This window comes from Leucopleurus acutus (genome assembly GCF_964270905.1).
Source record: "Leucopleurus acutus genome assembly, chromosome: 12".
NCBI lineage: Eukaryota > Metazoa > Chordata > Mammalia > Artiodactyla > Delphinidae > Leucopleurus > Leucopleurus acutus.
The window spans coordinates 53,869,090-54,157,447 of record NC_139154.1 but is presented as its reverse complement, the minus strand read 5'-3'; the positions used below and the strand labels follow the sequence as shown (position 1 = coordinate 54,157,447).

The 288,358-nt window shown below is 38.9% G+C and overlaps 3 protein-coding genes across 6 annotated transcripts; 2 read left to right on the top strand and 1 right to left on the bottom strand.

Moving 5' to 3' along the window:
- Positions 1-20,337: 20,337 nt before the first annotated feature.
- On the top strand, positions 20,338-21,288 carry LOC309969638 (developmental pluripotency-associated protein 2-like; the record flags this gene model as incomplete). Its single annotated transcript, XM_082851472.1, has 1 exon — positions 20,338-21,288. One exon carries the CDS (start codon positions 20,338-20,340, stop codon positions 21,286-21,288), a length of 951 nt encoding a protein of 316 aa, XP_082707598.1.
- Positions 21,289-125,938: 104,650 nt separating this feature from the next.
- Positions 125,939-141,118, top strand: FAM98A (family with sequence similarity 98 member A). Of its 3 annotated transcripts, none has more exons than XM_082852300.1 (8): positions 125,939-126,066; positions 128,992-129,140; positions 131,303-131,437; positions 134,942-135,126; positions 136,157-136,237; positions 136,785-136,901; positions 138,980-139,147; positions 139,243-141,118. In XM_082852300.1, exons 1-8 carry the CDS (start codon positions 126,014-126,016, stop codon positions 139,906-139,908), a joined length of 1,554 nt encoding a protein of 517 aa, XP_082708426.1. In that variant the 5' UTR covers positions 125,939-126,013; the 3' UTR covers positions 139,909-141,118. The 3 variants fall into 3 exon arrangements, with proteins under 3 accessions (XP_082708426.1, XP_082708425.1, XP_082708427.1); XM_082852299.1 differs by lacking the exon at positions 125,939-126,066 and adding an exon at positions 129,299-129,406 and having other exon boundaries at positions 129,091-129,140; XM_082852301.1 differs by lacking the exons at positions 125,939-126,066; positions 128,992-129,140; positions 131,303-131,437 and adding an exon at positions 133,239-134,795.
- A 26,446-nt stretch (positions 141,119-167,564) lies between these two features.
- Positions 167,565-269,474, bottom strand: RASGRP3 (RAS guanyl releasing protein 3). 2 transcript variants are annotated; one of them, XM_082852066.1, is made up of 18 exons: positions 269,343-269,474; positions 209,459-209,587; positions 206,469-206,660; positions 205,359-205,456; positions 203,472-203,539; positions 202,792-202,923; positions 201,212-201,359; positions 199,581-199,754; positions 199,080-199,196; positions 196,822-197,097; positions 189,794-189,871; positions 186,307-186,420; positions 180,315-180,430; positions 177,582-177,729; positions 172,575-172,611; positions 170,186-170,311; positions 169,476-169,840; positions 167,565-167,914 (listed from the first exon to the last, which is right to left on the bottom strand). In XM_082852066.1, exons 3-18 carry the CDS (start codon positions 206,536-206,538, stop codon positions 167,906-167,908), a joined length of 2,076 nt encoding a protein of 691 aa, XP_082708192.1. In that variant the 5' UTR covers positions 206,539-206,660; positions 209,459-209,587; positions 269,343-269,474; the 3' UTR covers positions 167,565-167,905. The 2 variants fall into 2 exon arrangements, with proteins under 2 accessions (XP_082708192.1, XP_082708191.1); XM_082852065.1 differs by lacking the exons at positions 205,359-205,456; positions 206,469-206,660; positions 209,459-209,587; positions 269,343-269,474 and having other exon boundaries at positions 203,472-203,516.
- Between the last annotated feature and the right edge of the window lie 18,884 nt (positions 269,475-288,358).

The window sequence follows — 288,358 nt, the reverse complement described above, 5'->3', positions numbered from 1 at the left end:
ACTGCAGAAATACAAAGGATCATGAGAGATTACTACAAGCAACTACATACCGAAAAATGGACAACCTGGAAGAAATAGACAAATTCTTAGAAAAGCACAACTTTCAGAGACTGAACCAGGAAGAAATAGAAAATACAAACAGATCAATCAAAAGAACTGAAATTGAAACTGTGATTAAAAATATTCCAACAAACAAAAGCCCAGGACCAGATGGCTCCACAGGCGAATTCGATCAAACATTTAGAGAAGAGCTAACACCTATCCTTCTCAAACTCTTCCAAAATATAGCAGAGGGAGGAACACTCCCAAACTCATTCTATGAGGCCACCATCACCCTGATACTAAAACCAGACAAAGATATCCCAAAAAAGGAAAACTACAGGCCAGTATCACTGATGAACGTAGATGTAAAAATCCTCAACAAAATTCTAGCAAACAGAATGCAACAGCACATTAAAAGTATCACACACTATAATCAAGTGGGGTTTATCCCAGAAATGCAAGGATTCTTCAATACATGTAAATCAATCAATGTGATTAACCATATTAATAAATTAAAGTAGAAAAACCATATGATCATCCCATATGATCATTTCAATAAATGCAGAAAAAGCTTTTGACAAAATTCAACATCCATTTATGATAAAAACCCTCGAGATGGGCTTCCCTGGTGGCGCAGTGGTTGAGAGTCTGCCTGCCAATGCAGGGGACACGGGTTCGTGACCCGGTCCAGGAGGATCCCACATGCCGCAGAGTGGCTGGGCCCGTGAGCCATGGCCGCTGAGCCTGCGCGTCCGGAGCCTGTGCTCCGCAAAGGGAGATGCCATAACAGTGAGAGGCCCACATACCGCAAAAAAAAAAAAAAGAAAAAAAACCCTCCAGAAAGTAGGCACAGAGGAAACTTACCTCCACCTAATAAAGGCCATATATGACAAACCCACAGCCAACATCGTCCTCAATGGTGAAAAACTGAAACCATTTCCACTAAGATCAGGAACAAGACAAGGTTGCCCACTCTCACCACTATTATTCAACATAGCTTTGGAAGTTTTAGCCACAGCAATGAGAGAAGGAAAAGAAATAAAAGGAGTCCAAATCTGAAAAAAAAAGTAAAACTGTCACTGTTTGCAGATGACTTGATACTATACATAGAGAACCCTGAAGATGCTACCAGAAAACTACTAGAGCTAATCAATGAATTTGGTAAAGTAGCAGGATACAAAATTAATGCACAGAAATCTCTTGCATTCCTGTACAGTAATAATGAAAAATCTAAAAGAGAAATTAAGGAAACACTCCCATTTACCACTGCAACAAAAAGAAAAAAATATCTAGGAATAAACCTACGAAAGGAGGCAAAAGACCTATATGCAGAAAACTATACAACACTAATGAAAGAAATTAAAGATGATACAAACAGATGAAGAGATATACAGTGTCCTTGGATTGGAAGAATCAACATTGTGAAAATGACTATACTACCCAAAGCAATCTACAGATTCAATGCAATCCCTATCAAACTACCACTGGCATTTTTCACAGAACTAGAAAAAAAATTTCCCAATTTGTATGGAACACAAAAGACCTCATAGAGCCAAAGCAATCTTGAGAAACAAAAATGGAGCTGAAGAGATGAGGCTCCCTGAGTTCAGACTATACTACAAAGCTACAGTAATTAAGACAGTATGGTACTGGCACACAGACAGAAATATAGATCAATGGAACAGGATAGAAAGCCCAGAGATAAACCCACTCATATATGGTCCCCTTATCTTTTTTTTTTTTTTTTTTTTTTTTGTGGTATGCGGGCCTCTCACTGTTGTGGCCTCTCCCATTGCGGAGCACAGGCTCCGGACGCACAGGCTCAGCAGCCATGGCTCACAGGCCCAGCCACTCCACAGCATGTAGGATCCTCCCGGACCGGGGCACGAACCCGCGTCCCCTGCATTGGCAGGCGGACTCTCAACCACTGCGCCACCAGGGAAGCCCGGTCCCCTTATCTTTGATACAGGAAGCAAGAATATACAATGGAGAAAAGACAGCCTCTTCAATAAGTGGTGCTGGGAAAACTAGACAGCTACATGTAAAAGAATCAAATTACAACATTCCCTAACACCATACACAGAAACTCAAAATGGTTTAAAGACCTAAATGTAATACTGGACACTATAAAACTCTTAGAGGAAACCATAGGAAGAACACTCCTTTACATAAATCACAGCAAGATCCTTTTTGACCCACCTCCTAGAGCAATGGAAATGAAAACAAAAATAAACAAATGGGACCTAATGAAACTTAAAAGCTTTTGCACAGCAAAAGAAACTATAAACAAGATGAAAAGACAACCCTCAGAATGGGAGAAAATATTTGCAAACAAACCAACGGACAAAGGATTAATCTTCAAAATATATAAACAGCTCATGAAGCTCAATATTAAAAAAACAAACAACCCAATTTAAAAATGGGCAGAAAACCTAAATAGACATTTCTCCAAAGAAAACATACAGATGGCCAAGAGGCACATGAAAAGCTGTTAAATTATTAGAGAAATGCAAATCAAAACTAAAATGAGGTACCACCTCACACCAGTCAGAATGGCCATCACCAAAAAATCTACAAACAATAAATGCTGGAGAGGGTGTGGGGAAAAGGGAACCCTCTTGCACTGTTGGTGGGAATGTAAATTGATACAGCCACTATGGAGAGCAGTATGGAGGTTCCTTAAAAAACTAAAAATAGAACTACCATACGACCCAGCAATCCCACTACTGGGCATATACCCTGAGAAAACCATAATTCAAAAAGAGTCATGTACCACAATGTTCACTGCAGTTCTATTTACAATAGCCAGGACATGGAAGCAACCTAAGGGTCCATGGACAGATGAATGGATAAAGAAGAGGTGACACATATATACAATGGAATATTACACAGCCATAAAAAGAAACGAAATTGAGTTTTATGTAGTGAGGTGGATGGACCTAGAATCTGTCATACAGAGTGAAGTCAGTCAGAAAGAGAAAAACAAATACCTTATGCTAACACATATATATGGAATCTAAAATAAACAAAAAAAGGTTCTGAAGAACCTAGGGGTAGGACAGAAAAAAGACGCAGACCTACTAGAGAATGGACTTGAGGACACGGGGAGGGGGAAGGGTAAGCTGGGATGAATTGAGAGAGTGGCATGGACTTATGTATACTACCAAATGTAAAATAGATAGCTAGTGGGAAGCAGCCGCACAGCACAGGGAGATCAGCTCAGTGCTTTGTGACCACCTAGAGGGGTGGGATAGGGAGGGTGGAAGGGAGGCAGACACAAGAAGGAAGAGATATGGGGATATTTGTATATGTATAGCTGATTCACTTTTTGATACAGCAGAAACTAACACACCATTGTAAAGCAATTATACTCCAATAAAGATGTTAAAAAAAATTATACTCCAATAAAGATGTTAAAAAAAGAAAAGAAAGGGAATTTGCTCAGTCTTATAAAAGGGCATCTACAAAAACCAACAACACAACAAACAACATAGGGAATTCAGTGCCCATTCTGTGTGGTCAGCACTGGTACACACAGGTCAGCCAGTGCCCAGTGTGTCTCAGCCTATGTCCACCGACCACACTGTCCTGCTCTGTTCATTACAAGAGTGAGGCAAAGGGCTTCCCTGGTGGCGCAGTGGTTGAGAGTCCGCGTGCTGATGCAGGGGACACGGGTTCATGCCCCGGTCCTTGAGGATCCCACATGCCGCGGAGCGGCTGGGCCCGTGAGCCATGGCCACTGAGCCTGCGCGTCCGGAGCCTGTGCTCCGCAACAGGAGAGGCCACAACAGTGAGAGGCCCGCGTACCGCAAAAAAAAAAAAAAAAAAAGAGTGAGGCAAAAAAAAAAAAAGAAAGGAAGGAAGGAAGGAAAAAAGGAAGAAAGAAAGAAGGGAAGGAAGGAAGGAAGAAAGAAGGGAAGGAAGGAAGGAAGGATGGAAGGAAGGAAGGAAGGAAGGAAGGAAGGAAGGAAGGAAGGAGGGAAGGAAGGAAGGAAGAAAGAAAGAGAAAGGAAGGAAGGAAGGAAGGAAGCAAAAAAGAAAGAATCAGTTTTTGTTTTGCCCTGAGATCAGGAGCAAGGCAAAGATGTCCCCTCTATTCATTCCTATCCAACATCATACTGGCAGTTCTAGCCAATGTGATAAAACAATAAAATAAATACAAGACATAAAAAACTAGAAAGGAAGAAATAAAACTGTTCCTATTATGGGATGACATAAAAGTCTTTGTAGAAAATCCCAAGAATTCTACAAAAAAAGTCCCAACACTTGTAAGATACAAAGTCGGAACACAAAACTCAATCCTCTTTCTATATGTTAGCAATGAACAACTGAAACTCTAAATTTTAAAAACATTTAAATTATAAATACTATTTTCAACAGCTCTCCTCAAAAATGAAATACTTAGGTATAAATATAACAAGATATGAATTGGATCTATATGCTGAAAACTGCAAAACACTTATGAAATAAATCAAACTTTATCTAAATAAGTGAAGAAACATATTTGTTTCATGAATTGGAAGACTCAAAATAGTTATGATGTCAATTGTCCGCAAAATGACCTGCTGATTTAATGCCATCCATGTAGCAAATTTTGTAGATATAGACAAGCTGATCCTAAAATTTGTATGGAAATGTAAAGGAACTATTATAATAAACTGCTGGTTAACTGGTGTAAAATGGTGCAGCCATTTTGAAAAGAGTTTGGCAGTTATATTAAAAAGTTGAACATAAACTTACTATACAACCTGACAATTCCATGCCTAGGTATGTACCAAAGAGAAATAACTTATGTCCATGTAAAGACTTGTATGCAAATGTTCTTAGAAGCATTATAGCCCGAAACCGAAAACAATTCAAAAGTTCATCAAGTTGTGAATTGATAAACAAAATATGGTATCCATATAATGCAATGCTATTTGGCAATAAAACTCAACAAACATGTTAAAGTATAAAATGGAACCTTAATGGCATTTTTCTAAGTGAAAGAAACTAGATGCAAAAGAACAAACACTGTATGATTCTATTTACATGAAATATGCACGGGACTTCCCTGGTAGCTCAGTGGTTAAGAATCCGCCTGCCAGTGCAGGGGACACGGGTATGAACCCTGGTCCGGGAAGTTCTCACATGCCACGGTGCAATTAAGCCAGTGTGCCACAACTACTGAGTCTGTGCTCTAGAGCTCACAAGCCACAACTACTGAGCCCATGTGCCACAACCACTGAAGCCCGAGTGCCTAGAGCCCATGCTCCACAACAAGAGAAGCCACTGCAATGAGAAGCCCAAGCACAGCAACAAAGAGTAGCCCCCCGCTTGCTGCAACTAGAGAAAGCCCGCACGCAGAAACGAACACCCAACACAGCCAAAAACAAATAAACAAATAAATAAATTTATTAAAAAAAGAAAGAAATACGCAGGAAGGGCAAATTTCTAGATACAGAAAGATAAGTGGTTTCCTGGAGCTATACATAAGAGGTGGATTGAAAGCAAATGGACATGAGGGAATTTTTTGAAGTAACAGAAGTGTTCTAAAACAGGATTATGGGGATGGTTGTACAAGTCTATAAATTACTGAAAATCATTGAATTATAAATTTACAATGGATTAATTTATGGAATGTAAATTATGCCTCAATAAAGCTTTGAAAAACAAAAACAGCAAGTAGCAGGCTATAGGGAATTATATATGAACCAAGATCGGCAATACACTGATAACTGTTGAAGTTAGGTATTGAGTGATGAGGATCATTATACTATTCTTTCCTCTTTTGTTTATGTTTTAAATTAGGAATACTGATATATATAAATATCAGTATACTTCATGCTCATAAGTGGCCCTTTAAGCAATTAAAGTTGTTATATAGACTTCCAAGAAGGCTCAGAGTGGGACTGTTTTCCTAAACATTTTGATGCCTGCAAGATAATTTACACAATATGATATTAATGATAGCTGAACTTCCTATGGAAGTTCACATTGTATAATTCTATTTATACAAAATGTCTGGAAAAGGCAAATTTACAGATTTTTAGATTCTACTAATGAATGAATCTTGGCAGGTTCTTTTCTACTAAAAGCTTGCCAGACAAAGACATTAAGTTACTTGAGATTCTCTCAACTAGGCTGTAGTTGTGGCAAAAAACGTCCACATTTTAACAAGCTCTTCTGCTAACTACACCCAACACTTCCAAAAATGTCCTGTTTTTTTCTGAGAGTTGACATTTTTTAGAGTTTTTGCATTTAAGATGATCCCTACTTTTCTGGAAAGAAACTAAAATGGTGTAAAGTCTATGGAATTTGGATTCAGAACTGGGTTAGGTCAAGTTCCAAAGATGACCAGCTGTTTCACCTTCAGCAAATTATTCGTTCTTCACCTATAACACATATAACAAATCTGACCTTGCAGGGTTATTGTGATTACTGAAGTATATAAACTATATAAAGCACCTAATAACCTGGCACATAGTAGGTATTGAATAAATGATACTTTATTTACCATCTAGTCATTTTCTAAATGAGTTTATCTCATAATAAAATGTAGTTACTATAGTTACAATCTTAGTACCATATATAAGATACCAGAGATTTTCAAATCTAACTTTACCAATAAGGATGCTAAGTTTTGAGGACTTCAGAAATCCCAAATTTAGAAACCAAATCTGGGCTAGAACGCAAGTCTTGACTCTTAAAGTCAGTTTAGCAAAATGATTAAATGACCGCTTTTAATCAGATACTTTGGGTTTGGTTTCTAGCTTTGCCAATGAACACTTAGCCTCTTTACACCTAGTTTCCTCTTTTGTAAAATATTAACATTAATAATAATGGCAGCTTTCTCAAAGGTTTGTTGTGATGATTAAATGAAATAAAGCACACCAGGACTTAGAATATAGGGGCCCAATAAATGTTAACTATATGCACTATATTTTCAGAATTCTAAGATATATTTTTATATGTTCTATCTAAAGTCAGTGTCTTAAAATTGAAATTTATGTTAATTTTAGTAGCGTTTGCTTTTTCCCCATAAAGTTACTATGAATTCTATTTTTTAATACTTATGCTTACTTAGACTCAAGGAAATGTCAAGTTACCAGCTTAACTGGGTTCTGTTTCCTTTACACTTTAATATATCCAAGAAGTTATTAAGATCATAAGGTGAGCTGAAGGCTGGGACCATGTCTTGCTCATGTTTGTAATCCCAATACCTAGCACTGGAGAGTGGTTCAATAAGTATATACTGAATGAATGAATAAATAAAAAAAGAAGAGAGAGAGGGAGAAAAAAAAGGAGTTCTGAATAGGTGAAGAAAGATAATACAATGGGAAGAACAAGAGATCAGATACCAAGATCTGAGTTCAAGTCTTAGAATTGCCATACATTGTTAGATGATATTGGATAACATCTAAACCACCTTTTTAAAAAAATTTTAGGCAGGAATAATGATACCTACATAACAGGGTTACATTGAGGATTAAATGACATGATTACTGTGATAGACACATATACCCAATCATCGACTTTACATCTCCATTTGGATGTCTAGTCTTGAACTTACTATCTCCAAAGCTGAACTCTTGATTCAAGTCCCCAGCTCAGCAAATACCACCTCTATCCATTCTTTTTTCAAACCAAAAACATTGGCATGTTACCTGACTCCTCTCTTTTCCTTATTAACTATATCCCATCCATTTGCAAGTGTTCTCAGCTCTGCTTTAAAACTATATCCCAAATCCTGGCGTTGTTTACCACCTCTGCTACTACCAACATAACCCCAACCACTGTCACATCTTGGCTAGATTTCCGGTGTCCTCCTGCCAGATCTCCTTGCTTCTACTCTTGCATCTTTTTACTTGAACTCCACAGAGCAGCAGAAGTAATTCTTTTAAAAGGATCTGATTAAAATATAAACCAGATCCAGTAATTCCTCTGATCTAAATTTTAATTAGCTTTACAACTTAATTAGAATAAAACCGAAAGTACTTAAAGAGGCTTGTCATTCCTACACCCCCACCACCATGCCCACCTTACTTCCCTGACCTCATCCCTATCACCTCCTGCAGGCTGAGCTCCAGACACACGCACAGGCCTCCCTGTTGCTCCTCTGTCTGCCACCCTCTTGCCCTGTGATTCCCATGTCTGGAGTGGATAAAGTTTGGTTGGGACCTGAAGCTTATATAATTATGTCAGGGAATGCTCTCTTAGAAAAAGAAATAAAACCACAAATACAAAATTAGGTTAATAGTTATTTAGAACGAGAACAGAAATTACAGGAAATCGTTGGAGTTCCAGAGATTACTTTGGAGTAATCATTCAATCTCTTTGGAGGTATCTTCAGCATTTTAACAGAAATGCTTACATACACAAGCTTCCTGATGGCAACCCAGTTTCCCCTCCCTGTAAGAACAATCTACAGTTCCCAGCACTTCCCATCACTCCCAGAGATTCTGGCAAGTGAAAGTTCCTGAAGCTTAAGCTTCATTTGCTTCACAATAAGTCCGCCTCTTCTCTGTGCTCACTCTCTCACTCCTTCAAGTCTCTGAAAAGCCACCATCCCATTTCACTCACCATTCTCCTACCCTGCTTCCCATTTTTTCATGGTACTACATAGTTTGACAGCACCTGAGATGTATATATTTGTTGTTGTTTTTGCTTACTGTCTGTCTCCCTGACTACACCTTACTGGAATATGAGCCCTAGTACTAGGGTAGGGTTTGCTTTATCCCCTGTATCATTGGTGTCTAGAACAGTCAGCGACATATAGTACATTCTCAAAAAAAAAACATTGAGTTAACAAATAAATGAAAATTAGGTTGAAATATTATATTATGGCTTGAACTAATTATTTGCCTGAAGTGCTTTTCCTTTTGTGGGGTGAATATCTATAATAAATGCCTAGAAACAAAAATGATATATTTACAAATATGTCAATTTCCAAGAATCTGGAATAAATTAATTTAATTTTGATGTTGTAAGCAAAATAATTGTAAATTTAATAAAACTCTTCAAAGCAGATAATCCTAGCAGTCATCTGATATCTTTTTCATACTGTACAAATATTATGATGCTTGAAACTGCCAACATTATGATGACTGAAACTGCACTGATTAATTTACGTTTTATTTTCTTAACTAATCTACTAAATTTACTAAATTAGCTAATGTAGTTTACAGAATGACTAATAAATACAATCCAGAAATATGGAGAACTTGAAAGTGATTGGCATGGGAGGAAAAATAAAAATATAATTTCTTTGCAAAATCCATATCCTGTTTTCTTCTAAGGGACTTTAATGAAGACAGACCACACTCTAGAAATGGTGCTATTTCAGGTTTGGAAAGGCAGTTTGGGACTACCACTGTAGCCTTTCAACTCCTCCTTCCTCCCTTATTCTACTAAGGAAAATTGGGATAGTGAGAAAAGACAGTTTAAGAATATCCATATCCTGTCAGTTCTCAGAAAGAAAAGAATTCATAATTCATTTCAAAACCCTAGAATAATCACAGTCATCTTGAGCAACTGATAATCCAGGAATCAACAAACTCTTACTAATGATGTCTCCTTATTGCAATATAATAAAGCAAACTGCTGTTATAATTATTTATCTTTATCATTTATCCCACTTCCCTGTGGATAACCCATGCATAGCTGCATAAACTTATCAGATGTGGAGAAAGAGTTGCTATTAGGGAAGACTGCAGATTGAACACTCATTGAATGCCTTCAAGACATAGGTTAAATGTAACTATCTCAGTATGTCCATCTTGGGATTCATCAGGTTTCTGGGCTTTAATCTTCTTGATGTCCACTGTGCCTTGATCCATCTGCTATTTCTCAGGAAGTCACTTTTCTGACTCCCAACATTTTCTCATTGAGGCCAGTCTTCCATATTCCCTAAGGTTCAGGACCTCCCATAACCCATATACCTCAGCAACACCTTCAAGAACTTCATTACTTGTAAAAACTTTCCCTTGTTATCATCAGCTTAACCCTATTAACTAGAAGAGAGGGTGAGAGGCTAATTAAAGACCAGAAATTAAGTTAAGAAATCTGGAAAGAAAGTAGCTCAATGCCTTTGTTCTTTTTTCCTACTTTCCCAGAATGTATCAGTTGTTGCTGAACAGGGTCAAATAGAAAGGAATAGCATTAGCACTAACAGGTCACTCGCTCAAGGTTGGATTCTTTTAATGAATAAATTTTAATAGCTCTGTATTAGTATATCACTAAAATATTTTAGCAACACCCAGATAGGTCTTCTTTCCTAGTGTGAAATGCAAGAGGCTATTATTCCACTTCAACTATACATAGGCTTTCCACTGGATCTTGAAAGTGTAATTCATATGTTAAATATCAATTCTAAAAACTCAATTACAAGCCAAAACTTAGGTAAGAGGGACTTTCAGAAAATAATGATATAGGTCTTAGCCTAAATCCCTCTTTGGGGCTTAGCAGGGTGCTTCTTTGCACTACCCTTAGCAGGGAGGATTCAAACCTATCCTCCTGCATTCTGGATTTAGTCCTTTCTGCCTTGACTGCTCCAATATGTTATTTGCTTGTGCTAGACACATGGAAAAGGCATGGACACTGTCCACATGTGAATCAAAGGATGCGTTTTATCTACCAAACTTGATAGTATCCCTAAAAATTAGGGGTCTCCATCCTCAAAATGTCAAAACTAGATGACTGAATAAACAAAACTTCCAGGCATGTGATCAAAATTCTCACATTTGGCATCATGTATACTTAGCTTAAATCAGTGAACAACTGTTGTGGGTTGAATAGTGTCCCCCCAAAATTCATGTCTACCCAGAACCCCAGAATGTGATCTTATTTGGAAATAAGGTCTTTGCAGATATAACTGGTTAAGATAAAGGCAAACTGGATTAGGTTGGGCCCTAAATCCAATGACAGGTGTCTTTACAAAAAGAGGAAAAAACACACAGAGATTCAGAGGAGAACGCCATGTGAAAACAGAGGCAGAGATAGGAATGTCTGTATCTATAAGCCAAGGAAGGCCAAAGATTGCTGGTATTCACCAGCAGCTAGGAAAGAGGCAAGGAAATATTTTTCTCTGGAAGCCTGTGGAGGGAGCATGACCCTGCCAACACCTTGATTTCAGACTTTTGGCCTACAGAACTGTGAGATAATAAATTCCTGTTGTTTTAAGCCATCCAGTTTGTGGTAATTTGTTATGGCAGCCCTAGGAAACTAAAACAGCAACCAACACAGAAGATTCCAAGAACTCAGGCTGACTTTGGGAGGATTCTTCCTTGAGAATGGAGTGTGAAAAACAAACTATAGCCTAAATACACATCAGAAGCAGATAGTTGTCTTCTCCTCAGAATGGGAAAATAATACAGATTCTGTCAACTGAAAAAAAAATGCACAACCTAAAAGTTGAGAGTTGTTTTATTTGGCAGACATTTTTAGGACTTCAAGCTGGGGAGACAGCCTCTCAGAAAACCCCGAGAAAACTGTTCCTTCTGAGGAGGCAAGGGGGGAGCCAGGATATACAGGAGTTTTCACAACAACACCAGGTAGTCAGAACAAAAGATTACTGTTAATAAAAGAAAACTAGATTACAGTGTCTCAAGTTAAGGAATTTAGTGCTTTTCTATGTATGGGAAGATGTGAGAGTTTGGGCTCACTGAAATCATTTCCTTGATATGCACCTCAGCTATCTGGGGCCAGTATCCTGTGTTTTCTCATCCTGAGTTTCCTCAGGCTGCACCATCGGGGTGGCTGCAGGCTGATGACTGCTAGATGGCAGGCATTCTTTGCTTCCTTCCTGAGCTCCCTTAGGGCTCACCTTCGAGGGAACTGTAATGTGGAGGCTAGAACCTTTGTTTACTGATATGGCAGGCAATATTTTATTTCTCGGTTTCTTTCTATTGGGAGAGGCTTCTAGATACCTCTCAGAGCCATATTTGCCTTCACTTAATTCTTTCTCATTTCTCTTACCTTAAATTTTTTGATGAAGACTGTGCTACTAATTACTATTTTTCAAATGGAGACATAATTTTTGATTCAGGGTCTTCAAGGTCTTGTTTTCAGCTCTAAGCAACACTCTGTGAGGCTATAATTTGGTGCTCAGATCAGGCAGACTGGGTGGTTGTTGTTACAGGTTGTAATTTCCTGGGAAATGCTGCAGAATATTCCAGAATGTCAAGAGTTAACCAGAGTGAAATAAATCACAAACAAAACCATCCCTCCCAAAATAAGGTGGAAAAACTTGAGGGAAATATAATTAAGTCAAATTTGCAACTTTGTTTACATATAAATTAGATGTGAAATTGAGTGCTGCTGGCCAAAGGTTAAGGAATTCGTACCCAATTTGTAATTTGTAGTTGGCATCCAACAGGAAAAAAACAAAGACAAAAATTCAGCCTTCCAGATCCTCCCTGCCTACCTGCCCAGGGAAGTTTTCTCACTGACTAATGGCCCTCTTCCAATGCTCTGCACATCCTGCTTCAGTACCCTAAGCACAGTCACAAGTTTCAAAAGTCATTTTAGCCACAGAAGATGGACCCAACTTGTTCTGGTGTTGGTTTCTCACAGAGTTAGAAAGGGGGAGAATTATGTGGTTTTTACTCATGCCGAGCTTTTTTAATGCCGGAGTAATGAATGAAGCTTTCAAAGGAAAAAAAAGTAACAAAGGAAGAATAATCAGTAGTAAAAGCCAACTAATGGCTAACAACTATAAATGTTTGCTGTACACAATACATAGCTGCAGGAGGGGAAAGAAGAGAGATTGAAATGCTGATCAAAAGAGTCCTGTTCAATTAAAAGAATGGGAAGTGAGACTTTAAAATGAGATGTCAAAGAGAGAGTCCATTCAAGTTCGTTCTCTGCACTGACCTCTCACATGCCCATCTTCAGAGTCCTTTCTGAAAATCAGCTGCAGATTATTTCTGAATTTATCTTGGAGGAGGAGGGAAAATACGGGCTGGTTTTCTTGATGCACATGGACAGTGATTCGGGTTTGGATACAACTTGGATTCTAACTCTTTCCTTCCTTTCTCCAGGTCTGCATCCTTTCCCTTTGAGCTGTTATCGGCAGCTCTATGAACAGAGCTGGGAAGATGCCATGTACTCCTGTACCTCTGATTTGTAAGAAAAGCTGAGTCACAGTGAAACAGCAGTTCCTGCAGGACCTATACGAATCTAAGAGAGATTGACTGGCAAGGCAAGTGCTGAGACTGTTAAAAGATAAACTAAGGCATATTAAAAACGTTAAGAGTCTGTGAGCAAAGACTGACCCAAATCAGGCAGCACCAAACAGGAAGTGGTCAGGAGCACTCCACCAAGAGGAGCCTGGGGAAAGACCTTCATACAGAAAAGGCAGCAGGAAAGCATTGATTGGCTACAGCTTAAAGCCCAGTTGCTGTTTGTGACTGGTTGTCCTTGGGTTTTGATTTCATAACCTCGAGATATTTACAGGCTTAGATTTTAGTTTTCTTACCTAGACCTCCATGGCATTAAAGGTACATCAGTCTAACGGCCTGTTTGCTTAATTAATTTAACAAGACTTAATTACAGATAAAGGGAAGTGAAAAAAGTTAAGTGGATAAAGGATGGAATTTGGAAGGAAATGACCTGGGTTAAAGTCCTGGCCTTGCCCCTCAGCCCTCACTCAGTGGCCTTGGACATTCCCTTTAGCATGTGGCTAACTGTTCCAACACCCCGTTCCTACTTTGCATATGTGCTGCCAATGCACTTTGCTCAGATGTTCCAAGGAGAGCCAGAATCATTGACTCCTTCCTGGATTATCATAGCAGGCCCCACTGGCACCAAGCTCTCCCCAAAGCTTTTTTTTTTTTCTTTTTCCACCCACATGTCAATGTGAGATTCTTTCAAAAAAAAAATTACTCATGTATACACCCCCCACTAGGAAAATTCTGATGGATCCTTGTTACCCAAAGGGGAAAGTTATTCATCTATTCACTGAATATTTTTTGAGTGTGTACCATATGCCAGACACTGCTAAGCAGCATCCTCATTGCTTAAAAGTACCTGCACAGGGTAAGGATCAGTGTGCAGAATGATCTGGAGTTGGGTAGAATCTGGTGCCTAAGAAACCACTGGGTATGTGCTTGAGAATGTTCTCCTTGTTCTCACCTTCCTGGAAAACACCCATGCAATAATTAAGAATAATGCATATGTCCTATGACATCTTTTAGAACTCATGAAATTATGTGTTTATAAGTCTACCTTCCCCAACAATACGTGAGCTCTTCAAGGTAAGTACTTTGCATTTCTCATCTTTATATCCTCAGTGCCCAGCATATACTAAGCATGACTTTATCACCTGAATATGTGAACTGCTAAAAGAATATAATATAATCCAAAACTCAAAAAATAATTCACTAATTAGTCATTGTTTTGAGTTACTCCTTTCTGTTATGTGAGAAGAATTACATCCACTCTTTTGAAATAATAATATTTTAGATGTGCCCAGTTAAAATAACAAAAAGGAGGATAGAAATTGAGCTCAGGATGGACTCAAGAATGGAATCAAGAGAAAAGCCGTGAATTTGGAAAAAGCAAACAATCTCAATGGAAGGAACTTATTAAAAACTTTCATAAGGGATTGTATAAAGAGAAACATCTTTCCTAAAGATGTAGTAGTTCATTCATTCAGATACTCATTCAAACATTAAATGATGCTGGGAGACATCTAAACAAGGAAAGACATCTAAAACTAGAGAGTTCAAGAAAGGTAGGATGTAAGAAAGAAAAGGAAGAAGAGGGAAGGGAAGGGAAATACCCAATGGCCATAGTGTTATGCAGAGATCTGAAATAGAAAAAGTGAGAGTGATCAGTGATTGATAACTATTTTAAATGGATTGTCAAGGAGGGTTTCTCTAAAGTCTAAATGATAATAGGGAGCCAACCAGGTATGATCATGGAATAAAAGCATTCCAGGCAGAGAGAATATCTAGTACAACATTGTAATTCCTATAAAATGAAAACAAAAAACATAATTGAAAAACAAAACACACATACAGAAATGCATAGGTTTCTTCAATTTCTGATTACTACGAATTCAGACTTTAATTGGAAGTCCAGAATAATACTCTCATCACTGAGTGACATGAAAACTTAAACTGGAAAAAAAAATCTGAAACAAGAGTTTTAAAACAAACAAACAAAAAGTATAAAGAATCTTTTAGGTTACTTGGCTAAGTAACTTAATCTGGCCAAAACATGTTATCTTGAAAAGGATACCATAACTTAAATTTTTTAATGTCCAATTTCCCACCATTTTGTCAGTCTCATTTTTTCTGGAAAATCTGTAACTTCCTCTTGGACTGACTACCAACAGGATACAGAAATTCTGGTTCATTACTAAACTGAAACAATCAGAAATTCTAGTCAAGTATGCAGAATGCTGGGCTTTCTTCATGGATGAGGACATCTGGTGAATTTATAGTATCTCATCAATCATCACAACCTCTATTAGGTTACAAAAATCATGGTATTTAAAGTTTTCAATTCCATAAACAGGCAATCAGAGGCACTGAATAGACAAGTAAAATGGTTAACTTAAAATCACTGATAAAAGCATTGACAAATTCTTCAAGAAAACCTAGGCACTGGGTCACAACTCTATATATCACTCTACATGCCTACAGACTCTAAATACAAATGAGATTGAATTAAGAAAACCCCAATGTACTCCTCCTTTCAATATTAATAAGACTTTATTTTAACTGGATAATGAGGATTATAAAGAATGAGGTCTGTGTTGTGCTTTTCACATTCAAAGAATTTTGGTAAGAAAATCAGTTTAAACAAAATTCCACAAGGTCTCTGTATCTCAGTTACATCTGTCCTTTGCAACTTCCTTCTACAAAAGTCATTTTCCTGTAGCTATAAAAAAACAGGATTGGGTCAACTTCAAGGGAACTTAGGTAAATGCAGGGGAGTAAATTCAGCAACAAGGCTGAATAAGACGTCCCTCAGTGTTTCCTTGCTCAACAATTTGGCATCCATTCTTGAACAAAAGTGCCTTTGTAGGAGCTGTGGAACCCAGCACTGAACTCCAAGGAAACTGGGAGGAGTCTCACCCACCCATATATGGGATAATACGCATACAGAGAGCTGGACCCCAGCCACAGACCCTGCAGTGGCCTGTGAACTGGCTCCTGATCCTCTAGGTTGTGGTCTGGGAGCCCCAGGAAGACACTGTCTTAGATAATCATCCACGAATGAAAGAATCTTCGTGGAAGTCCAGATTTCCAGTGGAAAAGTTTCAGCTTACTGTTGGAACAAAAAAATACAAGTTTGGACACACTGGAGGGGGTAAGAGGAACAGTACCCATGTTACACCTCCCCCAACGTGGTACCACTCAGTGCCAAGTGACACCTTCTCAGACCACGATTTCTCCCCCAGTGGAAAGTAAGGGCATGTGAGTGAGCACCCAGATTCCCCAGCTGTCTGGGACACTTCCAGAAAAGCCCATGACTAGTTCCAGTCCAAGATGGCAACACAGGAGGCTCCTGAACTCCCTTCTTCCTACAGACACACTGAATGTACAGCTACACATGGAGCAATTCCCTCTGAAAGAAATCCAAAAGCTAGCTGAGCAACTCCTACACATGGAGCAAACAAGAAAATACACACATCAAAACAGGTAGCAAAGACTGAGACAAACTTGTCATCAACCCCAACCCCCAGCACAACACCATAAAATTGGGAGGGAACTCCCAACTCCCAGCTTCTCCCTGAGGAGCAAAAGGTTTGGACTCAACATCTAGCATCCCAACTTTTAAGATTCTCACCTAAGGGATGGGATCCCAAAACACCTAGCTCTGAAATCCAATGCAATTTTTTATCCACAAGACCCACAAGTTTACAGAAAACAAAGAAACAGTTCTTAACTGGCTCCAAGGATTCAGTGTGCCTATACCCTCAGGCTCAGTGCAGAGGGAGCAGATAAAACATATCCACCTCCCAGTGTTGCCCTGAAAAGGGACTATTTGTATATATTAAAAACAGCTGCCTGAGGGTCAGGCTTCTAATTTAGCACACATCTAGGTGTTGACTGCCACTCTCCCTGGAGACTGGGAAAGCACATGAACACCTCCCTTGCCTTTCCCTATACCCTGCTGCAAGTCATCTGTATCTCACTAGAAGGAGCTTGTAAATGCATCTGATGTTCCAGTTTTTGTGGCTGCTGCCCAAGAGGCAGGCCCCTAATTCCTGCCTCTGATAGTCAAAAGTGTTTGCATTCAGAAGTCCCACAGGACTGTATCAAACAAAGAGGCACTTCTTAATGAGCACAGGACATTCCCCCATGACTGGCTATATATCCAGGCAAGTGTAAAAACACCCACCTCCCAGTGTTTCCCTAGAAGGGGTCTAACTACATATTTTCCCAGCTGCTATCTGAGGGTCTGGCTTCCAATCAACCTGAGACTAGGTGCTGACTGCAATCCTCCCCTTTTGGACACTATCAGGTCATGGCACACTCTCCGCTACTGCAAGGCTCCAAGAACAAAGAAGATAGCTTGGACAATCACAAAGGTTTGAGAGACAGTAAAAACTCAGGCTCAGCTGATTGATGAGGTTCATATTCTACATAAAACCACTCTGTCAAGACTGGGAGAGGGGGCTAATGCACAAAAAACAACACAGAGACTCAAAGAAGATGAAGAAATAAAAATATATATTCCAAACAAAAGAACAAGACAAAACTCCAGAAATAGATCTTATGAAATGAAGATAAGTGATTTACCTGATAGTTCAAAATAATGGTAATAAACAGGCTCACCAAGGTCAGGAGAACAATGCATGAAACAAGTGAGAATTAAAACAAAGAGAAAGAAAATACAAGCATACCTCAGGATATTGAGGGTTTGGTTCCAGACCACTGCAATAAAGTGAATATTGCAATAAGCAAGTCACATGAATTTTTTGGTTTCCCAGTGCATATAAAAGGAAGGTTTACATTATAATGTAGTCTATTAGGTGCAATAGCACTATCTAAAAAACGTACCTTAATTTAAAAATACTTTATTGCTAAAAAAGTCTAACCATTATCTAATAACACTCATGGTCGCTTAAGGCTGGAGTGGTTATGGCAACTTCTTAAAATAAGACAACAATGCCATTTGCTGCATCAATGGACTCTTGCTTTCACGAACAATTTCTCTGTAGCATGCAATGCTGTTTGATAGCATTTTACCCACAGTAGAACTTCTTTCAAAACTGGAGGTGATTCTCTCAAACCTTACTGCTGTTTGAACAACTTAGTTTATGTAATATTCTAAATCCTTTGTTGTCCTTTCAAAAATCTTCACAGCACCTTCACCAGGAGTAGATGCCATCTTAAGAAACCACTTTCTTTGCTCATTTAGGAGAAGAAACTCCTCATCTGTTCAAGTTTTAACATGAGATTGCAATAACTGTCACATCTTCAGGCTCCGCTTCCAATTCTAGTTTTCTTGCTATTTCTACCACATCTGCAGTTACTTCCTCCACTGAAGTCTTTGTAAAACACGGAATGCTGCCCACCATCCAGATCAAGAAGGATCAAATCATTAGCCACTGCAGTCACAGTTTTGTTTCACAGTGACCTCTGATCCTATTTAACCAAGTGTTTTTAAAACTTATTGATATCTTTGACAAACTTCCTCAAATCAAATTCTAAATGAAGTTCTTTTGACCTCTAGCTAAACTTGGGATGCTTTAGAGGGCACCTGATACATCTCATTGAGAGATATTAAACTAATTAGGCTTATTTGGTATGCTAAATTACATGGAGACATTGTCAAAGGAGTGGCAATAAACCTTTTTAGGTTATATTGTATGAGTAAATGCCATGAATATAAATGTTCTAGAAAATACATGAAATTTCTAAAATTTGAATATGTCCTGGTATAATGTTATTAGTCATAAGTCTAGTTATATTAATATCGTACATCACAAAAATAACCAATTTGACAACTGCTTTGTAATCAGGTCTTTAATTGTGCATTTTTTTTGTCTTTTATCATTTATATACAGTTACTGTTTTACTCTGATGTTTTTACAAAAATGCCTCATCTTCAAGAAGATTCATAGAAAGAAGAAAAATACAGGTTTCTGATAACTTTCAGATCATACCACTGAACTGGGTAAGAAAATTAAAGCATTCTAATGGAAAACCTGATGGCTTCATAAAACTGTTAAAAGAAGATAAAAATCAACAAGAATTAGTTACATACAGCTGACTGATAATTTTTATGACTTTGTCTGAAATATTACTGGCTTTAATCTTTGTTTTCTGGATATAAGGAAACCTTTCCCCTTAAGCTAAATATGACTTACAGACCTTCATAGGCTGAACTGAAACCTTTATCTTTTCTCTCTACTTTATCCCTCCAGAATTTTGAAACACTTATTTAGTGAGTATTCTTATTTTAATGGCAATAATTATTTGCATAAGTTCAATTGAATCTGTTCTCCTTATAACAGGACATAATTGGAGAAATTGGTTATATTACCATGGCTTTGGCTGGAGAATACACAAAAATTAGATGTGACCAGGCAGATTTAAAGAACTAAGGCAGACTTTATGGAGCCATAAAGCCCCTTGGACAAACAACCTAGTACTTTGCTTACAGGGTTCCCAGCAGCCTTAACAGATGAATAAGGAAAGCCACTTCCTGGCAGGTGCGGGAATTGTAAGATATTTGGGGTACCTCTAGAAGAGAGGAACCCATCCAAATCTGTAGATTTTGCAAGTGGAATCTGATGGAAAGTCTTTGGCATGGATTTTCTGGCCTTAAACGGCCTTTTAAAGTTCAATCAGAGATTCCTCATGAAACATTCCAACAAAGCTAATATTAAAAGAACCTATATGATCAATTACACATATAAATAACCAGGCCAAGTTTATTGACACCAGACTTATTTTGTAAATAAACTAGTCTTAATTTGGCTGTGTTTGATAGAAATTAGGGTAATTTTAGGGAGAAAAAAATTACATTTCAGTGGGTATTGAATTTTAATGTTGTTAACTGTCTTTGAGGTTTTGAATTTACTGCCTAAGACTCACTTCCTAGATGGCTCCTTGTTACTACGTTGCATTACTGTATGGTTTAATTGAATTACTAAAAGGACATTCTAAATTTGTTTCTGAAGCTTATCCTAGTAACCTATTTTTGGATGAAGATAAAATGCTCCACGAACTGCAACCAACAGATTATGTCTACTGGAAGGCATCATTTAAAAGACTCTCTCCAGGTTAAGAGGATTAGATTGCAGATATCCTTAACATTGCTGGCTCTGCCTTTCTCTGAGAGTTCCTTGGAATGGCACACCCAAATTGTGAGAAGAATTTCTTTGAAGAGGTCTTAGGTGAAGAAAATATGGTTCTTACATTGATTCCAGTCAATGAGGAAATTGTTGAAGACCATCTAATGGAACCAAGTGTTTCTTCAACTTCAGAAGTCAAAGTGGAGTCACTGAGTTCAGATGACCAAGTTCATCCTCCTCAAACAGATGAACAGTTCAAAGCTTGCCCAAAATCTAGTTGTAGTAAACCTATTTATCCCTTGCCAACCATATTGCCTCCAATTAACAACGTGAGTCGGGATACTTTGCGGAAATGGTGCCAACAACTTAATTTGAGTACCGATGGTCAGAAAATAGAGGTTTATCTGAGACTCCAGAAACATGCTTATCCTGAAAAAGATCAGTATATTCCTGAATCATCACGGGAGGCCAGATTGCAGTCATGTCCAGGAAAACACAAGACGGTGACCAAGACAGCAAGTGTTCAGAAAAGGAAGATGAGTGAGAATGAGGAAAGGACTAACATGGTTGAAGTGATAACTTCAGCTCAGGCAGCCATGTTGGCAGCATGGTCAAGAGTTGCTGCAAGAGCTGTTCAACCTAAGCCTGTAAATTCACGTCCCCTGCCTACCTCTGTTGAGTCCTTTCTGCCGCAAGCTTCCGGTGTCCGGTGGTGTGTGGTCCATGGCAGACCACTCTTGGCAGACACAGAAGGATGGGTTCGCCTGCAGTTCCATGCAGGTCAGACCTGGGTGCCTAACACTCCCAGGAGGATGATCTCTCTCTTCATATTACCTGCCTGCACTTTCCCATCCCCAGACCTAGAAGATAATATGTTATGTCCCGAATGTGCTAAGAGGAATAAGAAAATTATGAAAAGATTAATTGCAATGGGGAAGAGGAAGAAACCTGGTTTGGACATACCAACATCATTGCTTTTAGATGGGCCATGTCTTAATACAAAATAAATGGTTAGCGGAAGGGAAGGGGTGGGGTGTGGATGAAATGTGTGAAGGGGGGTAATTGTATGGTAATGATGGTAACTAGACTTATATCAGTTTTGTAGTGTACACAAATATCGAATTACTATGTTGTACACCTGTAACATAACGTTATATACCAATTTTACCTCAATATAAAAAAATGTTTGTTAGAATACACCAGTGAAGCCATCTAGTCCTGGACTTTTGTTTGTTGGGAAGTCTTTGATTATGATTCAAACTCCTTACTAGTAATCATGAAAAAAAACAAGAGAGATAAATGATGTACACTACTTAATAATGAAGATATCACTGAAGAAATCAAAGAGGAAATCAAAAAATACCTAGAAACAAATGACAGTGGAGACACAACGACCCAAAACCTGTGGGATGCAGCAAAAGCAGTTCTAAGGGGGAAGTTTATAGCAATACAAGCCCACCTTAAGAAGCAGGAAACATCTCGAATAAACAACCTAACCTTGCACCTCAAGCAATTAGAGAAAGAAGAACAAAAAAACCCCAAAGCTAGCAGAAGGAAAGAAATCATAAAAATCAGATCAGAAATAAATGAAAAAGAAATGAAGGAAACAATAGCAAAGATCAATAAAACTAAAAGCTGGTTCTTTGAGAAGATAAACAAAATAGATAAACCACTAGCCAGACTCATCAAGAAAAAAAGGGAGAAGACTCAAATCAATAGAATTAGAAATGAAAAAGGAGAGGTAACAACTGACACTGCAGAGATAAAAGAGATCATGAGAGATTACTACAAGCAACTCTATGCCAATAAAATGGACAATCTGGAAGAAATGGACAAATTCTTAGAAATGCACAACCTGCCAAGACTGAATCAGGAAGAAATAGAAAATATGAACAGACCAATCACAAGCACTGAAATTGAAACTGTGATTAAAAACCTTCCAACAAAGAAAAGCCCAGGACCAGATGGCTTCACAGGCGAATTCTATCAAACATTTAGAGAAGAGCTAACACCTATCCTTCTCAAACTCTTCCAAAATATAGCAGAGGGAGGACCACTCCCAAACTCCTTCTACGAGGCCACCATCACCTTGATACCAAAACCAGACAAGGATGTCACAAAGAAAGAAAACTACAGGCCAATATCACTGATGAACATAGATGCAAAAATCCTCAACAAAATACTAGCAAACAGAATCCAACAGCACATTAAAAGGATCATACACCATGATCAAGTGGGGTTTATTCCAGGAATGCAAGGATTCTTCAATATACGCAAATCTATCAATGTGATACACCATATTAACAAATTGAAGGAGAAAAACCATATGATCATCTCAATAGATGCAGAGAAAGCTTTTGACAAAATTCAACACCCATTTATGATAAAAACCCTGCAGAAAGTAGGCATAGAGGGAACTTTCCTCAACATAATAAAGGCCATATATGACAAGCCCACAGCAAACATCATCCTCAATGGTGAAAAACTGAAAGCATTTCCACTAAGATCAGGAACAAGACAAGGTTGCCCACTCTCACCACTATTATTCAACATTGTTTTGGAAGTTTTAGCCACAGCAATCAGAGAAGAAAAGGAAATAAAAGGAATCCAAATCGGAAAAGAAGAAGTAAAGCTGTCACTGTTTGCAGATGACATGATCCTATACATAGAGAACCCTAAAGATGCTACCAGAAAACTACTAGAGATAATCAATGAATTTGGTAAAGTGGCAGGATACAAAATTAATGCACAGAAATCTCTGGCATTCCTATATACTAATGATGAAAAATCTGAAAGTGAAATCAAGAAAACACTCCCATTTACCATTGCAACAAAAAGAATAAAATATCTAGGAATAAACCTACCTAAGGAGACAAAAGACCTGTATGCAGAAAATTATAAGACACTGATGAAAGAAATTAAAGATGATACAAATAGATGGAGAGATATACCATGTTCTTGGATTGGAAGAATCAACATTGTGAAAATGACTCTACTACCCAAAGCAATCTATAGATTCAATGCAATCCCTATCAAACTACCACTGGCATTTTTCACAGAACTAGAACAAAAAATTTCACAATTTGTATGGAAACACAAAAGACCCCGAATAGCCAAAGCAATCTTGAGAACGAAAGAAGGAACTGGAGGAATCAGGCTCCCTGACTTCAGACTATACTACAAAGCTACAGTTATCAAGACGGTATGGTACTGGCACAAAAACAGAAAGATAGATCAATGGAACAGGATAGAAAGCCCAGAGATAAACCCATGCACATATGGACACCTTATCTTTGATAAAGGTGGCAGTAATGTACAATGGAGAAAGGACAGCCTCTTCAATAAGTGGTGCTGGGAAAACTGGACAGGTACATGTAAAAGTATGAGATTAGATCACTCCCTAACACCATACACAAAAATAAGCTCAAAATGGATTAAAGACCTAAATGTAAGGCCAGAAACTATCAAACTCTTAGAGGAAAACATAGGCAGAACACTCTATGACATAAATCACAGCAAGATCCTTTCTGACCCACCTCCTAGAGTAATGGAAATAAAAACAAAAATAAACAAATGGGACCTAATGAAACTTCAAAGCTTTTGCACAGCAAAGGAAACCATAAACAGGACCAAAAGACAACCCTCAGAATGGGAGAAAATATTTGCAAATGAAGCAACCGACAAAGGATTAATCTCCAAAATTTACAAGCAGCTCATGCAGCTCAATAACAAGAAAACAAACAACCCAATCCAAAAATGGGCAGAAGACCTAAATAGACATTTCTCCAAAGAAGATATACAGACTGCCAACAAACACATGAAAGAATGCTCAACGTCATTAATCATTAGAGAAATGCAAATCAAAACTACAATGAGATATCATCTCACACCAGTCAGAATGGCCATCATCAAAAAATCTAGAAACAATAAATGCTGGAGAGGGTGTGGAGAAAAGGGAACACTCTTGCACTGCTGGTGGGACTGTGAATTGGTTCAGCCACTATGGAGAACAGTATGGAGGTTCCTTAAAAAACTACAAATAGAACTACCATATGACCCAGCAATCCCACTACTGGGCATATACCCTGAAAAAACCAAAATTCAAAAAGAGTCATGTACCAAAATGTTCATTGCAGCTCTATTTACAATAGCCCGGAGATGGAAACAACCTAAGTGCCCGTCATCGGATGAATGGATAAAGAAGATGTGGCACATATATACAATGGAATATTACTCAGCCATAAAAAGAAATGAAATTGAGCTATTTGTAATGAGGTGGATAGACCTAGAGTCTGTCATACAGAGTGAAGTAAGTCAGAAAGAAAAAGACAAATACCGTATGCTAACACATATATATGGAATTTAAGAAAAAAAATGTCATGAAGAACCTAGGGGTAAAGCAGGAATAAAGACGCAGACCTCCTAGAGAACGGACTTGAGGTTATGGGGAGGGGGAAGGGTGAGCTGTGACAGGGCGAGAGAGAGTCATGGGCATATACACACTAACAAACGTAGTAAGGTAGATAGCTAGTGGGAAGCAGCCGCATGGCACAGGGATATTGGCTCGGTGCTTTGTGACAGCCTGGAGGGGTGGGATAGGGAGGGTGGGAGGGAGGGAGACGCAACAGGGAAGACATATGGGAACATATGTTTATGTATGACTGATTCACTTTGTTATAAAGCAGAAACTAACACACCATTGTAAAGCAATTATACCCAATAAAGATGTTAAAAAAAAAAAAAAAGAGAGATAAATGATGGAGAGCCCACAGTTAAAGTGACTTGCATCCCAATGATTGCTATGCTCTGTCCTCGCCATCCTCAGTGTTGCCTGATGCCTTAAGTACAGATGGGAATGTCTGGATTCTGTACTGAGGTTTACCAAAAAATGACTGTTACTGCTGCTTCAAGTACTAGCTATATAGAATGTAATTTGGTTTTATTTTAGTTAATAGATTTTTTTTTAGCAGTTTTAAGCTTTCAGAAAAATTGAGCAGAAAGTACAGAATTCTCAAATACCACCCCTCCTCCCCACCCCATTTCCTCTACTATCAACATCCTGCCCCCGAGAGGCACAGTTGTTGAACCTACATTGACCCATCATTGTCACCCAAAGCCCATAGTTTATATTAGGGTTCATTCTTTGTGTTGTACACTCTATGGGTTTTGACCAATGTATAATGACATACTCATCATTTTAGTGTCATACAAAATAGTTTCACTGTGCTATAAAAATGTTCTGTGCTCCATCTATTTAACACTTTCTCCCCCCAGCTCCAGACCACTGATCTTCCTGTCGGCATAGCTTTGCCTCTTTACAGAATGTCATACATTTGGAATCATACAGTAGCCTTTTCAGATTGACTTCTTTCACAACAGGAAATGTATTTAAAATTCTTTCATGTTTTTTCATGGCTGGATTGCCCACTTTTTAATCCTGAATACTCCATTGTTTGGGTGTACCATAATTTATCCATTCACATATTGAAGGCCACCTTGGTTGCTTCCAAGTTTTGGCAATTATGAATAAAGCTTCTATAAACAAAAAAAATAAATAAATAAAAATAAAGGACTCTCTCCATCCTAGATGGAAGGACCCCTATCAGGTATACTTAACTAGCTCATGGGCAGAGAAACTAAAAGGAATTAATTCTTAGATTTATATTTCCCACTTAAAAAAGGGCCACTGCACCAGAATGATCTATAGAGAGAACTGTTGACCTCAAACTCACCTTAAAACAATAGTCAAACAGAGTAGAAATGACACACAAAACAGGACAAGAAGAAGACAGCATCAGAAGTAGACAGGTATCTCAAGATGCCAGACCTGACCTGAATGACTATTTATAGTGTTTTCTTTATTTCTTGGACTTTTGCATATGAATCAATGTTTTTCTGTTATGCGCACAACCCTTTGCAAATTTTAGAAATCAATCCAATTGTTGAGTCTGTGGTCAATTACCTATGTCCAGTATTCCTGGTATACATTTGTGGATTTCTCCTCTCCAAGGCTCTGATGGGATGGCCCTTAGAAAATTTATTTCAGAAGAAGTAGTTCTGTTTGGGCCACTACTGATGTTACTACATGGGATCCCCTCACTTGGCCAATCAATCATACTCACTCTGACACTGACCATAAATATGAATTTTCTTTTTAAGTTACTCAAGCTCGGGCTTCCCTGGTGGCGCAGTGGTTGAGAGTCCACCTGCCAATGCAGGGGACACGGGTTCATGCCCCGGTCCAGGAAGATCCCACATGCCGCGGAGCGGCTGGGCCCGTGAGCCATGGCCGCTGAGCCTGCGCGTCTGGAGCCTGTGCTCGGCAACAGGAGAGGCCACAACAGTGAGAGGCCCGTGTACCGCAAAAAAATTTAAAAATAAGTAAAAAATAAAAATAAATAAAGTTACTCCAGCTCAATCAGTGCAATGAGCTAAATTTCAGTCAAAGAATATAATTTCTCAATTATTAAGAGAGACTCTCCCTTGGTTTTAGGATAGATTTAGATGGCTAACACCAGGCTATGGTCATTTAATTTTAAATCCCCTCCCCCTCCATGGTGGGAACAATTAAATCATACTAAAGGTAATCAGCCTAAAAACACTAGAAAATTAGGCTGGGTCCCTTATGAAATATGCCAACATATCATTTCTTTTAAAGGTAACGAATGCTATGGAACAGCCTGGGTCAGGCAAACGGAAATATACTGGGTTGTATCTAATGGAATTCAAAGGCTTTACAGCACCAATTTGCGACCCTGGCTTCCACCACGATGGATAGGAAGATGTACCCTAGAATTCCCCTGGGCTCAAGACCACTCGCATGCCAATTTAGAAATGACTGGCAAATTTACCATTAACACAAGCCTGATGGATCAAAAGTTCTGTATTTCATTGCTATGATCATTTAGCAGCTATTTTTCTGCCTTCAGTAGGACTGGAAGATGTATTTGCCCACATCAAAGCCTTAACAAAATTCACCCAACTGGCCTTAAATGGCAGTAATCAGGCCAATTCAGACCTGAATTCTGAGGTCTCTACGATGAGAAAAGCAGTATTACAAAATCACATGGCCCGTGAGCCATGGCCACTGGCCATGGGAGAGGCCACAACAGTGAGAAGCCAGCGTACCACAAAAAAAAGAAAGAAAGAAAGAAAAATTATCAATCCTTCTCACTCTCTTACAAAAAACTGAAGAGGGGGGAAGACTTACAAACTCATTTTACAAGGCCAGCATTACCCTGATACTAAAACCAAACAAGGAAACCACAAAGAAAGAAAATTACAGGCCAGTATCCCTGATGAACACAGACACAAAAATCCTCAGAAAAATGTTGGCAAACCAAATTCAACGGTATATTAAAAGGATCATACTTCATGATCAAGTGGGATTTATTCCAGGGATGCAGGATGGTTCAACATCTGCAAATCAATCAATGTGATACACCACATTAACAAAATGAAGGACAAAAATTATATATTCATCTCAGTAGATGCAGAAAAAGCATTTGACAAAATTCAACATACTTTCATGGTAAAAAAAAGTCTCAAACTGCATATAAAAGGAACGTACTTCAACACAATAAAGCCATATATGGACTTCCCTGGCGGTCCAGTGGTTAAGCCTCTGTGCTCCCAATTCAGGGGACACAGGTTTGATCCCTGCTTGGGGAAGGTCCTGCATGCTGCGTGGTGCAGCCAAAAATTAAAAAATAAAAAACAATTTAAAAAAATAAAGCCATATATGACAAACCCATAGCTAATATCTTACTCAGTGGTGAAAAGCTAGAAGCTTTTCCTCTAAGATCAAGAACAAGACAAGGATGCCAACTCCCACCACTCTTAATCAACACAGTACATGGAAAGTCTTAGCCAAAGCAATTAGACAAGAAAAAGAAATAAGAGGCACCCAAATCCAATAGGAAGAAGTAAAATTTTCTCTCTTTATAGATGACATTATATATAGAAAACCCTAAAGATTCCACCAAAAACACTGTTAGATCTAATAAACAAATTCAGAAAAGTTGAAAAATACAAAATCAATATACAACAATCAGTTGTGTTTATATATACTAATTAACTATCAGAAAAAGAAATTAAGAAATTTACAAATCATCAGACAATAAAATACTTAGGAATAAATTTAAACAAGGAGATGAAAGATCTGTACATTGAAAACTATAAGATGAAATTGAAGAAGACACAAATAAAGGAAAAAATATTTCCTATTCATAGATCATATTATTAAAATGTTCATACTACCCAGAGCCATCTGCAGATTCATTGCAATCCTATCAAAACTTCAAGGGCATTTTTCACAGAAATAGAAGAAACAATCCTAAAATGCGTATGGAATCACAAAAAGCCCCAAATAGCCAAAGAAATCTTGAGAAAGAACAAAACTGGAGGCATCACACTTCTTTATTTCGAACTACATTACAAAGCTATAGTAATTAAAACATTATGGTACTGGCATAAAAATAGACATATAAATCAATGGTACAGAATAGGAAACCCAGAAATAATCCACACATGTATTTTCAATTAATTTATGACAAAGAAGCCAAGACTATCCAATGGAAAAATGATAGTCTCTTCAATAAATGATGCAGCAAAAACTGGAAAAAAAATTCCACTTGCAAAAAAATTAGAACTAGATCCATATATTATACCATTCATAAAAATCAATTCAAAATGGTTAAAGACTTAAATGTAAGACTTGAAACCAGAAAACAATCACTGAGGGTAAGCTGCTTAATGTCAGTCTTGGCCATGATTTTTTGGTTTTGACACCAAAAGCAAAGGCGATGAAAGCAAAAATAACAATAATCATAAAACAACAATAATAATTATAAGTGGAACTATATCAAACTAAAAAGTTTTGCACAGGCAAAGGAAACCCATCAAAAAAATGAAAAGGCAACCTATGGAATAAGAGAAAATTTTTGCAAATCATGTACCTGATAATAAGTTAATATCCAAAATATATAAAGAACACAATTCAATACCCCCAAAAAATGTAATTAAAAAACAGACAGAGGAGCTGAACAGACATCTTGCCAACAGGTACGTTTAAAGGTGTTCAACATCACTGAATCATCAGGAAGATGCAAATCAAAACCACAATGAGATACTACCTCACACCTATTAGAATAACTATCATCAAAAAGACAAGAAATAAAAAAATGTTGACAAGGTTGTGAATAAAAGGGAATTCTGGGGACTTCCCTGGTGGCGCCGTGGTTAAGAATCCGCCTACCAATGTGGGGGACACGTGTTGGAGCCCTGGTCTGGGAAGATCCCACATGCCGCGGAGCAACTAAGCCCGTGTGACACAACTACTGAAACTGCACTCTAGAGCCCAGGAGCCACAACTACTGAGCCCACATGCCACAACTACTGAAGCCCACAACCTAGAGCTCATGCTCCACAACAAGAGAAGCCACCTCAATGAGAAGCTCGCACACCGCAGTGAAGAGCAGCTCCCACTCACCACAATTAGAGAAAGCCCGCACGCAGCAACAAAAACTCAACACAGCCAAAAATAAATAAAATAAAATAAAATAAATAAATTTTTTAAAAAGCTGTGAATTCAGAACACAGTGATTTAAAAAAAGGGGAATTCTTCTGCACTGTTAGCAGGAATGTAAAATTAGTGCAGCTACTGTGGAAAACTGTATGGAGGTTCCTTAAAAAATTAAAAATAGAACTACCAAAGGATCCAGCAATTCCACTTCCGGGTATATATCCAAAGGAAATGAAAACAGGATCTCAAAAATAATATTGGCCCTCCTACATACATTACATCATTATTCACAAGATATGGAAACAACCTTAGTGTCTATCTATGGATGAATGTATAAAGAAGATGTGATATATGTATATAGGAACATTATTTAGCCATGAGAAAAAAGGAAATCCTGCTATTTGCAAGGACATGAGTGGAACTTGAGAACCTTATGCTAAGTGAAGCAAGTCAGACAGAGAAAGACAAACACTCTATGATATCACTTACTTGTGGAATATAAAAAAGCTGAACTCACAGAAACAGAGTAGAAGGCTGGTTGCCAGGGATGAGGGGATGGGTGAAATGGGGAGATACTGTTCAAAGGCACAAACTTCCATTTGTATGATGAATAAGTTCTGAGGAATCTAATGTACAGCATGGTGATTACAATTAACAATACTGTATTATATACTTGAAAGTTGCTAAGAGAATAAATCTTAAATGTTCTCACTACAAAAAAGAAATGGTAATTATGTGAGAAGACTTAATCAGAGGTGAGGTGACTTAATCAGACAGAGCTACTGGCCTGCAACTTGTGTAGCTCCTGCTTGGAGGCTCCTTTCTCCTGTCGCCATTCCTTGCCCTCTCAGAGCCAATAACCGCAACCCCACATGCATCTCACCCCCTCCTTCCTAACTCACCTCAAAGCCCATGTGCTTCACCTTCCCAGAACCCCATAATCAGAAATCCCTTTCCTGGGTATCCCTTACGTCTATGCCTTCGGCTGACTTCAGGCTGAGACCTCTGGATGTGACACTTTGGATGAAATACAACCTGATTTTCCCACCGTAAATATTCTACCTCTTCCTCCTCCTCCATTTAAGTGCCTCAGTCAGCCTCCTAAAGGCAAAAGATTCCAAAGGATGGAGATGGTCTCTGCCATTCATTCATCCAGGAAACATTTATATTTCATTTATATTATAATATTTCAATTATATTATAATTCTATGCCAGATTCTTTGATGGTCACTGGGATAGAGATCATGGAAAAATGACCCCCAGACAAATGACCCCAAGCCATTGTAGTAAGGGCTGTGCTAGCTGACAATATAGAAGGCTGAGAAGCCCCAAAGAAGAGGGATCATAAACTCTGAGAGAGTGGTTGAGGGGTGCGTTACTTCCCAGAGAAGGAAATAGAAGAGAGGTGCCTTAATCTCTCTCTTGATATCACAGAGTTGAACCACCTCCCCCTTCCTTTGGACATCCCCCCCACCAGGGTCCCTACCAAAGGATAGACTGCCTGAGGACAAGGCCAGCCTGTCTGTTCATACCTGTGGGAAGCTGGTGAAGGCAGACACAAAACTGTGCGTCTAGGTCCTTAGAATGAGCTAAGTGCAAAGGACACCATGATGAGGTGGTGTGGAAAGACAAGATGGAGGGCAGAGGGCAGGAGAACCCAGCTAGGGATGACAAAAACTGCAGAGGAGAGAGAGCCGAGGCTGGAACTGGGGGCCCTAATCCACAACAGGCAGAGAGAGCCCCACAGAGCCTGGGCAGAGATTGCTCCAGGAGCCTCCACCACCCTCAGGTCCCAAAGCATGGCCTTGGAATCAAGGATCTGACTCTTCCACTTTGCTTCCAACACTGCTCTGGCCTTATCATTCCTGTTCCCAATGACATGAAAGTAAACGCAAAAATAAATATTAGGTGGACAATTTCAGACACTGAAATCATAAATCAATTCTTAACAAATATTATTATGTGAATATGGCTGTATCAAACCATGTGAGGAAACAATGTATCATCCATTTGGGGAAAATGGTAGCTTTAATCAACTGGAAAAAAATTAATAAAAAAAGTAATGCAAAAAAATAAAATGAAAATTTTTAAAAAACAGAATAAGTAAATATGGAGTGGTAGGTCATCCTTCCAAGTAAGCTCTGCACCCAGATCATGAGAAATGGTAGACTTGGGGATACAATCCAGGAAACTGGGAGTGAGGATGCAAAAAAGGTAACAACTTGAAAACTAGCTAAACTCAAGGCATTAAGAGGCTTCGGTCAAAAAGCTGAAAGAACAGTTGCATGTCACAGAAACACAGGTCCCAAAAGTCAAAATTTAAAAATGAGTCAAAAACCTGCTGAATAGTCATGCTTTGAGGACCTCATGAATTCTGGAATGGCAGAAATCAGAACAGCAGACTATTAGCAACAAGGAGACTTAGAAATGTGACATCTATCTCAAACAGTTTTTTAAACATGTCCCAGGGGAACAGTTTTTTCATTATTTATGCTTTGTTTTAAAATAACAACTTGATAATTTTTGCTAAAAGATGATAGAATGAATGCATATTTATTTAGTTCCTTTCTCAGAAACTCACTGAAATGAATGATAACAACAACCAAAAATAGAGCCAGAAAAATGTCACCCATGATGAAACTAGGAAATGGTGAAAACATCATAACAGAGACCATAATGAATGTCTGTGCAAGAAAACTCAAACTAAGTCAAAGAAGTATGTATAGAAACCAACCAAGTATGCTTGATCCACACCTATTAAGAAAAATGCAGATTACCCTTAAAAAAGTAAGAGAGTTCTAACATGTTCTACCCAAAATCCTGTGCTTGTAAAAATGGGGACAGGAGTTGTGAGCAATCATTAGGAGAAACTGCATACATTATTTCAACAAATATTTATTGAGCAATATCTATATGCCAGAGAAGTGGGGCTGTTTTATACTTTTTTTTCTGAGCAAGCTATGTATGCAAGAAAAAATCTGGAAGCCAAAGCAACCCTGAGGGAAAAAAAAAATGGAGCTAGAAGAATCAGGCTACCTGGCTTCAAACTATACTACAAAGCTACAATCATCAAAGCTGTATGGTATTGGCACAAAAACAGAAATATAGATCAATGGAAGAGGATAAAAAGCCCAGAAATAAACCCACAAACCTATGGTCAATCAGTCTATGACAAAGGAGGCAAGAATATACAGTGGAGAAAAGACAGACTCTTCAATAAGTGGTGCTGGCAAAACTGGACAGCTACATGTAAAGAATGAAATTAGAACATTCTCTAACACCATACACAAAAATAAACTCAAAATGGATTAAAGACCTAAATGTGAGACCAGATGCTATAAAACTCTTAGAGGAAAACATAGGCAGAACACTCTTTGACATAAATCACAGCAATATCTTTTTTGATCCACCTCCTAGAGTAATGAAAATAAAAGCAAAAATAAACAAATGGGACTGAATTAAACTTAAAAGTTTTTGCACAGCAAAGGAAACCATAAACAAAATGAAAAGACAACCCTCAGAATGGGAGAAAATATTTGCAAATGAATATTTGCAAAAAAAATTTGCAAATATTTGCAAATGGACAAGGGATTAATCTCCAAAATATACACACATCTCATACAGCTCAGTACCAAAAAACAAAAACAAAAAAACGACCCAATCAAAAAATGGGCAGAAGATCTAAATAGACATTTCTCCAAAGAAAGACATACAGATGGCCAAAAAACACATAAAAAGATGCTTAACATCATTAATTATTAGAGAAATGCAAATCAAAACTACAATGAGGTATCACCTCACACCGGTCAGAATAGCCATCATCCAAAAGTCTACAAAAAATAAATGCTGGAGATGATGTGGAGAAAAGGGAACTCTCCTACACTGTTGGTGGGAATGTTAATTGGTACAACCACTATGGAGAACTGTATGGAAGTTCCTTAAAAAACTAAAAATAGAACTCCATATGATCCTGCAACCCCACTCCTGGGCATATATCCAGAGAAAACCATAATTCAAAAAGATACATGCACCCCAATTTTCATTGCAGCACTATTTACAATAGCCGAGACACAGAAGCAACCTAAATGTCCATCGACAGAGGAGTGGATAAAGAAGATGTGGTACACATATACAATGGAATATTACTTAGCCATAAAAAAAAGAATGAAATAATGCCATTTGCAGCAACATGATGGACCTAGACATTATCATACTAAATGAAGTAAGTCAGATACACAAAGACAAATATCATATGACATGACTTATATGTGGAATCTAAAAAGATGATACAAATGAACTTATTTACGAAACAGAAACAGACTCACAGACATCAAAAACAAACTTATGGTTACCAAAGGGGGAAGGTGGGGGGGGTAAATTAGGAGTTTCGGATTAACATATACACACTACTATATATAAAATATCAATAGATAATCAACAAGGACATACTGTATAGCACAGGGAACTCTACTCAATATTCTGTAATAACCTATATGGGAAATGAATCTGAAAAAGAATGGATATAGGTATATGTATAACTGAATCACTTTGCCGTACACCTGAAACAAACACAACATTGTAAATCAACTATACCCCAATATAAACTAAAAATTAAATTTAAAAATAATATTAAAAAAGAAGGAAAAAATCTGCAGATGAGGAGGAACAATAAACAGAAGCCAAAAGTTCTGCTTGGCTTAATTAAATGTCACTCTACACCAACAAACAAAAGGTCTTAACAATGAGTCCCACGGATTCCTATTCACCCAGCCTCCTACGGAGTGAACCACTGACCCTGAAGTGTAAAATGAACAGAAACCAAGGGGAGCTGGGCCCCAGGACAGAGGATTCATCATATACAATGGCAAAGAATGTGAAAACAACACACCAGAATTAAGACTCCTTATTTGTCCCTCTGTCCCTCAAGCAGATGAAGAATTAAACAGAGTTGAACTCTCCACCTCAGAGTCCAGTGGCATAATTTTTAAGTTCCCAAATAAAGTAGGAGAAGAATGATTTAGAGTAAATAACAGGTCAAAGAAAGCTGCTCCATTCAGAGGGAATGAATAATGTGAAGTTTCAAACAATTGCACCTGTGCAGAGTTTACACCAAAACAAGAACAGGAGGGAAAAAAAGAGGAAGAGAAAGAAGAAAAAGCTCCAACAAGCAAAAGGAAGATGAAGAACAGACATTGGGAGAACAGTTATTCCAAGTAACACTTCTTTATAGAACAGAAAACTTTTCTAGGTAAGATTTTCTCAAGGTCTTGGAAAATCAAAGAGGACATGGACTTTACAAAAATGAACATCAAGGAAGAGACTCATGAGATCAACGAAGAGGTAGACAATAAAATAAAATAAAGAGGAAAAATAAGATTAATTTTAAAAAGCATCACATAATGAAAACCACTTTAGTGGCAGTAGGAAGTAAGATCAGTATTAGTAAAAACAGTCAGTGATGTGGAGGACTGGCTTGAGGAAGAAGATAGAATGCAAAGGGAAAACACGTAAAAGTGAATAGAGATAAAATGATAGGTATGAAATAAAGATAACAGACATCTAGCATCTGAACTGTAGTCCTAAAGAAAAATGCAGAGTAGGCTGAATGGAAAAATATTGAGTGTAACAGAAAACCATTTTCTAAAATAAAAGAAGATAGGAAGCTGCAGACTGAAAGGATTTACACATATAAGTAAAAATTATGAGTAACATTATTAGAAACAAAGTGAAGCTATTGCACTTTTAAAAAAGTCTATAAGTAATCAGGCAGAAATAGAGAATCTGCAAAATAAAAAAAATCAGGATAAATTTATACTTTTCAGCAACATTAAATGCCAGAAGGCAATAGAGTAATATGTACAGATTGAGAAAAAAAATATGTCATTATCCTTGTTTATTGTATCCTTCAGCTTTTCTGGTCTATACTATAATCAAACTTTATAAATTATTCACGAGTCCTTAAAAACACAAAAGTAATCCCTCAGGGGACCCAGGGAATATTTTTTTAATGAGAATATAGTTATGTACTAAAGGAAACCTCAATACAACTTTTAATAAAACAAATTTTCTGACCAGAATGCAATAAAATTAGAAATCCGTAAAAGAGGTAGAAATTAAAAACCCAGATACCTAAAGCTTTTTAGGATAAATTCTTCCATACATTTTTTGGTCAATGAATGAATCAAAAGTGCAGTGAGTGACAGAGCAATCAGACACTTACCAAAACCTAAGGGGATAGTCTCACCTCCTTTGTCATAGGTTAGTTGACAATAGGTGTGGGGTTTATCTCTGGGCTTTCTATCATGCTGCACTGACCAATATTTCTGTTTTGTGCCAGTACCATACTGTCTTGATTAACGTAGCTTTGTAATATAGTCTGATGTCAGGGAGCCTGATTCCTCCAGCTCTGTTTTTCTTTCTCAAGATTGCTTTGGCTATTTGGGGTTTTTTGAGTCTGCATACAAACTTTAAGATTTTTTGTTCTAGTTCTGTGAAAAATGTCATTGTAATTTCACAGGGATTGTACTGAATCTGTAGATTGTTCTGGGTAGTACAGTCATTTTCACAGTATTGATTCTTCCAATCCAAGAACATGGGATATCTCTCTGTTTGTGTCATCTTTGACTTCTTTCATCAGTGTCTCATAGTTTTCTGAGTACAGGTCTTTTACCTCCTTAGGTAGGTTTATTCCTAGGTATTTTATTCTTTTTGTTGCATTGGTGAATGGGACTGTTTCCTTAATTTCTCTTTCTGATCTTTTGTTGTTAGTGTACAGGAATGCAAGAGATTTCTGTGCATTAATTTTGTATCCTGCAACTTGCAAAGCAGGCAAGAATATACAATGGAGAAAAGGCAGTCTCTTCAATAAGTGGTGCTGGGAAAACTGGACAGCTACATGCAAAAGAATGAAATCAGAACAATCCCTAATACCATAAACAAAAATAAACTCAAAATGGATTAAAGACCTAAATGTAAGACCAGACACTATAAAGCTTTTAGAGGAAAACATAGGCAGAACACTCTATGATATAAATCATAGCAAGACCTTTTTTGACCCACCTCCTAGAGTAATGAAAATAAAAGCAAAAATAAACAAATGGGACCTAATGAAGCTTAAAAGCTTTTGCACAGCAAAGGAAACCATAAACAAGACAAAAAGACAACCCGTAGAGTGCGAGAAAATATTTGCAAACGAATCAACAGACAAAGGATTAATCTCCAAAATATACAAGCAGCTCATGCAGCTCAATATCGAAAAAACAAACAACCCAATCCAAAAATGGGCAGAACTAAATTGACATTTCTGCAAAGAACATATACAGATTGCCAACAGGCACATGAAAGAATGCTCAACATCACTAATCATTAGAGAAGTGCAAATCAAAACCACAATGAGGTATCACCTCACACCAGTCAGAATGGTCATCATCAAAATATCTACAAACAGTAAATGCTGGAGATGATGTGGAGAAAAGGGAACCCTCCTGCACTGTTGGTGGGAATGTAAATTGATACAGCCACTATGGAGAACAGTATGGAGAGTCCTTAAAAAACTAAAAATAGAACTACCATATGACCCAGCAATCCCACTACTGGGCATTACCCAGAGAAAACCATAATTCAAAAAGACACATACACCCAAATGTTCACTGCAGCACTACTTACAATAGCCAGGACTTGGAAGCAACCTAAATGCCTATCGATAGATGAATGGATAAAGTAGATGTGGTAAATATATACAATGGAATATTACTCAGCCATAAAAAGGAACGAAATTGGGTCATTTGTAGAGACATGGATGGACCTAGAATTGAACATACTTTCTCAAGTCACATATCTTCAGGTGACTACCCACTGGACATTGTGCCTTCAGTGGAGAACCACTGTTCAAGAGAGTCTCAATAGTAGGACCTGGGGTTAGATGGAAGCAGTTGTCTTGATTATAGCACTTGGATGTTACCTGAGCCTCCCACTGCACTCACCTAAGAAATCAGCATATCCTCTGGAAAGACAGAAGTTGTAGTCATAACTTAAATAGGCATCTCATTAAATCTTCTAACTCCTTAAAGGCCAACTAACCTGTTGCAACTAACCCTAAGTGATCAGAGAGGTAACATTCTCCTGTGGTATCAGGAACAGTTAATTGGTTTTAAGCAATGAAAACAGACTCTGGATATCTTAGCCATAGAAGGAAAGTTGATCCACCTAAAGCCAGAAAGGACAGAAAGCAGAGTAGCTCCAGGACCACTGTCAAAATCTCATAGATAGTCTCTTTGAGGCAATACCACTGGAATAACAACTTCCTTCCAACAATGTGTCCCTCTATGCAAGATGCAAATCTCCTGGAGACTGAGTCAGCTCATCCTAGCTTCCATCATGGAGACACCTGTAGGCCATGTGTGTGCAAAGCACTGTGATAAACATTCCCACTAGACCACATGGAAGGGGGGGGGGTAGGTCCACAAAGAAATAAATGGTAGGATGAAGAGTATAAGAAACTGGATAAACATAAAGAGCAGTCTACTACAATTCCTTTGGTCTGAGCAAGCTGCCAGGATGGTGCAACAGTATTAGGACCAAGACACTTTGTAGCTGGACTCTTGGGGGGGAATCAACACCAACAGAAGGGATTATTAAGCAACATGGTGGCTGCAGGAGACCACCAGTTTGGACAGGCAGGGTCCCAGGGCAGGGCAGTAACATCTCATCACACTGCAGGTATCTTGACAGCAACAGCATGACACAGACTAGTCTCGTAGCAGAAAGGAACAAAAGGGTCAATTTGGCAGAACAAGGAAGATCTCCCCTGAGAACTCTAAGACGTACATAAAAAGTGGAAAGACTTGAAAGTCTGAAGTCCACCTGTCAGTTATGGAAGAGCCAATGAGTTCATGAAATTCAGGAACTAATATTGAGGCACATTTGACCAGGAAATTTCAACTGACTCTTAGTTCTTTTCTGTTCTCCAAGAACAGAAAGGAAAAGGAACTGGATTCCAATGCCATGCTTATTCATGCATGGCTCTGAAAAGGCGGCACAGCTGCTAGTAACAAGTAGGGAGCAGTTCCTCCTCCCTGACAGATGCAGATACAAAAGAACAACTGACTCCATGAATAGGACTTGCCACATACAGGGCTCTCCCTACTTAAGTGTGAAGGAAGAAAAATCAGGCAATTCTCAAATTCAAAACCCTTCCTCGGGACTTCCCCGGTGGTACAGTGGCTAAGACTCCACATTCCCAATGCAGGGGGACTGGGTTTGATCTCTGGTCGGGGAACTAGATCCCACATGCCGCAACTAAGAGTTCGCATGCCACAACTAAAGATCCTGCATGCTTCAACTAAAAAAAAAAAAAGGAAGAAAAAAGATCCCGCACACCGCAACTAAGACCTGGCACAGCCAAATAAGTAAATAAATATATATTTTAAAAGATCCTTCCTCACCCACAATTCCTACGGATATAATTTTGCAAAGACATACTGTGTCCATAAGTCAATTCAAAAGGAAGTAGGGATGGACCCTGCTTCGAATTACACAGTAAGCTCACATCCTTGCCTCACTCTAGCCATGCCTGTACACACACACACACACACACACACACACACACACACACACACACACACACACACACACACTTCCATACCTGTTAAGAGTTAGTCAAAATGAACATCTAGAGCAGGATTAAGGGAGAAAAAATTTTTAATTTCAAAACCTGAAAATAGGGAATGAAGGAAAAGCAAGAGGTCACATATACACACACACATGCACTCACGGTTTGCCTAAATCATGCGTATGTTGATCACCAGATTAGATGATGATGAAATAAGCAACAACTTCAGGTCTTTTTAATATATCAGTTAACTTAGCCACCTTCTTGCTACCTGGTACCCTCTTGAATCTTTTCTGCGGCTGGCCCCCGTGAGACAGCCCCTAAAGGGCAAGCCCAGCTCATTGCAAACTCTGGGTCAGGACTGCAGGAACAGAATTTCCCTCTACAACTTTATTCAAATCCTGTCTTACTTTTAGAAGGTATAGTAAATAAAATTCTCACATTGCAGATGAGAAATCATTCCAAAGGAGCTACTAGCAAATGAATGGTCCATTGCTTCTCCCCTCCACCACAGAATATTTGGGTAGGCCATTTAGGGAATCTGCTTAACTTGGTTATTTATATAACCCATCATATACCAAAGTCTTGACAAACGTAAGAGTATTTAAAATCTTCTGAGCACTGTTTAATACTAACTCCATGTTACTAAAAGGATCACATTAATTTCTAAAAATATTCTTCTATTTGATCCTGGCATTACTTAATTAGGAACCTTTTGCATGGATGAAGACCTTAAACTCCACTTCAACTCTATATTTGGGTTTCACTATTTACACAAACTTAACTTGTATGTTTTTAGCAGCCAAATATTTGCCATAAGATTATCTCTGCAGATCAGAATCTAATTTCTCCTGACTTTAAGAAGACCATGGGGCTTCCCTGGTGGCACAGTGGTTGAGAGTCTGCCTGCCAATGCAGGGGACGCAGGTTTGTGCCCCGGTCCGGGCGGATCCCACATGCCGCGGAGCGGCTGGGCCCGTGAGCCATGGCCGCTGAGCCTGCGCGTCCAGAGCCTGTGCACCACAACAGGAGAGGCCACAACAGTGAGAGGCCCGCATACCGCAAAAAAAAAAAAAAAGACCATGTCTTCTTCCATGAATACTTTATAGAGGTTCAGTTCTCGAGCCTTATGGTTATCAACCTTCAGAACCCTTGAGAGACCAAGGAAAGACAAGTTCAAAGATGAAAATTAGAATGTAAATCACATGAAAGCCTAAGAGTTTCCTCAGTGAGAGGAAAAAAAAAAAAAAAGGCAAATCATCATGTTCATAAATTCTGGAAAAAAACAATGAAAAATATTCTATACATGTTTTATATTGTTTTGCATCTTATTGCTATAACTTTAAGTGATAAGCAACTTTAGGATAATATCTTCAATAAAAGTACCTTTAGCCCATGAGAGCACTAATAATTTATATATTAAAAAAGCAACATTTCATAAGAAACATGCAGTTCCATTAGAACTGAACATTCTTTGAGTCCTTTATGCTTTCCAGCAGGATTTTGAAATGTCTTTATGATTGTGGGGCTGTTATTGCTTGTCGTTTCACCAAATACGGCTTCACTGTCTCATAATTACTACTCAGAGATTTGATGGATCCACATGGAATTTGCTGTATTCTAACACAGAAATAAGAATCTCATTTTAAGTCGCCAATAAATACAAATACAAAATTTTGCATTGTACAGTACAAAAATACCTTTTCACAAAAGAGACAAGGGTTGCTAGGCAACCACGCAGCACAAGCTTTAGCATTCAAGGTAACAAAGAGACTACTGTGTTGCTACCACCTAAAGGTTCTTGCTTAAAGCAATGAAAGAAAACTGACAGTAAGAAGTTGAAACAGAGCTCAGAAACACCGCCATTCTCCCAAAACTGTATTTGACCATGTTTTATTGAGTTTAATATGCTGATTTACAAAATAAGTAAAATAAGTACAATAAACCTTATTTGGATTGTATTTCAGCTTTTAAAATTCAGCTGCCATTTGCTGCACGACTCTGGGTGTTATTTTCTGTGCACTCTAAAGTTTATACTACGCACAAGCTTTTCTTTACACAGGGTCAGTGGGAGAGAAAATACCTCTAAGAGAAATTTGCCTGTGGTGGCTTCAACTTGGTCTCCTGTCTTCAGTGTACCCTTGGCTCCCAGACATCCAGTATCTGAGGTTGGTTTTACAGAATTAAACTGTTTCAACAATCCAATACCTTGGTGAGAATTAGTTCATGTGTCTGGTGTCTTGTGATATTTCTGCCCCTTAAAAGAGGCCAGCTGTGAGAGAAGCCTGAAAAAGGAATCTCAAAGGGTTGAACTTCAGAAAGAGCAGTCCCTGGGTGAGGAGAACAGAGCTTGGCAGACCACCACCCATTACTCCATCAAAAGCTCAGTACTGGGGGTATAAGGATTACAATCCTTTAGATCTATAGTATAGAGCAGTGTATAATTACGTACATAGTCTAGAGGCAAGCTGCCTGATTTAAGTCCTGGCTGTACCACTTACTAGCCTTGTGACCTCTGACAAGACGTTTAATCCCCTAACCATTAGTTTCCTCATCTGCAAAAGGGGTGGGGGGCGGGGGGGAACTTACCTATTATATGATATTCAAGTGTTAATTGAAATAATGTATGTAAAGCCCTTTGCATAGTCACTGACGTGTAATAGGTACACAATAAATGTTTATATTATTGATATTATTATGAAGGTCAATAACAAATAATGCTCAATCTCATTTCTTTAACTAAATACTTCCAGGGTACTTATTAACTAAATACCTAATGTGATAATATTTTGTTCCAGAACACAATGTAATGTAGGAATAAATGACATGGGGCAGGAACACAGAAGTGGCACAAGATCAATGTGATAAAAGACCATTAAATGTAGACCTGTACCTTTCATCATCCTGCACAACTTGCGGCCCTATTATTAAGAAATGGTGAAAAAGATAAATGAACCCTAAGACAGGATGGCCTGTATATCCTGGTTCTGAGTTCCTTGCATTTATGTAGATCAAGCTACAGGGAATTATGTATACTTAGGTCATCACGGAATTTCAGATTTGGGCCTATATATCTAAAGGAAAATTTCATCTATAGAAAATCAGGAACCACATTGGAGCTGAGGTGTCTCTAAGGGCTCAGCCACAGGAGTTCAAACATCCTAACTCCAGCTAGTGACACCATTCTGTGCTCTCTGGCCTTGCTTCAAGCTCTTCCTTGTGTGCTCACAGCTTCTGTTTTTTGTTCTTTTGGTCGCACCACATGGAAGGTGGGATCTTAGTTCCCGACCAGGGATCGAACCCACACCCCCTGCATTGGAAGCGTGGACTCTTAACCACTGAACTGTCAGGGAAGTCCCTCACAGCTTCTGTTTTATGACATTAACTTCCCTACACCTCTTGATGGCCTTGCTGGCCCCTTCTTCAGCATGACTTTCACTCTCTTCCATGAACAATGATAACGCACACATTACCTACTTAAAATCCCAAAACAGAGATTCTGGTTGCCAGCAAAAAAGTGAAAAGCACTGTAGTGGACAAATACTGGGAGGTGTCACCCAGATCCCCTTCCAAAATAAAGGGATTTTTCCCCTAGCCACAGCTAGTGCTGCTGGCAGACAGCCCCCAGCCGTCAGCCCCCCACAAAGATACACAGATTGCCTCAGCTAAAGAGAGTTGCCTCATCCAAGGTACTGTCCCCTTCCTGAGCAGCTGGCACTTAGAGAGGATAAAGGCCTAGTCCTCTTGTCCTGATTCAGGACATCTCTGAAGAGTCACTCCAGGTCCAGAACTCCCTATAGTATCTGCTGAGCCCTGCACTGAGACTGCATCACCATTCAACTGCTCCCTATGCCCACTCCTGCTTCCTTCCTTCTCTTCCTTCCCTTCCCCTTCCTCTCCTCCCTTCCTTTTCCCTCCTCTTTCCCAGATGTACATCTCCAGATCGCTCCTGGAGGACCTCCCTCTACTTTGATCACCTCTGAGTCTGCTTCATGTGAAACCAATCAGTGAAGTGAGCATAATTCATAAATTGCACACATCGTATCTTCAAGCCAAATCATCTAGGTTGTCAACAGCCAGCTGAAGTACTGCCTGCCCTAGATTAAGTGCCCACTCCTGATCCAATAAGCTATGACTCAATAACCCCAAGATAAGGTTATATGTAGGAAACACCATTTTCAGAGTAGCAGGAGCTCTGAGGTAAGGGTGTGGCTCTTAGAGGGCGACAGGGTTGACTTTCTCTTACCATTTCCAGGGTAGATCCATGGATTTGTCCCTTTCTTTCTACAATCCACAGAATTCAGTCTGAGTCCTTTTCTTTTCACAGCTATCACCACACCCTCTGCTTCTTGGAGATCCTTCCCTATGCAACAATTTCTACGCTTTTTTTTTGGCTGTACCGCACAGCATATGGGATCCTAGTTCCCAGACCAGGGATTGAACCCTCGCTCCCTGCAGTGGAAGTGGAGTCTTAACCACTGGACCACCAGGGAAGTCCCACAAGAACTTCTAGAATAAAAACATCTCCACTTTACTGCTATCTAAAAATGTTCACTTTTGAGTTTGAGGGGTTTACTGCTAATCATGACAGGAAAACTGAAAGGAGATATGTAAAACAGCAAATATAATTAATATGTTAAGAAGAGTTGTTAAAGAGATTTTCAGAAATTCAAGCTTGTCTTCTTGCACTAATTAAAGACATTTCATGATACTCCTTATAAAATTTTTAAAAATCCCTTCCTCCTCACATTAGTAATGACTGTATCTTCGTTAAGAACAAAGACTTCATCATTTTGTTTAAAATGATGTGTGCTCATTATGAAAATTAAAGTGGTACAGAAAAGTCTAACAGAAAGAAAAAATTGCCTAAAATCCCACCACCTATAAATAGCCATAATTAACACTATGTGAATATTATTCTAGTTGTCTGTCTATTCTTATATGCAGAAAGATTGATTGACTTTTATTAAAATGAGATCATAATATGCATGCTATTTTAACTTTAAAAAATATTTTAAATTTTATTTAACAAAAAAATAAATAAATGAAGTAAAATTGAAGTATTCCTGAATATTAAATATTTCTCCACTATAAGAAGTATTTCAAAAAAAACTCTCTCAGGTCAAAAAGTGATTATGAAAAGCTTTAAGGTGAAATAATTTCAATATGTGTTTCAACTTTAGATGCTTCCAATGAACTGACTTCCTACTATAAAAATGTGAGGGTGGTAAGCAGATCATAACACCTTCTGTTTCCCTCCTCACTCTTTGGCTCAGATTATATCATTATTTTTAATTATCAAGTGTGGCAAAAACTGCTTCTTCTTCCCCAATCTCCATTTTCCCTTTTTTCAATTGTAATATAAGTTTGAGCTGAGTATAAAACATCCCTGCTAAAGACTACATTTCCCTGTCCCCTTTGCAGGTAGGTGTGGCCAACCGATCAAATTCTGGGTAACAAAATGTTGGAGAAGTGATGTACGCAATTTCTGGGCCAAGCCTTGACAGAGAAGGAAACTGGCCTTGCCTAGATCCCTTTTCCACCCTTCCACAGGCTGGAACGCAGACCTGACGGTGGCTGCTGAAGCATCCATGTGGGAATATGAGATGAAAGCCACAAGCTGATGATGGCAGAATAACAAAGCAGAAGCCTGGGACCCCAATACCCTCAGCCACCAAACCAGCCCTGAATTGTCTACCCAGAATTTTGTGAGAATGAAATAACATTTCTATTTTATTTAAGCCAAATCACTTTTAGGTTTCTCATTATAGTATCCTAACTACATTCTAGCTAATATGTCAACTAATCCATCAACAGACCATACAATTATTGTCTATCCTGAAACCATAATTTCTAGAGTTAATGTGTCTTAGTTCCATATTCAAAGGTAGTCAACGTTCACTGCCATATCCTCTTACCATGGTGGCTCCATCCTAAATTCTGGGAGATTTCTTTCTTTCTTTGTCTTTATTTGGTTGGTTGGTTGGCTTGGTGGTATATTATTTTTCTGTTGCTACTGCAACAAATTACCGAACAAAGCTTAAAACAACACAAATTTGTTATCTTACAGTTCTGTACATCAGAGGTGCAAAATGGATTTCACTAGGCTAAAATCAAGGTGTCTGCAGGCCTGCATTCCTTTTGAAGGCTCTAGGAGAGAATTCATCTCCTTGCCTTTTCCACCTTCTAGAAGCTATCTTCATTCCTTGGCTCATGGCCCGTTCCTCCAACCTCAAAGTCAATAGAATAGTATCTTCAAGTATCTCTCTGATTCTGACACTCCTATCTCCCTCTTTCATGTGAGAGGAAACTTCTGATTACATTGGGACCACCAGGATAATCCAAGGCAGTCTCCTCCTCTCAAGATCCTTAACTTACTTGCATCTACAAAGTCCCTTTTGCCATATAAGGTAATATATTCACAGGTTCTGAGGGTAAGGACGTGGGCATCTTGGTGGGGAGGGGGATATTATTCTGCCTACCACAGGTGGTTTGGTTTTGTTCTATTTCTTTAATCTCATCCAGTTGTTTCTAGAAAGGGTTCATGAGTGTTTTATTGTCTGAAGTATTTGATACACTAGTGAGAATGTATGTTTCCTTTCCCTTGAAAACAACCTGTCTGAATATTGTAATATTAGACTATTTTTTCAATATGGTACTCATTGTTATACTAAAAAACCTTGAAGACAGCATGTAATTTTTCTCTTTGTATGTGATATTCTTTTTCTACTTTGATTTGATACCTTAAGAATTCTCTTTATCCCTAACCAGGTTACGTCTAGAGGTCAATTGCTTTTTATTATTTTTTCCTAGAACACAGTATCTTTCTCCAATTTATTCATTCAGTTCTTTCTTTATTTCATGGAACTTTTCTTCTATTATATCAGTCTCTGAATACATTTTCAGTTCCATTTGTTTAATTATGCATTTCAGGGTCATCCATCATCCTTGCACTGGACTGAATGTCTTTGCCTATGCTGTGTCTATTAGTTTACATTTAAATCCTTAAATATCTTATTATTTTTCATCTACATTCATTATGGTTATCTCAAGCCTTTTGTCTACATCAGCATTTTTATTTTCACCTATGCTAGTCTGTTTCCTGATGTTTCTAATCACTTTATTGGCTCTGTGATGTGTTGGTTTGGTCCTCAATTTGTCTTATGTGCTCCACAGCATCCTCATTATGGTATCTATCATCCCTTCCCTGAGATAGTACATGACGGTCATTTCTGTTAAGTTGCTAAATAACACAGAGCACTGTGGGGAATTTTCTTTTGTTCTGGGTCATGGTATCTCCCAGACTGAATTTATTGTTTGTTCCTTTTTATTTTTGTTCATGCTTGCTTTTACTGTTGCTGAAATCTGTTTTCATAGTTGCATTGTCATTTCTTCTCATGCTATTCATATTTAATCTGAGCTGCTTTGTCCCAAAAATTTTTCTCTGATATAATGTGGGTTACTTTTTTGTCCCCTCAGCTGTAACTTCAAAGCTGGGTATCTCATGCTTAATCATAGACTGAGTCACAGCACACAGGTAGTGGGGTGAGTAAAAGACAAGAAAGAGCTCAGCTGATGCTATGAACAGTCTCTTGAAGAATACATGAGCTCCACTCTCTTTTCTGAAAGTGATCACTCCATCTATTTGGAGAAAGAGATTGAAGGACATGAGACAGCACATCGCAGAGGATCAAGGGTAGACCTGGGTTTTGTGGAACATAAAATTTATACAATTTGAGGGACTGTCTTTAAGGAAAAGAATACAAAGTTATGGTACAAAATTAATTATGAACATGAATTTTTATTTAGACTGAAAACAGAAACCAAAACTTTGTAGGTATTAAAAGGATAGAAAATACCACAAAATCATAATATTTAGAATTGTAACAGCTAATAATTAACTGCCTACACACTTCTATTTTTTCCCTACATTTTTGGCCACAGTCTTTCTTTCACCTCTTAATATGATGACAATTTTTTAAAATCATTTTCTGTGGAGACACTAGAAAAATAATTTAGTCTCTGCTAGCATATTTATCAAAATTTTCTTTTATTATTGATAGCTTTATCATTGAGAATTTCTTTTATCTTCAAAACTCATTCTTGGTAATATATAAACTTGGGGGAATATTATCAAATTTGGGATTCTCTATCAAAGTTCTTTCATATATAAGCTACCATATTTGAAGCATTTTACATCTTCTGGCTTTTGGTTCCAAATTTTTCAAATCTTGTTTCTCCTGCAGCAGCCCCATATTTCCAGTACCAGTTAAACCATAGGACACTCTCATATCATGTGGCCTCTGGCTTTGTAATTGCTTAAAATGACTCCAGTTGGGCTTACACAGCAAAAGGTAGAAGTATTCCTGAAGGCAATTTCTACACTGGTCCAGCTAACAATAACATAAATATTTATAGATATTGCAAACTGCTTAAATATATCCCACTAAATCTAATCTCATTATATCCTCAGTTCAATTTTCCCTTAACTAATTCACACATACACAAGAAAAAATCACTGGCCACTCCACTGCTACGCAACACAAGGAGAAGCCAGAGCGGGAAAAGCAGCTCTCTTAACTGATTGCAGTTAAAATATGTTCCTTTTGAAAATTTTACAGAAACACAAGATAATGTGAAATGATTGTGCTAGGGCACATCCTCTGGCATTGGAAAGGACCTATAACAATGGGAGTATCTGAAGCTTAAACTTTATTACCTTCACTGTAAATCTACCTCTAAGTGAATGGACATTCTTAGGTCTTAGAGTGTCTCTCCAATTGATATGAAATCCTGGACCCTTCCCTTCCTCACATTTCTTCCATTTACTCTTCTCTCCTCATTCCAATACTTCCAGTCAGAGGAGGGAAAAGATAAATCTACTCTTCATCTTCTTTCCAGATTTGAAGGTAATAGACACTGTTGCTATGATGATGTGTTCCTGCAAAACTTTATTTTCTGTAAAATTATGCACTAAAAATTAGAGAGTTTATGGGAAAAAATTACATTTGGAAGAGTTCACGCTAAACCTGTGCAACTTTGTAAGCAGAGCAATAACACAACCAATATCAATCCAATACAAATACTAACCACAGTTAAATATCCACTGGCATTTGTTACAAGATAATTCTCCATGGATTCCTTACTTTCTTACATAGTCCAGGCTTTCTGAGCAAAGGGCACTGACAAGCTCTGTTCAGGGATGACTGGTTAGCAAATCCAGCATAGAGAACACCTCCTTCTCCAGAGATATTCCAGAATAGTGAAGTCCCCCTTCTCTTCCCTGAGAACATTTAAATATGTTCCAGGGATATGAGTAATAGCTCTCCAGTGGAGAGAATGGACAGGTCATCAGCAACTCTGATAAAAGCTCAGTCTCCTAATTCAAGATTTGTTTCCTGTAATGAAAACCCACTGTATGTGCAGGCAGTATCTGGCCTTCATTTGCATCTCCCTGTGGGGAACTGGGGGATGGGGAAGTGATACAAGATGTTGCTCTGGCTATTTCTGCTGTGAGTAATAAACCATCTGCACCTCTGACCCAAGGGTCTTGTGTTCTTCTATACACACCCATATATATATACACATATACTATACACACACACATATAAGGTATATATATCCTGTGGCAGGTTAACATATTAGATTGCAAGTAGAGTAAAAGCTTAGACCCTTCACAGTCTGGTTTAACAGCATTTCACCCAATATCATAGTTATTCCTTAAATCTTAGGAATTTCTCTTTCAGATTTAGATCATTAAGAGACCAATTTCATCAAAATTAAAAATCTGATCCAGTGTATAGCCTTTACAACAATCAATTTTAACACAGAAGGTGATGTCCTTACAGTTTCTTCATCTGCACTCACAGATTTAACAAAGGGCTTTGTGTTTTAGAAAATGTAGTAGTTCTTGAAGACTAAACTAACTACGATTTGCACTCAGGGAAGAAATATTTATAAGATTTAAGACTTTTTTCTTAGGGTCTTTTATGTATTACCTAAATACCTATAAGTTTTCTCTCTCTTTTTTTTTTTTTTTGGCTGCACCATGCAGCATGCAGGATCTTAGTTCCCCGACCAGGGATCCAACCGTGCCACCCACAGTAAAAGCGCAGAGTCCTAACCACTGTTCCGCCAGGGAATTCCCTAAGTTTCTCTTTAATTGTGAGAAAGTCTTCCCCTGATGACTTCAAAATATTAATATGTTGGGGGGGGAAATCACACATGAACCAAAAAATTTCCGTCATTCTATATTAACAAAATTACATTTAAAAAATATGTCAGGGCTTCCTTGGTGGCACAGTGGTTGAGAGTCCGCCTGCCGATGCAGGGGACACGGGTTCATGCCCCGGTCCGGGAAGATCCCACATGCTGCGGAGCGGCTGGGCCCGTGAGCCATGGCCGCTGAGCCTGCGCATCTGGAGCCTGTGCTCCGCAACGGCAGAGGACACAGCAGTGAGAGGCCCACGTACCGCAAAAAAAAAAAAGTGCAAACTCTCAGTCATATTTCAGTTCCCCAAACCAGGGTCAAGCATTATTTCTCTCTTCCACTGGTATCAACACTGGGCTGAATACTTTGGGGACAAATTGGGAGGGGCAACAAAAACAGAGATAATTAATGCATATTCCCTTCCTCAGCAAGCTCATATTTTAGTGCAGGAAGATGAAACACATGCAAGATAGCACACTCTGCCTGGCATTGTTCTTTACTGTCCTAAAAGAAAACAAAATTGTTCCCCATCTCAGTGAACAGCACCAAGATTTTCCCTATTGAACAAGCCATGAAACTCAAAAATCCTTCCTGATTCTTCCTCCTCCCTTCTCAGCCACATCTGATAAGGTCCAACAAGAAGGCCTGTCAATTTTACCTCCTAAATATCTCTCAAACATTCTTTCCATCACCATTGCCCTCAACTGAGTTCAACCTACCATCATGTCCCATTTGTATGAATTATAACTGCCTCCTGAATAGTCTCCGTGCTTCTATTTTGGACCCACCCAATATATTCTGCATGCAGCAATTGGAGTGACTTGGTAAAAATACAAATCTAATCGTAAGTTCTCCAACTCAAACCACTCCAGAAACTTTTCATTACCCTTACGGCAAAGCCCGAATTCCTTAAATTGGACTACAAGGCCTTGTTTGATGTAGCTCTTAGACTACAAGGACTTGTTTTATTGTAGCTCGCCCCTGCCTAACTCTCTTGACCCACCATCTACCACTTTCCCACTCTCTCTTTGCTGTCTGCTATTCTGGCCTTCCTTCAAGTCCTTGAACATTCCTTAGTCTTCACACCGTCTGACATTTCCACTTGTTCTTCCCTTTACCAAGAATGCTCTGCCCCTACCTCATCCTTCACTCACAGCTCAATTATCACTTAGTCATGGAAACCTTCACTGACTTCCCAGAGACAATTAGTTCCTCTCATAAGACTTCATACTCTTCTTTCATAATATCCATCACAACTTATAACTATATATTTATTGTGCGATTATTTATGTAACATCTAACTCCTACTTCTATCCTGTTCCCACTGCACTATAAGATCCATGAGGGCAAAGACAATGTCTTCTTTGCTTTCCTTTCTATCCTCATAGCCTAGCATTTGCCTGGTACATTGTAGGAGTTCAATAAATATATACAGATTCAACAAAAGTATGATTAAATGAATAAATATTAAGATAAAGATCACATGAATGAGGTAACACTGGAAATGAGTGGTGAGGGAAAAGTAAGATTGTGATCATCAGAAAAGGGTAGGCAGGGACTTTCAGGTTCTAAGAACAGTAAGAAGCAATGACACAGAGTTAGACAGTCATAAAGCAGGAAAGGGACCATAAGGAATCCAAACTTACTGGGTTAAGTGTAGGGTGCAATGGAATACTTGCCCAGAAAGATATGGTTCTGTTGCAGAAAGCCTGGAAGGGAGGATAAAAATCGGTACCTAATGACATAGTGAGACACTGCCGTTTTACGAGCAGGAGGTGACATGTAAAAGTGAAATTTAGGCTGCTCACTGATTAAGAAGGTAAGACAATAAAAAGCCTACGCTAACATTACCACAGAAAACAAAGTTATTTTTAAAACCTACTGCTATCATACATTTAAAACATAATAGAGATACTGACTGTGACCTTGAATAGAGTATAGATAAAAGAGAGATTTCTGAGGTAGTAATAACAGGAATGAGATTTCTGGGTAAAATGGTAGATTGAAGCAAGCTTATTTATAATACAGAATCCCCCAAAGGCTCAGGAATTGGCAGCACCAGGTACTTCTAGAAATGGAGTTGAAAGTAAAAGGACTGGTTGGCAGTCTATTTGAAAAACAGATCACCAAAAGCCCTTCTTCCCTTCAAAAGGAGGTTTATTCTCTGAAAGGGGTAAAATAGAGGATCTTCACAATGGAGGACTTCTGACACAAATAAGAATAGGAGTATGATACTGAACATGAAGGTATAAAATTAATCTTTACATATCCAACGCTAAGATATCAAATTCTCTTTCCCATTTTGGCTTCCAGAATTGTAACAACAAACAAATATCCTCCAAACAGGAGATGAAAAGATTCTTTTCTGGTGAATCTGACCAGCCCAAATGAAGCTACAGATATTGACATGAGAAGTCCTTCAATGAAAATATCCAGCCAGAACATCCTGTGGTGCATCCCATAGATGACAATCACCAACCATGCACTGAGATTTTCTAATCAGGTCTAATTTCCTATTCTTACATATGAGGATTATAAGATACATGAGAAAAGTACCTATCATGAATGACAGAAAACAAAAATTAATTAATTAGCTAATTAATTAAGAAAAACAACTTGGAAGAAATGAACTCTTCAAGGATCAAGGGGAAGAAAACTAATGTTAATAAACTTAGAGAAATAAAAAGAGATATATCCGTGAAATAAAAACAGAATGCTATTAAAACAAAAAAGAGAAAAGGAGAGTCAAAGCAAAACTCATTAAAAATGTGATAGTAGAGATGAAAAACTCAGCAGATAGTATAGAAAATGGAAGATGGGGAAATCTCCCAGAGAGGAGAGCAAAAAGACAAGCAGACAAGAACCATGAGTGGGAAAACAGGAACATTAGAGATAGTCCAGGAGATCCACCAGCCAAATAGTAGAGTTTTCAACAAGAAAAAACAGAAGGGAAGAAATTGTTAAAGAAATAATTCAAGAAAACAGCCAAGACTAAAGGTCATCATTTTTGAGATTTTAAAGGCCAATCCAAGAGGCCAGCACAACAAATAAAGATAGACATCATTGTGAAATTTCATAACACTGAGAGAAAAAAGAAAATCTTACAAGCTTCCAAGGAGTGGGAGGGAGAAAAACACATACAACGTCTCAGGAATCAGAATGGCTTTTAATTTCTTAACATTAACCTTGAAAACCCTACAATTAAGTATTTTGGGGAAAAAATTTGTTTTAGAATTCCCCCAGCCAAACATTACAATCAAGTATGAGAGTAGAATAAAAACATTTTCTTCTCAAAGTCTTCAAATAAGTCTCAAAAAATTTCACCTCCAAGCACCCTTTCTCTGGAAGATAATGAATGACTCCATCAAAATTAGGGAGTCAACCAAGAAGGATGAAAACATGGGATACAGCAAAAAGGGGGCTCTTTCCATGAAGGATAAGGATCACTAGAGAACATGAAATCTCAGAAAGTCATCTGTGCACCAGCTGTAGAGGCAACCAGTCCAGACAGTAGCATGTCAAAACAACCAAAAGATTCTAGGAGAGCATTTCTTCAAGAAAATGAAATTGATAAATTAACTGATACACCTAAAGAAAGAATTGAGAAGAGACTGAGAAAAATATAGAAGAGCTTTGGGTTGAATTAATGATGAGTATGTACAAAGAAAATAAAGAAAACATACACACAAAAAACATAATTATTAACTGTGGGAAAATAAAAAGTTGGGAAGGAAAGTGCGTACTGTATGCTTCAACTCAAACAGTCATAATAACGTAAGACTGAATAATGCTTTTAACCTAAGTTATAATATAATGAGGGAGGAGATGAGAGAAGAGATGGTGAAAGTAGTGAAAGAACTAAATCCTTATCATGGGAAGTCAACATATCACTCCTAAATCTGAAAAATTAAGAGCTAGAAATATGAACTTGCTATGTAGAAGTATAATGATATATACCCACCAGATGAAACAGCCAAAAGAGTTTAAATAGACAGAGGAAATGAAGAGCAGGTTTTCTTGCTGTTTTCACAAGTCTAAAATCATCTGCCTCTTAGGGAATTCCCTGGTGGTCCAGTGGTTAGGACTCCGCACTTCCACAGCAAGGGGCCCAGGATTCAATCCCTGGTCAGAAACTAAGATCCCGCAAGCCTCATGGCACAGCCAAAAAAAAATCATTTAACTCTTGAACTGTGTATTACTGAGAAAAGGGCCTGCTGCCCAACATGCATATAAGCCAATACTATGGCATTGGCTTTTGAGGAAAGAAAAACTTTATTGCAAGGTGGAGAGACAAAGAGACAGGAGGTATGGCTCAAATCTGTTCCCTCAATTTGAGGTTCCATCAAACTTGTATGAGTTCAGAAAGGAGGGTTGGTATGTGGAAATGCTGGCAGGGCAGGTTTCTATTGGAGGTCTTTGGAACTTGACCATTTATGCTAAGGTATGCTAAAGGGGATGTCAGCCCCAGATCTTCCTGGACAACAGAACCTTCAATTCTGTAAGGGTTTCAGGGTTCAGGTTCTGATCATGTCCTGGTCCTTTGTTTCCTTGTTGGGGGAGAGTGGGGGGTAGAAATTTTGGTTCTGGATGTTGTTTGAAGTCAAAATTTTCTCCTCTGCCCATGCTTCAGCTGCCTGACTTGCAGTTTTGTTCTGTTGTCTCTGAAAAGCAACTCAGTATCTTGTTAGAAACAGAATAGGGCCAGTTTAGGGCCGGTTCTGCTGCTACATGTGCATGTATAACTTTAATAAAAATAAAGACTGAATAAAAGACTATTTTAACTTAAAAAACCAACAGGCTGAGGATGAGGGAGGGATATGTACGAGAAAGAGAGAGAGATTGATCTGTATTTATTTAGACTCAGATTTTCAGATTTAAGTGACTGGGAAGAGGCAGAGGTCAAAAGGAAAGCTTGGTTTCAAAGAGAACAGCAATTATGATAAAAACGTGTAGAGCGTCTATGGCAAAAAAGAACCACCTAGTGACACAAAATCATAAAAAGTCACTCTCTTTGTGCTTACAGAACTTTAAGGCTGCAAGATCATCTTGCTTCTGTTTCTTGAATTCTTTCAGGAATCTCTTTTGCAAAAGCTATCCGTGGTTTCTTTGAACACTTAGAGGACTGAGCATTCACCACATTCTGAGGCATTCCATTTCTACCTTGAGCTTCTCTAATCATTGACTGGGAATTCCTTTAATAAAGCCAAATCTGCATCCACATTGGCCCCACTTCTACTCTGTGGTTCTTTACTCTCTTTTCTGCTGCTTGAAGATACTGCAGATCTGCCCTAAATATCCTCAGCACCTTTTTTTTTCTTTTTTTTTTTTTTTGCGGTATGCAGGCCTCTTGTTGTTGTGGCCTCTCCCATTGCGGAGCACAGGCTCCGGACGCACAGGCTCAGCGGCCATGGCTCACGGGCCCAGCCACTCCGCGGCATGTGGGATCCTCCCGGACTGGGGCACGAACCCATGTACCCCTGCATCGGCAGGAGGACTCTTAACCACTGCGCCACCAGGGAAGCCCCTCAGCACCTTTGATAACTACCCAAACACTTTCCTGTCTCTTCTCTGAACTCTTAATTGAATCAGAAGACCGAACATTTTAGTAAAGAATCTAAATATTTAAATATAGCTAAGTGAATTTATGTTATTGATGTCCATTTATTCCTGGCTAGTAACAAGGACTTGAATAAATGACTTCCAAAGATTCCTTCCATTCTTCTCGAACAAACACAGTAAGTGCTTCCCAGACAGGATCACCATATAAGGTACAGTGATATGGATGAAGCAGGCAGAAGAAATCAAAAGAAAGTGAAAATAAGTCTCTTTCCTCTATGCTTTGCCCTGCACAGGCCCTTCTAAAGTCAGCAGTTGTCATGAGGCTAGATGTTAAATCTGTTCCTAAGAGCTGAAGTTCAAATTAAAGCCAAGTACAGCAGTGTTGTTTCCAGAATAATTTGAATCTTCAAGCTGTACTAAGTGTCTTTTTGCCTCTACACTTGAAAATTACTACATTTTTCAGTTTGCTTCTATTTGAAAGAAAATGGGTTAGGTGATTATAGAGGAGTAACGGCTTGTCAATTCTGCAGAAATTCCACACGTGATTTTTATGCTAAAATTCCAAGTCTCTTTGATAGATAATTTATGTTCCTCTAAGACAGTTTTATTTTAGAATAATAAAAGCCCTCAAACATCCCAGAGATAAAAAAAAAAAAATGATACCCAATGTGAGATCTAAGAGCTAAGCTCTTGCCAGAGGCCTATCCATCTTAACATGATCAAGAGATATTCTCCAGTACTTCTCTGTGGGTGACTGAAAACCGTAGAAGAGTGATAAGACACAAACCCTCTTCCTGGACTTGAGTCCCACCAGTGTCAAAAGCAAAAGATAAGAATTCCTCAGGATCCCTCATTTGGAAAATTCCACCTCTCCTGATATCCATTCTCTTAAATTTAATTTTTATTTATTCATTTCGCAAAGATTGATTGAGCATCTACTGTTCTGGGTGCAGGGGACGCAGATCCCTGGAGTTCACAATTTAGGAATGGGGAGACAGATAGGGAGATTTGTATTCATCTTGTTCTGCTATAAAGAAAAAGAAAACAGGATGACGTCCTGGACAGTGAATGTTGGGGCTTGGAGCAGATTATAGAGAGTGAACAGAAGAGCCTTTTTGGTGGAGGTATTAGAAGTAAAAACCAAGTGACAAGAAAATCCAGCCACACAAAAGGGCTGGGGAGAGAATACTGCAGGCAGAGGAAGAGCAAGTGCAAAGGCCTAAGAGAGCTGTTCTCTGAGCATGATTACTCTACAAGAATGTTCTCAGGAGAATATTTACATCTTTAGTGATAGTGGATGCCTTGCTTCATCTGAGCACTCATTCCCCCCCAGCTGCCAGACTGTTGCAACTGATGGTTCTTAGCTGAGTCCCACTCCAGGAACTGCCCACCCCACAAGAGTCTCCCCCGTCCCTGGGGACAGTCTATATCCAATGACTGGCCTCAATGATATAAAGATCTAGCTCCCTTGCCTTTAAGGGCCAACCAGCTCCTGAGCACCCCATGAACTGGCTCTGCGTGACTGCGTCACTGCTCAACTCCTCCCTCTGCCCAGTGCTGCATCCTTTACTCCCCTACAGGTATTGATGCTAACAGTACTTCCCAGTGTACCTTCTATATGCAGATCTCCATCTCTGCTGCTGTTTCCCTGGGGAATCCAGCTAAAGATCTAAGTTGATCACTTAAGGCACTTAAAAATATTTAAACATTACAGCCAAATTTAGGAATTATTTAAGAATGCCAGTGCTTCCTGAATCTGTTTGCGCAGCATGAGGTGCTAACTGGTTTCCATGCTTCTGATATTGCTGCTCTGAAATCTGTCCCCACACTGCTGACTGATGTTTCCCAACCACAAATTTGATCATGGTGATCTCCTGCTGAAGCCCTTCAGTGGCCTTCAAATGTCTGAGCTCCATGATCCACAAGTCTCTTCATGATCTGCCACGAGCCTCTTCTGCTATCTTGTAAAACCTTTCTACCCACCTTCTCTTACCCTGGACCCACAGCATTTTGGCTATGCTGTTTCACATCCTCTTGCCTGTCTTTGAACCTGCAATTTCCTCTGCCTAGAAAATCATTTCTTATGCTTTAAAGGCACTTTCTTTGAAAGCCTTCCTCAGCTCCTATACCCAGATTTCCTAAAATGCACTTAATAGCTCTATTCTATGTTGCGTACTTTTTTATTATTGCATCTATCGCTGTAACATCTGCCTATTTTTGCTGTCCAACTGCACTACCATTTGCTATAGAAGTACATCTAGAAACTATGTCCTGTTCAGTGCTGATCCCTCCCTGAGCATCCAACACAGTTCCAAGCATTTTGCAGACACTCACAAAGGCTATCTCTTTCTAACTTAGTTTTAGAAAAATGGCATAGTCACAAAACATATCTGTAACATAGATAAATGCCTTGTTAGGAACTATTTTGCAGTAATAGAATCCATCTTAGTCAAAAGGTTACCTTTCACTGAGCCCTGAGACAGAAGGGGCAGGACTAAAGCACTGCAGACACTTACCTATGATGCTATTTGTATTACAAATGTAACTACCAGGCCCCAATCCCTGCAAGTCTCAGGCATTTAAAATCTTAAGGACACCACAAACCATGATATTTCCATACGCACTCACTTCAGTTATAGTCTCCTCAAGTGCTTCTTTTTTTTGTTTTGTATGTTCACAAGTGTAAACACTGCCAAAACAGTCTATGAACTGAAGAACACTAGAGTTTTCTTGGTTTGGCAATTGATAAAGAGAAGGCTATTCTTCCAGAAACTTTGCTAGGGGCACTGCATTTAAACATTGACCATTGCTAATGGTAATGATGAGCCCAACAGAAATATAATCTTCCCCTACTGATAATTCCAATGTGCAGAAGAGGCAATGGTGTAGCAGGAAAAACAGGGGTCTTCAAGATAGGACACTTGTGCTTGAATTCAAGCCCTGCCTCTTAGCAGCATATGATCTTGAGCAAGATATATAATTTCTTGTAGCTTGACTTTCCTCATCTATAAAATGGAGATTACCCCTAACTCACACCATCCTTGTGAGAATTAAATAAATAGGTCATAAGTGAGAAGGTGCCTAGTGTAGGCTCTGACCCCATTAAGGCCACAAGAACTACTCACTGAAAGCAACAACAAAGGTTTTCACCAAAACCATTTCCTATGTCCTAAAACCCAAGCAGAGAAGATGAGAAGAAACAGATTCTTATGGATTAATAATATCACCCTACCCGAGTTTAAGATATGCTGATTTTGAATTTCTCATTCAATCTTACTTCTGTACAATCAGAAAATCAGTTTATTTAAGAAACTATACCAAACTGTCATCCATATACACTGGGCTTTAGTACCTTTTATTTCTTTTTCCTAAATAAGCAGTCTGAAGAACGACAGCTAGATAGTAAAAATAAAACAAATCTAACCCCCAGGAAGGTTAGTAGCTTTATAGACTTTTATATCCCAGAAAATTATAAGCAGATTAAAACCCTTCTGCATTTCTTAAAAACACATTTTTATCTGACCACCTGCATGATGAATTGTACAATAATGGAATTTAAAAGGGTTAGGGTAGACCAGAGGGCAGAGAGCAGAAGCAATAAGAACTACAACTCTGCAGCCTGTGGAATGAAAAACACATTCAAAGAAAGATAAACAAAATGAAAAGGCAGAGGACTATGTACCAGATGAAGGAACAAGGTAAAACCCCAGAAAAACAACTAAATGAAGTGGAGATAGGCAACCTTCCAGAAAAAAGAATTCAGAATAGTGATAATGAAGATGATCGAGGGCCTCGGAAAAAAAATGGAGGCAAAGATCAAGAAGATGCAAGAAATGTTTAACAAAGACTTAGAAGAATTAAACAACAAACACCTAGAAGAATTAAAGAACAAACAAATACAGACGAACAATAACTGAAATGAAAAATACTCTAGGGGCTTCCCTGGTGGTGTAGTGGTTGAGAGTCCGCCTGCCGATGCAGGGGACACGGGTTCGTGCCCCGGTCCGGGAGGATTCCACGTGCCGCGGAGCGGCTGGGCCCGTGAGCCATGGCCGCTGAGCCTGCGCGTCTGGAGCCTGTGCTCCGCAATGGGAGAGGCCACAACAGTGAGAGGCCCGCGTACCGCAAAAAAAAAAAAAAAAAAAAAAAATACTCTAGAAGGAATCAATAGCAGAATAACTGAGGCAGAGAAGAACAGATAAGTGACCTGGAAGACAGACGGTGGAATTCACTGCTGCGGAACAAAATAAAGAAAAAAGAATGAAAAGAAATGAAGACAGCCTAAGAGACATCTGGGACAACATTAATAACACCAACATTCACATTATAGGGGGCCCAGAAGGAGAAGAAAGAGAGGAAGGACCCAAGAAAATATTTGAAGAGATTATAGTTGAAAACTTCCCTAACATGGGAAAGGAAATACCCACCCAAGTCCAGGAAGCACAGAGTCCCAGTCAGGATAAACCCAAGGAGAAACACACTGAGACACATAGTAATCAAGTTGACAAAAATTAAAGACAAAGAAAAAGTTATTAAAAGCAACAAGGGAAAAACAACAAATAATATACAAGGGAAGCCCCATAAGCTTAACAGCTGATTTCTCAGCAGAAACTCTACAAGCCAGAAGCAAGTGGCATGATATATTTAAAGTGATGAAAGGGAAGAACCTACAACCAAGATTACTCTACCCAGCAAGGATCTCATTCAGATTCAACGGAGAAATCAAAAGCTTTACATGCAAGCAAAAACTAAGAGAATTCAGCACCACCAAACCAGCTCTACAACAAATGCTAAAGGAACTTCTCTAAGTGGGTAACACAAGAGAAGAAAGGACCTATAAAAACAAACCCAAAACAATTAAGAAAATGGTAATAGGAACATACATATCGATAATTACCTTAAATGTGAATGGATTAAATGCTCCAACCAAAAGACACAGGCTCGCTGAATGGATACAAAAGCAAGACCCATATATATGCTGTCGACAAGAGACCACTTCAGACTTAGGGACACATACAGACTGAAAGTGAGGGGATGGAAAAAGATATTCCATGGCAATGGAAATCAAAAGAAAGATGGAGTAGCAATTCTCATATCAGACAAAATAGACTTTAAAATAAAGACTATTACAAGAGACAAGGAATGACACTACATAATGATCAAGGGATCAATCCAAGAAGAAGATATAACAATTATAAATACATAGACAGCCAACACAGGAGCACCCCAATACATAAGGCAAATGCTAACAGCTATAAAAGAGGAAATCAGCAGTAACACAATAATAGTGGGGGACTTTAACACCTCACTTACACCAATGGACAGATCATCCAGACAGAAAATTAATAAGAAAAAACAAGCTTTAAATGACACAATAGACCAGATAGATTTAATTGATATTTATAGGACATTCCATCCAAAAACAGCAGATTACACTTTCTTCTCAAGTGCACATGGAACATTCTCCAGGAGAGATCACATCTTGAGTCACAAATCAAGCCTCAGTAAATTTAAGAAAATTGAAATCATATCAAGCATCATTTCTGACCACAACGCTACGAAATTAGAAATCAATTACAAGGAAAAACATGTAAAAAACATATACATAGGGAGGCTAAACAATACGTTATTAAATAACCAACAGATCACTGAAGAAATCAAAGAGGAAATAAAAAAATACCTAGAGACAAATGAGAATGAAAACACAACGATCCAAAACCTATGGGATGCAGCAAAAGCACTTCTTAGAGGGAAGTTTATAGCTATATAAGCCTACCTCAAGCAACAAGAAAAATCTCAAATAAAAAATCTAACCTTACAACTAAAGTAACTAGAGAAAGAAGAACAAACAAAACGAAAAGTTAGTAGGAGGAAAGATATCATAAAGATCAGAGCACAAATAAATGAAATAGAAACAAAGAAAGCAATAGCAAAGATCAATAAAACTAAAAGCTGGTTCTTTGAGAAGATAAAACTGATAAACCTTTAGCCAGACTCATCAGGAAAAAAAGGGAGAGGACTTAAATCAATAAAATTTGAAATGAAAAAGGAGAAGCTACAATGGACACCACAGAAATACAAAGCACAATTAAAGACTACTACAAGTAACTGTATGCCAAAAAAATGGACAACCTGGAAGAAATGGAGAGATTCTTAGAAAGGTGAAACTTTCCAAGACTGAACCAGGAAGAAACAGAAAATATGAACAGACCGATCACAAGTAAAAAAATTGAAACTGTGATAAAAAAAATCTTCCAACAAACAAAAGTCCAGGGCCAGATGGCTTCACAGGTGAAGTCTAGCAAACATTTAGGGAAGAGCTAACACCCATCCTTCTCAAATACTTCCAAAAACTTGCAGAGGAAGGAACATTCCCAAACCCATTAAACGAGGCCACGATCAACCTGATACCAAAACCAGACAAAGATACTACAAAAAAAGAAAATTATAGACCAATATCACTGATGAATACAGATGCAAAAATCCTCAACAAAATACTAGCAAACAGAATCCAACAACACATTAAAAGGATCATACCCCATGATCAAGTGGAATTTATACCAGGGATGCAAGGAGTCTTCACTATACGCAAATCAATCAGTGTGATACACCACATTAACAAATTGAAGAATAAAAACCATATGATCATCTCAATAGATGCAGAAAAAGCTTTTGACAAAATTCAACACCCATTATGATAAAAACTCTCCAGAAAGTGGGCATAGAGGGAACCTACCTCATTATAATAAAGACCATATACAACAAACCCACAGCAAACATCATTCTCAATGGTGAAAAACTGTAAGCATTTCCTCTAAGATCAGAAGCAAGACAAGAATGTCCACTCTTGCCACTATTATTCAACATAGTTTTGGAAGTCCAAGCCACAGCAATCAGAGAAGAAAAAGAAATTAAAGGAAGGCAAATCAAAAAAGAAGAAGTAAAGCTGTCACTGTTTGCAGATGACACGATACTCTACATAAATAATCCTAAAGATGCCACCAGAAAACTACTAGAGCTCATCACTGAATTTGGTAAAGTTGCAGGATGCAAACTTAATGCACATAAATCTATTGCATTCCCATACACCAACAAGGAAAGATCAGAAAGAGAAATTAAGGAAACAATCCCACTCACCACTGCAACAAAAAGAATAAAATACCTAGGAATAAATCTACCTAAGGAGGTAAAAGACCTGTACTCAGAAAACTATGACATGGATGAAAGAAATCAATGATGACACAAACAGATGGAGATATACCATGTTCTTGGGTTGGAAGAATCAATATTGTGAAAATGACTATACTACCTGAAGCAATCTAAAGATTCAATGCAATCCCTATCAAATTACCAATGGCATTTTTTTAAAGAACTAGAAAAAAATCTAAAATTTTGTATGGACACACAAAAGACCCCAAATAGCCAAAGCAATCTTGAGGGAAAAAACCAGAGTTGTAGGAATCAGACTCCCTGACTTCAGACTATACCACAAAGCTACAGTAATCAAGACAGTATGGTACTGGCACACAGAGAGAAATATATATCAGTGGAACAGGATAGAAAGCCCAGAGATAAACCCACACACATATGGTCCCCTTATCTTTGATAAAGGAGGCAAGAATATACAATGGAGAAAAGACAGCCTCTTCGGTAAGTGGTGCTAGAAAAACTGGACAGCTACATGTAAAAGAATCAGATTAGAACATTCCCTAACAGCGTACACAAAAATAAACTCAAAATGGATTAAAGACCTAAATGTAAGACCAGACACTATAAAACTCTTAGAGGAAAACATAGGAAGAATACTCTTTGTCATAAATCACAGCAAGGTCCTTTTTCACCCACCTCCTAGAGTAATGGAAATAAAAACAAAAATAAACAAATGGGACCTAATGAAACTTCAAAGCTTTTGCACAGCAAAGGAAACCATAAACAAGACGAAAAGGCAACCCTCAGAACGGGAGAAAATATTTGCAAACAAACCAACAGACAAAGGATTAATCTCCAAAATATATAAATAGCTCATGCAGCTCAATAATAAAAAAACAAACAACCCAATTAAAAAATGGGCAGAAAACCTAAATAGACATTTCTCCAAAGAAAACGTACAGATGGCCAAGAGGCACATGAAAAGCTGCTAAATTATTAGAGATATGCAAATCAAAACTATAATGAGGTACCACCTCACACCGGTTAGAATGGGCATCATCAGAAAATCTACAAACAACAAATGCTAGAGAGGGTGTGGAGAAAAGGGAACCCTCTTGCACTGTTGGTGGGAATGTAACTTGATACAGCCACTATGGAGAACAGTATGGAGGTTCCTTAAAAAACCAGAAATAGAATTATCATGTGACCCAGCAATCCCACTACTGGGCATATACCCAGAGAAAACCATAATTCAAAAACACACATGCACCCCAATGTTCACTGCAGCAGTATTTACAGTAGTCAGTTCATGGAAGCAACCTAAATGCCCATCAACAGCCAAATGGATAAAGAAGATGTGGTACATATATACAAAGGAATATTAGCCATAAAAAGGAACGAAATTGGGTCATTTGTAGAGATGTGGATGGCCCCAGACTTACTTCACACAGTGAGGTATGTCAGAAAGAGAAAAACAAATATCGTATATTAATGCATATATGTGGAATCTAGAAAAATGGTACAGATGAACCGGTTTGCAAGGCAGAAATAGGGACACAGATGTAGAGAACAAACTTATGGACACCAAGGGGGGAAAGCGGGGTCGGGGGTGATGGTGGTGGGATGAATTGGGAGATTGGGATTGAAATATTTACACTAATATGGATAAAATAGATAACTAATAAGAACCTGCTGTATAAAAAATAAATAAAATTCAAAATATAAATAAATAAAAAATAAAAGGGTTAGGATAGTAAATCTCTCCAGTCAACATATTATAAAAACCAATACCACCAAAAATCTCACCTCTCCAGTACAGTATTAAAAGACAACAACTTAGATCTGATGGGTGTAAAAGGTTACAGTTATTTTTTAAAAGTCATGTTACTCATTGGATGAAAGGTATAATGCTTGAACTGGGAAAAAAATAATTGACCACCGTTGTGCCTTTTGATATGCAAAATGATAAATCCTGTCAAGTGGACTAGAGGCTAGAGCTGATTTTTATTTTTTTAAAAAAACTATTAATCAGCCCTTGGTGTAGCCCTGCTTGATGCAAATTATACTACTTGTCAAGACTTTTGTTTAATCACAAATAAAAGGCTTAGTGGATAAAAGTTTGGCCTTTCACTACAGGTTTTCTGCCAAACTGTGTCCTGAAATGAATGAATTGGTATTGACTGGGGCCTCCTGACTCTGTAATTTAATGCTGACAGTAATTAGCTAAGAAGAAAGTGTTATAATGAAAGCCCAGGGCACGGTGTTTATGTGATTTTACACAGCTGCAATAGATGGCACCTCCTTTTTCAGTCTTTTTCATTTACTACCTCTGAAAACGGAGAAGGTACAAGTCATAAAGGATACTATACTGGCTGCTTGACTCTCTGATAAATCTCTGGACAGTGAAGACCTCGGGTTTAAATTAGCTGTCAGGCTTCAGCTGTCTCCCTCACTAGCTCACTCTGAAGTCTGCAACAGTGCAAGGACATTATAAATGGATTCATATGTCTTGATTAATGCCTTCTTTTGTAAACAGACTTTCTACATAGAGCCGTGCCATAGCAGATGCCCTCTTCTAAAGGTTAATCTTTACATCAATAGCATATTCAAGACATTCTGCTTTTTCACAGTTCTTCTTTCTTTTTGAATTTCAAATTCTCTTAGGATAAATGAGAAACAGGAGCCCCAATAGCAAAATCAGAATCTACTGTTAGAAACTCCCTGTGTAAATAAAGGATCATTCCTGCATATCTGATTATTTCATAGAACAAAGGAAATCCTCCACACTGAAGCCTTTCCTTGTTGGCCCTTAAAAAATTGCTTTAACAGGGAAGGCTCACACCTAAGTGACCCCTCTGTGTCTGTAGCTTTGGATAACTTGGCTGATAGATTGGCGATTTTGAAAAAGTAGTCTGATGTTAGATGCTGGCGAGTATCCAACTGTATAACCAAACACTAGAGGTCTTTCCTTTTCCAACTGCTGCCAATCTTTGTGTTGTCTGGATGTCACTTGCTACTACAGGATAAAACTGGTGAGATAGGGATGCAAGAAAATTGTGTGCTAGTACATTTTACTTAATCCAAAGCTTTAGTTCAGGAAGGACTTTGGCATTTGCCACTGTTCACCTCCAATTATTGCATAGACTTTTTTTTTTTTTTTTTTTTTGGCCACACCACTCAGCTTGTGGGATCTTAGTTTCCCTACCAGGGATTGAACCCGGGCCCTCAGCAGTGAAAGTGCAGAGTCCTAACCACTGGACCACCAGGGAATTCCCATATTTCATATTCTTACTCTATGTCATCTTTCTTCTTTGGAAATAGAATCCTGCTCTAATAAAGAGTCTTCTCATGTAATCTGAGTGAAATCATTGGTCAGTTGATAGAAAGGTTCACAGAGATCCATCTACTACTCTCCTGTCTTTATGACTGAGGCCTCAGAAAGGAACCCTCATCCCCAATAGAAGAACCATAAGAACTGAAACTGGAAGGAGAGAAATGCACTAGAATCCTTCCTTGGGAAAACTGGGGCCAAGTTGTTAAGCAAGGTCCAAGAATGTGGAACAAGGGAACACATTTTAGGTCCTGAGGAACAAAAAGCCCAGAACTGGTCCCAGTCCTTTAACCAGGCTCCAACTATAGTACAGCTGTAGACCATGCCTCAGCAAATAAAGTCATGACACCACTAAACAGGATGTGTGAGCCAAGAATCAACCAGAAGCAGAACAAGTAAAGCGTTTAGCAGAAAACAGGTAATACTTCTTTTGGCGCAAAATTAGGATATGACATTTGAAAGAATTAAGGGTTCTTTTTCTTTTTTTTTTGTGGTACGTGGGACTCTCACTGTTGTGGCCTCTCCCATTGCGGAGCACAGGCTCCGGATGCGGCCATGGCTCACGGGCCCAGCCACGCCGTGGCATGTGGGATCTTCCCAGACTGGGGCACGAACCCGTGTCCCCTGCATCGGCAGGCGGACTCTCAACCATTGCGCCACCAGGGAAGCCCCAAGGGTTCTTTTTAATGCATCCACTGCCCCAGAGCCTTTTGTGCCTGTAAAGTTGAAGTACTCAGCACCATATAAACAAGGATCATCAAAGAAAGAGCAATATATGCCAGAGTACCCTTTCTGTAAAATCACAGATCCAAAGTTATAGTGATGGGATAAGCCTAGTAGCTTACATGTTGGACAGGAAAGTACTGGCACAAAATAGGAATAAGGATGTGTCTTTAAAAAGAAAAGCACATATTTTGTAAATGTTGTAGTAGGCTGAACAATGGCCCCCAAAGATATCTAGGTCCTAATCCCTGGAGCCTGTGAATGTTTCTTTCTATGGCAGAAGAAACTTTACAGATGTGATTAAGATTCTTGTGATGGAGAGATTATCCTGACTTTTCTAGGTGGGACCTAAACATAATCACAACTGTCCTTATAGGAGTGGGGCAGAGAGACATTTGACGACGGAAAAGAAGGAAATGTGATGATGGAAACAAGAGAGCAGAGTTATTCGAGGAAGGAATCAAGTAAAGGAATGCAGGCAGCCTTCAAAAGCTAAAAAAGGCAAGGAAACTCAGTCCCCCATAGCCTACTAAAGAAACCAACCCTGCTGACACTTTGACTTTTCACTGATTTCAGACTTTATGCCTCTAAAACAGTAAGAGAACAAACTTGTATTGTTTGAAGCCACTAAGGTTTGTGGCAACTTGTTACAGCAGAAAGGAAACACTAAGACAAATATATTCTGGGTTTAACTCAGGTAGCCAGACAGAGACATAAGAAATATAATATAAGGCAGAAATGCAGTAGTAAATTCTCTAGTATTTAAAAAAACAAAGAGTCAACTGCAAACCTAAAGCATCATTCACCCAAAGTTCATTTTGACCAGTGCTTTGGCTTCTGAAGTCATGTCACAATGGCTATCGATCAGTAACATTCCAGCACTCTTTTGTACATATTCTCTTGGTACTGCAGGGGCTAGAAGCTTGGGAACTACATTTCTCAGAATCTCTTGCTAGTAGGATTCCATCTGAGATTCCATCAAAAACAAGCACTTGCATAAGATTTGGAAGGCAGTAAGGAGACAGAATCTACTCTTCCTCACACAGCATTTCAGACTTCTGCAGCCGTGGCATCAACAACAGCTTGCTTCTTGGACTTTATGGTCTACCATCAGGCTTCAGCTGGAATGTAGGCAGCAGCTGCCTACAATTTTCTCATTTCTCGAAGACCCCCCACTTCCTCTTTCTCTTCTTCTGGCCTTTCCTACAATTTTTTTTTTTTTCTTTTTTTAATTGCAGTATGCGGGCCTCTCACTGTTGTGGCCTCTCCCATTTGCGGAGCACAGGCTCCGGACGCGCAGGCTCAGAGTCCATGGCTCACAGGCCCATCCGCTCCGCGGCATGTGGGATCCTCCTGGACCGGGGCACGAACCCCTGTCCCCTGCATTGGCAGGCGGACTCTCAACCACTGCGCCACCAGGGAAGCCCCTCCTACAATTTTTTAATCCAATTTTTATTGGATTATAGTTGATTTACAACGTTGTGTTAGTTTCAGGTGTACAGCAAAGTGATTCAGTTATACCGGCCTTTCCTACAATTTTGTAAGTACTTAATTCCCTGAAAAAAATTATTTTCTCCTTGAAAATCTTGAAGACATCTAGGGTAACTTCTATTTTTCTCACTAAACCCTGATTGATATAAATGAGAATTTAGAAAAGGAAACTGTCCTGTTTTTTTAAATCTAGTTATGTTTCTCAGTTAAAGTAACTATAAAATACGTTGACATATTGTTTAAACTTCTAAAATATTTGCTAGTGCACAAGAATTCAGAATAAAAAGGGAGAAGTTTCTTTCATGAGTCTTGAGATTGACTACATGTGTGTAAAGAATGGTAAAGGCCGTATGCTAACATATATATATATGGAATCTAAAAACAAAAAAAAAAGAATGGTTATGAAGAACCTAGGGGCAGGAGAGGAATAAAGACGCAGACCTAAGAATGGACTTGAGGACACGGGGAGGGGGAAGGGTAAGCTGGGACGAAGAGAGAGAGTGGCATGGACTTATACACACTACCAAATGTAAAATAGACAGCTAGTGGGAAGCAGCTGCATAGCACAGGGAGATCAGCTCGGTGCTTTGTGACCACCTAGAGGGGTGGGATAGGGAGGGTGGGAAGGAGATGCAAGAGGGAGGAGATATGGGGATATATGTATATGTATAGCTGATTCACTTTGTTATAAAGCAGAAACTAACACACCATTGTAAAGCAATTATACTCCAATAAAGATGTTAAAAGAAAAAAGAACGGTAAAGAATAATATGGAAAGTATAGGGTTAGTGTATGTGAGTAGCAACAGGTTGAATATTCACCTTATAAATATTGTATTACACAGGCCCATGTGCACAAGTTTGTGATACTGGGTAGAAGGGAAAGCTGAGTCCTGGGTGAGGGAACAAGAAACCTTGAAGTGGCATCTTGCTTTTTTTCCTCTTCTCTTTAGTATTCTTTGATCACCTCTGAATAATTTGGGGTTTTTGATAGCTTGTTTCTATGCTATCTAATACTATAAGAATTAATCTCTTGTCTATATCCCTCATAGGTCTGTATCAAAGTTAGCTATCATCCTCCTAGTATAATAGTTAGATCATATTACATACATAATGTATGTAATATGATCACCCTTTTAAAGTACATAATTCAGAAGTTGGTAGCATATTCAGAGTTGTGCAACCATCACCACTGTCTAATTTCAGAACATTTTCATCACCATAAAAAAATATTTTGCACCCATTAGCAGACTCTCCTCATCCCACCCTATCCCACCCCTTGGCAACTACCTATCTACTTTTGGTCTCAACGGATTTGCCTATTCTGAACATTTCATGTAAACAGAATCATATAATGTGTACCCATTTGTGATTGGCTGCTTTCACTTAGCATAATGTTTTCAAGGTTCTTCCATGATGTAGCATGTATCAACACTTTATTCTTTATTATTGTGAAATAATATTCCATTGTACAGATATATCACATTTTGTTTATCCACTCATCAATTTATGGATATTTGAGTTGTTTCCACTTTTTCAGCTATTATGAATAACGCTGCTGTGAACATTAGTGTACTGGTTTTTATGTAGACATATGTCTTCAATTCTCTTAGGTATATACCTAGGAGTAGATTGCTGCATCATAAGTTAACTCTAAGTTTAACATTTTGAGGAATTGCCAAACAGTTTTCCAGAATAGCTGTAACATTTTACAATCCCACTAACAATGTATGAGGGTTTCGATTTCTTCACATCTTTGCCAACACTTATTATTTTCCTTTTTAAATTATTATTATTATAGGCATCCTAGTGAGTGAGAAGTGGTATCTCACTGTAGTTTCGATTTGCATTTCCCTAATGATTAATGACTTTGAGCACCTTCTCATGTTCTTATTGGATATTTGTATATATTCTTTGGAAAAATATCTTTTCAAATCCTTTACTAATTTTTTGGGGGGTTATTTGCCATGTCATTTTAAGTTATAGGAGATAATTTTATATTATGGATACTAGTCCCTGTATCAAAATAGGATTTGCAAATATTTCCCCCCATTCTATGGGTTATCTTTTTAATTTCTTGATGGTGCCCTTTGAAGCACAAAAGCTTTTAATGTTGGTGAAGTTCAATTTGTCTATCTTTTTCTTTTGTCACCTGTACTTTTGGTGTCATATTTAAGAAACCATTACTTAATCCAAGGACACAAATATTTACTCATATGATTACTTCTAAGAATTTTATAGTTTTAGCTCTTACATTTAGGCCTTTGATCCATTTGGAGTTAAATTTAGTATATGGTGTGATGTAGTTTTACTTCCTCCTTTCCGATCTGGATATCATTTGTTTATTCATTCGCTCATTCATTCATTCATTTTTAGGATACAAAGTGCGCTTTAAATATTTCTTTGGGGCTGTGGACACCACACTTTAACTCAATTAAGAAAAACATTTTTACAGTCCAGAGATCTTTTATTTTTTTTAGACCTGTCATGCCATGAATTCATTGGGTTTCAGCCGCTCAGGCCCTTTCTATTGGTTCTTACAAAGTGTGCTTCTCTAGGGAATTCTCTGTCAGTCCAGTGGTTAGGACTCGGTGCTTTCACTGCCGTCAAACTAAGACTCCACAAGCCACGCAGCGTGTGCTTCTCTAGGTGGAGCAGGCTGGTGCTTCAGTTGAACCCAAGTACATTTCTCTTTGGTTTCCTTCTTTTTCTGATCATTCTCCTTCACATGTTCCAGGAAGCCATTCAGCTCTTAGAGCGCTTAACATGCTCAATATGTACATTAATTCTCTTGGCAAGAATCTTGCCCTTAACTTGTCTGTTTACAACAATGCCAACAGCATGCTGGGGACACATGTTATAGATTCTTCCAGTTTTGCCATGATAACATTTGTGGGGCATTCCTTTTTAAACAGTGCCCATTCCCTTGATGTCTAACAATGTCACCTTTCTTATAGATTAACATGCATGTGGCCAAAGGAACAACTCCATATTTTCTAAAAGACCTAGAGAACATATAGCAGGTGCCTCTCCTCTTTCCTTCTGTGTTGGTCATGTTGGCAAATTACTGGAAGATGGCAGTTCTGGCCAAAAGGCTAGATGTCTTTTATTTCTTTTTCTTGCCTAATTACCTTGCCTAGAACTTCCAATCCAATGTCAAATTGAAATGACAAGAGCAGGAACTTCCCTGGTGGTCCAGTGGGTAAGACTTCATGCTCCCAATGCAGGGGGCCCGGGTTCGATCCCCGGTTGGGGAAATAGATCCTGCATGCATGCTGCAACTAAGAGTCCCCATTCCGCAACTAAGAAGTCCACATGCCTGCAACTAAAGATCCCGCATGCTGCAACTAAGACCTGGCACAGCCAAAATAAATAATAAATAAATAAATAAATATTTTTTAAATATATTAAAAAAAGGAAATGACAAGAGAAGACAATCTTGTCTTGCTTATGACCTTAAGGGGAACGTGTTCAGCATTTTGCCATTACATATGATGTTAGCTGTGGGTTCTTCATGGTTATCCTTTATCTGTTTAAGGAAATACCCCTTTAATCCTATTTTTTTGGATTTTTTACTGGATTTTTGTCAAAATGTTTTTCTCCCTCTAGAGAGTTGATTATTGGGTTTTGTTCTTTATTCTATTAATGTATTATAATTCATTGATTTCAGATATTAAACCAACTTTGCATTCCTGAGATAATCCCTCTTGGTCATGTTGTATGATTTTTTTTTATATTACTGGATTCAATTTGCTAGTATTTTGCTGAGCATTTATGTATCTATGTCCACATGGGATATCAGTCTTTGTTTTCTTTTTTCTGTGTCTCCATCCAGTTTTAGCACCAGGATGATACCAGCGTCACAAAATGAGTTGGAAAGTATACTGGTTTCCTATAGCTGCTGTTAAAAATTATCACAACACAGGTGGCTTAAAACAACAAAAACTTACTCTCCTAAACTTCTGGAGGTCAAAAGTCCAAAAGCAGTTTTGCTGAGTTAAAATTAAGATGTTGGCAGGGCTATGCTCACTCTGGGAACTCTAAAGGAAAATCCATTCCCCACCTCTTTCAGCTTCAAGTAGTTACCAGTATTCTTTGACTTGTGGCTGGCACCATTCTAATCTCTGCCTCTATCATCACATAGACTTCTCCTCTTCTGTTTAAAATCTCCCTCCCTCTTCCTCTCTTTTATGAAGACATTTATGACTGCATTGGGCTGACATAATCTAGAATAATCTCTACCTTGGTGTCAGGATTCCTAACTTAATCATATCTGTAAAGACTTTACCTGAAAGGTAACATTTATAGGTTCCAGGGATTAGGACATGAATATCTTGTGGCGGGGGCGGGGGAGGTGCTATTTTTTAGCCTATCACAGAAAGTGTTCGCTCTTCTTCTATATTTTAATTTGTAAGGGAGTGGTACTCATTCCTTTTAAACATTTGGCAGAATTCACCAGTGAAGCCACATGAGCCTGAACTTTTCTTTGTGGAAAGTTTTTAAATTAAATGTCTAATCACTTTACTTGTTATAAGTATTTTCCAATTTTCTTTCTCTTGAGTCAGTTCAGTAATTTGTGTCTTTTTAAGAATTTGTCCATTTCGTCTATGCTATCTAGTTTTTGTTGGGATATAGTCATTTACATATTCCCTTATAATCATTTCATTTCCTTAAGGTCAGTAGTGACTTCTCTTTCATATCTGGCTTTAGTAATTTGAGTCTGGTGTTTTTTTTCTTGGTCAGTCTAGCTAAAGGTTGTCAATTTTCTTGATCTTTATAAAAAAATTCCGTTTCATTGATTTCTCTATTAGATTTCTATTCTCTACTTCTTTTATTTCTAAATCTCTAATCTTTATCATTTCCCTTACCAGTGCCCTTTATTTCTTCATGTGGATTCAAATTAGTTTCCAGGGTCCTTTTGTTTAACCTAAAGCAGAGGTCCCCAACCCCTGGGCCGCAGAGCAGGAGGTAAGCAGCGGGCAAGCGAGTGAAGCTTCATCTGTATTTACAGCCACTCCCCATCACTCGCATTATTGCCTGAGCTCCACCTCCTGTCAGATCAGCGGCGACATTAGATTCTCATAGGAGTGAGAACCTTACTGTGAACTGCACATGTGAGGGCTCTAGGTTGCACACTCCTTATGAGAATCTAATGCCTGATGATCTGAGGTGGAGCTGAGGCGGTGATGCTAGCGCTGGGGAGTGGCTGCAAATACAGATTATCATTAGTAGCTTATCATTGACTGCAAAGAGACCATAATAAATCAATAGCTTGCAGAGCCATATCAAAACCCTATCAGTGAGTGGCAAGTGAAAACAAGCTCAGGGCTCCCACTGATTCTGCAGGATGGTGAGTTATATAATTATTTCATTATATATTACAATGTAATAATAATAGAAATAAAGAGCACAATGAATGTAATGTGCTTGAATCATCCCGAAACCATCCACCCACCTCCAGTCCATGGAAAAATTGTCTTCCATGAAACCAGTCCCTGCTGCCAAAAAGGCTGGGGACTGCTGACCTAAAGGATCCCCTTAGTATTTTTGGTATGACAGGCTTGCTAGCAACAAGTTCTCTCAGTATTTATTTCACCACTTTGAATATGTCATACCACTGCCTCTTGGCCTCCCTGGTTTCTTCTAAGAAATAAGCTGTTATTCATATTGAACACCTCTTGTGTGTGATGAGCTGCTTCTCTCACTACTTTCAGTAGTCTCTCTTTGTGTTTGTCTTGCAACAGTTTGATTAGGATGTGTCTAGATGTGGATCTCCTTGAATTTGCTCCATTTGGACCGTGTTAAACTTTTTGGATGTGGAGATTAATAATTTTTATCAATTTGGTAAGTTTTTGGACATTATTTCCTTAAACATTCTTTCAGCCCCTTTTTTCTTCTCCTTTCCTTCTGGTACTCCCATTATGCATTTGTTGATATATTGATACTTCATGGTCTCCCCATATCTCTGAAGCTCTATTCTTTTTTTTTTTCTTTCTGTTTGTCAGACTATAAAATCTCAGTTGACCTATTTCCAAATTTTCTGATTCTTTCTTCTGCCAGGTCAAATCTGCTGTTGAGCTCAAGTGATTTTTTTTTTTTAAATTTCAATTATTGTACTTTTCAACTCCAGATATTCTATTCCGTTTTTATAATTTCTACCTCTTCATTGATATTCTCTATGTGACAAGACATTACTCCCATACTTTTCTTTAATTCTGTAGACAAAGTTTCCTTTAGTGCTTTGAACATATTTATAACAACTGATTTAAAGTCTGTCTAGTAATTTATGGTGTTCTAATAATATCTGAGCTTCCTCAGAGTCAGTTACTACTGATTTGTTATCCCCCTGTTCATGGGCCATACTTTCCTTTTCTTTGCATGCCTTGAAATAACATATTATGGCAAAAACTAAATATTTTAAATAATATGGCAACTCTGAAAATCAGATCTTCTCCCCAAGGTTTTTTGCTGTTGCTGTTTGTTTAACAGGTTTCCTGGACTAATTCTATAAAATCTGTATTGTTTGTCAGGTGTGGACACTGATGTATCTGCTCAGTTAGCTTTGGATCAGCTAACAATTGGATAGAGATTTTCTTAAATGACTAGAACCAATAAGTCTCCTAGCATTTCCTAAGGGGTTCTGTGTGGGTTATGCCTTCAATGCCAGGCAGGTAGTTTACTACCTTAGTCTTCACTTCCTGCTTGAGCAGAACTTCAGGTCAACCAGAAGTGAGACATAAGAGCCTTCTCAGGTTATTCCTAGACATGCACACAGCTTTGCATGTGTGTGGCCTTCTAGATTCCTAGGAATATGTCAGATCCTTTTAAAGACCCCTATGAACATCTCATTACCCAGCTTTTCCTTTTAAGTTTTTGACCAGGTTCCTGTGTGGCCCAAATATTATCACCACATCAGGCAGCTGCAATTCTAAATAATTGTCATTGATTATATTCAGCAAATGCTTCAGAGGAAAAGGCTGTTAGCATTGAACCAGTTAGGTCATATAAAGACAAGCCCTGCCAAGGAGGTTTCCAGGGAACTGACAGACAAGCCATATGATGACAATTATCTGGGAATGGGGTTTTTTAAGAATCTTCAAACCTGTTCTGTCCCTCCCAGTAACTACTAGGCTGCTGTTGATTCTCTTGGCTACCATGATTTCAAGGCCAGTTAGAGGGGGATAGGATATGGCAAAATCAAAACAACACAAAGCTCGCTGTTCTTACCAACATTTAAACATTTTTCTTGAATAAATGGTCCTCAAATTATTGCAAGCCTTTGATTAAGGCTTTGATAATTTTTGTCAATGTTCTCATTGTTTTTTATAGAGGAGTGGATTTTCAAGGGTTCTTACTCCACTAATGTGGAAGTGATCTCCTAGATCATATTATATTAAAAGACCATCTCTTTCCTTCCTGACCCTAAATTACATCACTAGGCCCCCTCCTATTCTCTTTGGCTTAGGAGGTAGTACCAAGCCCTTTCATCCCGTTGTGATCCTTGATATTCTGGTTTTTGATTTTACCATATTAGGTGGGGAAAAAGCAATTCAAACACACTTGGTTTTGATCTCTCTTATTTCTCAGCAGTGAAAAAGTAAATACAGATAGGAAGAGGAAAAGGAAAAACTAAATTCAAATAGCTTTTCCTCTGCTATAGCTTTGGGACTTGTTTTTAATGAAAACTTGCCCAAAAGAGTTTCATTTACATCACGGACTTTCTCTTATCAGCTCCAAAGTGTAATTGGGTCAAACTTTGTATCTATAATTATACATAATATACCTAACATAAATAGTAAGCACAGGCAGGGTTAAACTGGAACATACCTAAGGACCTGATGAAACAGGGTTGGGCGGGGGGCGAGTTAGAATAGAATAGAATCCAATGACATGAAAATTGGGTACTTTACATTTTGCATCAGTTCAAAAATAAACTACAACAGTAAGCCTAACAGTTTGATGTTGCCTACCTATATCTTATCACATCCATGTCAGCATTGTTTAATTTACTGCATACTTGTATAACCTTATTTTTGTGAGGCTGTACTGCACATAGTATTCTCTTAAACCTGCAAAATATAAAGCACTGTGTTTCTGTGTATGTCAGCACCACCAAAAGCTAGAAAAGAGAGCCTGTCGTGACTTTATATTATTCACTAAGACTAATTCGGCACAGGATATAGACAAACAAAGGCAGGCTGAGTTCATTTCACATCACCTTTCAAGACGGAACAAAGAAACTGGTTTTTGTTATTCAGCTGAGGAAAGATGGTATGATCATCACTAGGGAATATGAATGAAGCAAAATGATGCTATCTTGGCATTATCAATTTTTACCTAGATGAATGCATGAATATAGCTTCCAAAAGAAAACAGATAACCAGTTCTATAGTTAACCCTAAATACATATTAAAATTAAAGATATTTTGGCTATACAATGTAAAACATTTCTAATGATTGCTAATTATAGTGATTCATGCAACTTTAAAATGTCCATAGAAAACACCATAAACCACCCTTTTGATTTGTGCTTCTGTCTACTAAATGCATGGCTTATTTGTCTTATTAGATATTTTGCTTATTCACAATTCTATTTGCAGCTAATTCTTTCTTTTTTCAAATTTCAAATCATGAATTTGTACTGAACACTATGAAGTGCGCAATACTGTGTTAGATACCACCCAGAGGAAATTATAAGGTAAGCTTTCTTTCATCAAGGAAACTAACTTCAATGTGGAGATAAGATGGTAGCAATGGGGGAAGGAAGATAATTTATTCTATGTATTAACACTTAACACAAAAATCTTAAAATGCTGACCCAGGACATTTGTAACCAAAAAAAAAAAAAAAATCAAACCACTATTGGCATTTTCCTGTCCCTAATCTCTAAGAGTGACCTTCTGTCTGACTCTCAATTATATCCATTAGAAGTTAACCATTCCTGGGCTTCCCTGGTGGCGCAGTGGTTGAGAGTCCGCCTGCCAATGCAGGGGACACGGGTTCGTGCCCTGGTCCAGGAAGATCCCGCATGCCACGGAGCAGCTAGGCCCGTGAGCCATGGCTGCTGAGCCTGTGCGTCCAGAGCCTGTGCTCCGCAACAGGAGAGGCCACAACAGTGAGAGGCCCACGTACCACAAAAAAAAAAAAAAGAAGTTAACCATTCCTGAGGATACAGTTCAGGTAATGTTTATTAAAATACACAGCACCTAGTTTCTGAACATAACTCTCACTCAAGCACTCAGTTAATACTTGAAAAGCCACTAAAAAAGAGACCCCAGGCCCAAGGAGGGCACTGCTGTAAGCAACGGTCCAAAGATGAAAAAGGATCCTTTATAAAATGTTGCTTGAAGGACAGAATCTCACTTATAATATGGACTTTTTTCTTGACATCTAAGAAAGCTGAGGAAGAAAATATTTATACACAGAGAGGTAAGATTTTTAGGACAGGCCATTATTTGAAAGAAGTGCATTCATATGTGAAATACAAAGCATTCTATTGGCTTATGACATAGTAGATGAAACTATAACAACATAAGAAACCTGGAAAAAAAATTAAGATGGAAAAGAAATGAAAAGCACCAACAAAGATTTACAGTTGAAAGGGCTTGATATAGAAGTATTTAGGATGATATAAAGGCAGAAAGAGTAAAAGGCACTGTAAAACATTCCATTTCATCCCAGTTGCAGCCTCCTTTCTTCTTTTGCTTTGCTCAGGAGTAAATCGAAGCCAAACTTTCCCATCTAATTACATGCCTGGTTAAAGGCCCATTCTGTGGAGTCACCCATTCAAATTTTACTATTCATACAAACCACCTGGGCATTTTGTGAAAATGCAGATTCTGATTCAATAGCACTGGGTTGGGGCCCCCACGTGCTGCTGATCTGCAGGCCCCCGCTTCAAGTAGGGAGATATAGGAGACTCCCTCAGTAGAGGAAACCTTAATTATCAGCCTAGTTAACGTTGAGAATTTCCCTATTTCCCAATATCAAAGGAGGAGCAGCATTACAACATTGTGATTTTGATCTCAATCAAAAGATGATAAAATATAATTTAAAAAGATAAATCATGTGACATTACAGACTCATTGATTTATTAATTTCACAAATAATTATTGAGCACCTACTTACTTTGTGCCATGCACAGTTCTACACTCTAAGGATAAATCTAAACCAAATCAAAGTCTTGTCCTCAGAATGACACATATTTTAGTGGGGGGAACACATTAAAAGCAAATAAATACACAACACAAAGCTAGATGGTGAAAAATAAAAGCAAGGTAAAGAAATGGTGATAGAAGGGTAGGTGGTTTTATTTTGCTAAGAAAGACCTCTTTAGTTTTTCACCCTGTGAGTCTAATCCAACTTTCCTTTCTTTGGGGGAAGTACCAGTCAAACTATACCACTCCTTCCCAATTCACTTCTACTAACCTTACAACAAGAGTAAAAAAAAAAATCATCCAAACTCTCCAGCTGTGTAGAACTAACCAAGTCATGGGTATTTAGCCACACAAGGTAGAGCTTGCCAAGTTTTACTAAGTATCAATATATATCCCTATCCCAAAGCCAGGCTGGAGCACCAAAAAGAAAGATCAAAGGAATGATTCCGCCTTTCAAGTTTCACCAGCCATTGTCCCAACATACTCCTGACTCAATACGACACTCTTAATTTCTCCAGCTGGCTCAAGAGACTTGGAGGCTTTATATAGATTAAAAATAGAGACAGGAAAACAAAGTCTACAATCCAATACACTTTATAAGCCTTCATTTCTATTGCTTTGTCTCATCTGTTTACAGTATACTGTTTATGTATCCATTTATTTATATTTGTACAAGACATCCCACAATACACTTTAATTCATTCTTTCCTGATATGAGAACTCAATATATAGAAACATAACTCAATAACTTTCCCTGCCCACCCAACCCCGCAGAGATGCCCTGGGAAAAATACCATATTCTGAGAGCTGCACGGTTTATATCTCTATTTGTCAGAGCTAACTGTAAACTGCAAAAATGTCCATACTCTTTCCTTGCTATCTCTTAACATGGATGAGAATCCACAATATGGTATGTATCTTCAACCAAAGAACAAATAATCCCAAGGGCAGGAAGCCTTTGGTTTTGTTTGTACCTGTCTAATTTGACTTATGCAGAATTATGCCCCCTCCCACCACAACATTTTAATAAGTGTTTACACATTACCATTCCCCAAAGACTCAGCTGATAAAACTTGGAACTAATTATGTACTTCAAGACAATCTTACTCGTGAATACACTCTGAGATAGAAACTGCAAATCCTGATGCTTAAATGAGTTCAGAGCTCCTCCTTGTGGATTCTATCTGTGAATGCTCCTCCTTCCTAAATACTGATCAATTTATCAGAGGAAAAATAATCTAAATGGTACCTTTGTAAAGAGAGCCTCCAATATGGGAACACATGTGTGCAAAATTGAAATGTCTGTCTAAAGTATAAATTATACTGATAAATGAATGTTCCTTGATAACATTTAATTTTGGATTATATCCTGTTGTTGGTTCACTGTCTTGATGTATCAATGTTCAATGAATAACCTTTTCGCATATGCTAATTTAGTGGATACTATGGGGTTCAGAGACAATGAATGGCACATAGCCTTTCACGAGGAGTGATACAGTGTTATGCTATCCTTCCAATTCTTAGAGGATTTACTAGCTTGATCTTAAACACTATACTACATAACAGCCACGTCTCAGGGATTGCATGAAAGGCCGCCTCCATGGGCGTGTGACCAGTACAGTAGCACAGAGGCACACATCCAGAAGGGCCCCCTGTTTGGAGTTCAAGGCACTGCAGTCTTTGTCCTAAAGTTCTTAATAATTTTATCTTTGAATTTGTATTGCGTAAGTGAAGTCCAATGGGACAATGCAGCACAAGCCTGGGGATCTAGAGGCCTGGCTCAGGGGCAGTCCTGCTGCCCCCTGCCTCCCTGGGATGGATTCTCAGCTGCCCATCTCCTGACTCCATGGTGTTCTGGGTCCCACTCAACCTCCCAGTGGGCCAGGGTGTGGGCATGGGGGGCTTCAGGGTGATGCGTACAAGAGGGCATACACCCTTTTCTCAGGGAAGGGCATGGTGGTGGCCATCCCCTTTCCAGGCTGGCAGCACCACAGCAAGCTTAGCAGGAGACAAGAAGGGCAACCTTCTCATTCACCCCTTATCCAGGCACCTAGCACATCCCAGTGTGACACATACAATCACTTAGGAATCACCTGTCCACTGCTGGTTAAGGTAGCAATCCCATGGGAAAGGGAGGTTGATCTCCCATGGAGGTCTAGTGCTGACAAGAAGGAGAGCCTGGCAGCCAGTAGTGCGGTCCCAGGCACCTGTGAGGATCTGCACTCAACCAACAAGTATCCCCATTCTCAAGGGACTGTGACATTAAGTAGCAAGAAAAAGACACGATGACAGGTCAAGAGAGACTGCAGAAGGGGAAAGTTTTATATTTTAGTACCTCCAATGGCACTTTTTACTTGGGTTTTTTTCTCTTTTTTTTGGCCGGGGGGGGACCACGCCTCACGGCTTGCAGGGTCCATAGTTCCCAGACCAGGGATCAAACCCCCGCCCTTGCCAGTGAAAGCGTGGAGTCCTAACCACTGGACCACCAGGGAATTCCCTTTTCTTGCTTTTAAACAAGGGCTCCTTCACATTTTCATCTTGCACTGGGTCCTGCTGATTATGTGCCCATAGTAAATTTTGCTTGTGTCCCCACAAAATTCATATGTTGAAGCCCTAACATCCTCTGTGATGGTATTTGGAGACGAGGCCTTTGGGGTGATTAGGTTTAAATTAGGTCCCACCCTCACGATGAGATTAATGTCCTTATAAGAATAGGAAGACTGAGAGAAAGGCCATGTGAACACACAACAAGGCAGTGATTTTCTGTAAGACGGGGAGCAGCTCTCCCTGGGAACCAAATTTGCCGGCACCCTGATCTTGAACTTCCCAACTTCCAGAACTGAGAAATAAATACCTTTTGTTTAAGCTGCCTGGTCTATAACATTTTGTTAGAGCAGTCTGAGCTAAGACACCAGCCCTGAAAATACACTTTAACCAAAATGTTTTCAAAATTTTTCCAAAATTCCACATCTTTTCACTGTTGAATTATTTGTCTAACTGGATGTAGAGAAGCTATTAAAGATTAAGAGTGTATGAAAAGAATGATTCCTTGTTAGCCAACCCAGTGGATGTGTTCTGTAGCTCAACTTCACAAGATTTAACTTTAGCTTCAGAAACCACCTTTGTAGTTTTTGATAAAATATTTCATGGGGTAGGGCCAGTTGCACATGAAGAGGCCACCACTCAAACACTTATAGGTGACTTAATCCTTTCTTGAAAAGGTTGCAATTATAAATCCTCATTTGTATGTAACAGAAGTGTTAGCACTGAGGATAAATACCCTAACTGGTTGAGGCTTTTAAGCCTGCATTTTCTTCTAAATAATTGAGAAAGATTTTACAAAAGGTACAGATTAAAATCTGGAATATGAGGTCATGTTTCTAGAGTACTATGGAAATAAGATATTGGAGAAAGCTTAAACAAATGGCTTACAGATAAAAGACTTCTGAGGAGTACAGAAAGAACAGGAAAGTGTATCGTGGGATATGAAGAAAATAATATTGACAAATGTTGACTGCAACTAACACATTAATAAAGAAGAGGAAAACAGAGAACCACTGAAGGATTTAAGAGATTAAAATAATCATAACTGTCACATAATCTCAGTGACAAGATGTCTGGCAATCCATTTAGTATTGAATGAAAAGAGATTAACGAAGTGAAAATGATGCAGGGTATGACTCTAAGCTAATGTGATAAGATTGAATTCTAGAAGCCACAAAGGAAAATCAGTTCCATTGGTCTATAGTCACATTTTATATATCATGTGAGGTAAGAAATGACCAGGGACTGGAGAATTAACATGGCAATATAGATTAAGAAGTGGAAAACCCCTATCTGATCAAGATCTAAGGACTGAGTGCACAGAGTGGCATAAATAAAAAGTTAACACTGATTCTGAGGTGCAATGTCAGAGGAACAGTGGTGCCACTGAGGCACTGAGGAGACAAGCTTCTAAGAGAGATGAAGGAAAAGCTTGAGGGAGCAGAAACAGTTCTTCCCAGTGAGTGAACCTTTAGCTGAGCAGGAGAGAGTTCAGGGCCCTAGCAGCAGACCTGTTGATTTTCCACATGCAGATGAATGGGAGGCCTCCTAAAACAAAATAACAGGCATGAGCCTGCATTCATGTATTCATGCATTCATGCCTGGACTCCTCCAGCAAAAAATCCTTCCAGATGAAGGGCACTGACCCGACACCCAGAAGCTCTAACTTTCCCACTGGTAAATGGTGCAGAATGAGGAGCACTTAGCACCATCAGTCATTCTTTAAACACAGAGACTATCATTCACATCTAACAAATAAAATGTAAAAGCCTTTACAGACTAAGGAAAAGTGCTGTAGTGTTTTCTACCAAGTAGACAAATAATAAATCTCTCACTTCTTCCCTCAATTCCTCTGAGTTCTTAAAATTCTCTTTAAATATATTGTTTAATCTAAACTGACATTTTTTAGCAAGAAATGGGGAGAATTGGGAGAATACACTGGACATATTAGTCACATAAACCTTTGCCAAGGTTCACAGTTAAATGGGAATTAAAAGTGGGCAATGTGTAAGGAGACACATTTAAGGTATTAGTCACAACTGGTAGTTACTATGTCTGTAAGAAGTGTGTCTACAGATATAATATTTACTGATGAGTCTACCAAATTCAAATAATTTGAAATTACTGTTATTCATTATAGTTTGATTTTCTTCTCAATTTTATAGTTTTAGGATATTGTATTATATTTTTTACCATACAAACTTTTAATTCTTTTCCTGGAAGAAATTTTCTTCCTGTTTCTTAAATGTTCCTTAATTTATTGAGGTTACCAGGACCTGTGTGTTAACTGAGAACTTAATCATCAGTCTAGTCTCTCAACCTCTGAATTGTTTCAGGGGAAGTGAGTACTAAGAAACCAGGTTCCTCACTATTTATTTCAATTCTCAATTCCATTTGCCACAGAAAGTAGAGAATCTACTGCTCTGCATTTTAAAAGTTTTACTTTCTGACAAATTTTGAAATCCTGAGTATTCTCTTATTTGAAATAGTCACCTTCTAAATTCCTATAGCTAAATGGAAGGGTAATCATTGATTCTGATACTATTCAAGGTCACCCACCCTTTAGGTTATTCAGTACCCTTAAATGGTACAGTCCAAAGGATGCTATTTTTTTTTAAGGAAGAGAAACGATGTGCAGCTTTTCCAGAATGTCCTATCTCAAAGCACAATTTAGAGCAAGGTTTCTGAACATTTTTGTATTACAGACCCCTTTGGTGGTCTGGTGTAAAACTTATGAACTGCTTGTCAGAATAATATTTCTAAATGCATAAAGTAAAATATATAGGATTATAAAGGACAATAATTATACTAAAATATGGTAATTAAAATATTTCTAAACTATTATAGAGTAACTCATTTATTAACATCTTAAGATCTAACAGTCTAATAATCACCATAACTTTAAAGTAGTGATGAATAAGAAAAATATTTCAAGATGCTACAACTGTAATGTGATATGAAGATAACTGTTATTTCTGTTGATGTCGAAAGCACGGGCTCTGATAATACTTCCATAATTTGTTGTCTACATTTGTAATTAGAGAAAATGCTGAATTTTAGTTAACCGTAGTTTTTCCACTCAAAGTTCCTAGACCCCTATTTTCTATCCATGAACATTCAAGGGTCCATGGACCAGGTTAAGAACCCCTAAATTAGAGGGACTTAAAGAAAAAATGTAATATTATCTTACTTACTGTATTATAACTCACTATAAGTACATTTCCCAGTATTTAAATAACTGTAGTGACTTTACTGATGATATATTTAATTGCTGATTTTAATACAAATATAGAATTATCTTTTCCATTCAAGCCTTTGAACTCTCCATATGTAATTCATACTTTGGTGATCTGGAGATTCATTGTTATAACGATACTATAAAGTGAACTCTATATGAAGCAGGTTCATCTTGGATTACTTCCAAGGATACTTAGGTATCAAAATGGCTTGCTTTCAAATGGCCCAACTCCAAGGTAGATTCCAGAGCATGAACTCCATGGAAATAGTACAAGGAGGCTTCCATGTAGCTGCTCCATTAAATCAAATCTGCTTCTAATTGCATAGTGTGTAACGTTTAGACTTTCCCAGATTAGTGGTTGATTTCCTGGCAAAACTTTGTAAACACCAAATAATCAATAAATTGCCATCTATAAATCAGGAAATTTTAAATGCATACCAAATGCAATTTCCTTCTCATAAGCACCAAAATGTGTTTCTGAAAGGAGCTCATTTTCAAATACAAAATATAGCATGTTGTGATGCACAATTTTCCATGCATACAAACTGCTAGAAGACTACTAATTGATTACCTTACTTATTTATTTTGCAAGGAGCTTACCATAAATCCTAATAGTGAAAATTTACTTCCTCACTTTAGACCAAGCTACACTATTAATCAAGTTGGCATAGTTTGAGTTGAAAAACAAAATATTTCAGTGAGCAGTTGTTTAATGGAGAAGAAAATTTCAGTGTATTGTTCCAAGTATGATCATTTATGTAACAGTACCATCTAGTGGATTCTCTTCCACAACACAGGAAACTAACAAACTCTGTGCTCTGATTCAGGGAAAGTTTAAGTTTCTTTCTAAAAAGATATTGTTGTATGTATATTTAGTAGACTTCTTACAACCTCAACAAAAGAATCTAAGCAGACATTAATAATAAAAGTTCTATTTATTAGACCTGGGATAGCTAGGACAGCTTACACTTATTGTAAGTTATAATTATTTGTTATGACAAAGGTTATAATTAACTTTAGACACTTTAGCAAACAACCCACATCTCTTTCTTTAACTCAAATATTTACCACAGAATGCGGAATAAAAATGACCATAGTATAGGTACTACACTGAATCCATTCTAATGTGTCATTCATTCTAAAGCAAATCATTTACAAGCTTTAATACTACATTAATAGAAACTGATTTCTTGTGAGACACTTCACAGCTAATTGTGATGTGTCTCTCTGTCAACACTGCAGTTAGGAACCACTTGTGTTGTTGCAGGAAAGAAAGTGGGGCCGGAGAGGACGGTCACATCCCAGGTCCCAGACGAGTTCCTGGGATGCCACCAAGTGTCAGTTCTTAGCTTTGAGCAGGAAAGAATTCAGAGCGAGCCATAGTAAAGTGATAGGTTTATTCAGGGAGATACACACTCCATAGACAGAGTGCGGGCCATCTCGGAAGGCGAGAGGCTATGGGAGAAACACTACAAAGAGAGAGTGTGGGCCATCTCCGAAGGCAAGAGAGGTGCCAGGGTACGGGGGTGTCGGTTTTTTATAGGGGTGGGTAATTTCACAGGCTAATGAGTAGGAGGCTTATTCCAACTATTTTGGGGAAGGAGGCAGAGATTTCCAGGAATGGACCACCACTCACTTTTTGGCCTTTTATGGAATGGCCTCAGAACTGTCTTAGTGCCTGGGAGTGTGTCATTTAGCCTGCTGATGTATTACAGTGAGTGTATACTGAGGCTCAAGGTCTAGTGGAAGTCAGTCGTCTGCCATCTTGGAGCTAGTTGGTTCTAACTAGTTTTTGTCATGTCCTCAATGGCTGTCATTCTTTTAAAGGTTGTGCCCTGCCCCCTTCCTGTCTCAGTGTGGCATACATTGGTACTCAATTTTATTTTAATTAATTAATTTATTTTTGACTGCATTGGGTCTTTGTTGCTGCGTGCGGGCTTTCTCTAGTTGTGGCGAGCAAGGGCTACTCTTCGTTGCAGTGCACGGGCTTCTCACTGCAGTGGCATCTCTTGTTGCAGAGCACAGGATCTAGGCGCGTGGACTTCAGTAGTTGTGGTCCGCAGGCTCTAGAGTGCAGGCTCAGGAGTTGTGGTGCGTAGGCTCAGTTGCTCTGCGGCATGTGGGATCTTCCTGGACCAGGGCTCAAACCCATGTCCCCTGCATTGGCAAGGGGATTCTTAATCACTGCACCACCAGGGAAGTTCCAGGTACTCATATTTTAATTTTATTTGATGAAAATTATAATTTTACTTAATGTGAATCTTCGAGTGTGTGAGAGAGGGAAAGAGGGATGGAAGGAGTAAACAAATGACTGTCATCTAGTCAAATGGTTCAACATCTCCAGGCACTGGGAAGTTGCTAACTTCTGAGGCAGGGCCCATTATAATATTAGAAACTTTTTTTGTATTTTATTTACAATATTGTTAGCCTCAGGTGTACAACAAAATGATTCAGGTTCATTTTTTTCAGATTATATTCCATTATAGGTTATTATAAGATACTGAATACAACTCCCTGTGCTATAAAGTAAATCCTTGTTGCTTATCTATTTTATGTACAGTAGTTTGTATCTGTTAATCCCATATACCTAATTTGTCCCTCCCTCCCTCTCCCTCACCTTTGGTAACCATAAATTTGTTTCCTATGTCTGTGAGTCTGTCTGTGAGAAACTTACTTCTTGAATTGAACCAAATTTAATTTTCCCTTGAAGCTTCTTACCACCCAATGGTGCATGTTCTACTTTCTGCAGCCACATAGAATTGCTTCTTTCCTGCTTACATGTGACAGTCCTAAAAATATCTGAAGAGTTACCACATTTTTTCTCTTCAAACTAAACATTTCCAGTTCTTTCAATTGTATCTCTCACAATGTGATTTTTCAATCTTCACACTACCCTGCTATCCTCTTCTACTTTTCTTGCATTTGTTTCCTTTCTTTGATGCCTCTCCCACACCTAGCATTCCCACTGAGCATGTTGGGTACTATAGCCTTGACTATGTCAACCTAAATAAAGAGGTAAACTGAGGCAAAGTCTAATTACCAGAAATTGAGTTTATTCAGGGATAGCAGAGGAAATGCAATTCGGGAAACGCATGCTATAGCAAGCTACAGTCAAGTCCATTAAGGATTGGGGGTGGGCTGTATTTATGAGCATGGAGTGTAAAGAGGGAAAAGTCCGGAGTCCAAAGAGTAAATTCATTGGTTTGTGGATGGGAAGAGATTTTTAGCAGATGTTGATTGATCAGAAGATAAGTCTTGGGTCTTCTGGAAATCAGGTATTTATGGGAAATCAGTCTCTCAGTTCTTAAATTCCATTCTTCTGTGGGTACATGCATGAGATTACGCATCTCACATCCTCCAATTCCATTTTAGATTGGGATCCTTTCACAACTACTCAGTGAAAGTGGCCTTGTTTTGCTACAGGCCAGGTCATTATGTCTAATGTTATCTTTTGCTCTTTGGTCCTCTATATTGCTGTTATCACCTTAAAATAGTGATTTTCAATCTGTGTTTCTGGTAACCCTAGGGCTAGCAGAAGTGCCTCAGGGCAGCTCAGGAGGAGCCAATAGCCGAGTGAAAACTTCCCACATCCTTGCCTCAACTAGAGCAAGTACACTTTACATTCAGCTTCTGCAAAAAATTTCATTTGAAAAGATTATTTGGTGGAAAAAATGATTTTTAAAGCTTGAATGGCATCACCCTAGAACAGAGGTGAAATAGTACAAGGATGTCCCCCAAGACAGCAGGAATTCAGGGAGCCAAAGATTTATTCAGGCAAGAACATCTTGTCCCGTGAGCTCAGCTTCTTCTAAGCAGTGTACCAACTTGAGATCAATATAACTACATTCAGAGGGTGTTTCCTCTGTTCTTTTTTTTCCCCCCCAGTTTTATTGATATATGGAAAGGGTACTTCCTCAAATTCAGAATATGTGATGCTATATTTTCATTCCTGAAGGGCAAGATGGTCAATAGCCAGTTTTATCTAGTCAAGGATAGGGTCACTATTTGGACATATAACTTGGAACTACGTCCACGCAAAGGTTTAAGAAACTGGTTCTCAATCGTAACTACGCCTTAGAATCTCTGAGGGACCTTTAAGTAATACCAGTATCCAGGCACTATTCTGAGAGATTCTGATTAAACTGGTCCTAGATATGACCTGGGTATCAGTATTTTAAAGTCTCCCCAGGTGCAGGCAGGGTTAAGAACCTCTCACTGAAGATAAGACAAATTGAACATAATTTTAGGAGGAAACCGTAAGTGTGGAGAATCAGTGGAACTAATGGTTGAAGTGACTGAGGGATTTAATGGGGCTACAGAGAGATTATTTTGTGGTGAGGGTCAGGCAAAGGGGGGAGTTATCAGAAAGTAACCATTTCATTGAGCATTTCTCTCAAGCTTCAGAGTGAACCATTTGCATATCGGGAGGGTAAGCGCATGGAACTCTGAACATGCACCTTGGCAAGATTTCTAAACCATCACTTGTGAGCAAAGACACCAGGTGGGCCACAATCAGAAGAGCTATCAACCAGCTGGTGTCTGTTAAGTATAGTAGAACTAAGCCATGGTTTGAGTCCAGAGAAATGAAAAAAGAGGGAGAACAGACTAGATCATTCAAACTACTGTCCTCCCAGAGTTCCTGAAATACTCTGCTCTGTTTAATGCTTTTTCAGTCCCTGATGCTTGATGCTCTTCCTCTCTCCACACTCTAGCATTCTGTCCCTTCTGTCTTCTACCCAGATGACTCCTGTACCACAAATTCACTTCCTCCCTCGATCATCGTATTTATTCCTTTGTATATTACTGCTACCATTATGTTACTGACTTCAAAAATCAGTATTTTCTACTCAAGTATCCCCTAAGCCCAAATCTATATATTTACCTGCCCACTAAATGTCCACCTCGATGTCCCACAAGCACAAGGAGCCCAACAACTCCAAATATCATCTCTTCTACCTCCCTAAACTGTGTTTCTCCCACACTCATATCTTACTGAAACAACACCATCCTCAGTTATCTAAGTTGTAAAATAGAAGGAGACCTTCATGGCTGTTACCCCTTCCCCACCAACCCCCATATCAGCCAGTGAAATAATCCAGAAAAAGCTCTTGATTTACTCCTTAAATGGCATTTATTCTCTTGAGTAACATGGGCAGAAGGTCATTTCATACCCTTTTGGTTGGAATTCTTTTAGCTGGGATGGCATCTTAGAACCTCGGTTTTAAGAGCTATTAATGAAACACACATTATATAACTATGGAATTGAATACATAAATGAAATAAAAATACATATGTCTTAAGTTTTATATCTTTATTAGAACTGCAGAACAATCAGATGCTTTTCTTAAGACAGAACATGATTCTTTCCATTTCTCCTGAGTCTGATATAAAGATCAGCATTCTTTATAATCAGTACCACTGGCAATCTAATAAGGAAGCAGGGGAGAGGTATATTTAGTGTTTACTTATTAAAATATAATAAATAAATAATAAATAATAAAATATAATAAGAACAAGGACTATACATAGACCAGTCTCTGCATATAGAGGACTATGGATCACCAGCCAAACAAAATTAGAATAGTATTACAAACCTTCCTCGCATCTGTCAAGGACCATGAAAGAAAATCCATCCATAACTGAAAGCAAAACTTTGTCAGTCTCTTTTCTTTTCCTCTTCTTGCCAATTCTTTCATCTCCCCACCCCAACAAACTCTCTCTCCACCCAACTAGCTAGGTATGCCCAGCACACACACACTTTCATTCTCCTACTCTCATCCAGCTCTTCTTAACCTCTTCCTTTTTTTCCTTTTCCTCTAATCTTTCTGGTCTTATCCTTCTTTACCAGTTTTCCCAATTCTAGATAATTTTAAAAGCCTGGAATCAGGCTGACAAACACAGAAATCTCCTCTCTAAAGGGAGGGAAGAATCTGTGTGAGGAAAGACAAAATCACCTTTAGCTAGTAAAAGAGTGGGAGAAGACTGAGAACATTCGTTATTAATAAATCTTGTTCCCACACATTCATTTATAGCATGTAGCTGAACTGTAACATCCATACCATCAGCCCAATGACTTCTAAGTCTGGAAAGAGGCAAAGGAACTCAGGTTCAGAGTTCTATGTCTCCACCATAAAAAAAACTGCCTCGACAGAGAAAGAGAAATATCCTATGATATCACTTATTTGCGGAATCTAAAAAGAAATAATACAAATGAACGTATTTACAAAACAGAAACAGACTCTCAAACTTAGAGGACAAACTTATGGTTACCAGGGGGGAAGGGTGGGAGGGAAGGGATAGTTAGGGAGTTTGGGATTGACATGTACATACTGCTATATTTAAAATGGAGGGGCTTCCCTGGTGGCGCAGTGGTTGAGAGTCCACCTGCCGATACAGGGGACACGGGTTCGTGCCCCAGTCCGGGAGGATCCCACATGCCGCGGAGCGGCTGGGCCCATGAGCCATGGCCACTGAGCTTGCGCGTCCGGAGCCTGTGCTCCGCAACGGGAGAGGCCACAACGGTGAGAGGCCCGCGTACAGCAAAAAAAAAAAAAAAAAAAAAAAAAATGGATAACCAACAAGGACCTACTGTATAGCACAGGGAACTCTGCTCAATATTATATAACAACCTAAATGAGAAAATAATTTGAAAAAGAATAGATTCATGTATATGTATAACTGAATCACTTGCTGTACACTGGAAACTAACACAACATTAACAGCTATACTCCAATATAAAATAAAAAGTTAAAAAAAAATAAACTGCCTCTATCATGTCTCCCACATGTGTAGAGCTGTGGATGCTCTAAACAAGTCCCTCCAGCATGTCTACCAACCACCAAAATGGAGGACAATTTCCAGAACTGGGACGTGAGGAGCTTGGTAGACCTACTCCCCAGCAAAACAAACCTAAGTGGTGAAAAGTATAAAAATACAACCATATGAAAATCTCTTGAAATTGCCCTAAGGACATATAGCAAATGAAGAAACATTTATTCAAAAATCTACTAAATCTTGATAAGAACAGTGAGAGTCTGTGGCGCTCGAGCCATGACCCACTCCCTCCTTCATCCCCAAACAGCATGAGGACAGTTCTACTCTGGGTAGGTGTGCCAGGCCCACAGGGGTCCCTGTGCCCCCAGTTCTCTGTCAGAGGCCATGGTATCTCTGCAGAAGGGGGATGCTGCCAGCATTGCTCGCTCCCTGTAGCCGAGGCTCAATTCTAGGTGAGTGCACCTGAGAGCTGAGGGTGCCCTTCCTCCAACAAGCAAGGTGAAGGGTCCACCCCAAGCACAGTAGGCCAGGAATACTGAGGTTCCAACACTCCTCACCCACTCATAGGGCTGCAGTTCCATGTCAGGAGAAACAAACCAAAAAGCCAAGGTTACTGACTCACCCAGAGCACAGCTCATAAAGTGGGGGCTTCACTGTGAATGAACTGGACAACTATCTTTACTCCCAGCTTTGGAGCAGTGACTCAGAGCTTTTGCCCAGAGGTAGAGACCACAGAGAGATTAAAAGCCAAATGTCAGTGTCTAAAAGTCTTTTCTCCAGGGCTCCTAATTTCCTCAGAGAAGAATCCTTCCATTTTCTTTCTGGAGTATATCCCCCTGGTTCCAGTATTCTGGGGTCATGGAGGGAGGAGATGGATGAGGGTCCCATGTTTCAGAATGCAGGCTTCACGTGGTCTCCATGCTGTCTCAAAGAATGTCTCCAGAAACTAAACTCTTCCGTGTGTGTGTAGGGGGTGTTTGGAGCAATCTCGGCAGTTTGTTTACTATATGTATTTCCAGCAATGCCACCCATCTTCAGCTTTTCCCCACGTCCCCACCTTTATAGTGCATAAGTTCTCTAAATTCTGAGATTTCAACTTTCTGTGTGTGGGAATTCTCCATATTCTTTGACAGGGGTGATCCTCCCTGAGGGCACCTGGGCTGCAGGTTCTTTGCTAGGTTAAGTCAGTTATCACACATTTATTCACTTTCCTGATGACTTCTGTACCATTTTCTGGCAGATGGAATAAACTTGCTACCCAAAGGCCATTAGCATCTTGCTTCTCTACTGTATGTATCCTCTATCAAAGAGGCTGGACAGTTAAAAATACTTACCTTCTCATATCCCCATAAGCTAGGGCTAGCTGACCCTGTTCTCACCTACAAATTAGAAGCAAAAGACACTAAATGGGCTGCAGGAGAGCTTTCTAAGAGAGACAGACTTAGTCCTCATGCCACTCTATTTTCTTCCTGGAGTTGCAGGACTCATCCAAAACTTTGTGGACAGATGCCTCATGCTAGTGTATAACAGGACTTAAGAAATCATGGTGAAAACAAAAATTTTAGATACAAGATAGATACAAGTCATGGAACAACACCAGAATCTTCATTCACGGAAATTTGCAGGTTGCCTAGAGCAACCCAATGAAACATGCAAGCATTTGCTTGGGGGATTTTTACTGTATTGCCCCTTGCCTCTTTGTCTTCATCCTCCTCTCTCCTGGTGCTATTTTAGTGAATAATTTCCATTAAAGGAAGAAATACATATGCACAATCTCCCAGTTAGTCTCTTCTCTTTCTCCAAATTTTCCTTTAGAAGCAGGAAAGGTGTACCGCTGTGACCCCTGAGACTGGCTCCCTGGGGGCAGTCCCTCTTCCTGCATCAGAACTCACTGTTCCAAAAATAGATCAACCTCTACCTAGCACACTGAGAAACAGATGTTTGTTAATTATTTCTTGGAGAACACTGAAAGGTTGTTTTACACTGAACACCTATGGTTAAAAAAAAAAAAACATTAAAATAAAAATCACCTTCAATGACCTCTGTTTTAATCCCATCAGTCACCAACCACATCATTTTTCCCCTCTACACTCTTTCCCCCATCCTCCAGCCTCCCTGGCAGCCCAGCTTTCCGATTTTTTTTCTTTTTTTTTTTTTTTTGGCTGCATTGGGTCTTCGTGGCCGCGTGCAGGCTTTCTCTAGTTGCGACGGGCAGGGTCTACTCTTCATTGTGGTACGCGAGCTTCTCATTGTGGTGGCTTCTCTTGCTGCAGAACGTGGGCCCTAGGTGTGTGGGCTTCAGTAGTTGCTGCACATGGGCTCAGTAGCTGTGGCTCGCGGGCTCTAGAGCGCAGGCTCAGTAGTTGTGGTGCACAGGCTTAGCTGCTCTGCGGCATGTGGGATCTTCCCAGACCAGGGCTCGAACCTGTGTCCCCTGCATTGGCAGGCAGATTCTTAACCACTGTGCCACCAGGGAAGTCCCAGCTTTCCTATTTTATGCAGAGTAATTTATTTCCTGTCTGTTTCTCATCTTCACATGCATCAGCTAATCTCCTAAAACAAAAATCCATTTTTAGGATAATCCTTCTTAGAAAGGAGCTTGTGAGAGGACTGTAAATAAGAATTTTGTCCTGCCATACCAGGGCCATAGATTTTGATATTGTTGTTGAATTTATTTTACTCATCTTCCCTATGTGTATGGCAACATTCCTCCTCTCTCCTGCATTCCTCAACTCTTCAAACCTTGTTTTCTTCTCCGTAGTTCCTGCTTCTTTTTCTTTTATTATTTCTATCTTTTTCACACTTTCATAACTTACTTCTCCCCTTCTCTTGGCAGTGGAATGTGGGTGAGAGCATCATGGAGGGCTGGTAAGGGAAAAGGGGGTGACGGTGAAGGGAGGGGTGCTGGATAAGGGGCACTAGGGTGATGGGCAAAGGCGCTGTCTTGGACAGGCTCCCAAGGGGCAGAATGGAAGATCGGGTTTGGGGTATACATGGTTTGTCAAAGGAATGCACTCAGGGAAAGTAAGCAGGGCTAAGAGTGAAGCTGGAAAGAAAAGAGCAAGCAAGTATGTGGTCTCAGGCAAAGACTGACTTTCACTTGATGCATGGGGAGAGAGCTCTGGAGTAGAAATCACACCCAAGAACCTTTTGTGTGAAGGATCAATCATTGGCTGTGTGCTTTGGGGGTGGGTGGGCTATGTAGGGCTAAGTCCCTGGGCAATACTCTGCCAGGGCAATTCTCCAGAGAAAAGGGGCAGCAGTGAGTTCTAAGCAGCCAAACTTCATAGAGCAAGAGGATGGGTGGGTGCAGTAAAGGGAGTCTAGGTGTGGCACTGCACAGTCTACTACAAGAACTGACATCTATTTATTAAGGAAGAGCTGCCTCTCTTTCAGTGATTATATGATTATGTGTCAGGCACTGTGCTCAAAAATATTCTTGCAAAAAAAAAGTTCTTATAGTTTCTCATTTAATCCTTACAACAGTATGGAGAGATAGATAACCGTTTCCTCCTTTTGCATATGAAGAAATTAAGCTAAGAAACATTAAATAATATATGAAGTTACAGCTAGTAAGTGACAGAATCTGGATTAGAATCTAAGTTGATTTACTCTAATGACCAAGCTGTGAACCATTGTTTGGTCCTAATAATAACTGTATAAGTATTATATCCCCAACTTACAATTAAGTTTGATTCAGGTCCATTCGTGTACCTGTACTTAGGTACCTGGCACACAGTAAGCACTGATGACTGGCACAGAAACAGGTAATCAAAACAGCATGATAGAATACTCAATATCATTAGCCATCAGGGAAATAAATGCAACTCAAAACCATATGAGATACCACTTCACACTCACTAACATAGCTAAAATTTAAAAAAAAAAAACAAAAACAGACAATAACAAGTGTTGGTAGGATGTGGAGAAATTAGAATCCTCCTACACTGCCAGAGAAATTCTAAAATCCCCCACTTTGGAAAACAGATGGGCAGTTCCTCAAAATGTTAAACATAAAATTACATATGACCCAGCAATTCTACAATTGCTATAATTCTACAATCTCCTATAATAAATATAGATATAATATATCCAAGAGAAATGAAAACACATGTCCACACAAAAATTTGTTCACAAATGTGCTTTAACAGCATTTTTCATAATAGCAAAGGGAGTTCCCTGGTAGCCTAGTGGTTAGGATTCTGGGCTTTCACTGCCGTGGCCGGGTTCAATCCCTGGTCAAGGAACTGAGATCCTGCAAGCCGAACAGTGTGGCAAAAAAAAAAAAAAAAAAAAAAAAAAGCCAAAAAGTGGAAACAACTCAAATGTCCATCAATTGATGAATGGATAAACAAAATGTGGTAACTAACAAACTAATACATGCTACAAAGTGGATGACAGAAAACTGCACAAGGTCCTAAAAGAAGCATAGATGAGGGGTGTAATGGGTATCAGTAAGGATGATTTCAGCTGCAAATGAGAGAAAACCCAATTTAAGCTGGATTCAACAACAAAGGGATTTATTATCTTACACATCAAGGAGTCTGGAAGGACAGTTCCAGGTGGTTAAGTCAGCCACTCAGTGGCATCCTTAGCATTCCAATTGTTTTCATCTTTCTGTTCCTCCATTCTATTGGCCTTTGCCCTCTGGCCTGACCCCTTATGATCACAAAGTGTTTGCCACAGCTCCACATGTCACTTCCTCACCAGCAACATCCACAGACTAGAAGGGAGAATATCACTTTTGGATCCTTTTTGAAGAGTGAGATATACTTTCCCAGAAGCTCCCAGCAGACCTTTCCCTCACATGTTGGTAATTAGAATTGCATCACTTGATCATTCCCAAAACAGTCACTTGTAAGGGGAAAAGAATTAGTACTATTGGCATAATGCAGTCAAAATTCAACCCCTGGATCCAGGAAGAGGCCCAGCCACCCCTGATGCTAAAAAATCAGAGTGTCATTTGGTGGAAAGAAGGGAGGATGTGTGGAAGCAATCAACATCTGCCACAGTGGGAAACAAGGAAGAGATCCAGATAAGGCAATCCCTGAGCTAAATTTTAACATGCTAGCAGAGATGTGGTAGATTGGATGGACCCAGGAAGGAGTAGCTTGAAGAGCAGGCAGGGAGAGAGGGCATTCTAGGAAAAGGAGGCAGAATGAGCAAAAGCATCAGGACAAGGAAGAGAAGGAAAAAATATGAGGTATTCACTGAAGAAGAAAATAATGAAAGATGGGGTCACGAGCCAGCAAGCAAACTAAGTTTGTCCGTCTATGAGAAAAAGTTTATGAAACTAGAAGAAACAGGTCATACTTGCCTTGGATTTCTCTGTTCAGTAAATGACCAAAGCTACCCTAAGAAATCAAAATAAAAAATGAAAAAAGAAAAAACTCACAAATGTAGATAGTAGCTTTAAACCAATACTCCTATTTTTCCAAAGCATATCTCCCTCCCTCCTTGCCTCCCTCCCTCCTTCCCTCTCTCTCTTTCTCTCTCTCTCATGCCAACCACCACCCCATCTTTCTTTAAAAAAGAAAAGGCATGCAAGCTTGGGCCAGACCTTTCAGTAGTCTGTGTTCACTGGACTGCCCACTTCATGGTGTGGTTTGGGATGAAGTGAAGGTTCTTGCCATAAGATATCCCATTGTATGTGAGCTCCTTTTCCTCTAAAGCATTTCTGATGTAAGGTTTCCTAGCATGGCTATATGTTCTACTTTGACTGAGTGCTTTTGACTTGGAAAGTGGAGATGGCTTAGAGAAATTCAGAAGGGAGAAATGAGGCTATCTGTCAGTAAAACTGAAGCCCATTCCTAATGGGTAACTTTGGCCTCATGGTGCTCCTATGAAATGTTAACCTGCCTCAAAATTCAACAAAATCCAACTCCCTTCCCCCTCCACTCTTCTGTAATCTAATAATGTGAGCTGTGACTAGGATCCCACTCCTGAATCTGGGAAGGCATCTCTAACCAATTGTAGCACTGTTTCATATTCAGTCTAGGTGTGGCCTCACCATCTTCCAGGCTCAATGCTCTACAAAGCCAAAAACTATTTGTCAGACTTGGTATGAAAAGTAAAATCAATTTTCTGTCCTATATTAGTCACAGTTAGGCAGTCCCATCTGCAGGAACAGAAGGGATAAAGAGGGCAGGAATTAGTTATGTTATTATATAAGCCTCTCAAGTAAAGGAACTTTATTTATTTACTTTATTTAAGTGCAGACAAAAAGTGAAAGAGAACAGGACCAAGGTGGAAGAGCTCTTCTCTGGTTGGAGTTATCAGGAATCACTGTTTTGACAATGTTGAGGACGGCTAATCTTTGTATTCAAGCCAAAAAAGCCATTTATACCAATAGTCATGATATGCTGAAACTAATTAATGCTGTATCCCCGGTCACTCCAGGTGACACTGCAAATGTATCAGAAAAATAGGAAAGATAGATATAAAAAATTATTTTCAAGTTCCCCACAAGAGAAGTAAAAACCTATAATCACTGAAAACTTCTAATTTAATAAGGAGAGAAAGCAGATTAAAACACGTTTACAGCTCGTATCTGCCAAACAGAATTAACAACTATGCACTTTAAAACCCTCCTTTCATTGGGGAATTAGGTGCAATAAAGCCCGACACATCTTGTCTCAACCATGAAATAAAATGATCATCTGCTTCTCTATCATTTATTTCACACAGAGGGCTCACACCAATAAAGCTCTGATTTTATAGACCTACAAAGGAAGATAAAACCCATAAAACATACTGTACACTTTTATGGCTTAAAGATTTGTCTCTCAGAAAGGTGAACCAAATATTTACAAACAAGCCTATCTCATTATCTTTTTTTTCAGACTGATTTTTTTTTACAATACGGTAATTCCCTGTGTTTCTGTAGGTCAGAGTCCAGCAATGCTTTAGGTATCTGAGCATGATCATTGTAATAAGAACTTCCTTATTAGGAGGAAAACGTTCTTGGCGATGTTGCCTATCTGGAGGCAGCCCAGAGCTTACAGAAGAAAAAACTGTCAGCCCCTCCCCTACTCACTGAAGCAGGAGGAAAGGATGGGACCTGGGATCATAATCCAGGGTAGGAAATGTTGCTTCCCAAAAAGACAGACAGCCTCTCTTTTGGAATCAGCACTCACTTTGGGGGATTCTTTTCCTGAATCTTTGACCCTTTGAATTTTCAATTTGACAGAAATTTCCTTAATAACGCTATAATCCAGGCCCTGGAGAGATAATCAGGCCTCTCAAGGAGCTTACTGTCTGGGAGGGAAACAGATGACCACAGTACAGTCTGTTAGGAGTGAAACAGAAGTGGGCACGGCTGTAGTGGAGGATGTGGATGAGGTCAACCCTCCTGGAGACAGGTAGCGTTGTGGAGATTCTGTGGAAGGGGTCCCAGAAGATGATTCAACATCATTGAAGTGACGTATTATGTTGTATTAAATACTAACATTTTATATCTGTTAATGAGGTTGCAAAAATATAGACTACTTAATTTTGAGAATAATAATGATTATGTTTTCTCATAAAAGCATATAGGAAAGTATTACCTATAAGAAACCACACACCTTGACCCTAATGTCACCATAGACAGGTCTCTAATTCCTTCTCCATCTATCCTTTCACAGGATTCCTACCCTGGATAGGGATGGAGATCAGAAAATGTGATTAGAACAATGGGGGGAGAAGGAATAAAAGTGCCAGGTTTAAAGGAGGAAAGAAGTGACTATATATAGCCTCCCTTTCCTGACTTCAAATTTCCCATCTACAGCAGCCTAAGCTGAAGAAAGAAAGATTTAACTTTAAATCAAGATTAAACATTTTACTATGACTTGGGACTGGAAAGCATCATTGGTTATCTGAAAATAATGAGAAAAGTTATAGGAGGCCTTAAATTTCATTCAAGGGCAAAGAAAAAACTAGCCCCACAGAATAATAAAAGAAAAGTAGTAGACAAAAATAAAATTGCTTCATGATTCAACTCCAAAGCAGTACGTGTTCAACATAAGATATTTAGATGAAGTGCAAGAAAGAAAGGGAGGAAGGAAGAGAGGGAGGGAAGGAAGGAAGAAGAAGGAAAAGGAAACTAGGAGAGAAGAGTAGTTTTAAACCACAGTAAAGGAAAACTTCCCAAAAGTAGAATAAAAAGCAAAGTCAAATGGGAGGAGAAAAAAGATAAGAAAACTAGAGAATCAATGTAAGCATTCTAACATCCAACTAACAGGATTTCAAAATTAAAAACAAATGACAGCCATATGATCCAGCAATTCCACTTCCGGGTATATATCCCAAAAGAATTAAAAGCACGGACTTGAAGAGATATTAATACATCCAAGTTCATAGCAGCATTATTCACAATAGCCAAAAGAAAGAAGCAACCCCAGTGTCCATCAACAGAGGAATGGATAAACAAAATGTGGTATATACATACAAAGGAATATTACTGAGCCTTAGAAAGGAAGGAAATTTTGACACACGCTACAACATGGAAGAACCTTGATGATACTATGCTAAGTAAAATAAGCCAAACACAAAAAGATAAATATTGTATGATTCTACTTATACGATATTAATGGTTAATTTATACGTCAACTTGCCTAGGCCATAGTACCCAGATATTTGTTCAAATAGTCTGGATGTTGCTGTGAAGGTATTTTTTAGACGAGATTAAATGCACCATAATGTGAGTAGGCCTCATTCAATCCAATGAAGGCCTTAGGAGGATAAGGACTGACTTCTTCCGAGGAAGGAGGAATTCTGCTTCCAGACTGCCTTCAGAATCAAACTGCAACATCAATTCTTCCCCACACCTCCCACCAGCTGGCTTTGCCAGCCCCCACAATCATGTGAGTGAATTACTTAAAATAATCTCTCTCAATCTTACTCTCTCTATACACACACACACACACACACACACACACACACACACTCTCTCTCTCTCTCTCTCTCTCTCTCTCTCTCTCTCTCTCACCCTATTGGTTATGTTTCCCTAGAGAACCTTGACTAATACAATGAGGTGCCTAGAACTGTCAAATTCATGGACACAGAAAATAGAATGGTAGTTGTCAGGAGCTGAGGGGAGTGACGGATGGTGAGGTACTGCTTAATGGGCACTGAGTTCCAGTTTGCAAGGTGAAAAGAGTTCTGTGGATGGAAGGAAGTGATGATTACACAACAATGTGATTGAACTTAATGATACTGAACACCACACTTAAAGATGGTAAAGATGGTAAATTTTATGTTATGTGTATTTTACCACAATTAAAAAAAAAAAAGGCTACCAAGAGCCACAATCAAGGTATGCCATTGTGAAATTCCAGAGCATCAAGGTTAAAGCAAAAATTATAAAAGCTTTCAGGAAAAAAATATATATATAAAAGGTCAGTTATAAAGGTTTGGAAATTAGAATGACTAAGTTAGACTTCTCAAAAACAATGATGGAATCTGGAAGCAATGTTTTTAAAATTTTGAGGAAAATTGTCTTCAACCTAGATTTTTATACTTAGCCAAAATATTAATCAAGTACAAGAGTAAATTTAAGATATTTGTTAGACAGGCTAAAGAATGTTCTTCACCAAAATAAGTAAAACGAGAAACAGACTTAGTATCCATGAAACAGGGATATAAAAGGGTGACAGAGAATACTCTTAGAGGATGGCTGTGCACCAGGCCTAGAAACAGGAAATGTGTGGGCTTAAGGAATGTCTCCAGAGAAAAAGAGAATCTGGTGAATTATCTGATGAGCTTGTCCATATGCAAAATTGTATTAAGAGAAGTTACATATATCTATCTGCCTGAGTGGTTGAAAAGATCTCTCTTACTCCTCCCTCTGAAACCAAGCAGGACCTTACAGAGCCCACCAGGTACAAAAGTCCTTCCATGTCCCCCATTTCTTGTTTGTAGAAAGTGGCTTTAGTCTCCTAGGCTTTCCCTGAGTTCCAAAGAGCAGACTCAAGCAGTTATTAATTAGGGAAGTGAGAGAATGCAGAAACAAAGGAAAAACAGTCAAGAAACAATAGTTCAGCATCCTAATTCCTCCTCAAGGGATATACATAACAATATGACACAAACTCCCCTTGGTGGGCCCTGCAATAAACGCTGCACAACATGGTGTCAGTAAATTTGCTTTGCTGAAAGGCAGGCAAACGGACAAAAATTCAATTCAGTAACACCTCCCTCCTTCTCTCACTCTCTCTCTTCCTCTCTCTCCACTTTTTCCTATGTATGTTTGTGTGTATATATGGTATGCAGGTGTGTGAAAATATATCTATATAAATATTTTATATATTTGCATGTACATAAAAACGAAGCAAATGAAAAATCAATAATTAACTTCACGATAAACCAAAAAAACTGTACAGAAAATAAAAACAAATAGTGAAAGAGAGCAACGAAGTTAGGCTGAAGAAAAACATTACTTCAAAGTGTTAAATCTTCATCTCTCATAATAAGCAATGAAAAGATAACGTACAGAATTAATATATTAAGACACTGCAGTATTGTTTTAAACTATGGAGGTAGATACCAAAAGAAACAGGCAAAAGAGTTAAAAGTGTTTACCTCTGGGAAACTGGACTGGGGATTAGGAAGGGGTGAGTCCAAAAGGTTGATTTTTTTTTTAAGTCTTTTAGCTTTATTTAAATGTTAAACCCCTATTAGAAAATTTAAAATAAAATTTTAAAATTATATAAGGACCATACACCTATAAGAATGGGCAAAATCCAAAATTTCCTCCCCTCTCTACCAGGAATGACAGAAGTTAATCACCAAAGAAAACTGTAGACAGCACCAGAGGAATCTACATAACAAACCTTGCTAAAACTAGTCTTTATCTTCCATTAATTTCCCCACATATTTGCCTTCCCACAATTTGCCACCCTAGAAGCACAAAGTCCTTTTCCTTTGTCTTGTCACTTCTCTAAAAACTTACTGCTCTTCTGTTTAAGATGATATATAAGCCCAAATTCTAACCACACCTTAGAGTTTCTCATTTCTGAGGGCTCCCATGTGTATGCACAACGCATATGTTAATAAACTTGTTTTTCTCTTCCTAATTTATCTTTTGTCAGTTTAATTTACAAGCCCCAGCTGGAGAACCTAGAAGGGTAGAGGGAAAAAAGTTCAGTTTTTCCTCTCCTACAGCTACTTACTGTATGATTCCAACCAAATGACATTCTGGAAATGACAAAACTGTGGAGACAGTAAAAAGATCATTGGTTGCCAGGGGTTAGGGGGGAGAAAAGGATGAACAGAAGGAGCACAGAATATTTTTAGGGCAGTGAAACTGCTCTACACGATACTATAATTTTAGATATATGTCATTATACATTTGTCCAAACCCATAGCACGTACAACACCAAGAGTGAACCCTAATGTAAACAACGGACTTGGGTGATAATGAGGTGTTAAGGTAGGTTCACCTATTGTAACAAATGCACCACTCTGGTGGGGGATGTTGCTAGTGAAAGATGTTATGCATGTGTGGGGGCAGGGGATGTATAGGAAACCTCTGTACTGTACCTTCTGTTCAATTCTGCTGTGAACTTAAAACTGCTCTAAAAAATGAAGTGATTTTTTTATTCTTTCCTTCCTCTTTTGTTCTCTTCCCTTGTGTTTCTTGCCAAGACAAGTTCCTTTAGCATTTGTTGTAAAGCTGGTATGGTGGTGCTGAATTCTCTTAGCTTTTACTTGTCTGTAAAGCTTTTGATTTCTCCATCGAATCTGAATGAGAGCCTTGCTGGGTAAAGTATTCTTGGTTGCAGGTTTTTCCCTTTCATCACTTTAAAAATATCCTGGCACTGCCTTCTGGCCTAAAGTGATTTTTTTTTTAATGTCTATTGCAAAAAGCATGTCATGAAAAAAATTATACAGGAACTACTCTAATTGTGGTCTTCATGTCGGAGAGCATAACCAGGTGGAGCCAATGGGGAGTCATGGAAACAGAGACTAGAGACAGAGACTAGAGAGTTTGGCTCTAGCCTTGAGTCAGCACTTCACCATCTGGGTACATCTTGGGTAGATCAGTTTCCTCTTCTGGGTTCATATTCTTCCACTGAGGCACTAAAGCCACACTAGACCCACGTGTGTTTGATTAATCATGAACCTCACAAAACGATACATCGGAAAAAAATAATTTGTGGTCAAATAACTTTTGGAAGCACTATAACTGAACTGTCTCTTGGAGACACTGATCCACATTAACATTTTAAAGGGGGTGTGAAATCTTACAATAAAGAAAGCTTTCTATTTTTTTTTAACCTTTATAAATCTCTTGGACCATGTGCTTTCCTCACCATGTTTTCTCTTTGAACCTGACAGGTCTCTAAAGTACTGTTCTGTGAAAAACATAGGGAAATGCTACTTCTCCTAGTCAATTCAGGCTGCTATGGCAAAATACCATAAACTGGGTGGCTTATAGACAACAGAAGTTTATCCCTCATAGTCTGGACACTGGAAGCATGAGATTAGGGTGCCAGTTTGGTCGGGTTCTGGTGAGATCCCTCTTCCAGGTTGTAGACTGCTAGCCTTTTATTATGTCCTCACATGGAAGAAAGAGGGCAAGAGAGCTCTCTGGAGTCCCTTTCATGAGGGCACTAATCCCATTCATGAGGGCCCTACCCTCATGACCTAATTATCTCCCAAAGGCTCCATCTAATAATACCATCATATTGGGGGTTAGAATTTCAACACATGAATTTGAGGTGGACACATTCAGTCTATAACACTACCCTAAGATAATTTCTAAGATGAATAGTTTAAGATTCCTTTGTTATATAAGATTCCACAGCAATACTCAAACAATGGCTCTTGGATACATTTGGGAAAATGTACATACTTAAATCATTTCTTTCTCTGACTTATTTCTTCAGTGCTGTGAAATAACTTTATAAGAAGTAAATTAATATGAGGTTATGAATGTCATTTCCAGAAATAAAATTCCCATAAAATGAATGATCATTTCAAAGCACAGCTTGGATCAACAGAATTGTTTTATATAAAAGTTTTTATGTAGCATAAGTTACATAGTAAATTTCTTCTTATCTAAAAATGAATAGAACACACACACAGAGGTACTGCCAAAGTGTCATTAGGTGTTTTAACAAAGAACAGAACCAATTCAGTCCTTCCTAGGCAAACAGCAAATCTTCCTCTCTTGATAAAAACAAATCTGACTAAAGAAAATGTAATGTATTATTTCAAGCTGTAAACTAATTGTCTTATGAATTTTTGAACAGAGCTGAGGAGAGCCTCTATCTGTCAATGCCACAATGTAGAAAACACTGCTACCTAGAAGCACAGAGAGAACCTTATTAAAATACAGTCGATAAGAAGCGTCCGTCATAGATCACAGAGTGCTGAGAGGAGCTCTTGTTTTAATGCCCTGCAAACTGTGGGAGCAGATGCTGTTATTGGCTCAGGAGAGTCATCAAGGAAACATAAATATGAAATACCAGTTATGCAAGAATGTTTAGGGCCTTGTGGAAGCAACGGGAGTAGGGGCTTCAAAGCATATCTATCAGGATAAGGCACAAGAGAGAAGTCTGAATTTATAACCATCATCAGCTATAGAAGATGCTGGAGACCTTGACATCATTAACAACAACTCTGAGTAGATCTTTCCCCTGTGGGAAGTATTTATTGGTCTACTTTCAGTAATTATTTCCAATTTTTCCAATTAGGATTACATGAAAAATCCAACCTGCCAGAACTAACATTCCATAGAGGTCTGTCTTCCCAAAATCATCACCAGAACCAAGAAAAAAAAAGGTATCCCTGTCCAGGTCAATTTAAAAATAAATTGCCATCTGCCACTGGCAGGAAAACTTCATTGGCCACAGAACAAAGAAACTATTCCAAAGCCATTGTTGAGTACCTGCTGCAGCAAAGAATAAAAACCAAGTGTCCACACAGGCTCTGGGGCTCATAGTTATTAATACAAAACACACATATTTTCCACTTCATTAGGGTTCAGTCAACTAATCTTTTGTTTTCTCTGGATCCACAGGCACACAATTAACTTGAAAACGATACTTTCTCTAAATTTTACCTTTTAGGTTAAAAAATATATTGTACATCCAGTTCTTGGTAGAGACTAAAATAAACCAACCTGGTAAGATATCAAGTAGACAAAAATTATCAAGCAGGAAAAAATATTATTAGATGTTAATGACTAAAAACTAAAAATCAAGGAGTACAAAAATTAAAAGCAAGAAACCAAGCTTTTATCCTGTGAGGCAACTGCATTTTCACTTCCAATGTGCCACGTGGACCACCAGCCCCCTCTTCTCTCCTATACTGTGAGGCACCATGGAATTGACCAGTGAGAGATATCAGTCAAGGTCCACTGACATAAGAGTTTATTCCTGGGCTTCCCTGGTGGCGCAGTGGTTGAGAGTCCGCCTGCCAATGCAGGGGACACGGGTTCGTGCCCCGGTCTGGGAGGATCCCACATGCCGCGGAGCGGCTGGGCCCGTGAGCCGTGGCCGCTGAGCCTGTTTGTCCGGAGCCTGTGCTCCGCAACGGGAGAGGCCACAGCAGTGAGAGGCCCGCATACCGCAAAAAAAAAAAAAAAAAAGAGTTTATTCCTGCTACTGGCTGAGGTTTCACAGTAAAGGAAATTCTAAGTCGTAAAGCTCCTTTGTCCAAGACCCATTGTGACTGGACTAAAAATGTTGTCTGCCATATCAGTAAACAAAAGATGTGGCCAACAAGCCATGAGCCACCGCAGCTGCCCCCAACGGTGCACCCGGAGGGGATTCAGGATGGAGAAATACTGACCCTCAGTAGTTAAGGTGCACATCAAAGGAATAATTTCAATGAGTTCAGACTCCTGCACCTTCCCATACCTAGAAAAGCACTAAATTCATTAACTTGAGATGTTTTTTGTTTAATTAACAGTAACCTTTTGATGTTCCCACTACCTGGTGTTTGTTGCAAAAACTCATATATCCCGGCTCCTCCCTCACCTCTTCAGAACAGTCCCTCGGAGCTATATGAGAGGCTGCCTCCTGGGCTACAGTCCTCAGCAAGTCCGCTGAATAAAACATAATTCTCAACTTTTCAGTTGTGCATTTTTTTCAGTCGACATGATGAACATATATTTAGGATTAAAATTAATTATGGCTGACTTTCTAGGGGGTTTTAATTGAACTTTCTTAAAGTGAATTATATTTTTCTTCGAAGGAACAGGAAATTATCCTCTCTATATTTTTTAAGTTAGTTATATTTTATAATGCCCAAATGATCTGATCCTTTTTGAAAGCAATCAGGACATGCCATACCAAAATATGCCACTGTGGCATAAAAATTATTTTGAGTTGAAGGCATGTAAGTTCCTGAAATTCCTCATCTGCCTAAAAGCAGAGACTTCCAAAAGAACTCAATTGTCATCAATCCCTTCCCTGGGGGCAACTCCAATCTTGAGACTAGGACTCAAGAGTAGGTACTACACCCAACAAGATCTTGTCACAAAACTGTTATATCTCCCATCTATTGTCCTAAGAGCCCATTTATCTTTCCAAAAAGTCATTTGTCTTCCATAAATTCCCTTTTTCCTGCCTGCCTTCTAAGAAGTCATTTGTTTTCCCAATGCTTTTTTCCCCTTCCTATATTAACATGGTCTATAAGCCCCAAATTTTAACTACCCCTTTGAGTTACTCATTCTGAGCACTCCCATGAGTATGCATGGTTTTTTTCCTCTTGCTCATGTCTTTTGTCAGTTTAATTTGCAAGCCTCCAGAACTAAACATGAGAGGGTAGAGGACAGAGGTCCAATTTGTTTTGGTGTGAATTTGGGGAAAATTCTTCTCAACATGAATACACACAAATTCAAAAGTTCATGCCTCCTTTTGCATGCCCTCAAATCCCCTATTATTGGTAGCACATGGCCAAGGTGTTTGGTGCCTCAGATGAGGAAAACATTTAAATTATGGCAGCTACCTCCGGATCCAAAGTTGAGGAACAACTTATCTAGGAGCAGACTGTCCCGTTAAGTGGGCTATCATTTGAATGGTAGCTCTTTTTGTGATGCAAGTAAAAGGCACGCATGCAGCCAAGTCCTGGGAGAAACCTGTGAGGCTTGATAAAGGCCCTCCCACCCAAGACCCCTTTGTATGTAGCACTCAGGAGAAGTTGACAATTTTATTCAAGGATCCCAAGACCCCTGGAAGATACGTAAGCCCCATATGACCCAGGTAGATCAGAGTGGCTTAGCGTGTAGTCCACTGGTGGGAAAAGATATCAAGAGCCCCAAAGTGGAATCACTATGGGGGGATGAGGAGTCTGAGCTGGTAGTCAGCAGAGCAGGTTTGAGTAAAAGGCAAAGTGTGGTGTGGAGAAAGACTGTTTCCGGCCATTCCAGTAAACAACAAATGTTGCCCACCACCAAGCCATTAGCCACCGCAGCCACCGTGATGGTACACCCTGAGGGGAATTCAGGATGGAGAAAAACAGGATACCAACCCTAGATAGTCAAGATGCATATCATGGGAATAATTTCAATGAGCCCAGGCTCTTGCATCTTCCCATACACAGAAAAGCACAAAAACATTAACTTGAGATGTCTGGTTTTTACGATTAGCAGTAATCTTTTTGTTTGACTACATGGGTTTTGGGTTTGTTTTCAGCAAAAACTCCTATATATCTTGGTTCTTCCCTTACCTCATTGGAATAGTTCCTCAGAGCTATTTGGCAGTCTATATCCCAGGCTACAGTCCTCAGTAAGGTCCCCAAATAAAACATAACTCTCGACTTTTAGGTTTTGCATTTTTGGTTTTTTTTCAGCCAACTGTGAGAACTGACCCTAGCACAGAGTGGGACTGACTGTGGAGCCCATCTGGATCCACTGAGGCACAGTGTTAGGCTGTGGGGAAAACAGCTGATTATGTCAACATAAGCTTGGAGTCCAAGCCAGGGCACTAACTTCAGCCTTTGCAAGGATCTATGCCAAAAAAGGCATCACTGAAGGAATAGACAAAAGTCCATCAGGCTGTGCAAGATACTCAGCAACAGAACTCAGCAACAGCATCTGAACAGGCAGCTAACAGGCTGACTGGACTTCCTACCTTGCTCTCTGTCTGGCATGAGGAAAGACAGAAGCTTTGGTCTAAGGGTTCCTGGACAACTGGGAAGGGCATTAAAAAGCCACAATGGGAGATATTTGATTTCTTGACAAATAAGGTATGTGAGGATGAAGAGTATGAAGTGATGTTTTTCCTGAAGCAGGTGAAACAGGTCAGATTCATTTCAGAAAGATCATGAGTTAATAAATTATGCATATCTAATAACTGTTAAATAAAACTGTTCATCACTTTTAAATGATGAAAACTAGCAGTCATACCCACCCACCCCCCAACATGAGGGAAAAGAAAGTGCCACCAATTTGAGAAAAACATCTTCTAATTATTTTTCCTCTTTGGAAATAGAGAGATGTCAATTTCAACATTATAACCAGGGTAAAAAATTTAAAAATGAGTACGAAAACTATCTGAATTACATGTTTCTCTTTCAAGGTTATTTTCACAGGATATGGCACCATTTTCTAAGGTCTTTGGAATCTTACAAGTTCCCTTTGTTTCAATTTTGCTTCCAAGGGCAGATTTATATTAGTAGGAAACAAGTTAGCAACAATTATTAATATTCACAGAAATCTCTTAACTACACACAAAAAAGCAAGACTGTGAGTCTAATGAATGTTTCTAGTGCTTTATCAAATTAGATTTGACTGCTTTCAATGGTACAGAAAGTTCTCTCTCCCCCAGAAGCTGCAGCATAGAAAGAACCTCTCGTTCTCCTCTTTTTGAGTCTCCTTCATTAAACAGAAATGCTTGCACTCACTAGAACTGTAAGCAAAAATCAGGCTGTAGATATCAACTTTACCGGTAGAAACGGGGTGGGAAATGAACAGAGTCTTAGATACGGATAAAAATGGATAGAGCAAGTACTAAGTGAAATAAGGAAAATAAAGCATTAATCTTTCATTTTACTAGGTTGGTGATTCTAAGATTACTTTGGATGACATACAAATTAGATAAACCAGAAAAATATGCGTACACGGCCTCTAAGCATTTTAAGAGACAGAGAGAGATCACAGGCAAAAAAAGACGGAGACTCCTCTCCTAGAATTTTATTTCATCAGTACTACCCAGGTTTGGGGGTTTGGGGGTTTTTAATCTGTTTTGTTTTGTTTTACTTTTATAGGAAGAGAAAGGATATAAGAAGAGAAAGTTGTGAAAACAATTTTCGTTTATTAGCTCTGCATGTTTGGATAATTTACCTCAAGCTCTCCGAGCTGCAGCTTCATCCACAAAGATGAGAAAACAGCTATTCTCTTCAGGTCTTCTGAGTGGCTTCCTCACTTCACTCTCCTAACTTCAGGCCCCCTGGCCATGCTACACCACAGAAGCCCTCTACACATCCTTTCACCACTGTCTCTATGGCCAAATGGCTCAGTCTTAGTTCTCCAGTTTTCCAATCCCAAATTCACAAAGGAGAAAAATGCTTGGCCCAGCTCATCTTTTCACATGAGGCTACAGATCTTGGGGGCATCATTCCTAAGTCATGTATTCTCCCCTCACACAGTCAACTACAACTGATGTGGGAGGACACAAGATCCTGTTGCTGGTTTAGCAACAGCAGAGAAAATTTCAATAGAAGGGAAGGTGGAAGGGGCAGTCAATGATCAACAGTTCTGGGCTAACAAAATATTTTAAAGCTTTGATTAAAATATCTATCTTAGAACTGCATTTAGAATATATGTTTCTTAGGTTTCTTTATCACTTTTCAACACTAAACAAATTCTGAAGTATCTCTTTTTGTATCAGTGAAATTAAAAAATGAAGTTCCATAAAATTCAAATGCAGAAGGAAAAGTCAAGGCAATTCAAACAAATTTTGAGAATTTTCGTCACTTTAGAATATGATAGTTTTAGATCTGATAGATAATATGATAATGAGACAAACTACCAAGACATTTACTGGGACAGATTCTGCTTTTAGTCTCAAGTACCAAATGCCATCCAGTAATTTGTGAATAACTATTGGTCTCCTCTAGCAGACAGACAGGGAGGGGAGCACCAGAGTAGCTCAGGCCCTGGATCTTCGGATGCCACATAGTGGATGCTAAGTAAATGCTTAACAAATGCATTAATGAATCAATGCTCTGGTTTTCTGTTACTTTAGCAAAGTGAAAACAATTAGGCAGTTTTTACTAAGATAAATGCTAATGCAAAGTATTTTTTAAAGGACAGGTTATAATGCAAACAAAAGAGGTGGCTTTAACTAGGCAAGGACAGGCCAAGGTGAGGACAGGCACACATTAAGCAAAGATAGGAGGTGTGGCCTTACTTGGGTTTTTCTCAGGGTGAATGAATTTACCAAAGAATGTCACTTTCAAGGAGAAAGCGTAAGCCTCAGTTCCTTAGTAGTTTCCAGGAACCCAGATCCCACTCTCAGGGCACCTCTGAATAACCAGCAGAGACTACCAGGCCTTCTGGGGAGCTGTCTACTCTCAAGGACAGGATCTGAGGGTCTAAAGCAGGTGCAGCATCTCCATGCTCCCATCTTCTTCTGTTCCTTTCACCTTAGTGACCCCTTCCTCCCGGCTTTCTCCCAACTCTCTCCTCTAGGACCTCTCTGCCAATGGAGAGCAAGACAGTGAAGTGTACTTCTGGAGTCATTTGGCCATGGTTCTTACTCTGACACTCACTGGCTATTGAGAGATACTTACCCTCCTTATGTCTCGATGTTCTCATTAGTAAAATGGGATAATAATTGTACAAATCTCTTACTGTTGTTGTAGGCATGAGTGAGACAGTATTTGTGAGGCTCTAAAAACAGCACCTGGAACATTGTGAGTCTTCAACACATTAGCTATTGGTATTCTGACATTTGGAATAGAGGCTAACGTTGGTTGTACAGACTGGAAAAGGTGTTTGAGCATCACATGTTCATCTTTTTCTTGGCCTCTCAAACTGGACCCAACTTCAAGGGGCCTCACAGATCAAAAGCCCAAACTCAATATATCAGCAGTTTTACCATTTCAGACAGTTCACTTAGTGGATACTGAAAGACTGGAAGGCAAGTCTGAACTTAGTAGCACTGAGAATAGGAGGCTGTACCATCCATAACACAAGCTGCCATCTTGAAAGCATGTATATTCAACCACCTCCATCTCCACTGCTACTATTTTTTTCTGACTTCTCTTCCCATAGCATTTTATATGATCCAATGATGGGAATTCCCTGGTGGTCCAGTGGTTAGGACTCCGTGCTTCTGCTGGGGGCCCGGGTTCCATCTCTGGTCGGGGGAACTAAGATCCCACAAGCCATGAGATGTGGCCAAAAAAAAAGTGGGGCTTCCCTGGCAGCACACTGGTTAAGAATCCACCTGCCAATGCAAGGGACAGGGGTTCGAGCCCTGGCCCAGGAAGATCCCACATGCTGCAGAGCAACTAAGCCCATGTGCCACAACTACTGAGCCTGAGCTCTAGAGCCCACAAGCCACAACTACTGAGCCCACGTGCCACAACTACTGAAGCCTGTGCACCTAGAGCCTGCGCTCCGCAACAAGAGAAGCCACAACAATGAGAAGCCTGCGCACAGCAACGAAGAGTAGCCCCCGCTCACTGCAACTAGAGAAAGCCTACACACAGCAATGAAGACCCAGCACAGCCAAGAATACGAAAATAAAATAAATAAATAAATAATTTTTTTTAAAAAGTGATGCAGGGGCTTCCCTGGTGGCGCAGTGGTTGAGAGTCCGCCTGCCGATGCAGGGGACACGGGTTCGTGCCCCAGTCCGGGAAGATCCCACATGCCGCGGAGCGGCTGGGCCCGCGAGCCATGGCCGCTGAGCCTGTGCGTCCGGAGCCTGTTCTCCGCAATGAGAGAGGCCACAACAGTGAGAGACCCGCGTACCGCAAAAAAAAAAAAAAAAGAACTAACGTTTACTGATAGCTTACTATATGCCAGGCTATGTGTTCTAAACACACTGCATAAATTGTGTCAGTCAAGCCTCAAAACAGCACCATGAGGTAGATACTACTGCAATACCCACTGTACAGATGAGGAGGCCGAGGCCCAAAACAGTCATGTAACTTTCCTAAAATCATACAGATAATAAGTGATAGAGCCAGTGAGTCTGTTACTAGAACCTAGGCTTTTAACTACTCTGTCATAGATATAAAGAGAACAGTTAAGACTACCATGCCAGGGCTTCCCTGGTGGCGCAGTGGATGAAAGTCCGCCTGCCGATGCAGGGGACACGGGTTCGTGCTCTGGTCCGGGAAGATCCCACATGCCGCGAAGCGGCTAGGCCCGTGAGCCATGGCCGCTGAGCCTGCGCGTCCGGGGCCTGTGCTCTGCAACGGGAGAGGCCACAACAGTGAGACGCCCACATACCGCAAAAAAAATGGGCTTCCGTAGTGGCGCAGTGGTTGGGGGTCCGCCTGCCGATGCAGGGGATGCGGGTTCGTGCCCCGGTCTGGGAGGATCCCACGTGCCGCGGAGTGGCTGGGCCCGTGGGCCATGGCCGCTGGGCCTGCGCGTCCGGAGCCTGTGCTCCTCAGCGGGAGAGGCCACGGCAGTTAGAGGCCCGTGTACCGCAAAAAAAAAAAAAAAAAAAAAAAAAAAGTATCCACCTGCCAATGCAGGGGACATGGGTTCGAGCCCTGGTCCGGGAAGATCCCACATGCCGTGGAGCAACTAAGCCCGTGCGCCACAACTACTGCGCCTGCGCGCTAGAGCCTGAGAGCCACAACTACTGAGACTGAGTGCCACAACTACTGAAGCCCATGCGCCTAGAGCCCATGCTCCACAACAAGAGAAGCCACCGCAATGAGAAGCCCACGTACCGCAACAAAGAGCAGCCCCCACTCTCCGCAACTAGAGAAAGCCCACACGCAGCAACGAAGACCTGACGCAGCCAAAATTTAATTAATTAATTAATTTTTAAAAAACTACCCTGCTTTTAGGAACTTCACATGCAATAACGAAGAAAAGCCATATGTTGCACTGTGCTATGAATTGTGGCTTAGGACACAGAATCATATTTAATAAAAGGCATAATATTGAACCTCCTGATATCTAATTCCTTTATTCATTAAATATTTTTTTAATGCTTACATTGTGCCAGACCCTGTTTTACATATCCAGGTGCATGATACCATTAGCCCAGAAGGAAATAAAAATTAAACCACAATGAGATAAACCAAGACCAGCTACCAGAATGGCTAAAGTGAAAAAGACAAACAATAACAAGGGTTGACAATAACAAGGAAGTAAAGCCAACGGAATTCTCATTTATTCCTCGTAAGAATGTAAAATGCTACAACCTCTTTGGAAAACTTGGTAGTTAATAACATTAAACAACTACTCTATGACCCTATACTACTACTCTTAAGTATATATCCTAAAGAAATTAATACATAGCTGTAGATCTACCCACAAAGACTTAAGTAACATTTATACCATAGCAAACATAAAATACATAAGTTATGATGTACAGATTGATAAATCTTTACAAACTCCTGAGAAGCCCATGTTTTTTCCCTTCTCAGTCTCTAACCCCCCAAAGGTTACTACTACCTTGATATCAAAGATGATAGATTAGTTTTGCCTGTTTTTGATCTTTCTATAAATAGACACACACTAGTACTCTGTATCTTGCTTCTGTTTTTCAATGTTTGAGACTCACTGATTTTGTGTGTAGTTATGGTTTGCACATTCTTGCTTCTGTATAGTATTCCAGTGTATAGTATTCCAGAATAACTATACATAGAGTAAAGGGAATACCCAGATCTGTAAGATACAGAGTCCCAGCTGATACCACTATGAAGGGAACCAAAATGCTGTCATGCCCACTGCCCTTTATGGTGGAAGCATATGGAGTCAAATCCACCTCCAGTTTTCCCTCTACTCATTTCCCTGGCCTCTGAGTGTAGAATAGTGATGGATGTATCAGCAGCTGAAAGAGTCACATGGCTCTCTGACGTGCAGAATAAGAGTCACTATGGTGGGAAAGGCACAGTAGAAGCCCCTGAAACTGCCTCCATGACCTTCAGGTCCACCCTCTGGGAGGCTCTTCCTATTCATCATCCTCCTTAGCCACACCTGAAGTAGGACTGGGTCAAAGCCCCTCCTTGAGTATTCAGCAGCTTTCTCAGGCTGCTTCCTGTCCATGGAAGGTTCAGGACCCAGGATCGTAGTTAAGTCTAAATCAGTCACAGCTTCTTTGACCAGGTGTGTGGTTCCTTTGCCAAACTAACTCCTTTCAACAGGTCTCTTGTTTTCGATTCCTGTCAGTTCTACATCCCAAATTTTATTTTTATTTTTCCAGGCAGAGTTCTCAGAATGGTTACATTCCTTTGCTTTCTTGCCCTCAAGACACTCTCACTTAAAACCACATGTACCTTGTTTATAAGGCTTCAGGGGGAGCGCCTCACATTTAATCTCTTTTCCTTGAGTCACTGGAGGGATTTACTGGGCAAGACAATTTAGGCGGATGCTTACTTTGAAACATCTTACTTTGTTCCACTGCTTTAACATGGAGAGCTTAATGCTTGACACAGGACTGAATTTTAATTGGCTCTGAATGCTCAGAAGCCTTTTTAGTACTGGCTTTTTCTAGTTGAGATTGAGAAGCAACTGTCTCTTCCAAGAGTAAGTCCCTGAATTTGAGGACTGTCTCTGCTCCTTTTCATTGCTGACTGCAAACATAGCAATTCTTTACTGAGTTCATCTCTTTCGAATAATACCCTGCAAATGCAGCCAACAGAAACCTAAATAAGCTTCTAATAGTCTGTTTTCCAATCTTATTCCCTAGAACTAAACTTTATTAGATATAAGTCTCCAAAGTTATTAGCAGGGAATAGTTTTATCAACTGGTTAACCACTGAATAACATGGATTATCATCCTCCCAGCCTCCAAAGCTCACCCACACCCTAGTACTGTTAAAGAAAAAAATTATTCATGACACTTGTCATGATGGTAAGGTAGACTTTATTCAACAAACGACTATAAAGGAGGTGTAGGGGAACATAATTTGCCACCCCAAAATGTCTCTTTAGCATGTGTATTATTTCCAGCTGAAAACAATCAAGGCCCAAAAGACTCAGGAAGAAATTTTGACCTCCCTCCCCTCTAACTGCCTAAAAGAATTTACATAGCGGGCCTATTCCTGGAATAGAGCTATCACCAGAGATATCTGCATTCTGTCAGGTACTGTTCTGCTTTCCCAAAAATCTATTATTATATTAACAGAGTGTCTTACAATAAATTCTACCTCACAATCAGAGAAGTATTTTTACTACGGAAAACACCCTAGATTAAAAACCAAAGGAGTGTCACACAGGCACCTAGTCCAAAAAGATCAGCAGGCCTGAGGTAACCTGAGGGTAACCCTCTTCCAAACCTCCTCATCAACGGCGGCCTGAGGGGACCCGCAGCCCCAGGAGGACGGCCTGCTGGGTGGGGGAAGGCAGGCCCTGCCCAACAGGCCAGGAGAGCCCGGTGCCTGAGGGCAGGTGCCCCAGCGCGAGCTGCGCGTCAGGGGCTGCAGGACTCAGCGTTCAGGCTGCCCTGGGATGGTTCCCGGGTCCAGGCCTTGTAGGAATACACTGGGCCACGAGCAGGTACTTCTGAAGGACACGCCGCGATGCCAAGGTCCACCCCGCTTCGAAACAGAGTTACCTGTTTTCCTGAAGTTACATCTCACAGGAACGCCTGGACTCCGCCCTCCGCTGAGAAGAGACACTAAGGAACCTGACTTCCACAGGGGCCCTGTGTGTCCTCGCGGGGCTAAGTAAGGTCGGACTCCAACGACCTTCGCAGCTCCGCACCAGGAGTGCCCTGCAGGTAACGCGCTGCTCCAAAAACCACTCCTGAGGGGCTCAGGGGGCCTCAGAGAGCCTCTCTTCTCACAGGCTTAAATGTCCCGGATGCCGTGGGCGGGGCGCTGACGGAACTGCGCATGCGAGTGCCGCTCCCTCACAGGATCCGCGCGCCGCTCCCAAGCAGGATCCGCGCTCTCCTGGTTGGGTCTGGATTCGAGAACATGGAGGGATAGTCAGGGTCCCAGGCAGGGACTTATGGGGGACAAGCTGTGCTTCCATGGTCCATTCTGCTCAAAAGGTAAACAAACAAATAATAATAACAGTAAAAATGCAAATGCACTAAGTTGAGAATCAGAGGGTATGGGTTCAGGTATCAATTCATCGTTACTCCTGGCCTGGAGCAGGTCAGTTCACACAACTGAGAACTCTCTTTCCTAAATAAATATACTGCCCAGGGCACATTAGCCTAGGGAACAATCACAGGTTCTGAATCTCAAGAAAAATCCTCAGTCTAAAGAGAGTCCTCATTCGTGAAATCCAGGTAGCAATCCGTTCCTCTTTTAACGTAGCTCCTGGCATCACTTCTGATGGAGATGTTGTTCCCATACTACTGATGTTGTCATCCATAATTTTCCTATGTCCAAGTTCTGATTAATAAAGTGAGCAAAGAAAAGAACAAATACCTTTCCTCTCCCCCAACCCCATCATGTCTTCAGGTCATTTAACAAAGCTTCCTTGTAGTCTAAATGTCTGTCATACCCCTATAATGGTTTAAAAAAAAAAATCCTTATAGTTCTTCTTTATCTCTCGTTTCCTACTCTATGAATTAGGCCGTTTTCCTTTGAGCCAAGTCAAAAGTCCATGTAGGTGTTATTGCCCTATAACATGTTCAGAACCATTCTTCCTGGACAAATGCTGGTCAGTGTCTCTGACTAAGTTTCTACAGAGCCATGCCCTCTGCTTAGGGTGAGTTCTTTACCCAGTCTGGCTGAATGCCTGGATGTTGGTTTTTCACTGCTAAGGGATGCCAAGGCAAGACTTCAGCTTCAGGTATTTGCTAATTGAGTCCCAAACACCTTCCCCTTAGGCTCACCATATGTGTCTGAATCCTTAGTGAGTAGCCATCTCAGGCTCTTGTGATTGGAGCCTCTTGTACTGAGCTGTAAAATGAGGGTGGTTAAGCCATAGAGTGAAATGCTAAAGCTGGAAAAGACAGACTTCTCATCCACTGCTTTTCACACTGTTTATTAGTGACCTGAAAGATCAATTTACTGGTTCCCAACCAGCATTTTTAAATAAAGGGAATAGAGTTTGCTTTTTTTAAAAAAAAGGAAAGAAAAAACAAAACGGTGCTAGCAAAGGTTATGTCTTGTTTCACTAAACTGTTTCAGCTGTGTATGTGTGGGTTTCCTACTGACTAGCATCAGTCTTTTTAAACAATGTAAGAGTTGTTCTAGATCTGTGTTTCTCAAATTATGGTCTCTGCACCAGTAGCGTCAGCTATTACCTGGAGATTCATTAGAAATGCAAATTCTTGAGCCTCATCCCAGACCTACTGAATCAGAACCTTTAGGGGTGGGGCCTGACAATCTGTGTTTTAAAAAGCCTCCAGTCAATTCTGATAAACACACAAATTTGAAAACCACTGGGATCTAGATAATTTAGCCTTTCTCAAGCAAAGGAGAGACTTGAGCCCTAGAGAAAATGTGACTCTTTTCTCTTTTCTCCCAGTATGATTACATAGAGAGCTGGCATTGTAGACACATAGGAGAGAAGCAAATTATCACACACAATGGATGCCTTAAGCATTAGGGCTTAATTCTCTCTTGCAGGTGGTTGAGAAGTGCTGGTCTAGAAGGGCTGGTCTAGAATGATGCCCAAAGTTTCTCTTCAGAGTCAAATTTATGTGACTTTACCTAAATTCTCCAAAACATAAAGTAATCCAACACAGGGATTTGAATATAAATGCTTCTGCTTAAAATATAGTTTCTTCTTATCTCTACTGTGTTTATAAACAATGATCCTATTGTGATAAAGAAATTAAGTATATAACTGTTATTAAAGAACTGGAAACTAAGATTTGCTGAGGACATTCAAAATCAGCCTCAAGTTCACTAATCTAATCATAATGCCATATTGACAAGCTCTCCCTAGGACAGTGATTTATAGCCTTTATCCTGCTTTCGCCCTGTTTTGTTCACAGCACACTCCCAATCACTAGTATTTCTCATCACAATGCTGCTATTCTCATGGGAACTCTTATGCAGGGAGGGGAGAGCTTGAAAAGTCTCCTTGAGGATTCTAACTCCCCACATGATAATGGATCACTACACTAGAATGAAAGACAAAGTTGCTAATAACAATCTAAGTCAGTAGAGAACAAATCGTCCTACCAGAATAGCCTAGTTTTAAATAGGCATTGACTGAGTTCCAGGATGATCCAAGAGCTCAGAGCATAATTCATTGTTGTATACTTATTTATTCCCTGCAAAGAATCACTTTATTCTTTCAGAAGAAAGCGAAATCTGGTCATGAGAAAGGGAAAATTTTCTTGTCAATCAACGAATCTACATTTTTCATGCCTATTTGTGTATGCATTGGTGTACTAAGAAATATGTAGGATGTGCATGGCTGTATAGCAACTGGATAGAAAAGATCAGAACATATTAAATAAGCAACATAAAAATATAACATTAAGAAATGTTAAATTTTCAGGGACTAATTATGAAACCATCTGATGTGGTTTCAAGAAAAATGGATTCCTAAACCTAACCCCAGAAATACTGACATAAGACTTATCAGAGGCAGGGCTCAGGATGAGGCCCAGGGCCCATTTAAGTCCTCCAGATGGTTATGATAGTCAAGCTAGGCACACTACCTTAGAAATCCAGAAGAGGAAAATTAATTTTAACTGGTACAATCAAGGAACACCTCTGTGGCACAGTGAAGCTGAGCTCAGCCTTGAGGACGGGGTAGAAAGTAAACAAAGCAACAGAGAGACCAAAGAGCATCGGTGCACTTGCCTGGAGCAGGAATGTTACCTGGGACAAAGTGCTAAGGAAGCTTTGGAAGGTAAAGAATGAGTGCCTAAAGCAGTCAGAGGCTTCCCCCAAACTGAGTCTTAAAGATTGGCAGGAAGAATCTGTCAAACAGAGAATGAGGGAAAGGGGATTTCAGGCAGAGGAAACAACTTATACACAGTATAGAGATGTAGCATGGCAAGATGTGTTAAGTGAAGAGCAGACGTTCCATATGACCAGTGAAGGAGATCAGAATGTGCCACCCCAAAATAATGAGTGTGGCATGTAGACAAAGAATGCCACCTGCCATATCAGCAAACAAAGGATGTAGTGACCATCAGCCCCTACAGCTGCCCCCAGTGGTACACCCCGAGGGGATTCAGGATAGAAAAGAACAGGATACTGGCTCTAGATAGTTGAGGTGCATATCAAAGGAGTAATTTCATCAAGCCCAGACTCTTGCATCTTCTCATACGGGGAAAAGCACTAAATTCATTAACATGAGATGTGTGTTTTTTCTTTAATTAACAGTAATCTTTTGATGTGCTGACTACCTGGTTTCTATTGCAAAAACTCCTATATACCCTGGCTCCTCCCTTTCTTCTTTAGAGCAGTCCCTCAGAGCTTTCCAAGAGGCTGTCTCCAGGGCTTAAGTCCTCAGCAAGTCCGCTGAATAAAACATAGGTCTCAACTTTTAGGTTGTGCAATTTTTTCAGTTGACAGGCATATAGATTATTTTGAGCTGAAGTCAATTGAGAGTCAACAGATGCAGAAAGAAGTCTTTGCAGAGCTTCCATTAAATGATTAAAAGCAGAAACTTCTAAGAAACTAGGAGTGTCATAAATCTCCACTCTGGGGAAGTTTTATGGCCATGAAGAAGAAAGAAAGTTGTGGAATGAATCTACACAAATAAACCTTACTAAAATAATGCTGATCTTCCATTACTTTCCCCATACTTGTACCTTCCCACAATTTATCCTCCCTAGAAACTCAACCTCCTTTCCCTTTGTTTAGTCACTTCTTCACTATGTATCGCTCTTCACTGAAGTGGTATATAAACTCTGAAGTCTAACCATCTCTTTGGGGTTTTCACTTTATTTCTCTGAAGCACCATGAGCATTAATAATAGTAACAACAGGGACTTCCCTGGTGGTGCAGTGGTTAAGAATCCACCTGCCAATGCAGGGCACACGGGTTCAAGCCCTGGTCCGGGAAGATCCCACATGCCATGGAGCAACTAAGTCTGTGAGCCACAACTACTGAGCCCACGTACCTAGAGCCCATGCTACGCAACAAGAGAAGCCACCGCAATGAGAAGCCCACGCACCGCAACCAAGAGTAGCCCCCACTCGCCGCAACTAGAGAAAGCCCATGTGCAGCAACGAAGACAATGCAGCCAAAAATAAATAAATGAATACATTTTAAAAATATGTGTATATAATAATAACAACATCAATAAAAATTTTTGTGCCTTTTCTCCTGTTAATCTGTCTTTGTCAGTTTAATTTGTAGGCCCCATTCATGAAACTAAGAGGGTAGAGGAAAAAATTTTCTTCCCCTATACTAGAATGGGCAGAGGAGGAAGAAGGAGAGCCCTATGCGAGATAGGGTAAGAGAAGTGGTCAACATGATTAAGAAGTAAAAGAATAAAACTGAACTTCTCAAAACCCTCAGGGGGGAAAGTAAATTGCTGGGTGTACGTGCATATGATATATTGTGCGAGTGATAGGGTCCAGAAACCACAAAGAATGAGTAGATTCATGTCCCATCTAAAAGGGGCAGCCTTCTCAACCCAAGCCAACAGCTGCCTTGTTGGGCATGAAGGACCTGGTGCTGCCAAGTCATCTGATTTATGTTTTTAAGAAAACCCAGAAATTCAGATTTTTAGATAATATCTCCAAACTTTTAAATAATGACTCCAAATTCTTCAAGTTATTATTTAGGCCAAAACCCCACACAACTCCTGGCCTGATATGGATGCTAGTTTATCACTTCTGGGCTAGAGTTTAATAAACTCTTACTGCATCCAAATTACACCAGTGTCTGTGTAATTCACTATGTGCCTAATTCATGTGTTGGCAGAACATGGCAGCTAGGCTGAAGACATTTTGGAAAAGAACAAAAATCAAGTTTGGAGCTTTTATTCTGGAAAGACCTGTTTATGTCTGTATATATCTATATCCACATCTATATGATTTATATCTATGTATATATAGATATCTATATCTTCCTCAATTTAAATATAGGCAAGATATTATTCTCAAACTTTGTGATATTTTTCAAAAATTGCCAGGGCTTAGAAAGTATACTATCACAGCCAGAGGCATGATTTGAAAAAAAGCATTCTTTATTAGTGAACAGGCATACCTCATTCTATTGTGCTTCACTTTATTACACTTCGTGTTTTCATAAATTGAAGGTTTGTGGCAACCCTGCCTCAAGCAAGTCTACCAGCACCATTTTTCCAACAGCATTTGCTTACTTTGTGTCTCTGTGTCACATTTTGGTAATTGCTGCAATATTTCAAATTTTTCATTATTATTATATTTGTTAAGGTGATTTGTGATCAGTGATCTTTGATTGTAATTGTTTTGAGTTACCACAAACTGTGCTCATATGAGATGGCTAACTTAATAAATGTTGTGTATGTTCTGACTGCCCCACTGACCAGCTCCTCCCTGTCTCTCTCCCTCCTCAGGCCTCCCTATTCCCTGAAACACAACTATATTCAAATTAGGCCAGTTAATAATCCTTCAGTGGCCTCTAAGTGTTCAAAGGAAAGGAAGAGTCACACACCTCTCACTTTAAATCAAAAGCTAGAAATGATTAAATTTAGTGAGGAAGGCTTGTCTAAAGCTGAGAGAGGCCATAAGTTAGGCCGCGTATGTCAGTTAGCCAAGTTGTGAATGCAAAGGGAAAGTTCTTGAAGGAAATTAAAAGTGCTACTTCAGTGAACACACGAACGATAAGAAAGTAAGACAGCCTTATTGCTGATATGGAGAAAGTTTTAGTGATCTGGTTAGATCACACCAGCCACAACACTCCCTTAAATTAAAGCCTAATGCAGAGCAAGGCCCTAACTCTCTTCAATTCTGTGAGGAAGGGACATAAGAAAAGTTTGAAGCGAGCAGAGGTTGGTTCATGAGTTTTAAGGAAAAAAGCCATCTCCATGATGTTAAAGTGCAAGGTGAAGCAGCAAGTGATGATGTAGAAGCTGCAGCAAGTTATCCAGAGATCTAGGTAAGATAATTCATGAAGGTAGCTACCATAAACAACAGATTTTCAATGTAGAGGAAACAGCCTTCTACTGGAAGAAGATGCCAGAAGACTTTTATAGCTAGGGAGAAGTCAATGCCTGGCTTTAAGGCTTCAAAGGACAGGCTGACTCTCTGGTTAGTGATTAAGGTAGCTGGTGACTTAAAATGAAGCCAGTGCTCTTTTACCATTCTAAAAATCCTAGGGTCCTTAAGTATTTTGCTAAATCTACTTTGTCTGTGCTCTATCAATGGAATTATAAAGCCTGGATGTCAATACATTTCTTTACAACATGGTTTACTAAATATTTTAAGCCCACTGTTGAGACTTACTGCTCAGAAAAAAACAAAAGATTCCTTTCCAAATATTACTGCTCATTGATCATGAACTTGGTCACCCAAGAACTCTGATGGAGATGTACAATAAGATGAATGTTGTTTTCATACCTGTAAACACAACATCCATTCTGCAGCCCATAGATCAAGGAGTAATTTCAACTTTCAAGTCTTATTATTGAAGATATACATTTTTGTAAGGCTGTAGCTGCCTTAGGTAGTAAGTCCTCTGGTGGATCTGAGCAAAGTACAGTGAAAACATCCTGAAAAGGATTCACCCTTCTAGATGCCATGAAGAACATTTGTGGTTCATGGCAAGAGGTCAAAATATCAACATGAATAGGAGTTTGGAAGAAGTTGATTCCAACCCTCATGGATGGCTTTCGAGGGGTTCGAGACTTCAGTGGAGGAAGTAATTGCAGATGTGGTGGAAACAGCAAGAGAACTAGAATTCGAAATGATGCCCAAAGATGTGACTGAATTGCTACAATCTCATGATAAAACTTTAACAGATGAGGAGTTGCTTCTTATGGATGAGTAAAGTGTTTTCTTGAGATGGAATCTACTCCTGGTAAAGACTGTGAAGATAGCTGAAATGACAACAAATGATTTAGAATATTACATAAACTTAGTTTATAAAGCAATGACAAGGTTTGAAACAATACACTTCAGGTTTGAAAGAAGTTCTGCCATGGGTAAAATGCTATCAAACAGCATTACGTGCTACAGAGAAATCATTTGTGAAAGGAAGATTCAATTGATGTGGCAAATTTTTTGTTGTCTTATCTTAAGAAATTGCCACAGGTCTCCAACCTTCAGCAACCACCACTCTGATTAGTCAGCAGCCATCAACATCAAGGCAAGACCCTCCACCAACAAAAAGATTATGACTTGCTGAATGCTCAGATGATGGTTAGCATTTTTTAGCAATAAAGTATTTTTAAATTAAGGTATAATGCTATTGCACACTTAATAGACTACAGTATAGTGTAAACATACAGTTTATATGCACTGGGAAACCAAAAGATTCATGTGACTCTCTTTATTGTAATATCCACTTTATTGCCATGGTCTGGAACCAAACCTGCAACCTCTCCGAGGCATGCCTATAAGAGTATTTGAGACCCTACAAGATTAATTCTACATGCTAATATTTAGGGAGGAAAAAGTACTGTTTTCACTATGCAAGCTGAAAAGGACTTTAGTAGCATACACAAACTTTAAGTTCATGAGCAACATGAGCAAATCTAGGGTCTTTCTTACTTTCTCCTTGTTGGAGAGTCATTCTAAGAGCAAATTCATTAAAACTGGAAAGTGCTATATATATATTTTTTTTTAATATTTATTTATTTATTTTATTATTTATTTTGGTTGCACTCGGTCTTAGTTGCAGGCTCCTTAGTTGTGGCATGCGAACTCTTAGTTGCTGCATGCATGTGGGATCTAGTTCCCTGACCAGGGATGGAACCCGGGCCCCCTGCATTGGGAGCATGGAGTCTTAACCACTGCGCCACCAGGGAAGTCCCTATATATTTTTTCAGACTTTTAATTGAGGAAAAAATTATTTATTTTAGGTGCCTGTTTAATCAACTTTGAGAAACCATTCTATGACAAATGACAAATCTTATATTCAAGTTTGTACCAACTTACTTGCCATTATAAAAATTACCCTTCTATGAATTTTAGAAGTAACTTTCTTAAGAATCTCAGCTGCATAAAAATTTAACTACTACATAATTCAAAACTTTGCCTATAATCCTCTTTAAGGTTATGACATAAAAAGATGTTCCTCTGAAAACTAAAGTCATTTTCATTTCAATTTTCTCGATTACATTTTTTTCACAAGTATAAAACGTTTTCTCTTTACTCTTTACAAGAATATTTGGAAAGGCTGGACTGTAAACTAAGATTATTCATTATTTCTAGTTGAACACCTTCTAAACAGAAAACTCATCTCTCAAAGATAATCTGATGGACTTTAGACAACTCTAAGTGTTAGAGAACTCTTTCTTATATTGAACTGAGGCAAAAACCAGGGTTCCTAACTCCCAGATCACAGTTTTTTTCATATAATTCAGCTTGAATAAGGTCTTTAGATATCCAGGTTACAATACAAAAAAAAAAAAATTTCAAAACAAAATGCAAATGATTCCTAGTAGATCCTATAGAAATGATGGCAATATTTACTTTTAAAAGCATTGATTTCATTGCAGTAGTCCTTTATAGAATTATTTTAAATAATAAAAAAAACTTTGTGTTGGCTACACTCCATTTACTCTAACAATTTGCATTAGGTAGAGAAGAATAATATATTTAGGGGAGTCATCATTTGTTCACTCACAAATACTATGTTATAACTTACAATGAAATGTGAGTCAAGAATGAAAACTCCCCCCCCCAAATTGATTTTGCACTAAGAATTACTTTTTGTTTAGCACCTTCAACAACCCTATGAGAATAATTATTCCATTTTTATTGTAAGGTAATTATACACAAGATATACAAGCATACATAAGTTGAATAAGTTGTTTATTCAACTAGCTAGATATTCCTATCTTTTCATATCCTGCTTATAAATCCTTATTTGACTAGTCAGATAAGAAAAAATATGGATTTAGAGATACCTCAGTCTCAAGAGCCAGGTCCTCATTGGCCTTACCATTTTTACAGACCATTAAGCCACTGAGCCCTTAGTGTCCTCATCTGCAAAATGGGAGTAATACTTACACAGCCTTATGGTGCTTGCATAAAATAATGTCGATCAAGGAAGTAATACTATGTCAAGCACACACTAGGTACATAATAAATATTAATTCCTTCCCCCCACTCCAGATGGTGCAAAATAAGGAATTTTAAAAGGTACTATTAAGGATAGGGAGCATTTATCCATTAGACACGAAAATGAGAACTACAAAATTAAATCTACTGGTATCAATGTGAAAACTCTTTAAAAAATGCCTACATAGTGCAGCGTATACCAATTTATAGTTAAATATAATTTTCTAAATATGCCATCACTTTGAAAACAAATTTTCTCATTTTTTCAATAATTTCTAAGCACATACCCAGCCAGTAACTGCAAAGAAACCACAACCCATCGTAAACCAAGTGTCACACCCTGCCAAATATTGCCAAATCAACAACGGTACAACAAAAATTTATTTACTCTTTAAACTGCGTGAATTTAAATCTATTCTATTTGAGATTGATACGGAGTGAAAACCTCCTCTAACCTCCGTTCCCCCTTTAAAATAAGATGCTTAGTGTCTGGGAAGGGCTTAAGGTGCAAAGTTAAGAATGTAAAGGGAAGGAATGAAACAACTTCATGAGTACATTCGTGTCAAGGGAAAGTTGACTCCTCCCTAACCCTGAAATACAGCTACTACAGCCACAAGGAAATACAATGGCATGTTATCGGCCATTTTCCGCATTTGGCCCGTCTACCCCTGTGCTAAAGAATTAGACCGGAGCGCACGAATTTCCCCTTTCTCCATAACCCACAGCTAAAGGTAGAACATGCCAGCAGGCTGCAGACACCCACTAGGGTGACTGAGCTCCCGAGACTCACAGCCAGCACCCACCCAAGCCTTACGACTCTCCCCACCCACGACGATCCTACCCCGCCCGCCTCGCCCCAAGATTCGCACATGCGTACACCCAATTAGGAGAAGTTAGAGCATTCCCCGACTCGCCTAGTCCCCACGCCCAGCTGCCACGCAGCCAGTCCTCCTGCCCTTCTTGGGGCCGCTAGCTTCACTATTCAGTAATACGCATGTGCAAACGGTGTCTCCGGGCCACCCATTAGCCGGCCAGGGCGGGACGGCAGGCGGAACCAAGTTTCTTGCGCACGCTCCAGACATGCGCAGTGCAGCGGCTGAGGCGCCCGCTGTCGATTTGGAAGTTCCGGGAAGGCAGCGCATGCGTGAGTTTACGAGTTACCGGCGAAGAGGGGAGCCTGACGACTCGGAAATTTGAATACCACAGTAGCATGGAGTGTGACCTCATGGAGACTGACATCTTGGAGTCGTTGGAAGATCTCGGGTAAGACTGCCTGGGCACGGGTCTCCCAAACCTCACGCTACCGGCGCCCCGGGAACTCCTCCTCCGCCCCAGTCAGAGACACCTGCCTCTTCACGCCGCACCCCGTGGCTCCTGACTGTCGCCTCCCTGTAGCTCCGGGACCCCAATGCCACGTCCACTGCCTGCCCTGCCGGGTCGGGGCCCTCCAGCTGCGACACCCTAGGCCTCCCCTGTGCTTCCTGCAGCCGAGTTACCCGCGGCGTTTGTCAGTCATGCGTGTCATTGTCTGGGTTTTGGTTCTCGCCACCACGCTCCCCGAGCTCCTCTCCTTGCGCCTCATTCTCCTGCCCTACTCCCTCACTCTGGAGGTTGCCAAAGTTGATTATCTGTTTTCCTACTTGTTCTGCAAACTTCCTGCTCCTGTTTTGAGCCCCTACTCCTACCCCACCCCCCTACTCTCAAAAAAATCTGGTTTGCCCAGTCATGTATTCATGTGCCCAGGCTGCCCTCAGCCACAAGTCCGTGCGCTGCATACGTTCCACCCGCTAGCTCACTTGTGCACCTAACCTGTCACCACCTTCCTGGGAACCACTGGCAGTTTCCCTTGACTCTGACACTCCTTCATTGAGCCACCGTTAGCCCTTACCTTAGGGGCATCTTCACCCACCAAGTCTCTGCATATTTGTTGTGCATTTTGTCTCTCCTCGTGACAGTTAACTCAACCATAATTTATCAGTATCTAGAAGCTGGAAATAGGGATTCTTATCTCACTGGGTCACCCAGATCAGTGTACGCTGTTAAAACTTGAGAACTTAGAATTTCTTGGGCTAAATGTGGTTCCAGAAAGAAACTGTATGATTATATATTTGCCTACAGGTACGGTATCAAAAAAAGAAAGAAAGAAAGAAAAGAAAAACAGATTTAGGTAACCATATTTATAAAGTAACAAGTCCCTTATCAAAACCTTCCCCGAGGTTCTTCCATGCCATGGAAACCTTTGGGGGAAACCTTTCTTCTTCAGGAAAGGATACCTTGGGTTCCCAAAATCTGCCCATTTAAGTAACTTGTCCTGGAACAGATTTTTATGAAAGGAAATGGTAGTGCTTATCATCTTTTTTTGTCAACATGAATTATCATTGTTCTTTTCTTTGGAACTTGCTCTGAATTGTCATGACAATTCTGGACTTTAGGCGGCTTATTTCTTTGATGAGAGCCTAAGTAAAAGTCACATTCAGCAAAATGGTGTCTTTTTGGTGGACCTCTCAGACTAAATTCCTAAATTTCATACATGAAACCATTCAGTAAACATTTTTGATGAACACTTTTTCTGTTGACAGTGTTGATCTGAGCACTTAAGGGTATAGAGTGAGGTAGAAGAGAAGTTCACACTGTGAAAATATGCTGTGAGGAGAACTGAGGAGGGCCAGGAAAAGGACAGGAAATGGGGAAGGAAAACTGAGAAAGGAAACAAGTCCTAAGCTTCCTAGAAGAAGTGACACTTAAGATTAATCTTGAAGGAGAAGTAGAGAGGATGGAGGTAAACTGTATTTAAATGTAGTCATTCTGCATGGATAGAGGTCCCTTAACAATTGGTGATGGATGCCATTTCTTCCCATTCTTTTATCCTCTGTTAACTATGTTTTTCTTCTTTTGGGTACTATAAAAGTCATTGTTACTATAATAACTCTAGTTAAATAAATCATGGAGATGGGTTGTAATGTAAACCATGGATAGTCTGAAAACTTGACTATACATTTTAACCCATAACTGCCTAGTTTGGTGGCATTCAGTCATTAAAATTTAGCCTTAATTGAATGACGTGTACTTTTCAAGGATCTACTGTGAAATATTAGAAATAAACGACCATTCATTTTTAACCTGGTACACAGTAGGAATTCAGTAATTACTTGTAGAATATATTAATAAAGTTTAAATGTGTAACACAAGGAGAAATTTCTAGGCCTAGTTTTTTTATTTCACTGTCTAATAATATGTGGTTTTGAATCTAGATGCCAGGCTATATATAATCTCATTTTTTGTGTGAGATTTCTTCTGTCCCATTAAATATATAAACATATAATTATATTTTAGAAGGATTGACTGTTATCATTTCTCTCACATCTCTATACCTCTAAATATCGAATATCTTAAGCATATAATGTATCATATTTAATAAGTGCTTTTATCAATATTACATTTAAAAGAAGATAAAATAACCTGAAGAATATGTATTTTAAAATTATCTTGAGAATGATAAAATCTTTAATTCTAGCTACTTTCTAGATTGAGGTTCATTGTTACTATTGTCTTTTATGAATGTTTGAACATTTAATAATTTTTTTAATTACATTTGAATCAGTTACAAAGAATTGGGATTCAGTTGCACCAGTTCACCCAAACATCAACTCACCAGCAATTATTAAATTAATCTTCACATTTCTCTGGTACTAGTAAGTCTTACTAATCTTAACTATCATTAAATATAGAAGGAGGAAATAAATGAATAATTGGAAAGCTTTTGCTTTTAAAGAAAATCATTAAAAACCAAATCTAATTAATTTCTGGAAAAATTTCTAGAAAATATAACCTAAGTTTTATTTCTGAAATAGTAAACTATAGTATAACTAGTTATCACTTATAATCTAGTTTTAATACTAATTCAATTAAAGTAAGAAGTAAACCTTTGTACATAAGAGTTCTCAGTAAATGTACAGAGGTTGACATAATTTAGTACATGTGATTCAATATTCACATATTTTGAGGGGATTAGCTTGTTTTTTCTAATGGTTTAGTTTACTTATATTTGCAAGTTTAGAGACTGGTCATTGTAATTTATCTTTGTTAAACCATTGCTTAATTATACAAATAAAAATGTAAATACATTGTATCTGTAATGTATTAGATGTGATTTTATATTCTTCTGAAGTATAATTTCTTACTCACCAGTTACAAGGGTCCATTGTTAGAAGATGGCGCTCTGTCTCAGGCAGTCTCTGCTGGAGCCAGTTCCCCTGAGTTTACCAAACTCTGTGCTTGGTTGGTGTCTGAATTAAGAGTGCTCTGTAAACTAGACGAAAATGTGCAAGCAACTAACAGTAAGTAAACATTCAGTTTTAGGTGCAAAATGTAAAAATAAAGTTTGTATTGTCAAGTGAACATTATCAGTATTACAGCTGAAATTTCAAGTTCTTTGTAAATGTAAAAAAAATTTTATAAAGAAACCAAATGCTTTTTTCTCCTCCATTGTTTTTAGAGATAAGGTGATTCTGAAGTTGAAAAACTGGAATGTAGTCATACAACTGTTAAAAATTTGTGGAAGTTGAAAAGACCCTATTACTGAGACACAGAAAAATGGAGACAAGTATATATGAACTTTTCATTCTTTGTAAAAAGTTGTGAGATCTTAAATTGGTGGCTAGAACTAGAAATTGGGGCGTTTTTCTCTGAGGACTACCAAATTCCAGTACATATAGCATGTAAAGTAAATGCATTCTAATTCTGTTATACATAGGGAGAAAGAATACTTTATTAAGAAGCTTTCCGTGTCATAGGAATGTATCACTAGATACATCAAAACTAGATCCAGCACCATCAGATTTATGGTGTTGAGAGCTGTTTTACATTTGCCAATTTTGTTAACTGCTTGAGCGCTAGTTTTGATGCTGAGAAAGAGGCAAAAGCTTGGAATCTGATACCCCACAACCTGGTTTCCTCCTATCATAGGTAAATCCATAACAGGAGATAAAGAAAAATGCCCACCTGCTAATCCACCCTTATGGAGAACTATACACATAATCCCATTTTTTTCCCCCACAGAATCCCATTTCGAAGAGCTCACTCTTGCATATTTAGTATATTTAATGTGTATACATCAGTGGCATCCAATTCTAATTATTAAGGAGAGTATAGTGTAACAGTAGTAGCAGCAGCTTATACTTACTGAGCACTAGCCATATTCTAAGCACTTTACTAGTGTTAACGCATTTAAACCTCAGGGCAACCCTACCAGGCAGCCTTTATTACTCTTTTATACGTTAAACAAGGAAACACAAAGGTTAAGTACATTGCCTGAGGTCACACAACCAGTAAGTGCTTCAGTCCCCAGCAGTCAAGTTTGGGAGCCAGTGTTCTTCACGCTGCCTCTTGATCTAACATTTCAGAGATTGTAGGTGCCCTTGAAAACACCTATACGGTGTTAACTGTTTATAACCAGGAGCCCTGTTGTTCAAATGAAAACATCTTATATAAGTCAATATAAAACAGGTAAAAAGTGTGGCTGTTTTAGTTGAAGTTGAGAGGGACTAGTTTGAACACAGCTCTCTCCTCCCCGGCTGCCTCTAACGGAGTTCTTTGGAACTGAAGTTCACGGAACACAGTTTGCAAAACATTGATAATACATTCTTCCCATTTTATAGGTGAGAAAATGGACTCAAATCAAGTGACTCTCAAAGTTTGTTAGTTAAATTTTACCCCTTTGTGATATTGGTTAGAGAACTATCAAAATAGTAAAGAAGAACGAGCATTGCTTTTCCTTGGTTCACCCAATAAACGCTATACTTGACACGTTATGAGAAAACAGAAACACGAATCATGTTCGCCATCTTCAAATATAGTCTAACTGGGAATTTTAGGCACAACTGAAACAACTGGAGATTAGAACAGTAGTTAAATTCTTCACTTTGTGGTTCACAGGGGAAGGAAATCAGTGAGTGTAGCAGGCCCTGGGGAAGGTTTCATCAAGGAGCAAGACCACTGGGCTTTGATGGATAGGTGAGGTTTGATAGAGCAGGAGAGAGTAGAGGGCATATCAATCACCAGGAGTCACTTAAGTGAAGGCACGCAAGTAGAAATGAGACTGACCATTCCTGGGACAGCGAGGAGACTGGCCTGGCACAAATAGAGGGAATGTTTGTGGAGGTTGTAGGTAACTACTATATACATGTAGTAGGAACTACTCCTAACAATATACTGGGAAGGGCAAGCAGAGAGGCTATGAAGAATCTTTAAAGGCAAACAGAAAAAATTAGATTGGATGAGGTAGAAATTAGGAAGCCATGAAAGGTTCTCAAACAAGGCAATAACCTAATGAAAACTGTTTAAGAAAGCAAATTGGCAGTGGTGTGAGAAAGGATGAATTAGAAGAGACAGGCACTTGTATTAGGAAAATACTATTAAAATTTTCAATTTATATATAATTACTATGCCAATGGGGAAAACAATAATTTTTATTAAATAAGATTATTTTAATTCTTAAAAGGCCCAAGTGAAGCTGAAGAATTCCAGCTTGAGGTGAGTGGGCTACTAGGGGAGATGAACTGTCCATATCTTTCACTGACATCTGGGGATGTGACCAAGCGCCTTCTCATTCAGAAGAACTGCCTCCTTTTGCTCAGTAAGTTCATGGCTACTAGAATGTAGTCATTATTTTTTATTTATGTTTTCCATGGCTAATAAATGGGTGTAAAGAAGACTTTGTTAAATTTCTAACTAAGAAGCTAATGATGGGTCCATGCGCTGGTAGCAGTGTTGTTTTGTAATTGCTACTCTTTTATGGTTTAACTTTGGTGTGGTGCTCAGCCTGCTGTGCTTCACCTAACATGACCAAAGGTAGTGCTGGAGGGTTATACAAGTGTGTGATCACCACACCTCAGTGTTCTAGACTAGAAACACATTTTAAAATAAACTAGGAAGATACTGTGGGAATAATGAAGATTTTTTTAAATTAATTTATTTGAGGACAGTAACCATTCTAGGTGCAGTAAATGGTAAATGTAATTATTTAAAGTATTTTGTTGATATTTCTTTGTGGCTGGGTAATTGGGGATTTTGGTTTTGTTTGTAAAGATGTCAAATTACAATGTAAGCATTTCTGGAATACTATTTGGATTGTTCCTGTACTACTGATCATTCTGGGAAGTAAATTTTAATGAAAAATTCTCTCCTTCCATGTTTTTTAAATATACTAACTACTATTTCTCTCTTCACCCTGAGAAACAATAAGTAGACTCACAAATTTTATTGCCTTATATAAACTCTCCAATAAACACCACCAGTAGTCTTAAACTCAGAATTTTTGTCGCATTCTGAGATGCGCTTAGAGTAAACTTTGGTTAACTGATACAACTGAACTTTGGCTTCTGAAAAATGATGCAACTCCAATTTTGAAGGTTCAGTCAAAAAAAAAAAAGTGTGTTCACAGCCATTATACTTAGGAACTAAGGTATTCCAAAATCACTTTCTTATTTTCCCCTTCGTCAAATGATTGTTACTGGGTGGGTATGGGGGCAGGGGATAGACACAAAACGTTAGTTAGTGCTTTAGATATTGATATTGCTGCATATAGTTCTTATGCATGCATTCATTATCCTTCAAATTGTATAATTTCAATAACTGGCTCAGCCACAGTATACTCTCTGAATCTTCCTTTGTAGCATTGCTTTTCCTTTCCAATACCTGATATTTGGCACTTAGAATATGTTATCTTACATAGGAAGACAACAGCTGTGTGGAAAGCTCAGTAATGACCCTGAATACGTAATTCTTCCAAAGAGCTCAGAGTTTGGTCTTTTTGGTACTGATACTTATAAAAACCACTTGGAATATAAATATTTATAAAAATGCCTTTAACTCTTTCCTGTTTCTTAAGCGAGTGTCCTCAACATTATTATTTTGGACTCAGGGTCATAATTGTATTTTAATGTGCTATCACCCCTCAAAAGCTTTTCAAGAATATACAACTATTTGCTCCTCAACTACATGACTAAATCAACAAAAGGTTACTCTGCTCTTCGAATTCTTTGTACATACATACACACTGCTCCCTTCCTCCTCTTTATCTTTGCTTCTGCTCTTTCCCCTTTTGAAAATATTCCCTAGTTTGCATTCTCTCTCATGCTAGTATGCATTTATGTACATATACTCATTCTCTTTTCACGCTGTATAAATATTTCTCATCTTTCCAAGCATCAGTTGTCACATCTCGATGCTATAATTTTACTTGCTTCTTCCAGCACCCTTACCTTACTGATTTGAATCTTTTAATACATTGCATTCTGAGGGGGAAAATAAACCAACCTCATTAGAATTGTTAGTAAAATAGAATAGTCTATTCTCTAGTAGACTAGTAGTAGTCTACTAGTCCGTAGTGTCTGAAAAACTCTCATGTATCAGGTTAAGAACTGTTGTGGCTGTTCATTGGCCTTTGCGGTTGTTAGGATATTTCCCTTAGGTATGATTAGTGAGATGTCTTTGATGCATATATTCTTTATTCCTAACTAGATTGTCTGTAGAGATCTTTTTTGTTTGTTATGTATAATACTTATAGTGCCTTTCCTGGTACTTTGAACACATCAGTTACAGTTAATGTTTTTCAATGGTAATTGTGTTGGTAAACTAATTTTGTGAATGCCTGAGCTATGTTGTTCCAAATTTAGAGACCAGTTTATTAAATCATATAATATATGATTTTCTAGAGCAAGGGTTGGCAAACTTTTTCTTAAATGGCCAGATAGTAAATATTTTCAGCTTCGTGGGCCATAAGGTTTCTGTCACAGCTACTTAACCCTGCTGTTGTAGCATGTAAGCGGCCATAGATGATATGTAAATGAATCAGTGTGGCAGTGTTCCAATAAAACCTTATTTCCAAAAACATGATTATTTTCATGACATTGGGGTTTTACTGTTTCGATCTTTTAACTCATACAGTTTGCTATATGGAACATGTTAAGATTTTATCAAACCCATTTAGAAGACCTTTCCAGAAATGTAGCTGTGTTTATTCTAGAATAGGATTTGGCAGCTTTTCAGAAATGATCTGCCAAAATTATGACCCCTGTACTTCTCACATTACACCTTGGGTGTAGGAAATGAGATATTCAAGCTGATCATTCTTTTATACTTATAATAGGGCTTAAGAGCCCAGAAAATGTCTTTTTCCAAAACTATCTTCCTAACATTGTCAGAAGGTTCTCACTTTGTCACGTAACCTGAAATCCTGAGATCCAAATGATTATTAAACATCTTTTATAACAAGTTAAATGTCCTTGGGAAGGTTAAAGTAATAAGATTGAATATTTATACCTTCAACTGAATTACCTGAAGCAGATTGCAGCCCTCAGAATACCTGCCTGAAATCAACACACAAGGTGATGATATTGATACAAAAGGACTCTGTCCAGAAATGATGAGAAAGTTTTGGGTTTGTTTTTTTTTTTCCCCAGGGGTGGGGGTGAGAATGAGGAACATAGGAGGAAAGGGAATATTGAGAAGAATATAGATGGAAGAGGGTTTTCTGTGAACAGCTGGAGGGTGACCTTAGGCTACTGGAGACCATGAAAAAGGAATGTTTGGAAATTTAGTCCTTTCCCCCTTCTCTTGTAAGTGAAGCTTTGACTACTAAAAAATGTTCTTTCACTCTGGTCTTAAACAGACTACCTGAGTTTTGGAAGGTAAGAGGGCAGGATAGTTGCATCACTGGTGTGTATCAGTTGTGAGAAGTAAAAAAATAATAATAACTTTTTAACTGTTGCTAAAAATTGGCCGCCTGCCACCTTTTGCAAATTTGTTAACAGATGCCAGCCCCTGTTCTGGAGGTTCCTTAATAGTGAAATGCAAGAATCCACATTTTAAGATGTGATCTACCTTGATCCTTTGATTTCAAAGAAGAATTGCTTGCTTTTAAATCAGGCTTTAAACATATATTGGTTAAATACTGAATTACAGAACCAGTTTATATGTTACGTCATTTGCAGGTAAAAATGGTTTTCCTTTCTTGTTTTTATCCATTCTTGCAGCTTTAAAAGTTACATATCATTAGGTCTATAGAGTTGTGACTCCAGACTTATGACTATTAATTGTAGCTGTATCTCATTTTGAAATCTTATTTTGTTTACTTCAGCATACCTCATCTCAGAACTAGAAGCTGCCAGAATGCTCTGTGTGAATACTCTTCCAAAAAAAGCTCAAGAAGGAGGCGGTAGTGAGGTCTTTCAAGAGTTGAAAGGCATATGTATTGCTCTAGGAATGTCCAAACCTCCAGCCAATATAACTATGTTCCAATTCTTCAGCGGGATTGAAAAAAAAGTAAGACCTTTAGTACCAGATTGTAGTGTATTAAAGGCATAGTCCTACAGTTGTTTGAAATGAAGCAAGTTAATTTCTCTTAATGGGAACCTAATGTGCATATTATTAAGTAATTGTTACTAAATAAGTTTTGGGTTTTAAGTCCTAGATACCTTCAAGAGAAATTGGTATTTTACTGTTTTCTTTTTTTAACATATTAGCATGTTTCTTTTTCAAAAAGGAAACTTTGCACTTTGATTTATAAACTGAAATAAGCTAGAAATAATGTAAAAAGTATTAGGACTTGCATCCATTTAAAAGTTATTTTATCATTGAACTTTGATGCAATTAATTTTAAGGTCCTTATCATTAAATGTTACCACCATTCTCCCCATTGACTGGACAGAAAAGGATGTAAATATTTTGGGATTTTAATCCAGTCACTTCGAGCCTTACGTGTTTCAACTGGCAAACTAGATATGTTGACTGCTAATATAATCTAGTATGTGAAAATAAGTCAGAATTATTTTATACCATATGTTATCAACAGTTAAGAGTTTTTATATAATTGATTAGGAACAAGCAATTTTAATTAAAAATTAGTGAACAGAAGAGAATGATATTTGTTATAGCGGAGTTATTCTCTATATGCATATCTGCTGGACTCTAAGAATTGGTACATTTGCATTGTGGGGTAGATGGATGCCATGATGCACAAATTTGGCTGAACTCTACAGGGGAGCAGCAGTGTATCCATAGGCCATATTTTTCTGTGTGTTCATTCATTCATTCAGCAAATACACATTGAATGCCAACTGTTGTCAGGCACTGTTCTAGGTGCAGTGAAGGACTCATGCTTCCATAGACACGTGAGGAGTGGGTCAAGTGAGTGTCTTTATCGTGTGGGTCTTGTACATTTCAAAACATCCTCCACCTTTGCCTCTGTCAGGAATCTTCTTTTGATGGCAAGATATGATGGGAATTGGGAAGATGAGGAGGATGTGTTTTACTTTTAGATTTGTTTATTCATTCATTTATGTTTTTGTGTCAGTTAAAGGAAACATTAGCAAAAGTTCCACCTAATCATGTGGGAAAGCCTTTATTGAAGAAGCCAATGGGACCAGCCCACTGGGTGAGTAGTAATCATCTGAGTAAACTTTGTAAGGAGCCATCTACCTATCTCAGGATATTTATGTTTGTGTTTTTGAAGTTGTATTTTCTAATATGTAGTTTCCTAGGTGGACATCCTTAGAATCATTTTTGTTAATCTTAACATTCATCCAAAATAATTTTATTTATGTAAGATTAGAAGCGCTTCTTTCATAATTTGTAAATATTTCACACAGCTGATTAAATTGAAGTTCAGTATGATGCATGTTTCTAATTGCCAAATGGGTTGCCTTCAAGCCAAAAACTTCACTGGGCTGAGCTTCACACAGTGAATTGTAGGAAAACTAAATGAGAATTTTGTACTTTACATATTCTTTATTATGTTTTGAGACAGCCTATCATTTCATTAGCTTATTATAACTTCTTATTCTGTTTATTAAATAACCTAATTCATTTTGTGCTGAGTGTTGGGGATTCAGTTGTGAATAAAACAGATACAGTTTCTGCCCTTTTGGAATAGGGGGTCAAGCAGATTTAAATTCTAACTGGTCTTTTTAATTTTGTTTCAGGAAAAGATAGAAGCAATTAACCAAGCCGTAGCCAATGAATATGAAGTTCGGAGAAAGCTGCTAATAAAACGTTTGGATGTCACTGTCCAGTCTTTTGGCTGGTCTGACAGAGCTAAGGTACACATATCATTTAAAAGAGCAAAGTATTTATAAACATGATCCTTAAACATTCCTAGCCCAGTTTAGATACAGTGGAGACTATAAGAGAAATACATAGGAGACACACATAGGAGTTTTTCTTTAGTGAGTTACTGAGTAGCAATTCTTTCAGCCATTCAGCAATAATAAAAACATTTATTTTTCAATTTTTTAATATTTTCCAACAAAGCTATATGTTATAAACCCTACTGGGAGTTCCCATTTGTGAGAGAAAAGGAGAGTATCTGAAAATTACTAAAAATAATAAATTTTACAATTATTTGTTTACTGTACTTTAAGCTAGCAATTTAACTTGCTAATTAAATAAATTAATTAAATTAGAAATACTGTTTTGTAGGACCAAATATTATGATCCATTTATAGGGAATTGGAGAATCTGGTAAGACTTTGTTTTATTTCAGCTTCAATAAGATAATCCGTTGTCTTGGTCATTCAACAGGTATTTATTAAATATCTACTATTTTATCAGTGTTAATTAATAGGCGCAGTTGATTAATTTGACCTTCTTAGAACCCTGAAATGGAACCAGTTATTGAATTTATGTGGAGATTGGTCCAAATATGTTAGTATTTGATGTTCCCTTAATAGTGCATTCATTTTTAAAAGTAGATTTTTCTCTGAATTTTAATTGACTGAGAAAATGTTTTTCTTTAGTTTAGTTCTCCAATTATCTTCCTAATACATTAGTTTCACCTAAAATCTTTAAAGCATAGCATAATCCTATTTAGCTGCTAAATTGACGGGGTAGATATTTATTGAGTTAACAGTATCTTAGTGTTGGAAAGGGGTTTTAGAGATCAGTCTTAACTCCCCTTATTTTGCAACTAAAAACATGGAGAGCCAGGTACATGGAAGGTTTTGCCTAAGGTCTCACAGTGAGTCAGTAGTAACATGAGGAATAAACTGTTCTCTTCTGGGACTGTTGAGGAAATACCAATACTTTCTTAAAGTTGTCTTTGATAAAAACAATCATTTTACTCTCGGCATAATACATATACTTCAAAAACAAAAACCTGTAACTCTCAGCTAGAAAAGCATGTAATGATTGATGGGTGTGCATTGACCCAAGGCATTAACACTACAGTTCTGGGGTTTTATTTGTTTGTTTTTTAATAAATTTATTTATTTATTTGTTTTTGGCTGTGTTGGGTATTTGTTGCTGCGCGCGGGCTTTTCTCTAGTTGCGGCAAAGCGGGGGCTACTCTGCGTTTCACTGCAGGGGCTTCTCATTGCGGTGGCTTCTCGTTGCAGAGCGTGGTCTGTAGGCACGTGGGCTCAGGAGTTGTGGCTCGCGGGCTCTAGAGCGCAGGCTCAGTAGTTGTGGCGCACAGGCTTAGTTGCTCCGTGGCATGTGGGATCTTCCCAGACCAGGGCTTGAGCCCGTGTACCCTGCATTAGCAGGCAGATTCTTAACCACTGTGCCACCAGGAAAGCCCTAACTTGCTCTTTATATCCTTTGTTCATTCATCTTTTGTGGTCTTATGTTACACATGCATTAAATGTACTTCTACTAAATGGTTAAAGTAGACTCTTTTTCTTAATTATTATTTATAATAGAGGCAAGTATTACATGGGGAGATCACTTTTGCAAGAAATATGTATGATGTTAACATAATTAGTTCAAATTAGTCACGGGTAACTTTTTTTATCTCATAGTAAGCAGATGAGAAAATTAAAGCAAAATTGTTGAAATGGGTTTCCATTCTTATATTTAAATAGATAAAATGAAGGTGTTTGATCTGAGACCAATGGCATGGGGAACCTTTTTGTCCCACAGTCCTTTTAAAAGGGAAGCCCTTTACCCCCATATCCCCCTCCCCCCATCATTCCTTGGGGATACGGGGGTAAAAGGGCTTTATCTAAGCTGTACTCCTAAGTTAGCTCTTCACTAGATAGGAGCAATGGTGAGTATGTAACTTCTGTCATCTGGAGCCTAGTAAATATTATCATCAGACATTTTGGAAATCTTATTTAATATCAATGTTTCTATGTCATCTTGAAAATTGACATTTGTCTTTGAACACTTTCTTTCACAGAGTCAGACAGAAAAATTAGCGAAGGTTTACCAGCCAAAACGCTCAGTCTTATCTCCTAAAAGTACTATTTCTGTTGCCCACCTTTTGGCCGCAAGACAAGACTTGTCAAAGATTTTAAGGACAAGCAGTGGCTCTATAAGAGAAAAGACTGCCTGTGCCATCAATAAGGTGATGAGAGTACCTTTAACTTTCTTTCAGATACATTTATTTCTGTTTATAAAATAAAGTAATTCAAAATTTTAAATGTCTTTCTTATCCCATAGGTGTTGATGGGCAGGGTTCCTGACAGAGGAGGTAGGCCCAATGAAATTGAACCTCCACCCCCGGAGATGCCACCATGGCAGAAGAGGCAGGATGGCACCCAGCAGCCAGCAGGAGGCCGCGGAGCAGGGAGAGGTGGTTATGAACATGCCTCATATGGAGGGCGAGGAGGTCACGAACAAGGAGGGGGGAGGGGCGGACGTGGTGGCTACGACCACGGTGGCCGAGGGGGAGGAAGAGGAAATAAGCATCAAGGAGGCTGGACAGATGGAGGGAGTGGAGGGGGCGGTGGCTACCAAGATGGTAGTTACCGAGATTCCGGTTTCCAGCCGGGTGGCTATCACGGTGGCCACAGTGGTGGCTACCAGGGTGGTGGTTATGGTGGCTTCCAAACATCTACATATACAGGAAGTGGATACCAGGGTGGTGGATATCAGCAGGACAGTAGATACCAAGATGGAGGGCATCATGGTGATCGAGGCAGTGGTCGCGGAGGGAGAGGTGGTCGCGGAGGCCGAGGTGGTGGACGCGCAGGCCAGGGAGGAGGTTGGGGAGGAAGAGGGAGCCAGAATTATCACCAGGGAGGACAGTTTGAACAGCACTTCCAGCATGGAGGTTATCAGTATAATCATTCTGGATTTGGACAGGGCAGACATTATACTAGTTGAGGCTACAGAACCTTACATTTTGCTAGAGCTCAAGTAATAGAAACTTAGTTTCAGAATCCTGAATCCAGCATTGTTTTTGAGTTAATGTGAGACCACAGGTGACAGGCAGATTCCTGCTTGGCATAAGCATTTGTAGGTCTTCATACAATACTGTTCGTTTTGGGTTTTGTTTTTTTTTTAATGGACTTACATAATGCTGTTTATTTGAGAAACACATACAGTATCTCTCCTTTGTATGAAGAATTTCTTAAAAGGTAATTAAAATTGCCTTTAATTGACCAGTAGACTAATTCCACAGTCAGAACATGCATATTTTTCTGAACAAAATTACTTGAGTAAGTAGTTTTCATGTTTTCAATATGCAGTTTTGAAAAATGAGGATTCTCCTAGATTTTTTTAGATTTACAACTAGGAAACCTTCCTCATATTAACAATCCATTTATATGTATTTTCCTTAAAGTATTCTAATGCCTATTTTCCAAGCACAGTTCTGCCCTGATTGGCTTTTTATTCTGAGAGGTTATGCAACATTTGCTTCATGATAGAACTTCAAGGTCAGTTCCTATTAAATGAGCTCTTCTGCAGATAGCACATTCAGTAGCCTTATCCTTTCGATGGAATACTGTACCATATGCTCAACTCTGAAAATCTTGAACACGGCCAAAATCCGTAAAGATTATAAAAGCAAACTAAGTTGTGAACCTATAGTACTCGTAGGCATTTAGTTAAGTATAGCAATTCAAACTGACCTGCATCCATTCAAAACAAGTTCCTCCTTCAACCTTATTTTTACTTGAAATCTGCTAGAAGAAACAGCAAACTGAAATTTGTTTTATGCACGAGTTAATACCACTGGCTCAGCAAATACAAGTTAGTTTGCTTTGGGCAGGAGACTTTTTTTGTAATGGAAAAAATGCACTACCAAGTAAGAGGACAGATTTTTGCTTAGAGCAGGAGGCCCTTTATTATTGCTGCAGAAAACAAAAGCCTGGCTGCGTTGATGTTTGACACTCACCTTTACTGAAATCTACATGACGCTTCTTGCTGGGTTTTTGTACACGTAAATATTGTCAAGCTGTGAAAGAAAATGGCTGGAGGTATGCTTTGTGTGAAAGGTGAGCAATAAAGTATTTGTATGTTCTCTCTTTGGTTTGAGTTTTATTTTAGCCACTTTTTTAAACTGAATTATTCAGGACGCTTGCTTCAAGCTTCTGAACTAAGGCCTTTGTTCCCCAAAGATTCTCAAGTGTTTCCTTGAAACATAATTTGTAGTGAAAGATAACCCTTACTCTAGAACCTTAAGTAAGTTGAAAAATAGCTATTTCCAAATTTACCTTTTATTATAACTTTATAGCTGGAAAACTTCACTACTTATCCCTGGCCCCTAGGTGTAGCTGTTGCTGCACAGTTGTGTTAGGCAAAGATCCATTAATGGCCCTGATCTTTTAGGGGGCTTTTTTATTTATTTGTTTCTCCATTCTTCCTAAGAATGAGCGACATTTTGAATGAAGTGAATTGAAAATATAAATATATGTTTGTAAAAATAAATAGTATTTCCTTTTCCTACTAAATTAGGCTTTTTAGAGTAAAGAATCAACTCATGGCTTACCATTAAAAATAATTCTGTTTGCTGTTGAGATAAACACATTCTTTTGATTGCTGAAAAAAAGCCTTGATCATTTTGTTACTTTTACCTGTTTATTAGATTTTTTGATTGGCATTTACCATTCTAAAATGTTCAAACTTGAAGACAATTTAACATACTTTTACTTATCATTAAAGATTTTAAGTTCTGTCTTGAAAGTTGTTAAGTATTCGTCTCTTTGCTTTATGCTGTTAAATGTGTTTAGTATGTATAGGAATTTTCTGTTAGAAATAAAATTGTCAAGTTTTCATATCTTAAAATGATAATCTTAGAATGTTTTAACACATACCTTAGCATTTGCTTTAATCTGTTTTCTAGCCTCAGACTCCACAATATACTTAATGTTTCATTCTTTTGACACACATAATTTTGATTTTTATGGTTAGTGAATTACTTTTCATATGTGATTTTCATGTGATTACTTTTCATACATGAGCATGTATAAGAAAACAAATATACATTTCTTCACAATGCACTTTATTTTCTGCTTCAAATGATAACTTTTTTTTCACATTATAAACCCGTAAAAGAATTGTCTTTTAGTTTCTTTTCTTTGACATATATTAAGTTCTCTAGAAAGAGGATATTTCAAGTCACCGGTTAGTTTTGTTATACTAAAATAAACTTCTTAGGTTTGTATAGAGTGTTGATTTTTTTTTTTTTTTTTTTTGCGGTATGCGGGCCTCTCACTGTTGTGGCCTCTCCTGTTGCGGAGCACAGGCTCCAGATGCGCAGGCTCAGCGGCCATGGCTCAAGGGCCCAGCTACTCCGCGGCATGTGGGATCTTCCTGGACCGGGGCACGAACCCGCGTCCCCTGCACCAGCAGGCGGACTCTCAACCACTGCGCCACCAAGGAAGCCCATAGAGTGTTGATTTTATACACATTCATAACTTTACTTGTGGAAAATAATGACTTACTGGCATAGGGAATGTGGGAATTTCTTGGAGAAACAAGAAACAAAATTTTTAGGAGGGAATTTTTGACATATGGACTCTTAAAATATTATTTCTTAAACAGATAGACTGAGACAGTACCTTTTGTTAGTGCTTTGTTTCCTCCTCTCTCAGTAACTAGAATAGGATGTCAACAGTCTCTATGAAAATTATCAGAGGTATGCCACTATCATTTTCATTTCTTGTTTTGGATCCAAGCTGAGCTAGTGTCTCTTGGGGCTCCAGACAGGCCACCCCCAAAATACACCACAATGGCATACTATTTTTGAATTAAAGTTACTTAAGAAATGGCCAATGCAAGAGGGACACTCTGACCCTCCTTTCCTTCTCACTGAAAGCAAGAAGTAAGTCTCTCATGTGAAAGGCACACTCCCTGTACCTGGAGATAGAAGGACACCCTTATTGCTGGAGATAGGGAATTCAGGTTGAGAAGTCTGTATAAACAAACCTTGTAACTTCTTTAATTTACTACCCCAAGCCCAAACTCTTTAGAGTTTTCACTAATTAAGTGCCCAAATCCTAAGTTTCTTTATCCTGTTAATTCCTCACAATTTTTTTTTTTTATTTTGTCTAAAAAGTATAAAAGCTGCCTACTTTGGCTAGGTTCCATTTCTGTGAAACCTCAGTGTGTACAAATTGAAATCTTAATTTCTTTTTCTCCTGTTAATCTGTCTTATGTTAATTTTATTATTAGTCCAGCCACAAGAACTTCAAGAGGGGTAGAGGTAGAAATTTCTTCCTTCTTATCGTGTCCAACTGGAATAGAGTTAAATAAATTCGTGCTGAGGGAAAGCATTTAAAATCATTTCTGTATACAGTTGACCTTTGAACAATGTGGGGGTTAGGATTTCTGACCCTCTGTGCAGTTGGAAGTTCACCTACAGTCATCCGTTGGTATCCGCGGAGGGTTGGTTCCAGGACCTGTGTGGTTACCAAAATCCAAGGATGCTCAAGTCCCATAGCTGGCCCTCAGTATCCACAGTTCTGCATCGTGCATTCAACCATCTGCAGATTGTGTAGTACTATATTTATTGAAAAAAATCCACATTTCAGTGGACCTTTGCCGTTCAAACCTCTGTTGTGCAAGGATCAATTTTTCCACTGCCCAAATTGCTTACATTCTTACACTTAGATGTTTTTAGGTTGTGACCATCCTACCCTTTTTGGATACTTTATTTGCCTATGTTATATCCTTTTGAAAATAAATTTTAAATGTGTGCGTATTATTTAATCATCTCCCCCTTAGGTAATTTGGATAATATTTGATTCAGTTGTTTTTTTAACAGAAAGGACTATTATGTTTACCTAAATTAAAAAATAAATTTGTCACAGGGTATCTAACGTTACGTAAAACTTTTTTCCCCTGCTTTTCTTGTTTTTCTCAATCGTCACTAACATGATTATAGTCACTAGAAATGCTATGTTATTCAGTGCTACATTTCCACATTTGTATATGTTAATGTATTCCTAGGGTTCAAATCACTGATGGAAGCAGGTATGCATGTCAGTGTTTGAACTCATTCATTCACCTTGGGTGCTTTGAGTCACCTGCAAAATTATGTTGCTAAAGACGTTGCATAAACATAACTGTTGGCGTGAGAACTTCCATACTGAATCATTCACTGCCCAGTAAATGTAAATGAAGAAACCTAGGGTGGAAATAGAAAAAAGAAAAAAAATTTAACGTTCCCTAGGAATTTGAGGGAAAATTTGGGGGGAAAATCTAGGAAAATGACCAGTACTTGTTAAATTATGTTGTTATACTTTCCTCAAGAAGAAGAAAAGTCTGCAGTTCAGTAAACACTTGAGTGCCTACTCTACTCCAGGCACTATGTTGGACATTTGAAGCACAAAGATAAGTGAGAAAGTCCCTGCCTTGGAAAATGACCAGTGGCAGAGTCAGAAATAGGTCATTGTAGCATAGCATAATAAAAACTGAACATTATACCAGGGTACTAGCCTAGCTCGGTGTTCAGAATTGCTCATATGAGGTGGAAGTTGGCAGGAAAAGTTGGAAAGGTTGCAGGAGCCAGGTAATAGAGGGCACTACATACTTTCCTAAGTAACTTGGACTTAATTTATGTTGCTCAGTATGCTGAGGCTTGTAGTGTGGTCAGTTTGGGGTTCTATATAAATCACTGGCTAAAAAGTAGAGAGTAGATTTAAGGGGTGGGGGGGCAAAGATTGGAAACAGAAGCTTAAACTAATACAGTATAATAATAGGGATGGAGAAAGGACAAATTCAGGAAATATTTAGGAGATAAAATTATAGTGCTTTATTGGTTAGAGTGAGAATGAGAAATTTAGTATGACTCTAGTTTTGTGTGGGTGTGTGACTGAATGACAATACCATTAATTGTAATCAGAATATAATAAATGGGAAAGGTATATGCAGAGTGGGAGAGGTGGTGATGATTTCAATCTGAAACTCAAGAAGATGCCTGGAGATGGAGATTTGGGAATGATCAGCAACCAGTGACTTTTGCATTGGAACATTCAATAGAATAATGATTCTGTATTAGATCACTCAAGAGGGGAAAAAGAGCATTGGACCAAGGAAGGAATCTTGGAGAATAATCATTTAAGGGGTGATGGAGAAGGGTCACAGAAGTAAAAGGAAACCAGAGCAGTTGGTGTGTTCTTCATCAAGAGCAATGTGGTACTACTGTTACCCCATTCCACACATAAGGAGAGTGAAGCCCAGGATGGTTGAGTAGATGGCCCACATCCATGTAGCTGGTAAGCAGGGGAGCTGGAATCAAACACAGGCTATCTGGCTCCAGAGCTCAGTAACCAACAATTCCAGATGCTACAGGGATTCAACGAACCTCGTCTTTAAAATATCCACATCTCCTGACCTTTTCAAGAGCACATTCAGAATAAATGCTGAAGCCAGTTTTCTGGAGTTTGAGGAAAGAATGAGAGACGAGAAAGTAAGTTGAGACTAGCTCTGGAAGTTTCACTGAGATGGGAAGGACACGGTAAAATAACAATATAAAACTGGGTGAAATGTATTCTGAAAGGTTAGAAAAAGCCAAGGAAGTTTTCAAGAAAATATAGTGATAGAATATCCTTAAAAACCCAAAAGTGTCAACTGCAGAATTCTTTAGGAATTCAAAGTAAAACTATCTAGGTTTCACTGTAACTTAATGCTATTTTTTATGAGGCATTTACAAGATGGTTTGGATTTATCAGGTTTTCTTAGGGAAAAGTCTGAAAGTGCCATCAGATCCTCAGAGCAGATAGGTTTACTCATCGTTATACGTAGCTTCCAGCACTTACTTAGGCCTTAGCCAACACCATCTCTAATGTCTCCTAAGGCTTACCTGCTTCAGAATCCTTTCTCTCTCAATAGAGACCAGTTGTGTGGTATAGAAGACCAATCACAGGTCAACTACACTAATGTGAAAGTACAGAGAAACTTGTTTCATTCTAACTAATTCTCAATTATCAGAAATTAATGAAGGAACTTCCCTGGTGTTCCAGTGGTAAAGAATCCGCCTTACAATGCAGAGGATGCAGGGTCGATCCCTGGTCAGGAAACTAAGATCCCACATGCCACAGAGCAACTAAACCTGCACACCACAATTACAACTGAGCTGGCACACCCCAACTAGAGAGCCTGCACCACAACTACAGAGCCCATGCACCCTGGAGCCTGTGCGCCACAACTAGAGAAGAGAAAACCCACATGCCACAACTAGAGAAGCCCGTGTGCCACAACAAAGAGCCTGCACGCCACAATGAAAGATCCCACATGCCTCAACAAAGATTCCATGTGCCGCAACTAAGACCCAATGCAGCCATAAAAGTAAATAAATCTTTTTTAAAAAGTAATTAATGAAAAAAATTGAATGAAACAAGTAGAAAGTAAACCCTAACCTAAAGGGATGAGCGAGGGCTATTTTATCTTATTAACAATGATGATGACCTATAACCGTTTAAAATCTTGTAGGGCTGCTATCAATTAACTTCTTACCCAGCTATTGAAGTGCTCACTATGGAAAAACAAAAGTAATGGAAAGCCTCCCCTAGACGCACTTGCTCAAACTAGGGCAAGGAAATGTGTACCTGTATTAAAATCCAAAAGCAGTGGGTGATTGCAAGAAATACTTGCCTAACAATTTATTTAGAGCACATGGAGGCAGGTGATCTGGATTCAGAACTCTGGTGCACTAGCTCTGTGCCCTTGAGCAAGTTACTTAACCAGCTAAACCATAAATAATCTTCCAATCGGGAAAATCTGGATCGCAATTCCCACCTTCAAAGAATAGCTGTGCAGATTAAGTGTGATGATCTGTGTAAAGTGCCTACCACATTGTATGATACATAATGTGCACTCAGTATTTAGCAATTATCAATACAGAGGTAATTAGTACTCAGGAACAACTTAAACAGAACCTAAGGGAGAATATCTCTTTTCCCTTCCTCGTTCAAGTTTGGAGCAAATGTTGTAAAGAAGTGCATAGTATTCAGTTCTCTTTTCTACAACTTCAAAACAGTCTAAAATATCGCAACTGCCCGCACATACAGAATCTATGATGGACAGTCTTTTGCTTTTTAGGTTTTTTTTGTTTTTTTTGGTCTAACATGAGAATCTTTTCCGATGTATTTAGTGTCTGTGGAACAGAGCAGCCTTGTAACAGCATCATCAAGGACAACCAAGGGAGTGAGTTGAAGATTAGGAGACTCATCACTCGTGGGCTCATGTTACAGAATTCTTATATCTCTTTTGAATGTTCCCTCTAGGTGAGCATCTTTTTTAGTTTGTTTTCATCAAAGTCAAGCTAAAATAAGAAGGTAGGTTGATGTCTGTGGTTTGGCATAATGTTTTTCCAAAATGGTATAAGCAAGAATACACAGTCATTGCAAGGGATATGCTGCTTGAATTGACTGCTTTTACCAAAGGAATACATTTTCTATCCTCATCTTCCACAAGTACTCTTTCTCAAAACTAGCTGAGAAAATAAGCTTTCCCACTTTGCAAAAATAAAAATAAAAAATCCCCAAATACATCCTACATCTTCCTCTTATGAATTGCCCCAGAGTATAAAACCTTCTGGATACCAATCACAGAGATCATTCAAAATACTGGGTCAAGAAGGCCTCCCTTAAAATCTATTCAAAGCATTTTAGTCATTTAAATCCCTTTTTACTTATTTTCCCTTAAGGATTAAACTGGCCTGTCTAGGGACACTCTGAGTTCAGAACACCCAAAAGAGTATTGGTTAATTATACAAATTCTTTTAAATATATAAATAGACTATTTTACAAAAACCAATCTATTAAGACACATTGGATTAAAACTCATGGATAAAATGTTAAATGACTTCTTTCAGATTCAGGGGTCCTTATGTCTTAAATAAGATAGTTAGAACCGATTTTACCAAATCATGTCATGAGGTGTGCATTCTGATCACAGTCAAAACTCATTTCATTTTACCAAAAACAAACATTTAAATTTATGATAAAACATTTTGTATATAAACTTAAAAATGTGCAGGTGAGCAGAAAGGCTTAAAGACCACACTAACTGATAAATGTCTTCATGTGTGCTTTGAGGAATACTTCATTACTAGGGCATCATACTGGACCAGAGAGATCTCTCCCTGTGTGTTATACACCAGACCAGCCCTTTTTTGAAAATATAATCTCTACTATCTTTGGAGTATATAGAACACCACCTTTGAAGTCATTTTAGCTATGGGAAAAATAAGAGTGATGGGTGATGTACTGGAAAGGGGACTATATTAGGAGCTGAAAAAATTTGTTCTTACCTCCATTCTGCTAATAACCAATTCTATGATTTTTCTATTTCTTTAAGTGTTTATTAAATGTGTTGTATGCATTCTTCTGTAGTCATTCTTAGGAATTTGCTGCAAGGAGGCATTTGTCACCCTTGTTCACCCTTGCCACAATTTGTTCCTCTGTGACACAGACCCTGAGGAGGGTCCATACCATTCTTTTATTATTATTATTATTTAATTTTTGAATAGGTAATACATGGATCAAAATTCAAAATGTAGAAAAGAGTTATTCAAAGAAATCTCCTCACTTTTGCCCCTCAGCCACACAGTTCTACTGTCACAGACATCTAATTTGTTAGGGGGATGTGTGTGTGTGTTCATGTGTCTGCTTTCAGAGATATTTTAAACATACAGAGATTAAATATATTATATTCATTCTTTTCCCCATTTGTACACAAATGATGGCAAATAATAATACTGTTTTTCACCTTGATTTTTATTTAATATTTATTTTGGAGACCTTTCCATATCAATTCATAGAGTTTCTTTTTTTTTTAACATCTGAATGGTATTACATTATGTGGATGTAATCATTTATTTAACCAAGGCTTTATTAATGGATACTGGATTATTTCCAGTTGTTTCCTATCCCAAACAATACTGTTTTGAAAAGCCTAGTTCACTTTGTATTTCTCTTACGTCCAAGCATATCTTGAAAGGTCACAAGCAAGTGCCTGGATTCTGGAGATATACTGCTGGGGTTTGAAGCCTGGTGGAGCCAGGCTTCAAACCCCAGCAGCTGTGTGTCCTTGAGCCTGTTACTCAACTTCTCTGTGCCTCAGGTTTCTTATCAGTAAGAACTCAGGTTATTGTGAAGACTCAGTGAATCAGCCTATGCAGACTACTTGGAAAAGCGCCTGACATACAGTAAATGCTGTAAGTGTTAGTTGCTGCTACTAGTCCTACTGGTATTCTTATCACTATTATCTTTAGGATAAATTCCCAGACATGGAATTACTAAGTCAAAAAGAAAATACAATTCTAGTTTTGATGAATATTGCCAAAATGGTCTTCAATCAAGATTCCACAAATTAACATTGCCAGCAGTGATGTGTGAATAGAATGTCTATTTCCCCACATTCATGTGAAGAAAGTATTTGAAATTTTTGAATCTGATAAGTGAAAACTGTTATCACAGAGTAGTTTTAAGTTACATTTCATTTTAGTGAGGAGGGTAACGTGGTTTGAGTCCTTTGGATTTCTTTTGGTGTGAATTATCTGTTCAATTCCTTTGCCCATTTTATTTGAAACAAGGATGTTGAATTTGTTTTATGCATTTGTAGCTCTTTATATATTAACTAGCTCTGTTAGTGATATGACTTCATACATTCTAAAACATTTTTTGTTTATCTTTGGACCTAGATTTTGGTGGGATGAGCCACTCAGACTTTTTATTTATTTATTTTTTTACACAGCTGTTTTATCAATTTTCTCTTTTAAGGCTTTGGGTACTGTGTCCTATTTAGAAAGGCATTCCCAATCCAAGATAATAATTTTAAATAGTTATTCCATAGTTTATAATATGGTATAATTTTTTCCATTTAAATCTTTCATTCATTTGGAAATTATTGTGGTATAAGTTTTGAGCCATAAATCCAAGTTTATGTTAAGGTTGTTACCCAGTTGTCTTAAATTATTTTGAGTAATATTTTTTTCTGAAATGATATGAGATGGCCACTTTAGCGCATACTTAATTACCATATTACTTCTATTGATATTTCTGGACTTGTTATTCTATTTCTATCGATTCATACCCTTGTAATAAACTGTTTTACTTTATGTTTTAATATCTGACAGGGCTAATTAGTATTCCCTCATTGCTCTTTTTCAGATATTTCCTAGCTATTCATGTTTGTTTCTCTTCCTATGAACTTTAAGTCAACTTGCTAATGCAAAAAAAATTCCCTGTGTTTTTTGGGGTTCGCAGTAAGTAATTCAAAGTTTCACTTGGAAGAAAACTGAGATCTTCACAATGTTCTCTTCTTCTCCAAGAACTTGGTACCTTTCCATTCATTTCAATCTTCTTTTGTGTTTCTTGGGAGCATTTTAAAGTTTAGCTTGCTTGTTTCTTATTAAGTTTATTCCTTGATATCTTAACTATTTTTGTCACTTGTATATGAGGTCTTTTATTTTATCTTCTGATTACTGTCTGTATTTATGACAGTTATTTCTGTCTATTAATTTAATGCCCAACTATCTTATTGGTTTTTCTTTTTGTTTGTAGTAAGTTTTCAGTTGATTCTCTTGAGTTTCTCAATATGGTCACTTCAAAGTGATTATTTTGCCAACTTTAAAATATTTATACTCCTGTTTTCTTTTTTATCTTCTGTATTACCTAACACCTCTCAAAGGCAATGAATGTTAGATAATAATGATGATAGGCCTTCTTATCTTAGATGAGTCTTTAGTAACAATGCTTACAGTGTTTTCTAAGTATATTGCTGGTTAGTGGTTGAGATAGATAAATTTTAAACACATTTAGAAGTTTTCATCTATTTTTTTAATCTATTTTTATTTTCAAAAGTTTTAAAATCAAAATATGTGTCGAATTTTATCAAATGTTTATTTAGCATTTATTAAGATGGTCGTATAATTTTCCTGTTTATATTTTATTAACATAATCACATATTCATAGATAAGTGAATACTGAACCATTCTTAAATTCCTGGTATGAACCTTCATATTTTGCACTGTGCTTAAAATATTTCAGATTTGCCCTGATATTCATAAATGAGATTATTCCAGTTTTCTTATTTGGGGCAATTCTTATTGGGTTTTGGTGTCAATATTATGATTTCTTTTTTTGGTGTTTTTTTTTTGCGGTACACGGGCCTCTCACTGTTGTGGCCTCTCCCGTTGCGGAGCACAGGCTCCAGACGCACAGGCTCAGCGGCCAAGGCTCACGGGCCCAGCCGATCCGCGGCATGTGGGATCCTCCCAGACCAGGGCACGAACCTGCGTCCCCTGCATCGACAGGCAGACTCTAAACCACTGCGCCACCAGGGAAGCCCCTGAGTGTTGTCTTTGCGTCTTGTTTATGGTTTCCTTTGCTGTGCAAAAGCTTTTAACTTTCATTAGATTCCATTTGTTTATTTTTGTTTTTATTTCCATTTCTCTAGGAGCTGGGTCAAAAAGATCTTGCTGTGATTTATGTCATAGAGTCCTCTGCCTATGTTTTCCTTTAAGAGTTCGATAGTGTCTGGCCTTACATTTAGGTCTTTAACACATTTTGAGTTTATTTTTGTGTATGGTGTTGGGGAGTGTTCTAATTTCATTCTTTTACATGTAGCTGTCCAGTTTTCCCAGCACCACTTATTGAAGAGGCTGGCTTTTCTCCACTGTATATTCTTGCCTCCTTTATCAAAGATAAGGTGACCATATGTGCGTGGGTTTATCTCTGGGCTTTCTATCCTGTTCCATTGATCTATATTTCTGTTTTTGTGCCAGTACCATACTGTCTTGAGTACTGTAGCTTTGTAGTATAGTCTGAAGTCTGGGAGCCTGATTCCTCCAGCTCCGTTTTTCGTTCTCAAAATTGCTTTGGCTATTCGGGGTCTTTTGTGTTCCCAAATTGTGACATTTTTTCTTCTAGTTCTGTGAAAAATGCCAGTGGTAGTTTGAAAGGGATTGCATTGAATCTGTAGATTGCTTTGGGTAGTAGAGTCATTTTCACAGTGTTGATTCTTCCAATCCAAGAACATGGTATATCTCTCCATCTATTTGTATCATCTTTAATTTCTTTCATCAGTGTCTTATAATTTTCTGCATACAGGTCTTTTGTCTCCTTAGACAGGTTTATTCCTAGATATTTTATTCTTTTTGTTGCAGTGGTAAATGGGAGTGTTTTCTTAATTTCACTTTCAGATTTTTCATTATTAGTGTATAAGAATGCAAGAGATTTCTGTGCATTAATTTTGTATCCTGCTACTTTACCAAATTCATTGATTAGCTGTAGCAGATTTCTGGTAGCATCTTTAGGATTCTCTATGTATAGTATCATGTCATCTGCAAACAGTGACAGCTTTACTTCTTCTTTTCCAATTTGGATTCCTTTTATTTCTTTTTCTTCTCTGATTGCTGTGACTAAAACTTCCAAAATTATGTTGAATAATAGTGGTGAGAGTGGGCAACCTTTTCTTGTTCCTGATCTTAGTGAAAATGGTTTTGGTTTTTCACCATTGAGGATGATGTTGGCTGTGGGTTTGTCATATATGACCTTTTTTATGTTGAGGAAAGTTCCCTCTATGCCTACTTTCTGCAGGGTTTTATCATAAATCGGTGTTGAATTTTGTCAAAAGCTTTCTCTGCATCTATTGAGATGATCATATTGTTTTTCTCCTTCAATTTGTTAATATGGTGTATCACGTTGATTGATTTGCATATATTGAAGAATACTTGCCTTCCTGGGATAAACCCTACTTGATCATGGTGTATGATCCTTTTAATGTGCTATTGGATTCTGTTTGCTAGTATTTTGTTGAGGATGTTTGCATCTATATTCATCAGTGATATTGGCCTGTAGTTTTCTTTCTTTGTGACATCTTTGTCTGGCTTTGGTATCAGGGTGATGGTGGCCTCGTAGAATGAGTTTGGGAGTGTTCCTCCCTCTGCTATATTTTGGAAGAGTTTAAGAAGGATAGGTGTTAGCCCTTCTCTAAATGTTTGATAGAATTCGCCTGTGAAGCCATCTGGTCCTGGGCTTTTGTTTGTTGGAAGATTTTTAATCAGTTTCAATTTCAGTGCTTGTGATTGGTCTGTTCATATTTTCTATTTCTTCCTGGTTTAGTCTCAGCAGGTTGTGCATTTCTAAGAATTTGTCCATTTCTTCCAGGTTGTCCATTTTACTGGCATATAGTTGCTTGTAGTAATCTCTCATGATCCTTTGTATTTCTGCAGTGTCAGTTGTTACTTCTCCTTTTTCATTTCTAATTCTATTGATATGAGTCTTCTCCCTTTTTTTCTTGATGAGTCTGGCTAATGGTTTATCAATTTTGTTTATCTTCTCAAAGTACCAGCTTTTAGTTTTATTGATCTTTGGTATAGTTTCCTTCATTTGTTTTTCATGTATTTCTGATCTGAACTTTATGATTTCTTTCCTTCTGCTAACTTTGGGTTTTTTTGTTCTTCTTTCTCTAATTGCTTTAGGTGTAAGGTTAGGTTGTTTATTTGAGTTGCTTCTTGTTTCTTAAGGTAGCATCGTACTGCTATAAACTTCCCTCTTAGAACTGCTTTGGCTGCATCCCATAGGTTTTGGGTCATTGTGTTTTAATTGTCATTTGTTTCTAGGTATTTTTTGATTTCCTCTTTGATTTATTCAGTGATCTCTTGGTTGTTAAGTAGTGTATTGTTTAGCCTCCATGTGTTTGTATTTTTTACAGATTTTTTTCCTGTAAGTGATATCTAGTCTCATAGCATTGTGGTTGGAAAAGATACTTGATTCGATTTCATTGTTCTTAAATTTACCAAGGCTTGATTTGTGACCCAAGATATGATCTATCCTGGAGAATATTCCATGAACACTTGAGAACAATGTGTATTCTGTTGTTTTTGGATGGAATGCCTTATAAATATCAATTAAGTCCATCTTGTTTAATGTATCATTTAAAGCTTGTGTTTCCTTATTTATTTTCATTTTGGATGATCTGTCCATTGGTGAAAGTGGGGTGTTAAAGTCCCCTACTATGATTGTGTTACTGTCAATTTTTCCTTTTATGGCTGTTAGTATTTGCCTTATGTATTGAGGTGCTCCTATGTTGGGTGCATAAATATTTACAATTGTTATATCTTCTTCTTGGATTGATCCCTTGATCATTATGTAGTGTCCTTCTTTGTCTCTTGTAATAGTCTTTGTTTTAAAGTCTATTTTGTCTGATATGGGAATTGCTACTCCAGCTTTCTTTTGATTTCCATTTGCATGGAATATCTTTTTCCATCCCCTCACTTTCAGTCTTTTTGTGTCCCTAGGTCTGAAGTGGGTCTCTTGTAGACAGCATATATAGGGGTCTTATTTTTGTATCCATTCAGCCAGTCTATGTCTTTTGGTTGGAACATTTAATCCATTTACATTTAAGGTAATTATCGATATTTATGTTCCTATTACCATTTTCTTAATTGTTTTGGGTTTGTTATTGTGGGTTTTTTCCTTCTCTTGTGTTTCCTGACTAGAGAGGTTCCTTTAGCATTTGCTGTAAACCTGTTTGGTGCTGCTGAATTCTCTTCGCTTTTCCTTGTCTGTAAAGGTTTTAATTTATCTGTCAAATCTAAATCAGAACCTTGCTGGGTAGAGTAATCTTGATTGTAGGTTTTTCTCCTTCATCACTTTAAACATGTCCTGCCACTCCCTTCTGGCTTGCAGAGTTTCTGCTGAAAGATCAGCTGTTAACCTTATGGGGATTCCCTTGTGTGTTATTTGTTGTTTTTCCCTTGCTGCTTTTAATATGTTTTCTTTGTATTTAATTCTTGATAGTTTGATTAATATGTGTCTTGGCATGTTTCTCCTTGGATTTATCCTGTATGGGACTCTCTGTGCTTCCTGGACTTAACTATTTCCTTTTCCATATTAGGGAAGTTTTCAACTATAATCTCTTCAAATATTTTCTCAGACCCTTTCTTTTTCTCTTCTTCTTCTGGGACCCCTATAATTCGAATGTTGGTGTGTTTAATGTTGCTCCAGAGGTCTCTGAGACTGTTCTCAATTCTTTTCATGCTTTTTTCTTTATTCTCCTCTGCAGTAGTTATTTCCACTGTTTTGTCTTTCAGGTCACTTATCCATTCTTCTGCCTCAGTTATTCTGCTATTGATCCCTTCGAGAGAATTTTTAATTTCATTTATTGTGTTGTTCATCACTGTTGGTTTGCTCTTTAGTTCTTCTAGGTCGTTGTTAAACGTTTCTTGTATTTTCTCCATTCTATTTCCAAGATTTTGGATCATCTTTACTATCATTATTTTTCTGAATTCTTTTTCAGGTAGACTGCCTATTTCCTCTTCATTTGTTAGGTCTGGTGGATTTTTACCTTGCTCCTTCATCTGTTGTGTGTTTCTGGCTTCTTATTTTTCTTAACTTACTGTGTTTGGGGTCTCCTTTTTGCAGGCTGCAGGTTCATAGTTCCCATTGTTTTTGGTGACTGCCCCCAGTGGTTCACTGGGTTGGGTAGGCTTCCTGGTGGAGGGGACTAGCGCCTGTGTTCTGGTGGATGAGGCTGGATCTTGTCTTTCTGGTGGGCAGGTAGGTCCACATCTGGTGGTGTGTTTTGGGGTGTCTGTGGCCTTATTATGATTTTAGGCACCTTCTCTGATAATGGATAGGGTTGTGTTCCTGTCTTGCTAGTTGTTTGGCATAGGGTGTCCAGCACTGTAGCTTGCTGGTCATTGAGTGGAGCTGGGTCTTGGCATTGCGATGGAGATCTCTGGGAGATTTTCACTGTTTGATATTATGTGGAGCTGGGAGGTCTCTTGTGGACCAGTGTCCTGAACTTAGCTGTCCCACCTCAGTGGCACAGCCCTGACGCCTGGCTGGAGCACCAAGAGCCTGTCATCCACATGGCGCAGAATAAAAGGGAGAAAAGAAAGAAAGAAAGAAAGAAGATAAAATAACATAAAATAAAATAAAATAATTAAAATTAAAAATAATTATTAAGAAAAAAGTTTTTAAAGTTAAAAAAAACAAAAAAATGACAGACAGAACCCTAGGACAAATAGTAAAAGCAAAGCTATACAGACAAAATCACACACAGAAGCATACACATACACACTCACAGAAAGAGAAAAAGGGAAAAAAATATATATATATCGTTGCTCACAAAGTCCACCTACTCAATTTGGGATGATTTGTTGTCAATTCACGTATTCCACAGATGCAGGGTACATCGAGTTGATTGTGGAGATTTAATCTGCTGCTTCTGAGGCTGCTGGGAGCAATTTCCATTTCTCTTCTTTGTTCGCACAGCTCCTGGGGTTCAGCTTTGGATTTGGACCCGCCTGTGTGTTTGTTGCCTGAGGGCGTCTGTTCTTCACTCAGACAGGACGGGGTTAAAGGAGCAACTGATTCGGGGGCTCTGGCTCACTCAGGCCGGGGGGAGGGAGGAGTACAGAGCGCGGGGTGAGCCTGCGGGCGGCAGAGGCTGGCGTGACTTTGCAACAGCCTGAGGTGCACCATGTGTTCCCCCCGGGGAAGCTGTCCATGGATCACGGGACCCTGGCAGTGGCGGGCTGCACAGGCTCCCAGGAGGGAAGGTGTGGATAGTGACCTGTGCTCGCACACAGGCTTCTTGGTGGTGGCAGCAGCAGCCGTAGCGTCCCATGCCCGTCTCTGGGGTCCGCGCTGATAGCTGCAGCTCGCACCTGTCTCTGGAGCTCTTTTAAGCAGCGCTCTTAATCCCCTCCTCTTGCGCACCAGGAAACAAAGAGGCAAGAAAAAGTCTCTTGACTCTTCAGCAGCTCCAGACCTTTTCCCAGACTCTCTCCCAGCTAGCTGTGGTGCACTAGACCCTTCAGGCTGTGTTCATGCCACCAACCCCAGTCTTCTGTCTGCAATCCGAACTCCAAAGCCCGAGCCTCAGCTCCCAGCCCCCGCCTGCCCCGGCGGGTGAGCAGACAAGCTTCTCGGGCTGGTGAGTGGTGGTCGGCACCAATCCTCTGTGCGGGAATCTCTCCACTTTGCCCTCCGCACCCCTGTTGCTGCGCTCTCCTCCGCGGCTCCGAAGCTTCCCCCTCCGCCACCCGCAGTCTCCGCCCATGAAGGGGCTTCCTAGTGTGTGGAAACCTTTCCTCCTTCACAGCTCCCTCCCTCTGGTGCAGGTCCTGTCCCTATCCTTTTGTCTCTGTTTATTCTTTTTTCTTTTGCCCTACCAGGTACGTGGGGGTTTCTTGCCTTTTGGGAGATCTGAGGTCTTCTGCCAGCGTTCAGTAGGTGTTCTGTAGGAATTGTTCCACATGTAGATGTATTTCCGATGTATCTGTGGGGAGGAAGGTGATCTCTGCATCTTACTCTTCCGCCATCTTGAAGCTCCTCCCTGTATATATATCAATTTTTAACATCATGGTTTAGAGTACAGACTCTGAAGCCAGACTAACAGGATTAAAATCCCAGATTCATTACTGGAATCTTAGGCAAATTACTTAACTTCTCTATGCCTCAGTTTCCACATTGTAAAATGGCTATAATGATAACATGTACCTCTAAGGGTTGTTGTAAGGATTAAATGGATTAATATATGCAAAGCATTTAGAACAGTGTCTAGAATGAAATAACCACTATATATGTATTAGCTGTTTCAATTATTCAGATTTACCTTGTTGATTTTTTAGTTCTTCTGGAGCAGCACTATCCACGTGAGATATAACACAAGTCACATACACAATTTACAATTTTATGGTAGCTATGTTAAGAAAGTGAAAAAAATGGTAAATAAAATATATTATTAAAAATAATTTTAACTCATTATATCAAAATGTTATCATTGCAACATATAATCAATGTACAAAATTTCTTAATGACATATTTTAGCTGGTTTGTTGTGCACTGTCTTTGAAATCTGACACATTTTATACATATAGCACACCACAATTTGGACTTACCACATTTCAAGTGCTCAATAATCACATGTGGTCAGTGGCTACTCTACTAGATGGCATAGGTCAAGCAACTTATTTTTTGTGTACTTGGTGCTTGGTATATCATGTGCTGAGTAAGGTGAAAATAAATGTCTTATGCCATTAATATATTTCTGTGTATTTCTCCTTGAATTGCCTTTAGTTCCTGTTCTATAAATGTTGATGCTCTGTAATTTGGAGCAAAAATACTCAATTATTAAATTTTCATTGTGAATTGTATCCTTTAGCATTAAAAATCAGCCTGTCTTTGTCTCTTTTTGTGCCTTTTGCCTTAAATTTAATTTTGTATGATATTATATTTATGACTAGTGTTTTCTCTTTGCATTTGCCCGTTATATCTTTGCCTATATTTTTTTAACCATCTGAATCACTCATGAGAAGTCTCATGTACACATAATAAAATTGAATTTTTCTTTGTTATCAGTCTGAGAATCTTCTTAAAAAATCGTTGAGTTTAGCCCATTTATATTTATATGACAGATATGTTTGAACTTAGTTCTGTCTTATTTTAGGTTCTGTTTTCTACTTTTATAACAAGTCATAGAGAATCTCTTTGTTTTGGTTTTTGTATTTATTCTGATATTTAGAAAGATTTAGAGATTTGTTCCAGTGTTCACCTTTATAACTATGTAGAATGGCATTCACCTTATATTTCTTTAGAAAGAATTACTAAGAAAAGTCATCCAGAACCTGGAAATAAGGCAAAAGATGGCTGCACTGTCCTTTGGATGTCATTCTAGAGCAGTGTCTAAAGAGCGGCTTAGGAGTTAGCTGACTTCCTAGAGCAGCAATTCTCAAATGCAGTACTCAGCTAATAGCATCAGCACTCAGCACTGCCTGGGAACTCATTGGAAATGCAAGTTCTCAGTCCCTCCCCACCCTGACAGAAACTCTGTGGATGGGGTCCTGCAATCTGTGCTTGAGCAATACCTCCACATGATTCTGATGCATGAGCAGTGGTTCTCAGACAAGAGCAATTTTGTCCCAAAGAGGACATTTGGAAATATCTGGAGACATTTTTGATTGTCACAACTTCAGAGGGGAGACGGAGTACTACTGGCATCTAGTGGCATACCCTACAATGCACAGGACAGCCCCCACCCCTTTCCAACAAGAAATTATACACACCAAAATGTCAGTAGTGCAGATGTTGAAAAACTCTTCTAGGAGAATGTAACTTTGTTTGATATACTATTTATTATGGATTAGGGCCCAGATGCTAACTTGAAAATTTGTTAAGATGCAAATGATTTTTATCTGATAGAGGTGCAAATTATTTCTGTGCAGTAGAGAAGATAATCCAAACGTTATGGTTTAATCACCAAGTAGGGTATTTTGTGTAATAAAACACCCTAAAACTTAGTAGCTTAAAACAATAAGCATTCACTGACATATATACACTACCAAATGTAAAATGGATGGCTACTGGGAAGCTGTTGCATAGCACAGGGAGATCAGTTCGGTGCTTTGTGACCACCTAGAGGAGTGGGATAGGGAGGGTGGGAAGGAGGCTTAAGAGGGTGGGGATATGGGGATATATGTATACATATAGCTGATTCACTTTGTTGTACAGCAGAAACTAACACACCATTGTAAAGCAATTACACTCCAATAAAGATATTAAAAAAATGTTTATTATTATCATGGTTTCTGGGATCAGGAATTCATTAAGTGGCTTTAGTTCTTAGCTTTGTAACAGCGTTGTTTGTTTGTTTTTCTGGTGAGAGGTCTCACATTTAACTATCCTTTTTTTCCCTCTAGTATGTTCTGGGTTTTTTGTTTTGTCTTAACCATTTTAATTTTGAGTTCTTATCCAAAATTTGTAGGAAGTTCCTGTAGGAAAGAAGCCAGGATAATATCCAGGCCAGGTGAAATTTGTCTTATGATCCTAGGTTTTACATGTAACTTTGCTTACCAAAGGCTAATTGGCAGGGATTGGCAACTGTGGGATTTTTTTTTTTTTTTTTTTCCATCAGAAGGACTCTCTAGCAGTTTGCTATCTTAGAGACAGATCACTTCTTGCCAATATTCCATCTGTGTGTTCCTTCCCTACTGCTTCTCAGAACCAGACCAGATCCAGGAAGCTACCACCACCTGCTGGTATCCACTCCTTTGGTTTTAAACAATGGATTGAGGATTTGCACTTCAGACTGTGCCCCTCTGTGCTGAGAGGGGTATTTGTCGCTGCCTGCTGTTTCTTTGTTTCTTTATATTGCAGCTGCTAAATCCCTCTCCACTACAGCAACTTCTCTCCATGTTCTCCTGCAAGCCTCTCTGATCAATCTCTGATGCTTTTATCTTTCCTCTGTTGGGCCTAGTATTTCAGATCTCTTCTAGTTTCTCTGCAAATGGAGCTTGGCTTTTTTGTTTGTTTGTTTTTATTTTCATGGTTGCTGTCTTGATGAATTCCAGTAAGAGAAGCAGTAATTTTTTTTTTCCCCACAACTTTTAAAAACTACAAACCTTCAGAAAAGCCTTAAAAATAATACAGTGAGGGCTTCCCTGGTGGCGCGGTGGTTGAGAGTCTGCCTGCCGATGCAGGGGACACGGGTTCATGCCCCGGTCCGGGAAAATCCCACATGCAGTGGAGCGGCTGGGCCTGTGAGCCATGGCCGCTGAGCCTGTGCGTCCGGAGCCTGTGCGTCCGGAGCCTGTGCTCCGCAATGGGAGAGGCCACAACAGTGAGAGGCCCACGTACCGCAAAAAAAAAAACCCAATGAATATCCATATCTGTTTGTCATACTAGAATTTCCTGATTGACAAACGTATGCTTTAGTCTTCCTCTCCTAAGAAGGCAAAGTTAGGTAAACTTAGACTGCCCAGCAATTAATGTTCTAATATTTTATCCTATTTGAAATGACCCAGATAGTCAATGAATTCTCTTCATTTAACTTAGTTTAGTTTCAAGTTATGAAAATCTGGAGAGACTATTTTAGTTAGACATTCCCAAAACATAATTATTCCTATAGAGTTTATCTAAAACTCTTACCTCATTTACCTCTATTTACTTAAAAGCTTTGTCATATTGTTATCTTTCTTGCTGACAAACTTTGTAACAGGAATAATAAGGTCTTATTTTATTTCTAGTAGACCTAGGTACCATAAATGTATTATACCTAAATTGATGACTCTAAAGACATGTCTGTATTAATCAAACAAGCAAGCTTAAGCTAACTTTAATACCAGATATTAATTCAATACTGAATATTTCCTAGATCACATGAACCCAAAATTCATTCTGGCCAGTCTTTTATGTTTGAGTATTTATATAAGTGCTTAATTTCCTTTAAGCTAATTAAATAGAGCTCTTTTACAAATTAATTTTGGCAGTGCCATGCATCTATAACACACATACAAACACAGGAACCTCATACTTCCCATTCCAAAATTTCAGCCATGAATCAGGTATAACAATGTAAAACCCATCCGTTACAAAAGAGATTGGATTCAAATTGGGTTTCTGGCAGATGGGAGAAATCAGGATCACCTGTCTAGATGGCTAAACCCTTTTTACTAGTATTTATGGAAAAGACACTTCTATTTGTAGCTTTTGGTGATTTTAGGAGTCAAGTGGAAACTTTCTCTTCTCCCTGGGAATGTCCCACTCTTGGACAAGAACAGACAGGGTTTTTTTGGGTTTTTTTCCTGATTCTTTCCTCCATTTGACAACCCTCAGAATGGGCGAAAATATTTGCAAATGAAGCAACTGACAAAGGATTAATCTCAAAAATTTACAAGCAGCTCATGCAGCTCAATAACAAAAAAGCAAACAGCCCATTCCAAAAATGGGCAGAAGACCTAAATGGACATTTCTCCAAAGAAGATATACAGATTGCCAACAAATACATGAAAGAATGCTCAACATCATTAATCATTAGAGAAATGCAAATCAAAACTACAATGAGATATCATCTCACACCATTCAGAACGGCCATCACCAAAAAATCTAGAAACAATAAACGCTGGAGAGGATGTGGAGGAAAGGGAACCCTCTTGCACTGTTGGTGGGAATGTAAATTGATACAGCCACTATGGAGAACAGTATGGAGGTTCCTTAAAAAACTACAAATAGAACTACTATATGACCCAGCAATCCCACTACTGGGCATATACCCTGAGAAAACCATAATTCAAAAAGAGTCATGCACCACAATGTTCATTGCAGCTCTATTTACAATAGCCAGGACATGGAACCAACCTAAGTGTCCATCAACAGGTGAATGGATAAAGAAGATGTGGCACATATATACAATGGAATATTACTGAGCCATGAAAGGAAATGAAATTGAGTTATTTGTAGTGAGGTGGATGGACCTAGAGTCTGTTATACGGAGTGAAGTAAGTCAGAAAGAAAAAGACAAATACCGTATGCTAATATATATGGAATCCACATATATATGGAATCTAAGAAAAGAAAAAAAGGTCATGAAGTACCTAGGGGTAAGACAGGAATAAAGACACAGATCTACTAGAGAATGGACTTTTGGATATGGGGAAGGGGAAGGGTAAGCTGTGACAAAGTGAGAGAGTGTCATGGACATATATACACTACCAAACGTAAAATAGATAGCTAGTGGGAAGCAGCCGCATAGCACAGGGAGATCAGCTTGGTGGTTTGTGACCACCTAGAGGGGTGGGATAGGGAGGGTGGGAGGGAGGGAGATGCAAGAGGGAAGAGATATGGGAACATATGTATATGTATAGCTGATTCACTTTGTTATAAAGCAGAAACTAACACACCATTGTAAAGCAATTATACTCCAATAAAGATGTTAAAAAAAAAAGTTTTAAATATCACAGAATTGATTTGGCTGTAAATAGAGAAACAGTACCAAACAAAATAAAATGAAAAATCCAAAGGACAAACATAAAATCCTAAATAAACCCTCAAGTTTGGTCTTGGGGTTTTACATACACCAACGACACAGGAGACCATAAATTGTGCAATTAACACAGCAAGAGTAGCAGTACATGGTGCACAGGGCGGCAGGATAACCCTGCCTAAACTCCTGACAGGTACAATGGCTACACATTTTTACAAAAAAATATCATCTTCCTCTCACCCATGGGTTCATAGCTACAATAAGATCACTTATCCAAAATGTGCCACACAGGATTTTCTTTAGGGATAGTTGAAACGTTCCCCATTTTTAAAGACAGAAATTCAAGACAAGCAAAACACAAACTATACACACAAATGCTATCATCCAAAGAAACAAATGAACCAGTTCACAAATTGGGTAAAAGTCCAACAACCCTTCTCTCTCATCAACAGGGTAGCCCGCTCAAATACAAAATAAATTGGCTTATTCCAGAGAAAAAGTCCCAGGGAGGAAAGAAAGTGCCAACTGTACTCACCAGAGTGACTTACCTGCTGTCTGGAGCCCATCGGCTCCCAAGTGTTGATCCCTTGCTCCAACTGCCAAGCGTTGGGGCAACCAGTGCCACTTTGGGGAAATCTGAAAGGAGGATCTTCAGGGCAAGTGACCCCTGCAGCTGCTAGGGCCTTAACTGAAAATTCCCCAACCAGGGCTGGCTAGCCACGAGCAGCAAGGCTCCTGGCTGACTGCACCAAAATTTGTTACCAAGTCCAAGCTCATACTGATCACTGCCCGACAGGCCAATAAATCAAGAGACTTGCTGGGGCAAGGAATAGCGACTTTTATTCAGAAAGCCAGCAGACCGAGAAGATGGTAGACCCGCGTCCCAAAAAACCATCTTGCCTGAGTTAGAATTCAGGCTTCTTTTATACTAAAAGGGGCGGGAGTAAAGTCAAACATTTCCTGGTTCTGGTCAGCCTCCGGAAGGGGTGTGTTAACTTCTTCCTGCCTGCAGTCATTCACAGGTGGGCCTGGTCAGGATGTTTCCTATGAGCTAACAAAGGTATTTTAGCTTAAGGCTCATTACCTGGGAGGCAGGTTTCCCAGAGATGGGCCGTGATGTATAATTTAAGCTGATAGGGAACATCCCTTTAGCGATTAACTTGTAATAGCCCTAACTACTTCACCAGCTATCTCCTAAAAATAAAGACATTCTCCTACATAACCATAAAATCATTATCATACTGGAGTGAATTAACATTCATTCCATGTCATTTAATATGTAGTTCACATTTAAATTTCCACAGTTGCCCTCCAAAAATGTCTGCTTTATTTATTCTTTGGTTCAGAATCCAATCAAGGTTTACAACACTGCATTCTGTTGTGTTCTGTTTGATCCATAACTGCTCCTTTCATCCTTTTTCCTTTTTTTTTTTAAGACATTTTATTTTTGAAGCATTCAGGTCAACTGCCTTATAGAATGCCCCATGTGATGCTTTCCTTATGCTATTATGTATAAACTGCAAGTCACTTAAATAGATGTGAATTCCAACGTGCTTGCCATTAACATTTTAAAAAGAGAATAAATATTGTTGTTTGAGGTCTGAGTACTCTCTAAACTTCAGCAAGCAAGTTCTGGATGAAGCATGGAGGAAGATATTTCCTGAATGAGCCTTAAATTCCAAGTAGTTTCCTATCATTACCACCTTCAATCGCTATAAAATACATTCTAGTTGTCAAATAAATGGAGTCCTTTTTATATGAAAAGTTAATTTTTATTTTCCTCGTCTCCCTGTAGTAAAATAAATTCTTCCAAGAGTCAGCCTCTTAAGCACATTTATACTTTGACCTATTTTTCTCTAAGCTTATTTACATTTTACCCATTTGGTTTCTTAATCTTGTCTACCTATTTTCAAACAGAGTGAGAATAGCTAATGTTAGAAAACAGAGCAGAACTGACCCTATACACACACAGTGCCAGGCGTAAGAAAAACCCCTGTGAATATTTCTTTTTTTTAATTCTTTGACACAAAATTTAGTTAAATGTTGGATTTAGAGCCTCCAAAGAACACAACCATGTAAACATGTAGTCTGAAGACAACTGTAGAGAAGAATCTTGTTTAACTGTAAAATAATATTAATTTATAAGGTCTTTACACAGTACTTCTACATGTACTATTAGACTTGATCCTTACAACAACTCTATAAGGTAGTTGAAGAAGGTGGTAAAATCTCTCCTTCTCAAATGTGAAAATTGAGGCTCAAATAGATGTATATGACCTGCCCAGGATCTCATGACTACAACTAGCATAGATAGGATTTAAATCTGGCTGTGGATTGCATGCCAAAGATATGCTGTGGGAATCTCATTTGACTGAATTTACCTCCTCAGTCAAAAATCAAGGTGTTTATCTTAGGAATGCTTAAGCTTCTTGCCATCAATAACAGTTTGGTACTTCCTTCTGTAGGAGTCCTGCCTTCACTGTTAAACAGCAAACCTCTCTGTCTTTTGGAGAGGCTGTTTTACCATGGAAATCTGGGGACATTATTGCTTCAGGAAACACCACTCAACATAAAATGTTCAAATACCGGTTAGGATCACTCTCTGATTTAGGCAGATCTCAAAAAGCATCAATACAATTAGCACATCCTTCAATGAAGACCCAGTTGCAGTATCTAACATTTCCTCTCTTGGTATCTAATATTATTAATTTTTTTTTTTTTTTTTGCTGTGCCATTCAGCTTGTGGGATCTCAGTTCCCTGACCATGGATTGAACCCGGGCCACAGCAGTGAAAGCCCAGAATCCTAACCACTAGAGCACCGGGGAACTCCCAATATTCACTGTTAAGATTTTGGTTTTGTTTTTGCTTTGACAGTGATCATCAAACCTACAAAAGGAAGGTCTGGAGGAACCAACCATCATAGTTCTTTTTGCTCCACCATGGGTTTGCCTAATTTACTTATTTTATTGATTATGGGAAATTGACATATTGGAAACATCAGAGTCACCATTGGTTATGAGTAAATGATATAATCAAAATTATAAAGCAGCTTTATTATGGACTCGAATTCCTCTTCAGCAAAGTAATAATAGTAGTATGTGTGTGTATGTGTGTGTGTTTGCATGCCTGTGTATACATATAAACACATATATACACACATATACAAAAATAGTTTACGTACATATATACACATAATATGTTAGTTTTATTATTTTTTTGGTTTGTTTTTACTCGAGGTTCATTTAGTATCGTTGTAACAGGAAGGCTGATCCCATAAAACTCTTCTCATATGTGAAAAATCAAAAATAACCCAAACTAAGTGGCAAGTGAAATAACTGCTTTGAGAAGAAAAAGAATAGTCTTAACATTCATTAACAAAAAAACCACACACACAAGAAGGGTTTCTTGTACTTAAATTGCCGTTTTCTCTTTTTAATTTTGTTAACATGTATTTCATTGCATTTATGAATAGGAATAGAGAGTATATATACATGGAACCAACACTGGGGATGGCTATTTGCTTTCTGAGGTGCTCGCAAATGGTGAGTTCTTACATTTTTGAGCTTAATCACAACTCCCTCACCTAATAACTTCATTTAACTTGCAGTATCTCTGCAAATTGATCTCTGAATCTGTTTGGCATGATTAAGTCAGTTCTAGCTAATTTGAAACTCTATTTTAAGGGGTCATCTTGCCTTAAATGCCCATGGGCTCTCAGCTCCCAAGGGCAGAGACGAAGAGTTGTTCCTCTTTGTGCATCTAACACAGGACCTGCCCAGAGCAGGTACTCAAGTGTTTGCTGAACAGAACTGTCTTCATTTACCTAATGGAAAATGAGAAGAAATGCATTTTTTTATTGAAGCGACTGCCCCAAAAGAAACAAATTCAGTCTTATGTGGATTATATATACTTAAACTACCAAATGCAGACCAGTGCGCCTCTGTGGGTCCAGTTTCTGACTGGGCACTTGGTAGCAGGTCATTCTCCTCAGCCATAGGCTCAAACCCATCTCTATTTTTGAACGTCTTCAACCAAGTTCTTTCTTCTCTCATCATGTAAGAAACAGACCCACGTCTAGTAATGTTGGGTCAAAGGAAGATATTCAAAATATTGATACTTTAAAAGTTTAAATGAAATGTTAATCAAAGGTGGTTTGTGATGATTTGCTTTCTATGACTCTTCTTAATCATGATGGCAATTTCTGAGGAAGAGCATGAGAGCTCTCTTTCACAACCAAAAAGTTTTCTTTTATAACAAACAAAATTCTCAAAACTATTTTGAGGTTTTAAAAATTGCTGTTTGAATTTTAAAAATTGCATTTCAGTAAGGGGTTTGAGGGATGGTTTGTTTTTCTCCTGAATTTTATTCCCAAAAACTTGAATTGATTTTTTTAATTGTTATTCATACTTCTTAATAGCAGTCTTATGAAAGATGGCTAAACCTAGTGAGATGGGACATGTATTTAGTTAATTTCCCCCCATGGCAATGATAAATATTAGGATAGTTTTCATGACTGTGTCATAGCTACCTAGTGATACAGAATTGGCAAGACTTATATGATTATAGAAGTGTGACTTGTTACACATTATAATAGCAACTGTATGGTAAGAACAATGTAAACAGCTTCTCCTTGCAGCAGATCATCATTAGAAGAACCACTGCCTTCCAAGTCTGGAAGAGCTTCCTTGTCCCTCAAAAAAGTAAGTCCTGGTCCCGTCCAAAAAGCCCACAAAAAGACCCCTAAATCGACTCCTCGTTAAACACCCCCCTCAAAAGTTTATAAAAATACTGAAATAACATTCTCACAGAAAAAGCAAAGTCTGAGTTTAGAGAATGAATATCAAGTACATGCACAAAAGCTTTCATTTCACCCGTATATAAATGGCTCTAGAGAAAGATAGGAGAGAAAACTACCAACTATATAACACAGTCTTTGTGGCACCTCACTAGGAGCAGGGAAGGAGGAAATAAATAGTTCATAGGGTAAGTCCTCTGTCCCATAGTTCAATCAGGGAGATCCCACAGTGTCACAAGGCAGTAAATGTCCAGATATCTTTTCAGATAACTTCCTGAGTTTTGGAGTGTTCTTCAGAGCGTCTCATCTTGCTCCTTCCAAATGCCAACACAGTTGCCTTCAGTGTCCTCAGCCTGAAGTCAGCCTTCCTGCAATACGAATCAGAACCTGTTGTATGGCTGCATCTCATTTAAAAAAATAAGACTACTCCTAGAAAGCAGTTTATCAGATAATTTCAAGGGAACATCTCAAATGATCAGTGCCTTGTATACTCAAGATTTATAGAGGGAAATAAAAGATCATGCAGTCCACGCAGCACATGATGTAAATGTTCTGAAATTAGATTGTAGTGGTGGTTGTGCAACTCAGTGAATATACTAAAAACCGTTGAATTATACACTTTAAATGGGTAAATTTTATAGTACATAAATTATATCTCAATAAAACTGTTTTAAAAGTTGGTGTTAGGGCTTCCCTGGTGGCGCAGTGGTTGAGAGTCTGCCTGCCGATGCAGGGGACACGGGTTCGTGACCCCATCCGGGAAGATCCCACATGCCGCGGAGTGGCTGGGCCCATGAGCCATGGCCGCTGAGCCTGCGCGTCCGGAGCCTGTGCTCCGCAATGGGAGAGGCCACAACAGTGAGAGGCCCGTGTACCACACACACACAAAAAGTTGGTGTTAAAAGAAAGGAAACAATGGCTCAGAAGGAACTTACAATAAACTTCATACTACTGAAGACCATGTGCGGCATCCTTACTAATTGTCTTCGATGAGGAAGGAACTAGAGGAATTTTGGTTAAAGGTCATTGGCGATTTTCTCATCATAGGAAACTATGGAGATTGTGCGCTTAGATCTCCTGAGGACAGGTGGAATGTGGAGGACCAGTCATGAGAAAAAAGAGCACTGGCTTGATCCAGTAGGGTCTCTACCTAACCTAATATTCTGTTTATGAAAATGATTCAGTAGGGAGGCAATGGCTTCCCTCCATGACATTACTTTTAGGTTAGGAATGTGACACCAATTTCCCCAAATCCTTTTTCTTAATACACTATGGACTGTTGACTAATAAATTTATCTAAGTCCATCTTGAATCAATTTATATTTTCAGCTTGTTCTAACAAATTCCATATGTTTCCCAATTTGCTTTGGATGATTTGAACATACTTTTTGTGTGGAGCAAAGCCTGACACATAGAACCCTGAGGTCCCCATGTCTCTGATATTCACCACCCTCTCCTCCATGATGCTGACAAAAGCCTTTTTTTTTTAATTTTTTAAGTAGGGGCAAGAGTTTCCAGCTCTCCTTCTCTATCTACATGTCTTTTGCTTTCACTGCCTCCTCTGAGTTTGGACCCTGATTCTAGCTTGGAAAACTAAGCTGATGGGTATAGCGTACTGTTATATTGGATACAAGCAACAGTCAAGGGTCCCTGGACATCATGTCAGTATACAGACACAGAAACCTTCACTGAGTTTTAGAACCCATTCGGTTCAGTTTTATACATCATAAAACTGATGTCCAAGGAGAAGAGACCATTTGTCCAGAGTCACATACCTAGCCAAAGACAAGACTAAAAGTGATATGTCTTGATTCCCAACCATTCTGCTTTCAAAACTACCAGGCTGCCTTGTGGACTCACTATAACACTCATCTCAGCTGCTTTCAGCCTCCCTCTTCTGATTTTATTTGTGGTTTGACCAGCACTGACCTCACCGTCCTGTCTGGTCTCAACCATGTCAGCTTCATCCTGGTCTGGTTCGAACGCAGTGCCTCGGTCAACAACATCCACACCAGCCTGCACCCTGGGCTTCTCATTTTCCCACTTGGCAAAGCCTTTGTCCTTTGCTGCTTTGTCATGGAATTTGGACTTCATTTTGGGGAAGGTGTGGGACCCTGAGTCCCCCCAGCCAGCCTCTGACCACACAGGCTCGGTCTGGGTGGCCTGGCTGGTGGTGGCCCGCTGCAGCCGCACGGAGATCTTGCGAGAGGAGCCTGTGACCAGTGTGATGGCTCTGCTGTCCAGGTCTCGGTGTCCAGCTGCGACGCCAGGGAACTCGAAAACCTCATCCTGCACTGGAAGGGGAAAGATTACTGTGATTATTGTGATTAATCATACATCTGACTGCTTCACAGCAAACCGTCAAAGTGGGTACAAACAACAGGAGTCCTACGGGTAAGGTCCTAGAGGAACAGACCAGAGGTGAAATGAAATTGACCTCAGGTGAACTGCATGTTATTGAGACCCAAAAGCCAAAAGGAGCATGTAGGGTTCAAGGGTCTTTAGCCACTGCTGCTTACCCTGAAGACCTTATGTTTATAATGGCTCTGACTAGCTTTAGATCCAGAACCCAACCAAAGTGCAGGCATGGAAGGTGAGCAGAGAGAAATCGCAGTAGGAAAGAAAGTTGAGGACATTACCTGGAGGCAACGAAGGACTTCCAGGCAGTGACCCATGACCGCTGCCTAAGGAGGGCGCCCGGGCAAATCTCCGGCAGGCCAGAACCAGGAGGTCTTTGCACTGTTTATGACAGTTGGCTCCACAGTCTGAAACAACCAAAAGTATCACAGGTGATTAGTGTGAACCACATGTCAAGTGCTGATCAGGCTTCCAGGTTGGCGTTTGGGCTCTCACGCCTCCCCTCCCCTCCCCTTGTTTCTGTGTTTAATCTCAGGTCCACAGGGTGAGTCTAGGTCTAGTAAAAGGGCCAGTGGGACTCTCTTCCCTTCCTGGGGTTCCTAAAGTTCTCTCTTGTATTTGTTCAGCTGCTTCTTCTACACAGTCCACGGAAGTGCTGGGGAACAACAAGCAGGGGCAGCCTGAATGGGGAGTTGCCTTTGCCCAAAACTAAATGCAAATTACATGGAACTGGGGTTCTTCTCCAGACCAAGATGGATTCTCCACAAAGAGGTTCTCTGAGCCAGAATGAGGGTGAGAAGCCTCAGCATCTAGTCTCTCCCAGGACCTACAGTTGCCTCTAAATATTTATAGCAAGGTGTCCCTCCATTCAGTATTTGTGTGCATTTTCTATTCTTCTTCATTTCCCAAAACCTTTTCCAGAGCAAGCGATTATATCTTTTGCTTCCTTTCTTGGCATAGAAGCAGAAGACAAGGTGAGCATATGCTCAATAAACATGTCTCAGATTTGACTATGGCTTGGAAATGGCATGCAGCAGATTCTGTGGCCTTCCCATTAGATGCTTTAGTTAAGAAAGTAGATATTAATTGCTACTTGGGGTACAAAATTTTGGCCACTTTGGAAGATAGCAACACAATTACTTAATACGATGAGGGTCCTACATTTCTCTGAAATCACTGAACAGATATGATCATTTTATAGGGTATATTTCTCTCACCATCAAAGAGGAATTTTCTCATTATTTCCAATACCCGTTTTCCCCTAAATGGTCTTGTTTCAAATGATTTTTTAATAACATCAGGGAAAGATCAAATTGCAATGACATGTCTGGTCTATTTTAATTAGACTTTTCACTCTATATGTCTTTAAGAGAAATACCATCTGAACAGAGATCCTAGGGTTTAATTGATTTTCATCTTCACAAAATTGTGTGTGTGTGTTTGTATGTGTCTGTGTGTGTCTAGGGGTTAAGGGGCAGAAACCAGTATCTCTGCTGCTTGAAAGTAAAAATTCAAGTCAGACTAAGTCAACTGATTCAGAGAACAAAAGGGAAGGGTTTTTTTGTTTGTTTTTTGAGCACTAAAAGGTGGCTCCCATAGAGGTTCAAGGAAGTTCCCTGTCCATGTAAAATGAGGGCCAAACACTGAAAGACAGCTAGAGAAAAAAGGCATCACAAGGGAACATTATTAATCTGAAGGCATTCTGTGATTAAGATATTTCATTTTGTGGCTTTATTATATTTTTCAAGAGCATTATCAGATTCTTAGAAGAACCAGTATAAACAGTCCGCATAAAATATCCAGCAGTTTTCTGAACACCAATAATGTGTAATAATCATATATCTACAAGTAGCCAAACATTCCTGTTGCATTTATCAAATATATATTTATTCAATTGCTATAAATTTCAATTAAATGGGGGAAGTATATGAACAAATTCATTGAAAGGGGCAAATGTATCTCCTCTTTTCTCATCATCATCTGTGATTTAGTAGAGAAAGGAATAGCTATGTGAGAGTAGAAAGAAATGCATATGTATTACAGAAATGAGCATGGGTTTTTTTTTCCCTTGAAGGACAAAGTTCTTATATACAGTATTTCCATTAGGCTTGCCCTCCTCAGAATTCCCACCTTAAATGTGTGCTGATGATGGGCAAGACATCTTAGAGATAGGGGTTAGATGTATGTGGGATAATAAGTGTGGTTTCCTTGCTCTTTGTAACAAGCGGTAAAATTCCAGACTGGGATCTCCAAAACTTCAGGGAGTCCTTTACTGGACCGTTAACTCTTCAGTTGCCAGTAGCCCCAAAGCTCCAATTTCTCTGTGATGCCAAGAGCTTTAAAGTTTCCCTCAGACAAATATGATTCCTGCCCCAAAAGTCACATTTAAAATTTTTAACAATGGGAGATTGGGATCGACATATATACACTACTATGTATAAAATAGATAACTAATGAGAACCTACTGTATAGCACAGGGAACTCTACTCAATGCTCTGTGGTGACCTAAATGGTAAGGGAATCTAAAAAAGAGGGGATATATGTATATGTATAACTGATTCACATTTCTGTACAGCAGACACTAACACAACATTGTAAAGCAACTATACTCCAATACAAATTAATTTAAAAAATAAAATAAAATAAAAATTTTAACAAAGTAACATTTACCTTTGCATTTGTATCCTTGCTTGATTATGCCCCAGAGCTGTAACAAAAGACAAAGTAATGTCAGGGAATCTGGAGAGAAATCTGGAAAGAAAACAAGGCCACAGAGAAGGAAGCCCTGGGAAGCGTGATGCCTGGTAGAGCACAAACAGGATGTAGCTGCTCCTGACACCCTTCCTGTCAGATAGAAGGACCCTCTCCCAGCCCACCGCAGCTGGGGCAATAACAGGAGTTTTGCTTCCCTTTTCTTTCTGGGAGCCAAACGGGAGCTGGGATGGGAAACTGACGTTGGTGCATTTATTGGACTTTGGCATAATGCGCTCTCAGCAAAACTCACAGGGAGACTCTGTCACTCTGCCTTTGATAGCCCCTGGCTCCCTCTGCTTTTTTTTAAAATCACACTAGCTGCTCTTGGCGCCCCCTACGGTAAATTAAGCGACCCAAGCAATGCATCCCACTAAAGCATTTGGATTTTGCTTGATTCTCTTCTGAGAAGCATTTCTACCTTGAAAGAATACAGAAGAGGAAAAGATTTTGCATTTGTTTGTGTATTTATTCTCTGCATTTGCTGCGTGTTTGGCCTGTGCTGGGGCTGTGGGAGATGCAGAAAAGGCTCAGATTCTGCCAACCAAGTAAGGAGTAGGATGTAGGAAGTGACGAGAGTCTCAGGAGAGATGTGAGGGCCTACAGTTTAACAAGGGAGTGTTTGCCCAGGCGGTTCAGGGGCATCATCCTGGTGGTGGTGTCTTCACAAACCTCTGCCACACTGTAATCTCTGTGAAGAAGGGGACTTCCCACATTCTTTCCCAGGCCTCCTGCAGCACTTGCATATGGGAACCAGGGGCATCAGGAACATACAGTGCTGATGAATTAAACGGGCTTAGCTCAAGTTGGAGAAGCTCCATTTCTACACTTTGAGTGGTTAGGCAAAGTGGCTGATATCTACCTAATAAAATAATTTTGAAAGAAAGAGGGCTGGTAGGCTACTGGCATTGATGGGAGTGTTGTTCACAATGTGTTATAGCAGAACAATGCCCTGAGTGTGGGCATCATGGCCCTAGGAGAGTAGCTACTGATGTGAAGGGATTCAAGGCTTTGGGAAAGTTGCACCTTACTCTCTTTCTGACAAGGAAATTCCATCAGTGGAGAGTGATTCCTTTGAGCCTTAAAAGTTATTTGGTCCTTCAGAAAACATTATTAAGATGCAAATGTCTCTTGGGACAGGGCAACACTTTGCCTTGGAGACAGGAAGGAGTATTAAGACAACTAACTGGAAGCGAGGCCTCAGGTGCCTAGGATGACTGGAAAAGGGATGGGGAGGTGTCAGTACAGAAAAGGAAAGTGGGTGGGTAGGCCAATCACATCTGTCAGAGCTATAAGGATCTTAACGATAATCCAGTTTGCTTCCCTTTTATAAAAGGTGAGTGTGATGATGCAGGAAGTTAAATAATTTGCAAGGTCCCACATCTGGGAAACTTTGTAGCGATGAAAAATCATTTCCTCACAGAGCCCTTGGTAATAGTAATAACAAAAATAACAATGATAGCTAACATTTAATGAACTCTTGCTATGTGAAAGGCACAGTTTTAAGCTATGTGTAGCAAGTCATTTTTTAAATTAATTTATTTATTAATTTATTTATATATTTTTGGCTGTGTTTGGTCCTCATTGCTGCGCGCAGTCTTTCTCTAGTTGTGGCGAGCGGGGACTACTCTTCGTTGCGGTGCACGGGCTTCTCATTGTGGTGGCTTCCCTTGTTGCAGAGCATGGGCTCTAGAGTGCAGGCTTCAGTAATTGTGGCACGTGGGCTCAGTAGTTGTGGCTCGCGTGCCCCAGAGCGCAGGGTCAGTAGTTGTGGCGCATGGGCTTAGTTGCTCCGTGGCATGTGGAATCTTCCCGGACCAGGGATCGAACCCATGTCCCCTGCAATTGGCAGGCGGATTCTTAACCACTGCACCACCAGGGAAGTCCCATGTAGCAATTCATTTAATGCTCACAATATCCTTATGAGATAGGTAATAATAATTTTCTCATTTTTACAGATGAGGAGACTAAGCTACAGAGAGGTGAAGTCATTTGGCAAGATCTCATAGCTAGTAAGTAGGAAAAGAAGAATGTGAAAAGTATGTCACTTCAGGGAAAGAGAGGAAGCCATTGCTCCTGGGAGTTTTGTGTGTGATCAGAACAAAAGCCGCTGATCTAGGACAAGAAAGGATAAGGTTTAAGAAGCATCCCAATCTCTGGCTATGGCGCGTTATTAGCACAGCTGCAGAAACTGCTGAAGAAGATAAAGTCAAGCATGAGTCCCATGAGGCGGGCAAGTCAGGGCGTTGCTTGCTAATGCTTACTTAAGAAGCAGGGGGTCTTCCCTGCTGGCGCAGTGGTTGAGAGTCCGCCTGCCGATGCAGGGGACACGGGTTCGTGCCCCGGTCCGGGAAGATCCCACATGCCGCGGACCGGCTGGGCCCGTGAGCCATGGCCGCTGAGCCTGCGCGTCCGGAGCCTGTGCTCCACAGCGGGAGAGGCCACAACAGTGAGAGGCCCGCGTACCGCAAAAAAAAAAAAAAAAAAGAAGCGGGAGACAACACGAGGCACGAAGAGGCTCTGGGTCAGCGTGCCAGCCACGGACAGGAGAGGGTACTTCCCACAGTCTCTGATTTAGAGACCTGAGGCTACTGTAAGACTTGGAGTGACTGTGGTGGGAGGAGCACTCGACTGGGAGTAAGGAGAACTAAACATGAGTCACGGTTCTGCTGCTAGTGATCCATGTGACCTTAGGGAAGTCACTTAACTTCTCCAGAGCTCAAAATAAGGGAATTAGCAAAATTCTTTCAGCTCTGGAATTCTAATTCTAAAATCAATGTATTTCAAGCAGTGTCTATTTGTCTTCCTTACCCTTAAAATGGAATTTATTTCAAAAGCAGGTGGTCCAAGCACTAAAAAATAGTTCCTTCTATTCCCCCACAGTTCCTTTCAATGACCCAGCTAGAGCATGGTATTTATAAATCCCTTTGAAAACCAAAGAGCTTTTTTAAAAAGGTGTGTGAGTAAAGATCAATTCAAATTATAGCAAGGAAATTAAGTATATTTTGAAAAATAAAAAGGGATATTAAAACTCTGAATGAGTTAATTTCGATAAAACTCCAAAAGCATAAAGGAACACTAAAAAAAGAGAAAGATTCACTCTGAGCTCTGTGGTATGCAACATGTCTGATATCATTTAATACCACAACAACATGGCAGGTAAGTCTTAACCCCCTCTTACAGATAGGAAAACAGCGACTCAAAGATGATCAATAATTTGGTCAAGGACATAGATTAATAAGGGGCAGAATTGAGATTCAAAGTCAGAGTTCTGGACTCCAAGTCCAGAGCTTTCGACCTGATCACAGCTGCATCAAAAACCTAGCGCCAGCAAATGCGCTCTGATGAGTTGGGGAGGGAAGTGTGTGGAAGTTCCCAAGAAAGCCTACCCTGCTGCTTCTATAGAACCAGAGCCTACATGGAAGGGAGAGACATCCAGAAGGACTGGAGAACAGAGACAAGACCTTGAGATTTGATAAGGACCTACCAACTCTCACACCATACCATGGGTCAGATGTCTCAGCCTGACTTTTGGCTGTGCCAGGCCAGGGCCAAACAGATTCCCTGGGCCTCACTCTGCAGGAGAGAGTTACACATGGCTCCGTACCACTTGAGCATTTTTCAGGTCTAGATACAGGCAAACATTCCCATCAGAAGAGAGATACATGAAGAAGGAAAAGTATTTGTTTGATGATAAAATGGTCAGGTGATGCAATCCCAGTGGTGTAGCTGGTAGGAGAACCTCTCCTTCCCTGGGGTGGGCTAAGAGAGCTGGTTAGGCTGCCTTGCCCCTTGATCACAGCAGCTTCTATGATCACGGGGGGCCATCTTTGAGGTAACCACTGCCTCTAATTTACCTGTTCTCAGCGGGGTGTGTGCTTGAATTCAAACGCCTGCCCTTTGGCTCCCCAAAGCCAGTTATTCAAGACTGAAAGCGAAAAATGTAATTTAATGGGAGCGTATATGATATCAGCTACGAATTCCGTACGGGTCCACAGGGGGACATGACTGCTGAATGAAGCTAACAAAACTGAGCTGGCATCTGGACAAATGCCACTCACCTGGCAGCTGGGCTACCCTTGTGTAGAGTACTACATTTTCCATCTTACATTACTTGGATATCAACTAGAAGATGTTCAGAGCTCGAGGGTCTTTGTTTAACACCAGGGCCAAACATGACCTTAGTTGCTAAAGGATCATCAGATGTGGGGAAGTGAGGTGTACAACCTTCATTTGTTGCGGTGGTGTAGGTAGAGCCAGAACACTAGAGTTTGAATCCTGGCTCTAGTCATTACTGGCTGTGAAAACCTGGGAAACTTGAGTTATCCTCTCTGGACCTCTCTACATTCATATGCAAATGGGGAGAGTAAAAGGCCCACCTTATGGGCTAGTTATGAGGATTAATTACACTAATGCCTCAGGAAATGTTTTATTACTGTCAAATGCCGAGTAAATGTTATTTATTATTGTAACCATCTTCTCTTCGAAAAGATTTTTTTTCCTTTCTGAGTTATGAATTATGGAGCCATATCATGATAGATTTCTAGTGACTGACACCATATGAAACAAGAACTGAGAGGAACTGGCTATAATAAATATACCACTTAATTGCACTCAGTGATGGATGCCTTGGCTCATTGGGCAGAACTTTTCCCTGGCAGGTATTAACAGACAAACTGCTCTCCTGAGTTAATACGCCTCACCAACCTTCCCTGTCTTCTCCAGCCCTGCATTCCTAGAAAGAACATAGCTAAATCTGCAGATCTTGCTTTTGTTTTTAATTGAATGTTTATTTTCAGGGAGCCATCATGTTTTACTTTGGATCTAGGGCAGACAATGGACTCTGTTCATGTATCATTTTCCCACATTCTCAGAATACTGCACAAATCACTACATAGAAGAGAAAGCAATGGAAAACAGACTTACAAATCCTGCACAGTGTTCACAGAAGGTTGGCTTGAGATAGGTCATCTCCTGAAAATTATGGACAAATCCCGGTCCCATTTTACAGTGTAGTTGGGACTTAGCTCTCAGGAAGTAAGCCATCATTTCATCCTTACTAATTAAACCATCCCTGTGAAGAGAATCAAAGAAGAGAGGGATCTTTGAATGCCATGTTGCTAAGTAGTTGCCACACTTAAATCTCTCACCTCCCAAACCTTTCTGGACAAAAGCGGGGGGTGGGGGGTGGGGAATGTTCACTTTCCTGTCACATCTGAAAAGAGAGAAACTCAAAGGACAGCTTTCAGTGTCAAAGGCTTTCTTAGCAAGCAGAAGATATGTGTGTGTGTGCGTGTGTGTGTGTGTGTGTGTGTGTGTGTGTGGCTTGTGCACTGCAGCACAGAAAGTCTTCTTCATTACCAAGTAGTAGCTTCCAGAAAGACATCTCCTTTCTAGCCTTTGCCTCACAATAGAGTTTGCAAGAATCAGGTTGCTGGAGAAAGGCAGAAAACTGTGAAAACTGGACCTACCATTCTCATATTCATTCTGCCTGATGTCATCCAGGCCACTACCATTGGTAATCTTTTCATTCATGTCTTACTGGCTCACAGACCATTCACTAGAGTGATTCTCCCAGATCTTCTCCACATAGAAACTCTGGTTGCATCTACCACCACACACCCTGACTTCTTGTTTACCAAAAAAGATCAAATCCATTGGCGTAAGGGAGCTGCATATTGCCTTCTCTCCATACCCTTCCATGCCAGTTCAGAATTCCTTTATATCTCGTCGGTCCTCTCTTGGGGTCATTCTCCCCTCCCCCACTCTCCAGCCTCTCCAGGACCATGTTTCTCCTGCTGCATCTTGTCACCCACTCTTTCCTCTGTTTACAAATACACTCAGGACTTCCCCTTCTTACAAATGTCTTTCCTCAATCCTGCCTCCATTTCCAACATTTGTCTTTTCCCTTTTTCTTCTCTTACTCCTACAGTTTTCAAGAAGAGTACTCGTTAGACATTTTTTCCATTTCTTTCAATTACTCTTTCCTCCATATAATCAGGTTTCTAACCCACCATTCTACTGAAACTGTCACAGTGACATCCTCAGCAGTCTTTTCTCATTCCTTGAACTTGACCTCCTGGCAGCATGTGACATGGGACAGGTTTCCTCCTTTTTGACACTCCCTCCTCCACAGTCCCCTGTGATTCCATGTAGCCCTGGTTTCCCTCCTGCCTCTTATGCGCCTCCTTTGCCAGCTCTTCTGCAGGATCCACGTCTTCCTTTCAGTTGCTGCACGTGGGGAGAGGAGTCCCTGAAGCTGCATTCCTCAGGTCCCCATGCTCATGTTCCTCTAAACTTTCCCATCAGACTGTGCTCACACTCCTGGAACTCCAGCTAACACGACTGGGCTGAAGACCTAACAATCTACATCTCTTGCCCTAACCGTTCTACTGAATCTTGGCGCCATATCTTTGACAACTTGTTAGACTCTTCTCCTGGATGGTCCATTCTTTTCTCAAAATCAACATATCTAAGCCTGTCTGACAAAAGAAATCATGTAAGCTATGAATACTTTAAACCTTCATTTTTAGGGGAAAAAAGTTTTTTTAGGAAAAAAAATATATCTGCTGGGACACTCTCTGTTCCAAACAAGAACCGGCAGAGAAACAAAATGAAGACTGGGAAGTGATTTTAAGTTCATGTTCTATGAACATGTCACTGACAGAAACAAACTGAGGGAAGAAGTGGGTAGTTAGTGGGAAGTAAGTTTTATAAAATAAAACTTAAGTTTTATTTTATAAAGGAAGTGTATGTTTCTAATAACTTAATTTTATTTTAAAAGTATTCTCTGTTATACAATGAAGATGGATTAAGGTTTTAAGACGTTTATGATAAAGTACCAAGGCTTTAATTTTCGTTTAATTCTCACACCAACAAAAATATTAGAGAATTTTAATGTGATATAACTTGGACATTTAACCAATATAAAATCCAGCATTTCATTACAGATGATTTTTAAACTAGGAACTGATCTCACATAACTAAAAATGAAGTGATAAAATTATTAATGCCAGGGTTTCTTGGCAAATTTTTTTTTTAATCATTATATTTTTTTAATGATCCAGGTTTTAGCCTCTGAAGTTATTTAATCTCCCATGAATCATTTGAAGCTAAAGAGAAATATATTTTTTCCTTTGTTTCTCAAGACAACCTCTGAACTAGCAAATGAAAAAACAAAGCATAAACACTTCTTGGCTATCTGCAGCCATCACCGGCTCTCCTGAAGATCGTAAGTAATGTATAAAAAGATCTTACTTACTTGATGACTTTTAAGATTGCCCCTGGGTGCACTGATGCTGAGGACTCCACCATGCTAGATCTAACTATATTTAGTCTCTATTCTTTTTTGATGGAGGTTTTGGGGTTGATGAACTAGCTAAGTTGCAACAGTAATAATCGGAAATGGAGAGCTGGGCTAATTTGTAAGTGAGCACTTGTACTTAACACCGATGATGTGGTCTGACCTGTGATTCCATCCAGCCAGTCATGTTTGTGGACACCAAGAAAAAAATCAGTGAAAAGACACCTTAGACACCTTGCATCAATACACTAGGATCAACTCTGTCAAGACATAAATTAAAGGTTTCCCTGCTCTCCTTTCATAGTAATTTTCTGCTTCGGGACAGTTGCATTACAATAAAACAAAATTAAACTTACTGATCTTTGTCCAGCACACAAAAGGAATCCAAGAAGGGAAAATTGGCAGCTATACTTTCAAAGTCCTCTTGGGAGATGTACCCATCCTGGTCATGGTCATAATTTCTAAACACAGACTGCAAAGGAAAGGCAAATATTTATTGAATGACTATTTACGAATCAGCCTCTGAATTGTTACTGGGAAAACAATGATAACTAGCATATTATTCTTTCTATCAAGGAGCTTGGAATCTAGTGGGAGATAACAAAATTGAGATGCCTTTATGGTATAATGAGATAAGTGCAACGCTGAGGATAAAGACAGAGTGCTGGGGGAGGGGGGAAGGGGGATTTTAAATTGTTTCCTGGAGAAAGCAAGGTCTCAACTGAGACCTCAGGGTTGAGTAGGAGTAAGGCTTGGTGAATTCACAAATGCCAGTACCATGACAATAGAAAATGAAACTTTAAAATGTTAAATTATCTCAAAAATCAAAGTATACATTTAACGTAATTGCAGTCAAAATCCCGGTGGGAATTTGTTTGAAATGAACAAACTGATTCTAAAGTTCCTATAGAAGTGAACATGTTGAGAATAACCTAAAATTGTTTGTTTAAGATGAGGAGTAATGATCTCAGGCAAGGGAAACAAAAGCAAAATCAAACAACTGGGACTATATCAAACTAAAAAGCTTTTGCACAGGGAAGGAAACTATCAACAAAATGAAAAGGCCACCTACTGAATAGCCGAAGATACTTGCAAATGATATCTCTGATAAGGGGATAATATTCAAAATATACAAAGAACTCATACAACTCAATATCAAAAAACAAACAACCCAATTAAAAAATAGGTAGAGGACCTGAATAAACATTTTTCCAAAGAAGACTTACAGATGGCCAACAGACACATGAAAAGATGTTCAACATCACTTATCACTCATCTCAGGGAAATGCAAATCAAGACCACACAGAGATACCACCTCACACCTGTCAGAATGGCTATGATCAAAAAGACAACAAATAACAAGTGTTGGTGAGGGTGAGGAGAAAAGGGAACCCTCATGTACTGTTGTTGGGATTACAAATTGGTGCTGCTACTATGGAAAACAGAAGTTCCTCAAAAAATTAAAAACAGAGCTATCATACAATCCAGTAATTCCACTTCTGGGTATTTTTTCCAAAGAAATCAAAAACACTAATTTGAAAGATATATACATCCCTGTGTTCATTCCAGCATTATTTACAATAGCCAAGATATGGAAGCAACCTAAGTGTTCATCAATAGATGAATAGATAAAGATGTGGTATATAAATAAAATGGAATATGACTCAGCCATAAAAAAGGATGAAATCTTGCCATTTTTTGACAACATAGATAGACCTTAGGGAATTACTCTAAGTGAAATAAGTCAGGCGGAGAAAGACAAATATCATAGGATTTCTCTTGTATGTGGGGTCTAAAAAACAAATGAACAAACAAACAAAAAAAAAACAGAAACAGATTCATAGATACAGAGAACAAACACGTGGTTGCCAGAGGTGAGAGGAGTGGGAGGATGAATGAATAGGTGAGGGAAATTAAGAGGTGCAAACTTCCAGTTATAAAATAAATGAGTCACGGGATGGAAAGTACAGCATGGGTAATATAGTCAGTAATATTTTAATATCATTGTATGGTGATGGATGGTAACTAGACTTATTGTGGTGATCATTTTGTAATGTGTAGAAATATTGAATCACTATGTTGTGCACCTAGAACACCTAGAAGGTCAGTTATATTTCAACTAAAACAACGACGGGTAATGAGGGGCAATGTGCCCTATCAGAAATCAAAGATACATTAGTCAAAACAACATGGTATTGCAACTTACTGCAGAGAGTACAGTCCAGAAACAGATCCATATGTATGTAAGAATTCAGAATATCCAAAAGTATCTATTCAAATCCACAGGGAAATTATGGGTTATCTAATAATTGCTGTTGAGTTAAATGGCTGATAATCTTATAAAATAAATTGCCCCCAAACTAAATTCCAGATGCCTTAAATATTTTAATGTAAAAATTAAGTTATAAAAACCCAAAAGTAAATAGATAAAAATATTTTTCATGTTTTATTATCTTTGAGTAGGAAAGACCTTTCTTAGGACGACATCCAAGTCAGAGGTCATAAACAAAAGTATTTCATTACAATAAAATGCAAAATATCTGAATCAAAAAAGCTCAATTAACAAATTTAAATATAAATGACAGAGAAAATCATTTGCAACACTTACGAGAGGACACAAAAGGAAAACAGAGGATCACCAAAGTAAAAATACAAATGGACAATACATTCATGGAAAGACATTCAATTCTGCTAGTAATTATGGAAATACTAATGAAACTTTTTTTTTATCTCTCAAATTGGAAAACATTAAAACAATTGATAATTTCCTAGGGTTATGAGAAAATAGGCACTCTTATCAAGTTGGTAAAGCAAATAGCCACAATCTTTCTGGAGGACAATCAGTGCTTACTCTGACACAGCAATTCCACTTCTAGGAATTGTTCTAAGGAAATAACTGAACAAGCTTTCTCAAAGATATACATGTATATATGTGTGTGTGTATGGGGGGGGAGAATAAAATCATACAAGATGATCTACAATTTACCAGTGATTAACCCTAGACAGAAGAGACATCAAGTCCTGAAAGTAAAACTTTCTATTTCTGAAATGTTTTAATATTCAGCTTTTTAATTTTTTAATTTTTTTGCTGCACCACGTGGCTTGCGGGATCTTAATTCCCCAAACAGGGATTGAACCTGGGGCCATGTCAGTGAAAGTGCTGAGTCCTAACCAGTGGACTACCCTGGTTTTCTTTATAATCAGAGAAAAATAAGAAAGATTTTTCCGGGCTTCCCTGGTGGCGCAGTGGTTGAGAGTCCGCCTGCCGATGCAGGGGACACGGGTTCGTGCCCCGGTCTGAGAGGATCCCACATGCCACAGAGCGGCTGGGCCCGTGAGCCATGGCCGCTGAGCCTGCGCATCCAGAGCCTGTGCTCCGCAACGGGAGAGGCCACAACAGTGAGAGGCCCGTGTACAGCAAAAAAAAAAGAAAAAAGATTTTTCCATTGCCCTCTGCTAAATTGGATTTTCAAAAAGTTTGTAAGTTCTCCCTGCAAACACATGCATGCAAACATTTGACTTAGAGTCCAGTTATAATGAAGCAATCTCTCTTTCCCCTGTGATTTCTTTTTTTTTTTTAACATCTTTATTGGAGTATAATTGCTTTACAACGGTGTGTTAGTTTCTACTTTATAACAAAGTGAATCAGCTATATATACATATATATCCCCAAATCTCCTCCCTCTTGCATCTCCCTCCCACCCTCCCAGGTGGACACAAAGCACCGAGCTGATCTCCCTGTGCTATGCGGCTGCTTCCCACTAGCTATCTATTTTACACTTGGTAGAATATATAAGTCCATGCCACTTTCTCACTTCGTCCCAGATTACCCTTCCCCCTCCCCGTGTCCTCAAGTCCATCCTCTATGTCTGCGTCTTTATTCCTGTCCTGCCCCTAGGTTCTTCAGAACCGTATTTTTTTTTTTTTTTAGATTCCATATATATGTGTTAGCATATGGTATTTGTCTTTATCTTTCTGACTTCACTCCATATGACAGACTCTAGGTCCATCCACCTTCCTACAAATAACTCAATTTCCTTTCTTTTTATGGCTGAGTAATATTCCATTGTATATATGTGCCACATCTTCTTTATCCATTCATCTGTTGATGGACACTTAGGTTGCTTCCATGTCCTGGCTTTTGTAAATAGAGCTGCAATGAACATTGTGGTACATGACTCTTTTTGAATTATGGTTTTCTCAGGATATATGCCCAGTAGTGGGATTGCTGGGTCGTATGGTAGTTCTATTTGTAGTTTTTTAAGGAACCTCCATACTGTTCTCCATAGTGGCTGTATCAATTTACACTCCCACCAACAGCGCAAGAGGGTTCCCTTTTCTCCACACCCTCTCCAGCATTTATTGTTTGTAGATATTTTGATGATGGCCATTCTGACTGGTGTGAGGTGATACCTCATTGTAGTTTTGATTTGCATTTCTCTAATGATTAGTGATGTTGAACATTCTTTCATGTGTTTGTTGGCAATTCCCCTGTGGTTTCTGTTATATATTATCTGTATTGCCTTAGGGCACAACTGTTCCAGGAGTATTTTGGGAAGTTGGCAAAGTATAAATGAACAAATTACTTAATTAAAAATATGATTGTTTAGCACCCATTGCAAGTTTATCCATAAATAACTGAATTTTTTTGCAAGTCTCACTATCAATGCTTATCCATAATCAAAATTGCTTAAAAATGAACTACTATGGAGTGCTTACGATTTATAGTTTAATACCCGTATTTATACTGAGAGTACAAGATTTTTTTGGAATAAAATTCATTATGGAAATTCAAATGAAACCCAGCCATTTATTCAATTAAATCAATAGTACTCAATCTAACCAAACTGGGCCAACCTTCCCCCATGAAACTGGAATTGGAGAAAAGAGGTAAGGTACAAAGGGGTGGGGGAGAAAGAGGCTCCTCGTGTGGAGCAAGGAAAGTCTGTCTGCAGAGAATGGAGTGAGCATTCAGAGAAAAGCAGAGGAGAGAGTAGGAGAAAAAATACTTCATTCATTTCCTGATTCTAGACCTTCCTGAGCTGCAACTCCATGCACCCAGATCCTTTGCCCACCTTCCCTGGCTCCAAGTTGGGTCTGTCACTACCACATCATCACATGGTCTCCACTGGACCTTATGGCTGTCTCATCCCCTTCCCTCACCCTTTCTAATCTCCCCTTCCTGACTCCCATGCCCCATGCAACTTTTCTTTCAGCACTTCATAGTTCCATGGATAATCCAAGATATAGAACATTCTTTTTCTGTAAACGTCCTTTCCCAGCAAAGAGCACATAATATCCCAAAGACTTGTTCCTATTGCATCTGAGGATGTACTAGTCCATGAAGGGAGATGTTTAATCAACAATCACAATTTCTAGTGTCTGAGATACTTCCATCTTTCCCACATTGGTGCATCTACTCTTTTTTTGTTGTTTTTAATATGGAAAATTCTGACACAATCTTGCCCTTCATTAAGTGATGTTTCTGACCTAAATGCTGTTGTGCTGTGGTGTCACAGACCCCCAAATATATACAGCTGGAGAAACTACTCAACTTACAGTATTGTTTCCTACCCTCAGGTAACCAATTTATCCAGCATTTTATGGTGACCCATGTGGGTTTTTTTTTTATAAACTTATTTATTTATTTACTTATTCTTGGCTCCATTGGTTCTTTGTTGCTGCCTGAGGGCTTTTTCTAGTTGCGGTGAGCAGGGGCTACTCTTTGTTGCGGTGTACGGGCTTCTCATTGGGTGGCTTCTCTTATTGTGGAGCATGGACTCTAGGTGCGTGGGCCTCAGTAGTTATGGCACGTGGGCTTCAGTAGTTGTGGCATGCAGGCTCAGTAGTTGTGGCTTGTGGGCTCTAGAGTGTAGGCTCAGTAGTTGTGGTGCACGGGCTTAGTTGCTCAGCGACATGTGGGACCTTCCTGGACCAGGGCTCAAACCCGTATCCCTTGAATTGACAGGCAGATTCTTAACCACTGCACCACCAGGGAAGCCCCCCATGTGGGTTTTAATGAGTAGATTCTAATCCTCAAACAGTCCCTTGGGTTGCAGGAACAATGACAGAAGTGTCAAATGCCTGGGGAAGTGAGGGGTTCTAAGTAGCTGAGAGTATTTGGGCAAGTGAGAACTGACAGACAGGAAGGGGAAAGGGGGACTTCCTGGGAGGTTCTTCCCCAGAAGCCAGTGCCAGGTAGAGCTAAGTGTCTGCTGAATTGCTCTTACTTGCTAGAGGGCTGTTTTCATGGACTCCATCTGATTCCTGGGCAACCAGAGAATATTCTGGAAAGAGAAAGGGGCCTCCTTTTAACTGCTCACATTTAACTGTCCCTCAACCACTTACCTCAACTAATTTCCTTATGTGTTTGTTGATGACTGTAGGATCTGGCTTTGGCATCACGCCTGAGGCCCACTCCAGGGGCACCACGGGCTTGGTGGGCGTCGTAGGGGAGGTAGGCTGCTGACAGAAAACACACACATTTTTCAACTTTATCTGGGGCCTCAAGCAATTTGGACCAGGGACACTGAGAAAGCCATATAAGTTTTGCATATTAATATCAGTAAAAACTTCTGTTTATGTAGTACTTAAATATTTTGAAAACATCAGTGAAAATTTTGTTAATGCAATATTTTGTCTGTAGAATCTAATCTGTAACTAAATACATATTTTGTTTAACAGCAGCCTAGACTGTATTATTTTAGGTGGAAAAAAATATTGCTCTCCCAGCTCACCCAAAAATCCTATCCAAGTTCCCCAGATACTACTAAAACACCCTTAAACATCTGTGTAACAATCCATACAATTTTTTGCTTGTATAATACAAAGCACATAAAACACCAGTTATCTAATTCTTCAATAGTCAGTGCTAGTGATAAATTAGGTGTGTGCAGTAAGTGGCCAGCAGTGCACAGCCAAGTTTATGCCATCTTACCAGCATCTCTCAATATGCTTAATCAGTTCTTGACGGTTTGGCTAATCATTAGCTCTCTCGAGCCCCGCTTTGGTGAACTTGTTTCCTCCACAGGTTCTTCCACATTCGTGCAAGACATTTTCACTTAATAATGTGGAGAAGATGGTAGCAATAATGTATAACTCGTTTACACAACACAAGTGTGAAACACAATCCTATTGGGAGCCAAGAGTGCTGTGCACTTCGTATCCTCTCCCTAGGGATCTCATATGATGAAATATTTTTGCTGGTGCATGCATACAAACCTGTATTAGCAGGTTGTTTTTAAATTTGATACCGAGTTTGGGATAACCATTTTTGCAAGAGGAGTTGAGGTGTAACTGTAAAGATTTAAGCCTCTACCAATGTTGTGAGGTGGGTGCTGCTGTGAGCTACAAACAGGACAAAAAATTATCTGCCATCTGAATATGGTCACTCTCACACACAGTTTCTCTCTCTCTCTCACACACACACATGCACACACACAAGCCTTTCATCTTGTTGATATAATAAAGGATTAAACCCTTGGTTCCCAAACTATACAGCAAGGCACACGCCTCCTCTGGAGCACTGCGACGAACTCAGAGGGTTACCGAAAGATATTTCAAACTTCTAAGGGAAATACAGCAATACTCAATATTTGTCAATAGCACACGAACTACCAGCTTGAAATAGTTCACAATTCACCCATCAGCTCATGCCACATTTCTATCAATGATATCATGTCCTTGAGAAGCAAAAAATCAATGTGGAACAAGCAATAAAGGTGACAGTATCCAATCTGATTCCAAGATTTAAGAAATTGTACCATGCCCAACAGGCACACATATCCATTAGTAATTGTGGTTATTTAAGAATGAAATAAAAATGTTATTGTTTTCAATCTGTGTGTATTATTTTTTCAGGCAGGTAATAAGCCATTAGAATATCAATGTTTATACATATTTAGTTGCTTGGACCTAACTATTCTATAAGTGAACCTGTTAGGTATTTCTTCTGACCTAGAGGGAGCATGAAAAAACTGAGACATGAATTAAAACACAAAAAATTATGAGGCACTAAGGGTGCCATGAACAGAATAAGGTTGAGAAGCTCTGGGACTAACTAGGTGAGGTTGGCCAGTGCTAACTGTAAGCACATTAAAGCTACAGGCTCTCAGGCATATAATCCTGACGGGAAATTGTTCTTAGTTACCAGTATGTGTCGAACACTAAATACAAAATAAGGTGACATTCCACTTAGAGAAGAGACAGAAAGGGACTGGGAAATGTGTTTTCATAGATCATGGGATTTTAGCACTCGAAAGGGGCTTTGAAAGCTTCTGCTTTTACAAGAGATAAAAAGACTTTTTTATGTTGGATGGAAATGTCTCCTAAAATTGGTAAAACTTGATCCTGAAAATAAACCAAAGTAAATCTAAAAGGCACAAATCAGCCATGTGTGCTAAAATGGTCATTCTTACCCTGTTTCTGAACAAGGGGTGGTGGGAAAATAATGGGCAGCATCACGCTGTAGAAAAAGCACAGGCGGTGAAGGCAGACTCCTGAGACCAGTCCAAATTCTCCTACTGACTGGCTCTGTGGTCTGTGTAAGACACCTATGCTCACCGGACTCTGTTTCCTTAACAGAGTTAATGAGATAACATATATATTATGACCTGCCAGGCATCCAACAACCAACAGGTGGCAATTAAGGTGCCTAGTTATAGGTAAAGGAAGGCGTCAGGAGGTGGCAATGCTGTGTGTGCATGTACAGGACAGCTTCATCACACCAAAGCTATGGAATGAGGGAGGAGCTTACGAATTCCTTTTTTTCAGTAACATTACTTTTCTTTCTAGCTCTCTCTTCATCACGCGAACTTTGAAGAGTCTGGTCCTAACCCCTCCCTTTGCCTGTGCTGTATCTTCCCATATGGCTGCCTTCTGCAGTGTCCCCAGGAGATGGGCTTCTTGGGGTTGGCAGGGAGGGGAACATGGTGATGGACCACCACAGACATTATTTTAAGAACAGATGCTACCAGGTCAACTGACTCAGACTCAAGTTCATAGTCTCCCACCTGGCCTTTACTGTGAACAGCATTCACAGTCATTCTGCCTCTTTCAGTTCGATGGTTCAGAATGGTAGTAGGTATTAATAGATGGACAGACTTAGGCCCTAGGGTTGCTGGCAACGTGCCACAGAACTCAACTGGTACGGAGGTAATGAATGAGACCTTCATAAGAAAACAGATCTCAGGATATAAGAAGCAGACAAATTTTTTTTCAACATGCAAACCTCATCCTCATTGTAAATTTCATATTCACCCAGATATTTGTTTTTTTACTAGTGCAAAGCATATCTGAGCTACAGTCCACTTGATAAGAGTAATGAGCAGTGTACATTCAGTAATTCAGTTTCTTCAACTCATTATATAATGTTTCTTTACTAAGACTCAGCTATCAATTAAGTGAGACTCTATCCAATGTGATACTGAAATTCTGAGCTGGATGAATCATTAGTAGAGAAATTCGTGAATTATGATTAGGGTATTTAAAATTTATTAAATCTAATTTTATGTAGAATCAGTTTTTTTAAAAAAAGCCTAGAATGGTCATTCAAATTATTGTTCCTTCTTTTTTGGGGACGGGGCAGGTTCTCAGAGGGAACATGGAAGATCAACAATAAAACAGAGTAACTGGAAATGATGTTCTTCTTTTTTAGCTTCTAATGTGAAGAAATAATTATCTGTCAGGGCTAAGCTGTTCCATTGGTAAAATGGGAAGAATATAGATTTTTTAATTCTTCAATTTTAGATCACAAAGCACTACTGTAATGGTCAATTATTGTAAATATAAAATAATGGTGTTTGTCACTGAACCCGAGAGAGAAAACAATACTCACCGATTTAGAATTTCTAGGCTCCAGCACCAGTGATAGTTTGTAAATATCATCTTCTGTGTGATAGAGGTCCAGAGAAAGCTACAACAAATTAGAAGGGATAAATAAGGATGTTGAATCATTTATTTACTTATTTACATTACTGAAATTTTTCCAAACTGAATGCTTAAGCTCAATGTCTAATAACTTGAGTGAATGTAGAACGTTAAAAAAATAGCATGCAGAGGTGGAAAATGAAATTTTTTTTAAAGAAGTTTTAATATTTTATTTTTTGGCCACGCAGGATGTGGGATCTTAGTTCCTCAACCAAGGAGCAAACCCACGCCCCCTGCATTGGAAGCGCGGAGTCTTAACTACCGGGCCGCCAGGGAAGTCCCAGAAAACGAAATTTTAAAAAGAAAAAAGTTAAGCCTAGTGTGGTCATCAGCATCAACAAGAACCATTGACTCAATTTTTCTTGATAATTATTGAGTAGCTCCTAAGCACCAAGCACTGAGCTGGAGATAAGGGATCCTTGATGTTACAGGCTAGGACTGGGGACAGGTGTATAAAATAAGACTTGGAAATGGAATAAATGGTGTCTTGGAGGTTTGACTAAAGAACTGCAGAAATGAAAGAGCAATTAATAGGTTTCTATTATTTCAGGGTATTGTGCTAAATTCTGGTGCTATAAAATGGTATAAAATCATTCCTGCCCTCAAGGGCCAGACACCTTATTTGACTAAATAGGACCTGAACACAAAAAGATATATTCACATCAACAAAAGGCAACACATGCTAAATGTGAAGGAAGTTGCCCCACTCTAAGTGCTATAGGAATTTTTCAGGGAGGCAGCGTGTAAAGCATGAGGGAGAGGTTTTGGAGACCGGTGGGTTTGAGTTCAAATTCTGAACCTGCCACTGGTTAGCTCTGTGACCTTGAGCCAGTTATTTCCTCTCTGACACTCAGTTTCCACTCCTGTAAAATGATCACAAAAGTCCCTATCTAATTGGATTTTTATCAGAATCAAATGAAATAATGCATGTAAAGTACTTCACACAGGACCTAGTACACAGTGAAATCTCAGGAAATGTAATCTGGTGTTGTTGATGTTATTGTTATTATTATAGCTGTTACAACTACTTTTATTATTATGTGTGGGGGCCACTGAGGACAGAAATGATCAGGATGGATTCACAGAGGAACTTGTGAACTGGGACCTAACTGGGAGGACTTGGAGAAATAGAGACAGAGAGAAAGATTAGGGTAGGCAAGGATAAGAATGTAAATGAAGATTAAACTGCGTGGATAAAATCTGCAAAACCTTAAAATGCATGGTCCCACTTACCTAAAACAGATGTCATAAGATTTAAAATAAGCCTGGATAATTCCCACACGTGCCCTTCAATGTTAAGAACCTGATGAATCATACCATTTTATCAACAGGGAAGAGAACCAGGTGCCCTGCCCTTTCTCTGACCATTTTAAGCATGAAAATTTTCCTTTGACATATTTTGTCTAAAGATAAAGGCTTAATGTGAAAGGCTTTATTCCATTTCCAAGTCTTATTTTATACACCTGTCCCTGGTCCTAGCCTGTAACATCAAGGATCCCTTATCTCCAGCTCAGTGCCTGTGCTTAGGAGCAAGAGAAAACTCAGAGGCACAGGATGTCTTTCAAGGATTTATCTTGCTGTCCTATCTCATTTTTTTAAAAAAGAAACTGGCATTATAAACTGTCATTTTTGCATCATTCATTCAACAAATATTTATTGCTCACCTAATATATGGCGGGGACCATTGTAGTCAGTATTCTAGCTACTAAATACAGCAGTTAAATTAAGGATTTCATATATCTGGTCATGTATTGCATTATCTAGACTTTGTCATCTAAAGGTTTTTTTAAGCATAATAAAATTGACTTTACTATAAAATTGCCCCAGTATCATTTCAGATCATGAAAATCATGCTCACAAAGAATGCACACTGTATCCACCTTCCTCTGAACAGCAGTCACTTCTACGTCCAGGGGCCCTGCCTTTTTTCAGGAGAGGAACTGTCCCCATGTCACAAACAAATGCTTTGAGGAACCAGACCACCATATAAAAGAGTGAAGGGAGATGCATGAAAGGGATATTGTGATAGAGGCATTGGTATAACAATGTATTTGGTAAAAGAGTTTTGCAGATATGATTAACTTGGGGATCTCTCCTCATAGCTCAACAATAAGAAAAATTTGTGCTGATAAGTGGAATTTGACACTGGATCTCTGGGTTAGGGAAGCAATAGGGGAAGGTGTGATCACTGATGAATGGGAGATAGCCACTACTCATCTAAGGCAAATTGTTGTCAGTTTGATGACAATTGCCACATCTAATTTGTCAAGAGAAGTCAGAAATCTAGAGTTTTATATAAAATATCCTCATTTTTAAGCACTGGCAACTAATAACAGATTTTTTTTTATGATTCCATGTGGGCCAAATAAAACACAACTGCCATGGGCAGTTGCCCACTGTTTTGTAAATTCCACAACAGAAGACTCTACTGGTCTCTAAGCTTCATGAAAGGAGACAGTACATTTGTAATCCCACCTCTATATTCCCAGTCCTAGTTTGCTACCTTGCACTGTGAATGTGACATAGACAGAAAACTGACTGACTTCTTCCTTTTGACTTCCTTGTTGTCAGGAGTTAATCCGGGCTTTGATGAGTATGTTCCTGTCCTCCTGACTCTTCCTCTGATGACAGCACTGGCATCTGCTGGAAAGGAGATGCCAGCAGTGCAAGAATATCCAACCAGAAACCCAAATAAGCCACACACTAAATAGGGGAGATGCTCTTTCAAAAGACACAGAACATCCCTGAGTATTGTCATACGTCACATGGACAGATATCTGACTCTATGATGGAAATATTTTTGTTTTCTCCCAATGTTTGCTCTCCATTTATTAGTGGTCGTATGAACCTAGGCAAGTCATTAATCTTCTTGAGTCTGTCTCTTGATCTGTAAAATGGGAGTCATCAATAATAGCTCCCTCCCAGGATTGTTGTGAGGATTGAATGAGCTAATGGTGTCCAATGGGATTTGTTTAGAGGGCCACACAGATGGGAATTGCAGGGTTTGGCTCCCAATCAGTGCAGCAGCCAAATGCCACTGTGCTCATCCACGAGTGCAGAGCCACCTTCTGGGTTAACTCTAGCCATCTCTCTGCTTTCCAAGCTGCGATCCTACTTGCTTTCTCAGATCTCCTCTGGGCCTTATGGCCCTGCACAAAGTGATCTGTTCTACTTCCTACACACCTTTTAAATAATATAGGCAGCTTGTCAATGGGGTTTCAAAAATATTTATTTGTGTCTAACATATTTTAAGCTTGTTTGTTTCTAAAAAATGTTCTGAGTCACTGTTTCAGGTTGTTGCTTTTACATCCAAGCCTATCAGCAAAGATGGCTGTGGATTTAGTCTGCACCTCAGGACCGACATTGTCTTGACTGGAGAATTGTAAAATAACACACACTTGGTCATCAAACTATCTCCATTCACCATTTTTGCAATTCTTCCTCTTCCTCCTCCTCTTCTTCTTTCTTCTTTCTTCTTCTTCTTCTTCGATTGTAAAAATACAGGGGCTTTCCAGTAATTTGCATATACTCAGAATGGTAAATGTAACTGATAGATCTAAAAATACTATGAAAAAAATCAGACTATTTTGTATACCATGAAACAAGAAGCGTCAGTTTAAAAGCTCCTGGTTACATGAATTGGGATCACAGTGGAAAATGTCTTCTCCAGATCTTCCCTAAAAAGGGGAACAATACAAATCCCAACAGTTTGGCGGTGTGGTCCTCTTTCCTTCATGTGCCCAGTACTGTTCAGGGGGCTCAGATTACAATGATAAAAATGGCAAACATAGTCCCTGCTTGCATAGATTTCATTTTGTAATTAACTCTTTCTTTACACACCCATGAAGAGGGAGAGAGACTATTTAATTTTCACAGATGCAAAATAAAGTAAATGTCAGCAATATTCCCACATTACAGAGTAAATGTCCATCAGAGAGAGAAAGAGAGACACACACACAAACTGGGATTCAGAAGTTGGCTATTTGCAAGCCTTTTGTCCGTTATGAATCGCAGCTTCTTCATTTCTAAAATAGGAAGGGGCAGGGGTGATGTTACACCCTCTGACCTGCCCAGGCAGGTGTGTGTGTGTGAGAATCTACTGAGGAAATGTATGTGAAAAGTGCTGTGAAAACTGTAATCAACTATTACAGAAAGTTCAAGCATTGCTATACAGCCTACTGCACAGAGCAGGCATTTAGCAATTGTTCATTAACTTAAGAGTTCTCATTTTCTTTCTTCCAGGGCTCTCAATCATATATCAGCTTCCTCACCTGGGACCATGTTTAGAAGCAGTCACTTCAGGCAGAAACTTGACCTAGAGTCTTGGAGCAAAAAGGATCACCCCTTCAATGCTGTGCTTAATAAGAATGACCTCACATGCATTTGGGCAGCTGCAGTCAACATATGGTTCTAATCTCAACATGTATGTGGTTCATGAAATGCTCACTGGGCTCCAGTGAACACCTCCTGGGAGTCTCCTCCATCCTCATTCTGAGGAGATTAATCTGCCTAGGGCCAGGAAGAATGAATGCACCGAACTTTCTCCTTGGTTGTGGGGAGAGAGGAAGGCTTTTGGCTTTAAATAGAAACTGGCTTGACAATTGTGCTCATCTGCGGAACTGTGCTATCCTGATGAGCCACTGGGCCGGAACCACAGAATTAGGTTGACACTTGGTTCCTTAGTCCCAAGGCTCCACCATTCCTTACATCTAGCACCACAGAAGTTTAGAGCTGGATGAGATCTTACAAATGAACACAAAACCCTTTAGGAAAAATCCAAAGTCAAGACTAGTTAGCAAGGAGACAAAGCTAAGTAACTGCAGAGGCAGGACAAAAAGTTATGTCTCCCATCTGAGACTCTTGCCACTATATTACACTATACTCTACAATGCTGCTGTGACTAAATATGGTGCTTGGTGGCTTCTAAATTTTCCTTCAATTCCTGAGAGAGAGAGAAAAAGAGAGAGAGAGAGAGAGATACACAGAGAGACTGAGAGATTGAGTCTTTTTCTTTTTTCTTTCGTTTCCAGCAAAAATGAATTATTTCTTAGCTTTTACTTCTGGAGTTCAGATTTTCCATCTGTAGCCCCAAAATTTCATTCCAAATCCTTTAGTATTTCTCAAATATCTGTCCTGATGTTGCCTGCTGCATTTACAATTCAAATTTCTTTTCCCTACTTCCATTATTATTTTTTATCCAGATGAGGAATTGCCCAGCATAGGCAGCTGCTCATGAAGTTCTCCCCCAGCTCGTGGAGGCAGCCTGAGCACAGACACTTGGAGCCTAGGCTACCCCCTGAGACTGGTCTTCAGACATCACCTGTGGCTGTGGGGTTACAGTCTGATTAGGGCTGCAACTCTGGTCACTTATTCATGGAAACAGATTTACATGGCAAATGGTTAATAAAGGCAGCTGCCTGGATTATTGTGAGGTTCCCCCACCCTAATAGAGAATGTCTGGGTGTTTACTATTTGTTACACAAACTCAACCCCAAGAGATTTGTGCTTCTGTGTGTTGGCTACTTCTGCTTTATACTAAGAATGCAGCTACCATTATTGCCTACACCTAGGGGTTCTCTTCTTTGGTAAACAATTCTGTGTTCTTGGAACAGTTTGTGAGAAGGTCTAGGAACTGCACTCTTATCCCAATGCAGCAGTCCTAGAGGATTTAGCTCTTTGGAGTTCCAGAGGGGTTCTTGTTTTCATTCCCCATGGCTACTGGAGGAAAGTAGTCAATTCGGTGTTGCAGCCAAGTTTCAGATGCTACAGTGTCATAAACCCAAACAAGGAAGTTGCTCCTCCACTTGTTTAAGCAAGGGTGAGAGAATTTGCTTATGCCTCTTTCCCCCTGACAAAGAAGCAGCCAATGGGAAATGTTCTCTACTACACACCTGTGTGTCTAAAAGTGCTAGGACTTAGAGACTAGCTAATGGTGCATGCCGCCAAGGCCCAAACATATGAGCAGTAGGTGAATTTCTTCCAACCCACTCCTAAATACAGCACCCAGTTCATCTGCTGAGTTCCTAAATATGCCAGGTATTGGGTGGGCCAAAAAGTTCTTTCAGGTTTTTCCGTTAAGATGTTATGCAATACTATGAGAGGTGCTGGGGACGGGCGATGTATAAGGCAGGTAAATAGAAAAAAAATCTAATGTCAAGTGATACCTCCTATAGATAAGAAAGTACAAAGTACAAGGGCAACACATGTGACAGATGCCTTACTGCTTTGGAAGGAAACAGAGAATGCTCCAGAAAGATAGAGGCTTTTGAATTTAAGCTAGTCATGGTGGGGTTGGGGGGTGGGTAAGGAAGGAATTTTCCAAGAAAATGCAAAGCCAGAAAGTAGAAGGCAGCAATTTGTGGTGGAAAGTATAAGTCCCACATTCCTCAAAGGCAGGTGTGATGCGGGATCAGGTGATGACAAACGAGGAGAAACTGATAGTCAGAAAACAAGTCGTGAAGGGCTCCAGTGGCAGACTGGGACCTGTATCTGGTGGTTTGGGGAGGTTGGTGGGGGTAACGGGGAGGGAGATCTCAGAGAAGGTCCCCGCAACTACAGCAGTGCAGTGAGGATCAAGAGAAGCCGATGAGTTGAGGGCATAGAGAAGGAGGTGATGAATTAGATGAGTGTGATGAGGCACTGAGGACAGGGCTGGAGGGCCTCTCTAAGAACTGCAGAAGCCAGAGCCGTGGAGGCTGAGACTGGGACCCTCAAAGCAAAGGGAACTTTCTTTGCTCGGAGATTGGTGTCTCAAGTCACTTGGGTTACAGGTGTGTTTCCCTCCCTTCATCCTTTGAGATTTCTTCCCATCTACTGACCCTGAATTCAACACCTCCCCCACCCCCATTGTGAATTGCTGGCATGGATCTTCCTGCATACCCTGGGAAGTGAGGCGCAGGAGAGTTATTAGCACAAACTCTAGTCCGTTGGGCTCACCGTGAGCAAGTTGATCAAATCCAGGTTGGGTTCCAAGTGGTGAGAGGCATTCTGTAGGGAGACCAGTTCACTCAAGGTAACGGAGAGCTGGTGCATTTTCACAATGTTCACTTTGTTCTCCTCCATCCAGTCTGGGAAAATGACATGGACTGCTATCAAGTCTTTCAAGTGGACGCCAAGGATTGGGATTTTGAAGCCATCACAGTCGGCAAAGGCCTTGCGGTAATTACAGTAATTGCCGTTGGAGGAGACCAGCTCCGTCATTTCATTCCAGTTCTGGGAACAGATGGAAAAGTAGTATTTTCAAACAGCTTTCCCTTCTGCCCACCCTCAGGCCCAACAGTGTGTGGCTAGGAAATTCCTCGCCTACTGAAAGAAGTATCAATTGCACCAACGTTGATGCAGGGAAACATTAACCAGGGAAAAGAAAGTTAGAAAAATGTACTAGGCTTGGCTATGAGTTGGACAGCCTGCTCCATTCTGCGTCAAAAGAGAAATAGCCCACAACTCTGCCTACCTACTAGGGGTGTTGAGATGTTAAATGGCATCATGTATATATAAGTATTTTGTAATTCATGGAAATATTACAATCCACAAATACAAGCATGTATTGTATTGAAGTATGTAGTATATTAAAATTTCCTAGTTGTTCCAAGAAAGTTGCATTCAAGATATAACTTGAAGGGGCCAGTATGGGGTAGGAACAGTCATACTGATGTGTGAGATAGCTGTGGTTTTGGACTCTGCCACTAACTAGGAGGGTGACCTTAAGCAAGTCACTTCACTTTTGGGGACCTCAGTTTTCTTTTCTGTAAGAAAGGGGAGTTCAAATAAATAATTTTTGAAGACACACTGGTGGTTGCAAGCTTCTAGGAGCCTCCACTGAATTCTTATTCTTTACAACATCTAAAATATGTTTTGCTCTTTACTGGAAATTCATTACTAATCTAAAGGAAAACGAAACACATAATGAGCCCCATTATACTTGGAAAGGGTGCAGTGTTTGAGGTCACTCAGCAGTGCTTCTGTGGTTTATATTCTCCTGTTTATACGCACAAGCTATTGTTGGTTGCCTAACGGCAGCCATACCTTCCTAATAGACCCATGTGTCTACTTTTGATCAGTCTACTCTTTCCCATGGGTCTCGGATGACGCTGTTTCCGTGCCCAGATCCAAGGATGGGTTCTGATCTACCATCTTCATAATTCCATCCCTCTGGTTTGTGATTGGTTCAGGAACACAGAGTTAAGCCAATCAGTACATTGTATTCCTCTGGATACTGTTATTGGGCCAGGGGTGGGCATGTGATTTGAGATGGTCCAATCTGTCTAAAAAAGAAGGTCTTTTATTCCATGGGTGCAGAGCTGAAGAGAGGTTTTCCCTATCTCCAACTTTCATAAACAAGAAAGCATAATTTTCTCGTTGCTGCAGACAGCCCAATCAGGAGGGAAACCAATCCGATGAAAAACAAAAACTAAAACAAAAACCTCATGCTCAGAGGAATACAGAGCAACTGAGCCAGAGCTCTGATCAAACCATGCCTGGACTTGGCCTTGCCTCTGGACTTTCAGGTATGTGAGACGATCCATTTCCTTATTGTTTAAGCAATTCCAAGATTTTTTTTTTTTTTAAGTTACAGCTGAAAGTGTCCTTACTGATATAACAAAGTACACGCTTACAAGGAAATCTTTTCATAAGGATGAAATGTTCTTTTTTGCTCAATAAGGAAAAATATTATTGTGGTCTGGAAATAAATATGGCAGAAAAAGTTCAGTTTGGGAAACAATCATTGCTTAAATTTTTTTTTTTATCCCTGAAAACTGAGCTATAAATCTGAGAGCTTTTTATACAAAAGATTTCTTTCTGCCTCCCCTTCCTTTGTGTCTTCCACCGTGTTGAACACAGTACTATGAAGAGAGCAGGTGTTCAATGACTTCATTTGAGGACGGGACGGTAGGAATGATTTCTGTCATATTTGCCTTGTAACCCCCATGTATTTCACAATGCCTATCACATAGTAAGCACCAAACACATATTTTTTGAATATTTACAACTGCAATATGTTAACAGTGTTCAAAGGGTTCCTATTAGGACACTTGTTGCCACCTCTAATCTGTTTTTCCAGGTGGTATGGCTGTAACCTCCTATTGTCTAAGAAGAAAACTTTCCCCTTCTGAGTGACATTTGTTAGGATCATCCTACCCCCAAACAATTTACAAACAAACTTTCTACTTGGGTTATGATCTGATCCACTGTACCTTTGTAACTTCTGAAGAAAGATGAGAATGGGTCTCTTTGAGCCGGGAAATGGAACTATGACTAAGGCCTCCTACCACTGCCATCAGGGTGTTAAAATTTTTGAGCTGAAGGAGCTTCTGCAATAGAAAAGGTTAACTTCAATACTTAGTAACAATTTTTGAATTATTCTGACCTTTTTGAGGTACAGATGAAGTCCTACAATTTAACAACAAGGATGTAGGGAAAATAGTATCAATTCAAAATGAAGTACAAACGAAATCCACTAGAAAAATATATCAATCATTACACAGAAAAATAGCTACATTAAATGCTTCCAAATACGGCCAATTAAAAGCAATCTGCTTGCATGAGAGAAGTATATTTGCTCATTAGACATTTATGGGTATTTTAATTGGCTTTTATATTGTGAACCCCAAATTTTTTCAATGACTTTTCTCAGTAGAGAGAAGGAATATCTAGAATCCTTTGAGAATCCCAGTCTAATTAACAGACATACATACCTTGGCAACATTGATAAACTTTGTGATGACTTCTGCCCTTTGCTGAGGGGTTGGTTTGCTTAGAACCATCAACTGGACCCACTTAGAGATTCCATTAAATAAAGCAATAGATCTCTCCAAGGTTGGGTTATTCTCCAGGCATCCATGGATGACATAGCTTTGGTAATCAGTGAACTAGTAAAGGAAGATTCAGAGACTCTGAATTATAATGGAGTCTTTGAAAAAATTATAAATTAGAATGTTGCATGGAAGGGGTGAGATAATGTTTCACAACAGCATAACGATTTCTTTCATTTCACATTTATAATGGCATCTTACAAGTTTGAATATATCTGTATCTTTAACATGTTATTTTGCTGCATTTCACTCTTCCACACCCAGATGCACACTTATTACACACCACAGTGTTGATGGGAGGAGGAAGGGACAAGACTCAGAGTCATATTCCAGTGAGTCCAAAATTTGCTGGATCATAAGATCCACCTGGGGCATTTGCTAAAATACTGGTTTGGGGGAACATGTCAGACCTAAAGGATCACTGTTCCAGAGGAATAACCTAAGAATCTCCATTTTTCACCCACTACTGGTGATTCCAATGGTCAGGCAAGTTCGAGATACAATGGCATACATTAAAGAAGAGGAAATGAATATAAATATTATAATTTCAAGTCAGAATAAGTTTGCAATGTGTTTTCAAGAAGAAAAGAGAAAAAACAGAAATTGAGTAAGGCTGCTCTTTGGCAAAACTGACACATTTTCAGGAAGTCAGCATGGATGTCATCAGATACATATGAGCCTCCTACCATAGAAACAGAGCAGGGGATTCCCTCTCATGGCCTGCCTGTGGGGAATCAAAAGGTCCTCTCCAAGTAGGGTTACTTAGTGAAAAGAATCAGTCTTTCAGAAATCCATACTTCTAACCTCATGTTCTTCTTTGCAAGCAATAACGTAATTCATTCTTTGGCATCTTGGAAAAGAAGGAGTGACTTCCCCAGAGCTTGGTTAGACAAAGACAAAGGCTGTTTGTGAACCATTGTGGAAATATCATAACAAATGGATAGTGAGTAGGTGGCTAGGAAGAGATCACAGTCAGGGGGAAGAAAAGGGATGCAGAGGAGGAACTCTATCAAGACAGAGTAGGAAAGAAAAATTTAATCCAGGATATCCATCTCTGCGAAAGAAACAACCTGAGGTTGAGATTCTCCTGAAAGCTTACAATTCCTATTTTCAACCTATATCCATAATCAGGTATTTATACATATCCCAACCTAAATAAATATTTCTTCTCCCAAAATGAAGGGCCCAGCTAAACATGTTCACTTGGGAGAAGTCAACAGAGCTAAATAAACCTTGAATGGTTAAATCTCCACTGAATATTTAGAAAATCATGCTTTAATCCTATGAAAGGAGACATTGAAAATAGCAACAGAAATATAGCTCCTGAGCCATAAAATAAAGACAGGATAATATTTATCTTTGGTTAAAAGGGATTGTTCCTGTGAGTTAAGGGCACTTTTCCAGTGGAGCACAGTGACAGAGGCTGCCAACACTTCAGAGTATGAAAATGCAGCTCTTGGTAAAGTTGGCATGGTGGTTGTTATCCTTGGAAGAATAAGTGTCCAGTTTCTTACTGAGATCCTTCTAAAAGATTTATGCTCCAGAAAAGTGAGGTGCTCAGCCAATTCAATGGGCTCCAGATGGTCAAAGAGCAGACAGGCTTTTCCCTTCTTGGATACTTTTTTCCTCTGTGTGACTCTTCTCATCCAGTCATAGGAAGGACTATAAAAGAAGAGTGAGTCTGGTCAATGTGCTGAAAGCTCATTTCACTCAATGGAAGTTATTAACCTACTGACTGTGTAACTCTTGGCCTGTTTCCAGGGGCTTGTGCAAAATACACGCCCAGTCCTTCATATCTGAAGAGAAAACCACTGACCCATTGCCAATAGAATATAAACTTCGAGTTGTTTTTCCATACAGGGTAGGTTTGCACTGATTCATCCAGAATCCCTTACTTGGTCTTTCCTGTGACCAGTAAGGTTTGGATCATGAGGGAGAGGTTAGGGCTAGGTATATAAATTTTGGAGTTTATCAATATATAGGTGGTGATGGCAACCATCAAAAGCTGGTTCTCACACTTCAGCAACATATGGATTATTTGAAAAGCTTGTTATAAAGACAGAGACCTAGACCTCACTACCAGAGATTCTGATTTACTAGGAATGAATAATCTGAATAATCTGTATTTTTTAGTATAAACATTTATCAAACTCTTAGATGTCCCAGGCACCACTATAATCACAAGTATTAACTCATTAAATCTTCACAACAACTCTACCAGGTATTACTACTATTACTCCCATTTTATAGATGAGAAAATATTGGCACAGAGAGATTAAAATTTTACCCAAGATCACACAGCTAGTAAGTAGAGGAGTCAGGCTGAATAATCCTTATTTTTAACAACATCCCTAATAACTCCTGGATCCCTCACCATTGATCACTCTTGAAGAAGTATTCTAGGAAAAGAGACTAGAGTATGAATGCCTAGGACACAAGAGCACATATTTGCAATATGGCTAACCATACTCACAGGCCTAAAATAGTTTTGTCTACAAAGTTAGCTAGTCAATATAAAATGCTAGCCTAATTAGCACCAAGTTCCTAATCACTGAGCTAATGAGTTCATGGTACAACTATGGTCAACATTTGTATAGCCTCAGGCTGACCTCAGAGCATCTCAAACTTGAATGATCATATGAATCAGCTGGGGATCTTATTACAATGCAGTTTCCAGTTCAGCAGGTTTAGGGTGGGGCCTGAGATTCTGCACTTCTGTTGAGCTCCCAGGTGATGCCAGTGCTGCTGACCCACAGACCACACTATGAGTGGCAAGGGTATAGGAGACTGGATTCAGTAACCAAGTACTGAGCATCTATTATGTGCCAAATGCGTTCACATATTATCTCAGGTATTCATTGGATGCTCATAATACCCCATGAGAAAGTACAATCCCCATTCTACAAATACAGAAATTGAAGCTTGGAGAGAGAAATTCTGTCCGTTGGGACTGTGCTCATTGCATCAAAGCTTTCCTCAGAGAAGCACACCTTGATTCTGAAATGGTATGGATGGAGGTCAAGTGGGGTCATCACTACCCCCTCCCTCAAACAGTGGACTCATCTTGTTTGAAAGAAGCTTGTGCCACTCTTACATGCTGGATATGTCGATGAGGCTGACGTGTTTCTCATATCCTAGTTGACTAGCTACTTCCCGGAATTCCTCAGTCATACGGATCAAACCGAGGTCCAAATTAAACTCTGCGGGAAACTTCAGAATCCAGTACCTGAAAGGCATCAAGTATTTTTGACAACTGGAAGATTTCAAGCTAGACCTCTATGGAAACCATGGTATCATTTTACAGATTACATTTAACAATGCATCAAGACCACATGCCAAATTAGCAATCTCCCATCCCTCATCCATCACATCGAGGCTCCCTCTTCCCTCCTTTAATCAAGGACTCAAATCCACCACTCCCACCCTGAGCCTTTCTTTCTCTCTCTTCAGAACCACTGCTGAGAAGAAACCCTTATCCCAATTCATGGCAAGTAGGTGGGAATGTGTATGGTGAGGGAGTAGAAAAAAAATGAATGTACTCTTTCTAAGAGCTGCTTTCATTCCCTAATCACATTGACCACTGCTTGATCTACAGTCCAAAAGAAAGATGAATTCTACTCCCAGGAACAGAGAAGGGCCAGTTTTAATAAAATCAATAAAAGGGGGACTTGAATCGATTCTATTGTCAGACTAGGTCTGTTGTATGGTGAAAAGGAAACTGTCAACAATCGCAGAACTAGAAACCACAAGACAATTAAATTCGTAAATATTTACCTCATGAAGTAACAGATCTTTAATCGAAATTCATCACAGCTTTCTCCACTGGCATTTCGATACGTACACTAGTTAAAGAAAAATCCTTGCACGTTGTTTCCTTTGCACAGACCTGCAGCTGTTTGATCAATTTACATGAATTCCTAATAAGAGGGCCGTACTAGGAATATTAGGGTTATGTGTACCTTCAAATGGAGAGAAAAGTGTGTTCTGATGACATCAGTGCTAAATAATTGACACAATGTATTATTGCTCTGGGATGTATTGTTTTGGTCTGGAAGGGAAGCCATTTATAAAATTAGTTTTACCTTCCTGAGCACTTACCAAGTGATGACTGTCAGCTGTAATTACAAATATACTACCAACTATAGATGATTTAAAATCAATAGTACATAAAAGCACCATTTTAGCCAAAAAGATTTTATATATAGGATTAATGCTTTATATAAGTACTCTAATTTCTTAAGTATTTGAAAATGTCATTTTTGGGTATATTAATACACATGTTGTGTTGTGATTTAGTTTCAAGTCTATTTAGTCATACTCTTTTTAACTAACATATATTGAGCTCCTACTATATGCGAGGCACCATGGATATGCAGTGAGCAAGGAATCCAAAGGGAGGAATATCTAAAGAAATGTTAATTCATAGGCAGTTTCAACTTTCATACAATCTGTACTTTCAGATATTAAACTTTACTGTGCCTAAATATCCCTTTCTATTTGTGTTTCATATAGCAGCAGACATACTAATGATGAGGGTGCTGCTTGTGGGCACATTTTTGGACACTGTTTGGATCCTGAGGCGGGATGGACCAGACTGAGTCAGTTCCCTCCATCCTTCTCTATGTACTGCCTTTCAGTAGTGGGACCTGTGGAATCCTTGGACCACTGGGTACTAGTATCTTGCTCACTTCCAGGGACCTCTGTTCAGGGTGAATGTCCCCTTATCTTCTCTAACATCCCCTTCTGCCCCGAGGTTGGGGGCATGTTGGAAGAAGTAGAAAGTGGAGGAAGCTTGAAGTAAGCAGACGGAAGCCACGTTGGCCCTAATAGTACTCAATGGACCCTCTCCCTCTGAGGCTCCCCTTGTCCTGCAAAGCTTCTCACTCATCTGCAGGACCCCTGGGCTTGCAGCCGGCAAAGACTGTAGGAACCAACATTAGTGGTTATATAATAAACATTAGATCTCGGGGAATAAAACCTCCGTATAAATGTGCGACTATTTTGTAGCCATTTTCAGTCATTTGGCTTTTAACTACCTTTTAGTACCGTGTACAAAAGTGGTGGACTGCTAAAAGCCCTTATTATAGAATGGGATTTCTAACTATGGATTCTTTTTTTGCTTTTATATCAGAAGAAAATTTAAAATTAATATCAATTAACAAATTGTAATAAACCTGCTAGAATATTCCTTGTGTCTTGCCAGCAAGGGAAGTGTGAAAATTTAGGTGGTGTTTATGCCTGAGCCAGATCATATTATTTTGGCTGGCATTTCCATATGTCTAAACTGTATCCTCTAGGTCCACCATTCTGCAATCCTAAAAGGAATAAATTAGCTCTTGAATCAGTGTTAAATATTTTCATTATACTAACAGCAGAAATATTTAAGACAAGTTAGAAACATTCAGTCTACAGCTCCTGTTTCATTTTATATCTAGTGATTATTTCCAAGCAGAGCCAACACATCCAGATGGATAGTTAACTATTTGGTCAATCATCCAGATGTTTTGTCTAGACATGTATATATATTCACAAAACAGCTGGATAACCGACTGAAGACTGTTTATTCATCTTCATTTACTGGCTGTGGTTAGACACTCTATCTAAATACAGAACTTGATTTATGATTGTAACAATTACACAGTAGTTGAAAAGATATATGCAGAGAAGTTTTTCTGCCAACTCAGTGGAAGATAAATACCATCGGTGCATAAGTAGAACTATTCTTGGCAAATAACTATTATTCAGCTCTCCATTGTCATCTGTTAAAAAATAAAATAAAATGAGAGGTGAGGGGACGACAGTACATACTACTTTTCTCTTTTTCTAATATCAGTAGAGAAATATCAGTGTCAAAATTTTCTTGTAGACCCCATTATCATTTTCCTCCTACTTCTGCTGGTATTTCCTTGCAAATTAAGTGGGTAGGTCTCACCCTTCCTCTGATGTAAGGTTGCCAAATTTCACAAATAAAAATACATGACACAGTTAAATTTGAATTAAGTAAACCACAGATAATTTTTTAGTATATGTATGTCCCATGCACTATTTAGGACATACTTATACTAAAAATGTGGGTCATCTGCAATTCAAATTTAACTGAGCATCCTGTATTTTATCTGGCAACCCTTTTCTGTCTGGTTTAACTCTTCCTATAACAATCAGTTCAACAAACAACTCCTCTGTGACTCTGTTTGTGCAAGGAATAATCCAAAATGCTGAGGTAGATGAACAACATAAAAGGCATATAACTGTAAAGTCTACAACCTAGTAGGAGATACAAGACATATACACAAAGACAGAATGCAGGAGCTTGGGCAACTCACTCTTGTCTAAGCCAAAAGACCAAGAAATTATCACAGCAGCATATACCACATACCATAAAAAAGTCATAAAGGGCTGTGGGAGAGTGGAGGAAGCAATCAGCATTCCTGACAGGGGAGATTAGGAATGATATTATGAACATCTAGGGTGACATCTGAAATGAGCTCTGAAGTAGAATTTCAGTGAAGTAATATGATAGAGGCATGGAGGTAGAAAGATGTAGGGAATGTTCCAGAAACATTAAGTGAACAGTATGGCTGGGGTATCAGCTGTGGGCAGTAAAGGGAAGGAAATGCAGAGGGCAGTGATACTGGGGAGACAGATTGGGGTCAATCAAAAAGGCTTAAATACCAAGGTACGGAGATTGAATTCTGTTCCATGGCAACACCTACATCTGAACAGGGGGAAGTAAGAGTAGCAAGATGTACAGAAGGGAGAAAAGGCTCATACCAAACATCTCAATGCAAGTGCTCAGCAGTTCATCTAATGTTGCCGCTTTCCCAAGTCCACTTGACCCCATGGTTATTTAGCCGTTGTCAAAAAACTAGGGGCATTTTCAACATCATGTAGACCATCTCCATAATCATGCAAACAGGTGATGTTTGTGCCTAGTGGTGGTCTCTGTCCTAGAGTCTCAAGACTCTAAAGAAACAAGAAGAAAAAAATATCAGACTAGAGTTCTGTTATCCGTTAAAGCATGACTTTCCTACCTGAAAAGATAATGACTTTCACTGACTATATTTCTGCAAGAAAAGCATCAAAGTGACAGAGATTGTGTGAACCACCATGATGGTGAAATGCCTGCTAATCTGTTGCTTAGCATGTATGATGCTCTGAAACCATGGAAACGTTCCCTATTAAATACCATCCCATTTAGCAGCTGAAAAATTGTTTTGATACAACATGTTACACTTCATATTCTTAAGTGATAAAGACATTCAAGAGTACATTGTTATAAGCGTTACTTGGTTTAATATTATTACAAGTATATAGAGGGAGAAAACTTTAAAGAGCAAATATATTGATGAGCGTTATCCTCAGGGATCATGTAAACGTTCAACAACTGGTAAAAAAAATCTTATTTGCATAACTTCTCTAACAGTAACAGTATTATTAATAGTAGTAAAATATTAACAATAATCTATTGAACATCCACATTATGTACCAGGCACTACACCAAATGCTTTGCATATATTATACAACTTGATCTTCATAACGATATTGTAAGGTAGATTATTATTTCCAGTTTACAGACAAGGTCATGGGATTCACACAGATTTAGCAACTGGTCCAAAACCATACAATTATTATGGCCTTGAATCAGGACTCCTTTATAAAATAGTTTTTGGTTTCCCTTTTTCCCTTTTATTGCTCTCCCAAGTGGGGATATCATAAGGCTGTCATAATTTTGCCCCCTAATCTTGTGTGAAAAATAGCACTCCACACCATCTCAGAAAAAGGATATAAACCAGATTATCTGTCACAGAGGTAGTAGAAAAATGTTGGCGTGACAGCTGTCCCATTTTATAGCACTGTCATGGGGAAAGTGGGATTAGAAACAACCTCTAAGAGATGCTTATACCGAAAGTATCCCTGTTGGAGACATACCATCATTTTATTGTACAGAGCAAGTCCTTGATGCCAGCTCCATATAAGGCTTAGAGAAATTGAGAGGTCATCATGATGTAAGACAGTTACCCACTGTGGATAGTTTAGGAGGTAAACGTGGCCATTGGGGATTCACTCATGAACTGTTTAAAGTCGATTTTACTCTCAAAGTTTATTTGTTCAACTGGTAGTCATGGAGCACCTGACAATTGCTAGGCACTAGGCAAGGCATTGAGGCTGCCAAGATGAACATATCATTGTCTTATCCCTGCCTTCAATGGGCTCATAGTCAACTTCAGAAGGCAAACACGTGAATGAATAGAAAAAAAAAACTAAGGTCCATATGTGTGGCTGTATTAGTTTAGTGGTACCACTGAAGAGTGACATCTGAATGAGTCTGTTCACCAGCTGTATAAATCAGGTGGAAACATACTCTTGTGCAAAAGGTACTACTCTTAGAGCATCAAAAGAAGGATTATTTCATGTGTCATAAAAATAACGGAAACACTGGGTCAATGCTGTCCCACTTCTGGAATGGGAATATTAAAGCTGTCTAGAACCAACTCTTTCATCTCTTAACCAAGTCACCTTATTGGTAAGGCCTTTCCCGACCACCATAATTTAAAACAACACTCTCCCTCCAAGCCCACCTCCCAACTGGCATGCCCTACCTCTCTTACTGGATTTATTTTTCCTCATAACACGTTTCCCATTTGACATACTCCATATTTTACTTGTTTCTTTACTTTTTAATCTTTCTAGCACTATGAACGTAAGCTCCATGAATGCAGGAATTTTTGTGTTAGTTCTCTGGTGTACTGCCCAACTGCTAAGATTTTTGCCTCTCATATAGGAGATACCCAAAAAAGAATTTGCTAAACTCATGAATGAGTGGATGGATGGATAAAGAAAGAATAAAATAAAAATGGTAAAAAGTTTGTCTTTGAATATGTATATATTTGTACGAGTGGATACTATAAAATTTTAAGGGATTGTTTTTTAGTTTGTTTTACTTATTTAAACTAGCTTTTAGTAAACATCACCGGGACAGAAGTTTTCCAAACTTTCTACTAGCCTTCTAGATGTGATAGGATCTGCCTATACTCTATTCATAATAAGAACTTGGTACCTCTTCCAGGACATTTTGGGGCAGCATTTCTCTGATTTCCTTAACGTAAATTCTGTCAATCCCAAGAAAAGTCAACAATGGACAATTGACAGGTTTGATTACCTTCCTGTATAAACAGGAAGGTTTTTTATCTTGTTAATTCTTGTTACTGAATAGTAAATGTATTACTTAGAACCAAACAACCTAGATTAACTAAACTAATTCTTAGGTCAAACCCAAAATTATTCAGCTAATTTGTTTGGGGAAGATATTGACTTTCCACAAGAGGTTAGAAATAACCTCACACCAAAGACCTGTCACCATGTTTGGAGTTATATTTGTGATCTGTAAAGAAGCCAGTACCTGAGAGCCAAGTGGGCCTCTCCAGTTGCAATCTGTTTCTTCAATCAGTAGATGTGTCTGTGTCTCTGCTTAGCGTTCTGTCATCTGCATATGTACCTGAGATCTCATTTCATATGTGTGGATATTATTGTATCTACAACTGCTTTTTCAAAAGTAAAGCTTCTTTATTGCAAAGGCAATATACATTCATCATTTAAAATACGACAGTAATGAAAAAGGAAAGAAAAAAAATTTACCCATAATCTCATCATCCAAAGGACTCTTGTTAATTCCATGACATGTTTCTTTTAGTTTTTCTGGCATAATTATTTTGGTGAGTTTCTTACATAATCTAAAATAGTTTAAAGAAACACTTACTTACTGGTCTCACACAGGTAGATATCCAGGTCTGAAAGAATATTAAGGGCAGTTATCATCACTGGAAAATGCACTGGGGACTCAGTCTGCTGAACTGGTTTACCCAACTCGAATAATAAGTACTTTGGAGAACCTGATAAAAGAACAGAAAGAAATCCCCAGAGTTAAATAATAGAAACACTGAATAATCCACATTGTTTTAAAGCATTTCCAAAACCCTTCAATTATAAGTGGTTTTTGTCTAAACGTCACCCACAAAATTAGTTAAAAAGAGAATACATTTGAAGTAGTTATTTGGTGCCATGATATTTTTAAGATCAAATTGTTTTTAAAACATTCAGCCTATTAAAAATGATGTGTGACCAAACCAAAATTTATACACATAGTGTAAAATACTATTTTAGTCCAAATATACTTCTATGGGTGGATTTCCAAACACTGACTTTGGAATGTTAATAAATCTCTAAAACAATTTGTTGTGGTGATCACCAAGCTCTGACTATAAATCACTCCTGACTGTCTCAACAAGAATGTCAATGTTATTTTAGTCCAGGTTGTTTAGTCTCTTGATGGCTTAGGAGTTGCTTTTGTGTTGATAGGTACGCTCTGGCTGCACTGAAAATTATTGCTCCTCAGCATAAACATTTTCTCACAAATCTGAAAAGGACGCAATAAGCCAAAATTTCCCCAGGGCTTGAATTATTTCTAAGAGAGAAGGTCTCACTTCAGAAGGGCAATAGAGTTCTGTTGGGTGTGATTTCCAAAGGCCATGATGTCTTCATGCAGCAAAAAAGACCATTAACGTGACTGGTGAAGACTCAAAAATATTGTGAGGTTGCCTAGGACAATAAGAACTATGCTTTCAATGTTAGAAATAGTGAAAAGGAGCCAATTCCATGCAACTATACACGAACAGATCTTAATTAGCATCCCAGGTTCTTGACTCAGAACATTTAGAAGTTTTTAAAAATTGGATTTCAACATTAGATAGACAAATGGGGAGAATTTTACTACTTTGAGTAAAACGCCATTAACGCTACTTACTTTACTAGATTGTTTAAGAAGTTAGTGAGGTAACATAAATGTACCCACTGTCAATCCTGCAAAACACTGGGTGCTCGGGAAGGTGTCTCCCTTTGTCCACACTTCCTCTTCTCTTCCAGTATTTAAAGGCTTTTAAGTTGAGGACTTAAGGTGAAGTAGAAGATCAACATTTAGAAGTGACAGAAAGAGAAATGTTAGTTTAGAGAAGGGAGAAGGAAATAGGAGAAAAAATACTGTGACACTAGGGCATCTAGTAGTGGGGCAGGTGGCCTCATCAGCAATGGAATCCCATTCCCGAAAGTGCTCAAGCCAAAGTAAGGTAATGACTGTCAGAGATGTTGTAGACTAAATTCCCAGACAGTGTCTAGGAAACACACCAAAATAACAGCGAAGTTTGCTCCTGGCTCTAGGATTGCAAAATGTATAAGGTGAAATATTATATCTATTCAAGAAATAGTTTTGAAATTATATTGGCCATATTAGAACTTCCAAAGATAGTCTTGTCTATAGCACTATCTCTGTTGTAAGAAAAAACAAACAAAAACTCTTGAATACTTTTCCCTCCTAATGGCAGATATTGTCTTTAGAGATAAATAACCATGTGTATGTTCTTACACTCATATGACCTTCATATGGAGACATGGGGTTTCTCCAAATGCCTAAATCCTTTGATAAAATGAGTGGTAATTATTACAAACCTTTACACTTTAAGGATTAACAACAAGGGTGTCATAGCATTTGTTATTCTGGCAACACTCAAGCTTAATCTTCCTTTCTTACCACAGACATGAGATTTTAAAAGTGCTGTCATTATATTCTCTGAGACTCCACAGGAGAATCAAGATTATTGAGTTCAGTAAGAGAAATGACAAAACTATGAAAGACAGTTAATTTATTTGACAAATACTTACTGAGGATCTATTAGACACCAGATACCAAGCAAGCTACTAGAGTGACAGGTAGAGGAAGTTGCAGATAAGCAAAGAGAAGGATAAATTGGTGAGCAGGACAAACACAATTCTTGCTCTTATACTCCAGCAAAGAATAAAACAAGTAATTACCATAAAGTATCCTATGAAGTTGCAGGGCACTAATACAGCCTAGGAGCCAGAGGAGTTTTAGCTAGGCCAAGTGTGGGTGGGAAAATGGTAATCAAGAAAAGTTAAAAGACATTTAGAATGACTGAAGTATGAATGAGACAAGAGATGAGACCAAAAGGTCAGTAGGAATAGCTCATAAACAGTATTGTAAGCTATATTAAGGAGTATGGACTTTATCTGAAGGGCAATGAGAAACCATTGTTTTAAAGGTGAGTAGGAGAATGGCATGATCATATTTGGATTTTTTAAAGATCCTTCCATCTGCAGTATGGAGGAGAGATTAGTAAAGACCTACACTGATGATGGGGAAATCAGCTGGTGGTCAATTATAACCATCCATGAAAGAGAAACCAATGTGTGGAAATGGAGATGGAGAGAAGTGGTTGGTCACAGAATATATTTTGAAGATAGGTCCAATGAGATTTGTTGATCTATTGGCTATGGGGAATCAGCAGAAAGGAGGAATCAGGGATAATTTGCAGATTTCCAGCTAGACATTTGGTTGGGTTATGGAGCCATTTCCCTGAGATTGAGAAATTGAGGGATGGGGGTAGGGGTATTTAAGTTCATGGAGGGGGCAGCAAAGGATGAATTCACTTTTGGATGTGTTTAGTTAGAGATGTCTGAGACCTCTTAAGGGGAATGTTGAGTTAGCTTCTGGATATCTGTTACATGATCATGTTTAAGTGCTAAGAATCAGTGGAAAGGGAAATTTAAGGGGCAGGAGAAAGAGAATTTATATAACAAGGTCTCTGGGAGGACAGGAGTGATAGACCATGCACAGGTGGAGGGATTTACCTTGGATAAAGCTGAGGGTCACCTCTTTCAATGTGACAGCACGAAAGAGGAAAAAAATGGGTATAGATACAGGTATATTCATCCTTTTGATAGCAGGAAGTCAAGGAGGTTCCTGTCTGGTGACTTCTATTTACTCTAGAAAGAAGGAGATAAGGTCGTCCACTGGAAGGTCTGATGGAAACAGATCTTAGATTTATCCAGAGGAGAAAATAAACAAAAGATGCTGTGAAGAGCAGAAGAAAGAAACCAGAAGTATTGGGGTTATTTCCATCTAGAGTAGAAGGCTGATGTTTCTCTTCTTCTGGAGTTTGTTTTGAGAGGAAGTTTAGTGTTCCTTGTTCCTAGGGTGACATCACTCACTTGTGTCATGTTTCTGAAATTATTTAAGGTAACTTTTCTGGAACAAGTCACATGGCAAGTTTCTCCTGTATGGACCAGGCAGTTCTGAGTTTCTGTTGTTAGAGTCTAGTCGTATAAGTTTCTGTAAGTATGAACCTCAGAGCTGAAGCATGGTTGGCATTTTCTAGGTGACTTCCAAATGAGGGCATGAGTCCCTGCTCCAGTCTCACTTAGCTTTGCTTGAAACGTGGAAGAAGATACTATTGGAACGGAAATTATAATAAAGAAATAATTTACCTCCCATCCTTTGACTTGCTCCAGAATATTTCATTCTGGCAACTTCAACCTCAGCCACTATTCCCATGTTCTCTACCCTCCCAGCCAATATTTCTGTATCTCTGTCTCACCATGCACAGTCTCCAATGCCCTCGTTATCTGTTACTTTTTAAAAGGTCATAAATCACAAGATACATTACTGCTGTTCACTCTTCATGCATTCTTTGGGTACTTCTACACTGGTCTTGTTTTAATCTTCTTTCTCATTTCTTTCAACTTCACCTCTCAGTTCTTTGAATTTATCTTCCTACTTTATTTCCTTCAATCAGTTACTTTTCCTAGAGTGCTCTGTCATAGTCTCATTGCCAGCACTATCAAGGTTGATTCCATCACAAAGCAACTGGGATAGTATGAACTTAAAAAATGAGCCCAGTGCTTACAGCAAAGTTAAAACATTCTAAATGGGCCATAATGGTGACCCATAGAAGAAAGTATCCCACATTTATGGATAGTGGAGCAATATCCCTGAAGTTTATTTAAGGCTGACAGGAGGGAATAGCCATGCATAATACTGAATTTCTCAAATCTAAAAGTAATTTTTTCATTCTTGCCTTAGACGGGTGTAATTAATGTAACCATGAGGTTTTTCTGGGTTTTAAATTGTTAGCTCTTGTTGTTTATTAATTTTTCCCTACAAAAAGCTTTTACTAAATTAATGGAGCATTAATAATCAACATTGTCCTCGATTTTAGAAAGCAATAATTTCTACAAATATTACTTGTTGGTGGCATATAATGTGATACACATGATGTTGGGAAAATTACCTATATTTTGTTTAAATCTTATAACACCCTGAAAGCTAAGTGCTAGTCTTACCACTTCATACAGGAGGAAATTGAGGCCTAGAGAGGTTAAATTATTTGTCCATATCATATTACCATGTAAGTTGCAAAGTTAGGCCCATCTGACTCCAAAAATTTATATTTTTTTCCACTACCCAGACAAATGTTAGCTGTTGTTAAGGCTGCCTATTAGATCAATTTCTAGGCATTGTCTAGAACAAATGTTTACTATTCCCTTTGCTTAGCTTCTAGGCATTCTATCACTGGCCCTATTGTCTGCAAATGAATAACCATCATTAGTACAGCAAGCCTGACAATTCAGGGACTAACTGGTACCACACACTGAACAGAAGTCAATAACCAGCTCAGAGCGCATCTCATAAGACCTCATTGCATTTTTTGGTAACAAGTAACAAGGTTAAACTGCATTTTATTTATTTTTTTCTTGGTTAACAGTATTTAGTATTGGCAACCAAACTAACACATTTACAGCCACCTGACATGAGTTGAATGAGAAATTAAAGTCTTGAAGAAGCTCTAGTAATAAATACAATGGAATTCTAAAGTCCAGCCAAGGAGGTGTTTCCCTGGCATTTGGCTGTAGCCGAACATGGAAGAGAACCGACATATACACATATGAGGCATTTGCAATCAGATGGTTTCCAGATGGACACGTTCAACCACACGGAAGGGTTATGGCTACTACGGCAACTCCAGCATTCAAGTTGTAAATAATATCCCCCAAATAAGGCCCATAACTAGGAAAGGCTTAGCTCAGAAGTTAATATTTTAAACTTTGGGAAAATAGATTTGTTTGTTTTTTTTAAGATCAATATTTTCTTCTCCTGAAGATGCCAATATTATATTCATAACAATCCTGTTTGTGGCACTAATACTTTGGAGGACCTGGTTCCAAACGCCTTGAAATAAAGTCACGTTCCCTTATCATTTGATTATTCATTTACTTCCGAGTGAGTTTGATGATGATGATGATGGTGATGATGAGGAAGGAGAAGGAGAAGGAGGAAGTCATCTTACTGAGTGCTCCTATCTAGTCACTGTGCTGAGCACTGTACCCAATGAACTTTGGAAGGCTAGGCCCCACCCCAGAAATCCAGCGATAAATAAAATGCAGCTAAACTTTGCTATTTAATTGTTACCAAAAAAAAAAAAAAATGCAAGGAGGCTTTGTGAGATGAGCTCTGAGCTAGTTATTGACTTCTATTTAGTACTTAGTATCAGCACTAGCACCCTCATGCCTATGTGCCCACCATGAGCAGGAGGGCATTCTCAGTACTTGGCATGGGTTAAGTAAAACTTGGGATCCTCCCACTGGGACCAGATGACAATCTCAGGGGACAGAATCCACACGAAGGAGGCTCCAAGAGAATGAAGACACTACACAGAAAACCTCTAAGAAGCAAGAGAATGTGAACAGAAGACACAGCCTGGAGGACAAAATCTCTCGCTCACATATCACCACTTGGAGCTGGGAGTGGAAGCTGCCTGTCTCTGAAGATACCAAGAAAGGATTTTTTTTTTTTTTGCGGTACACGGGCCTCTCACCGTTGTGGCCTCTGCCGTTGCAGAGCACAGGCTCCGGACGCGCAGGCTCAGCGGCCATGGCTCACGGGCCCAGCCGCTCCGCGGCACGAGGGATCCTCCCGGACCGGGGCACGAACCCGTGTCCTCTGCATCGGCAGGCGGACTCTCAACCACTGCACCACCAGGGAAACCCCCAAGAAAGGATTTTAAAACCTGAGTTCTAAGTTGCTACACAGGAATGCAGCAAGAAGTACTAACATAATGAAAGATTGTTTTCAAAAGTATCTCCAAGCTCTCAGAGAAAGGCGTTTGTTTGATTGAGCTAAAAGGCCGATGATTATTGAATACCTATTAAATGTTCAGCACTGTGTTATGAGCTGAAGACGTAAAGAGCTATTCACAAGGACCCAAATCCCTGTGTGAGAGACACATTATAAACTGGTTATTATAAAACAATGAGCCTGTTAAATCCAGTGTCAGAGACACATGCCCAGGATGTTGTAGGAGCATAGGAATTGGACCAAATTCAACCAAACAGATCTAGGAAGATGTCCTCAAAGAGGAGACACCTGAGAGTGTTAAGTTTTATGGGTCACAGAACTAAAACAAAAAATACCAGCTAAATTCACTTGTGTCAGACAGCAAAGTGGCTAGAAATATCTGAGCATGATTTTAGAATTGGGCATAGGATAGATATTACCAACCTGCTATCAAAACTTATCATCACGTAAAAAAAGAATAAGAACACACATAAGACAATATTAGAATAAGAGCTGGTGAGAGTAAAATGATTGGGATTGGGTAGGTATGCGTTGAGTTCTGAACTGTTTTTGGCTTAAAAAAAAAGCATAAGTAAATGAATGCAGCACAAAAAGATAGGGACTGTACAATGCTTTATTATCACCATCATTATTATTTATTTTATCTAATTTTACTACTGACACTGATGGGCTTTAAAAACTAGATTTCTTATGTCATTTTGATGCCAATTTCTGTATACATAGATACAGACCTACTTGAAGATGTAATAGTAATTTCTCCTTATCCAGTGAAACCGTACAGTGTTATCATCTAAGTGAAAACATTTTTTTTTTTTTTTTTTTTTTTTTGCGGTACGCGGGCCTCTCACTGTTGTGGCCTCTCCCGTTGCAGAGCACAGGCTCCGGACACGCAGCCTCAGCGGCCATGGCTCACGGGCCCAGCCGCTCCACGGCATGTGGGATCCTCCCGGACGGGGGCACGAACCCGTGTCCCCTGCATCGGCAGGCGGACTCTCAACCACTGCGCCACCAGGGAAGCCCTAAGTGAAAACATTTTGCTCTTGTTCAGAAACTAGTATGTTTATAGCATTCTTTTATGGTATAGTAAATTCTTAGTTTGAAATTACTTCTGAATCAAGGATTTGGAGTGATACTTTTTATTGGAACCAATTAAAAGTAAAATATAGTAACCCCCCCAAAATGCTTTTTAAATTATTTCTGTATTCTCAACTAAATTTACACAGCTTGAAGCCCATAATTAGAAGGTGCCACTTAATGACTCTGTCATTCTCTTTTATTTCAGATTTTTCTCCTACAGCAAACATTTCTTCCTTTCTCTAAAAGAAAAACAAATCTCAAGAGATGGTGATATCTCTCTTCCTCCCATCTAGGACATTAACTAATTTCACCTTCCTTTCTCTAAGGTTCACTCTCATCATCCCTAACACGAGAGAAATAACATTACTCTGCCTTCCACATCAGAACAACAACAAAAAAACTTCACTTGAAAAGGTTTTAAGGGCATTTAACACAACAAAAAAAAGGAAGCCCTAAAATTACAAAATGTCCCAAACTATATTTGAAAAGTCATTATTCAGAATTTAGAATATATTTCCCCATTAGGACAACATTATAAATGGATTACTAGTAGGTTTACACACGGAGGACAAGGAGGTCGGTGGAGACTTGTCAAAAATACTGAAAAGAACTTTTGGAATTCCCGAGAAGTTCAGAGGTTGACAGCACTGGTTCCCTATATGCCAAATTACCCTTCAGAAGTTGTGTAACTCCTAGAAACATGAAACTAATGGGTATTTTTAGATCTAGAGAGGCAAAGGAGGAGAAAGAAAGATAGAGGGAGAGGAAAATAGCTTTTCACAAAGCCACTGTTAAAGAGTTAGAGGGGGCAAAGAAATGGGAACAAGGATTTTGTTGGCACAGTTGTAAAACAAGGGAGGAACTGATGAACTGGAAATAAATTGTTAGCAGGTTAAGTAAACAGGAGGTGTCTTTCCTGGCCTCAAGCAAAAACAAAGAATGCAAGCTCTCCACTGGCCATCTCACCTGTCTTCCCATCCTTCACAGCCAAGTAGAATTGGCTTATTTCATCCCCTCTTCGGACCACCAAAATCAATTCTCCCTCCACTCCGCACCTGCATACCTCTCCAAAAAGACTCTGGTAGAGGTCACTGCATTTTGTCAGAAGTTAGATTAAGCCTCAGCAGCCATGTGTTACCTCTTCACCACACCCTGCCTAAAATTCTCCCCTTGGATGGTTTTCCTGGCATCTTCTCTTCCCTCATTTTCCTCCTGTGCCTCAGGTCACACGTTTCCAGTCTGATATGCAGACCTTTTTCCTACTGCTGAGGGCTCGCAGGTCTCTACGCCTTTTCCTTTTGCCTCAGACTCTCCATGTAAACTCATCCACAACCACAGATTCAACCACCACCTCTGTGTTGGACTCCAGCTGTGTGGTGTGCTGTAGAGGACAGAGTGGGCTCTGGAGAGAGGCATGTTTGAGCTCTGCTCTTTACTAATGAGTGACTTTGGATGAGTTTTACTTAACTTTTGGGTAAGTTTTCATATCTTACCATCATGCATTGCTAGTGGAAACGTAAAATGAGACGGCCACTTTGGGAAACAGTTTGGCTGTTCCTCAGATCTTAAACATAGAGTTACCATATGGTCAAGCAAATTCACTCCTAGGTATATACCCAAGAGAATTGAAAACTTATGTCCACAAAAAACTTGTATGTGAATATTCATAGCATTGATATTCATAATAGCCCAAAAGTAGAAACAACCCAAATGTCCATGAACTGATCAATGGAAAAACAAAATGAGGTATATCTATACAATGGAATATTATTTAGCCATAGAAAGAAATGAAGTACTGACACATATTTTAATAAGGATAAAACTTCTAAAAGTTATGCTAAGAAAGTCAGACACAAAAGGCCATACACTGTAAATTCCATTTATATGAAATGTCCAGAATAGGTAAATCCAATAGGTAGAGACAGAAAGTAAACTAGCAGTTGCCAGGGGCTGAGGGAAAGGAGGAATAGGGAGTGACTGCAAAGAGTTCAGGGTTTCTTTTGGGGGGTGATGAAAATGTTCTGGAATTGGGTTGTGATAGTTGTACAACCTTGTGAATATACTCAAAATCACTGAACTATACACTTTAAAAATGTAGATTCTAATGGTATGTGAGTTATACCAATTAATTTTTAATTAATTAAAAAATATGCCCTCTTCATTTTCCTAAACTACTACATCTCCTATATTTCCTTCCTTGATTTATGGCTCAACCTTTCTCCCAATATTCCATGCCAGAAACTTGGGACTCACCCTAGATTTTCTGGTGCCTTCTTTCATCATCCCTCCATGTCCAAGTCTGATTATCTGTCTGTGGACAGTTTCTCATATACCTCCACTTCTTTTCCTCTCCACTGCCACTCCTGGGTTTAAGCTGTCGTTACCTTTCCCCTGGTCCACTGCAATGCTTAGTTGTCAGGCTTCCAGATTGACTCTTACCTCCTGTTTATCTCTCCTCTCTATTGGTGCCAAATCAATCTTTCCAAATTATCAGATTGATCACATAACTTCCCTATCCAAAGTTCTTCCACCATCCCCTATCGACTCAATCTAAAGTCTTTGCTTGGCATACAAAGCCTTTCATGAATGACCCTCACTCTGTCCACCCATACCCTCACTCTTCTTTCTTCACCCTCGCTTTACCTTTTGCTGTAAAATGAACTTCTTTTTTATAGTGCCCATGTGATAGGGACTGAATGTTTGAGTCCCCCCCATATTCATATGTTGAAACCCTAATCCCCAATGTGATGTTATTTGGAGATGGGGTCTTTGGGAGGTAATTAACTCATGAAGGTGGTTTGTTTTTTAAGCCACCCAGTCTATGATACTGTTGTTATAGAAGGCTGAACTAAGACATCATGCTTTGCACATATTCTTTCTTTATTTTAGAATGCCTCTCTTCCCCCAAGTATGTCTGCATGGCAATCACATACTCACTTCTCAAATGCCTACTTGAATTCTCCTCCTCCCTCCCAATTCTTCCAGGCAGACTTTTGCACTCAACGTATTGACTTCCTTTAGGCTTTGTATGATTTATGTTACTGAATGGTTCTGTCTCCCCAGTAGTTTCTTAAGAACTAGACCCTGCCTCTTGTCTTTCTAGCCCCCGTCTCTTGTCTTTCTAGCCCCCAGCACCGAAGTATGTCTGTTACCTTTATATGGTTATCTTTCTCTGCCATCTTATTCTTCCAACATGGTCTTCAAACTTCAAATTTGTTTCGTCTCCAATTTTCATCTTTAACCTTATTCTTGTCTCAAACTTTTTCTTTTGATTATTGAATGAATTTACTTCTTTTATATTAACATGTCCATAATGGAATTTCAAGACATGCCTCCAGATTTGTAGTAGCACAGATTTATGTTAGAGAGAATAAACATACACCAAATACTTCTTCCAGTCATTTTCTCATCTATTTAATAAATACTTATTTCTGTGTCAGACAGTGCGATTAACACCATGGCAGAGGTACAAGTATATATCAGGTACAGATTTTGATCTCAGAGACATTAGGGTCTAAAGAGGCGACACACATGAACAGAAATTATGACACAGGGCATTATGAAAGAGTCATGAGAGAAGTAAAAAACAAGTTCTGACTCACAGAATTGAGCTGTGCCTTGAAGCATGAGTGAGGTTGCACTGAGCAGAGAAAAGAACACTGAAAAGAAAATGTTGCAAAGAAAATGACACTGAAAAAAGCAGATAGGTGTGGAAAAGCAGAAATGCCAACAGAATGGTGAGGTCTTAAAACTGGACTTAAAGTACCTATGTGTTTATTTACTTACTCAACAAACATGGAGAGAGAGAGAGAGAGACTACCATGTTCTAAAGATCAGAACTAAAAGCCTCTGGTGGGATGAATTGGGAGACTGGGACTGACATATATACACTACTCTGTGTAAAATGGATAACTAATGAGAACCTACTGTATAGCACAGGGAACTCTACTCAATGCTTTGTGGTGACCAAAACGGGAACAAAACCTTAAAAAGAGTGTATATATGTATATGTATGACTGATTCACTGTGCTGTACAGCAAGAAATTAACCAACATTGTAAAACAACCATACTCCCATAAAAATTAATTAAAAAGGCCTCTGTGATGGTCTATGTGATGTAATCCAAGGTAGCCTTTTCCTGTGGGGTCTGTGTAGGCTTCACACATTTTACTAATTTAATGATTTCTGAGTATAGCTTAATGGTTAAGAGCCTGGATTCTAGAGCCAGACAATTGGGATCTAATTCAACTCTTGTGCTTTCTAGCTGTGTGCCCTTTAGCAAACTCTGTCTCTGTATCTTTCTCTATATGGTAGGATAATAGCGGTATCTCTGTTGGAGGGTTGTTATGAGAATTAAATGGGTTAATACAATTAAAGTGCTTATTCACTGGCACATAGTATATTCTCATAAATGTTAGCTACTTTTATTATTTTCCTGGCAAGTAACCAAAAACTGCCTTCAACTTATGGGATAAAATGATTCCTATATATGTCATCTCTCTCAAACTCATAAGTCACATATATCTTACCTATATATACACATTTTGCAAGAGAGAGAGTGATAAGGAGAGAGGAAGGAAGGAAAGAAAGAAGGGAGGGAAGGAAGGAGGGGAGGAGGGAGAGAAGAAGGAAGGCAGAAAGAAAAAGAGAAAGGGAGAGAGAGAAAGAAAAAAAGGGGGAAAGGAAGCATAGGCCGGAAATTTGAGTAATGAAATGAGAACTAGTTTAAATTCCATTTCTACCAACTGTGGCTTAGTCCCCAAAATTTTTTAAATGAAGATTCTGTAATCAGCTACCTACTCTAATATTCATTATTTTGGAAGGATAGACCTAGTTGTCTCTAGACATACAACCCAACATATTATATTTTTATTGTCAGTTACAGTCTATTTTTTTAAAGAAATATTTATCAAGCACATAAGATATGTACTTAAGGGGATACAAAGACACATACATGCCCCCAAAGAGACCAGGTGAGTTCAGTAAATACATATAGAAATGCCAGCAGTATCTCGTGTGTACCAATGAGTCATGAATGGGATCCCAGTCCTGACACTGCATTCATTCCTCTGCAGAATGGAAATAAATGTCAGCTTAATAATATCCTCAAAAACAATTCTTGAGAGTGGGTATTACACAAAAACATTTCCACCAGAAGTTTTGCTGATGGATCTACTTGTCACAAGAAAGATGTTGAAGAGTTGAAATAGTAAGTGAAACCGAGCTGTGTGCTAAAATTAGAACAAGAACCTCATCGGCTTCTGTGGTAATTTGTGGGGATTTCACAAGTCTACATGTTCACACAGTTTTATACCCTTGCCAATCTTTATCTCACCACAATATCTTATCTTCAGTGACTTCTTTTCAACAATCGCTTCTAATTTCTAGACCAGGAGATTGGACATGTATTTATTTATTTACCTTAGACCCTCTTTAACTATTAATCACTTAAAACTTGAAGGTATTCACCAAGAACTTGGTAAAAAGATACTTCCTCACTACTAAATGCAACACAAATTAGTACTGGCATTTTAAAAACAGAAAAATACAAAAGAAAATGTTTAAATCAATCATTAACTTACCACTCCATAATAATGTAGTAAAACTTGGTTTGGGAGATAAAGGCAAAAACCCACCATAAAAACATCAATGACTAGCAAAAAGTACTGGAATATCTGAAGCAGTATCTCACTGAAAAATCAAAGAAGGCTCAAGACCAAAATATAGTACCTTCATGCAGCTAAAGTAATGTGAAGGGAGTCCAGGTTTTGTAAAAGTGTTTCTGTTTTTCAGTAATTATAGGTTCTTTCCTAAAATCTAATTTTGATTTTGGATAAGGAGTTTTTAATTCAATAATGTGTTGTCTATAAAGTGCCAAACATCTGTTTTATAATGTATCCAAACCTCCATCTCTTCATTATAATATGGAACAACCTGAATCTTTCCAATGAGTTTTTTGGGGTTTTGTTTATTGAGAACCATATTCACACCAAGGTGACTGAACAGATGTCATGCTTGACATCAGCAACATCCCACATAGATATGCTTGTGGGTCTTAACACAAAATCATGATTTCTGTAATAACCCAAGGACTCTAGCTCTGATGTTACAGCAATTAGATATGAAAGTATAGTGGCTGTATACACATTATAAACATTGTTCTCAAATGCCCTTCTCTTTTGCATTTTTCCCTTTATCTGAGAAAGCCTACTTAAAGACATACAAATAATAAACCACAAGTGTTAGCTTTTTCTCCAAAGTGAAGAGGGTGTATGTTAACAAGTTCTTCCTCACTCAGCATCTGCAGGTTATAAAATAGTGGCCTCCTAAACAGAGAGCTAACTCATAGATGTACTTTTTTGTTAGGCTCACACAGGATTGGCTCTCACAAAAGTTGCAAAAATGTACAAACCCAGACTTCCACTTAAAACAATCCAGTTTTCTAGATTCTTGTGGAAACATCAGATCTGCCGGCTTTAGGGCTGCATTCCCACGAGGCAACATGTGTTTGGAACTGAGTAGCAACGGCCTCCCAGTTCCCCAAAGTCTCCACTACCCTCTATTGTCTCCCCAATCTGAGGCCAAGTGTCATGGCCATTTATCATCCCACTATGTGCCTTTTCTTTTTTAGTACATTTAAGAGGAAAGTGAAATATCACTTGTCCCAAAGAGAATTCTTTTTATCCCTAATCCACATCACTTATTCCGGTATCTTCTTGGCCCTGCAAACATTTGCCTTTGCAAGCCCCTACCTCAGGCCCACCAGGCTGCCCCCTGACATCACAGATGCTAAGGAGGACTCTTCACAATGTTCCTATTTTTGGATTAGACAAGGAAGAGTCACAAGCCCACTACTATGCCTTCTGACCTATTTCCATTAAAAGAGTAGGTTCAAACTGCAAGACAAACCCTTGCCCAAGCAAGAAAGTAAGTTTGGGGATTTCTATAGCATTTGTCAAGGCTGATCAGGCTAATAAATTCTTATTTATTTCCACTTACAATATGTTTAAAATGTCCAGATGACCTCCAACTTTTGCAATTTCCACAGATTTCTATGTTTTTCTTTTACAGAAAAGTTCTTGGGGAATTCCCTGGTGGTCCAGTGGTTAGCACTCCATGCTTCCACTGCAGGGGGCCCTGGCTCCATCCCTGGTCGGGGAACTAAGATCCTGCAAGTTGCACAGCACAGCCAAAAGAAAAAAGAAAGAAAAGTTCTCATAATCAACAAAACAGATGTTCACTAACGATTCCCAAAGAGCATGGGACTTGGTGCCAATGCCCTCTCAACACTTTACTTTGTAGATTCTGGAAAGATTATGGGAAAATAGAATGTATACTGGGATAGCTATACAACAAATATGTACCTACTCATGCTTAGAGGCAAATACATTTTCAGATTCCTCACACTACAGTAAGTAACTAGTTTCACTCTCTCCCACTTCCTCTCTCTGCTGCTTTGGATTTGTTGACTACAATTAGTGACAGCTTATTCCTCCCTGTCAGATTCAAGCAACTCAGAGGTACTGTGGACTTCTCAGGATAATTTCCCGTGGATAATTCCCAAGATCATTTCCAGCACTTAGACAATGAGTCACTTGGATGACTAGGGACTACACAAGTTGAGCTGGTATTCTTCCTTTGTTGTTGTTTATGATTGTAAAGAAAGAAACCAGCAATCAGGGGAGGGTTATTTACTAGTCAGTGCAGCTGCAAGGATTAGCCTCTAAACACCTGATTTCATCATTTTGCTCATTCAAGTCTTCTGATGGAGCTTTTTTTATCTATTCAGAGAAACTCTGTAGTTCTAATAGAAAAACAGCTTGTGGTACAGGAGAGACAGAGAGATGTTTTTCCACTTTTCAAGGGGACCTTTTGTTTATCTGGTTAACAGCCTCACTTTATAAAGGAGAAGCCCAGGACCAAAAAGATAACATAATCTGCCCAAGTTTAAACAGTGAGTTAAGGAGAAAGGAAAATATGCCATCACAGTAGAGCTTCCATAGAATCCAGGCTCATACTGGGTGGGGTCCCTGGGACATAAAAAGTGCATGTTTCAGAGGCTAATTTTGAACTAATCCATCTGCTTAAGAAAGTGTGAGTTTTCTGATACGAAGCAGCTCTTTTGCCATTTAGATATGGAGAAATGAATCAGCACTGATGATGTGGAATTTCTGTTCACCAGTCTGATTTCAAGGGAATTTGACTCTCTGATTTTGCAAAAACTATTCCAACCTAATCATCTCCCTTCGTCAAAATAATTTTTGTATTCAGGGGTCTAAAATGATAATGGAGGTTTTAAATCCCTGGTTGGTGGATGCTGGGCATCAGAAGCAGTGCTGGGTACCTCTGAGATGAGTAAAGACGTGTAGTGAAGGTGAAATGAGAAGGTAGAGCCTTGGAACTCAAAATTCATCTTGGCACATCTGGCTCTCTGGCTCTGATGCTTGGATCCTAAACCCTGTCCAGTCATTTACTCTTATCACGTGGAACCCCACATATTTTCTTGGTTACCTTTGGTCACTCAAACTTTGACTTCTCTTTTTAAGTCTTCTAGAAAAGAGCTGCACATGCTCCACTCCCCCAGTCTAAACTCGCTTCTTCAACACCGCTACGGGCTTTGAGACTCTGTTCCTGCTCTCCCAGGTTGGGGACCAAATAGTCTACGAATTGCAGCTCTCATTGTCCTTGTCCTCAAATTCCATTCACATCAGACAGCAGCAGCTTTTTCAAGAGGGATAATGATGGAGCAAATACTTCCCACATTCCCAGCAATTTGTTTTTGGCTCAGGTGGCTCCAATCTTAACTCCGGGGGAAAGGATTTCTCTACTTTACAAAAAGGGATTTTTGTATTCAGGAGGAACCTGCCTCTTATTAAATATTTGAAAGAAATTCAAGGAGGCTTCTGGGCTCAGATGGACAAACTGCCCAGTGAAATGAAGGAGAACCTATAGAAAATGTCCAAGTCCAGCATAAGAGCACACCATCCTTCTGCATGGCCTTCATACTTTGCTCTGTAGTGTGGACTCATGAAGCCCAGGGCAGACAGAGAGCCAGGCCTGGTGCTGCCAGCTGATCTTGTCCCTGTGCTTCCAGGCTCCCACACACCCCTCAGGGCAGTTCTCCCACACGCAGAGTTTGCTCACTGGGGAGCCCCTTCCCCAGCTCCACTCCTTCAGGAATCAGTGACCATAAACATAGCTACTTTGAGGGGAAGAGCAGTTTCTAGGATAGAGACTTGTATTAGTTTGCTCCTACTGCTATGACAAGATATCACAGACTGGGTGGCTTAATAGAAATTTCTCATAGTTCTAGAAGCTAGGAAGTTCAAGATCAAGGTGCTGCCAATTCAGTACCTGGTGAGACTCTCTTCCTGGCTTTCAGCCTTCTTGCTGTGTCCTCACATGGTGGAGAGCAAGAGCTCTGGTGTCTCTTCCTATAAGGGCACAGCCCTATTGGATTAGGCCCCCATGCCTAAGGATTCATTTAACCTTAATTACCTCCGTAATAGACCCTATCTCCAAATACAGTTACATTGAGAGTTAAAGCTTTAACATATGAATTTGGGAGCACACAATTCAGTCCACACCAAGGCTTTTAACCAAGAATCAGAGATTTGTAAAACCCCTGACATATGCAGAATTTTGTTTTTGTGCCCATGAGCTTCTTTCTGGAGAGAGGGTCTCAAAGGGGCCTGTGATCAATAAAAGTTAAAGAACCACTGCTCAAACACACAGACAATGATTGCCCTGGAGGATTTCAGAAAACACAGGAAAATCCGTATTCCCTGAGGTTGCACCATCTGATGTCATTTTTTTATATCTTAAACAGATAAAGTTGCCTAATGCAGAAGGAGAGGAAACACAACATTATTCCCTGCTTCTCACCACCAGCTTTTTAGAGTCACAAAAATTTGAGATACAGAAATTTTCACACCCTCCCAAGAGTCCATGAGCCACCTTAGACTTAATATCCAATTAAAAAACATAAGGTTTCCTTTTTGCAGAGGCATCTATGCCCCTGTCAAGGTCTAGAAATACTACCCCTACTCCTCCCTGTGAAGTTGCTTCCTTCATACCACTTCGTTCACCTCCATTACCCTTCAGTACCTTGGTCAGACGCCATCAGCCAGGGAAGTGGGGGGTAGGCACTGTTCTGTGTGGTCCACCAGCTTCATAAGACACTTCCCACAGGGCAGGGCAGCCAAGAGGAGTGCTCTGAGGCTGCATCGACAATGATATAATTCTACCCACTCCACAAAAACACTGTCAAATGGTGTCCTTTCAAATAGGGCGTATAACGATTTAGGCTGATGACATTTTGTTGGCTCACAAACCACAGGAGTTCAGACATTAGTGCAGTGCAGTTCTCAGACTAAAGAAATTGATAGTATGTGTAATCTCTGCACCATCTCAAATGGGACTTTGTGCGTGTTTAATGTCTTTCTTCAAAGGAGATTAAAGGGCAATAATCTAACTTTGCCCTATAAAATAATTCTGGAAAAGAGAATTAATAGTATTATTTCTATGTTATAACTAAATGGGAATTAAAGGAATTAAGTAAATATTCAATTGGTTAATCTATCCATCAGTCAACAGGCATTTATTAAATAACTTGTTTTTTTCTCTTTTTTTTCCCCCTCTGGGTGATGTTTAAATGCTACCTTTTAATATAATTAAAAATATAATTCTAACAGCAAAGGACCTGATTCTTACCTTCTCAGGAAAAAAAAAAAAAAAAAAAAGAGTCTGTTTTATGTTCAGTATCCCAATCCCAGGTCTTTTATTGTTTCAACAAATATCAACTGAGCACATACCTCTACCTTCCAGACATTATGCCAGGGCCAGGGTATCCAGTGGTGAATAAAACAGATCAGGTCCCTGTCCAGTGGACTGTACAATTTACCGAGGGAAACCAACATCAAACAAATAGACAGACAAGTTGGCATATCATTACAAATTTTTATAAAATCTATGAATGAAAATCCAAACCAGATGGTAAACTAGAGAATAAGAGGGATTATTCTAGGTGAGTGATAAGTAAAGATCTCTTTGAAAAGATAATACTTAAGCCAAGAGCCATAACTCGGAGATTAATTTAGAGAAAGATGTGAGGGAAAGAAAGGCTTGAAAAACTGGCTGGATCATAATTACATTTGCCAAGTTGGAGAAGGTTGACTGGATGGAGAGAGTGGGTATATTGGAAGAAATCCAATGCTTAAGATGCCTTAATGTTAACACGCCTGTGAAACTCCTGTGTGCAGGTCTCAAGAAGCTATTATTTATACAAATACAGAGCTCCAAGAAAAGTTCTGAGATGGAATTTAAAATTGGGAGTTAACCCCATGTGAATAGCATTTAAAGCCATAAGAATGGTTCAGATTCCTTAGGAAGAAAGTATAAAGAGAAAGGACGAAAGAGTCCAGGCTTAAGCCTCAGGCATTCCAACATCTAAAGGTCAGAGAGAAGAGGCAAAGCAGCAAAGCATCTTAAGGAGCAGTTGTCAGAGGGGTAGAAGGAAAACTTAGATCATTTTGTGCCATGAGGCCAAGAGAAGAACATACTCGTGGAAGTTAAAACAATCAACTATGTTGAATGCTACTGAGAGGTCAAATAGGAGAAGGATGGAAAACTATCTGCTTTAAAATTTTTGCTACAAGGAGATCACTGGTAACCCTGACAAGAGCAGCTTTAGCGGAGCTGTTGGCAGAAGTCACGTTAGTGTAAGTTGAAGAGTGAATGGGGGATAAAGAAACAAAGACAGCATGTGTAGAATGTGAGTTTATTGAGTTTGTCTAGGATTAGAATGAAGAGAAATTGGCAGATGATGTGGGGATCAGGGGTTTTTTTATAAGATGAGAGTTGCTGGAACATACCAGGATGCTGATGGGGATGATCTAGTAGAGAGGAAGACGTTAAAGATTCAGAAGGAGGAAGAGATCATTGAAGATGAGGGCATGGGTGTCAGTTGTAACAAGAATGAAGAAAGAAGGAGAACATGGTTGCAAACACAGGTAGAGTATATACAATTGGTAAGGGTAAGAGGAAGGAGAATAACATCAATCAGAGGCATATAATCATCAGGTTGGCAGCAGGAGTTTATCTAATCTACCTGCTTCCAATACCCTCAGATCTCCTTCCTGAGTTTTTGAAAAGGAGCAAATGAAGAGAGAAATGAACTCCCCAAGTCCCAGAGGGAGATGTCCTAGGATGAACCGTCCCATGACTTAGGATCTAATGATCCTTTTTCCTGCTCCAGTAAAAAATGTGGCCCTAATTCCTTGGAATACTGCTGTTGTACTATTAACAACTAACAGTAAAAATACTGTTAGTTAAATATCTGTATTCTTGCCAGACAACATTTGATGCTCTTGCACACCAAAGAGTGCTGTCAGCTTGTGTTGTGAACCACTCAGCTTGGCTTTTTGTGAACCTTATTCTGAATGACGAGTCATTTTACATCTTATTTTTGCCCTGGTGATGATGCAGTAGCATTTCATTAAGAGTATTAGGTTGTCACTACTTACTGTTCGACAGCAGTTACGGAGAAGAAATGTCGTCTGTAAATAATCTAAAGTTTTTTGAAGGCATGTTAGAGTAAGATTTGTAACTGACTCATATGGATCAGGGTTTCTCAAATTTGGTACTATTGATACTTCAGCTAGATAATCCTTTGCTGCAGGGGTCCAGCCTGTGCATTGTAGGATGTTTAGCGGCACCTTTGGCCTCTACCCACGAGGTGCCAGGAGCATTCCACTCCCACCCCCAATAGGGACAGCCCTAAACCGGCAGACATCGCCCAATGTCCCGTGGAGGGTAAAACTGCTCCTAGTTAGGAACCATTGATATAGACAGATGTCATAACATCAAAATGGAAACTGAAAAAGTCAATCAAACACTTAAAATTTTTTTCTAGTAACAGAATGTCTGCTTTTTGTGTAGACAAATGTCTGACTATTTGAATTTTTCAGTTTTCAAATGAATCTTAGGTATCTTCAGCAACAACAAACATTTGAACAAACACATCTTCTAGACATCATCTCAGCTTGAGTTTCAATTCTTGAACCAACTGGCAAGATTTAACATGGCAGAATTTGATTCAATTTACAACATTTCAAAGCTTTCTAAGTCTAAATTTGTTCCTCACTCTACTAACTGGCATATTTTGATGCTTGTTTTATTCCTATGTTAATGATTTGGAGTTTCATTTTATTTTATTTTTGCTGTTTATCACAAGCTGTTTTAATCCCTTTTGGATGATATCAGATGATAAATATTTATGAACAGAGGCATTTTTTTTCAATATGCGAATAAAGAATCCTATTTTGCGAAAACAGTTCACTTCCTTTCCCATTGTCCAAATACTGGCTCCCCTTGAATAATCTCAGGATGATTCTATATAGAATGCATTGCCTGTATTACAGTTTTTACTTATAAATCATCCACTCTGTTCCCTTGTTACTCTGCAGAGTTGTTCCAGGCAGGGAGTGATGCTCAATGTGAAACTATTAGAGGTGATTTATTCTCCTACCAGCTCTATCACTTACTGGCAAATAGCTTATGCTTCTGGGTCTCATTTTTTTCACATTCAAATCCAATTAACATTTACTGAGAGGCAGGTAGTTTGGCCAAGTCAATACTTGACAGTGTCTCAAAGGCTGTTTTGTGGGAGGGTGTGTCTGCTCCATATGGCAACAACTTTTGAGGATCAAGAGGTTCTCAAACAGCTTTTCGTTTTCATAAATGACCCAGTAACAAGCAGCCATGAATTTTGTTAATCTTTCTTGAATCACAGCCTTTCCTTTTGGCAAAACAAATGTATAAATTTAATCTCTCGTGTAAAATATAAATTCTGCATAAACAAATATTGAACTCCAGTTAATGATATGTATGATGAAATGTTGAGGAATGGAGTGTACTGCTGTCTACAACTAATATTGAAAAAAAATATGGACCAATGGATGGATAGAGGAATGAATAAATGGATAGATATGTGAAAAAGCAAACATAGTAAATTATTAATGGTAAAATTGAATTGGCAGTAGATGGATATTCACTATACAATTCTTTCAACTTCTTCTTGTTTGAACATTTTCATCATAAAGTGTGAAAAATTCCTTCCATTATTTTATATCTTATTTTTATGTTTTTTACAGTCAACTAATCTTTTTTAAATTGAAGTATAGTTGGTGTATAATATTATATGTTACAGGTGTACAATGTAGTGAATCACAATTTTTTAAAGGTTATACTCTATTTATAGTTATTAAAAATATTGGCTTTATTCCCCATGTTGTACAATATATCCTTGTAGCTTATTTTATACATAATAGTTTATACCTGTTAATCCCCTACCCTTATATTGCCCCTCCCAGCTTCTCTCTCCCCATTGGTAACCACTGGTTTGTTTTCTATATCTCTGAGTCTGCTCCTTTTTTGTTATATTCACTAGTTTGTTGTATTTTTTAGATTCCACATATAAGTGATATCATATCTTTATCTGTCTGACTCATTTCACTTAGCATAATATCCTCCAAGTCCATCTGTGTTGCTGCAAAATGGCAAAATTTCATTCCTCTTTATGGCTGAGTAATATTCCACTATATATATGCATATACACACACACACACACACATACCACATCTTCTCTATCCATTCATCTGTTGATGGATACTTAGGTTGCTTCCATATCTTGACAATTGTAAATAATGCTGCTATGCACATTGGGGTGCATGTATCTTTTCTAATTAGTGTTTTTGGGGTGTTTTTTGGATATATACCCAGGAGTAGAATTTCTGGGTCATAAGGTAGTTCTATTTTTAATTTTTTGAGAAACCTCCATACTGTTTTCCACAATGGCTGTACCAGTTTACATTCCCACCAATAGTCTTTTGTGTTTCCATACCAATTTTTAAATTATTTGTTATAGTTCTGTAAAAAAGTGCCATTGGTATTTTGATAGGGATTGAACTGAACCTGTATATTGCCTTGGATAATAAGGTCATTTTAACAATATTAATTCTTCCAATCCAAGAACACTGTATATCTTTCCATCTGTTTGTGTCATCTTTGATTTCCTTCAGACATGTCTTATAGTATTCCAAGTGCAGGTCTTTTAACTCCTTAGGTAGGTTTATTCTAGGTATTTTATTCTTTTTGATGTGATGCTAAATGGAATTGTTTCCTTAATTTTTCTTTCTGATAGCTTGTTGTTATTGTATAGAAATGCAACAGATTTCTGTATATTAATTTTGTATCCTGCAACTTTACCGAATTCATTGATGAGCTCTCGTAGCTTTCTGGTGGCATCATTAGATTTTCTATGTATGGTATCATGTCATCTGCAAACAGTGACAGTTTTACTTTTCCCTTTCCAATTTGGATTCCTTTTATTTCTTTTTCTTGTCTGAATGCTATGGCTAGGATTTCCAATACTATGTTGAATAAAATTGGCTGGAGTGGGCATCCTTGTCTTGTTCCTGATCTTAGAGGAATTGCTTTCAGCTTTTCACTGTGGAATATGATGTTAGCTGAGGTGTGTTATATATGGGTGTTCAGATGACCTTTATTGAGGTATGTTCCTTCTATGCCCACTTTCAGGAGAGTTTTTTTTAATCATAAATGAATGTTGAAATTTGTCAAAAGCTTTTTCTTCATCTATAGAGATGATTATATGGTTTTCATTCTTCAATTTGTTAATGTGGTATATCATATTGATTGATTTGTAGATATTGAAGAGCCCTTGCATCCCTAGGATAAATCCCACTTGATTGTGGTGTATGATCCTTTTAATGTATTGTTGGATTCAGTTTGCTAATATTTTGTTGAGGATTTTTGCATCTGTGTTCATCAGTGATACTGGCCTGTAATTTTGTATGTGTGTGTGTGGTATCTTTGTCTGGTTTTGGTATCACGATGAATCCGGCCTCATAGAATGAGTCTGAAGTATTCCTTCCTCTGCAATTTTTTGGAATAGTTTGAGAGGGCTAGGTGTTAACTCCTCTTTAAATGTTTGGTAGAATTCACCTGCAAAGTCATCTGGTCCTGGACTTTTATCTGTTGGGTCCTGTCATCATTTTAAATTTACATCTTTCAAACTTTTAGTGTTTGGGGATTTGGTGAATAAGTCACGTTCATTAGCCTTTATGATTTTATAACTATCAGTCATATGTAAACCAAAGAGGTGTCAGTTATGAGGCTGTCCAAGTGGCTCCTTTCTACCCTGGAGAATTTTAGATGCTATTCTCTGGATGTTTTCCAATTTTTGCTAATGACTTTCTTAAGGTGGAGCAATCAAACTTACTCCAAATAGTCCAAGTCTCAAAGTTTTGTTTGAGGGTAATAAGAAAATATTTTTGGATTTGTTTCCAATAGTCTCTGGCTAATGAAGAATCAGGTTAAATTTCTTTTCATGGAATCCCTACACTACATCAGTTATTGGCATATTCATATGCTGACCACACAAGTTTAAAATCTCCAAGTTAACACAAGTTAAAATTTTCTCAACTCCCTCCTCTCCTTCATCTGCATATCCAATTGCTCTCAAGAACTATCAACTTTACTTTTTAAACATTCTGAAAATTCTTCCATCCTCACCACTGGCTTGATTCATATTCATCTCTGGAGTCGTCTATTGGTCTTTGGCATTTTTTCTCTCCAACCTGTCTTCCTCATTGCCTCCAGAGTTTTCTTTCCAAAATGCAAATATATTCATGTCACTCCTTTACTTGACAAGCTTCAATAATCATTAAGAACTATTGTTAATTATTTTACATTTATTAATGGTACTATGGATTTTTCAAAAGAGAACTTATCTTCTAGAAATGTATACTAAAATATTTACAGGTAGAATGATGAAATGTCTGGCATTTGTTTCAAAACTAATATGGGACAGAGAGAACATGGGTGGGGATATAAATGAAACAATATTGGCTATTGAAAATTGTTAAGGTCAGGTAATGAACACATGGGGTCTCATTATATAATTTTACCTACTTTTGTGTATGTTGGAAATTTTCTATAATAAAAATATTTTTTAACTTTAAATTGTTCTCAAAAATATCTAAATGCTTCAGAAGGGCAAACAGTACCCTTAACCATCTGAAACTACCTTATCTTTGAGCCTTTTATCCAGTTCCTCCTCCAACATGTACCCTACGATTCAGCTCTACCAAGTTACATGTTACTTCTGGAAAGGAATCTTTCAAAATATAGTTTTTTCTTCTTGAACAATGACTACTTATCCTTTTATACCCAGTTCAAATGTCACCAACCCTAAGGAACCTTCCCTGACTCACCCTAATATAGTCATCTCCTTTCCCCAGACATCTATAGAACACTGTACAAACCTCTTTTATAGAAAAATATTTGTAAGATGTTTGATGTAATAATTTTTTTAAATATCAATGTGCTTAACTAAGTGGTAATGTCCTGTAAAGTCTGTGCCATTATTTATGTTTGTGCAATATGCAGTGCAAAGCATATATTTAAAAATACTTGCCAAATGAATCATAGGAAAATATAGTTTGGATTTTTCTTTTACTTTTGTCACCCAAATGTGAATTCTGACTTCCATGTAAGAGGTCTCATAAACTAGAATATACTTAGTGAGGTTTTGATAACTTCTGGTTGAGTGAAGTTTCCAAATATGAGGATTAAAACACTAAACCATTTTTCAAATATCTCAGCCTCTTCCACAAACTTGATGTGAGAGAGTATTCCAAATAGTTGCAGAATTTTATGCATGTCATAAAACGACATGCTATGCATGCTACTCAGTCATCCTTGTAGCTAAAAAGATAAAGCCTTAATTCTTACACAATAACACCATCAGTGGCTTAAGTCAATCAAAGTTCTTGCATCTTCCAAAGAGTTTGAACGCATTTCTTCTAAAACATGGAGAAATAAAATAAGGTGAAATATGTTCCACTGGTCCTGCTTCAAGTTCTGCTCAGCCCTTCTATCTACTTGTAACTATGGCCCCAAGAATCAATTCATGGAGTGAATGTAATTGCCATCTTGGTGCCAATATTGTGTCATTTCTTGTAAAAACCAAACATAATGTAAAGCAAACTGTCACTGCTGGTTAATCAGCCAGGTCCTAGAGTCATGATCTTTTTTATACCTGTCATCATCTGAGACAGTATAATAATTTTTGAGTGTTGCCAGAGGCTTAGCTCTGCAGGGGTGCCCTGGCCAGTGTACAGAGCACCACAGTTGAGGGAACACCTCAACAATGGAAACAAGATGATACTGCAGAATCCAATCTTGAATCCAGATTCCTAGTATGTTTCTTTGTCTTGCAGCATGCTTCTAATGGATATCGCTATGCATTGGGCATGACAAGAACAGCAGAATCCGGACTCCACAGAATGGCTGCCTTTTCCATAGTGAGCATCAGTTTTTAACATAAACGTAATGATATAGACAGTGTGATAGAATAGAAAAGGCATGCACTTTGCTTCTATGAAGACCAGGGTCAGAATTCTGGCTTTACGACTCACTGCCTTGTGACCTTGGGCAAGGCCCTCATTCTCCCTGAAATTTAGTTTTTCTTCTGTAAGTGTCACAGTAGTGCCTGCCTCTGGGTGTTGTAAAAATAAACACCAGTTTCTTTCCTCTCCCAGCAGCAGATTCAGTTTAAATGCCTACTACAGAAGGAAAATAGAAAGAGACAGATTCATCTTAAAATCAGAGTGATGTGACCGGGGACAGAAAGAGACCACAGAGAAATCTCGAGCACCACCATTCAGATTGAGCTCTGTCCTAGCCATAAAAAAATAGCGATCTCTAAAATATTCTGTCAACTTATATAGGATTTTGAATGGCAGTCATTCCATGCATAAATGAAATTCTATCTGCTTCTAAAAAGCAGAACTGTTAAGTGGAGCAGAATCCAAAGTTTAGTCAAATTGAACTCATGGTATTAGTTTTCTAGAACCAAATATGGAAATTATACTCAGTTCTTCTATTTTAAGACTGTTTTAAATTCTTGCATAGTTTATGAGCTCCAGAAATCTATATTAACTAGAGATTTGGGAACGTTCATTCTTCATAGTTACAGGGCAAGTTGTTAGTGTGGCTGGAAAACAACATTAGTCCTTCCTAGCTCCTTGATCCTAGGTCTAAAGAGTTCTGCAAAACCAGGGTGGTTTTACAGTGTGTCAATTCCTAAAAAGGAATCCCTAGGTGGAAGATTCCCAAAGTGAACTTAAGTAAAAGACTCTAAGGAAACTTGGTTCAGCCCATTTTGAGTTGTTGGATGAAAGGAAAAATATTACTTTCTCAAAACAAATCAGAGGAGTGACTAAATAGTCCCTTTTTCTTTTCTGTTTTTAAAAACTATGGAGTCTGATTCCATGGCTGATTGATGGACCCTTTGCCTGAGTTCTCCTTCCATTTAGCCAGCTCATCAATTGCTAAAGTCTCTGCCACAAATACCTCAGAGGGGGAAAAGAGAAGCAATTAAAATCACTTAGACACATTCCAATGTAGTTACTTGTCTGTGACTTTTGCAACAATTAAGCATCAGCAAAGTGGTGACTAAAATGAAATTCTGTAATTAACTATGAACTTAATCTTTCCACGTTATTGATATTTTCCCTCCTTACTAGTTCTCGATCAAACATTGTACCTGGAACACATTCAAAGACGAAACTCTGAGTACGCTTATAATACTAAAGTAAGCCAATGGCATAATGATCTATGCAAGGGTCTTGGAACATTTTGTGAGGTAGGGACAGGTTCACCTAAACCAACACTAAGTGAAGTGCAAAGATAGGGCAGCAACTGGCAAATAGAGAAGCCTTCAGAAAACAAAATTACCAGTTTGATCACAGAGAAACCTAAAAGATGTTGGGATATTTGCAGTGTAAGTCATTCATATATTGAGTTGAATTTTCCACTTACAATAGGGGCATTAAGTTTATATTACTTCAGGTTCCACAGACTATAACACAGGAAGGTAAGCCTTTAACCCACTATTTCATCTTTTTCTTTTCTTTTTTTTTCTTTGACAGGAGCAGAAAGTTCTGATTATTACACTGTAATCACTAAGGAAAAATGCTCTTTGAGTCATTTTATGAATTAAATATTATTCAGGAGTTTTTAAATTTGAAGAAGGATATTTTTCACACGCATATTTTTAAAAAGCTACTTTAGAAAGAAAAAACATAATAGCTGTTATTGTCATAAAGCTGTTCACTTGTTTCGCCCATCCTCTGCCTCTAAGCCCTAGCCATCATAACGTGCAGCTGCACTGTAAAATCATCAGGCAACACACCCTGTCATTTTTAGGACCTTGCCAATGTACTGATTATGCTGTTATACAATGGACTGGATTGCTATAACAGAAAATTGACTAGTAGTGAAGATTCTCAACTAGTCTAGCAAGCTAAGACTCTCTCAGTTGTGGGCAGATAACTTTGCAGAGGGAAATGGTGGCAGGGACTCTCTTCCTGGTGGTCAGAGTACACTATTTTCCCATGGGAATAAGGGTACTAAACCAGGCAGAACTTCCAAGAATGCTGATGGTTTTGTTGGGTAAGGGGAGTGCATAGTGGACATCAGACTATACTTTTTAATCTCAAAAAACAACAAGATCCCTTTTAAAAGCTGAATATTACATCATGCCAAGGTCGATATGACTCCAACTTAACCACATTGGGTCTGCAGGGTAGGAAAATGACCACTAAGTTCCTTCACAAATATTACCAAAGCAAATATTATTGTGTCTGTAACTAAGCTGACCCTGTTTCTGAAGCCAAATATCCCAAGGCTTTGGAAACATCATCATTGACATGTGTGAGATGGCACATCATGAATCAATCATCCATTTACCTTTCACCCATGAGAAGATAACACAAATCATAGCCCTATGATCACAAAGAACAATTCCATGGGTATTATTCAGAGTCTGAAATCTGGGGATTTAGTTGGGCTTGGTCCCATGACCATGGATAAGTCACTCACTTTCTCTCATTCTCAGTTTCCTCACTGTAAACAATGGTAACAGTGTCTCCTCTCTTTCATAGGATTGTGGCAACGTGCAAAAAAGTGTCTAATACTGGAAGAGTTCCATAAAAATGCAGGAGTTTGTCTTCTCGATAGAGTTGATGGGCTCAAAAAAGATGAAAGCACAGCGAACTCAGATACACACCGCAGACTCCAGAGGTACCCTACTGTGATCATTTGAAAGCAAGAAACCCCAACTTTCAAATCCATAAAACAATGGGAATGTGACACACAAACAGCTAAACAACTCCAGCGGGGGCGCATGAGCAACCAGTACAAAGAGAAAGTGAGACCCAAGGGAGTTAACTCTTTGGGAACAGGTTCTTTGGAACACAAGCTGGCAAAAAAAATAAATAAATAAAACAAGCACTGCATCACAAAATTTGTTTCCTTATAAAAGATCCCACGAAAATAATCACTTTATTTTACTTCAAACCAGGTCTGGAGTATGACTTGTGGACCCTGCTGCGATTCTGAATCCATCTCACGAGTCCCCACATAACACCCACCGCAGCACACCAATTGCTAAGAATTGGAGGTAATTTCCAGTGGCTTGGGGTTAGCAGACTGTATTGCTGGCTGCTCTTGAATTGGGCTTAGGTTTAGAAGCAACAGGCAGGTGAGAAGTAGATGAAAAATTCCCTCTTCTTTTTACAAAGAGCTTGGTCTTCAAAATGTGTAATCTTGTTATAACAGCCTTGAAAAAACATTGAAGACTTTCTCAAAGACATGCCTGAATGCTCTGCTTACTAAACTTTCCTCCTGATTAACCAAAAGACCCTTCTGCTACTTACTCAGTGCTCTTTCTCATCGCCAGCCCTCATTTTGACATTTAACCACATGGAGGAATACAGAGAGTTAAATTAAATTTTTAGAAGAGTTTGAGAAGTAGGTTTTTCTCAGGGCTCTGTCTCTGGTTGATGACCCAGGCAAGCCATAGGTTCATGGCCCACAAGTGAGAAGGTCAGTCTTCAGCTATGGGGCAGGTGGGGGGAGGAGTGTGCACCCAGAAAAATGCAGGTGCAGGTAGCCTCCCAGTCAGCAGAGAAAAGCACATCTCTCCTCTCCCCCGCTCCCCCCCCCCCCGCCCCCGTCCCCTGGCCAGCGACCCTCTCTCACAGCCAGGAACAAACGGAGCAAAGAGAGGGAAGGATTGTATTGCTTCTAAGTCCTAAACAACAACAACCTCTTTGGACAACCAACCTTCCAGGTTGAGTCACACAATGAACAGGACTGACACTAGTGTTATCACCACTAAGCCAGCTGTTTGGGGTGGGGCATGGGTGGAGTGGCTGTCCTCCAAAGGAAAGGAGTGACAGGAAAAAACGAGGCAAAGGCCAGCAGGGGCAGCGAGAGCAGTGCATTCTTGGGAAATAAAAAAGCTCTCAATTGCTGTTCTGACCAATGTGAGGGCCATCAGTGAACTACTCTCACGGAGAAAAACACGCTGCCGGTCAGTGCTGCTACATAGCCTGGGCTTGGACTGTCCCAAGGGGAAACCTCACCCTTCCTGCCATGGAGAGTTCGAAAGGGCCGTAACACACATTGTGTGTCTAATTGTATTGTGCTGAAATAGTCTCATTTGCATTTCATGAGCTTTTAAGCTTCAATGTGTGAGATTAGCATATGAGCTCCACTTTTATTTGTTTAATGTGTGCAGATTCTGGAGTCTGATCTCGGTGTCACTTCTGCCTGTGTCATGTATAGCTGAGTGGCTACAGTCTCTGAACTTCAGTTTCTCTAGCTATAAAACTGTAATAATTATATAAAGCACATAGACTTGCTGTGAGGATTATATGAATATAAATACACATCATTTGGCAAAGTGCACAATCAGTGTAAGTTATAACTATTAGTGTTAATATTATGATGGTAGTAGTAGCAGAAGCCTTGAGCTCTTTTCAAGCTCTACCACTCACTAGCACTGGGACCCAGAAAAATGTTCTACAACTTCCTCATCTTTGAAATGAAGGTATTAAGTTGCATGTTCTATAATTCCTATCCTAGAATTAAAAGCTTTGGTTCTATGGACATACTATCTGCATGTAAAATAATTATCTCTGTTATTCTGATATTAATATTTTGAAAGTCAAGATATCATGGGGTTTTTCAAAATAATCTGTGGGCTTTCAAAAATGCAACACTCTTTATAATTCAAAGGATACTCAGATTGCCATTTAGACCCTCTCGGTTTTATGGTGTGTGACTCTATGATTCTGGAGACACAATTTCACCTGAGAGTTCTTTTCCACTATCAGCCTTCAGAAAAAGGGAAACTAACTATACCAGAAGCAAACTCCCTAAAGAATGGCCCCTTGGGCAGCCGGTGCCCTGCAGTCAGACAGGGAACTCACTGGCCACGTGGCCACAGGCTGACCCAAGGACCTCACCCAACTGGCATAAAGAGGAACAAGAGTCGCAAATATTATTTTCTCATTGGACATTCTAGGTTTTGTGAATCCTACATTTTAAGGGAAAGAAGGAGAAAAACCTCCCAATGCCAGACTAGCCAGGCATCTGAATCTGCTTCCATCCCAGATCTTTGGCTGATGTGGCAACTCAAGACCAACCATGCTGAGGGAAACTTGGATAGAACCAGCGTGTCATTTTCAATCCATCCTCCATATACGAGGAGAGGTGGCAGGGGTGCAGGGAGAGCAGTGCTCCCTCCGTGTAGCAGGCAGAAATTGCAAGCAAACTGTACAGCTTGAGCCTGTGTGACCATCTGTCAGTCACTTGGGGAAGCAAGCACACTTCAGGGTGCCCTGGGTTTCTCACAAGCAAAATAACTGTTTGGTCAGAATTCAAATCAAAACACCACTCTCTGCCCCCCTTTTAATGTCCAGGCAATCCAGAAAAACGAACTTGTTTGGTTACCTGCCCCCATTGGTCTGATTCAGAGGCCTGTCGCTTTCAGAGGTTCACATCATTGATGCAGGGCTCTGCCCTCTCCCTTTCCCCTTTTCCTTTCTTCTTAAACATTCTGTCTGGTGACACCCATGGAAGGACAAAAGCCTGTGAACAACAGCTTTGTTCCAGGGTTGTGCCTGCTTCGCTGCTTTCCCAAGAGAAAGCTTCATGACTGCCGAATGAACCAACGAAAGAACAAGTCCTCTCAGTTTTGGATGCCAGGACACCCCCCCACACACACACCCTAGAGCTGATAATTGGCTTCAGGCAACACTTTCATGATCCAGGTCATAAACAAGGAAGAAAGACTCTGCCCATCATAAAAACATGAACTTTCCCGTATTTAAAAGAAGGAAGACCAGGGACAACTAAAAATTTTAGCTGTAAAGTGATGAAAGTGAGTTAGAAAAGCTGTAAAGTAATGAAGATGAGAAGAAAAGAATTATAAAGTATATCTTTCAAAGAATTAGAAAGCATGCCTAAAATCTAAATATAATCGCTAATCTAAATATTTTGTTAGCTTTCTGTATTGCAGATTTTTACACATAGTTAAACGAGACAGTCTTCAATATTGACTAGGAATGGTCCAGTCAGACCTACAATTGATTCACAAGCTATTTCTCAAACAACATTTTCAATGGTTAAAAAAAAAAATGTTTCAGTGATAAAACTGACTAAAATCAAATCTAGTCATCAACTCACTTCAATAGTCTCTACTTCGTAACCTGAATCTTGGCTTTGAACCTAAACACCATGGACCATAAAAATTCCGAATACCAGGAAATAAACTCACTGTTTCCTAGATAGGAATCAAGCAATATGCCTCACTAATCCTTAAAGTTAGAAAACAACATTGCTGAAAAGAACAGTTTCTAAAAAAAAAAAAAAAAAAATCAGTAAAAAGACAAATGGTTATTAGGAACAGGAACAAATAAAATACCTCCTTTAGTGCCAGAAGGAAATAAAAATTAAAAATTGTCAGTGGCTTGCAAAACACGTGTGCACACGCACGCGCGCGCGCGCACACACACACACACACACACACACACCACGCACACGCACACGCACACGGAAGAAAGTTCTCCAGTTACTTACTGGGGCAGTTGGGCGCGGTATTCCTCACATCAGCACCCTGCCTGTTCAGCTGCCAAGTGCCAGAGCACTCGGCGAGCAGCTGTTTCCTTCATGCTGGGGCTCTGTGTCTTAACCAGTCACATGCACCTCCTGATAAATGCCGCTGCATGCCAGGAGGTCAGAAACTGAAGATCATTATTCTCCTAATTCACAAACCTTCTCGTAACCCTTGTGCTGGCTCAGCCATTTCATTAGCCTGTAAAGCAGTACATTCTATAATTTGTTTTCTTTTAGTGACAAAACCCAAACAGCTGTTAGGTCACCCTGGAGAGCAGGTCACTGCAAGTGGAAAGTTGATGTGTTTGTATTGGGGAGGGCGTTGGGAGGGATGGGCTGGCAGTCCGTCTGCTCTCTTATCTCCCGCAGGTTTTCATTGGGACACGTGAACAGCAGGAAGAAGGAACCCCAGGCAGTACAGCAGGTGGCAGCAGCTCTTCTTTCCAGGTGCCCCTAGACTACATCAATCTGCCACTTACTTTGCTCCATCTTGCTTTCGTTTTCTCAGCATCCCAGCCTCCAGTTTGTTGGAAGAGCCACAGACTAAGTGGACCCTTCTGAGGAGGGCAGACTAGCAGCCTAAGGATGCTTAGGTTTAGTTTCAAAGGACAGGGCTGCTGTGCCCAGTGATGCTGAGGGCCAGATGTGTGTGGGGTTAATGAGGAATATCAAAAACGCAGCTTTATCTAAAGAGCTAATGGAAATGATTTCAGGCAGCCGAAGACCAAACTTCTGCATAGTTATCTGTTGGATTGTGTCAACATTTGGGGGCACTGTTGAAATTACCAGCCAGGGAATGAGAGTGGAAACAGAAATTATAGAAATTTACGAAGCACTTTACAGATGTGCGGCTGCCCCCTTTGGTATGCTAGGAAATGGGACCAGCCTGCTGTTTCCTGTGTTGCTCACAAAAGTGGCAAACCATCCTGAATGCTTTGTTGAATTCATGCTTCTCACCTGGGCTGCTTTTCCCAACCCCTCCACCCCCCACTTCCTATTCATCCCTCCCTCCAAAGAAAGCCCTTAAACTATCTGACTTTGGGTGGTATCTAACCTCGGGTATCTGACCTCTTGGTGTAGTAAGAGTGACACTTCCCCAAATCAGTGCCCAAGCAGGGTAGACTGGAGATATGACAGAGAGAGTAAGCCCTTTGGGCAAACTGAACATCCAAAAAAGATTTTAAAAGGTTAAAATGTCCCAGGGGATTTCTGAACCATAATGAGCCTGTTAAACTTTCAACTTTGATTTTTAATAAGTGAGATCTTACTCAATAGAAGAGCCTGTGTGGGCAATTTTTTATGTCTCGATTTAGTCTCATAATTATTTACAGTGTCAATCAAACCAGAAGTTTCCCTCCATACGGAAGATAGACTCTTTTTCCAGAATAACAGCAAAGGACTAAAAACCCCTCAGTCTTACCAGTCTTTCAGGGGATTCACTTGTTAACATCATGTGAGAGCCCAAAGTACAAATGAAAATTTTTTTACAAGCTTCAAACTGTATCCCTTTTTAAGGGTTCAAAGTTAGTAATAGAAATAAGACATCAACATACAATGTGCTAAAATACATGTCAGCTTCATAAACATTTTTTCCTTGTATGTTGATATGACAATCATTAATCAGAAACAGAAAAGGAGGCCTATTGAAGATTTAAAATATTAGTTTGATTTATTTTTACTTTGTAACTACAGAAACTTTTGTGACCTTATGACATCCATCAGTTACTTTATTTGCAATTGACTTGTTCATTGTTCTGAGGATCTATTGCATACCACATCGTTAGCAAAAGAGAGAAACCCTTCAATAACCAATAGAAAAAAAAACAAACTCAGGAAACGGTAAACACAGAAATGCCTTTCTCCTTTTGGCAGAGAGGAAGGGATGGATCCTGAATCATACCTAGGAAGCAAATTGTCAACTGCAGACCAAGACCCGGGAACTTCCCAGGTCCAGGAATGTAATAGAAGGTTCTACAATGACACCTTCCAGCCTCGTGAAGAAATGGGGAGATCCCACCTCCCTGCCCATACTGTCTACAGGTACCAATCATTTCCTTCAACTTAAAAAAAGTCGCCCTCCTCCGATCAGAGGCCATCCACCCCCTGGGTTTGTGTCTAATTCTGCAACTCCTAAATGTTTAGGATGTTTTTGCCAACAGCCGTGCCTTCATTCCCTGTCTGCTCACCCTCCTAATTATCTAAATATGCTCACGGTTTTCTATTTCCTAAAAAAGGGATCCTTTGCTTCTTTAATTCCCGCCCTAACCCACGCATTCCCTCACAACTAAGCTTCTGGGGAAATACTCCATGTCTCCATCATCTCGTATCCCAGTTAAGTCTCAACCTGCTTACAGTCTGGCTCCTGCCATCCATTTCAGTGAAACTGCCTTCCCCAAGTCACCAAACACCAAGGCTATTGGCTCTGCTTTTATTTTACTCAACTTCTCAGCTGCATTTGACCCAACTGTTTCAAATGTTCTCCTGAGACTACCGTAAAATTTTACTCCTACCTCCTTCAGCCTCCTATATGGACTCTTCTTCTACTTGCCCCTTAAGTGTGAAAATCCCCACTTTTCTTCGTGTTTTCTTACATCTCTCATATGTCTTAATTTATTACTGAATGACTATAGTGGTTTCCTAATTAGTCGCTTTGCCTCCAAAAGCCTGTCTCTGCCTTCAATTTATTTATTTATTTTTACACTTTTAGAATGAAAGCCTCTCAGGGGCCATGGTGGTGTCTTTGGTACCTTCATATTCCCAGAACCTATGACTGGGCTTGAATTTTTCTCTTGTATTTTCTGCTGCTGTTGCATTTCTTACTCTGTATTATAATTAGGTCTTCATGTATCTATGTTGCATCTAAACGTTGACTACCTTAGAAAAAGCGTATGACTTATTCATTTTATAGCCTGCAACGCCTAATACAATGCCTGACATATAGGAGACACGTGGCTGAAACCATGCTGAATGAATAAATGAATGATTAAAGAGAAGGATTTTCTGCCTACTCCTTTAAGAAATGATAATTTTTAAAGTGTGCAAAAACATTTTATATTAGGTCATCAAACCATCCTAAGCAATTTCCCCCAAAAGAAATTATTTTGTCCACATTCTATGACCATGCTATAGTAAAATTATAAAACAATTACAAAAGTGTAAGTTAGAAAGGAGCCAAGCTCTTGGAAAATTTTTATAACTCTTCTTTAAAAAATTCATTGACTGTTAAAGAAGAAAAAAACATCTATAGAATGCTTAGAAGATTTCAATAATGAGAACACCACATACCAAAAAGTGTGCACAAAGCCAAAACAGTTAATTAGAGGCAAACTGACTCAAAAAGAACCTGAAAAACAATAGCTCAATAATCATGGAAAAAAGCAAAAGTTATTGAGAACTTGTTTCCAAGAAAACTTTTTGGTCCAAATTACTTACACAATCAAGTTCTCTTGGGGCTTGAAGCCACAGATAATTCCCAGGCTATATAAAATGTTCAAGTGGACAAAACTAACAGAAAGCTAACATAATACCCTTGACTTAAACAAACAAACTGATAAAACATAATAAAGGAAACCACAGACTAACCTCCTGTATAAACATAGTTTACCCTTGAGATGAAAATAAAAACTCAATATTAAAGAATGCACTAGCATAGTAACATAAATATATCAATGGAAAAAAGCTTTCAGTTTAGCACAATAGGTAATCTTAAGTCTTTTGATAAAATTAAATATCAATTTTTAAAAAATAAAATAGGAGAATTTTTCTTAGCATGGTAAAGATTGTGTATCTCAAACCAAACACAGGCATCATACCTAAAGGTGTAATACTAGAAGTATTAACATTAAAATCAGAAACAAACAAGAAAAGGATGCTCATTGTCACTACCATCATTTAGCATACTATTCTGGACCAGATAAGAAAAAGAAGCTAAAAAAGAATTATGAGAGAGCAGGAGACAAAATTACCCAGCTTGTACGTGTTATAATCATTTACTCAACAGAATCAACTTTTTAAATAATTGGAAATATCAGTGGGGTGAACAGTTAAAAAATAAATACATGAAATTAATAGAATTTTCCACATAACAGCCAAAACCTGATAGGAAACATAATGGGGGAAAAAAATCCTCATTCATAATAGTAACAACAACAACAAAATTTCTAGGAATGACAAAAAAAAGTGAATAACATTAAAAAATTTTATAAAACTCTATTGAGAAAATAGAAAATATTTCAATAAATGGAGAGTTATACAATTTTCTGGGACCGGAAGACTCAACATTGTCAAGATGTCAATTCTCCCCTATTTAATTTATAAACATAATTAATTTTTGGTTAAAATCCCAAAGAGATTTTTTGAACTGCTTAAAAAAGAAATCCTGAAGTTTATCTGAAAGAATAAAAAACAGAATGGTAAAGAAATTTTTAGAAAACAACAGGGGAGTGGTCCTGGGTATTAAATAGGCTAAAAAAATCAAGAATTAGAAGATTGATACTGATGCCAAGAGAGGCAGAGCAATAGAACAAAACAGAAAGCCCAGAAATATAAATACAAGTACTATAATAAAATGTTTATTTGTTAAATACAGTATTTAAACCCAGTGGGGAAAAATTATTCAGTAACTTGTTGAATAGTTAATTATTAGGAAACATAAAGATCCATTATTACCTCACATCATACACAAAGTAAATGCCTAGTGAACCGAAGAGTAAAATGTGAGAATAAAACCACAAACTTGAAGAAGATGTATAACCTTAAAATCATTTTAATCATGATTAAATATTTTTATCATGAAAATTATTCTATGATCATAAAAGCAGAAACCATAAAGAAAAAATTACTATTTAAATGAATAAAATGTAAAATTTGTGTATGTCAGAAATAATCCCACCATAGCCAAAATTAAATCACAAATGACAAAATGAGATTAAAAAATGAAACCTTTATGTTAAAGGTTTAAGAGCCTTAACATATGAATAGCATTTATAATTAACAACTAGGCAAAGGATATTATAAAGAGTTCACAAGGGAAGAAATATAAATGACCAATATACATCTGAAAAATACTCAGTTTCCTAAAAATGAGTACAAATTAGACAATAGTAGGATACCATTTATTACCTATAAGCTTGACAAAGATGGAAAATTGATACTTCCTAATGTTGGCAGGAGGTCTGGAAAATGGCACTAACATAGTCTGCTGGCAAGAGTATAAATTGTTACAACATTTGAGGAAGATAATTTTGTAATATGTAGCAAAACTTTAAAAAATATGTATAATATTTAATTCTTCAGTTCCTGTTCTAGAGATATATCCCAAAAATATAATATGGATTTTCATATATAATGGTGTTTCTCACAGCATTGTTTATACTAGCGAAAAATTTGAAACAATCTATGTGCCAGAAGTAGTAGAATAAATCATAACACATTCATAAGAGGTAGCACTATGGAATCATTATAAAATAATGTTGAAATATATTAACGTGGAAAAATATTTGGCATAGATTAAGTGAAAAACACAAGTTACAAAACAATTTATTCAGTATGATTTCATTTTTCTAAGAAAAGATGTGAACATGTAGAAGTCTGAAACTTTAGATATCAAATTTTTAATAGTGGTTATCTTTGGGAGTTGGGGTCACATGCAATTTTCCCCCCTTCTTTATGCTTATCAGCTTTTTTTCTACTGTTTCCATGACAAATGTGTATCAGTTGTTCATTTTCAAATGAGATCTTTTTTATATAAGAAAAAAGATATAGGGCTTCCCTGGTGGTGCAGTGATTGAGAGTCCGCCTGCCGATGTAGGGGACACGGGTTCGTGCCCCGGTCCGGGAGGATCCCACATGCCGCAGAGCGGCTGGGCCCGTGAGCCATGGCCGCTGAGCCTGCGCGTCCGGAGCCTGTGCTCCGCAATGGGAGGGGCCACGCAGTGAGAGGCCCGCGTACCACAAAAAAAAGAAAAAAGATATAGACCTATAACTCTACTTAAGTACTTTAATCATCTACGCAAAGAGAAAGCCATTGACAAGAAATATGATCAAGAAAAAAGGACCAAGAGCAGGAAAGCCTCACCATCCATTAACAAAGCCAGACACTTCCTCTCAACTAAGTCTCTATTCTCTAAACTGCTGGTCCTGGATGCAATAAATATTGCAAATCACTGAAGTGGTGGAACTACCAGGTTCAAAGGATGCAGGAAGAAGAGGGAAATGCGGTCTGGCTTGAACACCTTGGATTCAGTTTCTCAGAGACGTCCTGATGGGCCTTTGTGCCTATCAGAGGCATTCCCATAAGCAGAATTTCCCAAATGGTATCCATCCCATGCACGCATGATCAGGTAGCATGAACCAAGCCCTGCCAGCTGCCCCCTCCTAAAGCTGCCCAGCCAGCCATCTACTTTGTGCCAAACTCCAAACAAGCTGCTCCAAGTTGGTGACACACCACCTGCTGGTCAACTTGAGGTACTAATTCCATGCTGCATCCCCACTCCCACCTTCTTTTCAGGGGACATTGTAGGCAACATTACTCTCTTATTTTTTGAATTCAGTAAATTCTACCTGATCATTTCTTTCTCAGATACATATACTTTTAGGGTCCTTTCTCTCTTTCTCTTTTTTGTCCAACATTTGTCTAAAAATCATGGGGAATTTTCTCTACCCCTCTTGTTCTTCCCTTTTTCTACCCCTTGAACCATGTGTGAACCAAAATAAATACCGAATCACCATCAATTATAAGAGCTGTGCTGGCTACATGCCTGTAACAAATAGAAAGAAAAAAATTGTGAAAGAATCAGAGTAGAGCTTTTAATCTCCAAAGCCCTTGAACAAAGCAAATCATTGTCAATAAATGAGAAAATACAGTGTCTTGTGTTTAATGTGCATTGCATTTAGGGATTCACCAAAGTACGTGACAAAAATCTCTGCTCTCAAGGCTTATAATGTCTCTGGAAGAAAAGTGGAACATGTAGAAAGCCATATATAGGAATAATGATAATTATATATCATAACAATCAGTATCTATCAGTATTGGGTTGGCCAAAAAGTTCGTTCAGGTTTTTCATCGTACAGAAAAACCCACACAAACTTTTTGGCCTAACCGATATTATACTATATTAAAATATTGTTAATAGTATATAACAAGCTAACATCTTTGCAAAATGCTCCTTTAATTCTCACAGCAATGCTCTATGGAGATGCTGTTATTATCCCCAGATGACCTTTAATGAGATTAACTAGCCTGCCCACAGCTAGTAAGCAACAAAGGAGACATTTGGTTGTGACTGCCTGTCTGACTCCAAACCCTGCACATTTACCCCACAAAATGATTTAGTAGTCATAGAAGTTTTCATAGACTTGCTTGTCCTTTTCTAGTTAAACCTGCTTATCCTCAAGCACAACAGCCAAGTCAATTGTATTGCACTTTGGGGACTAACTACTGGCATCACCACAGTAGTTTGCTGCTATTATCCATTGCAAATGTACACTGTTTCAGCCAGTGATATTGGTTAAGTGGTCGTGAGGTGGCCTGGTAGACTGAGTGGCATTTATAACATTGCTTCTGTGGATACTGCTTCTATGCGTTAAAAACATCTTGAGTTCCAAATAACTGATTCACAGGTGAAACTTTGGAACCGAAGCCTTTCATAAATTGGAGACGGGCTGTAGAAAAATAAAGAGGAGAATGAATAAGGAGGACAGTCTTCACCAGAGGATGCCTCAGCAGAAGATGCCCTCACACCCCATCCTCTACGCCTCCCTTTTATGCACCATCCCTGAAGAAACTCGCAAATTTCTGGACAAATCAGTCCAGATTAAAAATAGGCTTCCACTTTCAGTCTCTTTCTTTTTCCTGCCTATCTCTTCTCTTTTCTTCTTCCTTTTTTTTTATAAAATTTCATTTACTTTTTAAAAACACATTACATATTAGTATAGTTGCATTTATTCAATCTAATTCATTTAAATTTATCTTTATGGCAACATTTTTCCCTCCATCTAAGCTTCTTAGACTTCTTAGCATAGCTTCTTAGACTACGCTAGATTTCTAGCTGAAGCTGTATTCAATAACCCAGGAAGGAGAATTAAGCGTTCACGGCATAAAACACCTTACTTAGCATAATTACTTACATAATAACTTTTCCCCCAATAGTTTTATTTCAAAACCCTGACTTGACAGCAAATTTCATCGGTCTTTGAAGACCTCACCCCTAGAAACCATAGACTCGTGGTAAAGTTAAACTAAATCTAAATCTTCTAAAATGCCACTGCTGTTTCCACAATTATTTTAGTTCTTGAAAAAGGCTGCTTAGAGTAATAAATAAATAAATAAAAATAAAATCCCTGAGGCCACCTCTGTGCATTTTTCTGAGAATCATTCAGTGTGTAGAAAATAATAGGAGGGGAGTTTTCAGATTTATGGTTTCCTTTCTATTTAAGGGTCAGCATCATTGCTATTTCAAAGCATAAAATACAAATCTGATTCAGTGATAAATGAGGCAAAGAAAATATTTAAATTTATTTTTTTTCTTGAAATGTGTGATAGCTAAGTGCAAGAGGTGGGGCACAATTTGATCTTCCTAGGAATCATAGGAAAAGAGTAGTGAGAAACTCCGAACCCTCTTATTCTCATAGGCAAACTATAGGCCCCCTCGGCCTCACTTCTCCCCATCCTCTCATTGCTGTTTTGCTCCTGTTAGACACTGGCCTCCTTCTGAGTCAGCTAAGCTGTCCTGGGTTCACACCACAGCCCACTGGCCTGAACTGCAGGATGATGCTCAGTGGACACTTTCTGAATGAATGAATTTATGTTTACACCATTATTATACTTATAAATAGCCACAATATTTTGATACCAAATCCAATTGCTCAAAATTGTGCATAGTTCTAAACAATGTCAATGTTCTACTTAATCACTTTTGCTCTTCATTATACCATATTATCCAAACCCAGTCAGCTGACTACAAGTCCTGTTTTCCAGTCTTTTTTTTTTTTAACATCTTTTTTTTTTTTTTTTTTTTTTTTTTGCGGTATGCGGGCCTCTCACTGTTGTGGCCTCTCCCGTTGCGGAGCACAGGCTCCAGACGCGCAGGCTCAGTGGCCATGGCTCACGGACCCAGCCGCTCCGCGGCATGTGGGATCCTCCCAGACCGGGGCACGAACCCGTGTCCCCTGCATCGGCAGGTGGACTCTCAACCACTGCGCCACCAGGGAAGCCCCATGACTCTTTTTGAATTATGGTTTTCTCAGGGTATATGCCCAGTAGTGGGATTGCTGGGTCGTATGGTAGTTCTATTTGTAGTTTTTTAAGGAACCTCCATACTGTTCTCCATAGTGGCTGTATCAATTTACATTCCCACCACCAGTGCAAGAGGGTTCGCTTTTCTCCACGCTGTTTTCCAGTCTTTAGTGCCAAACTACTTGCTCAAGTTTTAATCCAACCATCACCACCTGTAGGTAATAAATCTGTGAGGCCTGAGCTTCTAACCTCATTTCCATATCTTTTCCTAAGGTATCACTGTCTTTATCATACACTTGGTTAAATATCGCCATGGTTTACTTGCACTTTATTTGCTGAAACTTTTGGCTGCATCTCAGGCTTACTTATACTCTTTGTGTGTAGAAAGCCTTTGGATAAGATATTCTTTTTTATGACTTCCTGGCAAAACACAAAGGCAACCACAATCAGAGTGGGAACCTGCCAAGGAATGAGGATCTAATATTTTGCTACAGGGTTTTCTTATTTGCAGATCACAGGGAATAAACTAAGAAAGCTCTTTTAGAAGCACATAAAAAAGTGGTAGGGACATTTCTAGTTTTCCTTCATGTTTTAATTAAACAAGGAGTGTTTGTTCTCAGGGTTTTTCTTGGTGATTGCCATTCTTATCAGTGAAAGGCAGTAGATCCATTTATGTTGTGGTAAAACTCTCAAATTGAAAGGCAAGCGCAGGGGAGGGGTCAGAGCTGAGAAGTGGGTGCTGTTTCCTTAATACAACCATAGGAAGTAAGAAGGTCAGCCAACGCTTCTTGGCTGGTGGAAATAAACACATGGTAGTGAGAGATCAATGCAGGAGAGCATGGGCTAAAACAGCTGAAAAGTAACCTAAATGGTGAGGCTTCAATAGGTATTTGAATGCCTATAAATTCTTTTTAAATCTATATTTTAGTGGTCAGAAAAACTACATTATCACTTGGAAGAATGGTCTTTTTTCCCTTTACAAAATAAGAAAAACAGGATGCTTGTGTGTTTTTTAATTTATAAGATATTTAAACTTAAAAAGCAATAATGCTCATTGTAGCAAGTCAAACAATACAAAGATACACATAAAGAAAATATATTATTATGGAACCCCTCTTTCTCACTGAGATAGCACACACCTATGAGAAATCTATCTCATACGTACATACACATGTAGGGTTCTATTTTTCCATTAAAAAATTAATCTGTAATTTGATTTTCCCCCATAACAGTGTATCATGGTTATATATATTGGCTCCAAGATCAAGAATACAGATTTAATTTATTCTTTTTAATAGTTTCATACTCCTTCACAGTGTAGTTATATTATATTATATAGTTAATTCATCTTATTGCTGAACACTAAAGATGCTCCCAGTGTTTTGCCTCTGTAAGCAGTGTTACACTAAACATTCTAGCACATATATCTTAGTTTCTGGTGCTTTTATTTCCAGAGTATAGATCTCCAAAACTGGGATTATTGGGATTGCAAAGTTATTCATTTTACTATGCATTCTCTTTATTTTTCCAAGACTGAACTAAAAGCAATGCAAGAGTCATGGCCTTTAAAAGACTGATAAATGTCAACTTAGAGCATCAAGATTATTCATTATTCATTTTCTGAATCCTATCCTACCAGGCATATTAACTAAATCACTTGTATTGAAGATATTTGCCTGCTTTTCATGTAGAATAATATTTTTTTTTAAAAAAACAAAGCATCTTAAGACAAATTGACTAAAATTGGCCAAAGTTAAAAGCTGGAGTCTATTTCTCTCTGGCTAATCCTTATTATCTGCATACACCAAAAATTCCATGAACTCTAAAGGCCATTCCAATTGTAAAATCAACTGCTGATTGATTTTTAAAAATGTATGAGCAAATGTGAGCTGATAGAAAGAACAAAAATGTTAAGGTTGGACTAGAAATTTTGGACTATACTTTCAAAGCATGCAATGGTACTAGTGTGAAAAGGGGTCTCACGCACCTTCACTTGTTTCTGTCTTATTTTCTGGACTGTGGCTGTAGTAACTGAAGAGACACCTCTTCCACGTGCCATCTCATGAGGCAGGAATGGGGCCCACAATCCAAACATAAGGATAGGAGCACCCAAGGTCTGCAACTACTCTCCTCCTGGCGTGGGGTGTTTATCACAAACCACCTCTTCTGATTTATATGCTTTCACCGTGTCGTTTGCTTTGGGACTTTGGAGTGAGAGTTTGGACTATATTAGTCTGTAATTTAACAGCATATATATTCCACTTTACCATTAACTAATATGGCTATACCAGCCAACACATTCTAAGACACAAGCGACTGAGCATAGGGTTCCCTGCCTTCAGGAAAAAATAAAAGTTATATTCAACATAAATTAAGGGAAAATTGTTCACATTACCAAAGCATTCTTTGTTTTAGAAAGCCACTCATTGCAGGATTACAAGAAATATGTGTACCCCTGGTGCATTAAAAATGGCATTCGACCAACCAAAATTCAACTCATATTATTCAAGAACACATTTATTAAGTAAAATAAACATGAGTCCGGTTTTGGACCCAACTTATTGGCCTAGATGGTCTGTGTCCTTTCCTTCAGAACAAAAAATTAGGCAAGCAATTCCTAGCATCCTGTGGTAGACAGGCTATTTCACAACCCCTCCAGGGATGCTTAAAAGTAACCTGCTAAAAATAGCACCTCAACTCTTATATTAGTGTCCTCAACTTCAGGGCCAAGTGAAACTATAAATTGCCTGAAATATGTCCCCTGCATTCTAATTCCATAGGACTACTATTAGCTGAAAATCCCCAGTAATCTTCCTGACAATTCCAACATTAATAAACTTTTCCTTTTTTAACCATTTTCCAAACTAGTAGGACAGGCTGAGCAGTGAGTGGTGAGGATGTTGGCACACTGGAGAACTGGGAAATCAGGATTCTCACACCCTCATCAGCCTCTCACTAGCTAAGTCACTTCATCCTTTAAGTACAGACGGTCCCCGATTTACCATGGTTCGACTTACAAATTTTTGACCTTATGGTGCTGTGAAAGCTATATGCATTCAGTAGAAACCGTACTTTGAATTCTGAATTCTGATCTCTTCCCAGGCTAGCAGTGTGCACTCCGATACTCTGTAGTGATGCTGAGCAAGCTGCACCTCCCAGTCAGCCCCACAATCACAAGGGGAAACAACCCATACACTTAACGACCATTCTGAACCCCTACAATCATTCTGTTTTTCGCTTTCAGTACAGTATTCAATCAATTACATGGGATACTCAACATTTGGTTATAAAATAGGCTTTGTGTTAGATAATCTTGCCTGACTATAGGCTAATGTAAGTGTTCTGAGTATATTTAAGGTAGGCTAGGCTAAGCGATGATATTCAGTAGGTTTGGTGTATTAAATCCATTTTCCACTTAACGATATTCTCAACTTATGATGGACATATTGGGACATAACCCCCTTGTAAGTAGAGGAAGATCTGTGTAAGATTCCTCAACTGCAAAAGGGAAATGATAATATCTGACTCAAAGGGTGGCTATATGGTTTGGAAATAATGCATTGCGTTGCATTTCAGACTTTTAGCCTATTAAAAATATTCAATAAATGCACAAGGATATACATAAGACAAGTTCAATACAACACTTGTAATAACAACAATAAAAAGGAAACAACCTAAAATTAAGGGAGATTGATCAAAATAATCACAATGTATTATCAATGCTGAATAAATCATGCAGTCATAAGAAGGATGGATGGGAAGATGGCTTTGATGTAGTAAGTGAAAAAAGCAAGCTGTAAAAAACAGTAAGCATAAATGATTATTGTTTTAAGCCAACAAACAACCCCCCAATGTATCTAGCCCCATTTTTATTACAATCGTTTATGTTGTCAAATGCATAGAAAATATCTGCAGTGACAACAAGCAATAAACATGTATCTACTCTGAAGAAAAAAAAAAAGAGGATTGCAAGTCTTTCCTCTTTTATACTATTCATTTTGATATTGAGTACATTCACTTATAATAAACTCACAGTGCATTTATAATTAAAAATGAAAGACAATAAATAAAGAAATGAGAAATAATTAATGTAAAGCACTTAGCAGATGCCTAGCGGGCTAGGATGAATGGTGATTATCATAGTTACTTCTGTCCAGAAGCAACAGAACCCCTTAAGTAAAACAAGTTTACATGCAATCAGGTATGTTCGTGTGTGAACTCAATCAGTATCTTTTTTAAGGGGTTGATTGCTATGTTTATTGTGGTGATACATATGGATGTATACATATGTCAAGACATCAAATTGTATATTTTTATTATATGCCATTTATTATATGACAATTACACCTCAACAAAATTGTTTATAAAAAGTGGAGCTAAAATTTGCAACTGTAAGAACATAAAAGATGGGAGCCTGAGATTGGAATTAAAGGTTTCTAAGATTTTTATGTTATTCAGAAGAAGATTTCTTTATGTTATTCGGAAGATGTTAATATGAAGATATTAACATTAGGCTTTGCTAAATCAAATATGTATTTAAAATTTTTAAGTATAACTAATAAAAGAAAAGAAATAGAAATAGATTACATAACTCCCAAAACACAGAACTAGAACAAAAAATCTCAAAAATTGGAATACAGAAAACTTGAAAAATCCAAAAGAAAGCAGGAGAGGAGAGAAAAAGAATGGAAAATAGAAAACAAAAATTACCTCAACAACTACAGTGTTGATTGTCTGAATTCACCATTAAAATGCAAAGACTATCATTAAATAACAAACAAAAAAGATGGATCCATTTTTAATCCATTCAGTTCCACAGGTGTAGGATATGTGTGTGTATGAGCGTAAGAGTATGTGTATATGAGTGTATGTGTGTGTGTTTACACACAGAGATAAGAGGAGCAGATAATGCTCCCTGACTCAACTTCTTTTAACTATTTTTCTGAAGCCTTAAAACTAATTGAAGGATACCCAAAGCAATCTACAGATTCAATGCAATCGTTACCAAATTACCAATGGCAATTTTTACAGAACTAGAACAAAAAAATCTCAAAATTTGTATGGAGACACAAAAGACCCCGAATAGCCAAAGCAATCTTGCGGGGAAAAAAATGAAGCGGGAGGAATCAGACTCCCTGATTTCAGACTATACTACAAAGTGACAGCAATCAAGACAATATGGTACTGGCACAAAAACAGAACTATAGATAAATGGAACAGGATAGAAAGCCCAGAAATAAACCCATGCACATATGGTCACCTTATCTTTGATAAAGGAGGCAAGAATATACAATGGAGAAAAGACAGCATCTTCAATAAGAGGTGCTGGGAAAACTGGACAGCTCCATGTAAAAGAATGAAATTAGAACACTCCCTAACACCATACACAAAAATAAACTGTGTGATTCCAAAAATCATGTATGTTCACCATAAAAAAAATGAGAAGTATAGAAAAGCACAAAGAAAAATAAGATCAGCTCTAATCATACCGTTCTTAAAATTCTTATTTCAGTGTATATTTGTGGTCACCTGCCAATGGTCCCCAGTGATCCTCACATGCCCTGTGTTGTCCTTGCTGACTAAAGGCTGACCCAGGGCTGGCCCTGCATGACTACTGGAATACAAAAGCAGCAGTGGTGTGTAACTCCCAAGGCAAGGTCATAAAAAGCACTCCAGCTTTCATCTTAGTCAAGGATCTCTCACTCGGAAGGAAGTCAGATGCCATGTCATGAAGATATTCAAGCAGCCTACAGAGAAATCCAAGAGGAGAGGAACTGGGGGTCCCAGGCAACAGCCAACACTGACCTGCCAGCCATGAGCATGATGTGCTTCAAAAGTAGGTCTTCAAGTCCCTACTTCAGATCAAGTCTTCAGATGACTGAAACCCCACCTGACACCTGATTGCAACCCACTCTTTAAAGGCACTTAGTTTGGGAATGACTTGTTACACAGAAATAGGTAACTAATAAATATCTTTCCTATCTTTTATAAAATTTAAAATGGGCATATAGATTTTCAGTCTACCTTTTTAATTTATCATAAATATTTCCAATGTCAATAAATATTCTCAAATATTCCAATGTCATCAAATATTCCTCTGAAACATGATTTGTCCCATGGCTGCACAATGTTCCATCTTACCTACATAGTATATTATATTATGTCTTTTTTTTGAGACTGAAAGAGCATAAAGCTTTATTTAATGGCCAGAGAATGGAGAAGCAGGAATCTAGTTCACAAATCAACTTCTCTTTTAACATATTATGTCTTAAGAGCAGATATTTGGAAAACAATGTCTCAGTCCTAAAGAATGAAACCCCAGTGATGGTAAGTTGGTGGCGGAAAAAAATACATATATGAGTGGAAATTCTGTATACCTTATTAATATTTTTATTCATTCTTTCACCAAACATAAAATTAGTATATTGGTGTGTAATACTTTATAGCAGGTACTCCACAAAAGATAAAAATGATTGACAGAATTTAGGATCTCAAATCATACCTGGGCAGCACTTGACATGTGTCTCAACACCTACCTTAGCACCAAGTGCAGAGTAATCATGTTATACCTTGTATATATAACTGAGGAAACATATCTGCTCCTCTATCACATTTAAATTTGTGTCTTAACGAATCTCATTACAAATTATAATGTCGTGATGACTCAGAACAAACAATAAAAGTATTACTTACATACTTATTATACATAGTATCTGGTTCCCAGAGGGAATTTTTTAAAAAATAGCTTTATTGGGACATAATTCACATACCATACAATTCATTGGTTTGGGTATATTACATTATTATTTTTTTTAATTGTGGTAAGATATATGTAACAAAAAATTACTATTTTGACCGTTTTTAAGTTTACAATTCATGAGGATGTTACATTCACAATGTTGTGCAACCATTACCATTATTTCCAAAAGTTTTTTACCACCCAGATTAGAAATTCTATAACCATTAATGAAGAATTCTCCACTCATCCCTGCCCCCAGCCTTCAATAACATCTAACTTGATTTCTATCTCTGTGATTTGCCTATTTGAGTTATTTAACATAAGTGGAATTACACAATTTTTCTCCTTTTGTGTCTGGATTATTTCACTTACAAGACACATCCATGTTGTAGAATATATCAGAACTTCATTCCTTTCTATGGCTAAAGAACATTCCATCATATGTATATACCATTATTTGTTTATCCATTCATCTGTTGATGGACACTTGGGTTGTTTCCACTCTTTGGCTATTGTAAATAATGCTTCTATGAACACTGACCTACTCCAGAGGGAGTTTTTCAAAGCACAAAACATGGCTCATACCTCAAGGAATTCATAATTAGGTCGATGAGAGAAGGAACTCCTGGAAAATTAACTATATAGGCAAATAATGGCTGAATAAATGAAAGAAATACCACCAAACATCATGTGATTAAATATATTAGACAATTAGACAGCGTGTTATAGTATTTCAGAAGAGGTGATGTCACAGAAGACTAGCAATGGTTTTATCAAAGAGAGCACATCTGTGCTGCATCTGGAAGCATATGCAGGCTTTGAATTGAGAGAAAGGAGCGGGGTGGCATAACTCTAGCTGGCCAGATCAGCACAGGAAAGTCTGGAGGGAGAGAAAATGCATGGCACTTATACATGGAGACAGCTTTGGCGGTCCCAGCTCAAGCCCCTCTTTGCTGCAAACTGCCCCCATCTGCAGGATTAGTATAGTGACCCCCCACTCCCAAGGCCATAAATGACTAGACAAGGTATTGACACCTGAGGCAAGTATAGGTCAGCTGGATAATTAGATTCTTTCTCAAGAGAATTTGGAATTTAGAGCTATCAGTGCTTGAACAAAAAGGACAAACAGGAGCTAATGGACATCCTCTTTCTCCCTGTCATGGTGAAGCAGGGAAAGATGGAGAGAGAGAGAGACAGAGAGAGAGAAAAGCAGAACCTCCCAGGAGGAGTGGAGGTAAGGAACCATCAAGTTCTCCAGTCAGGTCTCAGACCCTTTATCAGCTGGTTTCTGGAGGGAGGCCCCTGCCAGTCTCAGCTTCATTTCTTGTGCTTCTGTGAGATACACTTTTTTTCTTATAACCACTATAGCTACTTTGAATGTATTTCCATTCATTGCAACTTGGCTAAGATCTCAAGCAGTTTGCCTGCCGAGCGTTTAGCTAAGCGACTCCATTTTTTTTTGCGGCCTCGGCATCCATTTTGTTCGGCTGAGTGGCCCTCTGGGTGCCTTAAACTGACCCTCGCCCCTCCTACAAGAGCATGCCCTAGAAAACAGCCAGAAGAATCACAGTTAACTTCCTGCTATGAGTTCCCCAAGAACCCTTGTGATCAAAGTCTCCCCTACCTCCAAGAGCCCTGTGTCCCTTTGTTAGGAGCCCCGTGGAGCTTACCAAAACCCTGCTCCTTTTGGTTTGAATTGAGCCTTAGCTCAGGAACCCCAAAGCATTGCACCCACGGATTCTACCCTAATATAAGCGTGTGCCCCATGTCCTGTCCCTGCCTTGACCTCCCCCTCCAGGGCTGCTGAGTACTTCCCCCAGGATAAACCTCTCCATTTCAGTTTCTCTTGTGGTCTTTTGTTTTGCTCACCATCCTACACCTGGGGCTCTCCTTAACAATGTTAATTCAACGAAGTCACAACAACCCCCAAGACAGATTACAGTTGGTCAGTTCTTCTGTATCCGTGGGTTCAAAAAAATTTTTTTTTCGGAAGATCCCAAAAAACAAAACTTGAATTTGCCATGCACTAGCAACTATTTCCATAGCACTTCCATTGTATTAGGTATTACACATAATCTGAGATGGTGATTTAAAGTATAGTATGTGTAGTTTAAACGCAAACACTATGCCATCTTATGTAAGGGACTTGAGCATCTGAGGATTTTCATACCAGCAAGGGTCTTGGAACCAATCCCTGTGGATAGAGAATACTAAGGGAGAAATCTGCTCTCAGGCGTGTGGAGAGTTGAATGTGTGGGGAGGGGGGACCCTGAGGGAAGGAAATCAGGTGGAGTGAGTCCTTGAATAAGGGGAAAAGGAGCAAACATAGAAGCAATAGTGACGGTAAAGGAGGAATGGGATAATCTCAACTCACCTGTACGTCCCTGAATTCTCTTGCTGATTTGTGAAATCAGTGGCCCCACTCAACTCAGACATCTTGATCTTGCCTAAAGACCAGTTAGTGCCTAACCTTGCCACCTGCTCCTCGTTTACTAGTGATAAGGAAAAGCAGCAGTAGTATCTGCAGGATCCAACAGCTAATGGCGCTCACGAAGGTATGAAAGACTGACTCGGAAAGCACACTCCACACGCAAAGGTCAGTTGCACACGCTGCCTCCCTCCCCTCCTTTTTCCCCTTCTGGAAGCTGCACAAGAAAATTTAGAGAATGACCCAAGTCCTGGTTCCCCCGTGCTCTGCCTCCCCACGCCCGCCCACGCCCCCAGAAGGACGGAGCAAGCTTGTAGAATTCTCTTAGGTGTCCCTACATTCCCTTTCACTGCAACCTTTCTCTAACTTCTTCTCTTCTAACCTCTCTGCCAAATGTGACTTAGGAAAATCACGCCCTATTTAGGAACCAAAAAAAGCTCCTAATTATGGCTACACCCTGAAGAGCAGCGTTAGAGGTACTCGGTCCTAAGGACGGGGGAAAAAAGGAGAATCCAAAGTTTAGAAATTAAAATTAGACACAAATGAAAAGGCCTTCTCCACCTAGGCGTCACGCAGATAATAAGGCCGTCTCCTGAGAAAAGAATTCCATCTATTTCCTCATTCTTCTCCAGTGAAGTTGCTTTCCTACTGACATTAGCAAACAAGATAAATACAATTTATCTTTTATGCTTGTCCCGGCATCTGATAGAGCACCTGGCACTTCCTAGATTCTCTATCAGTGCTTTTGCTTTGGGTAGATGGAGATTGTAAGTTGATTCAATATATTATTTTTCTGTTTAGGTTAATTATTCATGTATTATTAGCGTATAAATGTAATGTAGTTATTAACATAGTATTAGTGCATGGTATAATGTATTAATGTAGAAATGATACATTAATAGTTATATTTCATTGTAAATGCATTGCAATAATTAATACACATTTATAATAATTATAATGATTTAAGCATAATAATTTAATGTAATACATTGTGAATACGTTGTAAATACACTGTAATGATTTCATTGTAAGTATATGAGATATGATATTTTAGGTGCACACACCAGTCACTCTACAACTTTGCTTCTATGGGAAAAATGAAAAGTTTATTCAGAGGGCCAAGAACATTCTTAAAAACAAGCTTTTGGAACACTTCAATCTGTATATCATGCAATGGATGGTCATTATTTATATTTTACATGTCTTTAACTTTTATTTTGATTTTAGAATTTTCTGATTGCTTTAAATCTAGCTCCGTAACCAAACCTTCATGGAATAAGAAATGAACCCAAAATATGATCATTTCAGTTGGCTGTGACTCCTTGCCAGGACTTCAGAAGCCCTTGTTTCCAGGTCTCTTGCCATTGGCGGGGCCTTAAGAACCTACAGTGTCTTTTAGTTTTATCCACTTCCATTGGTTCTATTTTTGTATCTCCATACTTAGCACACAGAACTATCTTTGTCACTCCAGCTGACTGGCATGAGAGTCCCCAGGGCATAGTAGTTATACAAGATTGTTGAAGCATACTTCCTACCCTTCAAGTAAGACAATGCAGACTGCAGAAAAGACATCAGAAATGGTCACAATGGTAGAAGAAGTGTGTGTGTGTGTGTGTGTGTGTGTGTGAGTGAATTGCTAAAGATTTCTTTGTACTAAGTTTTATGCATTATTAAGAGCACAACATCTATAATGCTTTCTAGAAGTTCATTTTAGGCTGTGTAATATCTGTTACCATGTCTAAATTCACTTAGAAACATCATGATAAAATAAAGTTTCTTATAATCATATAACCCAGATTTCAAAAATTGAGAGTTTTTTAAAACCTCTATTACCCTTATTCTCAACTGAAAAATCCATCGTTACTCGCAGCATTCCAGTTGATCCAACGAACAGTTGGACTGTTCTAAGAGGCCAAAACTTAGAAACTGTCAATCCTTTGCTTGCCTTTCAGTGATTCAGTTTTATTTGATACATGTAAGAGTGGCCTGCTGAGTACATCAGAAAGAAGACTGTGAGTCCTGAACAGACAGCAGAATCTCTCAGCCCAAACTTCACATGCCATTCATGTAACTGCATAGCACTGCAGCTCTGCTGTTGAGATTTGCACTGCCCACTCCAGTAGCCACTAGGCACCTCAAGCCACTGAGCACATGAAATGAGGCCCGTGAACCGAGATATGTAGCAGGCATAAAATACACCCTGGATTTCAAAGACTTGGTACCAAAGAAGAAGGTAAGATATCTCATTAACAATCTTTTATATTGATTGCACGTCAAAATGATAATGTTTTGGATATATTGGGTTCAACAAACGAGATTCTTAAAACTAATTTTTACCTGTCTCTTTACTTCCTTAATGTGGCCACTAGAAAATATAAAATGACATTTGTGGCTCACTTTATATTTCTACTGGACAGTGCTTGGTCTAGAGGCCTCCACAATAAATTGCATGACCAGTAATTAGTCTTTCAGATTGGAAGTCAGAGCCGCTGCAGAATTTTATTCCAAATTGGGCTAATCAGAGGAGAGTATGACCAGGAGTAAAGATTAAAGCAGCCCCTCATGTTTAGTTTTCCCAACCAAAGCATTTTAATAATACCCAACAGGACAGTTAAGTCATGTCTAAGGACACAAGTCACTGGTTGAGATACTGATAAATGTCACTGCAGTGCACGTAGTACCTGCCTTACTTAGCTCTTTCCCAGTTGATAACACATCCTTCTTTTTCATCTCAGTCGTTGTTAACTGTACTCATTTCATAGCACGGAAACAAGAGAGGGAATCATGAATTCACGTGTTTTGACTTTTTGTTGTTGGTTTCCCCCACCATTGCTGTTAAAATGAAGACAAGGGATCTTTTCACAGAAAATAGAAACGTGAATTTGATTTTTAAAAATTTAATGGAAAATAAAACTTTTAAGATTCTGTGTACGGGCAACAGGGGGCTAGTTATTATTATAGCAGCATTATAACTGGACACGTCATGCACGTGGAGAAGTTCACACTGACACTGAATATTAACATACATAAAAATTCATTCCCAAATCACTGATGTGGGATTACCAGATTACTGAATTAAAAACACATTGGGGGTCACTACTGCCAGCAAAGAGTTGTGTAACTGCTGGTAAAAACAATAGTGATTTCAGGAGTAGATTGAAAACAAAACAATAATATCTTTGTAATGTTCTGAAATTGTTGCACTAATAGAACTAAGACAGGCTCCATTGCATTTCCCAGTCTGATTTGCTGACCATCTTGTCTGCCCATAATTGTTTTCTGCCATTCATTTCCTCCAATTGTCAATTATTGCTAAAACAATTATGAAAAAAACAAGTGTCTGTCTTTGTTTCCTGTTGCCCATGAATACAGTGAAGTCATAGACCAGACTAGTGCATCATAATCTTTTCCATTACAATGAATTATGCTGTCACAAACAGGATACAGTGCTTTACTGGGCAAAGAAGCCAAAATGGGGCTGAATTAGCACAAACCTGACTGTCAGCCATGACAGCAAGAAATTAGAGCACTGGGACTTAGTTTTCCACTTTTTCAAAATATACTGGTTTTTGTACCTGATTATAAAAGTACATGGATAGACCTAGAGACTGTCATATAGAGTGACGTAAGTCAGAAAGAGAAAAACAAATATTGTATAATATTGCTTATATGTGGAATCTAGAAAAATGGTACAGATAAACTTATTGGCAAAGCAGAAATAGAGACACAGTTGTAGAGAACAAACTTATGGATACCAAGGTGGGGGAAGTGGGATGAATTGGGAGACTGGGGTTGACTTCTATACACTATTATGTATAAAATAGATAACTAATGAGAACCTACTGTATAGCACAGGGAACTCTACTCGATGCTCTGTGATGACCTAAATGGAAAGGAAATCTGAAAAAGAGGGGCTATATGTATATGTATAACGATTCACTTGGCTGTACAACAGAAACTAACACAACATTGTAAAGTAACTATACTCCAATACAAATTAAATAAAAAATAAAAGTAGTACATGCTACCCCAGAGACAAAGTAGAAAATAAAAATCACCATTACCTCACTGACCAGAGATTCTTATTGTTAACATTTTGGTGTATGAATTTTTAGTTCTTAACTCTTTTTCATATATACATTTATAATGTTTAAGAAAATGGGATCACACCATGTACATAATTTTTTGTCTTCTCTTTTTCACCTAACATTTACTACAAAGCGTTTCCAATGCCATTAAATATTTTAATGTAATTTAATGGCTATTTGTAATTCCATATTGTGGGATATTATTTGGCAATTTCCTTATTTTGTATATTTGTCCAAAATTTGTCTGTTTCAAATAGATAAACTCTTTTACATATATTTTTTGCCTCAATCTATGAATATTTCCTTAGGATATATTCCTAAAAGATAGACTATTTACTTTTTTATGTATATATATATTTTTTTTAAATTTATTTATTTTTGGCTGTGTTGGGCCTTCGTTGCTGCACGTGGGCTTTCTCTAGTTGGGTGAGCGGGGGCTACTCTTTGTTGCGATGTGCGGGCTTCTTATTGCGGTGGCTTCTTGTTGTGGAGCATGGGCTCTAGGTGCACAGACTTCAGTAGTTGCAGCACGCAGGCTCAGTAGTTGTGGCTCACGGGCTCTAGAGCACAGACTCAGTAGTTGTGGCACACAGGCTTAGTTGCTCCATGGCATGTGGGATCTTCCTGGACCAGGGATCGAACCTGTGTCCCCTGCATTGGCAGGCGGATTCTCAACCACTGCACCACCAGGGAAGCCCCAGACTATTTACCTTTTAGTAGAAAAAATATTGTGTATTTTGAAATAAATATTTAGAATGAAATGTCTAGGAAAATTCCTTAACAATCAAGGCACAGATGTGCATTAAAAATTTAATAACCGAGCTTGATATATGTACCTTCCTAACAGGATAAACAAGTGAAATATTTTCAATGATTACAAAGTTTAAGATAAATCTACAACGGGTCTATCCAAAATGCCCTTTGGGCCAGCCAGCTGTAAAAGTCTAAGTAATTCCACGAAGTCCTTTTCCAGAATCTTTTAGCACAACTAGCCTCCAAACCCTTTAGGAGCCCACAGATGATTCTGCAGTGATTCTGTGACCTCTTAGTTTCCTAAAGAGCTTGCTTCTAGTGGCTGCCTGCACTGTCCCTGACCTGCGCTGAGCATTGTTACCTGGTTCTGCCACTAGAGGGCAGCCAAGGACAGGGAGAGGTGTTTAACCCCTTTCTTGGTCCTGTTTTCTCTTCGGTATGGTATAATCTTTATTTCATAAGATAACCGAGGAGAAATCTAAAAATGAGGCACTGAAGGGAAAAACAATTTAGGTAATAAATATACAAATAAGTAAAATCAATAAGAAAATCTCTGTGTATAAACTATTCCCGTTTCCTCAGAGAGATTAACCAAAAGGTGCAGAATTCTGAGGGCTACCGTAGTGAGGAACAAAGACCAGGCATCTGGTTAAAAATTGGGTTACAGCATGAACAATTGTGCCCTTAGATCTTTGCAGATGGAGAAAGTGAATCCACAGCAGATACATTCTCCAGGGGAATGAGTGGGTACATGGCTTTGAGCTCATGCACACCTGGCTTCCATTTTCTGTCTCTAGCTAGGTAATTAAGGACAAGTCCCTTAACCTCTCTGAGCCTTAGTTTTCTCATTTATACAATGTGGCTAGCAATGGAACCTGCCCATAGGTGGTTGTAAGCACGAAATAAGAGAATGTATATTAAAAAGCTTGGCATATAGAAAATTCTCCATCAATGTTGGCCGTTGTTATTATTTCCAGCCCTCACCTTTCTCCTAAGCTGTTTCCCATTTCCAGCTGTCCACTTACTATTTCTACTTGATTATCCCATCATCACCTCAAATTCAATATGTCTGAAAATAAAATCCTTGCTTCCCTCACTAATTCCCTGACCTGCTTCTATCTCTTTGGCTATTTCTTTGAATGGACTCTAAGTAAAACATAATATCCTCTCTAACACTTCTTCTCCTCCTAAAACCATATCCAATCAGTTTACAAAACATGTGGGATATGTTCTCTAATGTGTCCCCAATCTGGATGGTTTCTTTCTCTCTGTTGTCACCAGCACCCAGACCTTGGTGACCTGCTCTTTGCCCCAGCAAGTCCTGCCTTGAATGGGCAGGTCTTATTGATGTCATTTCCCTTCTCAAAATCCTCAGTGACTCCCCAGTGTCTTCAAATTAGATTCTAAATTCCTTAGCCTGGCATTATTGTCCCACTGCAGTCTGACTTCAACCTCCTCCAGATGCTTTCTTCTTGTTCTGTATGGGCATTGCCCCTGCTCCTATCAAGCTGGTTGACACAGAGTTCGCTGGTAGCGTTGCCAGTAGGAAATAAAAAACACAGGACACTCAGTTAAATGTGAATCAGATAAACAACAAATATATTTTGTATAAGTATGTCTCATGCAATACGCCTCATACACACCAGTGAAATAGGACATACTCTTACTAGAGAAAGTATATGTCGTTTATCTGAAATTCATATTTCAGTGGGAATCTTGTATTTCATCCAGCAACCCAAGTATCAATACATTCCTATCTCTTCCCATGCACACAGCTCCGTTCTTGTCTTGGATGCCCTTATCTCTTGCCGTACCCATGAGATCTCCCTGTGCCCTTCAAGGCTCAGCTCAGCCTCATCCCTCCATGAAGCCTGCCTGGATCAGGCCTTCCTTATCTGTGCTTATTATCTACATCATTCATTTCGTTCCATATATAGTATGCCTTGTGTTCTGTATAACTCCCACTCTCCAAGTAAATGTTGAGTTTATCAAAGGTAGAGAATGTATTATAAGTAGGAGAACTTAACAAATATGCTTTGGTGGTGTGGTGCTGTGCTGACCTGTAATATAGGATGTGAGAGGATGAGAGCACAGGAGAAAGAGAACATCCAGAGGCCACTAATCTGGATTTAAGGTGCTCATAGACCCACGAAAATCAATTTGCAATTCCCCCTCCTTCCATAACATCAGGCCAGGTGGGTATGGCTGCCTGGCCTTGGCATGCTTCTTCCTACACCCCACCTTCAATACATCCTACAAGTTGTGGATTACATTGGTGACTAAATTTCTTAAAACTCCACTCTATCTGAAGAGTAATCTGATTTCACTTATATTTCTATGTGAGAGTCGGGGTGGCTATACTATGCAACCTGTAAACATATAGTGATTATAGGAGTTATGCAGGAAATGAAGAAATAAATGACTACTTAATTAATAGAGAAGCTAAAAAAATTGGCAATTTTTTTTTCAGAATTAGCTAACTCTAATAACGTACCGTATTCTCAGGAGCTTGAGAATACATCAAGAAAGCTATGAAACTATTAAGCCATTCCCAAGAAATCTATTTTAAATAACTGGCATTTCATGGATACATTTATAAGCATCTATGGGCAACCAGAAACCAATGACCAACAACAAGACTTTTAAAAGTGAAAAAATATATATTCTTAGAATAAAATACATAACTCATTATTTTATCTATTATTTAAACCTTCAATAGTGTTTAAAACATTTTTATTCTCATCATGTAAACATATGAATGTGTCAAGTGAGAATGTTGTTTTGAAATTATAAGAGGAAAGGTTCAACATGAACAGAAATCAGGATCACTGTAAGCAATGTCCCTATCGCTGACCCACCTGGAGTAGCAATTAATTAGGTTACCTCAGACTTTTCTTTGTGGAAATAATAAAATGGATTCAGCACTGAATTCAGGACTTTGCAGCACCGGAATGTCCTGGAAACAAGGGCTAAGAGTTCGTTTTATTTGTTTCTTCAGACCCATCATATTTGTCCAGATTAATTTTATTTCACTCTATTTTTTACAACCTAATTTTAACTAAGAAATATCGCTCTTTCAACTCAAGAATATTATACTTTGATATTTCCATGGAATGAATTATAATTTTCTAATCAGAAGAAAATAACCCTTAAATTCTTCCATGAAAGCGAACAGCCAATGCGATCCACATTGAGACAGAACTGAGCCTTGGCCTCCTGCACTAGTTGCAATCTGGCTGGCTCAGCTTTTCTGGCTTCCAGATTTGCTATCTTCTTAAGACAGATTCTAAACATACCAGTCTCAAACTGGGATAAGCCAAAATAACAGCAACACATTTCCTTTGGCTCTTCCTTTTCAATAAACCACCAGAACCTTATTCCTTTGTTTGACATCATGGTGACATTAATCACGTTTCTCCAGGACACGAATGTGGATATTATCAGCGGTGAATGCAAATATGGTGCATCATCTAAACAAACATACTTGTTTGATGGCAGAGAACGTTAACAGAAGTTGGAATGTCTCTAGGAGCTTTACAAGTGTTTGTGGGCAGCATCAACTGCTCTTGGATTTAATCCATTCCCTTTTGACCTTTCCAGTTCCAAACCCAGGGACATTTTTTCAGGTCACTCAAAAATATATGTTGAATGAATGTTTTGAAATAATAACTTAAATGTAAATAATTATTGTGAACAGTTTCTATCACTGGAGCTGTTAAGTGCTGTTTTTTGTGCTTCTAGAGGGTTTTTCTTGGCCTGAAGATGAATGTTCAGGAGAAGCTCTGTATTAAAAAAAATTTAATCTTCACATAATTTTATACAAAATTTAATTTTTAGTTAAAATAGCTTTTCTAAAATAGACCACTTTTGCTTGAGGGCCTCTCTATTAAATGTATTCTAAACCAGTATTGATACCCCCAAAATGGTATATGGATCACTCAGCAGCACTTTGAAAAGGGTAGAAAAACAGACAAATATCAAGAAATTATTTTTCAAAAATGATTTTCAATGAAATTATGTATACTGTTTAATCCCCTGGTGATAATGAAACAAAGAAAACTTAGTGGCTATAAAGCTATCTTAAGGAAACAACTACTTTAAAAACATTATCGTTAAAAAGCGAAGATGTCACAAGTGAGGCTGATTTCCACATTTTTTCAGAGATATAAGCAAAGCTTATGAGCTCTTCATGAGTGACCGCCCTCAAATTATACGCACCGTCTGGGGTTAATATCCACAGTGCATAATATGCATGTAGACACAACAATAGACAGTCTTAAAAAGGACACTTACCTTAACTCGCAGGTGTGGAATCATTTCAAGCGCATCCCTCTGTTGAATCCTCTCTTCTGCTTCACCAACCCGTTACAAGTTTCTTTTCCACGTATCTAAACACCTAGAGATTCCTGTTCTTTCTTCTAAAATGCTGCGTTCACCTCCATTGCCCAAATCCAGTTCAAAAATGGGGAGAGTAAAAAATTCGAATTTGCAAGCTGTTTACGCCTAACGACGACAGCGAAGCTGCTAAGCTTTGAGCTCACTGAATTAAAGGTTGTTTGGCTAAATGGCAGGCACACTTCCTTCTATTCTTTCTGAACTTAGTTTTCCTGCCTCCAGCGGAGCTTTTTCCTTTCCTGGGCTATAAATAGGCTGGTCGTAAGAGTCCGGAGGAAAGAAGAAGGCAGGAAATACATTTGATTTCAAAAAGCAGTCTTAGGGTTGTGTGTGTGTGTGTGTGTGTGTGTGTGTGTGTGTGTGTGTTTCTTTCAAGTGAACACCAATAAACAAGTTAAGGAAAATTCAGCTTTGGTGTGTGCACCATAGTCAATATTTTCTTTGATTTCCTATAACCTCAGTTTGGCTATAAGCTGTCATTTCTCATAAGCAAAGCTTGGGTTTAGAGATGTATTATTTTCTACAGACCATAAAAAAATCTACATCTAAGCCTTCAATTTTCAAAGGATTGCCAAATAAATCAAATTTTCCAGGGGAACTGAGGAAAGGGGCAGACAAGGCGGGTTACCGTAGTTGTTTCTTTTCATTCAAAAGGAGGTGAAGCAGTACTTTTTGAAGCAAGATTCAACAAAAGGAAAATATCAGGTGAACAAGAAAAGCAGATACTTTTGCTTGGATGAAAGTATGAGGTCGAATTTATAAGCCAGTCAGCTATTTGTACTAAATTAATAGATTGTCCACAGTCTTGCTACTCAAAGTTGTTTAACTTCTCTTATAATTATATGCAACACAAAGTAAAATAAAAATTAGACGTCATTTTTCACATGTCAGAGTGGCAGATCAAAATTTTGGATATTGTCTGCTACCATTGAAGTGTGGAGAAATAAGCATCTGTATAATAGTAGATGGGAGTGTAAACTGGCATAGACTATTTGATAGAGGGCAATTCTCAACCTCTTTCAAAATGTTAAGTGCACATACTCTAACAAGATACTTAAACATGCTTAATTCTGCAAAGCGGGAGTGGAGACCTAGAAAGGGGGAACAGTTTAGTTTCTGATATACATATTTTGTGCTCTTTTAACTTTTTTATTTATTTATTTTTATGCGGTATGAGGGCCTCTCACTGTTGTGGCCTCTCCCGTTGTGGAGCACAGGCTCCGGACGCGCAGGCTCAGCGTCCATGGCTTACGGGCCCAGCCGCTCCGTGGCATGCGGGATCTTCCCGGACCAGGGCACGAACCCGTGTCCCCTGCAACGGCAGGCGGACTCTCAACCACTGTGCCACCAGGGAAGCCCTCTTTTAACTTTTATACTGTGTATGCCATGCTTTAAAAACTTATTAAAAGGTAGAATTTTTAAAACTGTTATTACTTAAGTAATAAATAATAACATAGGATTCATAGGATTCTATTATCTATTTATTATCCATCATCTATCTGTCAATCATTATACACTTACCGTCTCAACAAGCTTTTCTTTTCATTGGTTTACATTGGGTAATGCTTTAAGAAGCAACCCTGGAATACCCAGGAATCTCTTTGCGGGGGAAGGGCTGAGTACTGAGAGCACTGTCCACAGATCAATAGCATCAGTAGCACTTTGATCAGAGCCTCCAGGGCAGGGCCCAGCAATCTGTATTTTAACTCCAGATGGTTCTCATGCTCACTAAAGTATGAGAAGCACCAGCCTATAGAATTATTTTGTTTGTTTGTTTATTAGTATCCCACCCTCTAAAAAGAATTTGAGAGCACAGCTGGGTGACAAGGGTTAATAATACCATACTGCATATTTGAAAGTTACTAAGAGAGGAAATCTTAAAAGTCCTCATCACAAGAAAGAAAATTTTTTGTAACTATGAATGGTGGGGATGTTAACTAGACTTACGGTGGTGATCATTTCGCAATATACACAAATATCAAACCATTAGGTAGGTTAGGTAGGTTATATGTCAATTATACCTCAATTAAAATAAGCAAAAAATGAATGAAAATGAAAGGGTTTGAGACAAGTGATTTTATTTTGTGGAAAAATAAGGATAACTTTAAACACTTAATGCCAGTAGCTCCTGTTTAGAAGGTTAGAAGAGTTCTTACACATAAAGGGTAAGAAGACATACTAATTTCCCAGTTACTTAGGAGGAAGCTATCTAAAGCAAGGCAAAAGCAGTGGAAAGAGCAAGCTGATGGTATTTAAGGGAGAGACAAAAGCACTCTCTCATTTGGGGTTAATCGTAATTAAAAAGGATGAATTCAAGGCAGAATTTACTAATGTGGATGTTTGAAAATCGTTGCTACCTGAAATAAAGCAAAACAAAGAAAATATGAAGAAATTAAAAGAAAAGTCTCTAAATGCAGACAAAATATTCCACTCCCTATTTTTGTTTAGTAATTTGATGACGGTTTTCTGAGCCAGCCGTTTTTTGTCCATTCGTAGCCTTAATGCAAAGCCCTCCCTTTGAGAAACAATAGGTTGAACAATGAGCGCAGCCCCAGCTGGTGAGGGAAAAGCAACAGTATCTGCATCCCAGGCACAGATGGGGAGGAAAAGATTTCTTTTAAAAAAAAGAGAGAGAGAGAGAGAGAGAAAGGAATGAATGACCTCGTTGTAACAGCAGAAAGGAAGAAGGAAGTCCACGGTGGTCAGAATATAACAGCTGCAGTGTACTGAAGTGGCTAAAAGGTACATGAGTTGACTTTGGCAGAAAAATGACTGGCAACGGGGTAATAAGTTTCTGGGAGCAAACCACCCTCCCGTGTGCGAAGAATGAACTCTTCTAAGAAACTCCGAGTACAATTACCAGGCTTTCATTGTTCTCTGGAAACTTTCCTTCTCTTTTTGTGGGGAAATATTTTACTTCTCAAAAAGAACAACTTCACAGAGCTCCCCATATAGCCCATCTCTAGGAACGAAGCATTAAAACATTTATGGAAACAGAAAGGCTCTGTACTCTTCATCTAAAATTAACGATAGACTCTCTTAAAAGGCATTAGGGGAAAAAGCCAAAGGCCTCGCAAGGAAAGGTAATGTGCAAATTTCTTCAACTGCTTTGGTTTTGCAAGTGGAGGAAAATACATTTTTTTATTGCAGTCATCTACAAAGAATTTCAATGTATACAATATAAAGGAAACCCAAGCAAAAGTCCTCAAGGAAAATGTGAAAGGAGTCTGCATATTATTTCTCAAATGACCTGAATGCACTGCATGTATCTGAGCCTGTATGCCTTGCAGGTATTTTTTTAAAAAGCCTGTCTTCGTTCACAAAGTGCAGGAGTTCTAGGTATTATCAAATTGTGGGGAACTGTGTTCCTTTGACTTGAATTGTTGTATCATACTAATAAAAATAAATCAGAGCTGCTGGAATGAATAATCAAAAGGACATCAGTAAAGGATGGGTTTCTAAATTTTAGCAGGAACATTGAAAAGCTGGTTGAAAGTCAGGAATGAGCTCTATGTTATAAAAATAAAATATAAAAGTTAACTCTTTGAAGGAATTAGAAGACTTAGTGGGATAAAGGTGAAACTTTTCCATTAATTTCCATAAATTTTGTTCATCAGTAGTTTATTTTTTACTTAGCCTAATAATGTTAAAGTTACCTTGCAAAATTACAGTAATCCTGGCACAAATGAAACAGTTCACAGTATCGCCCAGCCTTGGTTAAAATTCAGTGGAGAAATCTAAATTAAACTGCCCTCACTGGATTTAGCTTTGGACTGGATTGGTATTCTGTCAGTTTGCCATGCACCTAAAATAAAACAGCACTAGTTTCCATGTAATGATGATTTAAAAAAAATGATCTTGAAACTCTCCAGTTATGAATGTCCAGAGCTTATCAGTTTTGTCAAGACTAAAATCTGATGTCATAATAACTAAAGGAAATTCTAACTGGTGTTGTAGTAAAAGTTTTTCTATTAATTTTAAAACATGGACACTTTCATTTTATTGTTTCTGTCAGTTGTGTGTTCTTTTGGGGAAAAACCTTTGGACTCAACCATACGGTGGTTTGTGAAGCTAATCACTGGTGGAGGCAAGAAGAAGCAAAACCATCACTGGGAGGAAAATATGCAGAAAAGAAAACAGATCATTGTAGGCACAGTGCATGGCACACTTCTGAAGACAGAGGGAGATTGCCATGGGCTCCAAGAGCATTGGTGCCCAAATATAACATTTTGGTGCAACATTTGGAAAGAAGGGAAGGAAGTAGGGGAGAGAACATGGCAGTGAAATTGATTTACCTTTTCTAAGGTAAAATTTATTGCTTTGGCAGACACTCTAGTCTAGTGAAGGCCAAGAGGTAGGTTGGTTGCTGATTTAATAGTTCATACAGGTTCCTTGCTTACACAATAGATTAGTTTGAATTCATAATAGAGTCAATATACTCCATAATCCCCTGAAACATATGACTATACAATTAATGAAAAAACTATAAACTGAGTTTATATTGATGTTGTCAAGGTGAACACAATCACAAGCTCTAGAATCCTAATATAAATTACGGGGTGCAGGGCTTCCCGGGTGGCGCAGTGGTTGAGAGTCTGCCTGCCGATGCAGGGGACACGGGTTTGTGCCCCGGTCCAGGAAGATCCCACATGCCGCAGAGCGGCTGGGCCTGTGAGCCATGGCCGCTGAGCCTGCGCGTCTGGAGCCTGTGCTCTGCAACAGGAGAGGCCACAACAGTGAGAGGCCCGTGTACTGAAAAAAAAAAAAAAAAAAAAAAAAATTACGGGGTGCAAATTCACACCAGTTAGATGCAGCAAGTTAAAATAACTGAGTCTGATTTAAAGACCTAAATGTAAGGCCAGGCACTATAAAACTCTTCAAGGGAAACATATACAGAACACTGTATGACATAAATCACAGCAAGATCCTTTTTGACCCACCTCCTAGAGAAATGGAAATAAAAACAAAAATAAACAAATGGGACATAATGAAACTTAAAAGATTTTGCACAGCAAAGGAAACCATAAACAAGATGAAAAGACAGTGGGAGAAAATATTTTCAAACACATCAGTGGACAAAGGATTAATCTCCAAAATTTACAAGCAGCTCATGCAGCACAATATCAAAAAAACAAACAACCCAATCCAAAAATAGGCAGAAGACCTAAATAGACATTTCTCCAAAGAAGATATACAGATTGCCAACGAACACACATGAAAGGATGCTCAACATCACTAATCATTAGACAAATGCAAATCAAAACTACAATGAGGTATCACCTCACACCAGTCAGAATGGCCATCATCAAAAAATCTGCAAACAATAAATTCTGGAGAGGGTGTGGAGAAAAGGGAACCCTCTTGCACTGTTGGTGGGAATGTAAATTGATACAGCCACTATGGAGAACAGTATGGAGGTTCCTTAAAAAACTACAAATAGAACTACCATACGACCCAGCAATCCCACTACTGGGCATATACCCTGAGAAAACCATAATTCAAAGAGAGTCATGTACCACAATGTTAATTGCAGCTCTATTTACAATGGCTGGGACATGGAAGCAACCTAAGTGTCCATCAACAGATGAATGGCTAAAGAAGATGTGTCACATATATACAATGGAATATTACTCAGCCCTAAAAAGGAACAAAACTGAGTTATTTGTAGTGAGGTGGATGAACCTAGAGTCTGTAACACAGAGTGAAGTAAGTCAGAAAGAGAAAAATAAATACCATATGATAACACATATACATGGAATCTAAAAAAAAAAACAAAAACGGTTCTGAAGAACCTAGGGGCAGGACAGGAATAAAGAAGCAGACATAGGGAATGGACTTGAGGGCACAAGGAGGTGGAAGGGTAAGGTGGGACAAAGTGAGAGAGTGGCATGGACTTATATATACTACCAAATGTAAAATAGATAGCTAGTGGGAGGCAGTCGCATAGCACAGGAAGATCAGCTCAATGCTTTGTGACCACCTAGAGAGGTGGGAGGGAGACGCAAGAGGGAGGAGATATGGGCATATATGTATATATATAGCTGATTCACTTTGTTATAAAGCAGAAACTAACACACTGTTGTAAAGCAATTATACTCCAATAAAGATGTTAAAAAAATAAAAAAGATAAAATAAAATAACTGAGTCTTCTGGTTGTAGCCAATGTGACCCAAAGACTGTCCCTTGCTGGCTTTGAAGAAGCAAGCTGTCATGTTGTGAGATGCTTCTGGAGAGCACCACGTGGCAAGGTACTGACGCAGCCTCCCTCCAACAGTCAGCAAGAAACTGAGGCCTTCAATCCAGCAGCATGCAAGGACTGGACGCTGCCAACAACCTCATGAGCTGGAAACAGCTCCTTCCCAAGTCAAGCCTCAGATGAGACCAAAGCCCCAGCTGATAACTTGATTGCATCCTTGTAAGACTCTGAATCAGTGGACCCAGCTATTTCATGTCTGGCCAGGCAGGCTAAGAGAGTCTCCTATCAAGTTGGTTTATAGTCATGTGTAAGGTCATCATATACACATAACCATGTATATTCCATCACCTTTGCTGCATTCTATTAGTGAGCAGGAAGTCATAGGTCCTGCCTATACTTGGGGGGAAGGGGATAAAAGTGTGTGAATCCCAAGAGGCAGGGGATCATGATGGCCACCCTAGAGTTTGTCTACCACAGTGGGTAACCAACCTAGAAAGAAGAAACAAGTAGACATAATACCAAGTGGATTTCTAAAGGATAGTGAGGACAGTGTTATCCACAGGCAGAACAGACAAAACAACTTAATTTTTCCTCCTTCAAAGCAGTGGGAAGTGCACTGCCTCAACAGAGACGCAGGTCATCTCTCCACCATTATACACTCTTGAGCAACTCAGTAACCTAAATGTTCTTCTGCTCCAACTCTGAGGTCCTTTCAGTTCTAAGCTTCTGTGACTTTGGACCTGCCCCTTCAAGCCTCTCAAGACATTTTGGAATGTCACAAATCCTGGCTGTATTCATTGAAACCTTAAAATGGGGGTGGGGGCGGGGAAGAGCATATATAAAAGCTTAATCCCTTAGAAAACTTAAAAGACAAATCAGTTGGGGTGTTACTATCTGATCCAATGTTTGATTTTCCACTTGAATGTTTATATTTCTAAAGTATGACATCATTCTAAAAATACATGAACATAAAACTATTAGACAATTCACTTTGTACAGACAAATTTTGGGCTAAAACTATGTTCTCCGTGGGGAACAAATTACATTTCACGTTACATCCAAGTAATATTGAGTGTATCAAAAATTACTTTGGCAGTATAAATTCACAGATTCTCAGGGTTAGATAGAGCCTTCACAGACATTTATCTAAACATCCATCTAATGGGCAAAAATCCTCCAGAACATGAAGAACAAATTGTCTTATTAATTTCTAAGTAAAAGAATGTCATTGCACATCCTTGTGATATCATAAATGTAAATGACTATTAAAATTATGAATTTAATCTGAATGAGGCAACTCCAAATTCCTTTGCTCACTAGATAAATGACACTTTTTTTCTTCAGACAAAAAGTTAAATTCTAAAATATATGGTATTTAAAAGTATATTCACAGTTATTCTTGTATGGACAGACTACACAATGAAATGAATGCTATAAATGTTCTCCAATACTTCCTTGAGAACACATTGAAAGTTGCAAGTCAGGTTGAAACTAGGAATGCTTCATTTCCATCTAGAGGCTGAAGAGGAATAAAAAGTTCAAAAAGGAAATGACATTTTTAGAGCTATATGAGATCAGAGTCTCTCAGAGTCTGGATTTCAAAACACTAAACACTAAAGCCACATTTTTGGAGATAGCATCACATTATAGCTCTTTATTATATGGCTTGCTCAAATACATATTAATGCACAATTAATTCTAAAATAAACCACATGCTACAGATTGTATTTTATTTGGACAAGTCCAGCAAAATGCTTTTTTTTTTTTACTGTATTTTTTCAACCACATGGGAGTCCTTACTAAGTACAAATCTCTGAGATTGAGCCCATAGAAGAAAAAATAAAATTAAATATTTGGTCCTTGCCTTAAAAACAGCATACCTTCTAAAACAGAATTTCTTAAACTGTGGTTCAATGACAGCCTGTTTCAACATAACATAGAGTTTATTTAACATGCAGATTTTTGGGCCTCAGACTCAGAGGATTTCTAATTCTGTAGGCATAGGGTAAGCCTTGGAATATGCATATATAATAAGCCTGTGATTGTTATTACACACTGAAGTTTGAGAACCCATGGTCCAGGGGTCAAAACATATATTTTTAACTAATACAAGAGAGTGATCCAAAGGATCAGGTTATGTAATTACTGCATGAATTCTGACTATAGCCGTAGCCAACATCAAGGTTCCATATTGGAATACATGTTATAGCATAAACTTCCCTTAAAACAAGTTCAACTTTGTAGCAAATTTAATTTGTGTCTCTCAGAAAAAATCAGGAAGGAGGGACCATTTATTTTTTTCTGAGTGCTAAAAAAATTTTTTTTCTGCATTTTTTTTATTGTGGTAAAAAACACCTAACACAAAATTTACAATCTTAACAAACTTTAAGTACAGTTAAGTAGTGTTAAGTATATTCACATTGTTGTGAAATAGATCTCCAGAACTTTTTTATCTTGCAAAACTGAAACTCTATACCCTTAAAACAACAACTCCCCCTTTCCACCCTCCTCCAAGCCCTTGGTAACCACCATGCTACTTTCTGTTTCTAAGATGAAGGAGCCATTTTTAAAACACTATCCAATGACAAAGTGTCAGGTCTGAGAAAAAGAGAGCAAGGAGAGTTGAGTCTAAACACCAAAATTGGGGGTTGGAGTTAAGAAATGAGATCATAAAGCAGAAGGAAGGAGCAAAGCAAAGACAGATGGATGTAGAAGCAGAGGCATTTTCCAGAACTGAGTTGATAGAATTTGGCCTTCTGGCTGTGGGTGTTGGAGGCCAGGGAGGTGTGCTCTCTGAAGCCAGATTAGAACTGTAAACCACTGTCATATCAGATAATCTTCCTACATCTTTGGTGAACAAACGCCTATGATGAAAGTAGATGAGAAGGAGGTCAGAGGATGAAGACTGGGGATTATAAAGGATATTTGCCACCTCCAAAATTTGCTGCAGACTTGGGAGATGGGCAGATCTGTGATAAAACCCACTGTGATAGTTTACTAGGACTGGAGTGGTTGAGGCAGGCTGTGGGGCATTGTGGGTCTCTGCTTTCTGGGCACAGATGTCATTAGAATTAAGTGTCAAAAGGCACCATTCGAAATACAGAGCCATCAGAAGTTCTGAAGGGCCATGGTTAATGCTTTGAGTAGGCCAGGATCATCCAACAGGGCTGGGGAGATGGCCTGAAGGAAGTCAAGAACTTATATGAAGGTTCCTCCAAGACATAACTAATCAGTCTGGAGAACTAGACACCTCTCCTGCTGTGTATGCTGGGGTGGCTCTGAAGCTCATCCAAGCCATGCTCTAGGAAAGAAAGCACGGAAAAAGTAGAAAGAGCCTACACTTTGAAGCCAGACACACCCAACTTCAAATTCTACTGCCGCTTACCATCCGGATGACCTTTAAACCAGTGGTTCCCACCCTTTCTGGCACCAGGGACCGGTTTTGTGGAAGACAATTTTTCCACAGTGGGGCGGGGCGGGGGAAGGGAGGGGATGGTTCAGGCAGTGATGCGAGCGATGGGGAGCGATGGAGAGCAGCAGATGAAGCTTCACTTGCCCGCCTGCCACTCACCTCCTGATGTGCGGCCCGGTCCCTAAGAGACCGCGGATGGGGGCTTGAGGACCCCTGCTTTAAACCATCTAAATATCAATTTCCCTATCTACACCTCAAATTCTAACAATAACTACCTACTGGGGAAGGACATGGGTCAAGTGCTGTGTAACAGGAAGATGCTCTCCTGGTGCAGAGGCACAATTTTTCTTCTCAATGATGAAAGCATCTTGCTAAGAATTAGATGTGGTAAGGATCCTAAGGTTGAGAAGGAACAAGGAAGTCTGGGAGGTATATGGAAGTCTGAGAGTTCTTTGGCTAATAGGTTATTCGGATCCCTAAGTTATGGCGTGGTTTTCATAGCAGAATTGGTGGTCCAACTCATAGCACCAAAGGGTGTCTTAAGAGGGCCATTAGCTCCCATGACATCCATTAGCCTCCACACCCAAAGTCATCCCAAATAAGCATACAAAGTAAGTAAAAATAGGATGTTTGTTATGCAAAAGCAGCTTAATGGCAGACTCCTTAGCTCCCCCTCCCAGCTGAATTGCTACCCCCAAGTCATGCATGGAAATTTTGATGCTGTTGGGAGCCTCTGATTCTACTATGGCTTGAACTTGGAGGTGGGCACTGATTGTTCTGATCTCTGTGTGTGGGGCCTGGCCAGCTTCATTTTCCCAGTAGCAGATGTGTGCTGCTCAGACCAGTTTCCATATATGTGACGTGCCCCAGCACAATACATGGATGGCTATGTGCCCACCTGGAGGTGGCAGCAGAGAGTGGTGACCATAACCAGCTATTGTGGCTTGCAGTTCACCCCTGGAGTTGTGTAGGCTGAGGACGGAAACTAACTCTTCAGGTAGCAATCTCCATTTGTCTAGATTTGGGGTTGATGAATTCCAAAGGCAGCTTGCAAAATGATTCTTAATGTGTGTTGCCTATGGTCATAGAGTAAGACACACCTGGAAAAGAGGGATTTTTTTTGCCCTGTGGCTCTTTCTGGCCCACCATGTTTACTGCAAGGACCAGAATTGCTTTGAGACTGAAGTTATGAGAGCACTTACTCAATGTGTCCTCAGAATTACTACCTGAACATTGCAGAGTACTAATCCCAGTGGCCTTTGAAGCTCTAGACTGGTTCATCTCATGGCATCTCAACATCTCCACTTGGATGTTCCTGGGCATCTCAAACTCATCATGTTCAAGATTGGATTCCATTTCTTTTTCATTCAATTTTCCTCATGAGAAGTAGGTGAGAAGCAATAGCTTTCTTCAATGCAGCCACTGAAACCAGAAATTTGGTGTCATCCTAGAATCTTCCCTTTTTCCTCTCTTTTACTGACTTCAAACTGCTTGGATAATCTATGTGACATATCAGTGAATAAAATGAAATTTTGTTGCCTAATTGGGAAAAAAAATCAGTAAAAGGTAAATCTGGGAAAGACTTTTATTCAAATGTCTCTCTTACAAGGGAATCATGAGCAAATGGGGGGTGGGGCTGGTGATTAGAAACATGGGGAGAGAATTCTGAAGATCTCTAGCTCTGATCTGCAGGAGGAGTTTGAGAACACAAATTCAAAGAGTTGTTTGACTCCTGTTGCCTGATTCTGAAATGCAGAAGTGCCCTGGCAGGCAACCCTGTGGAGAGTACAGACTACACCATCCTGCCATTGTCCACCACACAAGGGGCTGAGCAACTGGAGCAGAAGGAAGTTGTGTTTTTTTGTATTGTTTTATTTTTGTCTTAAAGAGATATCCTTCTTAATATGTATATTAAAGTTGTGAATAAAGACGTAGAGGGTATGCAAACTTGAAAGAGATAGCAACCATACTGAATGACAGAATCAGAATCTCAAAAGATCTTGACAGGCTAAAGTACAGGGACAGATGACAGAAAGTGAAATTAATAGGAGCAAAGGTAAAATTCTGCATTGAGGTTAAAAAAAACAGTTGCACAAATTCAGAAGGGGGAGACACGGCTTAACAGGATCCCATACTTTTCAAACTTGTCATTGATGTTACATTAGTCAGCGTATGCTGATTGCTATAATTTCCAAGCCTCAGTGGTTTTAAGATATCCAAGGGAGGAAAAAGTGCCAAAGAGATGACAGTCCTGGCTCAGTCAATTGACTGCTTCTAGCAAGTCTTCAGACATTCCATTAACGTGTGCCCAGTAAGGAGATTTTCAGATAATATCTCATTTTAACTAGGTTAACACTCATTTTGGAAAAATGGTTTAAAAAGCTTTCTACAAAAAAGTAACTGGTGAAAGAAAGATGACAGCAAAATGAACTTAAAGAAAATGGCATAGCAAACCTTTCTACTCTGAGTACAAGTCAGCTGCATTATGGTAAAAAAAAAAAAAAAAGAATGATAATGCGATTAGAACAGCAAGAAGGAGTCCCTCCAAATCTAAAATTATCAAGAAGACCATTTAAAATATGGATTTACATCGACTTACACTAATGGACATATACATTCATGATAAAATTCTCCCTAGTTGGCTAGCATATTATGTCTTGAGATCTTATCTATTAATAATATGAATTCCAGTGATTAACCAGACATTTAAAAGCTAAGCATTCAGAACAGGAAGACAAACTTCAGCAGTTTTTTGGAGATTTTTAAAGTTATGTGGAACAAACCCAGTTCTTGACAAATCTCATGAAACCTACTGATAATTGCTTAGAAGCCTCTTTTGAGGTTTTTCAGTTTACAAGTAAGGAACAAAAGCCACGAACCATCAGTGTCTCTGGTTCTTCCTGCCACAGTAAAAGATGGTTGAAGTAATTATAAAACAAAGGACCAACAAACTCAAAAGCATTGCTTTGTCAGCACATTTTTGGTGAAGTCACATAGAAAACATTGCTGAAGATATGAAGAAACAAATATTAGAACAGATTGGCCATGTACTGGGGTGAAAGTACAAATGTTTGTAACATGTCTACATCTATGGTACTTGTTAGATTCTATTTCAACAGTTACATTCCCAAAGAACTGCTTTTTTTGTGAGGCATTTAAAAAATCTTACTGAAAAATCCTACCAAAGAATATCCCAGTGATAAATGATTTCATAAATAAAAACAATATTTCTATGGGAAACCTATTGAAGTGTAACCACTGAATTCGAAGAATAAAAGGTATTCCTGCAGAGGAATACAAGGATTTTGGAAACCCTGACAGGGATGTTCATCTCTGTGGTGTTCATCCAATGTTTCATTCTTTGGGGGAGCTAATTCAGTGAAGAAATTGAGGCTAGAAGTGCCAGTGATACTACTTGATGCCACCGATGTGATTCGTTTTAATGAAAACCTTTAAACAGTAGAACTTTACAAGATTGTAAGGAGATGGAGAGTCTGCTGAGTTTGAAAATCCATTTTTTTCTTCTACCTAATACCACTTCCTTCTCTTCCATTCTACAAGCATGGTTCCCAAAAACACTCCCTAATGCAATTCCTGTGATGAGTCTGCTTCCCAGGAAACTCAACTTGCAACAGTGGTAGGAGTGGTCCAAGAAAACAGATGCTCATGTGGGATTCTGAAGCTGCCACCTGACTAGCCAGCTAGCAGTGAGGACCCTGATCATCAGAAGGAGGAGGGCTGCTCGATATAATGGGACAGAGAAGAATGTGATGGTATCCTCCTGATCCACTGGAGTGCCTCTTGACAATTCCTTGCTCATCTTGATGATACATGGATAAATACAGCAGTAATACTTAAGAAAGCCATGGAGATCAGGAGCTCAGAGGCCTCAGAAATGAAGATCTGGGTCTTGCCAACAGGTAAAACATCTACTCGGCAAAGACAGTGGCTGAGAATGAGACAATCTGGAATGGGTAGTAGATGATGAGTATCAGTTGTGGTCCCAAGTGTTTGGGCTCCAACTGCTTACAGCCAGTTAATTTATCTATTAACCTTCTTATCCATATCCCCCAGGAAAAGAGATCCAACAGAATCTTGGAGGAACTCTTCCCAGAATTTATATGAAGTGGATCTGAGTAGTGCAAATGGTGGACCATAGTGGAAGCTGTGATGTGCCACTCTGTCTCCTCGAAGACTGAAGGACTTATTCCTCCAGCTATTCAGGGCACCATTGGCTGACAGTCCTCAGAAATTACTATAGGCTGGAGAGTTCTGCCTTGCACAAAGTTCCCATGCTTCCTTCCCCAGGGCAGCTCAGATCTAATAACTGGTCAATGTATAATATAAAGGCCCAAATCCCTCACCTTATTTCAGGACATTAAAGGACATCAGAGCTTCAGGGTCCCCAGAGGGTTAGCCTAGCCTTTGCTGAGACCACATCACAGTGCAGTTTCTTCTATTGCTTCCTTCTCTCCCTGATCCTGAGGGTGCTCCCTAGAAAAATTTCTGCACACTGACCTCTATCCCAGACTTTGCTTCCTGGGAACCCCACCCTACTACAAAAACACTGGGACACCTGATGAAATTTGAATATGGACTCTTTTTTAAACAATGGGGTTGTACCAATGTTAAATTTCCTGATTTTTGATCATATATTGTGTTTATATAAGAGAATGTTTTTGTTCTTAGGAAACACACTGACAAAAACAGGAATAAAGGCACACAATATCTGCAACTTAATTTCAAATGATTTAGAAAAAAATTGTACATGGAGAGGTGGAAGATCAGACAAAAAGAAGAAAATAGGGCAAAATGGAAACAATTGGCGAACGTGGGTAAAAACTGTGGAGGTTATTTATACACTTCTTGTAACTTTTAAGTTTGAATTTACATCAATATTAAAAATTACCAAAGTAAAATGACTAGACCTTATACCATTCTCAGAGATTCTGATTCCCTTGGGTGTTATTATATTTCCAGCACTCAGCTCCAGTCTGTAGGTATTCGATAAATATTTATTGAGTAAATGAATGAGTTAATGAGTAACCTTGAAAGTTAAGATAATGAGTTCAATTTTGGATATGGAGACCTTTGAGTGCCTGTGAGTCCTCTTTTGAAAGTCCACTCTAGGGACTGAATAACCTTTTGCTCAATTCTGAAGGTAACAAGTGAAGATATAACTCCTGTGTCCTTTTTTGAGACCATTATTCTCCCTAGCATTTAGAAGTTTGAAGTTCCTATGAGACCTTGTGTAAACAATATCTCATCACTTTGGACCTAATTTGATTTTTAAATGACATAATGACTGAGTATTGACCTTAAATGATGGAGAAATTGCCTGACTTTTGTGGGCATCCAAATTTCTGTATCCTGTTTTAACCACAGTACACATAATTATCCTTCCTTATTTTATTTTTGAACTTTAGCCTAGCAAGTCATAAGCATATCACATTAAGGTGTTCTGGTAGAAGTTAACTCTAAAAGCATGGCATTTGTAAGTGGACAAGATGGACTAGCTAATGAGTAGAAGGGAAAAAAAAAAGAGGGGGGGAACTCCAAGGATTGTTACTGCCATCCAGTGGTGGTGCTCTCAGATAAAGATGGTTCAAAGCCCATCATTAATCTCTGTTTTCCACTGCAAAGTCCCAAATGCCATTCATTCAAGCTTAGGGACTAAACTGCAATGCTAACTTGCCATGAAATTTGTATTACGGTTTACTGATTTTAAAGTAATGACTTCAATTTGTCCTCTTGTGGTCCTGAAGAAGATCATATGCTTCCAGAGCAACCACTTTACTCTGAGAGTGTATTCAATGTGGGGAGAATCTGGCCCATTAGAGCCCTTGTCTTGATGACACCCCAAACCCCTGCCCTGTTCTCCCTAGCTCTGCCCATTTACACACCCTTATAGAGAGAGAACATCACTGATTCACCTTTCAGTCCCTACTGGACATTTCCAAGTCATTTTTTATCTGTGAGCTCCTACATTTTAACTGTGAGCTCCTATATTGACTATTTCAGGCCCAGGGAAATAAAAAAGGGAATTGGCCAAAGTCCAACTCATTGATTTTAACCCAGCAAGAGCCTTTGCCTACTGGAGAAAAAAAAAAAAATTATCACCAAATTTAGAATAAAAGAAAAAAATTGGCCCAAGCATATCATGTAAGTTTTATATAAAGCACACTTTTTGGCCTTGACAAACACCATCCAGTTTACACAAAGCTCATAAAAGCGTTAATGTTTCCTACTTTTAAAATTCACATATAGTGTTCTCTGTGCACTAACGATGTGTCCTGTTAACCAAAGTTTGACTTTTCTGTGCTGTAAATCCAAGCCCACACACCAGCTTGTACAATGCCATAATCTCTGGCAGTGATGTCATTCCTTGACACTAAAAACAAACACCACCCAGATCTGTTTCCTTTCTCCTGCAGGTTTGTAGTCCATTGTAGAGATGCCAATGGGTAGGGGCTCAGGAGACCACAGGGCTTTGCTTGTATCTAGTGGCTTGAGCAGCTGGCTTCCAGGGACTGGCCCCGACCAAAAACCAAAACCAAAACAACAAGAACAACAAAAACCCCAAACCACCTCCAGAGAATGCTGTGCAAGCTCTGCTTATATAATTCATAAGGATGTAAAGACCAAAGCAAGCAGTTGGCATCCAATAAAAGGTCAATATATATTGTATTTACTGGCAGATAACTTATGCCAGTTTTACAAGGAAATTTGGTAGATGGGAATGTGGAGGAAAAAATTGAAATAATTTTCATCTTACTTGTTTTAAAGAGAGTTTTAAAGGGGTTCTGTAGATATAGTATTCAATATACAGACGTCCAGATGAAAATCACTGGTTTTGATTATGCAAGAATATTCTACTAATCCTGGAAAAAAAATAAATTCACATGGTTAAAAAGAAATATATCAGTGACATTTGGTACTGAGTAGGCTATAAAACAAAACAAATTTACTGGTAAGTGAAATCCCATATCCCACATGGAATTCTGTATAAATAGATATCAATACACTCTTCCAACAAATAATGGAAACCAAAAGTTAATAACAACATGAGATAAATTTGAATAAACTTTTACAAAAGCTAAGACAAATCAACTAGCAAAACAGAATACATAAGAACAGTTTCTTCTACAGTTGCAAAAGGAGTCAGTAAAAACTTGGTACAAAACACACAGCAAGAAAATAAATGTGAAAGAATGCCCATTTCACACTCATACATATAGTAAAAGTAAATATTTCACTGGATATTAATACAGTCATCCCTCCGTATCCGTGGGGGATTCGTTCCAGGACATCCACAGATCCTCAGATGCGTCATACATTGATAAAATGGCGTAGGACCATTGGCCCTCCATATCTGCAGGTTCCATATCCCAGATGATTCAACTCTTGAATCTTAGAATGCAGAACCTGTGATATAGAGGGCCGACTATATACAGTAAACAGCAGAAAAAAATTAATGGATTCTAGTGCAAACCCTTGACACTAACATCATAGCAATGCCTCCACTGGCTCTTAGATGGACAATATCCGCTTTGCTCTGATGTTGGTGTTTCCATGCTCTTTTCACTAGGAGATCTCATTATTGCTATTGTCTTCCTGTTTTTTACTCCACCCTTCCTTACTTCCTCTCTACATTGTTGGCTCTTTCATCTTTAATATGGGTACACTGGGGGATGGGGTGGAGAGGATGTATGCCGCCAGAGCAAATAAAGTAAATCTGTGCTTCCTAGATGCTAGGGCACTGCATTTGACTGTTCTATGCCTCTGAACTGAAGGCTTCCTAGACAAGCCCCTCTGGAAATACAATACACTCGTGGTTTTAATTTTGCACCAATGTATGTACTTAGAGTTGTACACTGTTTGAGAAGTCAAGTTATAATTTCCAGTAATTGACTAACTTAGTTGCCTGCTTAAAGGGAGAATAATACAAGATTTTATTATCTCAATCGATCAATGAACATTTTTATAATCCTATGTGACCTGGGTTTCTTGGATGACTCACTGAGTATTCCCCCCAAACAGAGGCCAGTTTAGGCATGTCAGACTTAAAGGTTTATTCTTGAGTTGCATGAGGTTTCTGTAGGCAACAAAACCAAAAGGAATATTTTCTTCAGCTGCAAAATAATTCAATAAAATTCAACATTTATATTCATATTAAGCGCTCTAGCAAATTAGGAATAGGAAGGAACATTCACCAGATAAAAGACATACATGAAAACAATTAAGCACACACCATATTAAAGAGGGTGACAGTGAAAGGATTTTCTTTCAAATCAGGATGGCTGCTCTCACCACTCTACAATTCAATATTGTACTGGAGGTCTTAACTAGCTCAGTAGACAAGAACCCTCTGTCCTTTCTCTCGATTTTTCAATAAACATAAAGCTGCCCCCAAACAAAGTCTATTAATTAAAAAAAAAACAAAAGCAATAGTGAATATACTCCTTAAAACAAAAAAAGGGGGGGGATGGAGGAATTGATCTTACCAAAAATGAAAGCTTTAAGAAAAAGCTATAATAATAAAAACCTATGGTATAGACTCAGAGATAAACCAAAAGTGATGGAATTGAACAGAGTGCTCAGAAATAGAACCATGCATAGTGGGAACCTGATCTATGTCAGAGCTGTCACTGCAGATCAGTGGGGTAAAGGATGACTATTAAATAAAACGATTGCCTCCACCCACAGGAAAATACCCTGAAATAATGCTTCCTAGTGTTTTTCAAATGATGGGAAAAAGCCTGTTTCACAGGTATTTATTTGGCACACTGGGGTAAGAGGGAGGAAATTTGAGGCCATTAAATGGAGCTTGAAGGAAAAAAATTCATTAAAATTTCTTTACATTATACGTATACTCATTTTTAAGAAAGATAAAATATGAAAGCAGCAGGTATAATATTAAGTATGGGACAACTTTCCTAACCCTTCCTAATAAAATGTCTTTTAAAGTTTTATTGAGAAACTCGAGCTTGTAGCTGCAAACTTTAATGTTTTATCTTTTAAATGACCACCTGCAGTTCTTATGAAGACTTTTGCTTTGATCTCTCAGACTTTAACAGTCACCTTGAGTGAACAATTTGCACAAATAGATGGCTAAAAATTTTTAAATCTTCTAAAAATCATTCAGAAACTTAAGACATTTAAAAGAATATTTAAAGAAGTTCTTCCTTTTTCACATTGGCAAATACAAAATTGAAATTTCTTGTCATAATGCCAGTGGGTTTGGAGTCTAATCAATGTTTTTCATGTCAAGTCTTTCAAATGTTGAAGTTCTAAACTGCAGAATGC

What these genes read in the sequence shown, in the direction of transcription:
- FAM98A (XM_082852300.1), top strand. Translation starts at nt 126,014, where the DNA reads ATGGAGTGTGACCTCATGGAGACTGACATCTTGGAGTCGTTGGAAGAT. An exon ending in AAATGTGCAAGCAACTAACA is followed by an intron (nt 129,141 to 131,302) that starts GTAAGTAAACAT and finishes AATTCTTAAAAG; the next exon opens with GCCCAAGTGAAGCTGAAGAA. An exon ending in GAACTGCCTCCTTTTGCTCA is followed by an intron (nt 131,438 to 134,941) that starts GTAAGTTCATGG and finishes TGTTTACTTCAG; the next exon opens with CATACCTCATCTCAGAACTA.
- RASGRP3 (XM_082852066.1), bottom strand. Translation starts at nt 206,538, where the DNA reads ATGGGGTCAAGTGGACTTGGGAAAGCGGCAACATTAGATGAACTGCTG. An exon ending in TTTCTTCAGAAGTTACAAAG is followed by an intron (nt 197,098 to 199,079) that starts GTACAGTGGATC and finishes ATCTGTTCCCAG; the next exon opens with AACTGGAATGAAATGACGGA. An exon ending in AAGTCCTTCGTTGCCTCCAG is followed by an intron (nt 169,841 to 170,185) that starts GTAATGTCCTCA and finishes TTCCCCTTCCAG; the next exon opens with TGCAGGATGAGGTTTTCGAG.